The following is a 267,072-nucleotide window of genomic DNA, read 5'->3' on the forward strand; positions in this document are numbered from 1 at the left end:
GCTACTTTTCTCATTGGGCGGTATACTTTATTAATCAAGTCTGTACCGGCTCATTTTGAGCGACTGACAATTTGATCGATCTCAGTCTTGAAAACATCACATTTTTTAAACGTCTTCTTATTTTAAAATCTTTTTTGTTTCATAAGTTTCAAAGTTACCAGCACTGGCATATATTTCCTGTGTTTATTTATCTTAAATTTCACGTGCCTTGTTTGTTGACTCCAGTCATTGACCCAGTACATTGATCGTGAATTAAGGTGCTGGTACCCTCTACCAGGGCCACGCATTGACTTTTCACAGGGTATTCACAGATATGTCTTGAGATAAATAGACGGTCATTTTACTACGTCTGGCTTTTTCTATTTCCCTATAATATCTGCCACTCTGGTAGAGGGTATAGGGTGCTGGTAGGCCTATATGTGTAACACATGGGGTGCATTCACAGCCAAAGTTGATCCTCGGACTAACAGATCTACGAATCAAATATGGCCGCCACTTGAAAGCTTATCGGGTTATCGTCGCAGGGAATCTATTCAGTGTCTATCAGTGGATTGTGAAACAAGCTTTCAAGTGGGTCGGCCATATTTGATCCGCGGATCTGTTAGTCCCCAGATCAATTTGTTCGGAATGCTCCCTTAGCCTCCTATCCTAGAGCCTCAACTTGTTTAAAAGAATGCTTTAAATTTTCCACTAAACAGGCAGGTGTACCTACATCGTGTCGGAAACATCCAATTTTAATATGAATAACCCTCCAACTGACAGCTTCAGAGTGTTGGTCTCCAACAGTCTGTTGCCAAACCATGACGATTTGACCTTCAGCACGGCGGTGTGGGTAATAGTGCATGGACACACTGTCCGCCTGGACATGGAAAGGGATGTCATTTTGGTAGGTGCAAAAGCAAATATATTTTACAGAAATTGATAGAATTATATTCAAGGATTCAGCGAGGATTGATGACATCGAGAGACGTTGTGGTCATATTTATACTTTTGTAACAGACCGATAGCTCGGGTAGATGTTTCTTTATTGTTGTTGTACAAATATCTACAAATATCTCCAAATATCTCCAAATATCTGCAAATATCTGCAAGAGCAATATAAACAAATTAATTTTAAACAATTACATATACAAAATTTACACTGACGAAAGACAAAGACAGAACAAAGAAATAAAAATATAGCAATGCCAAAAACACCATAAAAAATAAATAGGCCTATATCAATTTAGAAATGTATGAATTTAAACTATGGATTGGTCCTTTATTAAATATAGTTGAACTTACCTGCAAGCTCACTGGAATACCTATTTCAGTTATTCAACCTGCATCTCCGTCCGACTCTCAGGTGGAAATCAAATTTTATGGGGCGCGATCTTTCAACCCTTGACCTCCACGTACACATACGAACATACACGATACACACTGAACACAATCATAGCTAACACAACAAACACAGCAAACCTTACATTCTCCCCTCCCCCCGAAATGGGTTCCACACCATTTAAAACAACAACAACAACATCAATCTTTGATTTATATTTATTATGCCATATATTTTTATTTACAATATCCAATCTTTGTTAGTCGTCCATTTCGGCCTGTTCCTACTTCTTGTGGGTCGTACTTCTGAAAGTTCTTCATTCTGTTTTTCTTCATATTCCTGTTTCATTTCATAGATGGGAAGTAACATGTTTCGATGTAGTGTCTTTGATTTTCCTGCACCATCTTCTCTTTTCACTACATACACTGGGATACCATCATTCGGCTGATCTACTACCACAAACACTTCACTCTGCCATCTATCAGCAATCTTGTGTTTACCATCGAATGCGACATTCCGAACCAAACCAAGGTGATATAAAACATCAGACGCAGGACCTTTGAGTGACCTTCTGATCGCATGTAATAAAACGGCATCGGAATAAATACCGTCACGTCGAAGACCTTTGACTTCAAACAACCACTGCTTAAATGGAATAACAGATAGAATTTAAAAAAGTCTTTCAATTCAGAGTCTGTAATTTGTTCAGGCAGTCCAGTAATGACAATGTTTCTTGACCTTAATAAAGACGATGGGTAGGCCATTCTCAAAAACGTTTATGCCAGATGCTAGCTAATATATATACATCACATTCATTCATGAATAATAACAACACAATAGTAAAAAAATGTTTATTTATTCATTGTCAAGTACATATCAATAGCATCAATGCACAGTCATGATTTTACACCATCATATCAATATCATCACAACATATTCATAATCAGTTGAAGACACATTCAAAACTCACACATCGGGAGAAATGTAGGCCCCCTTTCCCCCAGGCAAGAAAAAAATCCCTAAATAAATATCACTTACCTGAGAGAATCTGCTGGATATATAGGACCATAAGACTCCGTGTCTTTATATAGTCCTAGTTCACTAATTAGAACCAATCCAATAGTCTGAGATATCGCCAACTATGATCTAAAATTGGTGTTTTTAGAACTGTCTGAAAAAAAAAAAGAAAATTAGTCGAACTACTGTAAAGAATCAAATTGATAAGAAAAAATAAATAAATTATTTGGTATTCATTACTTTAAAGAACTCCTACTAAGCCTGGTAATCAACAAACCAACGTGTTAGATGAAAATAAAAATTCTACCAACGTTCTGTTTGTATTATACCTAGCCTCAAATATACAAATTACTGATGAAAAAAATATGTACAGGTATTAAATTAGTTAATCAAAAGTCTTTATATGAACAAATCCAATAGTCAATGTGAATAGTAGTCCAATTTTATGCAACAGTGCAATCAGAAAAGTTCAATATCAATGTCTGAATATCGGCAAAAAAAATATTAAAGTCCACAGTCAAATGAAATATATACAGCCTAGGCAAAATATGTACACTGCAGTCAATGTAAAGTTCGACAATTACGCCAAACCAAGCAACCAAATCCTCGACTGTCAACTCGTAGCTGTCCACGTAGACCTATGCGAATCGGGCACAGTCACAAACGCACAGCATTAGATCGACGACAACTCGTCCATGGCCATCACCACATCATCTGAATATACTGATCGGTGTTTTACCGGACAGCAAGAAAAACAATCCCTCTTCACTGGACCGTGTTCTACGGGGCAGCGGGGATCCTTGGCGGAGAGAAAGAAAGTATCCCTCTTCTCTGGACCGTGTTCTACGGGGCAGCGGGAATCCTTAGCGGAGAGAAAGAAAGTATCCCTCTTCTCTGGACCGTATTATACAGGGCAGTGGGGACCCTTGGAGGACGGACGAAAATATCTCTCTTAACAGGCCGTGACTCTTGCAGATATCGATTTGTAGTCAAGTCCCTGCTCGGGCGCCAAATGTAACAGACCGATAGCTCGGGTTGATGTTTCTTTATTGTTATTGTACAAATATCTGCAAATATCTCCAAATATCTGCAAGATCACTGGAATACCTATTTCAGTTATTCAACCTGCATCTCCTTCCGACTCTCAGGTGGAAATCAAATTTTATGGGGCGCGATCTTTCAACCCTTGATCTCCACGTACACATACGAACATACACGATACACACTGAACACAATCATAGCTAATACAACAAACACAGCAAACCTTACACTTTTAAAATAGACAAATAGTAAAGCAATGATATAGGTTGCTTTGAGCCATTGTAGATATCCATACATTTATATTGTACATTTTATCGTTTGGTAAGCGCAGTTTAGCTTTGTATATATAAAAAAACGAATATAATATAATCATCATTGGTTGTTGATATTTTTCAATGGACAGCCCTTCAAGGGTAGCCTAAGTATAAAATCATTTTACTTTATTCAGCTCGACGACGAAATCGCAAACATCCCCCATACAGAGAGCAACTTCAATGTGACCCATCATCACCCAGGCTATGTGCGATTGCTGACAAGTTTTGGGCTGGAGGTCGAACTTCAGAAATTGACCAACGCCAACAGGAAACACAAGGTAAATTGGCTTTTGCTTATAGATGCAGAGTCGGCCCAAGTTTATTTTTAAAGTATTAATTCATAAATTCTCATAACGTACGCTCTTTTCTTTTTTATCATTGGTTTGAATGTGTTTTGAATCTGGTTGAAATAACTGCCTGTTCTTGAAACTCTGCAGGTACAATCAACGAAAATGAGAATACAGCGTGTGGCTTTATGTATTAAGTGAAATATTTCTGTAAAATTCGAAGTGATACACAAGCCGTCACAGTTGACAGCAAGGCTGAATAAGGGTTCGTCGGTCCATGGGCGAAGTCTGAGACTCTTAAATTTTAGTTTTTAAGCAAAGTTGTTTCTTAAATCGCAATTACCTCAACCATTCTTTCAATCTAGGTACAAAGTGCATCAAAGATTCATGCTTCCTCTGGCACATGTCACGAGCAAGTATTTTATTGATAAGATATTCGTTGGTTCCCTTTTTTTTCAACAGACTAAGGTCAGTGGTCGTAACATCAGAGGTTTGTAACTAACATCTTGCAACCAATGCACCAACTTACGTGACTAATCAGACTTGCGTGAAAAGTTTAAAAAATGCGAGTTAAAAACCATTGATCCAATGTGGCTTCAGCACAATACATGGTCATCAAGAACTGTTTGCTGTTTACTGTTTACTGTTTGCTTTCTTTATATCAATCTGGGCCCGTATCTCGAAAGCATCGCGCATTGCGACCTAGCGCAAGCGTCTCGATTCCATAACTCGCCCATACTCGCCCCATATAATACATTGTAGCCTCTGTGTGATATCTCTATTCGCAATACGCGATGCTTTCGAGTAACGGGGCCCTGTTCTGCGTCTCTTCCAGGTGTGGGTGCGAGTACCCGCTTCATACAATGGCCAACTCCGCGGCATATGCGGGAATATGGACGGAAATGACGACGACGACGATTTCTTAACACCGGAAGGCACCGTGGAAAACGATGTCACCGTTTTCGGAAACAGTTGGAAACAGAGCTTGGGGCTCGTCGAACCCATTGAGTGAGTTAATTTAATCCTTAATGAAATCCTTGGTGAACGAAAAAAAAAATTGTACCGCGCACTGTGGATTGAACGTCAAGCTCTTTCACAGTCATGGCCGTGTGAAAGAAATGGCAGTCCTAGTATAGGAATGGAAGTCCGGGGTACCACATATGATCAAGACATGTAAGGGTCGTTGGGGTTAGTACATGGGATGAATTTCACCTTTACAAAGTAATGGGGAACGGACTACGGTTCCTAGCTGACTACCATTCCTGTCACACCGGGTTTGATGTGGAGGGAGGGAGTTGTTTACAATTTTTGGATTACAAAGGCAGCCTAATGTTTTCTTAAAGTGAACGAAACATGTACGAGACTATTTTAAGGGGAAAGGAGGGGTTGACTAATTAAATAAACAGTCGGGAAAGGGTTAGGATTTTGCATTCATTAGGTCTATGATCGATATATGGCTCTAACTGATTTTAGCAAACAACACACTTTTTTCAGGTGCAGATAAATTTAAAACGCGTCACTTTCGAAATGAGAGGCGGTTGTGCTGAAAAAATAAATAGAGCCTTGCTTCAAGATCTTCTCCAATCCGTATATCCTTGGATCTAATCCGTCACGAAATACACGGACCCTTTGCAGCACGGACATGCAAGGAACCACTCATACCAGGCATACACGGACCTACAGTGATCCTTATAACATTGAGCTAGCCTAATTGTCTTTTGGGGAGATTTTTTTTGCATAATAAAAAGTGTTGTGGATACATGTATTTTTTTAAAAATGACTTTTCAAAACCAAAAGCTTCATATTATTTTTCTGTATTTACTTGGCAGATTTAAGTGATATTTATTAAATCATCAGCATTAACCGCCAGTATTTCGATATTGGCTGTGGATTGGGGAAAAAATCACTTTACTCTTATAACATTACGCAGCTGATGAAATTCTTGTCTAAGTTATTTGTTGGATATTGTTACGTGTACATGGACATGTACTTGTGCATCGCCTAGAGTTCGTATTCTACCTTAATTTTGGATGGACTAATGTTGTTGTAGAGAAAATGACACTTTTTAAATACAGTTTCTTCGTGAAACACTTTCTTGTTTTCATTGCTGAGAATTCTCTTATTCTTGTTTTCATTACTGAGAATTCTCTTATTCTGCGTACCAATAAAATCTTTGATGCAAGCTCTCATCTGATTTAAGCGTCACTTTTATGTTTTGAGGCGCTCTCGATCGATCGTTACTTGTATATTCGTACAGGCAAACCGATTAATAAAGAATTTATTGGAATTAGAGGGTACATTGTCTGCAATATTGTACAACTACGATTAAGAGACAGGTTATCTAATAAACAGGGCACCGCTGTGAGGTCGCGTGGTGGGGAGGGTGACTGAAATAGACCCTATAGACCGTCGTGTTACCATCTGGCTGCCAGAGAGCTCGAGATATCTGAACGGAGGTTCTCCTGTAGACCAGAGGCATAAAATTGGGAAGGCAGAGACAGAAAATTGAGAATAAGTAAACCCCTACGTGTCCATAAATTCTGACAACGCTTAACCTGCTTTAATCTGAGGCCGGTATAAATGCCGAGTGATTGGTTGATGCCCATGCCAGAGTTCCGGTATAACATCTGACTCGACGTGTGAAAATCTGCCAGATTATATAACTCTTTGTGCTTCAACCAGAATATATAACGGCGATTGTCAAAAAATCTTCCGACGGTAAACTCGGAAACATAGTTTGCCCTGTTCTTGCTAAATGTTGCAGTCAAATTCCTAATTGCCGTGAAACTTTTTCTACGAGTTTGATATCCATCGATACATACCTTACCTATGTTTTTAATTAGTGTTAACTGCCTCAAACTTCTGGTGAGCCAACACCTATAAAAACGGCAAACAACATAGACAACGCATTCACAGACAACAAACAACGTAAACAACAACAATAACAACAATCTAGGGGAGGCAGGGGCTAGTTGGACCCCGGAGTAAGTTGGCCCCCCGTCAATTTATAAAAAAGTAACTACGAGGTAAAACTAGAAAAGCACCCCGAGAGCGCAGACCTCCGCCAATGCAGCAAAGTCTTCATCCAATGCCGTTTCACCCCTAAATTTTCGATATTTTTGATTATTGATTATTGATTGATAATTGATCCGGATCACCACCAAAAACTAATCAACTGTTCCTTGGACCACTTCTTAGAGTTCCTGGAAATTTCATCAAAATCGGTCCATAATTTTTTGTGTTATGTTGATGACAGACGGACAAACAGACAAACAAACAGGGGTGAAAACATAACCTCCTTGGCGGAGGCAATTACCAGTTTAAAACTGAATTTGTTAGTTTCTTTTAAAACGAAAATTTATTATTCGTTTTCATTCATTAAAAACCTGCTTTATACCATTATAAATTTATTCTTATTTAAAACAAAACAAATTTTATTGGTAGATATTTTGGTTTTTGCAAAACATACAACGTGACGTACGGAAGCCTCAATAAATCTGCCTCATTTGAACTATTTATTCATCAAAGACTCTCAAAAATCAATTTAATAAATTAAAAATGTATAAAAATGTATTTCAGGGCGTTTACATGGGATACTTACTTCATTTTCGTATAGGTACGAAACTGAAACTTGCCCCGACCCTGGGGCCAACTTGCCCCGTGGCGGGGCACATTGCCCCTCCTCCCCCCCCCCTCTCCCCCCCGACGTCAACTGCGTTGTGAGCCATCTGGAATTATGTTTGAAAAATAATGACGTTGCATACGTAGCTTAGTTCATGGGGCTTACTTTGAAACCGGTTTTGTTACTCTAACTCATTCCTAGTTGGCTCTACAAGGCCAAAAGTGTCTAACTGGGCCAACTAGCCCCGGTCTCCCCTACACGCAATATGGTAACGTATGTATCGGTAACGTAGGCGGATTTTGATGAAACTTTCGAAAACTACTTGGAGGCAACCAAGTAAAAAATGAACAGATTGCGTGGTGATCTATAAATTCATATATTACCGCCGCGAAAATTTGTCTCATTTAACGTTCACTTACGGTTCTCAATCTATTCTAGAACATTTGTATTTTTCTTTTTAATTTTTAATTTTTTTTTTTTTGTTCTAATGTTGTTCTGTAATGAATGTAACAGTTAGAGAACTGTTTTTGGAAAGTCCTTTAGAATGTCCTAGAACAGATTAAGAACATTTTTCATTAAAAGAGAAAAACATTACGTTCTAGGACAGACTGAGAACCATAGGCCTAAGTGAGCGTTAAATGAGACAAATTTTCGGAGGGGTAGTTCACGAATGACTTAAGTCTCCTCCTTTGTTACCAACATTATGAATTTAAAAAGTGGGGGGATTTTGATAAAATTTTCAGGATAGGTCAAAATGGGCTAGATTTTGGTTGTGATTAATTAAACAATTAATTTTAATTAGAATTAAGTCAATTAATCGGTTAATAAAAATGATAAAAATTGATCGAGCTGCCTAGGAGGAGCGGGAGAAGGGCAGCGCTCTTTTCTATTATTTGGAATAAAATTTGTTTTAGATACTAAACCGATTTTGTATCATTTTATGTTATGGTGGACTAGTGTTGTATGGATAGATCTACATGTAGACCTTCCGGCCTTCCTTGTTTAGTAAGTTTGAAGCAAGAAGATCTGCATATAAAAGAAATAGGAGTTTATTTTTCAATTTTGGATCATTTGAAAATTTTAAAATAAAATTTAGAAATAAATTTGTTCATTTACCTTTAATTTGATGTGTTATTTTTCATATCAGGGTGAAATTTTACTGCCTGGGGCCAATTTTACATGCCCTCCCCCCTGCTGCATTTTAGTGCTTATTTTGGACGACTGGCGGCAGCACCTTACGGGTCATGTCATGTCACTGGAAGGCTATGCCATTAATGTACCCTGATTTTTTTTATATTGTTTAGGCTTTGAGTAGAAGTATTTAAATCTGAAGTGTTGTGTTTGTTGAAGCATGGAAAGTATTTTTAAGAGAATTAAACGTTATAATGGAAGTGAATGGGATTTGTATTAATAGCATTGCTAAATGGGAAACTGTGTTTGGACAGTTAATGGACATCGTAACCAACAATATACGAGTTGCAATGGATGTTTAAATAAATAATTATCTGAAGTAAATAGTAGCCACAATAATCTTTGCTGAAAAGTAGGATGGAAATTCCATCGATCAATTAATGCGAAACTTTATATACAATACCATATACAGCTCTGTATTCGTGGTCACTTCCGGTGGCCACATGCTTTCGGGGTTGAGCTTTGTAAATAATAATTGAAAGTCGCGCTTGTTTATGTTAGGTTATGAGTTATGGGAAAGTCTAAGAACAAGAAAGGGAAGGGGACTAGGAACAACCCCACAGGTCTTCCAAGCGTCAAAGATTTTAATTTAGAACAAGATGAGTTTGGAGATGGTGACACATACAACAACTCCGTGGCCAATATTGTTGAAAAGGTACCCGTACAAGAATAAGAGTTCCGACTTAGATTAGTTAACTTGTTGCTAATGTTTTTCGCTAATCTTATGTTTTATGCTTGTCTGAATGTGCAAGTTGTTTCTACGTGTCTGTCTGACACTGACAGACAAATGCACGTGTTTGCATCTGGTAGAACTAGAAAATTGGGTAGAAATAGGGACTGCTTGGTTTCAGACTTACTCTACAATTAATGTAAGAAAGACGGAATCTGGGGACAGATTTTGTGACAGCTTACAGATATTTTAGGTCTCTGTTCCATTATTTAAAAAGGATTTTGATTTCAATGACCCCTTCCTACAACATCCACATCCAATCCACCTACAGTGTATTACTGGAGGACTTGCCCCTATAAATGAATGTGACTGTTTAATCATGAATACAACTATCTGGCATTCTAATTTTTTGTGCATTTATCATGGCATTTGCTTTTTATCAGTCTGCTTTTATTCCTAAGTAGCAATCATCTTTTTCAGTATCAGTTCAGCCAATAAAAGGAAGTGCAAAATGTACACTACCAATGTACTGTAGAAATAACCATAAATGTCCACTCTGTTTTCTTTTCTTAACTTCATGTCACACACTGAAAAGTCAAGGATTTTTCTTCCATTCGAGACTCTGGTTTACAAAAGTTCTTTTTGCCTCAGCCAAATTATTTTATTTATTTATTTATTTTTTGTTGACTGTTTAGCATTGTTCATTGTTTCTCATACTTCTTTGGTTATTTAACATGAACTGCAATTTTTTAATATTATGGAATAATTTTTTTTCAGCACCAAGGCACATATCAAGAAAAGATTATATGTGATTGCATCCCTATTTTTACAGTTCTTTAAAGGTGGTTTGTTGTCTCGTCATTTCTTAAATTTATACTAACATTGAATACTTTCTCTTAGCTCCAGAGCCTAAATGTAGAAGAGAAGATATGTGCTTGCAGCACTATTTCTACCCTGGTCCGACAACCGAAGGCCATAAGGATGCTACTTCAGAATAATGTTGTTAAAGTGATGGGGCCACTCATAGTGGACAGTAGTCAACAAGTCAGGAAGACAGCACTAGGTGCACTCAGGTACAGTAACTGTAATCATTAGTGATGTCAAGGATCACTGTGACAGTGTCACTGGGTTATGTTTGCATTAATACTAGGTTTTGTATCAGCAGTAAGTTTATGTACAATATCTGATTACAATATCGCTCTGTGTACCACCATGGGGTTTCTATCAACAGATTTCTGTCAAAAAGTAAGTCTTGAGTTCTGTACGGATACATGTAGATCTTATAAAAGTTTGTGGGGAAAGTTGGGTAATTTTTTTTTTTTTTATGAACCACTTTTTGTTTGGTTTTGAAAATCTGCAGTCACATTTCAATATTAGGTTTAAAGGGCCTAATTTGTAAAGGCAGAATTGAACATTTTGGAATGCAGTCTTTTATTTTGGTGAAGAAAATGAAAAATAGGTCTTGTGGATAGCAAATTTGTCATGATTAAATTTTGATTGGCTGAAGTATCTATTGATTTAAGGACATTTTTCTTAGAATAACTAACTACACGAAGTACATTGCTGTGTATGTAATTTCTTTCTATGAGGGACTTAAATTTTTCCTTGTTTATTTTATGATTATCTATTTAAAAAATAAAATATTGTTTATTTGATGTTAAGAATTATTATATACCTATTGGGATAAATTTTCAAAAATTCACCTGCTTAATTTTCAGGAACATGACTGTAGATGGCAGCTTTGATGTTTGTGACAAAATGATAGAAGCAGATGTGTTGACTCCACTGTTTTCTCTCCTCGCCGAGGTAATTGCATGCCCATATGATACATATTTGTACCTTTGTTTGATTTCCATTTAACCTAAAGATTTGGAAAGTATCTATAGATTTCTACCCTCTACCAGGGCAGCAGATATTATAGCCACTTAGAAGATTGACCATATTAAGCCAGAGACATTATCTGTGAATATCTAGTGAAAAATCAATCAGCAGTCTAGGTAGAGGTGATAGATTTTCATGTCTGAAAAACTTGTAGATCCAGAATTTTACCTTGTGCTCAGAAGAAGTGGGGTGCAGTGAAGTTAACTTTTATGTTACAATGTAGTTTGTTCAATGACATTTGTTGGCACTTTACCACAATGTATCTGTTGCAGTATGGAGAGGAGTGGAGTCCCAGTGACAAGGACGAGAGACTAGATATTATTGTTCAAGCCACTCATTTACTGTGGAACTTATGGTAAGTCTTTTGTGGTAAAGAAAATAGCTTAAGTGTGATTATGGACATTTTCTTTCATTTTTTATTGGAGCTATCTTTTATATAAAAAGTAACTTTTTTACATATGGTATCATAGTAATTTATTTTAATGATTTCCTCTTTAGAAAAAAAATAGTAGTTACTGAATTTAGGATTTTTAAAGAATATATTTTATAAGTTTTGATCATTCACAATAATCACAAGAAATTGGTATTTGTAATAATTTCAGTGAGAGCAATGAAATAACCGTGAAGAGATTTAACCAGGAAAATGTTTTGCCAATATTACTACAGTGTATGCAGCCTCAGGTGCATGGCTATAATCTGGCACTGGTTGTAGGTAAGACAACAGATAGAAACAGACTGTTCATTGTTGAAAATATAGATCAGGGGCGGATTCAGAGTTTTTTCCTGACAGTCTTCCAAATTATCTTTGTTGATCCGTTCTTCATTTTTGACCGTCTTCCGACAGAAAAAATTAGATACCCACCAATGTAAACTTGAAAATCTGACCGTCTTCCGGAAGACCCAGTAGACAGAAGCATGCCCAGGCATTTTCAGTGTTTTTTAATTTGGTTTATATCACCAAGAGCCCCTTTTATATATTTTGTTTTCCCAATTCAGCACAGTGTCTACAAACAGTCAGCGAGGACAATCCAGAGATCATGTCAGCACTCAGCAAGGAGGCCACCATGACCTTACTGATGGATCTTATACAGAGGAAGCATGCGGATATGCAACAGATGCTGCTCAGAGTGGTAGCGGCGGGTAGGTGGAGTTAGAGAGAGATGGGGGAACTGTAATGAGAGCTTGAGGGGGGGGGGGGGAGGGGATGGAATATGTTGTGAAAGTGAAAGTGGAATGGACGTCCGTTAGAAACCCTAGTCTGCTCCCAATTACTTTGTACAGGTGACAGGAGTCCCATATACGTACTAACCCCAATACTCCCACTTACCTGTACGAGTCACATGGTACCCCCGACTTTCATTCCTAGGACTTCTATTCCTGTCACAAAATGAGAGAGAGCTGTGAAAGTGTATAAGTCTTAGACTAGCTAAATAGATATATGAGTAAGGTTATTATAAAAAAGTTTATTAGATGCAGAGGTATGTTTTTTTATTAATTTGCCCATTCTCAGTCTATGGCTTATTTTCTTATAATGTGACAACTTTCAAGTTTCTGTGGAATTATTTAGGGTGTCTGGAAAAAAATAACAGACACGATGTCACTAAAGCGTGATTAATTTTTTCATCTAAGTGAGATAGCGAAAATTTTCAGAATTTTATTCATATGCAGATATGTGTCTTTATATTTAATTTCAAAATTAATTAGAAAAAAATCATGTGCTCATTATTTCCAGGCATCCTGTATAATGCAAGTGGTGGTCAGTTAAACAGAGTGTCCGGCTCCTTGGTCACTGCAGTGGTTGGGACACTGGCGGAGGCTCTGGAAGTGGACGCATACAGACACATTGAGGAGATGGCATTTCGACTCAAACAGAATGATGCTGTAAGTACGGTAATGATTTTTTCAATGGGGAAAGGTTATCAGTTTTTTAGATACATAATTTTAGAATCAGTAATAATATATTTCTTCAGAGCATTTGTGGTGCTTTTTCTATACAGAATAGAACTATAAAGTATCCTGCTTTTCAATTAAGTTGCTACCATTCAAGAGGAATGTTCTTATTTTAAGAGTTAATGACTAAAAATAGAGTATCTGTGAAATGCACAATTTTCCCTATTGAAAAGATCGATTGAAATGATTACTGTAATGCCGGCAGTTTTCCAGAATTTGAAATCACGGGTCTTGAAATTTCAGGTTTGCATCATCTAGACTAGATGTAGTCTGAGTGATAACGATTGGCAACAAATTTTAAGAAGCTGTCATTATTTATTGAGCAAAATCGGTAGATATCAAACAAATATTGGAAGAAAGCCTTGTAATGAGATGCTGGTAGCTGACAAAGGTTTTGTTAAGACAGGGACCTACATGTGTTCAGTATGATTAGGTTGTTATTCAACTCTATATTGCAGAGATGTATTGCAGAGATGTATTGGGTTTCTTTTTTATTTGAATAGGTAATCTTTACCACTAACTGTTTGCATTTCTGCGAGGAGGATATGTTTTTTTCTGTTGAAATTATCTTTGCTTCCACTTCCATTGTATTTTGTATTGTATTGTATAATATCTTTGTAAAAGATGATACTTAAGGTTATATGTGTGCTATTTTTCAAGTCTATGAATGGCACAGCAGAAGGTGGGGCCATGGAAAATGGAGCAGGGGATGGAGGAAAAGATGAAAAGAAGCACACAAAGGTATTCCTTAACTGATGATTTTATTGCAAACATTTTTACTGCACTGAAATGGGTATTTTATCACCCAACATGTGTTGAAGTATCTTTACCAGTTAGTATTAAACTTTTTCACTGAAAAGCAGTTTTTGAAGTCGTAATTATCTGTGCACTGGAGGGGGTGCATACGACAACATAACATGTATTGAAATACCTTAAAATAATTAAAAGAAATCATTTTAAAGCATACAATGATGAATGTAAATTGTCTCCGTGTTAACATTTTTCAGAATGGATTGGAGAAAGAATTAAATGAATTAGAATGCCTTTTGACTGCCCAGAGGACAGCTTTGGAGATTATCACTAATCTCTGTTGTACAGATGGTGAGTAACTCTGTCTTCTGTGTAACCAGACTGTCTTGAGCTGTGTGGTTTTTTAATATTTTGGATTTTATGCATATCCTGGGCTTAATTTGGATTATCAAAAGTTATCTTCTTGTCCTATAAATCATAAGCATTTCCATAAAGGTCAGATGAGATCACTGAGACTTCTGGGTTTTCAACTCCTGACCAGACATAGTCTTTTTGAGGAACTTTTAGATATAAATATCTTTGCCTCTCAATGCTTTAAGATTGTGCAATTGTCGTTAATCCTGCCAATGCATTTATTTGGGATTGGTCTACCAAAACTTCTATGTAGTATTTTTTTTTCATGAATTTCTATGAAATTTCTGTATGTGCACACAGTTTGTCTTGTGATGTCACAAATTTTTCATTTTTTTCTTCTGAAACACATTAAAACTGGTTAAATTTTTTGATCTGACCACATTAAATTGTTGCTTCCTCACAATATCCTTGTACAGATAAGGTCCACAATAATGTTGTGATGATTTTAGCAATGATCGAGGCAGGAGGAGGCATGAGAGAGAACAACACAACTGTGTGTGCCTAGCTTCAACAGTCACAGTTGAACAAATCTTTATGTCACTCGACATACATTGTATTTCTACGCATTTAGTTGTCCATTATAGCAATACTATAGTTCCTCTCATGGACCAGCAACTAAATGTATAGGAAGGCTATAAATTTTATGAATTCCTTATAGCTGAATCTTTCAATTTCGTTTTAGATTGGGTGTGGGAAGGTGAAGGTTGTTTTATGAGGGGTCTGGCATAAGTTTTCACTATTACCATTGTTTTCCACATTTTTTCAGATGAGGAAGAAGTGTGGGAGGACCTGGACAGCAGTGATGCCAGCTCTGATGAAATGTTAACAGCAGATGTTGATATGGAGGGATCTGATGAAACAGTATTAGTAAGTGCACACTTTTCTAACAGTTTTAACAAGCAGTGATTTTTCATCAAGCTAATTGTACACATTTACCAGCACAAATTGTCTAGCTGGTCATCTAGCTAATGTTAGGTGAATAGCCTCTGTCTAGGGGGTGTGCTCACCTCCCCCCCCCCTCCACCACACACACACACGTGTGCACGCACCTAATGCCTTAGAAAAGTCAGGTACAAATCAGGGAGGGTTGTCCCATCTATTTAGGCTGCTTCATTCTTAGTACATAACACATCTGATAAAAATTGCTTGCTGACAGTTTTTTATTTTATGACATAAGCAGGTGATACTTTTCTAAACAAATTTTGAAGAGATTTAGATACCAATATATGAAACACAAAATATGCTAGTCTCAGATTATTTTTATTTTTAATCAAATTTTTAAAAAATTGTATTGATGTTAACAACATTCCTGGTTGTTAAAATAACTTTTAATTGAAAACATCTGAAAAGTTTAAGTGTAGACAGTAGAGATGTTTATTTGGTAGTGATAAGTATAATGAAATTTGGCAAAATGTTTAGAACTAAAATTCAATTTGACATTGAAATAGCACTATTCAAATTTTGGATATTTATTTATATTTATCATGTTCCTTTTTAAAAGTGTATTTGTTACTTGACAACTTCTGTAAATTCCAGAGTCATCTCTGTGTCCAGTCTGAAGTTCACGGTGCTTTTGTTACTAATAATCTTGTTCCTAGAGTAAGTGTGAAAATCTTGATTATTTTATGTAATGTGGGATGCCTTTTTTGCTCCAAAAGGGGTCATACTACCATTTTATTTACTAATGATAGAGCATAGAAACGTTAATAATTTTAAATTTTAGAATATTGTTAAACTTAGTTCCTTGACAAGGAATATAATTATAGTGTCTCTGGATTTGCTTCAATACATACATATTTCAGGATATCAAATTCATAGGAGGTAGAAGTTGTTGATTTTAAGTATGTTTTTTTAGGTGATGTGCAAAACTAATTTCCCCAGTGCTGAGGTTCACACAATATTAAGCGGATATGGGAGGGGAAAGAAATTGTTGAAAAGGTTAGAAGTTCTGTATATCAAGTTGTACAAATTCAAAGGATGGATTGGGCTTTATTCTTGAGGAATATTAGAAAACATACAAGTAAAAATTGGAAAAATAAAGATTTGAAGTACTGATTTACATGTATGTTGTACTTTTTTTTTTTTCTAACAAAATCACAGATTTGGCTCTATAGATGGGAAAGGAAAACAAAATACAAAAAAAATTGATTTTATACTTAAACCAAAAACAGTAATTTGAAATTCCTGGTTTTTACTTGAAAACTATGAATATAAATATATAAAAAGAATTGTTTTGATTCATTACAGAATTTTATGTAGTAACTGGAGTTATTAAATTGTGAAAAGTGAGTTATAAAAAAAGATATATTTGAGATTTTAAAAATAATAATCTGATTCATTGTTTCTTCCAGTATTGAAGTCCTGCAGTCCCGCTCCCTGTTGTGTGTCAGTAACATGGTCAGTGGTATGGACATTGAGGCACTTGGAGGGATGGACAAGCTGCACTTAATTTGGGAGAACCTTTCCCAACTTGCTCTTAATAAACAAGGTGATTGTGACAGTACATATCAACAGTGTTTGTGTCCTTTACGGATCAGATAGATGGACGTTATGAGAATTAGATTTAGGTATTGGTCAGAATTTACTTTTTTACCGTATGAAGTCTTTCTATTATAAACATAATTGTTTAATTCTTAAATATACATAGTCTGCTTAAGGTTTGTATTTGTTAAGAAACATGGATGAAACAGATTTAGGTGTTATGAAGAGTTAACTACTTATTTGCAGTTTCATATATAAACATATTGCTTATTAATGACATGAATATTGGACAGAGATGTTGTGAAGGTGACAACTTTTAATTAAAAAAAGAGAGAGACAAAAAGATTTAGGGGCATGAAATCTCAGTATGTTATATCAGTGGCAATTTTAAAGACCAGCAACCAATTAGACAGTTTAGATCCATATAATATATTCAGTTATGTATTCCCAGCTGTAGAGAGTGCAGATCTGTTGGAAGCTGTCACCAGTGCCATGAGAGCAACTATACAGAAACTGGCTGAACACAAGTCTCCTAAGGTATAGCATAATTTATTGATGTTTAATGATCTTTCAAGGTCATGAAAGGTATTTTAGTTACATAGAATTCACCATTAAGCATGTTGTGCACCAGTTTGTGTCATGTAACCACTTCATTCTCTACTTTCCTCACAGTTTCTATTTCTTAAATGGTTTACGGTTCCTAAAATATCACCATTACCAACAGTTCTCCAGTCCTACCCCTTGTAATTCAGTTTGTATTTAAGATATCACAGAACAAATTTGTCTTGACTACCTTACACATTTTCATTGTGTCACAATCCTGAAATATTCTTTCAGTTCTCCAGTGTTGTCCCCAGTGACCTCCAGTTTGTGTTTGAGCTGGGACAGCAGAGCAGTCATCCCCCAGTCAAAGCCAATGCTGTGAGGATATTGTCCACTATTGGTTGTCTGCTTGCCAAACAGATGGAGCCACATAGCCTGCTTAAGGTTTGTCCTTGTTTAAATTTTATTAGATGAAAGCTTTAGTGTCCTCTTATAGAATAGCTGCTTATAAACCAATGGAGATGTGTGAGATTTGTTTGAATGCTTTTCGTAAGATCTTATTATCAGAGTCACTGCACTGTGGTCAACCTGGTCTGACTTTAGACTTTTTTTAGTTGCCAATACCAATATAATTTGGTCAAGCCAATAAGTATATTCATTTGATGTGGATGTGTCTTGGAATAGTTAGTCAAAAAAGATGACTTGTATGCTAACTTACGATACTCATTTAGAGATGGCATTGTGTTGAAGTCTGTCAGGTTCAATCGATGTCTGTTGACAGTCATATTCAGTGTTTCACACCAAAACCTCAGTGAGCCATTCAAAACATTGTGGCATATGCCTAGTTACTTTAGTATAACTCTGTTTTGAGTCATTCTTTTATTCATTTGCTATTGCAAGAGGTTCCACCAAATCATTTAAATTAAGGCTAAAGTTTATTTTATTTCATATATACTAATTATTCATTAAAAGGCAGTTAGCATTTTTATTGATTTTCACTTCAGAATATTGGCACATTTCTCGTGGAAATAGTGAGCAAGGACCAGGAGTTGTGGGTGGTTGCCGAGGCGCTGGACGCCATCTTCGATGTGTTTGCGGAGGATCATCTGGACCCAGTTGTCAGGGAGATAGGGTTAACAGACAAACTCAAGGCTGTGGCACCACAGCTGAAGGCTAAGGTAAGACTGCTCCCTATGTTTTGGAAAATTTTACGTATTCATTTATTATAACACCTCCCCCCCCTACCCTACATATTCCGAAAAAAAAAAAGCCCCCTTTTTTTCTACAGCCCTGTGCATATTTTGCACAATAAAATTATTCTTCAGGTTTGTATTTAATATCCTTGTAAGTTTCAATGGTTTGTTTCTTTTAACATGTATATAGATCAGTTAAAGAGGTGGATACCCTCTGGAGGTATATTTTGATATCTTTTCTCCAGATTCATCAACAGAAGAGAAGCCTAGGAGACCATCTTCCTATCATCATGACAGCAAGGACAAATCTGATGCGGTTCATCAAGTACAAATCTTGACCAGGAGATTGACTTAAAGATGTTTTTTTTCCTTCTAATAGTGACTTAAAACTCAGCAGTCATTTGGATCAGAGAAATAATTGAAGTATTGTACTTCAAGTTCCATTATTTTCTGTAACATGCAATTTTTTCATTCTTTTTATATAGTCCCAGTGGATGATTTATGTGTTGTCAGAAAAGACTGGCGTTGAATGTGTGGGTATTATTAGCATTTTGCAGAGATCTCAATGGATGATTACTGTATGCAAAATCAGTATTGATAAGAAGTGTTGCCTCAACTTTTGTCTTCATCTTTTCCTACGTTTCTCTTGATTTCAAGAGCAAGATATTATTTTCGTTATGAGATCTGAAAAGCTTATGGTTTCATTTCATCCAATATTTTACAAGCAATTCATGTATTTATTGTCTTTTTTCTTTTGTTTTGGTGAAACATGAATTTGGCTCAAATTTGTGATAAATATAATCCTAGTTTTGTTGTTTAGGATCCATGTGGATATAACACGTGCGAAATGTGTGAGGATCCATACTGATAATAACTGGATTTGCACACAATGATTATTTTACAGAATTGTTTTTAAATGATAAGCCATGCAACTTGATGTGTTAATGTTAAGGTCATTTTATTGTTAACTTATTGTTATTATATCCATCAAGCAATTGAACCTTTTGATTGGCTGTTACCCTTTCCAGTATATGTGAACAGGTAAATAATGAATAATGTAATAAAGTAATGGTAAATGCTTAAGAAGAAAAGGCATGGACTTTGTTACAGGTGAAAATCGCATACATTGAGAGAGTTTAATAGTTGTCAGAAGTAAATGTTGGTGATTGTATGGACTGATGTTAATGTTGCGTTGGGATGGGGTAGGGTGTGTGTGGGGGGGGAGGGGATTCCTGCCTGTGCATTTTTTTCACAATTTTCTAGTACTAACTTACCATAACATTTTTGAGGTTCATTTCAGTGTAAAATGTTTTGTTGGGTAAACGCACGTAGACATCCACACAGCTGTTATCTTGTCATGTTTTATTCTGCTGGCTAGGCTGACCAGAGAGGGATGAGTCAACTCGTCATTTTTCAGCCACTTGTTACTGAGTTGTGATGTTAACTGTGGAACTTAATTCTTCCGAGTTCATTTTTGTCTACATCTCAACTGGTTATTACAGCTCTTAATTTTTTTTTTTTCGAAAACAAATCCAAAAGGATTGCACAAGATTTGTTACGTATCCAATGATGATAACTATTCCCATGATTCAAGTAAACTGTATTGCTTGTTTAAAGATTGATCCGCTCACTGAGTCAACCACTTAATAAGAATAATGGTACAATGTGCTCACGAGCAAGATTGAGTTTTTATTAGTGAGAACAACGAAATTGAGTCATTGCTATTTTATTGGTTGGAATTTACTAATGAACGAAACAAGTTTGTTCCAAAATTCCGTAGTGCCCATTGAAATAAAACATTTGCCATTCTAAATCAACTTTTTCACATCAGCATTGCATACAAATACCCATCATAGTTTTCTCATGTTTCATATAATGTGTATACAAATAGGTGTGGCGCAATCACCACATCTGGATGCTCTGCACAATCGCACCTAACACATTTGATTCGTTGTCTGGATTAATTACAGCGCACTTTATCACAACACTGGCCTGGGATCTTCTCCACGTGACAGTCCGGGGGCACGGGCCACGGTGGACATCTGGTGAAAAGAAAAGCATAGTGATTAGAGTAAAAAATAGTGTCATGTTTTTATATATGGTACACGGTCACACTGGACTTGCTACGACTTGCTGCACACCATTCTGACCATTGTCCACTTTCTGGGCATTTGGGGTTTTGTAGACATTATAGGCCTAGTTCCTAATATACAAAGACTCTTCATGCACCAAAACAGAACGGTTGATAACGTTAATTTTAGTTTATTTTCATATTCTGTTTTATAAGGAAGTTGACCCGCCTCAAGGGTAAACGAAATAATGAATATAAAGTAACTGATTGAAAACAGACGAAACAAATTAACGTGAACAGAGTTCAATGGACCAATCCTTGCAAGATAACTACTATGAATACATGCAGAGAAACTTGATACTGGTAAATACACGAAAGCCTCTTTTAAACCGCTTGTTTTCTGTTGTGGTTGCATAACTAACTTGTCAAGAAATCTTAATCTATGTGCAGACCACGTAATACGGCAAAAGATCAATATCTTATCTTAACTCATCTACCCTTTTGCGAAAAAGGGTATTCGTTATAGATTTACTGTCATATGGGGCAACAGAGGCATTTTAAAACGTTTAATATATGAACCCACCCAAGTTATGTATCTGGACGAAATCGAACTGTGCCGTAAAACATTTTCAACACTACAACATTTGAAGAATCTAAGCATGTTACGTAGACGTGATGTTTTTGCACTTTTGTTTTAAGCGTTTTATTTTCGATCTATCTAGATGAGGGTTGTTGAAAGATGAAAATAAAAAAAAATGTTTAATTAGTAAATTTTAAATGATAAAAAACATAGTTAATGTTAAGGGTCGGTGTGGGATATATTGCAAATATTCATTTTACGTTTGTTTGAGATAGATTTTGTAAAAATATAAGTACGTTATAAACCTACGAATCAGCTGTACACAATTTTACATGTAGTCCTGAAGGTAAGGGCTTCCATTAAGGAAAGATAATATCGTTAATAAATAAACAATTTTTCACACAAAAAATGTGTTGGATAAAAAGCGCCAGTCTTTCTGTCCAATTCTTTACAATGGTTGTACAAGATATGATGAACGAACAGTCTACGTACCCTTCTCGGCACACGAAGATGTCATCCTCGAGGCATTTGCAGTTCAGTTCGCATTCTACGTCCCAAGTCTCCCCAACCCTGTACTCCGTGCCCTTGTACGTACAAACGCCTGGAGAGAAAATACACTTTGTATTAGAGCGCATTCAAGTATGCACATTGTTACTTCCTACACCATCATAGTTAGGAAATTGATAGTACTACTAGTCTACTACTTCTAGTTCCACAAGCAAATTTTTTCCCATGTTGTTGCTCAGCCAAATCTAAATTTATATCTCCTTTAATCAGCGACAAATGGAAAGACATTCATCCGAATTCCCTTCTATACACCCTGCGTTTCGATGGATAATTGTCCACCCCATTTTCGCGTACCTAGTCGAGGCAACCCCGTCCCCATTTCAATTCTACCTCTATGGTGCACCACACCATTTCAGTGACATAGAAAAAATCCTGGTTGCAAATTTTCATGATTTTCTTTATTTGCCAAATGGATTGCAGTTGCAAAATGTGTTCGGTTTCAAAATGCAGCTCTACTAGTCTATTCATTTACTCGGCTTTGAGTAGCGGGGAAAAAGTACTAACCTTCGCCAAGGAGATATGTTTTTGGATCCGTAAATCTGTTTGCAACATTATGGAAAAAGTCTTTTTTTTTATGAAATGAAATCAGAAACTGTAAGGAGTGGACCAAGAAATAATATAAACGATTAGAATACTGTGGTGATTCATCAATTCATTAATATTTGAATATTAGTTAATTATTTCTGTCTGTTCGTTAGCAACATTATGCAAATATTTGCAGACAAACTTTGATGAATTTCTTTGGAAACTGACCGTAAGGGATGAAGTAACAAACAATTAGATTTGGGAAATGATCCGTTAATTGATAATTACCTTAATTAATAAAGTCTGTTTTTCTGTTATGGAGGGATTTGGATGAAATTTAAAGGATAGGTCAAAAATGGTATAGATTTGGGTGATGATCAATTAATTAATTATCATTGGTAATGGGAAGCTTATTAACTTACTGGTCAGCTAATAAATGATAAATAATAATTATAATTGAGTTAATAAGAGATCGATTTATAAACTAACTAATAAAAAAATGATAATTATGATAATTGAGCGGCGGAGGTCTGCTGTATTTGGCCTTTTTTTTCTCATTTCACTAAATATATACATACTTATTAAGAAATATATAGAGACTGCAACCCTGAAGATCAACAAAGTTTTAATTTCTTTGCGTTTAGGGCGAATCAGGTCTTCTGAACATTTCTTTTTATTCAATTTAACAAGCAAATTTAACATCTTTCGTTTACTATAGCTATACAAACAGTCAAATATTCATGCACGTGTAAATAATAAATATCGTATGAGTATATGAATATATAGATAGAATTATACTGAAAATTATGATGGAAAATGTATCACCTGAAACCTTGTTTTTCTTGATACTTGCGCCTGCAATGAGAACGCTCAGTCCAGCTAAAGTCACAAGTAACAACCGCATCATCGTCGCGTGAGACATCCTGGAAAATGAAAACAGCTAATGTCCTTTATGTAAAACCTTTAACAGCAGTATAATTGTGATCTTTACCGTGACCCCTACCGTGAAGTTTTGTTAAGTGAGACGTTTTTAATAACATGTTCGTATTAATCGGTGAACAAATCTTGGTTGAGTTTAAGACGCCCTTCAACGAACGTCAGCCACTAAAATTTCATTGTCATGTAAAGACCGTGCCTAGGGCTATCACCAGAAAATGGCAACTTTTCATGTGGACTTTTGAACTATCTTAAAGGTATCTTTAAAGGTATTAAATTACCGCTGTTGGAGAGGGTTAAGTAGAACTTGTGATCGATTGGCCCTGAAAGGCAATTTTAAAAAGACACTGTGTAAACCGAACCTTTTGCAAGGCGGTCGTTCAATCCCCCTTAAAGACACGCGTGTAAGAGGAACCTGTTACTCTGACTCTAATAATAAACCAAGTACCTGTCTAAGCGAAAGAGAAACGACGAAAGCGTGCGCGGAGATTTAAACTGAGCAATAACAAGAAGATTACAGATGGGCAGAGCCACACGCACCTTACCTCCTACCACTCCATACTGGTATGTATGACAGTGAATATCTTTTAAACCATCTACAAGCGGAAAGTCTTTTTCACAGACGGAGAGGAGTTTCCCCCTTGGCAGTAGCCACTTAAATATTTGTTGTCAACAGACATTGTTATGAAAATGACAGGAAATCGTGAGGCTCCCGCGACATTTTAAGAGTGCATTTGGATGTACGCTAATACCATCACTTCTCGCCACGATAAAACCTGGTTCTCAATTTCATGTCTTTCGATTTTCTTTAAAACTACCATACCAGTGAATAAAAAAAACGGCCCGTTTCAAGTAAATAAGGTTGAAAAGAACTAATTAAAAACAAGCCTCTGAAATGACCCACAATCTTTCCCCCTGTGTCAAAGGTGAAAATAATGATTTTACTAAAAATGTCAGTACCGTCTGCAGAGGCACAGTAGGCCTATTTAAATTAGGCCTATGAACCTACATGTATACCCAAATATGATTTTCCCTACATTTAGGTTTTGTTTCTAATTCTACGAGATACACTGAGGAATTAAGACCTGTAATCAGCAAGTGTTGCGTCACTGGCCACGTCAAAGGACAAATCTCTGTCAAGCCGCTTAGCCCTAAAATAAATCTCAAGGAGTTGGTTGATCTGCATGTTTTTTTTTTCTTTTTAATCTGAATTCGCTATCAAAATCGCCTCTTTTTGCGACATTAACTATGTTTAAATCGTTTCCTATGACTTCAAACCCGACAGTCAACGTCAACATTCTAAGAGCGACGATCTGTAATTAAATATTTGATGACCAAGGGCTTATTTTCAATGAAACTATCGGTCTACGTAGATCGATCCGACTCCGCGGGATTCTCACTGAATGCAATCAGATAAACAGACTAACGTACACGCCCTCGCTTGTTTGCAACGTACTCGTATAATTGCCAGCTTTTCTGTATTATACGCAACGCCTTTTGAACGCATGCATTGTTATTGTACGGCGGCGAACGAGATAATTCATCTGTCACCTTACAGCAAAAAATATCTCCACGTGATACGTTTATCCGGATGTAGTTTTGTGCTTTCAACAATTTTCTCGTTTACGCAACATAAACGTTAACATTAAGAATAAATTATTCCTCTTTAAAATTAGCAAAGAGTTGTCACAATAATCACAATGATATAAACCTGGATAATCCTACCTTTTTAATCCGTTAATACGTACCTATCTCGTATCGATACACGATGTTGTCTCTCAATACCGAATATTCGTCACCCCCTCCTAAGATGAATGAATTAGTGATTACTTCGTATATTTTGGTCTTTATGAGGGGCTGGAACTTGGGGACAATGCAGTCTGCACATCTGACGTCAACGCTGACCATGCGGCTTCCGACCGGCTTGGAGATATCGTACACAACTCTTAGACCTAGATGTGAACACGAATTATGTGGATTTTCAATGTATTGTCAAAATATCTTTTGTGAAGAGTAAAGGTTTTGATTTATAATCTCTTGCTCTTTCAAAGAAACAAAACAAAATTGTTCTTACGGCAAATGCCAGATTAACGCTAAGTTTCGGGAAAATTTATGGTTTTGGTGACAAGGAGAGATTCTACAATTACTTGATATATTTCCAATTGTCACGCACCTGCATGTGTGTCCTCGAGGTATTCTGTTAAAACTATCACAAACTAAAATACAATATCAAAACTAAGGTCTCGGTCTGCTTTACCTGAGACTTGTAAGAAGCGGCCGACCTTTTCCTCGTATTTAGACACTGAATGCTCCAAGACTGCCCAGTGTGCTACCAGATATCTGGGCAAAATCAGCTCCATTTGAATTCCAAATGGAACAGCACCTCGGACGTCCGACACAAGTATTTCACCCGGAGTTAAAAACAATTAGAATTAGTATTTAACCTCTTTTATTTTTGTGGAAATCAAGATTATATATAAAATGAAGAAGAAATGTTTCCAATTCTGCAATGCACTCGGCGAAATAACAACGTTTACGAACTCTTTGGACGAGTGTAGAAATAAAATTGTGTAAATTGTGCATTGCGGGTTACAGCTAACACAATCCATCATCTCTGCAGCGAGTTTTTAAAATAATCATTCACGTGTATTATTTATGATTTTTAAAGTGAAATTATGGACTTATGTTTCTTTGCTCAATACATCTATATGAATTTTTCTCGGCAATATCATGTTACTTTTAAATTATGCGTGTTCTCCCTTAAGGAAGCGGGATTTAATTCCTGACGAATACTTTTCCATTGAATAATTGTTTTCTGCATCTTTCTCTCGGTTTCCTAAGTGAACTATCCATTTCCGATTCATTTTTAATGTGGTTTTAAATGCTTTGGTTGGGTTGATTTTTAAATCACATTCTGTCCCTTGGGATTTTATTGCCAGTTCTTCCCTCTGGAATGACCATTTTATATATAAAAAGATATACTTATAAATGCATATCTTTATAATGAACCACAATGAAACAATTTAAAGTAAAATACATCTTATAAATTAATTTTTTTATCCAAAAAGATTAAGACCCCATTCCCACAGATTTTAGATAGATCTATCCCTGTGGGAAGTCTCACTACATTACTGTCAGCTTAGCCAGCTTAAATATGTCCCGCCTACTAAAAGCTGTAAGGGGGTAATTAACTACCGTGCACGATCGGCTGACAGCAATTTACTGTGAACCCCTAGAGAGTTAGGTCAATCTAGATGGATCAACCTAAATCTATGGGAATGCAGTCTAAATAATGTGTACTAGTAGTTTGTGTGGAATGGCTTCCAAGCCAAATTTCTGTACAAATGTACTCCAATTTGCCTTGTAACAATAGTGGAGATAGGTGTCCTCATCCTTCATTTTTAATACAACCCCCTCCCCCTCCCAGAAAACTTTGGAAATAGGGGGTTACATCTTAATAGGCCTTAGCCAACATTAATAATAATTGTAAAATTGTAACAAATGGTTTATTTATTATGTTTTATGTATCTAATATCTCAAAATAAAATCTGTCTCACTTACTTTCCCTTTCTTTTCAAAACCTTCAGGTACTAAAAAGAATTTCTTTTGTCTCTGCATGGGCAAACTTTGCTGAATCATTGCTAATGTTTTTTTTCTTTTAGCTCTTTATATTATTTAAGTAAGACAGAGTTTGCATTTCACAATTAATACCTACATCTTCCGTAAAACAATTTTTAAACAAATTTCAATTTGAAGTCCATGTTTCATTTGAAACCAATTTCTTTTCTTAACAAGTCCAAACAGAGAAATTATACATAGACAAAACATTCAGGAAATTGTTCTGAAAAGAATTTTCATCATGTGTTCATCAGCTTTCTTTTGTCGGGTCAAAAAATAAGACTGTCCTTTAACAAGCACAGTTAGAGACGTAAATGTTTCCTTGGCAATGAAATCTTCAGGTTTGCAAATTATTTTACGAGTTTGCTTCATTGTAGCTCCCTTTGGTACAATCAGAATAAATATCTGAGCCTTTTTATCATAATAAATCCTCATGACATTTTTAGTATATCTAGGATATATGAAAATAAGTGCAACAGCAAAGAATACACATGCCCAAAAAGAGAAAGTGTTTTTCTCCTTGAATCTGTCTTCCAGTTCTTCCATTGAATTAATCCCATGGACAAATTCCCTTATGCCCATCACACATAACAAACTCATAAAGAAAATGAGGTAAAATGAGTTGTGAGTGACTTTGGATTGATACATCAGATAATGGTGTACAAAATCCATGCCATCTCGCTGAATGATACTCAAATCGTCTTTATGATTGTTCAGAGACCTGTGATCCAAACTGTTGAACATATTAATAGTTTGTATCCACACTCTCCTTGGTTTCATGGACTTTTTAAATATCTGCGGAGAGCTGAAGTCGGCGTGATAGGATGACGGCGTTGCAGCAACTCTTAAAAACCCTCTAAATGGGACATGGTGGCGTTCCAAGTGTGCCGTCCAGAGTCCTTTAGAACTTTTGGTAATGGTCACGATGGAGCGACCAGTTGCTACACCTCCACAACCTCCATATAGTAAATATGACCTCAACAATATATTCATCCTGAAATATAAACAAGGCAGCAAAGCTGTCAAATGTACAGACAAAAAAAAAACAGAAAATAAAGATGCAAATAAGTGAAAAATTACATTTTCACAAAAAACTGTTAAATTGCCAGAAAAATTTACCAAACAGACTGCGTTGCCTATTGAAGCTGTATGTTAGACCTATGTTTCTTTCTTGTAAGTTTGAGAACAGTAAGTGACATGATTTCCCTTAAATGGTCATCATAGGAGCAGTGCACAAAATAGGGGTTTCTTCAAATTTTGATGCAACATTACATAATGTTTAACAGCATAATGACAATCAAATGTTATTAATAAAATATTAGTAACATGGACATTCAGAAAATATGACAAGCAAAAGTCTTCAGGATCATGGAACTTTAAAGTCACACCTTGAAAATGCCAATATGTGAAAAATTAAATTTTCACAAAAAACTGTTTAACTGCCAAAAAATAAATAAATAAATAAATAAAAATACCAAACAGACTGCATTGCCTACTGAAGCTGTATTTTAGTCCCATGTTTCTCTCCTGTAAGTTTGAGAACAGTAAGTGACTTGATTTTCCTTAAATGGTCATCATGGAAGCAGTGTCCAAAATAGGGGTTTCTTCAAATTTTGATGCAATATTACATAATGTTTAACAGCTTAATGACCATCAATTTGTAATTATAAAATATTTGTTTCACAGATATTCAGAAAATGCGATGAGCAAAGGTCTTCAGGCCCATGGAACTTCAAAGTCACACCTTGAAAATGCCAAAATGTAAACAAGACAGCACTGTTCTGAAATGGGTTTATTTCCATTTTTAACACTTTTTTAACATAAAACAAAATAAACATTTTACTGCCATTTTTATATGACCAACTAAGAAAATTGATGAGATGGGAAAAGTATCAATAGAACAGTGTTAAATGTCCAATTTCCTCCATTCTGAGATTCTGAACATAGTGGATGATTGAATCTGACAAACTGCAATGATATGAGTTTATTTCCATTTTTGACACTTTATTACACAATACATGATAACAAGTTTACCATGTTTTTTACATAATCAACTAACAATGCTGTAAAGATGCAGGAAATATCAAACAAACACTTTTAGGCATCTTATTAGTTAAATAATGAGACTGTTAACATGCCTAATAATTGAATCTGAGGAAATGTGAAAAAAACAGTATAACTTCTAAAATAATGGCCCGATTATGCTGATTTTCGAACTCTACCTGCGTTTTAGTAAGATTGACCACTCCTGTGAGTATAATTACAATTGGCCAATCCGTTTTTCTTATATTGTGTTATCAGTGTTGCATTTATATTGAAAATAGTGAAAAAACAGCATAAATTCCCTAAAAATGGCCCAATCATGCTGATTTTCGAACTTGACCTGCGTATTATGAATATTCATCAGTTCTGTAAGTTTCAAGTCAAAAGGTAAAATGGTTTTCCACTTATAGTATTATCGGTGCTGCATATATGCTGAAAAAAGTGAAAAAACAGCATAAATTCCCTAAAAGTGACCCGATCATGCTGATTTTCGAACTTGACCTGCGTATTATGAATATTCATCAGTTCTGCAAGTTTCAAGTCAAAAGGTAAAATGGTTTTCCACTTATCGTGTTATCAGTAAAAGTGCACGGCGACGACGGCGACGACAGACGCAGATGATGGCTATATGTACAGACACATCTGTGTCTGTACATAAAAATATCCAATTATGAGCAAATAAAACACAAAGTTTCTGTGTGCATTTTGCAACTTTTTTTTTACGTGCTGCTCGAGAGCTGTTCAGTTTCTGCCAAATTCTGTTTCACAGTATTGTCAAAGTTTGAAGTTATAATGGCTACTTTACGTACAAGCAGAATCATAGTAAGCCAAACCCATGGTCACTTACATCTAACCTGCTATTATGATCCCTAGACTAATGTTTCGGTTAACATAAATGTGCGTCTTCAGGTACCGAGTTGGTCACAAAATTTTCGGTCCTTTTCTTCATGAAGAGCTCATCTGAGAGGAAGCGAGAGAAAGTCTGAGGTTATTTGACAAGACAATATGATATATATCATTTTAAGCATACCACAGAGGTATAAGCCAGTGCTAAAAAACATAAAATTGTTCAATTAGTGCTTCACATATTTATTTTCAATTATCTGAGACTTAACTGGGCCTTTAGACCGGGCGATATTGAGAGGTTGTACGTCACAGTTCTTCATGTGTTTAGCGTTACATGTGAACATGAACGGTGCATCGATCACAAGGGAGACCAACACGTAGCACAAAAATTTATCATCGTAGCTAATATCCCTTTTTGCCAAAAAGCAGTACATATGCATGAATTTCATTGCTTTCTATCACACACGTCCTTTTAATGGCAGTAGATCTATCCCCCCCCCCCCCAAAGAAAAAATCAATAAAAAAATAAAACGAAATAAATAAATAAATAAAAAAATAAGAATAAATAAATAAAAGAACACTGGGGGGGGGGGGGGCAGGTGCGAAAATTATCCTTATGTTGTGGTGATGCAGCATAAAGTTTAAATACAGGAAGGGAATGCTGCTACATAGTTGGTTCAATCCAAATCTGTTGCTAGCTATATATGCTAGCTGGTAGACATGAAACTGCAGAAATGCATGTATTGTACTTCAGTCTGACCAGCTCATAGATGTGTTTGGCATGATACAACCTGACAGAAGCCAAATATTTTTAGACATATGCTAAGTAATGTATGTAGAGTATAATTAACTTTTTAGTTTGAGGTTAGGTTGGATGTGTTTATATTTTATATATGTTCTATGTAGACTGTTTGATATCGGGATATGTACTGAGTAGCCCATATGTAGCCCATGGTGTATTTAGGGCAGTCATTTCCCCCACTCCACACATGCATGCACAGGTACACACACCCTGATTTCCTCCCTAAAATAGGAGATAACTGCATTTGATGTGTGTACCAGTACATTTACTTATACATGGTATCACATTGATATAAAATTGGAGAAAAAAGCTGCATTATTATCCATCATTATATCTTTCAGCACAACCCAAGAAGGATGTAAAATGGCTATGAGAACAAGATATGGGAACATGATGATGTACTGGTATTTACTAGTATATATGGTGTTATGCCAATACATTTTGCCAGCATCCAGCAAAATCAAAATCATTTGGATTGTTATGATATCCATCACAAGGGCCCTAGCATGAAGGCTGGGCCCAGGAAATGGACATATACATACTGGATATTCAAAAACAATGGGTAAGAGGCATTACTTTTTTCATTTTTGTTTGTGATAGATTTTTACTGGTAGGTTTCAGATTGTCCAAACTGCCTGTGTATAACAATAAATGAGTAGACAGATCTCTATAGATACGTATATATAATTATAATGATGATAGTGATAAAGACTGACAGGTGAAGTAAAATGTAAACCTTTTATTTATTTTTACATTTTTTTAAACTGAAAAAGTTATTTTCTTTAAAAATTGATTATTTAAAGAAGGCAATACAGGTGCTCTGTGCTATGCACATGCTTTGTGTATGAATAAATAGATGGCAGTAACCTTTAGACAAACACTTGTTTTTAACCTGTTTTTATAACTCCTCTGTAATGAGAAAGAAAAAAAATCAAAATGTTAAAATTTTTTTAATTAAATTATTTGCAAATTAATCTCATTTAGCCTCTCAAGTCAATGATAAGCAAAACTTAATTACAACAACCGTCTGTGTCATTATAGCCACTGGTCTTACGTCCTGGGCCAGTAAAATTTTGTTTGAACCAGTAGATTTTCCAGAATGTGTGAATTAGCTGTGTCACCAACATCCACCAGTGTCACCAGTCAGTCATTACATAACCTCAAGGATGCATGCTGGAGGGCATTATGCATGAAACAAAGCTTCCTTGTTTAATAATATGACTCAGTTCACAACTTCTAGTATGTACGTATCATGTGCAGTTTTAGACTATGGAATACTTACCATGGCTGTGTTCTCATCAGACATTTTTGTTCAGTTTTGAGCCAGTTGACAACTGTTTCAGTTTGTTCCCATTTGCTGAATGAATTAAATTAGCATTCCAAGCAGGCTGGGACAGTGTGCTTAATTCTAAGTGAATCAGATTAAAATGGAATATTTGATCCAGGTTTTCTGCATACTTTACTCAAGACGTTTCACAGGGGCATTGACCTTTTTCCAATTTGTCAATTCACAGCAAAGGATGAGTGCGAATAAGGGGGTAAAAGTGCCCACTTTTGTACATGAAAAATAAATTGTGAATGAATGGAAAAAAAATGATGCCAAATTAAAGTTGGGGTCTTACACTTTTATGATCCACTTTAAAAAAAATTTTTATTGAATTTGAAATATAAAAAATTAATGTCAAAATGACCTTGTCAAATATTCATGAAAATGTGTGTTTTAGGGGGGGTCTGAATTGCAATGCTACATATCTTTAGTTAAAGTAAGGTGACAACTGTGAGATTTTGTAATTGGGTACAGAAGGTGCCCATGTAAAAAAGTAAGGCAATATGTGGCCAATCATTGTTTGTGATCAATATTTTGATTACTTTATTTGTACATGTAGTGCTGATTGAAAGAAGAATCTTACAGTGACTTGAGGGTAAAAGATGTTCATTTTTTATATGAGCCCCTGCCTCAGACAAGCTAATTATTCACGGTTGAAAAGACATGAATATAAGGTGAGATATATGTGAAAATCAGCTTGTCTGAGGGTTGGGCTCGATATGTACTCAAACTAAATAGGGACATTTTCAGTCCATATGCTAGCAGGCGGCCATGTTTATTCCTGCCATGAGGTAGCTGCTACATGCTTACATAGGAAGGGTAGGCAGATACAGTGAAACTTTTGTACAAAAAGAACAATCCAAAATAAAATGTAGGTCTTTGAAAGGAAAATAGGGATTAGAGTCGGTAAAATATTTTCATTTACAATAAAAAAAAGTCATTTTCATGTAATGCATGCTATCAAAAAAAAAAAAAGGGGGTGGGGGAATATGGATAGGAAATAAAGAGTCCAAATACAGTAAGTATATCTTACTTTCATTCTTATTTCTTAGGATTAAGAAAGATTTAATGTAAAATGTGCTTCAGATATTCAAAGTTATATTAATTATCATAATAGCAGATGTACATTGTGGTGGCTCCTACTTTATATAGAGATCCATGCTGAAATAGACCTCTACACATAAGGCTGGCTTGACCCAACCCCCTCTAATGGGCATGGAAGTACATTTTGTACAACCAAAATTGTTGTGTAAATGTCCCCTTTTATGTCTATTTTGCATAAAAAGTAAAATAAAAGGCCCCATCACACACCCTAGTTTTGTTACTTATGACCTAATCTTTCACACCAGCACTATTCATAGTAGCTTTGCAGAGTTTTTTTTTCTTCTTTTTTTTCACCAAAATGCTATGAATGACTTTATTTGTCAAGGAAATCAGTGAAAACCTATTGACTTGGTAAATAGTCCATACAAGAGACCACCAGCCTATAACAAATACCAGAAGTTTACCAGATAAAGCAAGCTAGCCAATATAGTGATGAGCATCTGCTACCTGTAGATGGCCAGTTTGAAATCAGTGTATGCAAGGATGCACCCGGTTTAATCAGAGCCAAAATAGTTAATTAAGACACACATCTAGCCACCAGTACACATTATGGATTCAGACCTCCCATAGCAAAAGTAAACCCATCAGTAGCTGGTACTGACAGTGTAAAGCTGGTTCCAAGACAGTTGGAAGTTGTGCACATATCACTTCAGTCCTGTGGTATATGGGGTTTGCCATGAGGCAGGGATACAATTGAAAATAATGTTGTGGAGAAGGCTGTTTGGATGCCTCACATTTACCAACATCAAGTGGTGACAGTATTAGCGAGACAAAAAGTGTTTCGAACAGCACATCTGATGGATTATTTATTGTTTCATTATACATTTTTTATACTCATATTTGTATATTTTATATAAAATAACTCTTGCATTGCATTCTATACAAGCTCTCTATCACATACATAATCATATATGAAGTACTTTTTAGGTGATTTAATTTCATTGTCATACAGATTATTGGCCATAACTGTTATTATGTGTACTATATTTTCATTTAGTTTTTAGTTATACCTTACATTATTTTGGTACAGTTTTGGTCTGTGAGAAAAAATATATAAAATTAATAAATACGCTGAAACAAGTTTTTTTAGTAACAAGTCTTTTATACAGCTAGGTGAAATAAGAGATGGCTTCTGTGAGAAAATACCGTAATATACCACCCCTCCCTCTCTTCTCTAGGATAAAAAAAAACAATAATTACTTTCCCATTTACTTGTGCCACACCACAATTATTTAACATATAACTCTTTTTCACATCACAAGGCAAGTTTCATTAGAAAAAATCGTTTATGTAATATAATTGCTGAAACAAGTTGCTCTGATTCATTAGATTGCATACAACAGGTAAATCCGGCTCCCCCCCCCCCCCCCCCCCCACATATAATTCATTAAAAATACTAAGTTATAATGCCTCAAACCAAATAATATTTTTCCATGCAACAAATATATGCCTAAACTTTATAATAGCAAATTATTAAAAAAATTTGAGGATGGGCACTTTGCCAATGGTTATTCGCACTCATCCTTTCCAATTTTAACATGCAAAATTCCCTTCCAATTCTGCTAAAAATAAACACAGACATTGTCTAAATCTGAGTCAGTCATAATAGTGCATTATGTTATATGAACAAACTGAACAGGTACTTGTGTATTACATGTAAATCAACAACTGGTATATGAACAGAACCTTAAACAATCTGTCCTGTTCCGGTTGTATCATAATTCTATGTCATTTCAGGATGTGTGTACATTATGTCATCAGCCACAGAAGAGCTGAGGACTGTTGTATTATCAGTCCAGCCTGTCACACCATGCCAGCAGTTTGAATTTAAAACAAGTGGACTGGTCTCAGGAGCTGTTTGTGAGCACTGCGTCACTGGAACATGGATATCTCCACAGGTGTCGGCACAAGAAAACTTGTGAACTCACTGGATGTAAGATTCTGGTAAGAGATTTGTCATGAACCACAGTTACATGTTCACTCACTGAAGCTGTGTAATTATGAAAATTTAGGAAAAGTTACCAACTATTAAAAATTGAAATTAAAGGATGAGACAAGTCTGAAATATTTTCAAATATCTTAGCATGGGCGTAACTAGGCATACGCATGGATGCATTGTGCGTACAATTTTTTGGCCAACCATGGTATTATTTCATATAAATTTAGTGTATTTTTCACGGAATATAAAGAAATCCTCTGCTTATTAAAGTCACCTGTAAAAACAAATCCTCTGTATCAATTGTATAGGCACAATTGTTCTGACCCCTCCTCCCCCCGTCTTGCAAACTGAGGTAAACAATGCCTGTAACCTTAACAAGTCCTATCTTAAACGTACATCTAACTAAAACTTCCTTTACCTCTTAATTGGAGGGTTCAGTGGCCCTCAACTCTTCTGTACCTTCTTTCTTGAGAATATCTGGCGATATTTATCTCAGGTAAAAATCTGCCTGAGTGTTATTTTCAAAGAGCAGCTCCCGCACTAGATAAAATCTGGACACCAGGTTTAAGAAGGAGCTAGAGAAACAAAGGAAGAATTTTTCCTGCAAAGCTTCAAAGAATTTTGACACGGACTTGACCCAGCTTACCCCTCCAAACTAACAGGGTGACAGGGGCAATTTTTACAAACAAATAATTAAACTTAGATATATCAAAGCTCTGTCGTGTCGTAAAATTGGTTGTTTTTGGGAACCATGCATCCACATGTAAGGTGAATGAAACCGTATGTTAGTTCAACTCAGAGGATCCAGGATTATTCAAAGGGAGTTCCACATATGCGAAGCTAGCCTCCTTTTAAATAAATATACCGTTCTGGGTAATAAGAATATTGAAACTTTTTTAATTTAAATATTTCTGACTAAATGATCATTTTATTATTAATGAAAATTAAGCTGCGATGTGTGGTACATATGCTGTAATTACGCTGTCCTTCATCTCTTGCGTTAGTCTACATTTTGCTGGGAATTTTAAAAATCTGTGCGTACAATTTTTAAAGGTCTGGTTACGCCCCTGCTTAGTAAATGTTTTATTTTATCATAACACTTTTAATTAACATAATATAATTCTCATTTGTAGTGAATTTAGCAATCTTTATTATTGTACAATCCAACTATTTCAGTTTCAAATAAACATTATTATTATTATTGTTAATCTGTATGACATACACTATATGCTATAGCTAAAGAGATGCTGAAGAGGGGGGGGTGGAATGGGGAAGGGGGTTGCTAGTTATGATTTATTGCCATATCAGATGTCACTTAGGAGCTATGAATTGTCCCTTTTTAAAGAAAAAAATGATCTGTTTTGATTTATAGACTTGTATTTTTCAGAATTGTGGTGTTTAAAATCAAAACATATGGCAGTGTGTTAATGTTTAAAAAAATTATTAGTACTGGCATTTTATTTGCCTATTAAACTTTATTAAAAAGTGCTAAGAAAACCTTGTCTGTTAATATCACAAGCTGTTAATTAGCTGACTGATATACCAGTACTAGTATCCTTATTATGCTGACGATTTTGCATGACCTGGTGCAATGGTATTACACCCCATTTCCATAGATTTTTAGATCGATCTATCCCTGTAGGGAGTCTCACTAGATTATTGTCAGCTTGGCCGGCTTAAGCGTCTGTCCCGCCTACTAAAAGCTGTAAGGGGGTAATTAACTATGGTGCCCGCTCGGCTGACTGCAATTTAGCGTGAACCGCCAGGGAGTTAGGTCGATCTAAAACTTAATCTTTAGATCGATCTAAATCTCTGGGAAAGCACCCTTAGCCTTGAGATACATCCATGTACCTGAGATGTGTTGTGAGATGGTCAGAATTATAATGACCTCTTTGTTTAAGTTTCATAAATGCATTATAAGTTAAACTTTGTCATAACATACCTTAAATGTCGCTCTGTGTGATTACATATTGCTAACGCGTGTTTCCAGTTTAGATGTGGTGATCAATGTTGTGATGACCCATATCATAAGGATATCATTTTATTACAATCAGCAGTTAAGCCATACAGAGCCATTCTACCATCACCCTTGGTTTTACATGCACTTCAATTACAAATAAAGCAACAGGTAGATTTGATTATATCGACCTGATGGCTTATACTGAGACAATTCCCTGCAGATCTCACCAAGATGGGCCAGTCCCTTTTGCCTGGAAATGCAGCATAAATGAGCAGTATACTGAGTTTGGTTGTGTTTAATCAAGTCAAGATCATGACCTCTGCTCTAAGAGCACAGAAGATGAAAGTTTGTCACAACAGTGTACTTTCGCAAGTACAAATATGTAGTAACCCTAATCCCATTTACATATTGTTTTGTAGGCTATTGCAGTGTATCTGTACACATTGGTGACATTTTGAACTTGCACAGTCAATGAAAACAGCCAATGTATATTTGGTATTGGGCTCATAGTCAGGTAAGTAATTATGCTGCACCTTTTTGCGTGATGTTCATGCACTCCTGCATACATGTACATATTCATAGAGTACATTTTTATCAGTTTCGTGATGACAAAAGTTAACTGTCTCCTTGGTTTAGGCAACTGTTATTATTGTGCTCTCACTGGACTTGTTTTTAAGTATTGTTTTCATTGTATCTTGTGAAAAGGCGATTTAATGTAGATTGTTTTTTAAGAGACTGAAAGTGTTTTTACATGTAACAGTGCCTGTGAGGAGATACATGTAGTTACAACCTTGATGAATGAGGACTGAAGATGTTTATACATTGACATGCAAACCTTCTTTAATATTATAGGTTCAGCTTTAATTCCTTGCAGGTTGGGTTGCTGCACATGAAGCACTGGTGAAGTGACAGTCTAATTCAACAAAATTTATTTTGATTGCAACACATTTGGGACTACAGTCTAATAGTGACAGGGGAAAAAAAGAAAAAAGGCAAGTCTGAATCTCTCTCTCTCTATTCCTTTGATTGTTCATTTTTTGACAGTATTTTTGTTAATACATTTGTTAAAAATTGTTTATTTGGCTCACACAACATAAAAAATAATTAAAGGCTGACTGTTACCTTGGGTTGGATATTTGTATGTTGATGATGGTTATGTTTACTACATGCACCACTACCAACTGTGATTTTGTACAACTTTAAAAATTGGAATCCTGCTGAAAAGCTAGTGAATTTTGACCAAGTGCATCATACTCTCAGTCTGGAATTGTCAAGAGATTTAAAGAACCTCTGAAACTTGGGCTTCGTTCACATGCAATGTCTATTTTCTAATTTCTATTTTCTATTTGCGCTATCTTATGATCACGGTCTGTGCCCTGAATATCCCGCCGCGTAATTACTGGCAGCGTGAGCCAGTTACTTATAGTAACTTAAAGTAACTGGCTCGCGCTGCCAGTAATTACGCCGCGGGATATTCAGGCCACAGACCGTGATCATAAGACATACCGCAAATAGAAAATAGAATTTAGAAAATAGACATTGCATGTGAACGAAGCCTTGGTAACCTATATGCAGTGTGAACTTCAGTGTTTGTTCCTTTATCATCAGTATCAGTACATAGAAGGTGTATTCATAAAACATTCTGTATAAAGAAACCATGCATGTTTATACCTGTAATATATGTGACAACAGACCTGTAGCCAGCATTGTCAAAGGTACACTGCCATGAGGTTCTGATGAAGCTTACGGGCCATTCAGAATAGAAGATCAGAGTATCAACTGGTCCAAGGATCAAATATGGCGGACCCTACATGAAAGGAAGACCGCTTAATCCAGTAATGGTCTCTCCACCTCTCACACGGCTCCCCATGCATCATCCCTGCAGGGGCACAGTAATTAAATCTCGGCTCCATTGGACCGGATGCGTTGAGAGTCGTGTGAGAGGCAGAGTGACCATTACGGGAAGCAGTCTTCCTTTCATGTAGGGTGTGCCATATTTGATCTTTGGACCAGTTGATACTTGGATCTTCTATTCTGAATGGCCCCTTAGTGTGTTCATAGATCAAATGTTGATTCAGACTGGACCTTTTACAGCCAAAGTGGCAGTTCCTTAGAAACTGCTGAACTCCCCTGACTACAGATCTTAAAAATAACACTTTAAAGATTAAAAGTGATTATTAAAGCCTGAAATTTGATGTCTTGGTTTGTGATAAAACCATCTTGTGTCTCCTGAGAGCATTTTGCCAGGATGGCCTGAGAAAAAAATCATATAAATTATATAAATTGTATAATTTACATGCATAACGCTACAGGCTAATAACTTAAATCAGCTGAATGCCTATCAGACAAAATTTGTAGTGGTCACATGTTTATTGCGGCAGGTTTTTCTCATTACTACCTCCTGATATGTGTAGTCCCATATCATTGAGGAAAATATATACTTTATAACTCTTAGCTAATGGTGTAATTTATTGCTTTTATCACCCAATAAATTTGATAATTTTGAGGAAAATATTTGCATGTATATATATATACTTTTTAAATCGTATCAAATGTTCTAATTTATTGCTATTATCACCTGATAAATTAGATAATTTTGAGGAAAATAGTTTTTAATAAATTATTACCTGAAGCAAATGTTCAAATTTATTGTTTTTATCACCCAATAAATTAGATATTTTTTTAATGTCTGCAAAAAAAAAAAAAAATTGGTCTTATTTTCATGCTTATTTACCCTCAAGCCCAGGAAGGAGAGGTATTTGTCGCATACAAATACATCCATGAATACATGCACGGTGTGTGAACACTTTAGTTCCTGTTGGGAAGCTACAATGTGCAGGTACACAAAGAATGAATTGAGTTTATCTAGGTTGAAATTTTAAAAAAATCTGGTTCATAGTGTATTGACATGTGAACCTTCATGCATGCATGTGTGTACATTAACATATCAAAGTACTGTACTGGCAAACTTGTTACAGCCTATATTGTATAAGATAAGATTGAAGGCCTTTTTTTGGTCATATATGAAGCTTATGCTCTTAGTCATGTAGTCAGTAACTGGAGAATATACTTTATATGGAATGGAATTGTGCAGGATGGCAGTATCAGCCTGAGACCTTTCACTAGGTAATTATGACGTAGATGGACAAATTTACTTACAAGTTTGTAACATGGTAATTAAATGCCATTAATGATACAATAATGTAATATAGACTCCTGTATTTTAGCCTCATCCAAACTTGTACTTTTAAGTAAAAGTTTTCAGTACAATATATAATGCAGAGCTTGTAAAATAAATGAAATACAAACAATAGAGTAAAGCATAATTGCAATCAACACAGAGTTTTATGCCATTAGTCATTGTCACATGTATTTAATCATACTTATTTTGCTGAGCTGTATTTTTAAAACTGCAAGTGGCAGTAAAACTGCTCAAAGAGAATTAAGACGTACCTAGCTCTTTCACAAATTAGCATAAATATGTTGACATTTATTGTGGGTCATGATATCTTTACTATAAAAACCTAAGGATTTAGTGTTTATGAATAATTTTCCTGTTGTAAAAATATTTTATCTAGGTAAAGCTGTTACCTATTTATTTCTGACATTTTCAAGTGGCATTGACCTTGATTAAACTTCAAGATAAAAAACTTTGTTGGCAAATGGTTTCCACTTCTATAGCCATATATCACCCTAACCTCCAAGTTCTAAACTGTCCTCGTATGAATTTTTTAAAGATCACAGTTTTGCTGTAGCGTGTACTCACAATGAATCTTTATTGTACTAGCTACTGCACACTAACTCCACATAGGCTCTTGCTGAATTCAATCAGATTAACATGCCTTCTCCTGGCAATCAGTAAAATACAGAAAAGCTATTATGCAAGTATGTTGTTAAAAAAGAGGAGGCGTTTAATCTTATTGCATTCAGCGAGAGTCCCTGTGGAATTAGTGTGCAGAAGACAGTGTGAAAGACTGCTGAAATTGTGGGATTGACCTGTTTCCATAACCTGGATGTTTGCAAACATTTTTTCACTATCAGTTCAAGACAAGCAAAAAATGGAAACAGGATAACCTATCTTTCCATGCCCTTAAATAAATTGGTTTAGCTAAGATTTATCATGTTAATCACACAGCTCCAGTAGATAACAGATAATACCATAATACCTGTTTATATGTCTTTTTGTTGATTTAACCTAAATTAATTTTGAGACATTTACCCGGGCAACTTCTTGCTACCTGTCCTTATGAGGTGATTTACAAAGTGTGTGTGTGAGGGAGCATTCAGATAGACACATGGTACTAGTTGGGCTGGCCCAACTCTCTGGGGGTTCTCACTAAGTGCCATGTACTTAACTGAATGACACAGTTCCTCAAACAGCTAGGGGGTAATTACTTATCGTGTGGTGTTTAAGCTGATTCTACTGATTGCACTTTAGTGAGAATCCTCCGCAGAGTTGAATGTGCATCTAAATGCGCCCTAAGGTCTCATTCCTCTTGCACGCCCCCTCCCAATGACAAATACTGCACCTCCTTTTTATTGTCTATCACTTAAGATTTGTAAATAAATTGATCAACAATTTAAGAGAACAAATCTTACATTATCTTGTAGAGTATTTTTGCTTAGTGGTACCTTTGGAATGTACCATGCTCACCCTGCCCTCCAAAATAAACCATACAATGTCCACACTGCAGGTATGTAAACAGCCATGAAAGGGCGTGAAACAGATGCCATAAAAGCTCAGTATACAATTTGATAAAAGGTAATAAAGAAATAAAGATGTAGGTCTAGGTCACAACTGATAACATGTATACTCCTCGTATCACGTACATTAAGGTTTATCAGAAAATAATTGATTCATTTTGGTGGGCAACATATCCAGTAAGAACAGGTAGGTGTGGTTATTGCATTGGACTAATATAAAACTTGTTTTTTTACAAAGAAAAAAAACTTTGCTGTTGCCTCATTGTATTTCAGTGAAAAAGTTAGTTGTCTACAGGTACCAGTATATGTTACTAGTACAGTTTCACAGCGACAGGTAAAACTGCTAACCTGATGATTAATTGGATGAAAGTTTTTAGGATTATGCCTGATTTCAGGATTTTCAATCTTCCTTTTGATTATTTTTTCTCATATGGTCTAAAAGTGATGAGAAATTGCTAGTTACTTTTTCAAGATTTTCAGTTTTTACAACTTCCACCTAGGTGATAGTTTTTTTATTTTGTCTGTGGATAACTTGATTATAAATTTCGTTCATGTGGTCTTTTCCAGCCAAAACTTTAAATCTTCATCAAACCTATGACTAATTGGCTAAAACAGTGAAACATATTTATTTTCAAATAATTTTTCTTTAAGCTAATTTGAATCACCCATTTAAGGCATTTCCAAAGATATTTATTGTATTCTATCTTTAGCCTGGTTTCAAGCTAACTACTGTAGCTTGGTATCTGGTGTACATAACCCTGTTAAGGTCAAGTCAACATCCTTTTGTAGAAGATGATATCCTTGGATGTGATGAAGTCATGTACCTAGCTTTTAGTGCCTGATCTTACCTGTTGTTAACTTAAACCGAATACTATACAGAGTTTATTTGATATCATGTGGCGAAAAAGTTCTCATGCAGATTCCCATACACAGGCCTTCTGGGAATGGCTATCAATTAAAAAAAAATAATGGTTTTATTCATCTTGTTACTTTTCATTTATTTTCAGTTTTACTCTAATTATATTTTGAATTATTATAATAATAATTTCTTTTTGCTACAGCTTTTTAGTTCATTTGCTTGTGTCTGTCAGAATTTGTAACTACTGAATCTTTCTAACCATTTTATGCCTAGTCAGGATCTTGAATTTTCATATCTTTTAGAACTGGTGAAGTTTTAAAACATTTGAAAAGGTCATGAACATGGCATATTTCACTACATGTAATTGTCACATTTGCTTTGTTTTGTTAAAAAAAAACCCATCTAAATGCCTATTTAAGTCATGAGCATATATGAGTTTGTTACTTGGTAGTATACTTCTTGTTTAAGTTAAACCCATTCTGCAGTAACCTCATACTAGCAATTTCCCCGGTCATGTAGTTTTTGTGTTGATTAGACACAAAAAGTGAGTTCTCTTATTTTATGTTTATAATTTTAGTACTAACTATTATAGTTATGCATATCATTATTCTCAAAGTTACTAGAATGGTATGTTTCTTTTTATTTTCCAGGTTTGAGTCGCATGTAACTAATCAAAATGTCTGAAGAACACAAGGGACCTGCCTTAACGTCCGACTCCAAACAGGACCTGGGCATTTCTGAATCCAAAGGGAAAGCATACGCTCACACCTTCTCCAAGAAACGCATCATCAAGAACCTGATCATTGTCAGCTTTGCCTTCATGTTCTTGTTCACAGCTTTCCAGGCCTTGGGTGCCCTCCAGAGCAGCTTGAATAAGGAGGAGGGCCTTGGGGTGTATGGGCTGGCCATCATTTATGGTGCCCTGATAGTCTCTTGTTTGTTCTTACCCACTCCCCTCATTGCACTACTGGGCTGCAAGTGGACTATCGTTGTATCTATGTGCTGCTATGTCTTATACATTGTTGCCAACTTCTATGCTATCTGGGGAACCATTGCACCTTCCTCAGTGATTTTGGGATTTGGGGCGGCACCTTTGTGGTCAGCAAAGTGTACCTACCTCACCGAGACAGCCATTCATTATGGAAAGCTAACAGGAGAATCAAAAGATGCTGCTGTGAATAAGTTTTTTGGCATATTCTTTGCATTTTTTCAAACCAGTGAGCACCATTTCATTAGTTTTGTTGCATAACAAATTGAAGTATGTCTCTAGCAATGGAAATATCTGAGCCACAGGCTATAAGAAAAACATTAATGTCATGAAATAAACCAACAAGTTTAGCTGCATAAGCATTATGAAAAAAAATATCAAGCAAAACATCATTAAAAGTTCACACCTATTTTATGTAAAGCCTTTGATAGAAATTTAATCAATATGAGTTAATTGCATAATACATTAGTATATACTTGTACAATTGTCAGATTTTTTAAAAACCGTAGTACATATTTTTTCAGGTTCAGTGTGGGGCAATCTGATATCATCTTTGGTCTTTAGCCAAAAGCGTGACAATGAAACTGAAATCCCTGAGGAGCTTCTTGCTAAATGTGGTGCTGCATATTGCACAGGGGATGAAACAATTGGCAACGTGACCAACGTAGGACTGGAGAAACCACCATATGAAAGAGTGAGGCAGCTTTATCATTAAATACTAAAATTATAAATGATAAGTTATAATAATTCATACTGAATAAAATAATTGTTTTTATTTGGAGTAAAATTTTCATTGAGTGATATTAGATCCATAGAGGACCTTTGGTTGATGTTACCCTGCCGAGTGGATAATATCTACTCTACTCAACACCAGGAGGAGGCGGATTAATCTCTTAGGGACCATTCCCACAAATATTTGGGTCGATCTATCTCCCTGGGGGAGTCTCACTACATTGCCATCAACTTTACCGGCTTAAATGTCTGACATGCCTAGTAAAGCTGTTAGGGGGGTAATTATCTTTATACCCCTAGCTGATTTGGTAGGTGTGACAGACATTTAAGCCAGTTAGTTGATAGCAATTTGGTGAGACTCCCCAGGGAGTTAGACCAATCCAGATGGATCAATCTAGTCATGGGAACCCAGTCTTAATCTGACTGCATTCAGCAAGGGTCCCTGCGGGGTTGGATCGATCTACACAGAACAATTGTTTCATTAGGAATGTGCCCTGACACTTGGGTGGAAATGATTGGAATGCAACTGAGAGTACTTGTTGGTGCCTGTTGTTTAGCCCAGTTATAATTGATCGTTTTATGCAGATCTGCAAACAGCCATCAAGGTTTTATATGGATGTACTTGACTAATATAAGTATACAAAATTAATCTTTCTTATGATATTACTTAATATAAGATACAATGATACTTGTAATTTTGTCTTTATATGTTTTTAACATACATGTTAGTTAGCACTTTTGGCTGCTCTTCATATCTGTTTGTGTTTTAATTTTCAAACATTTTCAATTTTCCAAAAATTCCATTGCATGACTACAGAATTTCATCATAAGTGTTTTTATTTTCAGATTTTGATGCTGGTTGGAATCTATGCCGCTTGTGGTGTTATTGCCATTGCTATTGTCATCTTTTTACTGGATAAACTTGCGCTGGAGTCCAAAACTTCTGAGGGATCCAGGAAGTTTTCTTTTGACCTTTTCATCGCCACCTTTAAACACATGAGAAGGCCAGAGCAGATTTTGCTTATTCCTCTTACCATGTACAGTGGCTTTGAACAAGGCTTTCTAAGTGGGGATTTTACAAAGGTAAAAAAAATCATTACTTAATTTTCTAGAATAAATATTGTTATCCTCAGTTTGAAGTATAATTATGGAACCATGATTGGATACAAACCAAATATTTGAAAATGTCATTTTGAAGAGATTCACAAATCATAATGTTGATCTCAAACAAGCTATAGATTTTAAAAATGTTGAGAGATGATCTGGATAGACATGCTATTGGGCTTGACCCCAAGTGATAAATTACAATCTAAGAAATTTAAATTGGAGTGAATTGGCCATTATCTGTTACATGATAAATATTGTGTCATTTGTTTCAACTTAAGGGAAATTCACATCAGTTTTTAATGAGGTCTCTATTCATTTTACACTCTTATATTTCTATTCCAAGTAGCATTCATACCAGTTTTAAAGGAGGTGTTTTCTCTTTCTTTGGCCACATTCAGAACAGTGGACTAGCTAGTCCGAGGGTCAAATATGGCCAACCCAATTGAATACTTCCCCACGAAATGTCTATTAGCGGATTAGACAGCAAGCTTTGTAGTGAGTGGCCATATTTGACCCTCGGACTAGTTAGTCCCATATTCTGAATGGGGCCTTTCACTCTCAGATTTTTATTCCATGTAGCATTCACACCAGTTTTAAATGAGGTACATGTTTGCTGTTTCTTTCAGTCCTATGTCAGCTGCACTGTGGGTATCTGGAATGTGGGCTATGTTATGATTTGTTATGGAGTGGTGGATGCTATCTGTTCTTTTACCTTTGGACGACTGGTCAAATACTTGGGCAGAATACCCTTCTTTGTCTTTGGTAAGAGGGTTCAAATATTTTAATTTACGAGTTCTTTTGGGGAGGTGTAATTGGAAAGGTGTCTTCAATAGTTGAAAGGCATTTTGTAGAAGAAAAGTCAAATATTATGCATATTGTATCTTTATTGACAAATATCTTGATTTTCTATTTCCAATACCTAAGCGGTGTTTTGCAATCAAGCCATGGTTCTACAAAGATTGATCGAATGCAATCAGTTTAACAGATTAATACACCTTTTTGTTTCCAATGTACAGCTTTTCTGTATTCCACTCAATGCAAGGAAAAGTTAGCACTAGATTTTCTGCAAAGCTACTGCCTTCCAAATTGCAATGAGGGTATGAGAAACTTGAAGCACTTCATGGCGAATGAATTGATAAAAAAACAAAAAAATATAATTTACTTATTGTTCTACTGATAATAAATCACTTACCTTGGAACAAAAATTGAAGTAAAACAGCTACGTTTCTTTTTTTTCTCAAGAGCATCATTGGGCTGAATACCCACAGGTCATTGGGTGTTACTGGTATAATAGTAATTGGGGTAATAATTGGCAGAATGCCTATAACATATGAAATATTATGAAATGAGACCTTAAATCAACAATCATCCAATTTTCTTCCAGGTGCCCTATTACACTTTGGCTTACAACTGACCTTCTTGCTGTGGAAGCCCACTCCAGACCATTTTGTGGTGTACTTTGTGCTGGCAGGCTTGTGGGGGATGGGGGACGCCATATGGCAGACACAGATCAATGGTAAATATATCCACACAGGTCTAGTACAAATATGTAAATCATGCAATTTTGTGTCCTTGTACAAATGATTCAAGTTAAAATTTGGAAAGACAAAATTCCATTGAAACTTTCACTGAAACAACTGTGAAGAGAAATAAAGAACATCAAGGGCATGTAAAATGTTCTTGCCATTCTGCCTTCTTGTTTGGCTCCTCACATACAGTACATGTACATATGGAGTACGTAGGTCACTTTCAACATTGTGATACACTACATGTAGCTATGTATATTCGAAAAGAGAGAGAAAAAGAGATACTGTGACATGTATGAAATACAATGCGGAGCCTACTTGGTATGCACATATCAAAGCACTGGTATAATGAGGATGTTCTGTTATTTTCCAGCTTTATATGGTGTGGTGTTCCAAGACAACACTGAGCCAGCATTTTCCAACTACCGTCTCTGGGAATCCTTAGCATTTGTCTTGGCTTATGTCTTCAGCTTCCAGCTCTGCGTCAACATCAAGATTTACATCCTGATTGGTGTGCTGGGGCTAGGCATGATGGGATACTTGGCAGTGGAAATAATACAGCGAAGACAGGGGCATAATTCAGGAACAATTACCAAAGACTGATGAAGCAGTTATGTCTTATATGTAATATATATAGAGAGAGACATTTTAAAAAAAGATGAAATATTGGGGTATCAAATGTAAATTACGTTTTTTTTTTATGAAGTTTGTCAGTAATCACAGATAATTTTTGTAACCAGAGAAAATTTTATTTCATACATCTATAAAGCTTTCTGACATCATTGTTTTAGGATTTAATTTCTTTCATACAGATCCAGCATTATTTTTGAGTCATTTAAAGAATCTACAGTTGGAAAGTTAGCCTATATACTTGTAGCAAGTTATATGTTTATATTTATATAATATACTTTTCTGCATAAGGTAATCATAATATGGTTATTACTCACATAATTCAAAGAAATTTAATTAAATATACATACCAAAATTGTTTGGAAATTTCTTCACTTGGGGTCATGTCAGTACATGTATATTTTGCAGAAGTAAAGAAAGATTAATTGTGGTATATGCACTAGTATAAGCCGAATGTCAGCATATAGTTACCATATACTGCATCTTCCCACAAATAATAATTTGTTCAGTACATGTAGGTCTTGTACACTTCATAAAATAAGATTTGGATGCAAGCTTTTTTATATACCATTAGCAATAAAATTTTTACTGAAAAATATTTTTTTTTGCATTTGTTTCATTTGAATAATGGGACTTGAACCTGTGGTTCCCTACATACATAGTCTAAAGTATTTTATTGCCTGCCAACACTGAAATTTAATACGAGTTTGGTTCAAAATTAGCCATATTATAATGAAATGGCAATGGCAGATCACTGGCCCTGATATCCCCAAAATAGAACAAGTTTTTTATTTCCATTTTGGACACTTTATTACACATGTAATACACAATAACAGATTAGCCATTAACGGTATGATCAGGCTGATTTTCAAATTTTACCTGTATTTTTCTGTTCTTTAAGTTTGAAGACAAAAGGTAAAATGGTTGTCATTTTATTTGTTTAAAGATGGATAGAATATGCTGAAAAAAGTGAAAAAAATTTCATAAAATGCATCATATGAATGCAGTCTTTTATTCTTTGCGTTTTGTGAAACAGAGTTTCGATAGTCGGAAGGTTCATTGGTCCAAAAAACGGTAACATTTTTGTCATCAGTTTTTACCTCCGCCAAGGAGGTACCGATTTTGATGAAATTTTCTGGAACTGTCAGAAGTGGGCCAAGGAACAGATGATTAGTTTTTGTTGGTGATCCGGATCATTAATCAATCAATATATCAATTATCAAAAAATCAAAAAACTAAATCATTTTAGAATGAAAATTTAGGGGTGAAACGGTGGAGACTTTGCTGCCTTGGCGGAGGGCTGCGCTCTCGGAGTGCTTTTCTAGTTTAATCAAGGGTTGATTGGTCTATTGCTACGCCCCCCCCCCCCCCCACCTCCACCCCCCTAGAGCTCCAACTGAGACCCTCTTTATATCTAGAATGAATGATTAATTCTTCGTTCTAAATAACGCACTACCAGTACTAGCACTGCGGTACCTCGGGTACAAATCAGTGACAAATATTTAAATATAATAGCAACCTTGCTTCAGATCGGCAAAACTAACAAGTGGGTCTGGCCAGCATCACTCAACTTGTTGGGTTACATCAATCGGCAATCCTCGGCTCATTCCGCAAGCTCCATACTAATTATTGTCGAGTGCGGAGACATCCGAGTAGTTCCGAGTGGGGTTACATATGTTGCTATCCCACAATGCATTTTATTTCAATATGGCTGCCTCCAGATGCACTCGAATATTTTCCGATCATAAACATTTATATGGACAAATTCTGGCACAGGTTAGTTGATAGTGATGGAATGGAAGCATAAATAGGATATGAAACTGATATTTTTATTTTCTACATATTGACGTCAAGATTTTTTTGTGTTTAAGAAGGATCATAATAATTTTGACGAAGCCTGCTCTTGTAGCTATTCACATAGGCAGCCATATATGTGCATCTGTAAGATTAAAACTGAAAGGAGAATCAGAATCCATATCAGGTGAAACGTTTACAAGCTTTTGATGATTTGACGAGTCTCTTGCGCCTGACATCCGGACCGTATACTTTCCCCCTTTATTTTTATAAGGTTTTGTTGTTTTACTACTATGGTTTACACGCTTTTCTAATAGTTATAAATGGGACTTGAAATTAGGTACACAGATAACCAAATAACTGGGTATGAATAAATCGTTTGAAATTTAAAGGGAAAGTCCTTGGATTACTTAAATTACATAATAGAAATGCTAATGCACAAATATTCATGCTACAATTGAAGTTAGGTATAGTCTTGATCTCACAGTACTATCCGTCATATTTTCATGATACCAGAGGCCTGCAGCTGCATGTAGAAGACAGCTCCACACACTGAACAGAATGTTGTGTATGAGTAAGAGCACAGGGTGCTTCGGAAAGATGTGCATATCTCACATTACACGTAGCCCCAGACAGTTGCCCCAGTCTTATGCCATTGGCTGCAGTGTCATGCCAACAAGATTTAACAGTACAGGGCAAGCTGTGGTAAGATATGAGCAAAATAATATATTTGAAAGAAGGTATTTACATTGTAGTTGTCTAAAATTCATAAAAAGAAAGATAAGAAAATTGGTCAACATATAATTATACAATATATATATATATATATATATATATATATATATATATATATATATATATATATATATATATATATAACTTATAATTTTATACTTCCAGTCTGAAGCTGCAGCCAAAGGAGCAGAAGCAGGGGGGCAGTACATCCCACCTCCCCCTGATGTTGTTCCACCAGATGTCTACGACTCCATGTTCCTGAACAAGCTCGGGGAGCCCACACTGCAAAGTTTGGGCCTAGGAAACTGGTACCCTTCTGGGAGGCTACAGACCTTACTGGAGTTCTTTCATGTCCACCTGGACTTACCATGGTGGGGATCAATTGTGTTGAGTAAGTTTGTGATGGGTCCATTGCTTTCCTCTCTTTTGTTTTTAATTTAAAAGTAAAGTTTTAGTACTAGCTTTAGGGAGATGTTTGATTGCAAAACCCCAACCAACACACATACATATGCCCATGTACTATAACTTCCTCCTAGTATTTGAGTTAAGCAGGCAGCACAGTAATTAATAGGATGGATCACTGAGATAATATGAGAAGACAAACCTCTGCTATGTGTATTTAGGATTTTTTAAAGCAAGTAAATTCCTGTGCTGTTTGTTGTACACCCTGAGTTACAAAGCAGCCAGCCGAGCAGTGAGTGTGACTTTCGTTTATCTATCCATAACTGGTGGAGAATGAGGTGCTGGTTTAGAGGGAATGACTTTACACAGTAAACTGTAATACTTAGGGTGAGGAGACTGCTCATTATTCAATATGAAAGCCCACATTCAATTTGTTGGAAAGAATGACAATTCACAAGCCCACCATCTTTATTCTGAAAGTGACACCCACACTTTCATTTCTCTACTCTCTCCCCCCCCCCCCTTCCACCATCTTCACAGGGGCAGGGGCAATGTAGAGCAATGTCAGTTTTGTCTGTGCATTGCTACAAAATGTGTCATTAGTGCATTTTAATATTTTTTTCTTACTGTTTTTCAGTGACAACTATTGTCAGGCTTTTTATGTTCCCCTTAATGATAATATCCCAGAATAACATGGTAGAAGTTACAAAGCTGGCCCCAGAAACTATGAAACTGCAACAGCAAGCCAGCAGGGCTAAGTTACAAGGAGATATCATTACAAGTGAGTCTGACTTGGACATGAATGTCCTGATGACAAGTATTAAGATGATTTTCAAGTAGTGTTTAAGCAAGCATACAAGTCAGCTAAATGTGTTTATAAAAAATAAAACATATGTTCAAATATGTGAGTAGTTATGTGTCTAGAATCCATGCTGGTGGTGGCCTGGCAGAGAGATTCATTCTTTTCTCGATTTTACAGCCAATTACATTGCTGGACATGAATAATGGGAAAAGTGAATGTTCTTGGTGTCCATGCCCTGTCTAGTGTCTTTGACAACATTCCTCATCTTCATTTGGAAGTTGAATATGTTATTGATATTGATAAATATGAAGTTGATGGGGTTCACTGAATTGTTAATCACATTTATATGGTGAAATAAATAAATAAATATCTATAATTGTTTTCCTCTCTTCTCTCATTTGCTTTACTAGGGATGGAGATTGAGCGCAAGCAACAAGAATTAAACAGAAATAGTAAAGCCAATCCAAGTAAAGTTATGCTCATCCCAATTTTTCAGGTAAAAAATTGTTTGTATGAAGTGAAATATGTAGAAAAATATATTTAAGTTTCCTTTTTTTTACAGCCATCACAAGCATCTGTTGACGCTGTTGCCATGCACTTTTGGAGATAATACAAATTTATGCTTTTTCTTCTCATTCTGGCATTTTCATTGACTTTTGTGACTTCAAACTCTCTTGGGCCTGAATTCGAAGCCTTCTGCTAGTTATGTATTCTTAAAGGGATAACAGCCGTTCGTAAGATATCCATATTTCACAATAAATACATTGTAAATAACTCAAAGAAATATAATTAATTCTATCTTACCACCAAAACGGCGGTAAACACAATTATTCTGAAATTTGTGCTTGCCATCACACCACATGACCTCCATAGATGTCTAAACTCTGAAATAATCTCAGAAGGAATATTACAAAAAACAAAACTTTTTAGAAAAAAAACAGGAACTAACTTTGAAAATGGGAATAGATTCATTTACCATTGGTAAGTATGGGAAAATGTCCTTTACCCCAGGAAAATCCAATTTTTTTCCCGTAATGAACAGTTGTTATTCCTTTGATATCCATGTTGTCTTTTGTGCATGTAATTTAAAATTTGATGTTGATTTTGCCGTTAAACAGTATATCAGAATTGACAAAATAACCAGTTTTGTGCATCATGTCTTGCTTTTATGCCTGTACATTTCACAGCTTTGCTGCCTTGTTTGTTATTTATTTATATTTATTTATTGCAAGTGAACGCGTGATGGCCTCTGTAATTTATAATAGCACATGTATTTAAAAATATCATTCAGTGCATTTAAGATAATACTTGTCATAATGTTGATTTCATTCATGTGTAATGGTATAATGACATTCATGTTCTGTATGATTGTTTTATGTACTGAAATGTTTCAGTTAGTTTTTTTTTAATCCAATATATCTATAATTTTTTACTACTTCAGATGAAAATTTAAAAAAATGTGTAAGGCATTCTTTTCATATATTAGAAAAATGTTTGCACACAACTTTTTCAATTACTTAAAAAGTTTTTGAGTGTATCTCTATTTTTACTGTATGCATGTTTTCATCAGCACATACTGATGCCAAAGTTACAAGATGAATTATGTACTAATTAGGTCCCATTCCCAAAGACACTCTTGGTTTTCAATCCAACTCAGTGGGGACTCTTGCTGAATGTGATCAATTTAACAAATTAACACTTCTCCTCCCGGCTTTAAGTAGAATACATAAAAGCTGCTGATTTTATGAGTATGTTGGAAACAAGAGAAAGCTTGTCATTCAGTTCAGCTGATTGCACTCAGTGAGAGTCCCCACAGAGTTGGATCGATTTAAGTAGAACAGTGGTGCCTATGGGAATGGACTGTTAAGTTTTATGGAACTTTAGTGAGAATAACTGTCTATTTCCCTGTTAGGGAGTTGTGTTTGTCTCATGGTTCAAAGGCATGAGGGAAATGACCAGTCTCCCCGTGGAGAGTATGAAGGAGGGGGGTTTATGGTGGTTCACAGACCTCACAATGCTGGACCCATACTATGCCCTGCCTGCCATGACAGCTTTGACACTGCTTCTCATTTTAGAGGTATGTATAAATTTGAACTCATATTATATATCTTACATTATATTTGGACTTATATTGTACATCTTGTAAGGCTAAAGTTCATTTGTTAATTTGATTAAGGTTACAGTACCTGAATTTTGGATTATAATTCCTGATAATACAAATGGTGGTAGGACTTTCTTATTTTTATGCAATCATACTTAAGACTAAATTAGTGATATATTTTTTTGTTAAAATTGCAATCCTAGTTACCTAGTACAGCATCTATCAGATAATTTGACATTATCCTCTGTGTCAGAAAAATTATGCATGATTGCCTAATGACTACAGAATTGATTGACATTGTAGCACACTGAATATTTTGGTATTTTTACAAACTAATAATATCTGTTGAAGTCTACCGGGACACCTAAAGTAAGTAACTCTAACACAAGTGAACAATAACTAACCACTGCACTACCTGTGCAGCTCTTTATTATAGTACCAGTTATGCAAATGACCCAATGCTACAAGTCCAATAAATATGATTGGCTAGTTTACCACTGCATAACCACTGCAATGCAACACTTTACCATAATTGTTTGAGATGTTATCACATAGCCATTATGTAAGTTCTACATAATACCTTCTGTTTTATTCTTATTACTTTTTTATTCTAACTCATTTCATTTTAGCTCATTGTCATTTTAATAACATAATTTATTCATCTGTTATTCATTACACAATATTTCATTTTAACCCCCTAGAGGGCCATGTGTAAGATAAGTGTTGCACTTTACATGTTTTACACTCTTTAAATAAAGTTAATTATTATTATGATTATTTAATTTCTGATTCGAATAAGAAATTCCATTATTTTTTGGCAGTTTTTCAAGTAATTTCCTCCTACTGTTTTCTCACAGCCCAAAAACATGTCTGTGAAAAGATGATGAGACTGTTCAACATGAATTGAAAGATTTTGTTTTAGTTTGAAGCTTGTAGATTTAGACTGCATTCAGAACAGTGGACTAACTAGGCCGCAGGTCAAATATGGGACCCACTAAAAAGCTTGCCATCTGATCCCCTTATAGACACTGAATATATTCCCTGTGGGGAATATTAGCAGCTTCAGTTCACCATTCCTATTTAATTAAGCAATAATCCCCTTGGAGATGGGTCGACCCTGCTAGATCGAACTAGTTATGAGAATGGGGTCTTAAATCAGTTTGTTATTTCTTCCTAGGTTAATATATTGAGTGCCACAAGTGCGATGCCAAGAGCTGCTGCCATGAAAATAGGAATGCGTTGTTTCCCTGTGCTGGTCTTCTTATTCACCATGAATTTCCCAGCAGTATGTTTATACGGGTCCACTTGCCTCACATTTATTTGTTTATTAATTACAATGACTCGATCAGTCACTGTTTCCTTAATAATGTCTATTTCATATTTGCCTGTTTGCATCTTTATACATTTGCTCAAGTAGTGAAAATTTTTAATTTGTCAATGATAAATGTTACATAATTGATATTAAATGAATTTAGCAAGACAAAAGTGGAGGAGATATATCATAGTGGCCTGCCACAAATTCAAGTTAAATGCCTTTCAGTGATTTTCTTAAAACCTTGGAGTGTTGGCATTTTTTAAATTTCAAACTGCTAAAAAAATGCTTTTTTTTATTTGAGTGAATGAGCATGTGCAATATATTTTCAGGCATTGTCAGTGTACTGGATGACACAGAACATCATCTCATTTGGGCAAACTTTGCTATTAAAAAATGTTAAAGTTAAAAAGATGTTAGGAATGTCCATTCCCCCAGATCCACAGGAAGTGTTTAAAGGAGATATGCCACCTGAAGAAAATAAAGGGATTTTAAAGTCTCTCAAAGAATGTGAGTCTTTTCACATGGAGCGGGAAAGGAGATTTCTCCCCCCCCCCCCCCCCCTCCCCCTTCTTCTTTCTCCTGCTTTTCTCTGGAATGTCAATAAATAGACCAAGAAGAGCTTATTCAGAATCCTTCATTTACGACAACATAATACATTTTTAATGTTATCATAAATAAAATGAATGCAGATGTTTTGGGGTGAGCATAAAGATGTTTTTAAAGGGGGACTAGATGCTTGTTAGGTCAGGGATTTAGCCATTTCTGGACTTGGACTGATCACAGTCAGTAATGCTCAAATGACTGGACTCAAATGACATATGTATACTATGACAAGGGTATTCATGGGGAAATTTGAGACCTTCCCAGCCTCATGACTAGTACAGGGTCCTGGAGCAAGGTGGTGGTGCCCATTTTGGATTTAGCTGCATGAAGACGGTTACGTATAAGAGAGAAAGAGAGATATTTACTTCCATAACTTTTGTATTATTTATTGTAAAAATAGTGTCAGGCTAATATAAACCTTTTCATTATTGTAATCTTTTAGCGTTTTTCCAATCCATTCTCCATTTTACTTTTCCAGCATGGGAACAACAGAAGATGGCAAGGGAAGTATACAAGTCAAGAAACATAGACTCAATAACATATGAAGAAGCAAAATTAGGACCCCTAAAAAGGACATTTTCTTACGATCCTACAAAGCCAGGTGCCAAGGAAGCTGCAGAAGAGAGGGAAAGAAAGTCGCGTCTTCAGAAACGTAGACAATAATTGTTAGAGAGACGGTGAAAGATTTTTTTTTTTTTTTTTTTTTATTAAAAGATTACTGCATGTTTATTGAAGGACTCCTAAACATCATGTACAGGAAACACAATTTTTAATTGACCTGCAAACTTTGCATGTATTTGAGCAGTCATGTTTTGGAAGACTGTTATACTCTGATCATGAAGCTGGTTACTGTAAACATTGAAAAGTTTGAAAATATTTTAATTGGTTAACACTGAAATGTGCCCACTTGTAAACCCAACTGCCCAACTGGCAAGTAGTCCAAGAATTTGGTGCAGAAAAAAGGGTGAATTGTGCATTTTTTACCAACAAGCATGAAATTTGGCACAGTTGTAGATAATGGAAGAGTATTCTGGAAGACAGCTTGCATTAGGATGAGCAACTTATTGTTATGTTCCGTATCTTTATACAAACATATAAACAAAGGAATAACGTGCTTTGGAAGTGCTGCTTAGCTTTATTTAGATTCAATATGGCTGACCGACTCAGCTGCGTTCACACAAAGTGATGACGTCATATCAAAACACACAACAAACAGCACATACAGCTGAGTTTAGGTGAGAGGTGGCTGAAACTGTTCACCGTGACAATATTACATGGAAGATAAGACCGAGGTCCACTTGCTGTTGAAATAAACTACTTTATTCCATGAAAGTTACACATGCCTCTTGCACTATGCTTTTTATGTACAGACACAGATGTGTCTGTACATATAGCCATCATCTGCGTCTGTCGTCGCCGTCGTCGCTGTCGTGCACTTTTACCGATAACACGATAAGTGGAACACCGTTTTTGCTTTTGGCTTGAAACTTACAGAACTGGTGAATATTCCTAATACGCAGGTCAAGTTCGAAAATCAGCATGATCGGACCATTTTTAGGGAAGTTATGCAGTTTTTTCACTTTTTTCAGCATATATGCAGCACCGATAACACGATAAGTGGAAAACCATTTTACTTTTTGGCTTGAAACTTACAAAACTGATGAATATTCATAATCCGCAGGTCAAGTTCGAAAATCAGCATGATGGGGTCATTTTTAGGGCAGTTACGCTGTTTTTTCACTTTTCTCAGCATATATGCAACACCGATAACACGATAAGTGAAATAACATTTTACCTTTTGGCTTGAAAGTAACAGAACTGTTGGATATTCATAATACGCAGGTCAAGTTTGAAAATCAGCATGATCGGGCCTTTATTTTAGAAGTTATGCTGTTTTTTCACATTTCCTCAGATTCAATTATTAGGCATGTTAACAGTCTCATTATTTAACTAATAAGATACGTAAAAGTGTTTGTTTGATATTTCCTGCATCTTTACAACATTGTTAATTGATTGTGTAAAAATGATGGTAAACTTGTTATCGTGTATTGTGTAATAAACTGTCAAAAATGGTAATAAACTCATCATTGCAGTTTGTCAGATTCAATCATCCACTATGTTCAGAATCTCAGAATGGAGGAAATTGGACATTAAACACTGTTCTTTTGATATTTTTCCCATCTCATCAATTTTCTTAGTTGGTCATATAAAAATGGCAACAAACTGTTTATTTTGTTTTATGTTTAAAAAATGTTAAAAATGGAAATAAACCCATTTCAGAACAGTGCTGTCTTGTTTACATTTTGGCATTTTTAAGATGTGACTTTGAAATTTGCTAATCACATTTTCTGAATATTCATGATACTAATATTTTATGATTAAAAATTGATGGTCATTATGCTGTTAAACATTATGTAATATTGCATCAAAACTTAAAGAAACCCCTATTTTGGGCACTGCTCCCATGATGACCATTTAAGAAAAACCATGTCACTTACTGTTTTCAAACTTACAAGGAAAGAAACATAGGGCTAAAATACAGCTTCAGTAGGCAATGCAGTCTGTTTGGTAATTTTTTTCTGGCAGTTAAACAGTTTTTTGTGAAAATTTAATTTTTCACATATTGGCATTTTCAAGGTGTGACTTTGAAGTTCCATGAGCCTGCAGACCTTTGCTAGTCACGTTTTCTGAATGTTCATGTTACTAATATTCTATTATTAAAAATTGATGGTCATTATGCTGTTAAACATTATGTAATACTGCATCAAAATTTGAAGAAACCCCTATTTTGGGCACTGCTCGCATGATGACCATTTAAGAAAAACCATGTCACTTACTGTTTTCAAACTTATAGGAAAGAAACATGGGGCTAAAATACAGCTTCAGTAGGCAATGCAGTCTGTTTTCTTAATTTTTTCTGGCAGTTAAACAGTTTTTTGTGAAAATTTAATTTTTCACTTATTGGCATTTTCAAGGTGTGACTTTGAAGTTCCATGATCCTGAAGACCTTTGCTTGTCACGTTTTCTGAATGTCCATGTTACTAATATTCTATTATTAAAAATTGATGGTCATTATGCTATTAAGCATTATGTAATATTGCATCAAAATAGAAGAAAACACAATTTTTGGTGCTGCTGCTATGATGAGCATTATGGGAAAACCGTGTTATGACTGTCAAACCTTTAAAAAAGAAACACAGGACTAAAATGCAGAATGAGTTGGAAAAGCAGTCTAATTGGCTTCTTTTTCTGGAAGTTATACATTTGAGTGAAATATTCATTATCTTTTTGGCATATTCATTGTGGGACTCGGAGCTCCCATGGACATGAAGCCGAATGGTAATCAAATTTTCTACATGTCCATGCTATTTATTGTCAATAATCAAAGATTGGTGATAATTATTCTATAATTTATTATGTAATGTTACATCAAAATTGACAACTATTTTTGCATTGCTACTGCAAACATTATGAAAAGAAAACTGTGTTACTTATTATTATTATTTTTAACTTACAAGTATGATTTTTAGGATTGGCATGCAGTTCAAATTAGAAAGCCAGGTCAATTGGGTTATCATTTATTATTGAATTTATGCAATTTTGTGTGAAATTTTCATTTTTCTCATTCTGGCACTTTCTAAGTATAAACTTGAACTCTGATGGGCCTGAAGCCTTATGCTTTTACTTTCGTCGTTGTGCATAATTAAAATTTGATGTTGACTGTGCAGTAAAACATAATGTATTATTGCATCAGAATTGGTAGTCTCCTATTTTGTGCATTATTGTTTTGTGCTTTTCTTAAGATGTGACTTATGGGCCTGAAAGACCTTTGAGAGGGTCAGTCTGTTAATATCCCTTGGGTATCACTTAGCTAATTTCTGAGTTATAAAGTCATTCGCCTAATTGATAGGCCATTAAAGGAGATTACATAAAGCACACTTGTTGATATTTCCTTGTAAACTCCCAAAAGTTAAGCTCTCTGCTAGATTAATAATAAGGAAGCAGTGATAATTATGCAGGTTATTATATATATATATATATATATATATATATATATATATATATATATATATATATATAATCAAAGATTAAAAGTTTGAATGACAGCTTCATTGAAATTATATTTACCTCAGGCTCTGCCTAGGAGGTTATATTTTCACCCCTGTTTGTCTGTCATCAACATAACTCAAAAAGTTATGGACTGATTTTGCTGAAATTTTCAGGAACTGTCAGAATTGGGCCAAAGAGGACAATGATTAGTTTTTAGTGGTGGTCTGGCTCAATAATCAACAATAATCAACAATTGCTGCCTTGGCAGAGGTCTGCACTCTCGGTGGTTTTCTAGTTTTGTTAGGTTTTCCTTTACAATTTTTTCTCAAACACTTGCATTTGTGACTTTTAACTCTCATCCGCTCGAGGCTCTGCACATTTTCTGTATTTCCACTTAAGCAATTGTATTTTTTTTTATGTCTTTAAACATTATATAAAATTATTTTATGCACTGTCATCATTTTTCAAATATTGAGACTTTTATCATGTGACTATAGTCTCTCATGGTCCTGAAACTGTAATCTTATTGAAGGGGTGGATTGAGACCATCTTCTGGGTCTTCTTGAAGACAGGTTATTAAGTTTATATTGACTGGTATCTATTTTTTTCTGTTGGAAGACCATCAAAATGGAGGATGGATCAACATAGATACTTTGGAATACTGTCAGAAAATATCTCAGGGTCCGCTCCTGTTATTGACCATGTTACCTGTTGTGCATGATTAAAATTCAGTGTTGACTGACAGTGCTATTATAAGCATTATTTATTATTGCATCAAAATTGACAAAATGACCTTTTTTTGCATCTTTATTTTCTGTTTTTTTGTCTGTACATTTGACAGCTTTGCTGCCTTGTTTACCCTACAATCCTTATGTCAGTAGAAAGTTTTTTTTTAAATAGTTACCAACATATCTGGTGCTGCACCAATGAAAGGCAAATGCAGTTTACTATATAATAAAAAGACAACCTGAACACATTTAAAAATGGAATAAAAGTTTATTTGTACAGAATGTACATTTTTATTTACACACCAGTGGAGATAGTTGGGGGGAAAAACTACTGGCGATCCTTCTCTGGACTTGATTAGCTCACCAATAAGACTATCTAATCTCCCAAATCATATCCCCAATTGTAGACATTGGGACAAATGAGACAGTAGAATTACACGGACCAGTTGGTGTGTGTTCAATGTGTCTGATTACAGACTGAGACCATCTAGGTAACCAATGACACTTGTTGATGCCCAAAGCTGAAGGTGAGCGTTCTTCAAAACCGAACTCCCATTAGATTTGAACTTTGCACTCAGACTCTAGGAAATGTGGAGAGTGGAGGGAGGCATTTCTAAGTCACTGTGATTTCTAAGTCACTTGATGGTCTAGTTTTACATACAAACACAGAAGTGCTTCTACCAAATTGGTACATGTAATAAAATGCCATGAAAAATGCCCCAGAAGACTGCTTCTGTCCACCCTGTTCTCCCTCCGTCAGCATTTGCAAACTCCAGTGCTGCTTCTGTTAACAACTATTGAACTGTGTTGTGTCACTCTCTTTAAGTATTAAAACACTTCCACACAGAACTGAAACCACTCTATTCTAAATTTTCTACCATGAATGTAACCCAGCTTGCTGCATCTTGAGATTGTATTTTTCTCTGCAATTCTCCCTCTCTCCTCTCCATTTCTATATTAAACAGATGAGATAGTACAGTCTGTTGTGGGGTCATTCACTCTTAGCACTGACACCCAGAACTGAAGGGGCTTGTTTGTCCAGGCCAAGTTTCCTTCCATTGACCACCAAAACTACTGGGCTGTCTACACGTATACTGAGATAGTGGAATGTCTGAAGTCCAAATGTAAAGTAATATACTACATATATCTTCAATTAATCTCTCACAAATGAATGTTTTCTATTTCAAATCTTGCGATTTTCATTTACTTTCTAAAGCCTACTTTTTCACATGAACTCCTCCGGCTTTACATTATTTTCTTCACATACAGTTACGTATATTTTTCTGCACTGTACACATGGAAGTCATACACTCACCGTTTCTTTGCACTATTCCTCATCTAAAGACTACACTTATTAAACATATCTGTACTGTACATTTGGAGGCTGTACACTTACCATATCTCCATACTGCACATCTAAAGGCTGCACATAGGGCTCAGGTATAGAGACTGAGTCTCCTATTTTCACTCCGTAACCAGGCGCTACATTGTACAGAGTCACGGCACAGCAGGTGTCTGCAGAATCAACCATGCAGAATGTGCTGCAAAGAAACAAGTTGACTGTGAAAATCATAATTTTCTCTTTCTATCCTTGACCTCTTCTCTCTCTCTCTCTCTCTCTCTCTCTCTCTCTCTCTCTCTCTCTCTTGATATAACAAGTAGAAGAGTCCAGATGAAGATTAATGTAAGCCTTCAGTAAACAATGTAACCTCTCATTAAGGTCACCATCTATTTCAATTTTTTTTTAATTAAAATTGATTCACAGTCTTAACAGTAGCTTAATACGAACAAGACTTGTATGTTGTCTGCCAACAAACAGTAACTCTTATAGTTGTTACTTAGTCTGGGGAGTGTAAAGAATAAAATGCTTATCCAATCCTTTTTATCAGTATGTGTCCATGTAAAATATCATTTTAAACCATTTGGCATTACAACATATGAATACAATTTACAAAGCCAAATTAAATATCTACTCTCAAAACTTTACTCTCTACTACACTCATTAACAAACAAAAATAGGCATCTGTATAAATCTATATAACAATGCACTCACAATGGCACCGGTTCCTCAGTGGTGACTGTGCACACCACTTTGCCCAGCACCACTTTCCCAGGGTTGATCTCTTGACTGAGGTCCTGCAGCATCACATACGCCAGATCTATTGTCTTTCCAGATTGACTTGTGTATGAGCCACCCTTGTATACACCCAAGTGATTTTCTGAGATTTCGGAGATCATTGTTTGGAGCTTCTTCCCCTTGGTTTTACCCTGGAAACAGCATGGAGTGAGCTCGACACATAACAGTGACTGCAAAAGCATTTCACACGCACGCTTAAACACACTCCCTAATATACCCTCATACATGCAATTACACACACACACACACAATCCGTCATACAAACACACACAAAATCCCTCATGCACACAAGCACACACTCATACCTTGGTGTCCACCATATCCTGGACCTTGGTCAGATAGCTGACCAGTTGCTGTTCCTTTTCCTGTGGGTCAGGCCACAGAGGATCCAGAGCAGCAGCCCTGGCAAACCCAACCAATGCCAGCTGGTACTCCTCTTGATACTTGTATGCCTGGAAATAAGACACCCACACTAAGACCCCATTCAGATAGACACATGGTACTAGTTGGGTAGGTCTAACTTTATGGAAGATTCTTGCTTAGTTCAATCAGTGGAATTGGCTTAATTGACACAGCTCCTTTGGCAGTCAGGGGGTAATTAAGCCAAGCACACATGAAAGTTAATTACCCCCTAGCTGCTCAAGGAGGTGTTTCGTTCAGTTAAACTGACTGCACTTAGTACGAGCCTCCAAAGAGTTGGACTGACCTTACTAGTACCATGCTTCTATCTGAATGCTCCCTAAAACACAGGAAGGATGATCATTTTGGTAAAAAAAGAAATTAAAAGAGACTAAAAATGACTCAGGCCCATGTAATCAAGACTCCACCAAACGCCACTGTCTGCCAGTTTGTTAGATAATAGAGACTCCATAACTTACTTATACTATAATAACAATAAAAAAACGACTAAAAATTATTCGAAATGTGCACAAACCCTTTACCAGTACTTACTATTGCTCTGTTATAGTGGAGATCTGAATTACAATTGGCAACACTGTCTTTCTCCTACATGAAAGAGAAGGTAATGGATACAATGGGGTCAATGTTAAAATGCAGTGAAATATACTGTACTTAGTCTAGTACATTGATATGAAACATTAAAACCATCACTTCCCATACTTATGTCTCTTTTTACCTTCAAGATGACAAGTTGGTCATACAGTTCATGAATGGTATATTAAATCAGTTTAACAGAAAACATAAAATGCTCCAAAACCTATTTAATTTTTGAGAGAAGAGTTTCACTAGCTCTGTTTGTATCAATTTAAATTATTGACTGACAGTCACAGAAATATTGGAGGTAAAACCTACATATTTTATAAGCTCTTGATAAAAAGAAAAACAATAATTTAAACTATTTAATTTTTACTTTGCACATGTATATATCTTGTGCAGTACTGATCTCTAAATTTGACTTAAAAGCTAAAGTATAACAAAGAAATGACTTTAAGTTTATGCTTTACTGGTATATTTACATGTGCACACTGGCACACACAAGTCACTACATCTTTCTCAAAAATATGTTTACAATTAAAACTGACTTTTGGAACAGTTTCTGTTATTTTTTGTCTGCCTGACTATACTCATTATATGAGAAAAAAACTTTCACTGGACACTTACAGCCTGGGCATAGGCACTCATGCACTGTTTGAGCACTTTTGGATTTTGGTTTTCAGCAAAGAACATGGAGAGGTAGGCATTGCCAAGTATAACTGAAAATATAGAGGAAAAAACTCAGGTGAAACCAATAAAAATGACAAATATATGAAACAAATGTATTATTATTTCAGCAACTTAGTCAAATTATAAACTGATGAACCAACACAAATTTTTTTTTCTTTTTTAATTATATTGTGTGGTGATATGAAAAACTTGGGAATTCTACTAATAATCTTTTCTACTCTGTCCTAAAAAGGTTTCATTTGTTTGTGCAATCCCATATAAACACAAGTAACTAGATATCAGAGAAATGAGCAAGAACAAAGCACTTCACGATAACAAGAAATTTTTAAAATTCCCAAATGAAGCTTTAATTTGGAAAAGTTATATAACAGCTTGGTTTTACTTATGCCAGAACCTTTAATCAAATTTCCTCATTTTGTCACCGACTTGGAAAAGAAAAATATACCTGGATAAATAAAAATGTGCTGAAGTGTACACTCACACACACACACACACACACACACACATGCTTACACCATGACGTTCCATCTTTGATGTCTAACTGGACAGCTTCCTTGGCCTTCTCTACACTTTCTTCTACAAGTTTTATTCTTTCTGCAGGATCCTTTCCTAACTGCCGAAGTACCATGGACAAATTACGCAAGGAAACTTTGTTCTTGGACTGAAGCCAACCAGAAAATATTGCCCTGAGTGAATGACTAAATATTTTCATTAAACAGAATGAGATTACTTTGAAATTGTACAAAAATTCTCAATAATTTTTAGAACGCACAAAAACACCATTTTGACTCAGCAAAAGCTGTTATTGCATTTACATGATTTAGTGCTCCTAAAAAACAGTTCTTTGCTGCCTCCACGTCCTTATTTTTCCAGTATTCCTCCCCTAGATGGTTCCAAGCCTCTACCAACTTGGGATCCAGCTTGACTGCTTTGGACAGAGCATCCAGGGAGGCTTGGTCAAACTGAGGCATCACATTCAAGGCCTTGCCACGCAGCATAAGGTAGACCGATTTGTTGTCTACTTGATCTGAGGATAAATATATATATACAAATATAAGTTCATTATTGTACATTCAAGTTTCAGTCTATAATCTATCTATTGTTGTTGCTTCCATACAGGGGGGTTATTATAACAGCAGTTTTTTTTTCATGCTTCACTCCCTCTATCTCACTCATGTTTTCAACCTCCATATGCTAGGTTCTATACGTGAGCAGACAATTCTATAATCATTATGGTCTTTAGCTTGGCCAGAAAACCCTCAACTCCCAGTATTTGAGTAAAGCAATTTGCCACATAAATTCAACAAAAATCATGTCATATTCATCACACTTTAAATGTGTATGCCAACTGAATAAACACACTCACACACACACACACACACACACATGCACACACACACACACACACACACACACACATGCACACACACACACACAGACATCACATGTATATGTTTCCATTTTAAAATACAAATTACGTTACCAGCAATCATCTTCATATTGAGGTATATGTAGTAGTACATTGAAGTTTGCATATAAAAATACTGGTGATACTTTAACTGTACTTATAATTATACAGTTGAGACAGAATAATTATAATTGCACCATTTATTGAATCCAGAAGCTGCATGACATTATCAAGTTGTTTCTTTAGCTCTTCAACTTTCAGTGCTGCTTCTTCTAAACTATGTCTCTCAAAGTAGTGGTCTCGAAAATCATACAGGGCAGCAACAGCCTCCTGAAGAAGAAACAAAGTTTCATATGTGACAATGGCAGACATTCAATACACCCTTGTTATTGTTACAATAATGTGCTGAATGATAAGTGGGACTTGGCAACTGTTTTGTTTTGCCATCTGACTTATTTTGTAAAATAAAAAAAAAAAAAAAGCCAATTTTACAGTATTCCCAGCCCCTACTGTAAAATTAAGTCTTGAATCTTCTGTCTTTTTTTATTTTATTTATTTTTTTTTTTTTTTTAACTTCGAGCTTTTCCAAAACCCACTGGGAAAACAATGAAAATTTTAGTGTGCAGAGAGAGTATCTGGGCAGCACCTGCATATGATTCCACATTATGGGATTTTAATTTTTAAAAGAGACCGAAGAACTTTGAACATAGGAATGAAGGTATTATACTGATATCATCGAGTATGCATAGTAGTCAGTACTAGTTTACAAGATATCAAAAAAGGCAAAAGTGAGTTGTTAACTTATGATTTTGCTGTGCTTTAATTAGCGGAGACATTGCTCGAACTCACTATACAAATTAATTTAGAAAATTTAATATTTGGAATGAAAGAGTTATATGGTGTCTTACACTGTGCTACAAGCACTTAGCAGGAGAAGGCATATGATATGCCATGATATGGCCAAGAGGGAAGGCGGCCCTTGTAAGTTGACAGATCAATTGAAATATTCCTACTGGAAAGTGCGTTTCATATCAGCAAGAAATATAGATGTCACGTATAACTGATTTTCACATCCACCGCATATCTAATGATTACCTCAGCCTGTTGGAGCGGCGACATATCTCCCGCAGGCGTCAAGTTCTCGCCAGCAGCCGCCATACTGTTTGTTTATATCAGAGCCAAGTGAAACTGTATATTTAGTTTACTTGCAGCTATGGAACATATGGGGGATATATTCAAACATTATAGGAATGAAAATTAATAAAATTATTGTTTACAACAGAAAAATCAACATTTGAATACAAATTATTGCCACATTTTCCATCAATTGCCTTTCATAATTATTTAAAGCTAAATTCGAAATAAGTTCATAACTCCTCTCGTATTATTCGAACATATGCGGAAAGGTGCTGCAGCTGTTCCGAAAGCACAATAGACAGTGTGATACAATCATACAACAGTTGACCGTAGTAAAACTCCAGTCTGCCAGAATAGAACTGAACTATCACATGAATTGGTGACCAAAAAAGAATATGAGGATGATGATTCTGCAAAAGAGCGACCATATTCTGTTGCCTTGTTTAAAAATGAAATTGCCTAGAGGGAGTGTAGACTATGACCCCATTCCCAGAGATTAGATCGATCTACATTAGATCGACCTAACTCCCTTGGGGTTCACGCTAAATAGCTGTCAGCCGGGCGGACACGAAAGTTAATTACCCCCTTACAGCATGTAGTAGGCGGGACGGACATTTAAGCCGGATTATCTGACAGTAATCTAGTGAGACTCCCTGCGGGGATAGATCGATCTAAAAGCTCTGGGAATACGCCCTAAGATGCAACAGGGGCATTCAGTGGTATTTGGACATATGTCACATACATTTTTCAAATTTATAAAAATCAACCAAAAGTCAAATTTTTTTAATAAAAAAGATTTAAGGGGTAAGAAATTTATAAAAGATTTTGCTGTAATTTGCGATTTAATGATTTTATAGAGCATTAAAAATAAAAAAGTGAAAATTTTCATTACGGACATATTTTTTATATAAGCCAGTGGCGGATTTGGGGGGGGGGGGGGGTGTTAGTCGTCATCCATGCTGTTACGAGCAGAAACCGAGGGGGGGGGGAGGGTAGCACTAATTCTCCCCTCGATTTCTGAAAAAAATCACACTGAAATAGAATTTCGACTAGATGAATGACAGTTCTAAACCGTACCAAATGGCACGTACGTCGAACCTCTAAAATAGGCTACCAAACTTTTTCGGGGGCCCTTCAAATAATTCTGGATCCGCCCCTGTAAGACTAACACTCAAACTGAATTTTATTAGCAGTTTTCAATTGAGCCATAAAGTATTACTAGTTAGTACATGTCCTTAAGGTAAACACATAGGCCTATAAGTTTAAGTGAACTCTCAAAAATTTTAATTCTAAATCAAAACTCATATTTTCTATCCTTTAGGATTTGGTGCCTACATTTTTATTTCCAGTTTTTACGCTTTACTTTTATTTTGTGATACTTATTTTATTTTTCCTTTTAGTCTTTATTTTTGATTTCGAGTTATGAAGGCAGAAGTCAACTATAGGCGTGTATGGGGATTAGCGCAGCAAAGATTTTTACTCCGACCAGCAAAGACCTTTTAGGCCTACTTCATTTTATCATGAAAATGTACTTTTTATCTTGTAAGGATAAACAGTTGTATTGGAATTTTATCCCAAAGATGGCGATTTTGCCGGACGGTGAAACTTTCCTCTCAGTAATGCATCCACAAATGAAACCCGGATAAGTGGTGTACGGCATTGCCTTTTAGTGTAGGGACATGTGGGCTACACCTCACATATCATTTGCACATAGCAATGTCTTATAAAGGAATACAAGAAATTTCAGTCCTATAGGCAAAGTTAGTTATTTTCCAATTGCAGTCTCAAAAAATTCATTTGTTTCAATATTTGAATTCCACGTTTCTTATCTAGTCGGCATATAGTCGTCATTCATGCTGTTACAGCTGTACGAGCCGATTTCGGCCGTCAAAGACTTTTCGGAAGATGTATAATTCAGTTGTATGATTGGCCGAGGTGACTTGTATTGCGAAGCCGAGCGAAATCGGTCGTCTTTATCTTCGTGATTCGATTGTGGGATAAATCAATCACCGTGACATTAGCCGGGACGTGCGTACAGCCTCTAAGCTGTGCAGTTGAAAATGACGTCACTTCTCACTTAGAGCAAGCGAGGTTTCTTTTATGAATTGATGTTTGCCTTAAGTTGATGGGAAGTGGTTTAAAATTTATCAGTTAAAACACTGGTAACGAGCTCCATAAACTCAAATGACGCTTGCTAATAGCTCCACTAATCGCCGATACCGTTACCTCCTTGTTTATATCTTCCTGGTAAAATGGGTAATTATCTAAAGTTAAGTCATGCTTTTCTTAAAATTAAATCACACAGTACCAAAATCAAGACTCGACTCCCACAGTCAACAATTGAAAAAGTTTGCAAATAGCGTTCGATTGCAAAATGCGGTGGTACTACATGCAGTAGAGCCGCATTTTGCAACTAAACGCATTATGCATGCAACTAAAAATCGTGAAAACGCATTTTGCATCCCGTACGCATTTTGCAGCAAGAATTTTTTTCCAAGTCACTGAAATTGTTTGAACTACTATAGAGTTAGCACACTGATGATAGAGGCGGGGTTCCATGACATCCGGAATCTAGGGTACCTTCTGTACTCTGGTAAGACGGGTGGATAGTGGTTATTGTGAGATCTTAAGTGCAATGCAGCCACAGTCTTCTCTTGCCTATTTGCTGGCGCTGTTTTTTATTTTTCATTTTTTTTTTATTATTATTTTCGTCAGTGCTTCACAATAGTTTTCAAGTCGGGTATTTGGCTCTTCAAATCAACTAACGAGATGTAACCTTCAGGTTTCTGATTCTCAGGGTAGCTACATTGTTAAGTCATAGGCGGAAAAGGGGGGGGGGGGGTAGTGCATCAACTCCAACTCACAGTATTTAAGATGCACAGCACGATATACGTATAGCCAAAGACTTGTAGAGATGGGTAAGTTAAAAGACAACTCCAACTCCCAGTATTTGAGATGCACAGCACGATGTACGTATAGCCAAAGACTTGTAGAGATGGGTAAGTTAAAAGACAACTCCAACTCCCAGTATTTGAGATGCACAGCACGATGTACGTATAGCCAAAGACTTGTAGAGATGGGTAAGTTAAAAGACAACTCCAACTCCCAGTATTTGAGATGCACAGCACGATGTACGTATAGCCAAAGACTTGTAGAGATGGGTAAGTTAAAAGACACTATTTTATGAGGTAATTATTTTAATAGTTAAGGACGAATATTTGTACGGGTTCTGTAATCTTGGCGCTAAGATGTAATATGCAGTGTACATAGTGCTAACCCGGTGGCTGATATTGGTAAACCAGTGTGGAGTTTTCCATGAGGTTTTAGTTCTCAAGGCAAATGCTCGAGTTAGAAACGGAGACTGGTCGTTACTTTTCTAATTGCTTCAGAAAAATGTGCTCGAAAAAAATTATAGATCTTTTTTTTTTTTTTTTTCGTTTATTTGCGGTCACAGACAAATCTTTTTTTTCAGCATTTTTATTCATAGAGATATAACAAATAATCTTACTGTGCAATGTGGTTGTAAAATGATGTGCCCCGCATGGCATGAAGCGGGACCGGTTATATTCTATAAAATCTGACAAAGAACAAAGCTGAAGAACAACTGCATAATAGAAAACCTCGGAAAAACTTTTTTCCTCGCAGTTTCAATACTGTCTTTGATATCGCTTCGTGCAGTTTTGAAGATATATTTGGTACAATTAGACTAATTTCATTCACAATTTCATTAATTTGACTTTCATTTTTATCATTCTATCATCGTTTCAAAAATTGTCAAATTGTGCTCAGTAATGACAATGTAACAAGGTGAAAATATTGTGATCAAATGTGATACAAGACAATACAGAAGTAAACAAAAGTGAAATACAATAAATTTTAGAGCAAGAGTTAAACAATACTCTCATCCACTATATTATTTACACCCAAACGTAACTAACAAATAACATGGAGAAAGTAAACGCATAGGTCCGTATGTTTAGAGCAAGAGTTAAACAATACTGTAGGTAGAACCTACATGTAGAATTGTTGCTTCACGACGCCTTTTTATATCGTAAGTGCAAGTACTAACTAAGAAGTGCGAAATATTGATGCGAAATATGAGATATTTACAGCGAGACATGAGTTACTACATTGGACAATAAACACTATCATTGTCTACTTTTTTTAAACTTCTAATTCTTATAAATATTAACACAAGCACCTTCGATTTTGGAAGTGAGATCTTTCAGCCAAAATACTGATTTTATGTGGTTAAAGGGGGTGAGGTTATCAACATATCCCTTTGATTCCCGGCAGGAAACGTTTGTACTGAATCGAAGAAATAAAAGATATTCAGACAGTTTTAATGTTTTCGCGAAACAGTTACGTCACCATGACGTCAACATTTTACCAAATGCACGTAGTTTAATTCACAAGCGGTCCATATAGCACGTGGTTATACCTGTTACTCTCATCGTTCGTTGTATAATACTGTTTCGCAGCTTCAATGAATTCTGCCTCTTGGATGACGCCATCTGCGTCTGTGTCCAACGTATCGAAATTGGCTTGGATGAACGCGTCAGGAACGCCACTGCAGCGAGGCATGTCCGCGTACTCGGTGAACGTAAGCATGCCGTCTTGGTCGTGATCCATGTACCCGAAGACAAAATGGTACATATTACGTAAGTTCTTTGAAGTTTCCGGGCTCTGCATCTCCCGCCTCATTGCGTCAACAAACTGACGCTCGCTAATACCTCTCTCCTGAACACTACGGGGTGTGCCTGGTCCTGAAAGAAAACGCAAAAATTATCATTATGAAGGAAATACTTTGCACACTACTCCATCATGTCTCAGAAAGAAATCATTGTTGGCAGAGGATGCAGTTGTCGCATGGTGATTATTCACATTTATTCTTGATTAGTGTTATGCGATTGTGTTAATCCATTATTCCTGATAATGAGGATGCCAATCAACGAAATTGGCTAATACGCAAAAGATGTGATAAGACGTGTGCAAAGGGAGAAAACCACGTTTTTTGAGTACAGTGGTACTGCGACGCACAGAGGGAAACAGGGAGGCAGTTGCACAGGCATACAGACAGACAAACATACAGAGAGACAGAGGTAGACAGGCAGGCAGGCAGGCAGACATGCAAACAGACAGACAGACAGACTGACAGGTAGACAAGGTAGACAGGCAGGCAGGCAGACATGCAAACAGACAGTCAGATAGACAGAAAGAGGTAGACAAGGTAGACAGGCAGGCAGGCAGACATGCAAACAGACAGTCAGATAGACAGACAGAGGTAGACAAGCAGGCAGATATGCAAACAGACAGTCAGATAGACAGACAGAGGTAGACAGGCAGGCAGGCAAGCAGACAGACAGACAGACAGAAGGCAAACAAACAAACAGACAGACAAGTTGTAGCTAACTGACTACTTGCCTTTACTGATGAACAGATGGCTGTGTGGCATCTCGTTAACAATATTTACCGAACAACTGAGCATAATCATGAGTAGGCCTAAGTGATTTACAGTAACTGGGACACACACACACACACACACAGAGAGAGAGAGAGAGAGAGAGAGAGAGAGAGAGAGAGAGAGAGAGAGAGAATGAGTCACCTGCGAAAAACTTATCCCACGCATCTGATTCCATCATCATAATTTGGTTCATTCTCTGCATGCTGTCCAGTTTACAACATCTTATGATGTGGACGCCGAGGGCCAAGAAATCCTTTCTGGTCAGACGGTTGTCGTGATTACTGTCTAGCCGGGCAAAAACTGTGCGCATCTTCCGCACCCACAACGCACCCTGAAATTACAGGCCGGGGAATAGAAGATGCGGGTAAGTTCCAAGTTCCAAAAAGAAAATGATTCAAATAAGCACGCTGAAATGATATTCAATTACTGGGATGTAGCTGAATAGATTTTTACTGAAATAGAGCACATAGAATTGTTCAGGTGTTTTTTTTTTAATGTAGTCTTTTGTGTTTCTATGTTAATTAGTGATTCTAAGGGACGATATAGTAGTATATTTTCTTATCATTAGGTGACAAAATTTCAATTTCAACATTTCATTTATTTTCTAAATGTATAAGCGGTATTTTATGCTGCCTTCACAGTGGAAAAAGGGGGAAAGGGGCATAAATATATTTTAAATCAACAATAATGATGACAATAACAATAATTATTATCTACTAATAATGATAATAACAAAAGTTTTATACAATGATAATTTCACTTGTACATGTACCTTCATCCTCCTGTTGCTTTGCATTCACTCGGGTTTTGCTTTAAATTTTTCAACTTTTCAGAATAATTTAAGCCCTGACGAAAATGCGATCTTGACAAGATGAATGAATTTTTTATTAAACAAGAACCACGTTTTCGAAATTTTCATTATCTTGGAATTTTTTTAAAACTATTTAAGATGAAAGGATTTCAATGTATTTAGTTGTGAAAATATGAGCAACAGGAGAATAACGTAAAATAATTAAGGAAGTACTTTATTCTAAAGCACAGTTCTATAATCAAATACCCTTAATTCCTAGGAAGAAAAAAATGCTATCAAAATAATATTTTTGGTAGATCATGTAATAAATGTGCATGGCTGTGCTTGTTACTGAATTATATCTGGAATATTTTGTAAAGATTCTTACCTGCCCATTAGCTGTACATAACTCTAAGAGTAACAGAAATGCTAAACCAAGAAATGTGGATAAAGCTCTCATTCTTCCGGGTTACAATATCCTTAATCTTGGTAACGACACACGCTTTCTGGCAGTCGGGCTTGAAACTCTTTGGCAGTCAATGCACGTACTGAACAGCTCCAGAATTAAGAAGACACTGTAAAACACCGGTATTTATAGTCTCAGTCCTTTACACCGAATTCAAATACCAATCACGTGATTGTTTAACTAGAAACTAGGACAGTTCACGAGGAGGTGAAACTTAAAGTAGACACACATTGGTTAACTGTAGGCGTGTCTTTAAGGTGGCTTAAAATATCACGATATCGAGTGCTACTTGGTAATGGGGGCGCACGCACGCAGACCACAGAAAACCTGCGTCCCGCTGTGAGTGACGGAACAGGTTGTTTTGAGAACTGGAGAACACGTGTTATTTACAGAGACATTGCACAAGAAAACAATTGAGATTTATTGCGACACAATGGCCGTTTGGTTCTCAGAACCGCAACATAAGGAAGATGCAATGTGCAAAGAAAATGGAGCAATTTTAGGACTGTTGTTTACACTAGTGGGCGTATAACTAGGTTGTCAAGTAAATTCACTTTTGATCGGTTAAAAACTGGTTTCAGTCCACGGGATTTGATGGATGACCAACTACTTGGGGTTTCAGATTTTGATCAAAATATCCTGACCATATTTTCCTGAAAATCTGATTTCGCAAGAATAAACCAACAGCATGAAAATCTGACTTCCTGGATTTCTGCACGTAATTTGCAGTTCCTTTCACACTTGAAAAAATTAAAAATCGACCATGAGGCAAGTTTACACATAAAAATTCATTAAGATTATGATAACACCGGGAGATTAGGGGGAGCAACATTATAGATATCAAAGTAAACATGAATAATTTGCCGTGTTGGCTAATTTTTATATTTGAAAATAAATTTAATGAATAAATTAAAAACACAAATGCAAATGAAGAAATGAGAAATACGTTGCGCTCTTCAGAGCATAAGAAATATAGGATAGTCCCTGACATGTTTTCAGAGGTTAAGTTTTAAGCCGCGTCTACTGTTTATTGTCTCTGCATCAAAATTTCAAGCGTTTCGTTAATTCCACTGGCCTAGTTTCCTTGCTTTTCTCCTTCTCCTTCTCATTTTTTTAGTAACTTAACAAATGGAAACGTCAAGTGAAAGCTGGCCAAGATGAGATAAAGAAATTAATGAATAAAGAAAAATAGAAAGAAAAGAAAAAGGGAAATAAAAGGCTATGAGAACAGCGTGTGATGACGTAGTGAAAAAAGGCAGACGAAAGTTGTTACCAAAAATAGAGACAGAAAATGTGAGTCCAAGTAATTTGTAAATAGCGATGATAGACCGAAGTGACTTATTCCCAATGAAATTATCGTTCTACGTAGATCGATCCAACTCCGAGGTGACTGTCGCTAAATGCAATCAGATTAACACGCCTCCTCTTGTTTCCAACGTACTTGTATAACCACCACCTATTCTTATCTGTATTCTACTCAACACCTAAAGGAGACGTGCTAATCTCTTAATGTGATTGCATTTCGCAAGACTCCCCGCTGAGCTGGAGTTATCTACATGTACGTAGAACGGTAGCTGCATTAGGAATGAACCCAAAGAAAGGCCGCACGTACAAAATACGAACAATAAATACAGTCCTGTGGAACCTGTAAAAAATTAAAATATGAGAAATCTCTTGAAGTTATGAGAAACATGTCAGGCAAGGACAAGACTAGACATAACAGTTGAAAAAGACCAAAACATAAGGTGAGATCTTAAACAGAGCGAGGCTCACAAAAACACACGATACAGATCCAGTCTGGAAAGATAATGAAAGTCATCAAAAAATCTGAGATTGCAAAAAGTGCCCAGGTTCAGAGAGAACAAAACAATCCCCATCAAGGAAAAGAAACTGAAAAGGACAGGAGGGGTGGGGTAGGACCAGGCACACTCTAAGGAAGCTACATACTAAAACAATGGGCATGCAGTCACTTGACTCGAGTGTATGTGACAATAATAGATCAACGGAATGAATATATTAAATGAAATAAAGGTCTGGTCCTCCAAAAAAGTCTGTAGGAAAACTTGGAAAAAGGAAAGGAATGACTAGATCTACCCGACACAACTCATGGTTTGTCTGTGAAAGCAGTCCTAGACAAAATCGTGTTTCGCTGCCTCAAGTTTTTCCTCGTGCTCTCCCTCTCACTTTTATCTGAGTTCGGGGACCATGATTTGTATTTTGATAAACCTTTTTCAGAGACATCATCATTCAAACACAGACTTTTTTACGTGCTAATGAAAAGATAAGACAACCCCTTAACCACCCCTTTCCCATTTTCTAGATGTCTGCAGTTGCATGACATTTCTCCTCGCTCAAGGGCATGCGTACATATTCACCCAAACGGTTCAAAAGTCTGCAGAAAGAAAAATGAAGAGAAACTGGGTAGAACGAAAACAATTGAATTTAATTAAAAAAAGATTATCATGATGTATGAACAATGCTTTATTTGATAGCCTGGTCCAGAAATCCTTTGATCCGCCCCTATCTGGGGGCTGTTTCACTAGGTTTTATTACAAGCAAGGCTGCATAAAGAAGGCGTGTTTCTTTACAGTTGGCTATAACTTGGCAATGACATGTTTTGTCCTTTCTAAAATATTTTGTGTTAGTTTGTGTCTATGTTGACATAAATTCTGAATATTTTGATAAATGTTTCATGTAAACGCAGACGCTAGCAATAGTTCAAATATTATAGATCCGCCTTTATCTTATTGTCATTTCTTTATGCAGGGTTAATTATTTGTTTTAATTAAGAGTATTATATTAATTTGTCCGTACATGTACTTTCACCTACCACAACACTGCTAGCTGTATGCTAGGTGTACTACTTTTTAGTCGGTTCATAACAAGTTGCATTCATGTCAAGCTTATATTAAGATGATGTTACAACAATTTTGATTTCCCCAAATGTTGAGATGATTGATAAAAAAATCCGACAGATTCGTCAAATGCAACACAATGTATTTGCCCTACTTTGTATATCGATTAGCCCAACGGCACTTGCTGCGGTGTAACTCTTTCACTGATCCGCTATTAAATTTGATTATGACCGACATAATGGAAGGCAAAGGGAGTAAAATAATTTCTAAGCCTACCTGGTAAAGCCTACTTTATCTTCACTAAATAATGATTCCAAGAAATGCCGTGTTAGAAAAGCTTAAATAATAAATAGATGTAGATTATTAAACCAATGAATAAAACATTGTAAACGTTTCCAATACCAAGTTAATCCAATAAGCTGCTGAAACATGATGGTAACTATATGTTAGTTAATTGACAAAGGTCAGATAAGTATGCAGGTTTAAATCAGGTGACAGATAAGTCAACAAATACATTCCCCTTTTGGCTCGTGCTCGCTGACGTCGTGAAACAGATCCCAGGAAGATCAACAGCAGAGAAAGGTCGTGCCAATAACAGCTCAAGAATTTTTGGAATTCTCAGCCCAGCTTGCACAATGCTCGTTTTAGCTCCGTGTAATAAATCATACCGCGGATTTTAATCGGGAGAAAGTTGGTTGGCCATCAACGTCACATATTTTTAATACGAGAGTGCTTGCGCACTTAAGTGATTGGAATGTTCTTGAGATTAAGGTAGAGCCGAGCGTGCTGTGCCAAGCGACCATATACGTAAATAAAATCAATAAATCAATAAAATGCGATCGACTATTCGATTAAAGTGTATGAAGGGAAAAATTCTCAAATGATGTAAGCTATACTGAGAAATGTCTGAAATAATGACAATTCTTTACCCATGGTTACGAAACAATCCTTGTTAATATGGTCACTTCACCAAATCACAACTATTTTTCTAAATATATTTCTTTAATGAATCGTCTGTCCTCCCAACCAATGTACTTTTTATTTTATTACTTTATTTTTCATTCTTTCTGTCCCCCTATTTATTTATTTATTTATTTATTTATTTATTTATTTATTTATTTATTTGTCCAATAATGTTTTCTTCACCAATTTGTTCCTGTAAGTGACACCCTTCAATGTCAAGATTCATCTTTTCAGTTCAAATAAATTTTCTTGTTAATACCAATTTCTTCATCATTTACCGAAATACAGGGAACTGCACGCGAAAACATAAATTTTTTAGTGCATTTTCATAACTTATGTGAATGAGGGCATTTTGTGCGTTTTCTATTTGATTTCAAGGTTAGTTTAACGGGCATTATTGTGACGTGAAGTACTCGTAACTGGTTACTCATAAAAACTCACTCGAACGTATGGTAAGCAAACATTGAAAGAAAACAATCCCAATTTGTTAATTAAGTGTTACGGTCCCGAGAAATTGATTGCTGAAGACTTTGGGGTTTTGCCAAAAACAAAGGGCTTTGCTTCGAGAAAACGAAAATAAGGCCGTGTGCCTGCGTTCGTTTTGTTTCTCGTTTTACCTGGTAAGTCAAGCCAACCACTGATTTTATGCCATTGAATGACATTGACACGTTCTTTTTGTCAATACACACTTATCACCCTGATTATCAGATGATTCACTCTGACTTGTTTTTTTTAAATATATATAGCAACGCACGCTAACGCCCTGCTAGTCCATCGCAAGCATGTTTGACTGTCACCTTCATCGGTAGATCAATCTGAAAACTATGTGTACTATATTGGAGCGATTGGAGCCCTACGTACATAGGGCGATTTTATCAAGTTTGTTGAAATAGAAAACTGATTTTGATTATTTTACATCATGGTAGACTAGTGTGATATTAATTAAGTGGTTTCGCAGTGGCGGATTTAGAGGGGGGTCAGGGGGGTCCTGACCCCCTCCCCCTCTGATATCTGGTCCCCTCTTGAAAGTAATTTTGACTAGCTGAATCATAGTTCTAAACCGTACCAAATGGCACCGTTCGCCCTCTAAAATAATAAAATTTATCGGGGCCCGCTGAAGGGCCCCAAACCCCACACCAAGTGGGGGGGGGGGGGGGGGGGGGGGGGGCGGCTTCACATCCGCAGACCCCCCCTTCAAATAATCCTGGATCCGCCCCTGGGTTTCGTATAGCTTTAAGATTCATCAATCGGTCAAGGTATAGCCCTTATAGCCGAATGTGATCCCAAGCAACTCCCAATACCCAAGAAGAAGAACACGACGGGAATTTTGACCGCCGAACCATTCGAATCCCGTACCAGTACGTTAAACAAACTTGGTGTACATTTCGTTTAAAGATTCTATTTCAACTTTCAATGCTACCAGGTAACAAACGGATTTTAAAATAGTGAATAAATCAAGGAAGAAGGAATCTGAATATCGGTTGTGTTAGGTGTGCCAATAAGCTATATACACATATATAAGGCTCATTGGGTGTGCTTAGTGGATGCGAATGCGCCCAGTTGATTGTGCTCTCTCTCTCTCTCTCTGTGTGTGTGTGTGTGTGTGTGTGTGTGTGTGTGTGTTGGCGTAATGATACGTGATATGGTGTGAAAATTCTCAGATTATGATGGAAGCCACGAAATATTTTGGTGATTTGGAATTTTGGCGGAGAGAGAGAGAGAGACGCATGCAACCGCGTGTGAATGTATGTACAGAACGAAAGACTCCTTGTGTCTGTTAGCATTGAGTCTGTACCATTTTCAAGTGTAGGGTAGCACATCCAACATAAGCATCCAAGCAGTTTTTCGAGCACTGGTTATTTAAAGAGCGACTATATGTCATGTTTGTCGTTTATTTGAAATAATAAAAACGTCCAATAAAAAGAAAAATCTTCAGTCTTTTTCACTTCGGTTTTTGATTAAAAAGAAAATCCATCGGCTGTTCAACGAGATCCATTCTGTTCTGTACGCCGCCATAAGTCCACCACGGTCAATGTCTTCTTAACATCTTTAAAAATGCAGGATTGTCCTCGGTCAGTGTGGCTACTAATGTTCTTTGATGATGCAGATAAGTTCTCTGGCGTCCCTTACGACTTTGTCAAAAACCTCATGAATACTTCCTTGGTGAGACAAAGCAGCCGGACAGCCATGTAGCCTCGGCGTCTCCGTTTTTTGCAACGTAGTAATACACAGTGGGACGCAGGAAACCGTGATTTCTTTAAAAGCGAAAGTTGGTGTTTTCAGGATCACCTTCAGAAAATACGCAATGCGTACTCTGTTTAGACACTTCTCCTGGTGGTGTAGACTGCTTGCTTCCAATGGTATGGGCACTGGCATTAAGATATTGTCAAAGGTGTTCTCCTCTCCGTTTTCGATAAGAACGGGCAATAATAATCGCGAAATTGGTGTTTGGAAGCGGTAGTGTTTTGTAAGCGTGCATTTGACTCGCACTGTTTGATATAAAATACACTGAATTTCGGTTATATTTAGACCGGTATTATTTTCAACGTGAATGTCAATTGGTACAGTCTCCCCTTCCGTGAAAATTCTTTTGGGCATGTGTAGATTGCATTTTAAGGACCATACCCCACAGAAATAAATTTGTCGTCTAAGTTCTTGAACAGGATTCTGAAATTCTTCAGGCACCAAGTCGTTAGGAAGAACGCGGGAGACGAAGGCTTCAGCAATAGTGGAGTGAACCTTTGCGCCACCTTTCGTATAAAAAGTTGCCTTGACTTCGTATTTGATTCGTGCACCTTTTATGTTGTTCCCAACCTTCAAAGTGCTTGGAATGGCAACAGGCAAGAAGAATTCAAAGGGATAAATGTTTCTGCCTTTATTAAGTTTCTTGCCAGTGGTGTTATCTTCCGTCCAGAGGAGATCGTGTATTGTTAAGAATATCTTAGATTTTGTGTGCAGAGCACGTCCCATGTCGTCTTTTGACATGTACCAAAATATATGGCGGCCTGTGGAAAAAAAAACAAGAGAAATTAAATAGGATTCTAATGTGACTATCATTCACATACCATTTCTAACAAGAAAAACAGAGGAAAAATTATGAGCATGTCTCCACCCTATTACATCCCAGCACCACCTTCATGCTAGACATTGCAATATAGGCAGTACAGATTACTGTCATTTTTATGAATAAGAAAGATAATCAAGTGAGATGTTCAACCATCTTTCTTTCTGCCAAACCTCTAAATGTTTCTTAACTCAAATTCGTCTATTTCGCTTGATACGTGTACAGATTGTCGAACCATCTTATTGTGCTGAAAACTGAGGCAGTACTTTCACGTCTTTTAATTCGGAGAAAAAATTATAAGTAATTGCACGTATTTTTTTATGTTTTTTTTTCTTTTGTTAATTGATTAATTCTTTTGTGTTTTCTCTTTTTTACAAAATGAATTTATTCTTAGGCCAACCTTTAAGCGTGACTTCGAGAGCTGTAATTTCTATGGCCCCACCCAGTTCTAACAGGACCTGTCCCTCCAGTCTCTCCCCCGGGACATAGATGTACTGCTGAAGGCTGGCCGGGGTCCTCTCCCCCTTACGGACGCGTATCTTCAGGTAAGGGTCTTTGTTGACGGACGTGGTGAAGGAGTTGATCTTCTGAGCAGCTTCTTCTTTCTCGCGTCGGCGTCTTAGGCAGTTCATGGTGTAGTATTACTGATAATATATATAAAAATATGTAAAAATTCAAATGGGATAATATGTAGATATTGCTGAATTGCTTTCTGTTGACTGTAAAACAATACAGCAAGTTTTTAAGTATCAAGATTTGTACAATAAACAAATGCAAGTGTACATAAAAGGCCTATCCCCTTTTCCAAGTCTTGGCCTTGACATGTACTATGTGCGATACTGGAATAAATCATGAATATATGTATTTAGGCACACATTAACTCAGACAACTGAGATATAGCCTTGCCTTGCCAACATTAGCCTAGATATCATTGCCTACGCGGTGACCACAGAAAGATATTTTGTCGTGTACAAGTATATGCAGAACTAATACGAAATGGCCTTCCCACGCTCAGCTGTCACCTTGATTGGTTAATGAATCCAAAAAATGTTTAACCTGACTTACATCTAAGGATATATGCATCACGTTAGTCTACCATAATGGAAAACAAGAACCGAATAGGTGCATTACTTTTATAGAATCGCCTAGTATTCGGCCCTCTGTACAATATATGAACTAATAGGAGACTGTGCAATAAAGAGATTCAGTACAAACGTAAAACATTCAAATCACCCCCAGAAAAAGTACATCTAAAAAAAAAAAAAGAAAAGAAGTAAATAAAAAACACTGCATCTTGCCGTTCTTCTTTTATTAAGCCAGAGTTCATCTCATAGACTAGTGTGGTATTCTTGGGCAATTTCATGTTTTTTTTTAATTCATTAAATTCAAGGTCATAGTCGAGCATGAAATTTACTATTTATTTTTATTTTTCTGTGAACGCCCTTTCTGTTTTTGAACTTCACCATGTGAGACTGACAGTACGATTTAAAATTTTTATACAAATATGATTTCGTCCATTTTTTGAAAACATTTTAATATCCCAACGGACCTCTCTTCTAAAGGTAGGAAACAGTATACTTGGTTCCAAGGACAAAGTGACAATTTTAATCATTTGACCAAAGGAACCAACACATACGTAGAATCGTGAAACCAATTTTGTTGCTTAATATCCGCACGTTATTCGTAGGGTTTTGTCTTTGGCTCGTATGCCACAACTCAGCATGAAGGTACACATTAATAAAAGACCATAGACAATACTGCCTTACCTGAAATGATGATTTATTCACCGAGCAATTGACTTAAAAGGCAACTAGAATAGACCACTCTACTAACCCCTACAGATAAGGGGTTCATCTGGGTTCACCTTTAAACGAGGTGTCAAATATTCAGCAATAAGCTACACCAAGCAGTGGCCTGTTTGCCTATGCAGGGTATTTTCGCAATTAAGGGACGATTGAGATATAGATATATTACAAAAGTGATAATATAATGCTGTGTGTGTGTGTGTGTGTGTGTGTGTGTGTGTGTGTGTTATTTTACTAATTACAGTTTGCGGCAGTGAGTGAATAAATGAGGACGTATGCCATCGCGTGTGGACGAGTGTTTATTTGTGTATGTGCGCGTTCGTTTCTGACCTCGCTTAAATTAATATTTCATACGTCGATAAGAAAGTTGATTGGCAGACACACGCTAATAAACAGGGTGACCCATGGTTACGTGCAAGTAACGTCAAACATTACAGATCATAATATTCGTGTTATTAATAGGCAACAGTATGTCAGAGAAGAATTTCATCAGCTGTGTTAAGTTATAAGAATGATTTGAATTTTTCTTCAGTCAACAGCTAATATTGAGATAGGTTTTACCTCAGGCCACTTGGTGTAGCTTATTGAAATATTGGAGGTAAAACCTATCTCAATATTAGCTGTTGACTGAAGAAAAATTCACATCATTCCAACAGTATGTTATTATAGGTTCTAATTTCCCCATACGGAATACAGTGCTGTACATGAAATAAGATTTGTAAAATCAACAAATTTTATAATAAAGATAGCGCCCGAACTCGAGTGTTACCACCTCGCGCGCCAATTTCCACTTAAAGCACAGCCGTTCGACTTCCACAAGACACTACTGTTTGTGTCTTATAAGGTTCTTGCCTTAGGACCTACCAGCGCACTCATAAAATAAAATATAGGTGACTACACGCTATCATACACACACAAAAGACAGATGCACAGAGGACATCTAGACACGCTGGCACGAACATACACGCACGCGCGCACACACACACACCCTTCGGTCTGGTGCTCACTACTCACCGTCTCTGGTTTCAATAACAGCATAAGTGCGCTTGATAACTTCTTTTAAAGGTAGTACTTACTGTGGGTTGAATGCCTATTCGACGTACATGTAGTTGTACATGCACGCCATGCTGTTTATCGCGATAAATAACAATTAGCAACTTAATTTGAAATTAAGCGGCACAATTCCCTCACAGTAGTAACATGTGGATGATAGAGAAGAGCATTAGGATGCTATTCATATTCAACAACGAACATAACAAGCCTTACCTGTAACCCGGCGTAAAGTATGCTACATCTCGCAGTAATAAATTATACAGTCAATGAAGATTTAGCTTGTAAAAACACAGAAACAAAGGCACTGTACAGGAATGGCTGTCGGAGTATTCAATTTTTTATGTATTTAGTACAAAAAAGAAAACTAAGAAAACGCAACACAGACCAAGTTATGTGTTTGCGTGAGAGAGAGAAAGAGAGAGATAGCTTTAACATGTGTTAGACAGATTAAACCGCTGCACCGAGTCGTTAAGGCTAAGGTCACGCAACACGTTATCCAGGGCAAGGGCCTCAATGATGGCCATTAATATTGTATATGATGTGCTGCTGAGGTAAATATGGTATACACAGGCGAGCGACTGGGGTCATCACATTGGATATATCCGGAAAATGACAAATACAAAATGAAATCAAAGTTTTTGTAATTCATCTGTTGTACACTTTACTATTTCAATACTTTAATTTCAAGATCATACAGCGTCTTTCGCAACAATCTTTATCAAATAAAATTAATAATGCTGTGTACTTGGATAGGCCCCAAATTGTTAAAGCGCGTATGTATGCTATGTCAGACATTACAAACAATGGTGAACCAGAACGAAAATTGTGATTTTTCTGTATTCTGCTGCCATTAAAAGCGCCAGTGGCACATCTTCTACAGTATATTTCGCTCATTTTCCTGCACAGTTCCAATCTAAATGTTTTGATGCGATATATTTTGACCACGCACTGCCAAACATATTAAAAACTTGCTGCATCTGGGTTATTTTAAATTTTCAGCTAGGTCCTGTACACTAAGAAAAAGGTTGGTTCGCTCGTGTCTTAACTGAGTAAAGATAATAATAGCAAACATAGACGTTTCAGCCTGTCTCAAAATTTTACCTGTCCGCTTTCCTGTTAGTTCTCTGTACAACAGTTGGATACAAATAAGCGCTTGTATTTCCCGACTTCAACTCGGTCTCCTTCCTGAGGCTAGGAAAATACATAACTGCCCTCGTTCTTAACTCTCCTGGTGTGAATTTACATGGAGTTATATGCCCTTACTTCCCTCTACCGGGGTCGCAGATCAATTATGTGCACTTTTCTCCAACTAGGCAAAATGAGCCATGAATTAACCAGAGTCAAATATTTAATGGAGAATCAATCTGTGTCCCTAGTAGAGGGTAAATCGCTACTACATACTCGGTCAACAGTGTCCTAGGAGTCAGAAAGCAGAATATTTGAACACAATGCTTAATAACATACAGCGCCGTATTATACACATGTAAACGAATAATAAACAAAAATTCGGAAAAAAGACTAAGATATATCGTGCAGTTAAATTTGTTTTACGATATTGCATACGTATTACACTGTATGTTACATACATGGCGACGATTGAAACAGTCATGATAACACTACCGTTTTTCTTTGTTATTTGGATAGCTCACAAAGAAAAATAATTGAGATGTTGTTATAGCAACCTGTCCATCGCCCAACAGAATATCGACGTACATAAACACAGAGGTAATATGTTTCAGTTAAAGAACTAGGTGTTCCAAAATTTCTTGTCGATGATAATGCTGTTGCGCCACTCTCCCTCTTGCTGTGAGTCGCTTCCGCCAATCCAGCCCAATGAACTTTTTAGCGTACCTGAAATTGTTACATGTTTATTATATTTCAAATCCACACAGGCAATGTATTATTTATCGAAAGATTGTTTGAACAAATATATTCCCAAAAACTGAAGATCATATGTTTTCATAAAGGTTGCGAAGAAGGCAGGTTAACTCGTATGTAAAAAGGTGTACAACGCATCTTCCATATTTTTCGTCAACAATTGTAATGTTACACTTTGAACTCATTTTATGCGTCGAAAAACATGTACTCGCTACTTCTCTTCAAAATGTCAGCCGTGATGCTCTGTTCACTCCTCGAGGTGATTTCTGACAAGCAGCCGCCTCTCCGTTCGCAAAACATGCGGTCAGGACTTCAAAGTGTTTCTTAACAGATAGTCACCGAGACTCTCAAATTGTGGAGGATGTTTTGGTCCTATATTATACAAACGTCAAGGTTAGAGTATAAACATTATTTTACTAATTATAGGTAAACCGAGAGAACACGCGTCCCAACCCCGTTTCTGGGAACGTCACTGCATATGGCACAGTTAATGAAATATAGATGATGAAATAGATTTAAATTTCTTTTTAATTATTTTTTTCACCATTCTATGGCATTCTGAATCCAGATATGTTGCATGTATACGACACTATTGCTGTATACAAAGATTAATTAATGACAAGACTCTAATCAGCGGAATAAGGTGCACTTATGAAATCTGGTTGTGGTCGGAGGAAGCTGGCTGACTTGTAGTCTAGCAGGAGTTGTGGTTGTGGGTACACGGGTTGCATTCGTAGCAGTTGTTTTGGCTGTGGTTGCGGGTAGGCCTACGTTTACGCAGCTGCTGAGGTTTACACTCCAAGTACATGTTCTTTATTGAATAATACAGAAAAGAAGTTTACTTAAAGATAAATGTATCTTCATTACGAGAGTGAAGCAAAATCTAGAAAAAGATCACTCAAAAAAGGAATTTGGTTCGTAATCCTGCGAAGGTTGTTTGGCTATGATATACCTTGGGGGAAAGGTGGAATTTGAAGGAAAATTACATTTTAATACAATATGGAAGAGTATAACGTTCGTTTTGTGGACTCTTTACTTGAAAAGATTATCGCTTGCGCCTGGGTACTTATAGACATGTATAGCTCAGGTCACGTTATCTTTGTACGTTATCTTTGTTCGTTATCGTCTGTCCTAAACACAAGACCCTCACAGGGCCCCTTATGGAGTTTTCCAAATTCCAGTGATACAATATAACATGTATTATTTGTGTCTAAATGGTCGTATTAAAAAAACTTGTAAAGTAAGAAATCAAGACACGGTTCAGTCAGAAAATCCATATAATATTTTTATAGCCATACATCAAAATAAGCCTAACATAGGCTATTTTTCGTATACTTCAAGTGTTACTAAAGAAAAGCAATCCGATCACACTTTTTCATTTCTCTAAAAACGGACAGGGCTAATCCACCACATTAAGTGATATTTCTGGTTTCTTCGTTTTTTGCACCAAAATATACGCAGGCTCTGTCTGAACCTGCAAGCTTTTAACTTAACATTATTGTCATTACTTTACTTATATCATTTTCATATTTTTTTAGTTTTTACTTCTTCCTTTATCTTATTATTATTATTATTCATTTTATTTATTTATCTATTTTTGGTGGGGGCGACCAATTTCTTTAAATACAATTTGAGTCAAAACTTACGGAAACTAGTACTTCATGTAGCCGAACATTGGAAAACGAATGCAAATCTAAAGTAACAATGTAAATCTTGTACGATTCGTTGTGGAGAAACTGAACAATGGGTGAATATGAAAATCAGAGAAACGCTGATATAATGTCATGCATTTCTAGTTTATTGCGTTCGTCTAATGTTACACAAATCGTGGGACTTAATTTCAATTTCGCCTTATAATGTAACATGCACAGTATCAACGATCTTAAAAGAATGATACAGTAACCATACCAATATTTCAATTATTGGGAGTAAACTCACAAATAAAAGGAAGGTTGGCGGAGTTTATACAATCATTCAATCGCCCGATAAAATTTCCGTATGTCTTCACACACAAATAATTTTGTTCGGTCGAACCATTAGGCTCTCCCGGTTCCCAAAACGCCTTGTCTATAATGGTGTTGCTGCTCACCCAGCGCCATCTTCCCTCTTGTTGTGCATCGTTTCCACCAATCCAGGCATGATCTCTCACAGTAGCTGAAACAGATGTCAGTTATTTATTTATTTATTTATTTATTATTATTATATTTTTTATATTATTTATTATTATTATTGTATTTTTATATTATTTATCATGTTATTATTTTTGAAATATACCCATGTTATAAGAAAATGTAGTCCATAATTATTTATTGAAGATTTATCGAACAAACTTATTTCTAAAACCTCAAGTTTATGTGTTTTACGATAAAGATGGGGGGGGGGGTAAACTATATTCAAATCGGAGATATGTGACATATCTTTCAATTTTTTCAGCAACGTGAGTATTAAAGGGGGGTCCTGTACTTATCTCACACGTTTAAAAAACATTTACTCACTATTTCTCTTCATAATGTCTGCCATGATGCTCTGTTCACTGGCGGAAGTGATTTCTGCCAAGTAGCCACCTCTCTGTTCACAATACCCTTTAGCACCCTGCCAGGACGTCTTGAAGTTCATAAATATATAGCAACTACCACCGAGGCTCTCGGATTTTGGAGGACATTTTGGACCTTTGTTATATAATATAATATAATATAATATAATATAATATAATATAATATAATATAATATAATATAATATAAAAACGCCATCTACAAAATATTGCATTTCTCTTAGTTACATGTGGATCAAGATAACACTTGAATCTCGTATAGGTTTTCTTATGGTCCTAAACAGATGATGAAATAAATGTTTTTCTTTTCCAATTAAATCTCTGTAATAGTTGGTATTCAAAATTCGAAATATGCTACATGTATGAAACACACTGTGGCATTAACTTGAATTCACAACAGGTTATTATCAATGAAAGCAAGTGCACTTATGAAATAAAGCCCCGTGCGTACTTTTGGTTGTGGTCGGAGGAAGCTGGGTTGTAGTAGGAGTTGTGGTTGTGGTTGTGGTTGTGGTCGTAGGAAGCTGGGTTGAAGTCGGAGTTGTGGTTGTGGTTGTGGGTACACGGGGTGCATTCGTAGCGGTTGTTTTAGCTGTGGTTGCGGGCACTGTGCGCTGCTGCTGAGCCTTACACTCCAAGTACATGTTCTTTAAATATTACAGAGGTAAATTTTACGAATATGAATTGATAAAGTTAAATGACAATTATAATCTTTGATTTTTCCGAGGAAAAATGCATTTGTTAAAAATAGTAGGCCTACGCTTAAAAAATCGTATGTCGCTAAAGAGGGATGCTCTTTCGAGTTAAATGAAGGGCTAGTTACCATATTTAAAGGTGAAGTATGTTATAAGGAAAAGTGCATTTGTTTAAAATAGTACATATAAAAGCTCGAATTACGCTAAAGACGGGATGCACTTTCGAGTAAAATGAAGGGCTAGTTACCAAATTCAAAAAGGTGCCAAAATATGTAATTATTGACTGTGCTTAGAATTGACGGGGGATGCAAATCTACAATTGGACCTGAAAGAACAATGAAACCTCGAACAAAGAACATGTTAAACTTAACTAAACTGCAAACTTCCAACCTTTAAGTGGTCCAAATTAGCGCGTGCCAAAGCGAGTTCTAGATCAATGTCGTAGGTAGCCGACTGTTCAGACTGTCGTCTGCCAATAAGCGAATGTGTTCCCAGGACGTCAACCACGTTGCGGCATTCCTTGAATAATATGTCATTCATGGATTTGATCCGAAACGTCAAATTGTACAACTGCATCTTTTTCAAGAAATCATTTTGAGAATCTGAAAAAGTTCCGGAGACGAATATAACAAGAGGGACGAACACAGAGATGCGCGCCATCATTAATAAGGACAAATTGCCAAACAGGAGAGGCTGTGTTGCTTTTCATTGATATGGGACCCATAACTAGGTTAGGCAGAATGACGTATTTCATTGCAGTGGTCTTCGAAATTTCTTTGTCACACCATATTCCATATGGCTCAATGCTAGTCCATTAATAAAATTCCCTTGACTTATCGTCAATCCAAAATATAATAAATAATACTTACCTCTACTTCAACAAAATATCTGACACCAAGCAGTGGGTAGGGATTTTTACTTATCTATTTTATTTTTGGGGAATAAAAATAAAACTGTAGCTTAACAGAAGGTTAGATTATTCTAAGTTGTTCAGAACTTTTAGTCGTGGGATGATGAACATGATTTTCGGTTACATAGGGCAGGTTTGGGTTGTTTTACCATTTTTTGTTTTGCATTTTTTTTTTGTAATGCATCGCAGCAAACCAGTAATCATACTGCAGTTAAATACTTTTGGTAACTGAATTTACCTACGCCAGCTGCGTTTGTGAAATCAGTATATGATATTCCAGCTAGTCGAGCTGATAAAAACTTATCCCGTAATAGGAACGCAATGGGAGCACTCACACCTGTTTCGTTTAGTATACATTTTGTCACCCTGATATTCAGAGGTCATTGAAAATTCACCTAATGCCTGTGCCGTATCTGTATGTGGTGTATTTTGTAAGGTTTGCTCAGAACACCAACATTCCAACAAATGTCCAACATTCACGCTTCTTCACAAAAATATGCAACTAAGGATCACAGAACCATGCACGCTCCTCTTATAAAGGTTCTGTCACACCTAGCATGTAGCAGTAACGGACGAGAATAATTTGTCAATAGGTAGAAGAACGGAAGGAGTTTGTTCGTCATACACGTCTCGAGTACACAGGCAAACACTTGTGTAAGTTCGCATATCCGGAGAGGGACGAGGAGTATGCAAAAATCTCTCCCTGCATAAGCAATTAAAAAAACTACTTGTAATGTCGACTGAAACTCGGGGTAACAGCATATTTTGCTAGCATCAGTTTACTGGTGCAGCTTTCACCAGTGTCTATCTTCCTTACAAATGTGACGCAAAAGCCACGAACTTAATTGTTGCTTAAAAACGGCTCAAGAACGCAATTTTGTGAACCGTTTTAGATATGGAATACTGCAAATTGGTGGTGAAGGGAAAATGTTGAAGTTTTTAGGAAAATTAGTTTTTTGTTACATAGGTCTAACATTCTTTTATTAGTCTCCTGTAAAACATGAGAAGATTACCGTTTGATTGTAGCTTACCTCACCTAAACTGTGTTAACGGTCATCGATTCCAAATAAGACACTCTCGCAGGGCTCTTGGATGACTTTTCGAATAAAACAATATGCCCGATATTTAAACTTTACAGAAGTTATTGAGAAAAGCTCAAATAATTTATGAAAACACATGGTTCAACCAGAAAATCCATATATTATATTTTATTTTATAGCCATATATTAAAATAAGCCTGTCATATTTTTGTATATACGCGCTCGTCAAGGTGTAACAGAAGAAAATCAATCTGATCCCATTTTTTTTCATTTCTCTTCGACAAAAACGCTAAGAGGGCTAATCCAATTCATGCAGTGACATTTGTAAACATAATGCAAAGTAACAATGTAAAGCTTGTTCTGGTGAAACTGAGGAATGGGTGATCAAAAAAAATCAGAAAACGCTGAGATATGTCATGCATTTTGAGTTTATTGCGTTCGTCTAATGCTACACATATCGCGGGACTTAATTACAATTTTGCCGTAAAATGTAACATGCGCAGCGTCAACGATCTTAGATGAATGATAGTAACCATGCCAATATTTTAATTATTGGGAGTAAACTCACAAACAAAAGTGGATTTGGAGTCGTCTGAACTATCATGCCATCGCCCGATAGCATCCCCATATGTCCTCGCACACAGATAATCCGTTCCAGGATCATAATGAGACTCATATGACCAAAACGGCAAGTCGATGATGGTGCTGCTGTTCACCCAGCGCCAAACTCCTTCTTGCTGTGCGTCACTTCCACCAAGAAAGGCGTAATACCCCACAGTAGCTGAAATAAATGTACTTTTTTTTAACACCTATGTTACAAAATAAATTTTAGTTCTTATTTATTTGTGGAAGATTTATTGTACATCCTTATCCTAAAACCTCAAGATTGTGTATTTTACGTTAAAGATGTTTGGGTGGCGGAGTAAAACTAAATTCAAATCGGAGATATGCGACATATCTTTCAGTTTTTTTTCAGCAGCGTGAGTATTAAAGCGCCCTGTACTTATGTTATGTTTTAAAACATGTACTCACTATTTCTCTTCAAAATGTCAACCATGATGCTCTGTTCACTTGCCGAATTGATTTCTGCCAAGTAGCCTCCTCTCTGTTCACAGTACGCTTTAGCACCATGCCAGGACTTTTTTACATTCATATACAGATAGCAACTACCACCGAGACTCTCGAATTGTGAAGGACATTTTGGCCCTATAATATAATATAATATAATATAATATAATATAATATAATATAAAAACGCGATCGTTTAAGTATTGCATTTTGATTAATTACATGTGGGCCAAGATAACACTTGACCCACTCCCTACCCATGATACCCAGCTGTTAATTGGAATAATGAATCTCGTATAGTTGTCTTATGGCCCTAAACAGATGATGAAATAAATATTTTTCTTTTCCATTTGAATTTCCTTTGGCATTCAGAATTCGAATATTGTGGTATCAAGATGGATTTTTAACGGGTTATTATTATTATCAATGAAAGAAAGTGCACTTATGAAATAAAGCCCCGTGCGTACTTCTGGTTGTAGTCGGAGTTGTGGTTGCGGGTACTGTGCGCAGCTGCTGAGCCTTACACTCCAGGTACATGTTCTTTAAATATTACAAAGAAAAAAGTACGCTGAAAAAATCGAATGCCGCTAAAAAAGGATGCTCTTTCGAGTAAAATGTAAGGCTTATTACCGAATTCAAAGAAGGTGAAATATGTTATAAGGAAAAGTGCATTTGTTCAAAAAAGTTCATTTAAAAAATAGAGTTACGCTAAAGAATGGATGGTCTTTCGAGTAAAATGAAGCACTAGTTACCAAATGCAAAGAAGGTACTGAAATATGTTATTATTGACTGTGCTTAGAATTGATGGGGGAGGGGCGGTGCAAATCTACAATTGGACCTGAAAGAACTATAAACCTCAAACAATGTCCATGTTTAACCTAACCAAATTGATTCCAACCTTTAAGTTGTCCAAATTAGCGCGTGCCAGAGCGAGTTCTAGATCAATGTCGTAGGTAGCCGACTGTTCAGACTGTCGTCTGCCAATAAGCGAATGTGTTCCCAGGACGTCAACCACGTTGCGGCATTCCTTGAATAACATATCATTCACGGATTTGATCCGAGACATCAAGTTGTACAGCTGCATCTTTTTCAAAAAATCATTTTTAGGATCTGAAAAAGTTCCGGAGACGAACATAACAAGAGCGACTAACACTGAGATACGAGCCATCATGAAAGGACAAATGGCTATAGGAGAGGCTGTGTTGGTTGTGATTGATATAGGACCCATAACTAGGATGGGAAGAATGACATGTTTCATTACAGTGGTCTTCGAAATATCACTGTCACATTACAATTAGCTTAATATCTTACATATGACTCAGTGCCAGACCAGTTTCGTTGAATAATCGTCAATCAGAATAAAAACCAATGATATCCTTACCCCCACTTCAACAAAATATCCGACATGTCGTCTGAAGTGGTTCAAACTCCTATCTGTAGGCCTAGAAACATGCATATGAATTTCGGTTGCACAAGGCGAGTATACAGAATATTTTCCATCTTTGTGGCGAATTTTTAAAACATACATGTAGGCCTATTTATCAGCATATGAAAATTATATAATAGTATACATGTATAGGGTATAAAAATGGCAAATCGCTTTAAGTATTATATGCTCATCTTAAAGAACCTAAAAATATAACCAATTAACTAATATATATATATATATATATATATATATATATATATATATATATATATATATATATATATATATATATATATATTGATGACGGAGAAAAACGTTTTATAATGATAAATACTGGAACAGTAAGATAAGAATTAGTACATTGCAGGGGAGGGGATCTTGCACATTGAATCACAATACGGCAGCAGCGATACTGTGGTAAAATACTTTTGGTAACTTAAAAAACCTACGCCATCTGTGTCTGTGAAATACATATAATCTCTTAGCTAGTCGAGGTGATAAAAATCTTATACTGTAAAAAGAACTCAATGAGAACGCGCGCCTGTCCGTTTTATCTCAGTTTTGGGACACCTGTCTAGACCTGTCTAGACCTGTCAGGCCTACATGTAGTTGTTTGTCAGTGTTCCTAATATTTAAAAGAACGACAACTGATCGTATGAGATTCATACTTCACAATAAAGATATTGTAAAACAACTCATAGAAAGATAATAAATTCCATTTAACCATGCCACCAAAACAGCTGTCATCACAATTATTCTGGAATATGTGCTTGCCATCAGGCTGCGTGGACCTTCATAGATGGCAATACCGCCGTAATAATCTCTTACAGGATTATTACAAAATATATATAGGCCTACTTTTAGGAGAAAAAAAAGACAGAGACTAGCTTTAAATGTCGGAATGGATTCATTCACCATCGGTAGGTATGGGAAAATCGTCGTTTACCCAGTGAGCGTGTGCGTGTGTGCTTGGAGTCTAAAGGGGATTAAAAGCGACAGTTAGGGATTCCATACCGCCGTTTCTCCTCTACTCCTACCCATTACCTAGCATCCCTGAACACGGAGGGTAAAAAACTACGCACCTACAGCACCTTCAAAAAAGATTTTAAAAGAGAAATATACATACAGTTAATCCACAAATCCAAAGCTACTACATTCCTTTGCAAATTCAGAATATAAGTGCACACAATTTGGAAATAGAAAAGAGGAGACACAAGAACCCTAAAATACCGATAGAGAAAAGGCTGTGCACGGTGTGCAACATGTGGTCAGTTGAAGATGAGTTCCATTTCATGATGATATGCTCCACTGATAGCCATATTTTTTAACCAGGTTAAAGATATAGGCCTATTGGACAGTGAGTCCATCAGTGAACTTTTTATTACCGTACTGCAATGTAATGATTTTGATATCGCAAAATGCACAACTGATTTTCTTTATGATTGTTTTAAAGCTAGGGATATGAAAATTGCATCCATGCTGAATAAAACCTAGATAATTTGATGATGCAGTTTTCATATCCCCCTATATAATAGTTAGTTTAATATAGGCCTAAGGTTTAGTGCAGCCTATTCTAGTTGGATCAGTTTTTTTTTTTTTATCCCTATATTAATCTAAATTGTGTAGTACTTGTACTTTCCCTGCATTAGTCTAGACATTATATAATGTAGGTATCAAACTGTTTATGGTAATCACTCTGCGTATTACTTCTTGTATTTGTATTTGATCATGACCGGATGTAGGGCGAGCCGCGATTGTCAATAAACTTCTGAATCTGAACCCATTTGGTTCATGTGGTTTCCAAAAGTTTCCTAGGCGAGAATAGACTGTTAACTGGGGATGGGGGGGGGGGGGGGGGGGCATCTCGATAGTCCGAAGGTTCATTGGTCCGAAAAATGGTGACAATAAACCTTCGGACTTTTCTTTAAAAAAATAAATGAAAAAAAAAAACATAAGGATAACAAGCTAGGTCTCCCACGAAATCGTAAATTGTTATCATATAGGGCCTGGTTCTGGGTTTAGAAAACGTAACCTTATAAAAATGATATTCTTCACCTAACAGGCGCAGTGACAACTATCCATTCACACGATCCAAACATTATATCACTGAAAATTGTGTTAGTTGAGCACGCACCCATTGTGCAACAGCATTTCGTGATTTTTGGGTCAAGGTCACCTTGTAGAACTTCAGCATGGCTCTTCAAAGTTATTGCAAAGCTGCCGTTTTATACAAATATTTCGGCCATGGAGCAAAACTTGTCGCTGCGTCGGGACAGACAAGATCAGCGTAAGTATTCCTGTAGAAGATTCACGGCTGAATGTGCTGTCATACCGCCTGTATTGAACTAGAATAGCGGGTTGTCTGCTAAAGTTGATCACGGTTTGATCACATGTTAAAGTAGATTACTTTGTTTAAAGTGTGTACAGTATTTTAAACGATACGGGCTACAGCAACATGTACTGTGGTGTTTGTGGTTGCTGTTCGTCGCCATCTAATAAGACCTGCAGCACATCTGCCCCCTTTTTTATTCAAAGATGATGGCTTTTATATACATGTACTGTTATAGTACTTGTCTTGTGTAATTTCATGCACTACAGAACTGCAGTGCATATATTACATTCATGTCTTTTCCATGCCCCAGCTGGCCAAGTTACTCAATGCATATAAAAATTATAATATGTTGCATTGAAATTGCATTTATTCTAGAATGGTCTATAGCAGTGGTTCATGACACAATATTATGACCTATAGTACGCTATGCATATTGCATGTGGCTGTACTAGCCAGTAATACAGTTATGTAATACTAAAAGCTCACATCACCTTTGTTAAAGCCAAAATTGACAGTAACTTTGTCCGGATATGATGTCTTCCTTTAAATATAAATTGGGCACTGTTACTTAGAAATTCCACAATTGTGTATGGAACCATTTAACTACCACTTCTTGATAACAAATAAATTTAACCTTTTAAACTCTTACATAACCAGTACTGTGGAAGGGAGTCAATTCTCATGATTATCCCATCATGTCATTCATGAATAATGAATAATTCTTTCATAGCAATGGCAGGTACATCTTCTAGTAACTCTTGTGCATGAACCTGCAAAGTTCAGTTAGTGTGAAGTTGGTAATGATTTTTTCCTGTGCTCCGGTTATGTAGAAATGTCTATTTATTGTTCGAAATAGCTTGGTTATGCCAGGATCAGTTTATGTTAACTGTTACTGAATTGGAAGATAGAAGTCGTGAGCTGAACGTGCCTGAGCGTTTGTTTTTTGGTTTTAACATATACATCTAAAGTAACTGAATAAACTGATAAGGTGGGTTCTGCAAAAATCGCTGGAGGAGTTGGGGTTGGATGGAAGGGTAGATTTGTTAATTGTACTTACCAGTTCTGTTTGCACGTAATATAGCTACAGTTGTTCTTTGGTTGACGCTGCTCGTGTGCTGCTGCAGAAAATGGCGGAGGCTTCTTTCTGTCTGTTCTGTTTACCAGATGGCCTTTTTGGTGGCCAGTGGTAAGTCACGTGACTATTCCCACGGGATAAGAGGGCCTGGTTGATAAGCCCTTTATGACAATTATGTGGCCAGCTCAAGATTCCTATTCCTCCCAATAAATTTATTATACAAGCATAATAATATTTAAAATTTGACAAATAAATCCATTATTGTTTTTCTTCTAGTACATGGTGGACAAATGTGGAAATGGGTCCTCCAGACGCCATATTGGGGGTAACTGAAGCCTTTAAGCGTGACACCAGTCCCAAGAAGATGAATCTTGGCGTTGGGGCATACAGAGGTGATGATGGAAAACCATTCGTCTTGCCCTCTGTTAAAAAGGTAATACAGATTATGCACCGCTGTTAGTTCAGCCCTGTCAAATGCCATAAATGATTTTCATCTTTGTTTGAAATCTCTTTCAGCTGTTGTGAACATTGCTATCAAATAAATTTTAATAGATATGTTATATGAAAAGTTGTAGCTGCATAATGCTTGCATATTCAGGATACTAGTACATGATTTACCAAATGTACAAGATATTATGGCTGAAAAAGAGACTTCTCATTAATAAGATGGTTGTGTTTTATTATAGAGCACATAAATATTCATTGTTTTTAATTTCATGTCTAATGTCATTTTTCAGTCCATCTCACTTGCTAGTCTTAACCCACTCTTCCAAATTAGATCTGGAAAGAATCTCACTTAATTTTATGATAAGTTGTATTTTACTTTACTTTAATTTCAAGGAAGTGGGGTCTGTTTTTGTTGTTTTTGTTCTTCTTCTATGTTCTTCTCAACATCATCATCATAATCATTATTATTATTATTATTATTATTATTATTATTATTATTATTATTATTTCAGGCAGAAAAAATGATAGTGGAGGCTAACATGGACAAAGAGTATGCTGGAATTATAGGGATCCCAGAGTTTGGTAAAGCTGCCATAGCTCTTGCACTGGGAGAAAACAATCCAGTGTTAGCTGATGGAAGGGTAATTATTGATTATGATACTTCATAACAGCTCTAGTGCATGTGGCAGGTACTTTGGCCATACATTTTTGTATGAATAACTGGATAGACCAGATTACCACAGGTGTACTTGGTTTATATTTTCAGTTTCTATTTTACAGAGCTTACACAAAATGTTAAGTGATGTATTCCAGTTTTGCACTTTTTACAGAAATACAAGAGTTTATAAATAAGTCAACTTGTTATGAAAAAAAATCAGCACATTTTTTTAAAACTTGGAATGAAGAAGCAACTAAACAAAACTAATTGTTATTGGATGGGATTCTGCAATATTGTGTCATCTCCAAACAAAAACAAAACTCTTCTTGGCAGATGTGAGTAGGGTTAATTTTGAAGGGTGGGGGAAGACAATATAGGATTCAAATGCTTTTTAAACCTTAAAGCAAAATAATTTGATTTTTCATTATCAGAAATTATAAATTTACTCCCTGCTTACTAAATGAAAATATTTATGGAAGTAAAACAGTTATAGTTATGAAGTTCTGATCATGGAGATTTAATAGTAAAGTAGACCCTTGGCACCAGTAGTTGTGTTAGGTGTGAGAAGGTGCAGCATTGATATACACAAGGGGAGAGAAAAATGGAGAATAGCAATAAAAAAGAAAAATGGGAAATCCAGTAATCTTGTGTTGAATTTGAACTTCAGTGTAAATCTAAGGTCATGCCTTTTGTATTCCCCCTTCTTCTTCTTCTTCCTCCTCCTCCTCTTCCTCTTCTTCAAAAAAAATCTTTATCTATTTTATTTTTTAGTAACTGCAAAGATATAATCCATAGATCCTAAGACCTGAAAGTGTAGATATTTTCTAGCATCATGAAACCACAGGAAGCATGTAAAAATATCCTGGGCTCGTCCGGGATTTGAACCCGGGACCTCTCGCACCCAAAGCGAGAATCATACCCCTAGACCAACGAGCCAGTTGTTTTCTGTGGGGCTTTAGATAGAGCCATGTTATTCACTGTGTGTAGCAAAGCAATTGAATTTCGCATGAGACCAAGGTGTTTATATAATGTCATATCAAACAGGAGCTCAATTGTTGATACAACATTCCAGCTGTGGCAAGAACACAGTCTTTTAAATGAACCAAATTTTTAGGGGAGCTGAGGAGTTAGACTTCTAAAAATAATTTATGTTATTTCAGAATAAGATGCTCTTTTGGGGAGTTAAAAAGAAATAATATCACTAAAACTATGTAAATATGTCATGTTTAATAAAAATTTAAAAATGTTTTTCTATTATAATTTTTAGTTTCATGCTTAAAATTTTTTCTGAAAAATTTGTCTTCTCCTCTCCCTGAATGTGGTCTCAGTCTGTTTTTAATCTGCACTCCTTTTTTGCCACGTGTTGAGTTTAATCCAATGTTAACCTGAACTTAAGGTTAAGATTGTTTTTTTTTTTTACCCGTGTTACTCGGGTAAGGGTGTTTTTTGTTTGCTTCATGGTTTTCAGCAAAAACTTAATATGTCTTTTTGACTTGTGTTTAAGGTTGAAGGATAACAGAGGACTGAGTTGTTGGTATGATTTTATCATTAAATGATTATGACAGCTTTTTGACTGTAATAATATTTTTGAAAGGTAAATAATTGTACCACCAGCGTTAGCGCTGGCGGTACACATGGTTTCGGTCCCGTCCGGATCGTTCCGCCGGCTCCGCCGGACGGCTACCGTTACCACTTCTCCTCCTAGACGGTAAGGGCCCCCGTACCCATCTCATGGATTTAGGTCACCTATAATCTCAACTCGTTCCACGTAAAATTTGGGCTTTGTCGGTATTGGGGTCTGGGTGTGGCACTCATTGCAATGCACCCTTGTCTAAAAATGGCAAAATTAAATGCTAATTATCTACCCTACGGAAGGAGTTATGGGAAAAATTTCTATAGACGGCTTTCCAAAAGTCATATGTGTAGATTTCAAATATACCCTTGGATTTGACCTTTGACCTCTACTTCAAGGTCAAATGGGCCAAAATTTTCAAAAAAATGAAATTTTTTACGAAAAAAAATTTTTTTGCCCTGTTATTCAGACACCACACAGACTTAACCAATAATATTATTGGAAAGTGTTACCCTTCAGGTCATCTTTCATCTCCATGAATTTGGGGTCAATCGGTGCATTTTCACGGGAGTAGTGGCCATAAGATACCGAAACTGAAAACTGTCTCTAATTCGGGAACCGTTAATGCTAGAGACCCATTCTTTTTTGCATTTTGTAGAGCATGTAAAGCCCAACACTGGAGGTGGTCTCGGTATTTTTGTATTCCATACGGTTTTCGAGTTACGCTGTATCAAAAAGTACATATTGGTGGTAAAAGCAAAATGTGCAGTACGGTAATGGATAATAAATTTTGAACTCTGGAAAAATAAAACATAAGGCTTGGCAAAGCAGACAACTTGTGTTCAAAAATGACATTATTTCATCAAATTTGAACTTCTGAAACTTCAGAGCACCTCCTATTTCAAGAATTTTGACCAAAATGACATTTTCTTTATTTTAATTAATTTTTTCTGTACGAAATTTAAGGCACATTATGGTAACTCCAAAATTATAACATCTAGTCCCTTATATCTCCAAAACTGGCAGAGATATGTCCATAGTTACTATTGAAGTTGAATAGGAAGTCATATACTGGCAATCTTACTATGACCTTGAAATTGACCTTTGACCTACTTTTCACCATGAACTGAACTTTGCAAATTTTTCTTCCCTTTTATCTCCAAAACTGGCAGAGATAGGTCCATAGTTACTATTGAACTTGAGTAGGAAGTCATATACTGGCAATCTAAATGTGACCTTTAAATTGACCTTTGACCTACTTTACACCATGAACTGAATTTTGCAAATTTTGCTTTCCTTTTATCTCCAAAACTGGCAGAGATATGTCCGTAGTTACTATTGAACTTGAATAGGAAGTCATATACTGGCAATCTATATGTGACATTAAAATTGACCTTTGACCTACTTTTCACCATGAACTGAATTTTGCAAATTTTGCTTTCCTTTTATCTCCAAAACTGGCTGAGATAGGTCCGTAGTTACTATTGAACTTGAATAGGAAGTCATATACTGGCAATCTAAATGTGACCTTAAAATTGACCTTTGACCTACTTTTCACCATAAACTGAACTTTGCAAATTTTTCTTCCCTTTTATCTCCAAAACTGGCAGAGATAGGTCCTTAGTTACTATTGAAGTTGAATAGGAAGTCATATACTGGCAATCTAAATGTGACCTTAAAATTGACCTTTGACCTACTTTACACCATGAACTGAATTTTGCAAATTTTGCTTTCCTTTTATCTCCAAAACTGGCAGAGATAGGTCCGTAGTTACTATTGAACTTGAATAGGAAGTCATATACTGGCAATCTAAATGTGACCTTAAAATTGACCTTTGACCTACTTTTCACCATAAACTGAACTTTGCAAATTTTGCTTCCCTTTTATCTCCAAAACTGGCAGAGATAGGTCCATAGTTACTATTGAACTTGAATAGGAAGTCATATTCTGGCAATCTAAATGTGACATTGAAATTGACCTTTGACCTACTTTTCACCATGAACTGAACTTTGCAAACTTTTCTTCCCTTTTATCTCCAAAACTGGCTGAGATAGGTCCATAGTTACTATTGAACTTGAAAAGGAAGTCATATACTGGCAATCTAAATGTGACGTTGAAATTGACCTTTGACCTACTTTACACCATGAACTGAATTTTGCAAATTTTGCTTTCCTTTTATCTCCAAAACTGGCTGAGATAGGTCCATAGTTACTATTGAACTTGAATAGGAAGTCATATACTGGCATTATAAATGTGACATTAAAATTGATCTTTGACCTACTTTTCACCATAAACTGAACTTTGCAAATTTTGCTTCCCTTTTATCTCCAAACCTGGCAGAGATAGGTCCATAGTTACTATTGAACTTGAATAGAAAGTCATATACTGGCAATCTAAATGTGACTTTGAAATTGACCTTTGACCTACTTTTCACCATGAACTGAATTTTGCAAATTTTGCTTCCCTTTTATCTCCAAAACTGGCTGAGATAGGTCCATAGTTACTATTGAAGTTGAATAGAAAGTCCTATACTGGCAATCTAAGTGTGACCTTGAAATTGACCTTTGACCTACTTTTTATCATGAACTGAACTCTGCTAATTTCTTTCTCTTTTAACTTCAAACTTGACAGAGATAGGTCCATAGTTACTCTTGAACTTGAATAGGAAGTCATATACTGGCAATTTACTGTGACCTTGAAATTGACCCTTGACCTACCTTACGAAGAACTTAAATTTGATTGTACCATATATATTTTTTGCAATAGTTTAAAAATTCTTGTTGATTGCATTTTTACAGCTTGTCAAGCACAAAACTGTCGGCTGTGTCCCTTATTTTGTGTATGTGGGGGTCTATACGAATGCGTTTGCTCCAGCTGGTGGTACAATATTTGGAGGCGGTATCGCCTCTCTGATCCTCTAGTTTCATAATCCTTAATATTTAATGAAAAAGAGTTCAATCTAAGTCAATTTATAATTTTTTTTTCAGAATGTCACCACACAAGCCATTTCTGGTACAGGAGCCCTCAGAGTGGGGGCAGCTTTCTTTGTAAGTTAAAAAAAATTCTAAAAGTTGGTTAATTGTTGAAATTTTTTATTATATAAATCTGTTTATTAAACTTAATAAATTACCAACATAATTGTGTATAAAGAACAGAAGAGTGATGGATTAAAGTGAATTTATAGTAAGTAAGGGTTTCTTTCTGTAATTGTTGTCTTGTACACATGCGTGCACGAACATATGCATGCACGCACGCACTCACACACAAAATTGCAAGTAACTAAAGAAACAACATGGACAAAATTAACCTGTACAACAAGTTTTATTAGTGGGAGTATTTTTTTTTCCTTTGTAATGAATTAAAGCATTTTATTTCTAAAAAGGATGTTGATACTTCTAATAGAAAATGCTTTACAATATATTTCCAGTCTAAGTGGTATAACCCCAGCAAGGTGTTTTATATCCCCTCACCATCTTGGGGCAACCATACACCTATCTTTAAGTAAGTACCTGTCTTTAAGTAAGATTAAAGATTAATTAGCTTGATACATATTTGAAAAAAAAATTCATGAAAAACGGGTGGATTTAGATACCCATAGTTTGTTACTTGTATTTTTAATGCATGATTTTTCCTTACTTACATTTTCATACATTACTTTATTTCCAGATAATTTTCATATGTATGTACATGCACTAGTAATATTTAAATATTATTCATAAACTTGTACATATGACAAAAGCTGTTATACAATGATAAATTTAAAAAAAAAGATGAAAATCAGAAGATATACAATATTGTTTTCATTGTACACATGACATAATTTGATGATATGGTATAGACCCTGTACACATGTTGTGTTCCTATTTCCAGGCACTCTGGCCTTGACGTGAAGTCCTACCGTTACTATGATGCTGCCACCTGTGGTTTTGATGCAGCTGGCGCACTCGAAGATATTAGTGTATGTTATTGCATTTTAAAACTAAATATGTGTCTTTTTTTCGCAATTAAAAAGTCTACTTGATGTACAACTTTCCTGCAGTTAACTATCTCACTTACATGTAGGTTTGTGTTCTACAGTATCTGTGGATTGTTTTACACTTTATTTGACTCAAGTTTTTGTTGATCTATCCTACACTAAATATGCAATGTGTATAGACCTAATATTTTGTTTTTTGGATCAGAACACCTCAGATTTAACAGGTTAGGGATCAACAGGCCAGTGGTGACTTTGATCACTTCTGTTGAAATGTGTCCCTTGACCACTCACAGAAACTATGACAGCTTTTATCCAGCTTAATGTTTGTCTAAATTAGCTGAGAAAAAGAACAGGGTCATATTAAAGAAGCATGATCAGAAACAATTCAGAGGAATAAGTAATAAATAATTCTTTATTTATAGAATCTTCCAGAGGGATCTGTTGTTGTTCTCCATGCCTGTGCTCATAATCCTACTGGTGTGGACCCCAAGGTAAGGAGTTGGAGAGTTTTGAGACTCTGTGTATGTGATTGGTCCATGGTACTGTAATTCTCTGATTTTAGAGTAATTTTGTGGGTCAATCAAATCCCTTATTAGAAATTTCGCTGATTGTGGAATGAGGCAGGTTTTTTGAACAATATGATTAATCATATTTCATTTTTTGATTTTATTTTTGAATTCTTATGTCTCAGAGACATGGTTAAAAAAATTTAAGTACGAAATATTATCTCCCCTTAAAATATATTGCATTACTAAGGAAGTGACATAATTCATGTAATACGTGTAGCTGCTCAGGTGGACTTGAAAAATACATGCATCATAGTTATTTCTGAATGAAGAACTGCACAAATAAAAAGTTGTACCTCTAGTATAAAATGACACCATATATATATTTTTTTGCTTCAAATTTCAAAGAATGGGCCTTCCATATTAACCCCTGTCTTCCATTTCAGCAAGAGCAATGGAAAGAGATCTGTGAGGTAATGAAGAAGAAAAAGCTCTTCCCATTCTTTGACATGGCGTACCAGGGATTTGCTAGTGGCGATTGTGACAGGGACGCGTGGGCCGTCAGGTACTTCCTGGAGCAAGGGCACAACATCGCCCTCTGTCAGTCATTTGCCAAGAACATGGGACTTTATGGTGAGGCACTGTTTGTTTATTTGTTGCATTTTATGATTTTAACCCTTTGTTCTCAGTATTTATATTTAAGATAAAAGGACTATTTCATATACATGTACCTTGGTGATTAAGAGAAATGTGTTAAAATTTCCAGGTAAATTTTGCTAAGTGAAAGTCTAATCTCATTGTGTGCTTTTAAAAGAGATTCCACTTACCGTATTATAATGATCACCAAAAAAATCTCTTCATTGCATTAGGTGAGAGAGCTGGTGCATTCACAGTGATCTGCGACAACAAAGAGGAAGCAGACCGTGTGATGTCACAAGTGAAAATTCTCATTCGTCCCATGTACTCCAACCCACCTATCCACGGCGCCCGCATTGTCAGTAAGATCCTCCACACACCAGAACTGAGACAGGAGTGGTAAGCTTTTTTTTTTTTTTTACATTTTTACAGTTCAAAACATCTGAGCATGGCCAATATTGTACAGTTGTAACACATAAAATATATTCATATAGAGCTATTGTTTAAAGTATTGTATATAGTATCAAATTGAATGATACACTTTATATCATGCCACAAGTCAAAATGAATAGTCAGCTAAATGGGAGTAGAAAATAAAGTTGATGCGAGAGGTAATACCAGACGATTTGTGGCTTTTTGTATACAAGAATAGTGTGTTATTGTTTATATGCCACATTTGTGCTCATGATGTATATGTATCTAATCTCATTTTGAGGCTAAAAGAAGTGATATTAACTCATATAACCCTTAATTGGAATTGTTCACGTAGTTTGTGTGCTTGATTGGAAGTGTGTGTTTCTCTCCTGAGTTGGAATTGTGTGTAATTGTAGGCTTGGAGATGTGAAAGGCATGGCAGACCGTATCATCACCATGAGGAAGCGACTGCGAGATGGACTGGCCAAGGAAGGCTCCTCACACAACTGGCAGCACATCACAGATCAGATTGGCATGTTCTGCTTCACTGGCCTCAAGCCAGACCAGGTAAAGCAGGCGGGCCTTGAGCCAGCAGTATCAAGGGTTGGGAGGGGTAGGGGGTTCATTTTATGAAAACTTAAACCTTTTTACATGTACCCCCTTTGTTGGCTCAGCTTTGGAAATAGCATACAACTTATATTTCCATTTAATACATCTTTCCACTCAAAATGGCATTTCTTTTACCCCCCCCCCCCTTCCCTGCCCATGGGCTTGTAAAACAGAAGTTTGTCAAGAAGACTGTGACAGTTATTATCATGTGTAATAAGTTACAACATGGTGTATCTTAAACTAAAAAAAATAGGTTACAGTGGTTTTCAGCCAGCATAGTGGATCAATAGCATTATGTATAAAAGCTTTCAGATAAAGGGGAAAATTGGTTGTAAAAACAGGTCGATGTCTGGCATCCATCTGTTTAAGGGTCTGTATAGCGAAATGGATGAGGGTTTGAGGCAATGTTTTGAATTTAAGTATTTGGTGTTTCATACAATTCCTCTCCCCCCACCCCACCTTTCCAAAAATGTTTAATTGGCAATGTTTTTTTTTCTAGGTTGAAAGATTGACAAAGGAATTTTCTGTCTACCTGACCAAAGATGGCCGAATCTCGGTTGCAGGTGTCGCATCTGGAAATGTGGACTACCTTGCTCATGCCATGCATGAGGTGACCAAATAGAGCGCGACAACATGTGGGGGTGTGTCAAGTTAGGACATGCCAATGATTTTCTGACATGCATTTGAGACAGCAGAAAGATAAATAAAAGGGGTTGTGTTGTTTTTATGGTACTGAAGTAGAGGTCATTTTTTTTTTAAACACAGTTTAAAGATGGAGATTTCAGGGATTCAGAGCGGAACACAATTTAAGTAGTTTCATATCTGCAAAAGTCAATTGTCTCATTCTTTTTATTATTATTATTTTTTTTTTTATTTTAATTTTTGCAGTGGCAAACTTTTATGCTTCATGAACTGCTTCAATTGTCATTTCACTTTGGAAGGATTTTGGGTAAAAAAGTCCGTGCTGCCAAAACATGGACATGAAACATGAAATACTGTAAATATTGTCGCGGATACATGGACTTGTTGTCAGCTGACTGTATACCCCCTTGTAGCTGAATTCATCTATAGTCTTATATCATTGCAATACATCTCTAATATGATGTAAAAGTCAGCTAACTGTAATTATTACATGTATAGGAAAATATATTTAATGTAAGATGAGAAACCATATGATAAACAGTTTTTGTGCCATAATGTTTTTGTTTTGTTTGGTGTTTTTTGTTTGGAATGTCAAATTATGATGGATTGTTGATGTGAAAAACTTATTTGGAATTTACAGATTTTAGATAGCAAAGATATCACTTTAGATCATGATAGAAATCTTGTCTTTCAGTTCTTAAAACTGTTTGTATTTGCCCCTCAGTCGAACATATTTATGATACTTTTGACAATTTATTTGGAAATTTTTTCAGAGCATGTTTGAACCTTGTGTTTTGGAAGTCAATATTTGTAAAAATTGTGTATTAAATTTAATAACTTGTTAATTTTATGGTTCAAAGTAATAAATTATATATGTTTATGTGTAACATTCTGGCATTCTTGAAAGGTCAGTTATATTGATGGTTTGGTGTGCAAACAGTGTTCATTAGGTGAAGCACATGGAAAGTTGTAAATATAGATCCAGGATTAAAGGATCTGGATGTGTATGACTTGTGCAGGGATGAGATTTTTCCAACTTTCGAGGGGATTTCCAACTTTTTGGGTGCTGTTGATGCTTACAACAGTTTGAGATTTTTCTGTTTATCAGCAGAATTCTGACTTTTTGGGAGCCAAAGGGTCTTGTCCCTGCTTATGGGACTTACGTGACAAAAGTCACTTTTTAGTTAGGTGAAGAACTGAAAACTGCAGTGCTGTGAAAAGAAGGCATTTTCAATTAATAACTTGCACAGAGTTTATTTTTGCAGAAGTTGATATTTGGCATTTTTTTAAACTGCAAATACTCAGGCTATGCTTGCCTCCTATTTTTTTTCTAAAGCCAAGTTAACAGCCTTTTTCCCTAATTTCCAGTATGTCATTTTCGATCTCGACAATGATACACGTATTAGTTACAATAGCCTTTTACATATTATGCTTGAATAGATTAAAACTTGCACATAAAAATTGAAGTTCTTTATATTATTTTGTATAACTGAAGGCTTTTGGTGTATGTAGGGGGTGTGGTGCACATTTTGTCATATGTTATTTTGCAAGAATACAGTGAAAAGTACAGCGTGGCATGAAATTACTAGAGAAGTGAAGTTTGCATTAGAAAGCTTATAATAATTTAATACTTTTTGGCAAAGGTTAAGATAAATAAATCTTGTTACAGCTACAAATGTTATTTGGTTGCTTTGAAAAATGTGTTTGTCGATTTTGTGCAACAACAAGCACTACCACTAGCCATATTACACGTCTGTATGCTTGAGTCGTCACAACTAAACTGATGAACTCCACAGCTTAGAGATACTACTGAGCATGCGTCAAGGTGTCAGAATGTCTCCGAGCGCAGCCGAGAATTAATTACAGCTTTGGAAGTAACTGGCTCGCGCTGCCAGTTATTACGCCGTGGGGTATTCGGGGCACAGACCGTGTTCACAAGATACTGCCAATAGATTTTTAGATTTTTAGAAAATACATTTTTTATGTGAACGAACCCTTAATGCATTGCCTAATATTGTATTGCAGAATGGCTGCAGGTTCAAAATCCTTAGGAACCATTTTCCATGCTGGCTGTAATATTTGTCCGTAACCCAAGTGTAAATCAACAAAATCTGATATTAACTTGCTGATATGTCCCCAAGAAAGATTAAATCATTCAGAAAAGGCAGACCTGTGTCTACACAGTTTATAATATTAAGAATCATGTGGCTTTTAACTGCTATATATGTGCCAACTTTTTAAGAAAAGAGTCCTTGTTTTCTGACTGCATTATGTTCAGGGTAAGCAATTTTGGGATGTTAAAAAAGTAACTGTTATCAAATATTGTGGATAGGGAACCATTAGGTGTTATTTATAGCTGCAGCACCTCTGGAATAAGTCTTTGTCAGTTCTGTGGGGAATTATGGTGACAATACTGGCACCACTCAAACATGTACATTTGTGTAACACCCTTTTCAGTAATGGCAGTGTTTGGTAAGTATCATTTTACATTTTTGACTTATTTAAATTATATAGTTCAGAAAAATATGTTCTTTTCTATTGTTTGGGAATACATACCTGAAGTCTGTTTTCCTAATTAAAAAAAAGTCAGTTTTTCAAAAAGAAGATATGGTGGTTTTGATAATTTAGTTCAGTAGTTCCCAAAATTGTTCAAATTAAATTAAAAAAAAAAAAAAAAGATTTTCAACATAATCCTTTGAGTCACAGTCATTATCAATTGATATTTAAAACAAGACCCTTTAGCAACAACCAGTTTATTTGCTGACTAGGTCATTTGATCATTGATAGGAAGTTGACTTTCCCATTAGTTGTTCTGTGTGATGGAAATATCCATAGACTACTAGCATTTGTATTTTCCTTTATTCCATAAAGAAACATTGTGCCACTGAGTGTTATCGGTTTGCTAAGTTTTACAGAACTGTTTGGGCTTCGCATAAATTGTTTGCAGTGCTTTTTAATTTTTCAGGCTGTACAGTAGCAACTTTGGTAATTATAAGACTGCAGTCAGTAAGACATGACCAGACATCTAAGAAAAGGACTATAAGTACCTGTATGTCTGTATGATACTATCAGACATACTAGGCATCATATAACTTTAACGTGAGAAGGTTCATTAATCAAATGACAAAGCCTGGATAACAGAATTCCAAGTCTGCTGAAAATAGCCTGAATAATGGAACGAGATGTAAGCAATTCTTTTTTGTCTTATGACATTTTTAATTGAATTAAAATATTTCTTAAGATCATGGTTTGGATCACACAAATCTTTCTTTTTTCTGAGAGATTGAAGAAATATGGAATAAGAAAATATTTTATAAAAGGCTGTGTACTTGCATTGGTGAAAAATGAAGTGAAATTTGGTGTATAAAGTGCCTTGAATTTTTTTTTTTATAGTTGTCAATATTAAAAATTGTAATGCATTGAGGAATGGAAAGAAAAAACAATATAAGTCCCTTTTCTACACGGTTCTGGATTCCTTAGAAATGTTTTGTCAAGTGCCTCCTCGTCGATAGCATTATTAAACATTTCAAGCACTTAAAGAAGGCAGAGTTGAACAATGAATACAAATCAGCATCTTCGGCACTACCAGTATTTTGTCAAGTGCATTGAATAAAAACAAATATAAGTATTTACAAAAAGACCCTGTGTATACCCACAAACTTTCTCAAGTGCACTTTTCTTCCATCTCGTGGAGCCACATTGAGTGCATGACTGAAAATCACTTTGGAATATTAATATTTAGTCTAAGATTTAAATAGATTGTGTGAAAGTGTATGAAGCATTTTCAGCATTGTCCGTGGCATTATCTCTATTTACTTATGTTCTCAGCTGTTAGTATGCGGCTGATTTAAACCTTAACAACTGCGACGGAAGGGTTTTGTTATGGAAGACATGCTGGAAAGTTTACTGCCATAAAAGTGAGAACAGGATTGGGTGGAAGTGATACTGCGGGATAAGGAAAGGTAAGGTGTAGCACGGAGGATGTTTTATCTGGATTAGTGTGTGGATTTTTTATTTTTGTGTGTGTCTGTGTTTGTGTCACTGTGCATGTTTGACAGTGAATTCTTAAAGTGAAATTGATTGAAATATGAATAATATTTAAATCATTTATACAGTTAACCTTATCTATATAACATAATATTGAAAACATTTTAAATTATTTGCAATTAAAATCATTTAGGCTCTTTTTAGTATTCACAATTTTTCTGAATAGTAATGAATTTAATGAGTGGTTGATCTGCAGTGCAATTGCATCTGATCAATTTTCACACCAGCTCTGTTATTTTAATTAACTGCGAAGAATAGGAAATTGAAACGATCTTCGTATAGACACAAATTTTCAAAATCTGTTTCTGAATGAAGTATTTGTCAATAGATGTGTATAAAGACTGATAGCATTATTCATCAACATCAACCATTACAGCAATCTGAGACCCAGTTTATCTCAAACTGTAATTGTAATTAGAGAATTCACACAAAGCCTGCACTCCATGGCCAGGACATTGTTTGTATGAAAAATTGATTTATCTCAGATATCTCAGTTTCCTATCACCCATTAAGATCAGAGGCAATATCCAGTGTCATAAATTACAAAGCCCTCTTTATAACGGTAGCTACATCAGCCGTAATCTCCCTATTCTAATATTGAGAAAAAAAAGAATGCTTTAATTGTCAAGATTTACCAGTGTTCATGAATATTTTATTTTAGAATTATAGAAAAGCTAAGCTGGTGTGAACCACTGATCTAAAACAGTTGTTGAATTCAGCAACAATATTTACTCGTATGAACAATATATCATCTAGGCAGTAATAAGGAAGTCCCTGTGATGGAGTAGCTGTCGTGTGCAGCAATACTGATTTAGCAGTTGTGAAAATGAAATAAATTATGGAAGAGTTTGTGGTTGCTGGGCACTTTTTATTGTGGAAAAAAAAAATACTTTTTATTAACCTGGATATAAGCTGCATCTCACTGAAGCCATAAAACTGTTTGCATTTGGGTAATCAAGTTGTTTGAATCTGAAAATCTGTGTTTATGGTTTTTTAGATTAGCGAAAATATAATTCTTTTTTTTTTTATTTTCAGACAGTTTTAAAGTGACCAGCGTGTAATAATCATGGAGGTGATTTACAGTGCAAGTAGTTGGATCTACATCTAGCTGAAGCCTTTCTACTGGTCTTTTTAAAAACGGGTTTATCAAATATGGAAGAAGAAGAAGAATATAACAATCAGCCGGAAAAAGAAATATCAGTTACCTGCTCGACACCACCTTTTGACACAAAGTATAACCATCGAGTTCCTGAGGGTGGACACCTTGAAGAGAGTTTAGTAAATGAAAGGACAGAAAAAAGAGACCCAGAGGAAGGGGATGATGACAGTTCATTTTCATTTGAGGACAAAGTGAATACTCGGTCTGTGCATGACAACCAAAATGACAGTGAAAAGATAAAAGATGTTAGGAACAGAATGGGAAATGAGTGTAGGGATAGCATGGATGGTGATTATACTGCTGATGAAGATGAGGATTGGGAAGGTGATGAAGATGTTCATAAACAGAATGATAAAGATGACAATGAATTAAGTCAAACAGCCATAAGTAATGAACAAATTTCTGCCCAGGATCCAGTTACACAAGTGCAGGAGGAGGGATGTGCAGCAAATATTCCTAGCAACGGTAGCCTTTATCTCAATGACAGTACTGATGGTGCTTGCCTTAGTAACCATGACATGTTGCCTAGCAATGGTGACAATGAAGAATTTTACATGGAAAGTGAAAGTGAACATATAATTCCTCACCAACAAACTGAACAGTTCATTTCTCAGGATAGAAATGAAATTATTTCAGAATCATCAGTGGAAAACAAAGAGGAAAAATATGAAACAGAGCTCTCTAGTTGCCATGACAACCAAAAGAAAATTTCCACCATGCAACAAAATACTGAAATTTCAACCTCAGGCAATTTTCACAGCATCCACGAAAATCACCATGACAATCAAAGCCAGGTTAGCCATGAAAATTACCATGACAACCAAAGTAAGCCATGTCCAGATGAAAGGGATGATGCATGGATCTCAGGATCTGAACCTGCAAAATCATTTGACTGTTCTGAAACTTTGCATGAAGAATATTTTGAACTACCTGATAAGAGTAGAGGCACTAAAATGACCCGAATTGACCAACTGGCATCACCAGAAAGGACCGGCTGTTCACATGATCACCACGGCAGTAAACTGCCCAACATGGAGTTGCTAAAAGAGAAGAGAAAAAAGAGAAAGGCAAGAAAGCAACTTCTTAAGCAGACTGAAGAATGCCCAGAAATTTGCCAACAAGTGGATGATGTATCTGAAATCAGAAAAAATGAGGACAATTTGAAATTACCAGCTGGAGGAAATGAAATAGAAAATAGTAAGATACCTGATGCAAATTTTGAGTGTGTAACCCTTCCAGAAAATGATGTCAATCAATCTGTGACAGTGATTACAACAACAGAATCAACAGTTGCAATTCCACCAATTGCAGTAACAACATCAACAGCAACAGCAATAACTACAACACTTAATAGTGCTCAACCTGCTGCTGTAATCAAGGAAAAAATTGACGTGTTTGCTTATCTCCCCAGTTTACGAGTGCGTAAACCCGTGGATCTACCTCCGGAGGTCCTGGAGGATCCCCTGAAGGATATCTTGCTCACAATATTTGACAAGGCCGATTTGAATAGTAATGGGAGCTTGAATGCTGCCGAATTAGAGGAGGTAAGTATACAATTACCATAATTTCAATTCAAACACCTATTATTTTGATAATTAATTTTATGATGAATTTCATATTTCAAACATTGATTCAGTATTTTGAGATATATTTTTTATCCCTTTTCAACATTTTTTAACTTCTTACCTGAAAGAAATTAATATCTGAATTTAAACCAACCTCTGTTAGTACATTATAAATTTTCAAATTCAATAATTTGGGACTTACAAACAAAATATTGTTAGGGATATACAATTTGCTTTATAGGACAAAAAATTACTGCTTTCAATAATTTTACATATAATCTGTTGTTCAAACTAAACACTTTTTGCATGTTAAGTTGATTGTGATAATCTTACGATGAAGATAAAATTTGTTTGCAGTGACTGGAATGCTGATGTATTAATTCGACAGAAATATTAAAAGAATACTTTTATTTATTCAATTTGAGCTTTCCATTATTGATTTAAGTAAAGTTCAATTCAATTTTTATTTCCAAGTATTTTCAGCTGAAAGTCCCTGACTTATTTGTTTTGAGACTAAATGCTATGAAAGGCATCAAAAGAGATGGTGAATGAAAAAATTATTTAATGCCTATATGTTTTTTTTTGTGCTGTTAGCTGTTGAAATCTCCTACCTTAGACATAGATATAAAGTGGGATGATGTAAAGAAGATGACAAGATCACTGGACAGTAAAAAGGTTATGTAATAAAATATGCAATAAAATGATTGCTGCTGTTGTTGTATACATATTTATTATTAACTTTCCCATATTTGATATATATATATAAGATAAAATGTGGATGTAAGAAGATGCAATATATATATATATAATAATTTATGTAGGCAGTCAGTTTGATTATTCAATGCCTAAACTGAAAAATTGTTGAATGGATTAAGTAACTCCTGCAACTTGTCTTTAATAATGCAGAATTTTTCTCCTTTTTTTTTAGAAGTTCGTATAATTTTAAAGTTCATATCAATTTGTGGCTATTTCAGGAAGGAAACGTCACATTTGAAGATTTCAGACCACTGGCAGTGGAAGCTATGAAAGTGATCTATGGACGGGACCAGCAAGTGAAGGTGAGAGGTGAACATTGTGATAGGTGTGACGTGGTTGAACACTGCTATTATGGTTTCAATTGTGTTGGATAATGAAGTGAAGTATTGGAATTTAAAGTGAAGTGTTGTTTAGAGTACAAATTTATTCAAGGAATGAAGGAAAGGTTGCATGAAAACATGTCATGCTATAAAAATATTTTATGTGCTTAGCTTTTGAAAATGAAATTTAAGATCAAGCACAGAGTTACATAATGTACCAGTATACTGTTGGGGAGGATTATTGTTTCTAATATAATAAGAAAGTTACATGTACTAGTACTTTGAACACAAATGTTTTTATTAGTTTAATCAGTTTAACAATTTAAGATATTGAAAAAAAAAAGGAAAATATTTTAGAAAAATATTCAGAATTTAATTATATTATTAGATACCAGAAGATGTAAATATGATCAAAATATTTATTTATTTTATTCTGCAATCTTTATTTACCTCCAGAGCCATTGGGTTGAGCTGGACCTGGGAGAACACACCCTGTATTTCAACAGAGTTACAGGAGAAGCCAGGTAATACATGTACCACCCAGATTTCACACCATTTATGAACTTTTAATTAATAAGCAGGCCTCTATGCTTATTGTATTTTCATTAGACTTTCATATTTCAAAATAAGTCTACAGGGATTTATTTTTAAAAATAAAAGTTTTGTAAAATTTTGATTTGATTTGATTTGAAACATCCTAACTGATAATAGATATTAGTTTCCCTTAAACTCAATCACTCTGGATAAAACATCTGTGTGTGCGTGTGTGTGTGTGTGTGTGTGTGTGTGTGTGTGTGTGTGTGTGTGTTTGTTTGTGTGTGTGTGTTAACCTAATAGACTTTATTACATCACACATAACAATAACCATTCTGCATTCTTCGCTACAGCTATATTATCCCTGAGGACTATGTACTGGACCTGCACTTTGCAGATGACCTGTTTGCTGATGCTGTACGTGCTGCCCTGGCCAGAGTGGACAGAAGACATACTGGTCAAGTTGGAGCGAAGGATTTCTTCACTGTAAGTATTACAGTCTACTGTGCTGTATTGTGGATTAAAAGTGTGTTAGGTAAAATTTGACATAAATTAATTGTGTTAACAATTTTCTGCATTTTAATCAGTGGGTATTTTTTAAAGCATTTTTCTTTTCAAAATGGTTTAATGTCATTAAAAATAAGCAAACTTTTTATCTTTGATTTTTTTCCATTTTTTACTCACAGGTGCTACGCTCCATTGCATTCAGTCTCAGACTTACTGATGAAGATCTCAAGGAAATTACAAAGATTTTTGGGTGAGTTTATAATACTTTGTTTTTAAATTACACAATGCCACACACAATATGATGTTATTTAACACAGTGATCTGAACATAAATTAAAAATTAAAATTATATACTGATATTTAGACTAGATTCAATATTTTTATTCAACCCGCCCTTATAAAAATTCCCTGTATGAATTAGCAAAGGATTTCCTATAGGTTCCTATAGAAATTCCTATAAGATTTCCTATAGGACCCTATAGGAATTTTTGTAATGGTCTGAACATAAATTAAAAATCAAAATCATATACTGATATTTAAACCAGATTCATTATTTTTCATTCAACCCGGCCTTATAAAAATTCCCTATATGAATTAGCATAGGATTTCCTATAGGTTCCTATAGAAATTCCTATAAGATTTCCTATAGGATCCTATAGGAAATTTTCGTAAGGGGATACACCTAACACATCACACCAGCACACTGTCTCACCTAACACAATGTCACACCAAGCTCAATACCACATCTAACAAACTGTAATTATATAACAATGCAATTACCAGCACACTGTCACACCAAATACAATGTCATACCAACCATATGATTTCAATTTTTTGTAAAACCTAATATCTTTGAATGACCTTTTTTTATCTCTTAATTATATCACAGTGACAATAATTTATATCAACAGTTGACACTTTTGATACCTACTCTACATGCAAAATAATTTTTGTTTCAGGTTTTCACCAAATCATTCTTAACTGATTATCTTAAATTTTGTTTATTAATTTTTTCTAGCTCAAAGCGAGTCAGAGTCAGTCATGAAGAGTTTATTCCTGTTGCTAAACAACTGATCTGTATGATCTATCGAGCCCGTGAAGAAGGAGCGGTGAGTTCTTTGGTGTTCTTCTTCAGTCATAACCTTCAACATTAATTGAGCTTGACATATTCAACAGACTACTGATTTTTATTTGTTTTTCACAGTTTTTCTTTCATTAATAGTATGATTTACAATAACCAATTTTTAAAAGAAATAATTGTAGGTAGCCCTGCAGTTATCATGTAAGCTAGATTACATCAGTTGTTCTGCATTGAGAAGAATACCTAAGTTGCCTTACCATACAGTTTTGTTTTAGTAGAGTGACTCTTACTATTATGGTACGTTGTACATTATTTAGTAGGAGACTATGCAAAGGCACTTGAGTTACTCTATTAGATTAATTAGTAGGTGGCACAACAGAGGGATTAGGTTTTTTTGTCTAAGGTGAGCTATTCATAATCAGATGAGCTGCTTAGATGAATCCTACTGAGATAGGTCAAACCTCAATGGAAACCCAACTTTGGTCTGTTTGAGGACTATTTGGGTGTGTGCTGTGTTATTTATTAGTCAACGTTATGAAGGTAGATATGTATACACTGTTTAAAGTGCACTAGATGACATGGATGATTTATAGAAGGGTAAAATCAGCACAGGAAGTGTTTTTATAGGGTTTTCTTATTCTTGGCTTATGTTATTATGAATATCCAAGTGTTCCTTTTATCCATTTTAATGCCAGATATTGAACTGCGCACTGTCAGTATATTGTCTTGATGAAATGATATAAACTGGAAGACACTCATAAAAATATAAAAATGATTTTATCATAATTTATGTTGTGCATTTTTGCACTTAAATCTGCCTATGTTTTTATATGTTCATTTCATATTATTTTACAGCTGTGATGCAATAAAATTTACACTATAATTTGCAGTAAACACTTCTGACACCCATTCATTTGCTTTTTAACACAGATAAAAAGCTTTGATGCATGTATAACACAGTAACTAAACATTTGGACAATGGGGTATAAAAAGAGATAATTCTAAACTGAATTTTTTTTCCAAAAAAAAAAAAAAAAAAGTTGAGATCAATTAAAAAAGTTAGTTGCAAGTCTGGCAATTGTAGTATTTTATAGAGACTGCATGTAGCATGAGGATGTTGGATGATCAGCTCTTGACTAATGGACTTCAAACAACTGCTTCAGAATTACTTTTATCATATTTACTTCGGTTTGAATCTGTTACCAGACAGACAAACCCCGGGTATTTCACTGATAGAAATGCTCATATTTACTTCAAATGAAACGAACTGAGACCATTTTTGCAGCCAGTTTGTCAAAAATATTGTTGAGCCATTGATTTTTCATGTCTGTTGGATAATTCTCTCCCTGGAGAGTTACACAAATGTGTTTGATAATGCAGGGGCTTTGTCGTATTGCAATCGAATACAAACTTGGCATTTTTGGCTGATATTGTAAGCAGTGACATCTTAAAGGACTGTTTCATCTACTAAATCATGGTGGTTAAGTGAGGCTTCCTTCAATCCAAAACTCTAGATTTACACATTTTGACATTCATAACACTTTTGATTACGGTTAACAAATAAAGCTACTGAAAAGAAAAATTACTTCAAGATTAAAATACCATCTAAACACATTTTAAAGGTCTCAGTCTTCAAGCTGCCCTCCCCCTCTGTGATACCAATTGGTTGACTTTTTATCCTTGAAAAAACTAAACTGACAATAAGTTTTAGACCAGAAAAGAGCAGATGCATTTGAATGTATTTACTCACAAAAGTATCAGTGCCCTCCAAAAAGCTCCAAAAAGAACATCATTCTCTCAAGATTGGCTGGCAGTGAACAGTGAGAGAAATGTGGAGACATTCAGTAGGATAGCAGACAGTCAAGTTCTAAAAGAAGAATAGCACCTAAACAGTAAGTGGAAGTGACTAAGAAACAAAATTGGGAAGCTGCCACTTTGAAGTGTGGTGTATAATTAATAGGTGATCTACATAAAGATGATCTTATTGCCTTTTAGAAAAATAACTACTGGCTAAGCATTTTTTTCTAGAAATAATGCTGACAATATAATTTTGATTTGATACATTAGTTTATTTCTTTAAGAAGAAATGAAGGGATGTATGAGTTTGTTTAACTTTGACGTGCATTAATAGTCATAAATCCAAAGTATATTTAACTGTTCTTGCATGAATGTTGTTCAGAATAATGTACCTGGACCTAGGCTACTTGAACTTTACTAATTTGTTTATTTATTTATTTATTATTTGCAAACTTCAAGTACAATTAGTTTCATGAAAAAAAAAGTGAACAATGCTTGCTACCTTAAAAAATTCTCTAATCTTCAAGACCAGTCCCCTAGGAGAAACAATCTAACAGAGTACATATGTTTATCCCCTCAGGGACAACATGCTGCCCAAACAATTAAATACATCATTTTCCAGTTGACTGGGCTATGCATCAGAACTCATGCAGTTAAAAGTTCATTCTTAACTAAGATCTAATATACGTTTATTAGATCTTAGTTCTTATCAAGTTGTACATATAAGTTTCTGAGATTTAGAAGACAAAATACATGTGACAATTATGTTATTTCAAAATATTTTTTGGCTTAGTCAATACTTCTATCAAGTAGAATGTTTGTGGAAAGTTACTGTGTCACCTTGAATCAGTAAAAAAGATAATAATATATTAAGCCTACTACCTGATCATAAGTTAAGTTAGAGGATAAGTAACAAAAAGGAAAATATGAAGAAAAACCATATACCTATAAGGGATATTTTTCTGCTTTTTTCCATGTGATACAACCATTGAAAATTAAAAGATAAAGCATGTGGGAAGCAGATGTACTTTAATTCCATATTGACATGTCTGGTGATTTCTTTAAGGTTTCGACTGATCTACATTGTATAACTAATCATATCTGAATTGCACACTGGATGATTACTAACCAGAAAAAAGACCATTAACCTCTTAAGTGAAGCAAAGGAAGACAAAAATATGACAGCTATTTCTTTTTCTGCTGTCAAACAAGAAAGAGAGGACAACTAGATGCTGGTACAATCAACTTGATATTAACCCATTTGTGTAAACACAGATTCACTTCAATAGGATAAACTTGGCTCTGTCAACAAAACCAGATAATATATTTTCGTATCAGTTTTCTCTTGATTGCAAGTCAATTAGTGGATTGGCATTTACTTAACTGAGTGCAGCTTGCTGTTTTGGTTTTGGACAATAAGTTTGTCACAATGATGAACTGTTGGAGACGTCAGAGATGTCAGTGACATGTGGGAGATGGGTCATTGCGCCAAGCATTTTAACTTATAACCATGAGAAGGACATCTGGAAGGAAAAACTTCATATTAATTTTCTGAAACAGATATTTTTACAGATTTTTTAAAAACCAGCATTATATGTTGATGTACTAGTATTGTACATGTAAGTTGATTGATTATGAATGATGAACACAAATTGTTTTTTAAGACTGGCACCGAAAAACATTGAAGGTATTGAATTGTTTTTAAGTGCAAAAATAAGAAAATTTAAGAGCAGGAACTTAGAGAAACTTATGAATTGCAGTTAATGTGAAGACAATAATAGCTGTTGGAGAAATGTTTTTTCTCTCTTCTAGAATGACTGGTGCATGATGTCCAGCCCGAGAGCAGGAAGTTTTTGGTTCAACAAGAAAACTGGACAGGCCAAGAAAACACCCCCTGCCCATGTTATACGTGCTCAACAACAACAGCTTGAAGAGAGGTAAGAGAGTGTGTGTGTGTGTGTGTGAGTGTGTGTGTGCATGCATGTGTTGGTGTACTTGTGTGTGACATTATACATGCTCAACCACAGCAGCTAGAAGAAACTCTAGCAAGAGAGAGAGAGTGTGTGTGTGTGTGTGTGTGTGTGCACGCGCGCGCATGTGTTTGTGTGTGTGTTTCTTTGTAAGCAGTAATTACCAAATGTAAGTAATTTTAAATAGTTGAAGGTTACCAATGAAAACATTCAGAAGCCAGGGAAACTGTGTACACAGATAAGAGATTCATCATCTAAAAATATGTAGGAATGGTGAAAAAGTTGACATCTCAATGACATCAGCAAACAGGGCTGTCAAAAAGTGCTTGTCCCTTGAGCAGCGAGAGTGGACAGTTTATTGATCTTTGCCTTTTAGGTGCGCCTTCAACACTACAGAATTTTAGCTAAGTAAACAACCTAGAATTATTTAAAACTCAGTTTTACAGCAATGAGGTATTATATTATTATCAGAATATATTTAAAGAAGCATAATTTACTGCATTTAGTTTTATATTAAACTTGGGAGGAAAAGATACTTCAATTTGGGATTAGTTCAAGATTTATGGACAACAGTGCAGGTACATGGTCACACATTTTCAAACTTTGTTGAGGATATCTTGAGGACCTTATAGTCAATTGCGTCAACAGGGCATAAAGTGACAGTAAATGGCCAACTCTTTGTACAGCTTCACGGGATTATACTGAGTATTTACGGGGATCAAAGAGAGATCAAGTGGCATTGCATGGCCCTGTCAACAGAGCACTTCACCCAGTATAGGACGCTGACTTTTCCTGGGTAACCTGACACAGTGGAGAGATATGTTTACCAGAGAGGCTGAACCCTGGGGTGGGGAGGGAGGGGTGGGTGTGGTTTACCAGAGAGGCTGAACCCTGGGGTGGGGAGGGAGGGGTGGGTGTGGTTTACCAGAGAGGCTGAACCCTGGGGTGGGGGGGGAGGGGTGGGTGTGGTTTACCAGAGAGGCTGAACCCTGGGGTGGGGAGGGAGGGGTGGGTGTGGTTTACCAGAGAGGCTGAACCCTGGGGTGGGGAAGGAGGGGTGGTTGTGGTTTACCAGAGAGGCTGAACCCAAGAATAATAATTAAGGGAGGAAGGGAGGGGTCATGGTTGGATCCAGAGCTATTTTTTGACAGTCTTCCAAATGATCTTTGTTGATCCATCCTCCATTTTTGACCGTCTTCCAACAGAAAAAATTAGATAATCGTAAACTTGAAAATCTGACCATCTTCTGGAAGACCCAGAAGACTGCCTCAATCGGCCAGTAGGGGTGGAACTTGTAATCATAGGTCAGAGTGGGGCTCAGTACAAAAAAATTTAGAAGATCTCAACATGTTTAATTTCAATACTGTATTTTGTAATGAAAAAATAAAATATATATAAATATTGTTTACAAACTCACTTTAATATAGTTTGCTTTTATTAGACCAAAAAAGTCTGAAAATGATAAAAATGTCTAAAAGGTCAACCTAGATCTATATCAATTCTACATTATTTACAAAGGGGCAATGCAGAGGACCTAGCTCAAAGTGGTGTGTCCCCCCTGGCATGAAAGTGTTCATTGGCCGATTAAAAAGCTTAGTTGCTCGGTATTACGAGGTCACATTCAACAGGGAAAGTCAAACATACACATTTGTTACTGAGGGTGCTAAGATGAATAGCGTTTAGGACATTTAATATTGAAACGATATTTTTATTGACCTAAAACTTAAGGATCAAGACTTGTGACCAGGGAATTTAGAAGAATGGACATGGCTGTTTGAAAAAAAAATTAGTAGAAAGGGATTTTTTATAACACTTCATCTTCAAGCAATGGTGAACTTCTGGTGGAATTTGTATTTTGCTGAACAAGTCATCAGGCACACTGGATTGAAATTATGAAGATGCAAGATTATTTTACTACAAATTGAAAATATTAATTGAATGATGACAGTGAAATTGTTGAGGAAGAGGGAATGTATCTGAACCTTGATGACTCTCACTAATAAGGACACACACAATAGGGCCTGCACGAGTACATGCAAAGGCAGATAAATGCAGTTTTATTGAATAAATGGTAATATGTCTCAACATAGAACTAGTCTACGTGACATTGTACGACTGTCCCCAAGAGGTGGTGGGTCAGTCCACACTGGGGTCAGTGGAACAGTCAGTAAATGGAATATTAATGGCAGAAGGACAACATCTTTGACCAATACTGTCCAGAAGATTATAAACAAAAAGAGGGAGGAAGAAAGGTGATATTTTATCAATTATTGTAAAATTTCAGCAGCTCTGTTTCAAATTATTTGCTATAAAAACTTAACTTTTTTTTTATAATTTCCATCAGCAGATGGTAAGGACCAAATGTTTGATGGAGGACTATTACACATTGCATTCTGAAACCTTTATGGAAAATTTTTGCTTCACAAGTGCAAATGTCCCTATTTTCAGTTATTGAATGATCCGAAAAAAAAAAAAAAAAAAAAAGGCATGTTACATTTGTGTTAATAAAATTTGGGTGTTTTGACTGACTGTTTTAATTGAACTTAACAGTATGTGAAATTTGATTTAATTTAGAAAAATCATAATCATTGATTGTGATTTTGTTTTCATCTAGCCCTGTCTTAAGGAGGAAAACTATTTGAAAATGTGAAGCTGGCAGTGAAAAATAATTATTTTCCAAAATTGCCTCTGCTGTTAACATCTCTCTTTTTGTTTGTTACATGTAAACCAGTGGTATGGAAAGATGAAGACAAAATTTTGTGGGTTTCAAACAGTTTTAGGATAAAAAAATATGACGAAATTAAAAGAGTAGAATAATGCCAGTAATTAGCATGAAATTTTAAATAGCATGTGGTTTGTTTTCTTTTGTCACTATCACTGTCACTATCATCATTCTCTACCTGTACAGCATACATTTTCATTTCAGCTTCATATAAAAATCTAGTGTTCGTTTTATATGCTGTTGCACTGTCAGAAATGTTCATAGCATTTCTGTACACATGGATACATTTTTTATTTATAAATATTTTCGATAACGTGTGTGTGTGTACTCAATTGAAATGCCACAATAATGATTCAAAATAGTTATTATATTTTAATAATTCTAAATATGTTCATTAGCTACAGATGCATGCCTTTATTAAAATGAGAGAGCACATATAAAGTACAAAATTAAGTATTTGTTTAATTTCAGGGAGTTGAATACTTGCAGTGTCAATATACATCAGAACCGCTGTTTAATCAGATAATTACTAATTGATTAATTTATGTTTTACAGAGAAAAAGAGAGACAGTTTCTTGCTGCCAAACTAGAGGAACTAAAAGAATTTACAGAAAAATATGAAAAGGAGAAGAAGGACAGAGAGGTAAGGGTTTCAATTTCATATTAAATTTTTTCATATTGGGTGGATATAAAAATATGTCACATTTTTATTTTATTTTATTTTCTCTAACTTTATCCTCTACAATTTAATTTTACCAGATATTAATACGCCTTGAAGTTTTTTATGACACAAAAATTCAGACTCAGTTGCTTAATATATAAAATCTATGAAGCAGTCGATACAAGAATGACAGTAAAAAAGTGTCAAAAAATGCACAATGAAAATCAATCCTTCAGTAGACCTTTTATAGGTAAAAACACAGGGTTGTGATACCAAGTCTAAGTTGAGAATACTACAGTATACTATAGTTAGCAACACTGCACAGTGCAGTGTGCTAGTTGTGACGAGCACAATCTCAACTCACAACAATGTCAACTACACCATCGCTGTTAAAATAATAAACACCAAAAGAAAACAAAGAAATTCACCTGCAACATTTATTTGTAGCATTTTGCACACTTGAATAAGTTTTGACAAACAAACATGGGTCATGTTTTCCTTTTGGTTCAGATAAACCAAAAATAACAAACTAGGTTTATTCACAAAGTGAGCATAATTGTTCTCTATTCAAAGGTAAAGTTTTCTATGCATATTATGCCATTTCCATCCAAACTGAACAGAATGTGAACTGAAAAAAAAAAATATCGTAAAGTCTTCTACAATTTTTAGGACAACAACAATTGTTTGCTATTGTGCCACATCATAAATATTTACAAACTACGGACGTGTAGTAAAAGACTACTTTTCTCCTGCAACAACAAATGCTCATTTTTTCTCTGTGGCCTGAGAGCAACATTTTCGAAGACTGTAAACCAACCACCTGTTTGACAAAAGATAACATCTGCTCCACTATGTGTATGAGGTGTCAGACCTGACGTAGGTGAGTTAGGCACAATAGTTGTATTAAATTTTGATTTGCTGGTTTCAAGTAGTATGAGTATATATGGAAACCCAAGTAGGTTAAAAGATTTACAGAGATGAGAAAAGGGTTTAGACGAATTCTTTAATGAAAAATAATCATTTTGAATTAGATAAATTAAACATCCCAGACATTTACTAAAGTGTGCTCTGAAATTCAAAAAGGATTTAATGAGTTTAAAATTTATAAAGAAAGGAAAAATCATTACTAAGTGAAAAGTCTTACCTGTACATAATCCTACAGTAAAAATAATTCTTACTTAAATAATATGATTAGCTTTGCATGAAAACAAATTATGCTTACTGTGCTTTAGTGTTATGGTGACGCTAATTGCTCCACATTTATATGCAGGTGACTCCATCATTATGGGTGAATCAATGGATTTAGTTCAAGTCAGATTTTTATGAATGTATACAAAGCTGGTCATTATGTAAAATAAGATTGAACTGGATTAGTACTGTGTTGTTAAGTTACAGGGAGGTGTGTAGCAAGGAAGTGTGTTGTAAATAATGCTGAAAAGGTTACTGTATGCCCTTTGAGGAGATTGTTATTGAGAGTTGATTTTGAATTTAATAAGAAAACTGGTTAAGGTTTCAAGAGAAGTGATTATTGAGAGTTGATTCTGAAGTTGATGTGAAAACGGTGGAAAAGTTTTGTGACACAGAGATGCATGTTTCAAGTTGGCAAAAATGGAACTGAAAAGCCATACAATGGATATTTTAGCTGATTTGTGCTGATTTGGTTTGTTTTATTTGAACTAATTGAAATGGATAGTGGTGAATTTTATATTCAGGTGAGTGTTTTTTTTTTAAATTGCGATTGACTCCCCATTTTCTCTCTCTCTCTGAACACGCTCTTCGCCATACAGTATATTGCCCTAAAATACTTAAAGTCAAAGGCTTAATGATCCACTATTTCATCCCAGCAGTTGCTACAGTTATACATAAGGTACTGTATATTAAATGCTTGGAGTATTAATATATAACCTAAGACTTAATGGGATTTCAAGAGCTTGATGAGTGTAGCTGATTGAAATTGAATTTTTGCTGAAATTTTCACTGGAGAACCAATTGTTGAAAGAAAGCTGTGACAGTCAAATAGGGGGTATGCCACCAAACTTATATTCTTTACAAACCAATATTTACTCAGACAATATATACTTCTGAGCCCAAAGATCTCCATCTTGATATATCAGTCTGTGCCTTCCGCCTGTTGTGTGCACTCCCGGTTTCCAAAGATCATGTTTCCATCAACGCAAATATTATAGATTGTCTAGAATTAGCACATTTTACCAGCAATACACCTTGTGTAAATTTACCCAACTTTTAGCTAGTTCTCCATTAGAAATTCAGCCAACTGAGTGCCATATACAAGTGGAGACAAAAACACTGATTGCTCTTCAAACAAAAAGGATATTTGCGGATTTTGTGAATGTAGTGTAAATTGTAAGGACATGGGGAGAACTATGTGACTGTAGTCTAGATGCAGTATTTAAATTTTACTAATAGCTAGGAAAAGATTTACTTTTGAATCTGTAATCAAACAAAGAGTACCTGTGCACTTTTACCTTGGAGTCCTGTTTGTTTTGTCCAGAAAGGGGACTGTGACATTTGCTGAAAGGAACTACATCAGTTCTATAAACACTTAGAAACAGGTGGATTTCTTGAAGTAAAGCAGCATCTCTGGACTCCGCCTTTGTTCTTTTATTTGTTCCTCAAGCAAGAGTAAATGCACCAAGAACTACAGAAAAGTTTTATTAAAAAAAATCTGCAAGTGGTTCCCTATCAAGATACTTGCACTGCAGTAAGGGTTGAACCACATAACATATACAAAATATTTGATGATAAAGGAAAATCAGTGGCAGGGCTAAACACTGGAGAGTTTAGTTTATGGTGAGTGCTTGATTTAATTTTAGCTTTTCATTTAACAAAATGTAATCAACTAAAATGGAATTTATTTATTAAAAAAAGTGATTTACAAAGTTAAAAAAAAAAAGACATTTAAATATGTTTTTTAGCCAAATAAAATAATTTTCAACATTTAAAGAAATTAGTGTACTTAGTTACTTTGAAACTTCTTACCCATGAGAGCTCCAGTGTATACAGTATAACAGTACTGTAGAAGCGCATGGAGAACATATTGTAAACAAAAGTCAGAAAAATCAAAATATTGAACATGAACGCTTTTGTGATCTTGATAAGGCACATTAGATACACATTATGGTGTCAATAGAGCACATTTATCAAGGGAATTAAATTTTCTGTTTGTAATCCTTCTTTAACCTGGATTGGCTAGCATCATAACTTGTGTATTAGTGGGTGGCACTTTACAGATGAATTGACAAATGATTGCATTGTTTGAAATACTTGAAGAAAAAAAGGTAGATTGTTTAAATTGCCCATGTATAGGACTTCAGTCTTATCACATGATCTGACATTTGATGGAACTGAAAAATTTTGATTTAAATTTAGATTTATTGTAAGAATAACCTGGAATCATTAACACATCTGTTGTAATATCCAGTAACAGCCTTTTTATGTACAGACACAGATGTGTCTGTACATATTGCCATCACCTGCGTCTGTCGTCGCCGATGCCGATGCCGATGCCGATGGCAATGCCGTCGCCGTGCACTTTCACTGTAAACACGATAAGTGGAACACAGTTTTATTTTTTGGTTTTATATTTACAGAGCTGATGAATATTCATAAAACGCAGGTCAAGTTCGAAAATCAGCATGATCGGGCCATTATTGTAGAAGTTATGCTGTTTTATCACTTTTCAGCATATATGCAACCCTGTAAACACATTTTAAGGAAAACCGTTAGGCCTGTTGTCATGAAACTCACAAGAGTAATCAATCTTACTAAAACGCAGATCAAGTTCGAAAATTGGCATGATCGGGCCACTATTTTACTAGTTATGCTGTTTTTTCCTTTTTTTCAGCATATGTGCAACACTGTAAACACAATATAAGAAAAACCGATAGGCCAATTGCCATTAAACTCACAGGAGTGGTCAATCTTACTAAAATGCAGGTCGAGTTCGAAAATCAGCATAATCGGGCCATTATTTTAGAAGTTATGATGTTTTTTCACATTTCCTCAGATTCAATTCTTAGGCATGTTAACAGTCTTATTATTTTACTAATAAGATACATAAAAGTGTTTGTTTGACATTTCCTGCATCTTTACAACATTGTTAGTTGATTATGTAAAAATGATGGTAAACTTAATATCGTGTATTGTGTAATAAAGTGTCAAAAATGGAAATAAACTCATATCATTGCAGTTTGTCAGATTCAATCATTCACTATGTTCAGAATCTCAGAATGGAGGAAATTGGACATTTAACACTATTCTATTGATATTTTTCCCATCTCATCAATTATCTTAGTTGATCATATAAAAATTGCAGTAAACTGTTCATTTTGTTTTATGTTAAAAAAGTGTTAAAAATGGAAATAAACCCATGTCAGATCAGTGCTGTCTTGTTTCACATTTCCTCAGATTCAATTCTTAGGCATGTTAACAGTCTCATTGTTTAACTAATAAGACATGTAAAAGTGTTTGGTTGACATTTTCTGCATCTTTACAACATTATTAGTTGATTATGTAAAACTGATGGTAAACTTGTTATCGTGTATTGTGTAATAAAGTTTCAAAAATGGAAACAAACTCATATCATTGCTGTTTGTCAGATTCAATCATTCACTATGTTCAGAATCTCAGAATGGAGGAAATTGGACATTTAACACTGTTGTATTGATATTTTTCCCATCTCATCAATTTTCTTAGTTGATCGTATAAAAATGGCAGTATCCTGTTAATTTTGTTTTATGTTTAAAAAATTGTTAAAAATGAAAAAAAAAAAACATTTCAGAACAGTGCTGTCTTGTTTACATTTTGGCATTTTCAAGTTGTGACTTTGAAGTTCCATGGGCCTGAAGACCTTTGCTAGTCACATTTTCTGAATATCCATGATGCTAATATTTTATTATTAAAAATTGATGGTCATTATGCTGTTAAACATTATGTAATATTGCATCAAAATTTGAAAAAAATCTATTTTGGACACTGCTCCCATGATGAGCATTTAAGAAAAACCATGTCACTTACTGTTCTCAAACAGTACAGTAAATATGTACAGATGTGTCTGTACATATTGCCATCACCTGCATCTATCGTCGCCGTCACTGTCACTGGTGCCGTGCACTTTCATTGTAAACACGATAAGTGGAAGTCAATTTTACTTTTTGGCTGTATATTTACAGAGCTGATGAATATTCATAAAATGCAGGTCAAATTCGAAAATCAGCATGATCGAGCCATTATTGTAGAAGTTATGCTGTTTTTTCACTTTTCAGCATATATGCAACACTGTAAACACATTTCAAGGAAAACCGATAGGCCTGTTGTCATGAAACTCACAGGAGTAATCGATCTTACTAAAACGCAGATCAAGTTTGAAAATCGGCATGATCGGGCCACTATTTTAGTAGTTATGCTGTTTTTTCATTTTTCAGCATATATGCAACACTGTAAACACAATATAAGAAAAACAGATGGGCCAATTGTCATGAAAGTCACAGGAGGGGTCAATTTTACTAAAATGCAGGTTAAGTTCGTAAATCAGCATAATCGTGCCATTATTTTAGAAGGTGTGCTGTTTTTTCACATTTCCTCAGATTCAGTTCTTAGGCATGTTAACAGTCTCATTATTAAACTAATAAGATACGTAAAAGTGTTTGTTTGACATTTCCTGCATCTTTACAACATTGTTAGTTGATCATGTAAAAATGATGGTAAACTTTTTATCGTGTATTGTGTAATAAAGTGTCAAAAATGGAAATAAACTCATATCATTGCAGTTTGTCAGATTCAATCCACTATGTTCAGAATCTCAGAATGGAGGAAATTGGACATTTAACACTGTTCTATTGATATTTTTCCAATATCATTAATTTTCTTAGTTGATCATATAAAAATGGCAGTAAACTGTTCATTTTGTTTTATGTTAAAAAAGTGTTAAAAATGGAAATAAACCCATTTCAGAACAGTGCTGTCTTGTTAAAATTTGATGTTGAATTTGCAGTTTAACATTATGTACTTTTGCATCAGAATTGGCAGTAGCCTATTTTGTGCATAGTTATTTCCTGCTTTTTGTCTGTACATTTGACAGCTTTGCTGCCTTGTTAAAAATTAATTTCATCACTGTATCAGTGAATGACAATGGTTTATAATGTCATTGTAGTTCAGCGAAAGAGACGAGGACAGTGAATGAAAATATTTTTTTCATTTTTGTCAATGTAAGTGACTATCATTTATCGTATAGTGTGCTTTTGTAATTAAAAAAGATCAGATTCTGTAATGTATTTTGTAAAAAGAAATAATTACGTAGCCTAATGGATTGGTACACACAGTTTTAAAAGTTAGCAAACATCAGCTCTGAAAACCAGCTTTTTATATCATACACCTTGCATTAAAAATCAAAACATGCAGTCTCCTAAATTCTTTAAGAAAATTGCTCAATGGCACAATCCCACACACAAGTGTCTGCGTCATTAATATAGTCTGTGGTGGATGGACTAACAGTAATCTTATTGACAAAGTCATGGCATTCCTTCAGGGTTTGCTGGGTTCTTATTGTACTCACAAACACTACCAGAAAGAGTGGCCAGAAATTTGATGAGTTACATTTGTAAATGGATCAAACCCCGAGCCATGCAGTTGTTAGGCTCTGTCCTATTAACTTGATTTTTTTTAAACTTGGCTATGATTATATTTGTGTCTAAAGAAAACCATTGCTTGATTAATTTCATCTATCTAACTCATCACTTACTTTGAGGAATATATTTTTCAATTTTTTTTAAACTATTGTTAGATTGAATAATTTTTGAAAATGATAAAAAGTATGTAAGTTTATAAAGTAACATTTACCTATTATTGGCTATGCTACAGAAATTATTGGAATGTCAAATAATTGAATAAAATAAATAAAAGAAAAATCTTTTAACTTTCCCTTAATTGCCAGACTATAAGCTACAGTAACCAAAAGAAAAAAAAAACTTAAGAATGGCCCCCAAAGTTCTGCAGCATGCCACTTGCCGGACATCTGAGTTTGTGACACAGATTACCACCATGGTGATAATGTTGGTTTATCTCCTGGCCAGCCAACAGACTGGTGATATCATTGCAAGCTCTGTGTATATTAAATTCAGATTGACATTATCTTGTCATTCTGTGGGACTTCTTGTCATTCCATGTCAAAGACTTGTCCATTATGTAACGGTTCATGTTTTGACCCATGTGTGTCTATGATAATCAATGACAGATCAAGAGATGGGCGCAGTGACTCACTGCCCCCCCCCCTCCCCAACTTTGGAAGCACCCCCTTCTTACTTGGAAGAAATAAGTATTCAGACAACAGTTAGCAATAGTGTATGGTATTTTTTTCTGTGGTGCATACTCAAAATAATAAGTGAAGGAGAGAAAGACATAAGTAATTGTCTTTGTACCCCATAAGCTAAAAATGATAAAAATCAAGAAATAGAAAATTTTATAAGATATGGTGGGGAAGTTATCAAGAGGATGTATGAGGTTTATCTTGTAATAGACAGTGAAGAGTAATGAACAGCAGCAAACTTATGTGAATATCTGACCTACAATTTTTTTATATTGATGTTGCTATCTTTTGGCATATATATTTTTTTCCTGCCCTGTACTCTCGTTCTTTTATATGCCATTATTATTTACCTATTATTTTTTCCTTATATCTCATTTATTTCTTCATGTTGTCTCTTTTTTATTTTTGGATAACTTCTTTTCTCTCTGTATTTTCCCCACCATAGGAAGAAATAGATATTTAGATTAAAGAGAGGACAAAACAAAACTGAATTAGCAGTTGTCCTTTTGTTTGAATTAAAACCAGTAAGATAGTCATGGTGAAAAAATCAAGTTAAATGCATGTAAGCGTAAAACAAACAAACAAAGAAACAAACAAAAAATCAAGACATAACAAGTCTTTTAAAATGATGGAGAGAAAAAAGGATGAAAATTCGACACATCACACCAGTACCTGTTCCAAATCCTAACCTTTAGGCCACTCCACTGGATAACCAACACTTCTCTTTGCTCTTTGAGTCAGTGAGCTACTGCGTTGATTTAATCAATACAGATAACATGCAGCAACACTCCAGATTATGCTGCAGTAATAACAAGATTACTGGAATGACTTGACGAGCAAACTTGCAGGCAAACTTATAACTTAGCATCACTTAGTGCTTACTTTAAATGTCTAACCAACAGAAGCACAGGGCTGTTGATGGATTTTTTATGTGGTTTATTTTACTCCTGGATTGTGTTCTGGTGAAGTTACATTGAACAACATTTGGTAACAATGGCACAAGCTGAATATTTAAACTATAAAAAGGTATGTTTAAGAGAGAGAGAGAGAGAGAGAAAGAGAGATAATGCATGAGATGTTACGGAAAAAAATTACACCTGATACATGAATATGTGATTTAAATGTGTGTATGTGGGTTTCTGCATGTACATTTATGTAATACATGTATAATCAAATTACTTATGAAGCCACTTTTTATATGCAAGCACTGCCAGATAATTCTCATGAATTAAAAAAAAGCAGGTTCAGTAAAAATTCTTCTAGCAATAATATTTTACTTAAAAGGTTTAGGTTCATGGTTACCTTTATATGTTACCTCCTAGGTTTTTATGATCATTTTTCTTTTACAGTAATTGGTTGCAGACATGCCATGAAATATTTTTTTTAAATCTCTTACCATAAAATCAGTGTAACAAAGTAAACATGAGACTGAATATATATTGGATCTTATTGTGACTTGGGTGGTATCCATCTTATACATGAAGGTACTGTCGACTGCATTTTGTATTAAAAAAAAAAAAAAGCCCTACTTTTCCTTGTGGGAAAGGTGATTTTCTAATGTAACGGAATGTGATATCTGATGGAATCACATGTACTACTGTGTGTTTAATGAAAACTCACTTCAATGGCTTTGAAGGAGCAAAAGTGCCTTCTGCATTGTATCTGAATTAAAATTAGGTAACTTCAAACACCAGAAATCCTGTGGTATTCTTTGAATGGTTTAATATTATTCTTGTTTAACAGTGAGCTTATCTTATGCAAAACTGTTCAAAATTAATATTAATGTAAAGGAAGGATATTTCTAGGGCCAGTGCTTGCTTTTTGTTTTTAATTTAATTCTATTTAATATTGTCACATTTTTAGAAATAATAAAAAAAATAAATCCTTATAAGTTTAGAATGCTGTATTAACACTCCCAAAATCAGTGCATAACTGTAACATCTTATTATATTGTGTAAAAGATTAGCCTATATTTCAACATTTTGTATATTGTCATATTGCATATTTCATAATTATTATATTTTTGTGTCATATGCACCTCCTATAACATACATATTATCATATCATATCACATGCATGTATTAACATTAATACGGAAGAATAGATTTCGTATCCAATAAGATTATTTTGTTTCTACAAAATGTACAGTATAATAGCATTATTCAATATGATAACTTTATATAATGCAATAACATTTATCAAATAGTAGAACATCTCACAGTATTTATTGTAATTGTTCCATTCTTTCCAGGCCTTGGAAACTCGACACAGTAACCTGCAAGTGAAATACGAGGCTGCATGTCTGGAGCTGCAGAAGACACAAGGACTATTGGAGAAATTACGAACAGAAAACAAGAAGAAAGCAGAACACATTGAGGGTTTACAGAAAGAAGTCACTTTTATGGCTGATAGGGTTAAGGTTCTGGACCAAAAAGGTGTGAGCAAAGAATGAAAATATTTTTTCACTGGGTAAAGAACTGTCATGTTACTCTGGGTACTGAAGATGTGTTGTATTTCTTGTTGTTTAAATTAAGAAAAGAAAATAAAGATTCAAATGATTTAAACTAAATGGTATTATATAATATTTTTAATGATGGTGAGATGCTTCAGATACATAATCATTAAATGAGTTGAATTCAAAGAGAAACAATTCTTTTAATGATCTTTCAACACGTTAATGTCTCTAACACTACAATATCTTTGTTTTGTCTGTTGTTTTCAAACAAAAAACTTCATGTATGCCACTTAATCATAACCCATTTTTATTTACAGCTTTGGATTTGGAAAGAGCTGAAATCACAGTAGAACAATTGAAAAGAACACTGGAATCCTACCAGTAAGAATTTTTTATATTAAATTTTGATATCACATCTTTGTGAACTAAAGTTCCTCAAGCTAAAGGTCTTCATAATAAATAATTATAGTGTCGAGGGTGAACATTATATTCATTGTTTTTATTCTGAAAATCTGTCAGTAAAGTTTGTATTCAACAAATCTTAATGGAAATTTCACCTGATTCAAGAAATCAATACTTCCAGAAAATATAGGATCTGGAGGAAATATTGATTGCATTACAGCACACAGCTTGAACCTGCTGAGCTGCTTAATCTCATGAGATTTCATGTACTCAAAATCTTGTTTTATTTGCATTGTTTTCATTACTCCCTTATAATGCATTTGATAATGGCTTATTCTCTTAAATCTGAGAATAAAACCACTCTGCTGTATGAAGTATGTGGAGGATTTTTACTCTACAAGGTGTTATTCTTTGCAAAATATTGCAATAATACTATGCAGTGCTTTTTCCGTCAATGCCCTTCTCCACACTGAAGATCAACTTATAAAAAATACCACTACTGATGCATGTTTCTCAGAATCTTGATTGAATTCATTCAATGGGCTAAGCACACTGAAACTGAATAGAAGTAGGAACGGTTGGTTTTTCTAGTAGAAGGTCTTTTATCAAACTCATATAGGAAAAAGAACTAAAGAAACTCTGTAGGGAGTACGATGATGTTGAATATTCCTCATTGATTAGATCTAGTGACAAGACCAAAAATCACTCCAGTCTGAGAGTACAAAGGAATTCAAACATGTTCCTTTTATTTCCTGCACCTTAATTGGTTCTAAAAATAATATTTTCATTTCTGTGATTAACAAAAGTTATTGGCTTTCTGCAAAGAATGAAGGCATCAAGTGCAGCTTAGATTTACTTTTAGATTTTCAAATTTTAATCAATACTTTTTAGAATTTAATACAGTTAATGTTACAAAAAGGAGTAACAATAAAATATTATAGATCTAAGGTTATTTTGAAATACAAAAATAGTCTCCAAGTCTTATAAATTAAATAATATTTTATTATTTCAGTAACTACAAAAAATGTGTTGTATTTATTCCCACTGAGCCATGGCAGAATTGAACATTTATAAATTTTTAATCCTATTAGAAGGAGTTAAAATATTACTTGATTTTTTTTCTTGCAGAAAGCAAAACCGAGACAAAGAGTCAGAGCTAAAGGAAACCCGCCAGTGTCTGGAAGATACAGGGAAAAAACTGTCCGTAAGTTATTCATCTAATAACAAAAAACATTTAATATATGAAGAATTTCTGTACAAGCCAGAACAAGGCAAGACAAAATTTTAATGGTTATGCAACCGTTTGTCAACTTTTAGGCTCTCTTATTTATTTAATAATTTGAATGATTTTTTTAATAATTATATTTAACTTCATGCAGTCACTTCTAACACAATGTCCTCATACAAAATATTTTCCCAAAATTGTAAGATTTCACAGGAAACTGAAAATTATTCCTGGCCATAAAAAGCTACAAGGCAGAATATGAATATCAGCCTTCTGCTATGAGAAAAAAAAAATGTTGTACTCGTACAAGGGATTGGGATAAAGAAAAAAAGAGTGGGCATAAGACAGTATTAAAAAAATGATATCTATTGAACAGGTTGCACATACTCAGATAGAAGATTTGGAAGAGAAGGCATCAGACCTGAAACAACAGGTGAGGGAGGAACTGAGGAGAAATGAAAAACTGGAGCAGGTGAGTAACTGCATGTTTAACTTAAGGCATCATATGCTTAGAGTTGTCAGATGCCACAGACTTTTTAAAATTGCATTGGTTGTGTACAATATGTCATGCTTTTTAACAAAAGATTAAAACAATACATGAAAATACATGAACATAATGAGTTTAACTGTATCTAACACTTTAATGGTATAATCAATCTCACATAGGATGGCAGTGTGTTTACTGTCTACATTTTTGTTTGTATGCTAGCAGTTGATAAATATTTAAAATGCCCTTTAGGATGTTTCATTCATATTAGCTTCCTCATGACTGTCTTTTATCTTAATGGTTCATTATAAGCCTAACTGAATGTAATATTATTACTTTTACAAATACTGTACAGCAATTCCCAAGATTACCTTAAAGTTTACGTCTGTTCAGAATGCACATAATCTTATATTTATTTTTATCAAGCAAATTTTGTACAATTACACTAAGCCCAATTTCAATTAATATGCACCTAATGTTCAACGAATGATGACTAAAAATACAAATTTGAATTGAACATGTTTTTATTTCTAAAAAACTTATCTGTATATTTCAGGATATAGAGGGCATTCCTCACTTAAAAGAGAAAATAGAAGAGGCTGAAGCAGCAGCTGTGAATTTTCAGAAAGAACTGAGAGAAAAAGAATTTCTTCTGCAGCAGGCCAGGAAGAGCAGTCGGGAGTATGGTGAAAAGGCTAAGGTGGGGCTCAGGATTTCTAGACTAATGCAGGGTGCAAATAACTTAATACCGTCTTCAGCCCCCTACAGCAAGAATTATTATTTCCTGGAAGTTTCAAATAAACAACTTTTAATTGATAAAAATTAGAAATTAATATCTTGAAATTTTAATTTTCTGAATAATAAAGAAAAAATTTCCAGGAAAATTGTATAAAATATTTGAAGCTTGAAAAATCAAAGCACACAATAGAGACACACTGTGGTAAAATGGAGTTTACTTGAAAATGGCTGGCTGAGTCAATTAAGCCCTTGTTCTTAATTTTAAAAGTACTAATGTGAAATTTGAGAATTCATATATTATGAATTTTAAAAAGCTACAAATTTTAATTCACTTTTACAATGCATTGCATGTATTGTTACATTATTATTCCAATTTTGCCAATACAAATGATAATAAAGCTTAATTGGGATTAGTATGGAACATTATGATGTTTTAAAGCATATATTTGAAGCTGACTGGGTGTTGTTTTAATATTATTCAGGCTTTAGAAAAAGAAGTTTCAGAGATGAACAAAATCCAGGAAGAGCTTCATGTGGCCAGGTGCGAGACCCTCTCCTTGAAACAACTGATTGTAGGGAAAGACTCCCTGGTGATACAGTTGACCCAGGCACTGGAGTTTGCTAAGGTGGGAATATCGAAGAACCATAGGTTCTAATAAGTTACTTGGCCACAGAAGTTTTTACTCCCTTTCACTAGTTCTTCACAAGTTTTCTTTCTACTGTTCAATTAAGTTTGAACTAATTAATAACTTATTTTAATTTTTAAAAAATTGGCCATGCCAAATGCATACAGGTTTCCTTTTAAATTACTAACTTACAAAATAACCTAAGTTCATCAATCTTTTATTTCTGTCTCAAAAATGGCTGACGTTTCTATTTCCATTTCGTAGAACATGCTTCAGGAACTGCATGGCACAGGTTGTCAGATTTCTCCTAAAATCCAAGAATTGCTTGACAAGGCAAGTCTGCTCCAGCTGGCAACTTATCCCCAGGGGACGCCTGTGCTCAAGACCCTCCAAGATGCCTCAGAGAGTATACGGTATGCTATTTTCTCCATATATTTTTTACTGGCCAATATTCAGTCCCACCGGCAAATCTTTTTTGAATAATGTATAGTTTTCTTTGTTTTTTTCAAACTGTATTTAAGCCCCCCCCCAAAAAAAAAGGGAAAAAAATTAATATATACAGTTTCAATTCTTTAATCGAAAATTTTTAAAAATCAGACATCAAAAGTACCACCAATTTGTGCAGATGGATGCTCTCTGAAAGATTTTCTCCTGAATGTTTCATATGTCTCATTCTAATCCAACACAAAAATCCTAATGTTTAAAAATTGCAAGGATTTGCAGTGTAGATTTGTTTATAATCTATGACAGTGGTTTTCACCCCCAGATCTCCAAGCCCCAGTGTAGAGCCCTGGGCACAGACAGTACAATGGGACGGCACGCTGTCTGCTAACAGAAGAACCAACTCGGCTCCCTCTAGTGGGAAACAGGCAAGTGTCAGCACAAACTGTTATGAAAATATTCCATTGGCCAAATTTTACCTCAGCTCTTCTGACTCTGTCTGATTCACTTGGCAGATGATGCAAACTTAGAAACAGATCCTGAGATTGCATTTGCTTGTTTTCCCTGGCTGTGATATATAGTGTTTCTGCTTTTCAAGCTTTATGTTGTGGTGAAACTAGGATGTCATAATTTTTTTTTTAATCATAAAATCTTGCATTATATCAATTGACTGTGCAAAATTAATAGCTGCCATGCACGAAATATAAGTGATGGCTTCAAATTCTGATAGAATTTCTCATTCCATTACTATTTTTAATGTATTTTTCAGAATTCAAGAGTACAATTAGATGTCAGAAGACCTCCCTTCTCAGCAAGCTCAAGTGATACCACGACAAGACAAGCCAGTGCAAAACTCAATCAAAAACAGAATGGCCTATTTTTGAAGCGTTTATTGGTTGATACAGAATCAACTGATGGTAAAATGAGTAATACATTGCCAGCACATCCAGTCAGGCCTAAAACTGCTGTAGTAAAACCAACAATCCATTCAAACTTTCATTCTAATAATTCGACATTATTCACAAATAATGGCAGAAAAGGATCAGTGGATTTTGCTGATAATTGGACTAGCAGTAGTAACAGTACTAGTACAGCTTCGTCTTCAGAGGGATATAATCCCCGAAAACCATCACTCTCTCCTTCACACTGCAAGTCCAAGGCAGTACCCCCTACAAAGCAGGAACTTAAGATGGAGAGAGAGGCAATAAAGGCAGCATTTGCCAGGATGTCCGTGTATGAGAAAGACAGTTTGGTGTCAAAATTTGTGAACACTGGTGACAGGGTTCTAGTCAGGCTTGGAGCAGCTAAGAAGTTAAAATCCAAAGGTAACAAGAAATTTTTAGTTTTTCACAATATTTTAGTTCCTCTCTCATAGTACTATACTTATTTATAAAATAAGCTTATTCGAGGAATTATTTATAATGTTTTAGTTTTGTGATCTCTGTCATGACATATACTTAATCATAGAAATTTTGTGTCTTCAACACTGTTGTCTTTTAAAGTGTGCTACTACCTTTAATAAAGTGTAATTTGAGCAAACAGATTTTGATAAGATTTTTTTTTCAACAGGAACTGCACCAAAAGAAATTCTTCACAGTGGTATAGTGAAGTTCATTGGCCATGTTGACCGCGAGTATGCAGATCAGAAATTGTATGCTGGTATACGATTGGATGAAGCAGGTAATGGATTACGCACCAATCAAACTAGATTGGAGATGAAAGTTCACACACATATCTTCATGGCCGTTCTATATTATGGTTACGACTTCATTATCATTTATTATTAATTATTCTTTAAAAATTGAAGTTTTTTTCCTTATTTTACTTTTACTGTCATTATAAAATGAAAATGTCACCTTAAATTTAGGACAAAAAAAGTCTCTGTTCATACAATGGTAAATTTCATTTTTCAAACACTTTTCAGTGGGAGACACAGATGGTTTGTTCAAAGGGAAAAGATACTTCTATGTCCCTGCCAACCATGGCAAGCTGGTACGACTACTCAATGTGGTCTCTGTGCTGAATACCAAGGTGGGTTTCTATCTTTTTCACCAGTCCATCTTTTTTTCTTTTTTCTAAACCCAAGTTTAATACTTTGCTTTAGCATTTCTACACATTCATCAAATCAATTTCTGTCAATTTTAAACCAACTTGAAGGTAATATCTATGTAAAAATGAATATTAACTTAAAACAAATCTACAGGGAAAAAATCACCAAAATAAAGAGTTCAAACAGCCCGAAATTTTGTAGTCTATTTTAATTTCTGCTGGTAGTAGTCCTAAAACTGTGACAGATAAAATAGTTTAAGATAATGTAAAAAGGTTCAACTTCAGTTCTCTGAATTTCAGAGTAGTGCAATTAGGTTCCCTCAGAATATAAATCATGTGTTCATCTTGTTTCAGATGTCCAGTTACAAGAAGGTAGAGGACAGCGTGTATGAATATATGGAACAGAACAAGGGATCACTCCATTTAGACTTGTACCACTACCCCTCAGTTCCAGTCAGACCCCCCTCTCCCCACACCTCCTCCAATGACAGTGCTAACCAAGGAACATGAATTAACAAATGACGTACAATAGACATCACATCAACTGAGTACTTGCCTATAACTTTAGTTAATTACCTCCTATCAACCCCAGTGCTAACCAAGGAACATGAATTAACAAATGACGTACAGTAGACATCACATCAACTGAGTACTCGCCAATAACTTAAGTTAATAACCCCCTATCAACCCCAGTGCTAACCAAGGAACATGAATTAACAAATGATGTACAGTAGACATCACATCAACTGAGTACTCACCTTTTAATTAAAATTACCCCCTTGCAACCCATCAGGGGCGGATTTAGGGCGTCTTCTGGGTCTTCCGGAAGACGGTCAGATTTTCAAGTTTACATTGACGGGTATTTCGGAAGACGGTCAAAAATGGAGGACGGATCAACATAGATAAATTGGAAGACTGTCAAAAAATTACTCTGGATTAGCCCCTGCCCATGGTGGTGTATCAGACATTTTAGCAGATTACAATGATTGCAGTATGGCGGAATCTCCCATTTATTCAGCTAGCATGATGGGTTTATCTGAACACTCCCTTAAACCCCATTTACACGGACGCCGTCCTTACTGCATCCTTTGTGCGACCATGAAACTGGCATCACTGTGGTCTTAGAAAGAAGGCACAAGCATCGCTTTGGTTTCAGAATGAATGCTCAGTGATCTGCCAGTTGTTGGGACATAAAGTATTTTTGTACCCTCAAATACTATGGGATGCACAAAGGACGCCATCCAGTGTAAAGGGGGCTTAAGACCATGACGTTTGGGTCATTCCACAAAAAAGTGTACTAGAAGGTGCACCAATATCTGAATGAATGAAGGAAAAGGGTGCAGTTCAAGTTGGACAATATTAAAAAAGAAATATGTGTGCAAAATGGGAGCATTTCATGTCATAAATCAAAATCACCTTTTACCATTATATTTTATACCTCATTTCTGCATGATTTTAAAGTCTTGATTATTTCATATGTGGCTTTATTATCCAACTGTGCCATATTCTGTGGTTATTTTAAGATCTGCAAGCAATTTTATCATTACTTCAGTGTCGAGGATTTTCTAAAAACTTGAAAGTTAATATTATCTAGTCAGGGAACACAAAAAAGATCACGAAATAAAATAATTGTAAAAAATTGCAGTATTCTTCTCCTTTGCATGAAAATGACAAAATTTTGTCGAAGGAAATAAAAATGAATGAATTAATTGCATATCAGTCTGCTGGATACAGTTACCTTTCAATTGAAATGTGCAAGATACACTGGTAGATTTTTCTGTGCTTTGCTTCCACTGGTTAAAATCACTCATTTGACTTTCCCTCGCCTCCATGTTCTTTTTTGTAACAGTTTTTGATCCATTCAATCCACATGCCGTTGTTTTTTGCTGAGGTAACTTGTCCGCTTTCTAACTAGATTGATTCAGACATTATAAGGGTAAAAGTACTCTAATTGCATTTCTACCCCATAGTAATCCGTTTGTTCCGAACACTTTTAACGTTACAGCACATATCTCTTTCCTCGACAGGCAATCCTGGCACAGGTCCTAAGCGTTCCTTTCAACAGGGTTTACACTCCAGTGCCGTCAATCCTAATTCTTATATCACCTTCTCTCTCACTTCTGTGTCAATCCCTCTAACTACCTCAGCAGTTGCTATTCTATTGGGTGTCAGTAACTCTGACCATTTCCACACTTAAAAAAATTGGAAAATTTATCATTCTCATTTCTTCTGGGCTGTCTTGGATTTCTTCTTCTTCTCCAAGGCAGGGTCATCTGGTGGAAACAATATAGATTCCATGTCAAATCTGAACAAGTCTGGATGATATATCTCCTCCGGTATAGGCTCAGGAGAGTCCTGTGGATAAAATGTTGGTATTGGTGGCGGGTCCAACTCCCTTTCTCTGACACGATTAGGCAACATGCTGTCCATAATACGAACATAGGCGTGTAGAGGCCCAGGAATTGTGGAAGCTTTGACATATATGACGTTATACTTTGTATCAATTTTGTAAATCTGAAAGACAATGAATAAGGCAAATGAATAAAAAGTGTTTTAATAATCGGATTGTTTATCAACAGACTCAAATAAAATCATTTACCCACACTTTTGTTAAAGTATATGCAAACGTTAAGGTAACATTTGACTCTGTGTGTCTTTACATTGCAATAATATTTTTAAATAATTTTCAATGACAGGATTTATTAACTTCACCCTCAGTTATCAGCAGGTATAAATGGAATTAAATAAATGCTTTTGTAAAAGTCAAATTTGACAATTCATCTTGAAGAGTAAATAATTAAAAAATAAATATACAAAATAAAACAAAAATCTAAAATTATGAGAATATGTTTGGTTTACCCTTGTTCCTTTTAGTGTTCTCCATTTATTGCCCATGTATCCAGGCATCTTTTGCCCTTTTGGGATTACGTCTCTTCTCTGAAAGGAAACTTAAAAACTTAAAACAGAAATTTAAAACTATAGATAATAAAACTGAAAGGCAAACTTGTTCATTGGTTGTTATCATGATAGCTTTGCAAGAAATTGCTACATTTACTCACAAATAGTTTTGTTTTCTCTTTGTTTACAATTATGAGTAAATTAATCAATTAAAGCAGCACAAAAGAATTCTGTCTACCTGTACCTCAATTAATAAATGCATATCTCCTCCTAAATTTAGTAAATCACTATCACCAAATGTTATTTTGAAAATGAAAAAAAAAAAAAAAAAAAAAGTGTGTGTGTAGTGAGTCCCCATTATTTTATAGGGCTTACCCCAGGAGCTATAGAGCCCACTCTTCTGAACCAGCGAGTTGTGCCGTGGCCTCTTCCTCCCTTGAAACCGTGTTTTTTTATTACGCCCTGAAACCCATAGTCTATTCTGAAATAGAAATTACTAGGCTTAAACGATAACCTAACAAACCTGAATGTGTCATAACTTTTTAAAATTGACTCATGATAACAGTATGTAGATTTTTTTGGTACTTTCTAAATCATTTCAAAATCCATCTGCATCAACAGGGATAAAAGTTAGCATAACAATTAATAAATCAGAAGTCCAAATCAAACAATTTAAACTCAATTTGTGGGAAAAAAAAGACTCTCAATTACTGCATATCAGAAGAGTTTCATAACTGTCAGAGCAACAATTGTTAGTTCTTCATAAAAAACTGCAGTTTAGAGAATTTATTACACACAGGAATGAGGCAGACTTTGAAAAATGCAATACCGTCACCAAAAACTCACGTCTTAGCCTGGAGGTCTACATAATCTCCAACACGGAAATGTGACGCAAATAGTGGAGTACCTTGAAGACAAATTAAGGATAAAACATATGCTGAAAATATTTGCTTCTGAAAACCATTGTTTTTTTTTTTTTTTTTCGTTTGTTTCCTTTTCGGCTAGGGATGGGGGAGGCACAAACACATTTTAACGCCTATTACTTTGCTGTCACTGAATTCCTAACACTTTCTTAATGCTATCTTTAACCATCTATTTTCTGATTATTCAAAGGAATCCATAGGTTCAATTTTCTTTTTCTACAAGAGAATACCTTTAAGTTATTATTTTTACTGAAATAAAGCAAAACCATTTAAGTGAAGACTGAAATAGGTGCAGAACACCATTTAGCTATTATCATTTATGTAGAATTTATGATAAAAAATGTAGGTAAAATGTACCAATATATATATATATATATATATAATGTAAATATCAGTAGGTCACGTGGCTATACAAATTATGAAACAAATAGGGCTAAGTGTATCTTTATCTTAATCTTTAAAAAACATTTAAGCAATATCTCAGCCAAATCCTGTTTCCCACATGTTGTTTACTTGTAAACTGCAACCACAAACCTACCTGGCCGAATTGCAGCATTGGGAGTCACTACAAATTTAAATACCTTCCTTTTTGGGGGAACCCCATGTTTCTCAAAAAGAGAGAGTTCAAGAGGACTTAACTGAAACAAGACATGATCAAAATACTGTAAGAACAGCCAATCTATCAGTAAAATAATTAGGAAAATTAAATCTATAGGTTCCATTTTCTTTTTCCACAAGAGAATACTTATTTTTTTATATTGAAATAAAGCACACCCATGTAAGTGAAGGTTGAAATAGGTGCAGAACACTATTTACCTAATATCATTTATGTAGAACTTATGATAAAAAATGTAGGTAAAATATATCAATTTTTATATATAATGTATATTGTCAGTAGCTCAAGTAGCTTTACAAATTATAAAATAATAAAACTATAAAATCCAAATTTTTATAAAAAAATGTTTTTACTGTAACAGTTGTTGTAAATGAGATCACTGGCCAACAAAACTGAATTTTGAGACAAAACTGTTGCTTACCAATACAATTCTACCAAAAAAAAGTGAAGTGTCTCATGCTTACCCGTCTTGGATCTATGCCCATACTTCCTACAAAGACAGCCCCAAGCTTTCCCTTCATTTTAGGATGAAATTCTTGGACAAATCGCGTCTGAGCAAATTCGTCTGGAGTTAAGTATTCCACTACATGATTATCCAACACCTAAATGCCATAAGGAAATAGTACATAGATTCAGTTGCAAGTCCTCAACTTTATCTAGCCAATTACAGATTATAATTTTTCATTTTTGGCAAATCAGACCACTGGCATACAGGTGTAAATAAACTTTCAAAAAAAGTCAATATATCAATCTCATTCAATAGCTAAAATCAAACACAACAAGCATCTGACTGAGAAATATGATGCAATATAGCCTTAAAGGACAAAAAAATACAACTATTATTATAAATTATAAAACAAACACACTTACAATTTGTTAATTATAAAACACTGATATTTAGTTTCAATCTGATACCTGTAGCATGGTCAGATACATTTTCTTTCCTTTAGTAGTCCAGTGAGGAACACAGCCTATCTTCACACCTACAACTCCAGTACGTTTTGTACTGAAGTTAATAACAATAATCATAATGATGATGATGATGATCTATACTAGTTCTTCCACAGTTTCCAAAGGCTGTGACTTAGCAATTTATATCAAAATACAATGATGACATATGCTTATCTTTCATAAGGATGCATTTACATTACAATATACATTTCAACTGGTATACCTCGATTCAAGAGTGAAAACAACAAAACATTTATTATTAATAATGGAGTAAATACAGCCATTTGACATCAACATAAATAAGTGCTCTCACAATACCTGAAAATGTCCTACTTCTCTTCATGTGGTCATCATTAGTCTAAACTAATAATGATCAAGACAAAATCTTTCACAAATAAACATAATTTTCATTTTACAATTACCCCTTCCTCCATTCCCCCCTTGCCCATGGACCATCTTTAAGAGGACAATTCATTTTGGCCAACTCTTCCACCTTGCTCCTCGCCTCATTTGCTATGACCTCCTGGAGGAAGCTCTCATTGGCTGGGGTCAGTCCACTGTCCTGTATCCTGGCCCTGCGCTTCCTGGCAAAAGGTTCTGGTGGACGCTTTCTGACACCACGCTGCTGTTGGTAATGTGTTGGAACTAGGACCCTGTATCAAACATTGAGCAATGATAATTAATTTCAATGAAACATGGTTGTTAACCAGACTTTCCCTGGGAAGCAGTCCAGCCATCATTTGGACGACCATTATTAGCCTTAAAAGATGGCATATATTTATATTTATATTTATATTTATAAAGACAGCTGGACGGCTTACAAAATCTTTGGGTTGGTTGGTTGGCTTTACTTGGGTTGGACTCTGTAAATCAATGACCAAATTGCCGATTCATATTTTGGACTTCCTGTACCCCAAATCCTGTGGAAACCCCCTGGTTATTACTCAATAGATTTGATTAAATCAGGGGCATAACCGGACCTTTAAAAATTGTACGCACAGATTTTGAAAATTCCCAGGTACGATTATATTCCTTGAAAAATACACTGAATTAATGGAGAATAATATCATGGTTGGCTCAAAAAATTGTACCCACAGTGCATCCGTGTGTATGCCTGGTTACGCCCCTGTAAATTTAATTTTTATTACTAAGTTTCCATGTGACAATGTTCTGATACTAATATATCAAATGTTGATTCAACAGTTTTGAAATTTTAGCTTGTGACTAGGCCTGTCAGTTGTCAAAATTGTCCTCGTGGTGGAGAGCTAGTGCATCAAAAGATTATACCAATGGGGTAAGGGCTGGGAAAATTGAGATATTTTTCCATGCAGAGTATTCAAAAACAGAGGCTTTTTGTCAATGTTATTTCTGGCTCCCAAAAAGTGGGACATCCGCCGAAAATCGGACAAATATCATCTCTGATTACAGTATATGATTTGGAATTGAAATTGAAGCCTGAAGGAGGCAATATATGAATGTTATATCACTTTGAATTAAATTTTAAAAAAATGTATAATACGATAATGCGTTACATGCAATATCATGGTTTAAAAAGCTTACCTGACAAAGGGTTTTGTGTCTAGAATACATCTGGTTTGAGAAATACTGAAGCATTTTGCAAGCACACCGGCTGAGCACAGCGACCTGCTCGCCATGCTTGTCGACTAGTCGCTTACATCATTAAAAAATCAATTTATGTCTAAAATATATCAGTCTTCAAAGTGTATGCAACACAAAAAAAAACAAAAGAATTCATCTAAAATGTATCTTTGTACAGAAAAAATTCACGCAGTTGTATGTATAAAAAATATCTCAATCATTTTACATGATGTAAGCGTTGGCATGGTCGCACATTGCAGCTGCACATTGCACGAGAGTGTTGTCGGCTGCTGCTGTGCCATTTCTTTCTTTTTGACTGGTAAATATTGTTTGTACAAAGATGATTCAGCGAAGTTTGAAACATTAATTTTGCATAGAATTTTTTAATAGTGGAGTGGAATTTTTCCAAACAGCAATTGCTGACCGGCTCCAAAACTTGAAAATTTATCTGCGTAGACTTAGCTAGTAGACTAGCATTCCTGGCGATTTGAAAAACATAAATCTGCTTTATACTTTTATCTTAGGTATTTGAATCGTAGTTGCAGTTCCTAGACATGTGAGGGTAAGGACATTTGGATTATTTCATATTTTATAAAATTAAAAAGATACCGTACAAAATTTTCAATGACCACCTAACGTGTAATAATTTCCCCAACTAAGAATTGAAGCTACAATTTTAATACAAGTTTCTCTTTCACTGTGTAGATATGGAGCCAGCCCATGTTGCTAGACTTGAGGCAGAGCTTGAGAAAGCTGTGCAGAAAATACAGGAAAAGGTTAAACAGTGGTGAGGGTTTGTTATTGTAATTTTTACAGCGTGTCCCAAAAACTTTTAAAACACTTCATACGCAACTCAAAGTTCAACGTGGTAGCACTCATAGACCCCATTCCCATAGATTTTAGATCGATCTATCCCTGTGGGGAGTCTCACTAGATCACTGTCAGCTTAGATGGCTTAAGCGTCTGTCCCGCCTACTGAAAGCTGTAAGGGGATAATTAACTATGGTGCGGACTTGGCTGACTGCAATTTAGCGTGAACCCCCAGGGAGTTAGGTCGATCCGGATGGATCGATCTAAATCTCTGGGAATGCACCCTTGGACCCCATTCCCACAGATTTTAGATCTATCTATCCCTGTGGGGAGTCTCACTAGTTTACTGTCAGCTTAGCCAGCTTAAGCGACTTTCCTGCCTACTGAAAGCTGTAAGGGGTAATTAACTGTCGTGCGTTTTAGCGTGATCCCCCAGGGAGTTAGGTCGATCCGGATGGATCGATCTTAATCTCTGGGAATGCACTCTTATTAATGCATTCTGTTATGTGGAAACACTTATATAAAGATATAAATGCACATAATTGCAACATGATGATTGGCTAGTGTATCCACTGGGATGTGGGGGCCCTTAAATTTTTATGAAACTTTCCTTTCCTCAAGTTCCACACTGCTCACAGTTGAAAATGTACACTTCAATCTTTCATGCGTTAACATATACAGTATGTTTTAGCAAATGTAAGTAGGAATGCTAATACATAAATTTTTGCACTAATCACAAACAAGTTAGCATGCATATTTATACGCAGAGAATACTTGTAGCCGAATATTAAAATTTACTTGGTTTCTTTCCAGGAACAAGTATAGAGATGACTATGTTGCTTTAAAGGAGCGTTTGACAACATTACCTGATAAAGTTACACATGATATAATGGTAATAAGGGATATTTAGAATAGCACACAGACTTATTTATTTATTTATTTATTTATTTTTAAATCATACAATTTATTTGTTTATCAGTAAGTAATACATTTTTGGGGGATGGGGGAAGAAGGTCTATAAAGTTGCCACCACTGGTACATCTTGCAAGCAATGTCTTAAGAAATGTATTTATTAGTCAGAAGCTGAAGTTGGGTTACTTTGACTTATGAAAATGATACTTTTATTAAATTTCATTTGGTGAATAATAGAATGACTAAATAAAAATATATATACAGAAAAGTTTGAGGTACTCAATTTCAAGTATGTGGCAGTTAATTAAAATATAACTTGATGACGTAGTTTAATGAACAAGTTTTAATTTGTGCTTCATCAGAAGATGGCTGATTGAAGTGTTTGGGCTATCTCATTCCATTATGTTAAGATAAATATTTTTGTGTGCAGGTTCCCTTCACATCTGTAGCCTTCATGCCAGGCCAGCTTGTCCACACTAATGAGATACTAGTGCTGCTGGGAGATAACTGGTTTGCAGAGCGATCAGCCAAGGAGGCTTCAGAAATAGTGGACAGGAGAATTGCAGGTAATAACATGAGGTAATTGGAATGAAGAAGTAACTGTACATAAGACTTGGGATTCGTAATTTTTATTCTCTACTTAGTTCCAATATTTACGTACCTTTAAAACATTGTTTGGTAAGTGAAGGCAAACTTTGACACATTTTTAAAGTAATTTATTTGAAAAAGGAAGAAAATTATACTATTTATTGTTGAAATGATTATATTTCTGAGGTTCCATATTTACAAATACGTTAAATACCCTGCAATAAATATTAAAATTATTAATATTAACTATCAGCTGTTGCAGGCATTGAAACTATGTCAATTACGGACACTTACAATAATTACGCCAATTTTGATGTATGACACAAAAGCCTTTGTGATCAGCAATAAAGACATGAGTTTTGGTGAGGTATCCTTTGCAAAATACATGTCAAGTCTAATTGTATTTTTCAGCTGTAGACAAAAGTCTGGGGGACTTTTCTGAAGAATTAAAACTTTTGGAATCGAGGAGACATTTTACTCGAGATGTAGCACAGGTATAGATGAAGAAATTAATTTGTAATCATTATTCTTTCTGCCTGATGTTACTAATCTCTGTTGCACAAAATATATCTCAATATATCTTTTGGAAATTGATAATTGGTTTTAAAATATACCGTCCTGAACATGTTCTTGACATCGTTAAAAACATTCTTGATTGAACCATAAAATGGTGTTATGTAGAACAGTTGCATCACCATGAATGTGTACTGTCAACACCTGGTCACTTGCGATATTTAGTCAAAGTCTCCTCCATCAGGTTAATCACCCCTCTCTGTGGCCGCTCACAGATGAAACTGTTCAGGTTGATAAAGCAAGGCAGATCGTTCCACTTGAAATCATATGAGCCTACCATGTGCATACACCCTTCTGGTAAGCGACAGTAGTTATTATCTGGCTGATTGCCGCCCCATGCTGAGAATGTGACAGGTCTCTTTGTGCCATGCCATATCCACACCCCCTCTTTGTCCAGGTCGGTACCACTGGTCCAAAATCCCCAGTGTTTGTATGGGATTTCTAAAACATGGAATGAATATAAATTGAGCATTTGACCATTATGTTTAATGTTTAAAACACTCTGGTTTAAGAGACTATTTGGTATTTGAAACTAGATACCGTAACAGTGACTAGTATATTATAGAATAAAGATTCAATATTGAAGTGTGCTTTATTTGCATAAAGATATTAATTTATGATAGCAAGACTAAACAAATATAAGTCAACTTCAAGTTTCCAGAAGTTCATATAGAACTGATGACATTTACATTGAGTAGGGGAGGTACATATTACTAAGCTCGCCTTTTGGCACAAAACTCAAGTATTCAGAAATTGGATTTTCCCTCAAGATGGTTTCATCATTTTAATATAGAGAAGAATTTCAATATATAGAAGTTTTTTTGTGATGCAAAAAAAAAAAACAAACAAACAAACAAAAAAAACAAACAAACATGATTTAATTTATTTATAGAAATCATAGGAAAAGATTAAAAAAGTAAACCCTGAGATGTTGGGGAAAGGATAAAATTGATTTACATTGGTTTCAGTTGGAAAAATTAACTATGAATGCACCAGTTTACAAATATGGTCATAGAACTAAATGGGTTTGGCAGTTATAAACTTGCATCAGTTTGTATATTGCACCAATTTTGCTGTGAACAAATTCCTTTGAAATGCCTAAAGACACTCTTGCACATACACAGATATCAAACAGAGCCTGAGTGGTAGCTAACAGAGAATTCTGTACCTGGTTTCAATTTATTCCGCTTGATGTGATTCTTGAGAAAATTCTGCTCTGCCTGGGACTCAATACTGACGAGGTTCGCAGCATGAAGGTCTCTGCACATCTTATTAGCTGACACCCAGTCTGTCTGATGCAACTCGAACACGTAACAAGAAGTCTGGAATGGCGTGAACCCTGGGGGGCAGGGCGAAAACACCACCTGTGGTTGACTGCCACTCTGGGCTGCTGTGTTCAGATCTGGAAAATGTTTTATAAATCATATAGAAGTTAAAAATACAAATTTTATGTTATTAGTAGATATGTTTCCATACAGTTTTATAAGTGTGACACATTGGTGAACACAAATACATGTTTAAAATACTTTATTTTCATTAGCTGATATAAGTGTAGGGATACAGCCTACATGTAGTGAATTGGTCTCAAGGTCCAGAGACTTAGTCCTGGTGACTGTCATGTATACTATGGTTTATCTAAGATACAGATAAGCCTTATAACTTGAATTATAGTTGATCTCAACAAATCTCATGGTATGTAGTCTGGAATGGTATTTTTTCTCTTTGATATTACCTAGCTTGAAACTTTGCAAAATTTGAACAGATGTTTTGGTCCAAAGTGTCAGAGTTATGAGGAGTCTACTGTATTTCATTATTTTCTCATTTCTGTTACACCAATCTCTTGCTTTAGTATATAAGCAGTTTTAAATTTACGAAGTAAGGATTGGTACAAATGGCGAGAAAAAAAGTAAATCTTGGAAGTAAATCAAAGTAGGATTTGGGCAGGATACATAATTTTATTAACAACAACTGGAGTGTAGTTACTAGTAGGTGTGTTCCAGATTCATTTTTTCCATTGACCTTCAAGTTGAACGCTGGTAATTTGTTCCTGCTGGGTCTGTTGCAATTTTCTTCTCCTTATATGTTTACATTTTACTTCTTCTATTTTCTCATAGATTTCTTGTAGTCAGATTGCCAAGCACTCATTAACTTAAATATAAATCAAGAAAAAATTGCTTAAAGTAGGGTTTCTGTCTAAGAAGTGTTGACGCACTTTCATGAAAAATAACCCTTAATTTCTGGGACAACTCCACATTTAATATTTAAATTTATGTTTTGTTATGTTGTCTTTAAAGAAAATAACCCAGTAAGAGGGAAACATTTCATCTGGTTGAACTGATTTAAGACGTAAAGTGTAGGTTATTGACTAAGAAAAAAATGAGAATACCATATGATTGGACAGATGTTTTGAGTTAGTGGGGACCCAAGTTTCATTTAATTTTGATCTGGATAAAATTTTAAAACATTTTAATCTTAATTTTAAGAAGCAGAATCTTACAAATCCCAGTAAACATGTATACTACTGTATACAAATATACTGGGATTTGTAAGATTTTGCTTCTCAGGGGGTGGGGGTGGGGGTGGGGGGGGGGGGATAAAATGTGTTTGCTTTCCAAAGATTAATCTTGGATGTGATTTAGTAAAACTATTCTTATTGGTGTTTTGTGCAGATGCTCACCTCGGCATTAATTGACATGATTCCGTACATGGATATTAGTTCATATTTGTATGCACAACATGATTTATGCCTTTGTGATACCATTTTGGGTTAAAACCTGTATGTTGGTGAGAGATCTTGATGTGGTATAGAATTTGGATAGATGATCTGGCAGCACACTCAAATCACAGTTTCACTCACAAATGATTTGCCATTTGTATGAATCAGTGAACATAAGCTAATGTTCTGGCAAGATCTTTGTCAAGTCGAGGTAGATATGTGGTTTTGTTGGTTTAACCTTTCAGAAACTGTTGTTTGATCTCCACCATAAGTGCCCTGCTGGCTTGAGATGCATTTGACAAGTAAATTTGTGTGGTAGAATAAACCTAGATGTTTGTGTCCATGAGCATGTATGTAAGTTTGTGAATTGGCAAGAGAAGTTACATATGAAAGATGTGCATTCTTTCTTTAAGTTAACCTCCCAGCTGTTAAGTTCACCCCAGTGAGGTTAATGCTGGAAGATGTCCCATTGCCAGGGTCAAGCGAGGCAAGAAAAGTTTAAGATTTTCCCAGCTGTTGAAGTTCTGTGTTACAAGTCTTTTCTCTCTCTTTCACGTATTTAATGGTTAATAGTTGTTAACTACTTGTGGCAGAAAGGTATAAACACTTTTTTAAATCGAATATAGCCAGGAGTTATTCTAAATTGAAATCCTGTTCTGCAAATTACTTGCCCCAAAATGCATTCTATCTCCCCCCCCCCCCCCCCCCCCAATGATGCAGGAGAAAATGGTATCCAACTGTGTCACAACTGTGGGAATGTGGCAAGTTAAGAAGAGGACAGGGAGGACCAAATGTTTCAGACTTTCATTTGGCATCTTGAAAGAAGAAAAATTTCAGCCATTACCACCCATACACTTGATCACCAAGAAAGGGAAATATACCCGACTTATTATTATTATTATTATTATTATTGTGTGTGTGTGTGTGCGTGCGTATATGTGTGTGTATACCCATATGCCTTTCCATGGGGCTCTTAGATAAAGATATAAAGAGAACAGCATTTTATGCCCAGGGAATGGCAATAAGGGTCAGTCCATTGCATTTGCTGCCAATGAGGAGTTGATATGAATCCAATGGCCCACAAAGCTGGGTCTTATAATGAGAGGTTGAACCAGCATTACTGAGAACAGTTTTGTTGTCACCTGAGGAGAACTTGGTTTTTGCAGCCATCTTGTTTCTGATCAACCAGAGCTTAATTATGACCAGTTGTTTGTACGGATAAGTTATATGTATTACAATGGGTAAAAAGTTGCTTTTGTTCTAATATATTCATTTGTCTTACCTGGCCTGTAGTTATTATGAGCTATTCCTGCCAGCAATTGCTTCTGCATCTGCCCTAGTTGTTTCCTCAGGTCCATGGACAGAGAGTTCACAGAAAACTGAACATCGCTGCGCAGCTGGCGTAACTGGTCAGAGATGGCCTGAGAAGAGCTGAAATATATTTTTTCAAAATTAAGTCGTAATTATGAGTGAGTGTGTGTATAAGAGAATAATTTGCTTTCATATCAAGAAGAGGTTTGAAACATAAAGACCAACTTAAACTTTAAAACAGTTATGTCTACATCAATAAAGCTGGAGGGAAAAAAGGGTAACTTAATAAAAATGTGCAGTGAGAAAATGAATTGGAAGTAATTCAGTTTACAAAAGCCAACTTGGATTCAACAAGGTTTATTTGATCCATCAGTACATGGTACTGTAAAACTAGGGCTGCAGAGTTGGGGGGTCCCCTTCTGCTGGGAAATCTTTCCAAAACATGCAATTTGGGTAATTTTAAAGTTAAAAGATATGGTTCTGCTGGGCCAAGGTGGGTCTTTTCTAGAATTTTTAAAGGCTTCAATGTTTGAGTGCTAATCTTTTCTTTAAGAAAAAGAGGTGGGTGTCATGTTATCAAGTTGTTTTATCAGTGATTTAGACATCTAACTGATAGTAACTGCATGTTTGTCACAACTACTGAGCTGTGTAAGATGATGAATATTACATATTTTATGTGTACTGAGACATTTAGAAGGTCGGGCACTTTTCTTTGAAGGCAAAGCACTTTCCATCGGGTGAGTGCATTTTGAAAACATTTTACCACCCTTAGCAAGTGGTAAAATCATATAAATGTTTTACCACTAAATTCCAGTAAATTACTAGTATGCTAATTTCTGGTTTTTAGTTTCTGCAAGAGAAAAAATCTGACAAACAGGTTGCCATGTAAGGTTTTCATATCTCATTAGATAATCTGTACAAAAATCCATTTGAAGAAATCAATAGATATTATTTTTAAATATTTTTCATCCAGTATGCCTTTAATGTATGAAAGAATACTGTTTGCTTAATTCTTTATGATTTTAACTTAAATTTTGTAAATGCTCTCCAGGTGTATTTTTTTTTCATTTACTGAAAAAGTAGGATTTGACAATTTATTTACAAAACCAAACAAATTAAAGTTGGAACGATCTATGTTGAATGACGCTTTCATTGGGAATGGGACACTAGATAATTAGGGGACAGTGATATTGCATTCTTACCTGGTAGTTGAACAAGTGCTCTGACAACTTTGAGTTGGACAACATGCTGCTCCCCGCATATCAACAGTAACATAGTGGCGTAGATTGTTTTTGTCAGTGACACCATCATTCTGGATGGCCTTCTTGGCCTTGTCTTTTGACTGTTTTTCATTGTCCTTCTTTTTACCCTTCTTGCTGTCATGCTGTTGTGTTCTGTCTGTTAAGTGGAAAGGATCCTCAGCAACTCCTTGTCCAAGCCAGTCTTTACCGAGATTGTCTGAAGAAATTTCACCAGAGTTTTTAAAACTTTCGCTGCCTGTATTGTCTTTTCTTCGGGGACCATTCTTAGCCTTGTTTTTTGCCTCTTCCACTTTGGCCTTAGGCAAACTTTTTAAATTTTGAATCACTGGATAACTTTTGCTGGGATCCAAGTTCAATCCATCTTCATTTCCATATAAAAAGTTGTTGTTAAGGTCATCATAATCTGATTCATCATACCCTGATCCAATCAACTCAATGTCCACCTCCTCAAAAGTTGCTGGATGAAGGCATATCAGAAAGAGAGCTAAAAAGAGACCAGTTTCTCTTTGGCAGCCACAAGTTAGCCAAAAAAACTGCATTTTGTAATAAATTTGAAGTTCCCAGTGCCAGTGATGTAACTTGTGGTAAGGAATCTGTTAAATGTGAAGATTTTGTACCATGTTTTAACAGGTATTTCATCATAATGACTAATGAAATGGGGTTTGCCATGGTAATATCCATTTTGCAAATTTTACATTTATATTTACAGCTAAGGAGGGATAACCGATCTTCTTAGTTTCAGTAAAAATTTTTAGTTTGAAAAATGAAATTTAGGCATTTGTTACTTTAAGATTTTTGGAAATAGCATGAAATAAAAATTTTTGGTAAGCAACAAGTTACTGTATTTGTGAATTGAAGAAAACCATCTGAATTTTCCCCTTTACAACCCTTTTCTGCCTCTTTGCCTCGTCAAGTGCCTGTAGTTTCAGATTTTTACATCAAAATATTTGAAATATTTTTGGAACATGACTTTTCACTTGATTTGCCAGGGCTTAAGAGTGATATCTGATTGCAGATTTTAATCTTAGATTCTTCGTAACTGATGTTCAAAGTTACCAAAAAAGCATAGTCAATTGTTTTCTGGTATTTAAAAGAAACAGCAATTAAAAAATAATAACTACAGATTAATTAGAGGTATAAATATTTCATTTAGAGAAGTATGAAATGTTTAAAACACTGTTACGGGGGATGCCATATGTAGGCTTTGTGAGCTTATTATCATTCTGCCCCCTTATTTGTTATTCTGGCAATAAGGAAATAAGTTGTCTGCATTACCTCAACACGGTTCAGAAAAAATCAACAAATAACACTGTTAAATTTTGTACTAATTTATTTAAGTGGTCAGTTTAGGCTGATTATTCAAGCTTCTTATAGAGATTTATACAGAAACCTTTTGGTTAAAATTTTAGTTTAAAAAAAAGCAGCGTGTGCAAGACATCACTTCCTTGAAACTATAAAAATATTGACCTTATGAAAATGACAAAATGGTTTCTGGAAATCATTCACTTGATTTAAGCACCTGTTTTTCACCTAAAAGTACGTAAATTACAGCTTGTTGAACTTTTTGATTGTGTTTGAACAAATACATGCGATGAATTATGTAACCAAAAATAATCCAAGTTTTGACCCCCTTATAAACATACCTGGCCACTTGTCAAATGTTTTCACACAGTTCTGAATTGTGTGCAACCCAGGAGTGGTTTACCCCAGAAAAAAGTTGTATTTTTTTGTGGGGCAAATCTTTAATGTAAGGCCAACCTAATGATTAGATCACTCTGCTTACTTATGTGAAGTACTGAAACACTGCTTGTTTAGAGTTTTTTGTGAAGCTGTTGCCAAGCTAGTCTGTGCAAAAATTAGTTCTATGCCTGTTTTTCGTCTATGTTTTCAAGAATAAAAAATTTTTGTTAAGTTATCTGATGTAGACTTCCACTTCAACATTTTTTTCAGTTTATACAAGTTTTGCTATACTTTTGAATTGAAATTTTGATTTTTCAAGGTTTTTTCTTTTTTCCAATTTTCTGAAAGTTTTTTTTTATCCAATAATGAATATGGACTTGTATTATAGCACCCTGTTGTTATTGAAAGTAACTGATTGCTGCCTTTTTTTCATCTTAGGAAAGTCTTGATCATAGAGAAATCAGGGAGGTGTATGATGAAGAAGAGGAAAAGAAATGGAAAGGTATAATTGCTTTCAATTAAGCCATTGCTAATCTTTAAGCTAATTTGCCATTTGAAAATGAAGGTATATATAAATATATATATTGTATACATTGTATTTGATTATTGAAAAGAATTGAAACTAAATCAAAATCTCATCAGTTGAGCTCAGACTGATACCATGCCCTCTATGCCATTAAGTGGTGGAATGATATGTATGATAAACAAATTTCTTAATTTGCTTCAAATTTTTCTTCATACTGGTCTGGTGAATATATCTTAAATAATTATGAAAAATGTTATTCTCAGAGGAACACAGAAAGAATGTACGGAGGTATCACCAGCAGAAACGCGAAGCAGCAGCCAAGCAGGAAGACCAGGTTAATGAAGACCTGTGGAGGCACCTTGATGAGCTGGAGATGCAAGAGGCCAGGAATAATGAGATGAATAGGTATGTGTAGGGAATTGCTGAGATACTCTTATGGCAGGGGAATCTTATCTCATCAGTTTGAAGTAATATTTAAAAAATGGAAACTTTGGTGTGCTTATAAAGGAAATTGGCTGAATGCCCTTTTTTAGTCATTCTAAAATAAAAAATGGGCATTTGGAATCTGTGGGAAATAGAGATGATGGAACATTTTCACAAAATTGTAAATATATCTGATTACTGATTCAAATTTCAGTTCTGTTGTCATCCTGTCTTTGTAGCTTTTTTTTAACATACCTTTAGTGTGAATAAGCTTGTAATCCAATGGGGATAGTACATAAGTGTTGACTAAGTACAGAAATGGCTCCATCTGCTCAATGGGCAAATATGATCAGTCTTTCATAAAACATAATTTTGAAGTAGTAAAAAATCTTCTTTTTTTTTTTGTAGAATTTGTGGTAGTTTCACTGTATAAAATAGAACTTTTAGAGTAGCTGCTTTTCCATTTTGTTGCTACCACTCAGTAAATGTTCTTATTAAAAAAATTATGTCTGAAATCATGTAAAATTCACAATTTTTCTCCTTTGAAATGATTGAGTCATTACCGTATATTGGTGAGGTTGAAGTGCTGGAGTGTGTAGAGTTACAAGGAAGGAGGGTAAGGGGGAAATGCATGCCACCCAGACATCCCATGTGACATTCATGTATGTAGTGATGGAAATACACACCCATGTGAAGATGTTTGAGGCATGACCAGACTACCATGGGGGAAATGATCGCTTAAGAATTTTTTAAATGCCAAAGTTAGTTGTCATTGACATTCCCATAAGAAAAAAATTCTATAGAAAAATTAAATGTCTTGCCATTTATTGTAGTTATAGTTTTATGGAATATGCAAGGTTTACTCAAAGTTTACTATGTAGTATATCTTGGGATTATCTTATATGTGTGTGTGTGTGTGTGTGTGTGGTATCATGTGAAAACACCACTGAGGTGAAATCTAAGCAGTGTGACATCTGAGACCAGGAGCTGCATGAGGTGGGCATTCATGTCAGCCGGCCTCCATTTACCATGCAGATGTTCAAATTTGAGCGTTGTTTTAATAACGTGCAATTTTAAATTGTTTGATTTTCTTCATGTACTGAACAGTTTAAGGGACAAGCCTTTTGTGTCCATTCAGAGCTTAAGCAATTGATACCTTGATACAGTGGATATTTTGTAGGGATTTTGGACTTAGCTTGTTCTCTGTCTGAATTCAGATGGCAGACTTGACTAAGTTGACTTGGCAATATTAGTTGCCATGAGCTGCAATGTTTTATAAATACTACAAGACTGCTCAATGTTAGTTGTTCACTGAAATAAAGCCACATTACAATGGTGTGCAAAATCTGTTGACAACTGAAGCATAAAAGGAGCGAAGTAACTAGTTTAGCTCCATATTTCATTCAGTGACAGGAAAAGACACTTTTCCTGTAAACCACAAGCTGTGCCATGAGAAATACAAGGTTCATATTAGCATTTAACCTTTACTGGAATCATTTGTAGTAATCTTAATTAAGTTAAAGTAATTTTCCATATCTTGTTTTGTGACAGGAAGTTCATATGTGCATGTAAATTGAGTAACACCCACGTGCGGTTTTGGGAAATGGGTACTCCGTGATGGTAAAGTGTTATGAGACTTTGGCTAGACAGTGTGTACAATCTGCACATTTTCCGTATCCTGTGAAGGAGGAAGCAGTAATTTTACAGAATAGATTGTAAAAAATTTGGTGGCTGCAATGGTAAAATGAATAAGTTCAGCATTTCCCAAGGAAAATAAAATTTCGCAATAAAGCACTTACAGCTGAGCACCATGAATGGTACTCACCTGATTCAAGTAGTCTTTCCTTCCTTCATTGTGCTGGTTGGTCTATATATCTACAAAAATAAATAAGGAAATAAAATGAACAAAAATTAGCAAAAGAAAATATTCATTGAATAAATAAAAAATGAGTAATAAGTGAATTAAAATATGATAATAAGCAGAGAAGTCATGCCAAATATACTAGTTACATGCAGCCAACCCTACACACCTAACGTGTTTTATCTCCCAGATTCTTTTAAATTTGTTGGAATATATTGATTAAACTTGCAAACCATATGAAATTATGTCATTAAATCTGCAAAATCAATGCTAATGCCAAATAGTGAGTAAAATCCAGCCTTGTGTATTTTGATATTGTTAAAACAAGAAACTATATCTAAAGTTAGATTTGTAGATTTATCTAAAACTGATTTGTAGTTAAAGGATTCAGGTCTGCTAGTAGTATTCCATTTTGTGTTTGCATTTTCCAGATACAGATGTTTTTGTGATTATTAAATATTTTTTCTAGACTGTCAGATGATGAGGATGGTGATGGGAAACCTCCAGAAAGCAGAGCAAAGAGCAGACTCATAAAATGGGAAGATGAAGAGAAACTACAATTAGCTGGGAGCACCAGTGAAGGTAGGAAAGTGCTTGGTTGCTACACACATTACTTTTGTATAACTATGCAGACACTACTGTCTTTAGATGAATGGATGGATGGATGGATAGATATGTGTACAGTGTCAGTTCATATTGTAACATGAGTAGTCGTCCATCTGGGCTGTGACACCAAAGCCTGACATTGGAAATAAGTTTCAGTTACATGGGGAAAGTATATCCTCTTCTTTCAGAAATAAAAGCAATACAATTGACATGTCAAAGAAGCATTTCACGTGAATTAATGCCATAAAAATTCACAGAATTGAAGTGAGAGCTACAGCATTGTGTGAAATGATATTGTGGCATGTCGCATGCATTGTAGTGTTGGGCATAACAACATGGGTACAGACTATATAGCATAGCTCATAAGTGGAAAAGTTGCACATGCATCATCAATGGTTCACCGAGTCTTTGCATAAGCAAGCTTAGCAACTGTGCTATATTTTATGTGCACATTTGGGACGAGGAAAGTCAAGATATGTAGGTGATCCGTGAAAATATTAATTAAGAATGTGTACTGTCTGTAAAAGAGACTAAATGACTCAAAAGACTCAATGAACTTCCGTGTAGGGAGTACAACCCTCTTGCTGTGGAATTAGAAACAGTGGACTTCTGGTATTTTATAGTGGTCAGTGTACTTACTGTGTTTTCTCGTGGTCTGTGGATTTCTGGTGTTTTATCATGGCTAGTGGATTTCTGGTGTTTTATCATGGTCAGTGGATTTCTGGGTTTTTTATCATGGTCAGTGGATTTCTGGTGTTTTATCATGGCCAGTGGATTTCTAGTTTTTTATCATGGCTAGTGGATTTCTGGTTTTTTATCATGGTTAGTTGATTTCTGGTGTTTTATCATGGCCAGTGGATTTCTGGTTTTTTATCATGGTCAGTGGATTTCTGGTTTTTTATCATGGCCAGTGGATTTCTGGTTTTTTATCATGGTTAGTTGATTTCTGGTGTTTTATCATGGTCAGTGGATTTCTGGTTTTTTATCATGGTCAGTACATTATCATTGTACTTTTATTTCTGATGCACCACCAGATGCCTTTTGTCATTACAAACTAGTTACAGACTCATCATCATCATCATTCCTCTTCGTCCCATGTGTACTTAGGATGGACGAGAACTGAGTACCAAAGGTAGCTCTGAGATGGACACCACCTGGCAAAAGAAAGAGAGGAAGGCCCAAGACTACCTGGCGCCGAACAGTTACAGACTGGGCATGCTGTTACGCCTTCGTGGCCGAGTGCCTTATGAAGGTACAGAGAACAATGTACTTACTGGTGTCTCAGAGTCAAAAAACCAAGAAAAAGCCAAGAGCTGGTTCTAAAGGCCAAAAGAGATCCCAAAGAGCAGACCAAAGAGGCCAATTTATTTCAAGTTACACCTTATATACATGATCAGATAGTACACGTTTACCAATCGGAACCAATAACACAATGAACAGTTTTACCTTTAAGTTACCAATCACAGGAGAGATTCAAACTTACACACCGGACTATACTTTACTTATGGAGACATCTACCGGTAGCAGTATAAAACAATCTCAACTAACACACTACATCGTTACAATGCCTCATGCTAGTCATTTTATGCTATCATCTGTAGGGGCAATTTTAAAATACCCATCACAAGACTTGCATTCAGCACTTGCTTTAAAAATAAAAAAAACTGCTTGTAGATTTAAATGCTAAAACATTGCATGGAGGCTAAAAATGCATGTTCAGGGCAAGACTTACTTGTATCAATGTGTGACCTACTTTCTTGAGGAAAAGTTCAGTAAAGGGCAAAGCACTGAGTATACAAGTAGTCATGGACTTGGCACCCCGGTATTTTCAATGCACTAGCGTCAGACTAGACTAAGTCTTTCAGCTTGTCAAAAATTCCAGGGGATAAGTTAGATGCCAAATAATTGTTCCGTGTGGGAGTTATTGGAAAAATTAATAATTATACTAGCAGAAAAGGTGTACCATTGGGAAAACCGTGTGGAAAAAAAGGTGTACTGTCTGGAGAAAAAATCTTGAAAAAAGTAATTGTACCGGTACGAATTTTTGGAACTTAAGAGTACTTTCACTTTTGTTTCTGGCAGGAAGTAGCAGTACCGCAGACATAAATGAAGAAACAGAATCAGATGATGAGGCATCGGAGGCACAATCTAACAGTCCTAGGAAAACTATTTTCTTCAAACATACTGCAAAAGAGGTAAGTGGTTTTATGTTTGATTTATATTGGCAGTACTGGGAACATGGTGGGTATTAACATTTTTAACAATTAGATCCCATTCCCACAGATTTTAGATCGATCTATCCCAGTGGGGAGTCTCACTAGATTACTGTCAGCTTAGCCGGCTTAAGCGTCTGTCCTGCCTACATAAAGCTGTAAGGGGGTAATAAACTGTCGTGCGCGCTAGGCTGACTGCTATTTAGCGTGAACCCCCATGGAGTTAGGTCGATCCGGATGGATCGATCTAAATCTCTGGGAATGCACTCTTAGTCATAACTCCACAATACCCAAGCATTTATACTTTTAAGTCTACACATTAATGTCTGACTAGTCCTAAAAACAATATACTATTCATTGGTATCGTTTAGGAAGTCTGTCACTATGTAAACATTGCAAAACTGGAGAAATTTTTTTAGGTTTTTATTGGATTTTACCTGCTTGTGTAATTTGCCACTTTTTTCTTTCTAGTTTCACTCTTATTTATATATATATATATATATATATATATATATATATATATATATATATATATATATATATATATTTTTTTTTTTTTTTTTTTTTTCTATACAAAAGGATACAGTCCACTCCACCACATCAAACTCCAGTCAAGAAGAAAATGACGATGCCCAAAAGCCAAAGAGCAAAATCAACAGCCCAAGAGATATCTACCTGCAGTTTGCTGCCTCGTCTTCTCCATTAGACCAACCCAAGTCTATCCTTAAAGCTAGTAACCCTGGTCACCCCACAGACTACACTAGTCAGGGAAGATCTCAGACTATATGTAGTCCTGGTCCTGTGTCAGATGTCACATGTCAAGATGTCGAGACACAGAACCCTGCATTGAAACCAGCAAACACACCTCAAGTAAGTTCCAAAGCCGTAAGTTGGGTGCTTGAGTTTTCGCACTTGCATGAGGGTGAAGATTTTAAGGAAACATTTAACAAATGTGAACATGCTTTAGTTCGAATTGGTTGTTTAAGTGGATTTTAAAGCAAGAAGGGCTCTTCTGATGTTTGATAAACTGTAAAAAAAACTTGAATACTTTAATAAAAATAAGTTTTTGAATGAAGCTGTTTGAAAAATGACTTCCACTGTGTTAAGACCCACAGTCTAGCACATTCAGGTTATCTTGCTCAGACAACAAGAATTTGACAGGGCTATTTTTAACAACTTTAAAGTTTTGCTAAATAATAATATTTCCTTAATGCAAAAACAATATCAATTGATTTTTGATTTGTCAAACATGGACAACCAAAACCATTGTGTTTGTTAGTTTTATGAGTTTGAAGTTTTTAACCCTTTTGTGATCCAGGCATTCACAGGGTCTGTGATAGAAAGGTCAAGTTTATCCACGTCCAATACCACAGAGGTTCAAGACCCCACTCCCTTACAGCCACAGAAGAGAGTCTCCAAGTTTAAAGCTCAAAGACTTCAACAAGAGAAGAGGTAGCAGTGGCTCCACTCTCGTTAGTCAGAGATGTACTAGTACTTCATGGTGCTATAGGTAAAAAGAGACTCTTAAGCTAGACGAGAACAAATGTTAAAAATACACTCTATGAATGAAGATATTTTTATATTTGCCAGTAATTCTGTGGAGATATTTGTGGCTAGTGATCATGTAGTGGAAAGGCACTGTGTGTATGTGAAGTACTCACATTGATATTGAAATTATACTAGAAATATGATGTGAGTAGGTAACGTACAATCAAGATATAACAGAATGAAAGGATAGGTCATCAACTATGGCATCGCTGATTTAATATCAAGCTTTATTTAAAAAATATGAGGTGAATTCATTTATAGCACCATAGTCGAGTCCCATGAATCTTCAGACTGTTAAGCCTTATATATCAGGTAGCATAGAGGATGTTGTTCTTACTTAAAAACTAGACCAATGTAGGATGTGAGGTATACTATGCAAGTCCGGATTATTTCAATGAGTGATTGATAACCCAGTACAAATACACACTTACCGAGCAAATGTTTGTATTATATACCGTGATTATTGTTATTATTTGTAAGTCATTGTATTATATGGAATGAAACGGAATAATACAGTTACCTAGTACAGTCTTTTTTGCGCCAATGGCATAATTTGCTGATTATGATCTGTTTTTCTACCATCTATTTGTAGAAAAAAGAAGAAAAAAAAAGCTTAGGCAGCCTTGCTTTGCTTCAGCTACTATGTAACTGTATTATGTCAAAAATGGATACCCTTATTCCATAGGGTGCAACATTCCTATTTGCAAATAGGAGTACAGTTTAAAATTTGATATCTTGAATTCAAAATTTAAGCTTACTTTTGGAGTGACAAAATGGAAAATAATCTGACAATTCATCACATTGTACATTGTTTTGCATAAACAGTTCACAGGCAGACCCACAACCCCAGTTTTCCTAATATATTGATGTGCTATTTGTTGCTTTCCCAAGGATACATTACCATATCATAAAAGGAAAAAAAACTGTAATGACCGTCTTAAAGTCTGTCTTTGTCATCAGTAGTTTGATAACTGCTTGTGTTACTCTCTGTATAGTATTCCCCATCTTTCATGGCCGTACTATGTGATTTCTGATTGGAGACAACTTTTCAAAAAACAACACACAAGTGTCAATTCCTTTTCTGCAGCGTAAATTTTAGTGACTGACTTTTGACATGCATGTCTCTGTTCAATGTACATTACATCTTTCTAACTGCTATGTTCTGTGCTTACAAGGACGCCCAAAGTTAATACTCAGTACAGACTTGCTCTCGAACCTCCAATCCATCTTTAAGAATTGTCTGAACTAATACTGTCCTAGCTAGTACTCTCTGAGCTAGAATTAATGTAGTATGTATTGTCTTGTCCAACTAGCATTGTAGTGCATTCGGAAGTTTTGGCGTAGCAGTGGCAAGGGTAAATAACCCAGCGCCATAAACTTCCGAACACACTGACTCAGTCTTCGGTGTCATCTGCACAGAGGTGCTAATCCCAATTCTTGCATACGCCACCAAAGCGACTGGCAAATATGAAAAAAGCACTCCCTCACTGTTGTTTGGAACCCTGTACTGTTTTCAAAGGTTATGTTTTAAAATTGTTTATTAATAATATAATCATGTGAGCTTTAGATAATGACTGCCCTTTGAAAAGGATATCACCTTTGATCATGTGTAATGAGTCTTTTTTGACTCAATCAAGTTTTCACTAATGGGGTATTAACTTGCTTTGGTTTGGCCTTCATACTGGGTCTGTATAAACTATCTTTGGATCTGGTTCTTTCTTTGGAGTTTCTTGGGTAGCTAGTTCTTTGGTGTTTTTTTGGTAGCTGGTATGGGAATATCCAATATCTTGGGCTTTGGGTTTCTTTCATTTGCTCTGTAGTTTGATAAGCGCAGGTACCTTCCGTAGTTTCATCCCTTGTATTCTACTATATAATAGGATCTTGGAGAGTGATGATGATCATTGCTTGGCTCCAGGAAAGGGTGCCATGTACACTGGGTCTCCTTTCACTAAGACTGGCATGTCTCTACTCGCTTTCCTGTCATAATTGGGGAATTACCGATGGCATGGTAATTACGGGTGAAGACCGAACTGAACTGGTCGACTAGAATGTCAGCTTTCGATTTTTTTTGTAAACCTACGTCATCAGGAACATTACTTGGTCAGAATAATAATATGCCTTTATTGTCTAAGTAATAGTTGGTAACACTTCCCACCATATTCAACATAATTGACCTATATTATATAGAAGTAACTTACAATTACTTAAAACACCAACAAACAAAGACCACGATAGAGGTCGCTGCGCGACCAAGATAAGACCAAGTGTAGTTCCCAGACTCCAGTTTTTGTAAACCTACGTCATCAGGAACAACACTTGGTCAGAATAATAATATGCCTAAATAGGGAGAGAAAAAATATGAAAAAGAAACTTAACCCCATAGGATCCAGTTAATGCTGACCCATAAAGCTCTGCTGTGCCCAATTAATTCTGTGAGCTAGCCTTGAAAAGCCGGGTCACCTCAGTAAATTGGTCATAATTTGTTTGTTTGCCTTTATTACCCATACAAAGTATACATTTTTAAAAAGCCAATATTTCAGGCTAAATGAAAATAGAATTACATTTAAATTTAACATGCAGTATCAAAAGTTATAGCCGGTTAAAAACTACATTTTCATTTGGTAATGGGTAAAATAAAACAAAGTTGATTTATCTTATGCACATCAATTTTTTATTTTTTATACATTTGCCTGAAAATTCACAGGGATGATGTCAATTATAGTAACTTTCAATTCAGGAAATTTCAGCAATTTATCTCTATCAATTTTCAAGTTATGATCGTTTTGCTATCAGGTATACCAGCTTTTCAGCTCACCTGAACATCGTGGCCAGAGCTGAATAGAAGTCAAATTTTTACACCATCTATGACAAAAACATCTTTAAAACTTATATCATGAATAAAGGAATATCATCCCCACTGTCTATATCACTGTCACTCGAAAACACCTTATCAGTGTCGTAGTTTTCAATCATTTCAATAACAGTATTCATTCGCAGGCCTCTTCAGTAGTGAGAAGTCGCCATTTTGATTTTACTTTCACCAGCTAGGTCTAGAAAATCGCTGATTTCTCGCTCATATATATTTCTATCATCCTTTATATCATAAATAAATGAATATCAACGTTACTGTCACATGAAAACTTCTCTTCAAAGTCCTGATTTTCAATCATTTCAATAACAGTATCCCTTCGCAGGTCCCTACCGTAGCGAGGAGCCGCCATCTTGATTTTACTTTCTCCAACTAAGTCTTGAAAATCGCCGTTTTCTCGCTCATATATATTTCTATCGCCTTTAAAAATGGTGGCAATGAGAGACAAGAAACATACCCGGATGTTAAACTATATATCATTTCATGACTCACGATACAAAAGAGTACAGAAGACGATCTTTCCAAGATACGCACATATGCGGTTCTGGGCGTTTGGGGTAAGCGATAATTGAACCGCACATGCGGTGACGGGCTCTATGGGGTTAAAATAAGTTGAACACTCATAGTCAAAGGGTAACAACAAGAACATTTAACGTCTTAAGTAAAAAAGACGAAACTGCTAAGAGTACAAAACATGGAAAATTGCTAAAATGTGCAAGAAATACACAATAAATGGAACAAGCACTATATGGGAAGCGAACTGCTACCCTAAATAGTGAAAACAAGGAAATGTCAGCGCAGGAATAGAGACAACCTGCCTACTCCCTAAATGTGAAGTTAAGTTCTCACTTTTAAGAAAATATGAACTACACAAGTCATTCTCCTTTTAGCAAGTCTGTGGTAAATGAATTTGGGGGTTTACTATGTACATAGTGTTAAAAAAACACTGATGGTGTTTTCCATCGGCCCAGTTTCATGACAATCTCCGGCTGCACATTGTTTGCAATAGCATAAGTTGCTCCAGTAGGACGGAATGATTTAGCAGAATATACGTCCGTTGAAAGTCCAGCAGCCTTGATACTGTCATTAAGAATGCATGCTATAGATGATGCATCCTAGGGATTAAAAGGCTTCCGAAGGGACAAAAAAAAAAAACAGGACCGTCCGGAGTTTGATGCTGGTTCATTCTAAGAATGTAGTCTCTGAGAGCAATAACTGGATCAAGTTTACTATTAGAACAAGGCGGAATATGCACCTCAAATCCAGTTCTCTGAATATCATTCTTAATACCAAGGAAAATGATTTTCAAAGAGCCATTCTCTTCTAACAACAACTGATCAGTAGTAAATCATACTTATACTAAGAGTGCTTGGATTAAAAACTACTGATTTTGGAGCAATATCGGAAGGCCTTAACATGACTACAAGTGACAATAAAGTAACTTTGTTAAGTCTAAGCTCCTTAACAGACAAGCTGTCATTATCAGGCCACATTGTAAACAAACTATGAAAAGCATTAACTGGTAAAACTGCTGAATGTTGCATTGGACTTACTGTCGAGGACTTGACAAGTGCCACATAGAGCCTTTGAATGTCATTGTCACTAACAAGATTAGGTAAACCAGAACTTTCATAATAACAAGACAGTGCTGCTAAGGCAGTCTTTAATTGAGATCTCGGTTTATCCGAGGAGTTTGCAATATGACATAAGAATGATGCAATAACTGAAGTATGCACTGGTGGAAATACTGCAGACATCCCAACACAAAATTTATATAGTTTCTCAATAGAACCATTGTAAAGGCGTAATGTAGATGGAGCTAAACATTGTGGAAACTGCATTGCAGCTCTATTGGACCAACCACTGCTTATTAACCTGGTGTTCCAGATACTCGCCATGCGTAAATTTTCCACTTTCGGTTCCTTAAAGGTTCTGGAGAAGTCATCCTCGACAGCACCGAATAGCGGTTTATCTTTAACTTCAGTGGAGGAGCCACTGTCATTTTCCGCAGTTTTTGGAACCATACCTGCCCTGGCCAATACGGGGCAATTACCGTGGCCACAGCCTGCTGTTGTATTATCATATCTAATACCTCTGGAAGCAGGCGAAATGGTGGATTCACAAAGTTGTTGTGTGAAAACCAATCTCTCTGAGCTAGAGCGTCCATTCCTGAAGTTAGTGGATCCCAATACTGACTGTTGTAATAAGGCAGATGTGTTGTTTGCACTGATGCGAAGCAAGTATGAGGACCCCATAGCTGATCTATGTAACCAAAGAGGCGAGGATGTAACTTCCATTCGAATTTGCTTGTCAACCGAGATAAATAATCTGCTGTTACATTGCTTTTGCCTGGCAAGTGACGTGCTAGCAATGTTATATTGTTTTCCAGGCATTCTGCCCAAATTGCTTTCGCCACATTTCGGTCACATTGTCTTACAAGAACTGAATCACTTTTCCTTTGAGATGATCCCTAAATGACACAACAGCCAACAGAACTGTTATAAGTTCTTGGTAACTGGAAGACTAGAATGACACCCTTGCATTCCAAAGTCCTTGTGCTTGTTTGCCCTGATACACAGCGCCCCAACCAATGTGGCTGGCATCCGTCTCCAGTTGCCCATCTATCTGGGCTCTGTAACTCGAAAGGTTCGCTATGTTGCGCACGTGAGCAAGTGTCTCGATTCCATGGCCCCGTATCTCGAAACGGGCTTTGATGTTTGGACTGCCAAGCAAACGATAAATGTCTTTACGCAAGTTGCATATTCTCTGCTTTGGTACTTTTAATTCTGGTACCCCACTGTCACCACAAGAGTCGATAACATAACCTATGTACTGAATTTTCGATGTAACAGTTGGAATCAACAATGACTTCTCATAGTTAATATTCCAACCAGTTGATTCCAATATATTGTAACGCGACGCGGCCGTCCGCCTCGAGTCGGCGACGACACCCCGACGTGGTGTGGGATTGATGTTACCTGTACCTTGGGGGAAAGTCTATCCCCAACCTTCGGAAATAAAAAGACATGTATTACATTTCCAATATGATTATTAAATCTTCAAACATTGAATACAAAAATTCATGCAATATAAACGTGACTTATGGCCATGTAACTCGACTCCCTTCACACGGGAGGAACACTCTTGGGCTGGAACTCAGCATCAGACCCAAGTGGACATCCGCTCTGCTATGGCGCCCCAGACCCAGGCCGGCTTTTCACCAGGGGTCGTCATCCACAATAACTGCAACCTACGCTTAGCCTTAACTACACACTGCTGTCAAGGGATTGACGGCTGTGAAAATAACGAACTTAAGTACTTACTGCTGTCAATAAAACGACTGCAGTAACAATAACAAACTTAACTGATCTGTGTCCATAATCAGACTCAGTATAAACTGTTACAGTTAGTAATGAAAACTGGGGCTACGTCGGAATAAAATTTCAGTAAAGCTTCTGCGTTAATCTAGCAATGGAATAAATGCAGTTATAAACTACCGTTAAATCTACTGAACATTTAAATTCTCTATCGGGTTTCCCCCCTAAAAAAAAAAATAATAAAATGAAGCGGGCTAGCCCCTAAGGGCTGCCCTAACACTCACTGATGATTCTTCTTTTCTCTCCTCTATACCGGCACCTTCGAATAGACAGCCAGACCGGACGCTTCCATCAGCGCACTTCTCTATTTATACTCTGACGCGGCGACGTCATCAGCCGCGCAAAGCACGAGCTTCGCGTACGGCGTAGGTCAGCATGAAGTGGCATATATGGCGGCTTCCATGCATCAATGCACTGTATCGGTAGTTTTGTCTTCTTTAGATTAAAGTTTCCTACAATCGACAGAAACAATTGTAGTAGGGGGAATCAAATAAAGGTGGAGGGCAGGTACGTAAGCGCTAACCCTTCCATAGTGAATTTCTGAAGAGATAAGGTGGAAATGTTGTATTGGAATGCAAAACGGAGGGGGGGGGAACATTACAATATGTAGGGTAGACCGGGGCTAAACGCCCCCCTTAAGAAATGTCACAGTTTTCCCTGCTGAAGGTATAGACCGTTCAAAGTGGGTGTTAACTATGAAGGGCTGCCTAGACTACAAACTGATACAATCACTTTTGGAAACAAACAAAAGAAAAACCTTATAGGTGAAAAATAAGTGAATTATAAAATCGGCCTTTTTGCCCCATTGCTGGGTCAATACGCCTCGCGCCATGGGGCTAAACGCCCACCGTGGGCGTCTTGCCCCAAACTATAGGCGTTATGCCCCGCCTTCGAACAAAGCAAAATTAAATCGAATTATATTTCTACGGTGGACTAAATAAGCCTTTAAAAACAACAGATAATATTTGTCGGGGTATTGTTATAAATTGAGAAAAAAATCAAACGTATTCAAAATAATACAAAGTTTTATTTACTATGAAACAGTATAACTCTCAAAACTAACAGTCCATTGTCTTTATAACGTTGAAGTACTCTTTCTATCCTTTAATCATTATTCCATTCGCTAATATGAGATAGAAAAAAGTAAAAAATTGGTTATAATTAACAGTTATTTTATCTTTAAACAGTATTACTCTCAAAACTTAAATAACTTTTGTACCTTTAACTAGTTTCACTCCGTTTTACTCTGTAAAAACCAGAAAATGTCACACGTTGGCAGAACAAACTGCTAAGTTTATTATAAAACAATAAAACTATTGTCTATAACTTTTAACCGGTCTTACTCCGTTTTTTTCACAATTCTGATTCCTGCTTCTTTACTCCAAAAAGACTGGAAAACGCTGGTAGAACAAACAGCAAAGTTTATCATCAAACAGTAATCTCTCTCTCAAAACTAACTTCTAACAATACTAACTTCTAACTATTCTCTGTAATACTATTATCTTAATAAAAAATATCAATATTAATCAGAGTCATCTGATTCACAGTTTGGACAGATAAATGTAGGGAGTCCTTCAGTGCATTCCTCATGAGCCCAAAGAAGACAGGACTGACACTGAACCCAAACATCCGCGGTCTTGTGCGACTATAAGATTCGCAGCAGATGAGACACGGCCATTCCTCATCGTCGCTCGTTTCATCATCAGCTTTTTGCTTTCCTCTCCTTTTGATCTTTCCGCTTTCCTTTCTTTTCTGCTGTTTTGTTTGCTTTTTAGAGGCGTTGTTCTTGGTTTTTTTCATTGCGAGAGCAGCCTTATACGGCGACGAGGTTAGCACTGCCGCAGTTTCTGTTTTTCGCGTTCTTGTCCGCTTTGTTTGCAGCTTTGGAAGAGGGGAAAGGTCGTTAATAATGTCTCTGATTCCTTGGTTGTTTTGTAGTGGAGGAACGGTAGGTGTATCTGATATGGGAATATCGCCTCCATCTGACTGCATGGGTTGCAGCTGACTGTTCTGAAGTACGCAGTCCTAGTGGCCAACTTCCTGGCCGCACCTCGTGAAGCGGACGATCAGCTCAGCGTTTCTTTGTCTGTCGCCTTCTCCGTCACCATATCGCTGCACCATCTGACACTGATTGTCTACTACAACAATTGGCCGGTTGAGAACTTTGCTTGCTGCGATAATCTCGAACTCCCCCGGCAAGGACGTTGGCACTGCCATGGCCGCGATTCTGTCTTCCATGGAGGAATACCGTAACCAGGCTGGAAGGTCAGCATTGATTGTTTCAATATCAAGGTTGTTATACCTGCTGTAATATTTACACATGTGGTTGATCACGTTGGCCCTTAAACCATCTGCAGCGCTCTTTTCCTGCATCTCTAACACTGTACTCTTCAAAATTCCATAAGTATTCCTCTCAGCTAATTGTAACTGTGGATTCATGCCAATTACTAGACTTCGAAATATACAACGCCCGTCACTACTTGCCTGGACGATACAAGTGCTGGACAAGGCCTCCGGTCGCCTGGTGTTGGTCGATGAGCAAAATGGCAATTCATTAACAGGTGTGGGGCTTTCATCAGCTGGTAGGTTGCAAGAGGCAGCTGTGCTTTCTGCTGGGAGTTGTTCTGTGTGTTCTGTGTCCGGCTCGTCTGTCACCAGCGCCCCCAAAAATGCATCATCTGCAAAAACATTGAGGTCATAGGGCCAAAGACCACATACTTTAAAACCGTGTACAGCTTTTTCCGGCAAAGCAGTCCTCAAAAAGGCCTTCCCAGATGGACCAGCCATGTCGTAGACTGTGATCCAACACCCAGGGTTAGAGACCATCCAACTGTCGGCTTCAGCATTAAATGCACTTTTCAAGGATTTGAAATAGGCTCTGTCCAGCAGTTGCAGCTTATGAGTGCTATGTGGGGGCAATGTGAGAAGCTCAATTCCATTCTCCCGACAAAAATCTATGGCCTCCAGAGTCTTGTGACTGTGATGCCCATCCAGCAATATGATATGGGTGTCTTGGCGAGAGCAGGCTGTAAAACTGACTAAGTGCCTCAACCACGTGAGAAATAGCTCCGAGTCTGTCCATCCACTTTGACTTGCATATCCTACAGCATCTGGTGGCGCGTCTTTCATGAGCGTTTCGACCATTCTTTTTCTTGGAAAGATATACATGGGTGGCACAAAGTTTCCTGTTGCGCTGAAGGCACAGATCAGGGTCACCAAATCTCCCCACTCAGCACTTGTGATTTTACTGACTTGTGGCATTCCCTTTGCCACCATAATCTTACCAGGCTTTTGGACAGTGGTAAGTCCGGTCTCGTCCATATTCCAAATTCGGGACAGCGCGTAGTGATGGGCGTCTAGACATGCTTTCTACATGCCAAAGAAATTGGTCACTTGCGGCTTATTAAAGCCTACAGCACGCGCGATGCTGGTTGACTGAGGCTGACGAATGCTTAGGCCGTGTCGCGAGAGAAAACCTTGCACCCAGTCCTGCCCTGCCATCCATAGCTTCCTATTAAACGGATGGACGACCTGTGCTTTTTCCGCCACATCATATGCAAGTCGCTGCATATCTCGGACTTTTAACCCGTAGAGTCGTCTCTCCATTTCAATGACATGGGATTTCAATTGTAACTCTACAGTTTGCGGCAGGGCTGGTTGGGCTAGGCTTACTATATCTGAATCCTCCAGGACTTCCTGAAGTTCTCTGAGCTTTTCATATCTCACTGATGAAGCATTAAAATATAGAAAAATGGAATTCAATGTGTCCTTGTAATCCTGTAAATAGTTCACTGCAGAATACGCTTGTGCACTTGCAAGGGCAAGTCTATGTGCACAGCAGTGAATGTTAACAATTGAAGGTATTATTCTTTGGAACCTAACAACCACCCCATTCAAACGTCCAAACATAACACTTGCTCCATCACTACCAAGTGCAATAACTTTACGTAAATCAAAACCCTTATCTCTTAAATGAAGTAAAATGGCATTAAATACAGTTTCTGCCTTGCCATCTTTTACAGTTATGTTAGCCTCAAACTTAGTCCACGGATGCCCAGCTTTAACAGCTCTGATATAAAATATTAAATTTTTGTGAACTGTTACATTTTGTGTCTCATCAATGATTATACTGAAAAAGCTGCTTTGATCTTATGACCCTTATTTCCCATAATCTAGAACACTATAAAGAGAGCAGACAAACTTAATAGTAATTAATTGGACCATAAATAAATTCCGGCCCATAGATGGATCTGTTTTACTTTGCCTTTGTTGTCTTTGGGGGCAAGTTGGTTGGTCGGCTTTTACTGATGTCAACAGCAACTGCATGAGGAAAACACTGTCAGTGCCCTACTGAAACCCTTGTGTAGCGTGGGCTTTCCTATATTCCCCATCATAGTGTAACACTGATTGCCATTTGAAGGCCTATGCCATGCAAGTAATCTTTGTGATATAGCTAACATAATTCACAACAGTTGTCAAGTCTATGCCCTCTTTTACTATCATTTCTGTGAGAATCTTCATGCTGGCCTCAGTGTACTGCATGGGTATCATGCTCTCTGGGGGGGGGGCGTCTGTTGTTGAGGGACACATTGAAATCACGATCCTAACGGTTGCACTGTCAGCTTTGCTGGTGTTGTATTGCTGTTTAAACATAACAAAGTCCCGGACGTCATAGTGGCGTTTTGCGGGGTTAGCAGCACCCAGGGAATCGAACAGGTCAAAGGTGCTCTTACCTTTAGGAGGCGTTGTTTCCTTAGGAACTCCCTCTCCTGTTTTGGTCCCCAAAAGCTGACACAATTTCATGTAGTCCAACTCCCCCTCGATTGCTGTGGGTGCTGCCATGTTAGTGACGTCAAATCCTGTCTTTGAGGAGGATGGCGGCTTTGCTTCCGGTCCTCTGCTGCTGCCTACCCGTCTCTCAGGGAGCATCCCTGCAGCATCAGCGATTTGCTCTGTCCCGGTTGGTTTCTTACGTATTCAGGGAGGTAACTGCTTCCTGCAATAGCAGCTGCCCAAGTAGTAGCGTCTTGCCAAATGTTTTTTGAATTAGCGTGTCAGTCAGCATCTTGCAGGATCCCCATGAGATGAGTTGAACTCCACTTCACTCAAAATCGTCATTGTCTGATTGCTGAGTTCATACTCGTTCCTCTAAGTCTAGAACTGTTCACCCATGGTGACGCTGTAGTAAAGGTAGTAGAGACAAGTATATAATAGAGAGCAAAGCGGAATTGGCTTTAAACTAGCAAAGTCGGTTTACTAACGCAAAATATTACGCATGTTACAGCTGGCGGCGTTAAACAAAGACTGTCCCAGGAGTGAAAATTTAATAGGCATATGAAATAAAGCTGAGTGACCATTGGCCTCGTTACTGGATGTTTTTCACGTGGCCTAGTTACTTAGAGATGATAGGATAAAAATTGTTTTCCACATGACTAGTAACTACCCAGCTTGCAGGTCATACTTTTTCATCCACAGCTCGTCTGCCCTAGTCAGAGAGGCCATACAAATTTCAGTTGGTTCTACACCTATGTTGAGCGTGGCTTGAGCAAGATGCAAAGTACCTCTATTATATCTCAAAATAACTCTATTGGACAACAGCCAGGGCAACTTCAGATTCTACTCTGTTCTTCCTAACAAACACTTTTTTGAGGCAATGAACCCAGATCAGATTAATTAGTGATTCATTGGCATTGGTTGTTTTTCCATGGGTCATTTTTTAAAGCAACTTTTCATCTGTCATTCTTTTATAAATGGGTACAAGGGCTTGTGCTGATTTAAAGGACAGGTAAGTAGAATTTATTTCCTTCATTTTGTGGGGGTTCATCCCCTTTAGCTATAGCTCTGTTATAGAAACACCACAAGTTCTCACCCATGGGCCACCTGCTGTGATGTGGGCCATCATCAGTGGACATGTAGTGAAACAAAGTGGCCATATGGCATCTTTCATGACATTGAGATCATGCAGATTATTCAAAATAGCTCCCCTGTAATAATTTTGCAGCATTTGCAGTGATTGGGAAGGCTCAAAGCACCTATGGGACATGGGCCCCTCCTGGGCCACCCTTTATGGGCCATTTTACACATCAATGGGCCATTGCTTGAAATTAATGGGCCATCTTCAAACTCTACAAATACACCAAACGTGTATCAATATTTTGGGGAATTATTAATAATGACAGGTTTTGCAGTTTTAACTTAAAAGTTTAATGTTAATATAGCTATTTGGTCAAGAATTTTACGTGTCCTTTTCAATAAAATTAATAGGATGCCTTACTTTTTGTATAAATTAGAAGAATAAATGAGAAAACAAAATGACAAGGAAACCTGTACATGCTCATCAGTAATTAGTCTTTATTTGATGAAACCAGTTTAACAATCTAACATGTAAATCTCTAACAAGCCTACTTAAAGTCTAAAAGGTCCACTTTCATACCTGATAAAAAAATCTATCAAATATCAAACTTCCCTCGTCTATCCAGGGAGATATAGCAGAAAATATATTATATTATCATAATTTCTCTTCAGTAGGTAAAGAACATTACTTTAGGAAACGTGCGTTTTAATAATGTTGATCAGTTCTGTGCATAAAAAATGAGACCAATCAATTACTGTCTACCTGTTACAAAGAGTTAGTGAAGTTATCTTTTTTTACTGCACCACAGATTCAGTGCATCTTCATAACTAATCATACTACCGAGAATCTTAACTCTCAGCAGATGATCACCGGTTCTGGACTGAGCCTACACCTTTGTTTAGTGACAATTAAGTTTTGCTGGGAGAACACCCTCTCACACCCAGAAGTGTGTAATGGAAGAATTAGAGCAATCTGGGCCAGTTTTAACAAATCTGGAATTTCATCCCTGTAGTGGATGGATAGTAAATTCCAAAGCCCAGCCATGCTGTCCACAGGGTATCTGCACTGTTTGACTATGGTTTTTGCTATCAGCCACTGGCCTTTCACACTCTGGCTATCCAGCACTGCTTTTGATGGTTGATGGTTGAAGACCCGCAGAAAAAAAATCAAACCACAGTTACCGAAAGTACTTACCCTAACAGAAAAAAAAAATCTGATTTCTGATGACATTTCTTTTTTTTTTTTAAGTTTTAGGCCAAATTGTATTTTACTGCATGATCTTAAAATAATTTATTTTTCATTCCTGTAATTTATTATCAAACCAAAGAGTGAAGTAAACAGCATTGTCATTTATGAACTTTAGCCTATTTCTTTTTGCCTTAATATGTTCATATAACTAGCAGATTCTGTCATATATAAATTGAATTCAAAGGAGTTTTAACTTACAATGTCTTCTCCATAAAAAGCCAACAGGTTTTCTATCTCTGTATTTCCATATGCTATGTGGTGTGGCTCATGATTTATGGTCCTCATAGCCATAATGTAGAAAGAGTCCAAAAGAGACTTCTGAGGGAATCTGGAAAATGAAAAAGAAATGCAAATACAAAAATGCAAAATAATAAGAAGCATAATTTTGCTTTTTGAAAACATGGGGTACTTGGAGAATCCCTTACCTGTGGCTGATGTTTTGAATTAGTTGGTTGATGAACTTGGACTTAATGGCACTGAGGTTGGCATTCCTACTCTTTATCCTGTGACCCATGAATTCCAGGTGGTCATCAACCTCTTTTATGCCTTCTTCAAATTTCTGGATATAAGTTGAATGGGGGGTGTCACCAGCTTTATAGCAATCCAAATCCTGGTACCCTAGGTTCTAGATTCCGGTATTGCCAGCTCGATCTTGATTTCATATATAACCCATATTGCAATACCAGGCTCTAGTGCACAGCGGCCATGTGAGGCTTCCGTCAATCAAATAGAACTGCTCCGCAGTGAATCTGCAGTTGAATGTCATCAGAACAAAATGAAATGTAAAATAAATTTAATTCTGCTTTATTTAATTTTATTTGCTGTATTTAAGATATCTAAAGTGAGAAATAAATAATATGTTTCTAAAAGAAAAAGGTATATCCAATGTTTTTGTATTTTTGCTTATAAAAGAATATTTAGTCCTGAGATAGAAGACACAATACAAGTGCTTGCCGTGTTGTGCCAAGTTTGACAGCTACACTGGATGCCCGATACCATTATAAGGGCTGCGCAACGGCTACACCAAAATCAATTTTTAAAACAGAATGTTGCTTATATTGTGGCACTGACCTTCGACTGCAAGATATTTTCAATTCAAACTTCTAAATCCGCGTCAGACACTTTGATTCTTGTCTCGTCTGCACGAGATTATGTCAGCGCAAGGCGGGAAAGGCAGCTTCAGGCGGCCAAACCTGTGACGTACGAGACTTATGACTTCCAAATATGGATCCAGGCAAACACAGCTGTGACGTTTGACTTCCAAATATGGAAGCGCCCCAGGCAAAATTTTGAAGAAGAACGCCCTCAGATTGTCGCTGTTCGTCAGAGCTAGTGAAAGTGACTCCAAGGTATATTAAATATTAAACAAACTAACTTTCACGTTGCTCTGACACTCAGGGTAAATCCTGGAGGCACAAGTCCAGACATACCTAAACGATGATTTCATAAAGAATTTTTTTTAAATATGAAAAATAAAAAAATTATTAAAATAAAGCAAAAATAAAAATGATAATCAACCACCTCACTGGAAGAAATAAATGGTTTATTTCTTAACATATAATCACCTATTTATCAACAAAATACACATACCTTTCATATAATGATCAAAATAAAAAGCTCAATCACCATTTCTTTAAAGTGAATATACTTATGTATTCTAACAGAAAATGGCAGGACATTTCATATAAAAAGACAGTACCTTGGCTATGGCAACATCCAAGTGTTCCTTTTGGAAAACTAAACACAACTTGGTCACAATAGGCATGACGTCCATCATAAGGTAGATGACATATAAAGTTTCTTTCTGTGCAAGCTGTTTGAGTAACCCTTTTGCTTTTGGATCCTTAAGACCTCTGGAGTTCAGGTAGGTAATCAAAGCATCAAGAGTGCGGTAAATGGCATCTAGGGCCTCATAGAAAGACATCCATCGAACAGCGTGAATCTCCTTGTACTTTAGAACTGGATGTAGCCACTTGCAATACTCACACACAACAACAACAGCTTTGCGTCGTTTTTACTGATTTATTAAACCGTCAACTAAAAAAATAATTGAAATGAAATAAGAAAATCATCTCATATTCTTGCCCTAGTTCTTTTATATAATGCTATTAAGTCGCTTAAATAACATCTTTACTTAACAGTTGCATGTTATCCTATCTTTATCTCCAAAATATAAGTAACTCTTACCGACTTTGGGCTATTCTAGTGTAATGCAAGCGACTGGGTTCTAAATGATTGTGTAGTAAATCTCATCTGGCGCACTTTATGGGCCAGATTCCTGTTACAAGAACACTTGTAATTACGGCTGTCTCAGCATCTAATATCAGCCGATCTCATTCCACGTGGAATCACATTCTATCCCATCATTATCATAAGCGCGCTAAAACAATTGTTACTCAACACCGATGCGACAAGAATTCTGGGCCTTTAAACCAATTTGATGCCATCAGTTCCTCTGGATACAGCCCTCTAGAAGCATGGTCGGCCGGGTTATCATTGGTTGGCACGTAGTGCCACTGACTAGGGTCAGAAGCGTTTTGAATCGTCTGAATCCTGTTGGCTACGAAGACATGAAATCTTCTTACATTGTTCTTCAAATATCCTAGCACTATCTTGGAGTCTGTCCAGAAATACTCCTTGAGGTTTTCATAGGTAATTTCAGACTTCAGCAGAGTACTCATCTTGATCGACATTGTGGCTGCTGTAAGCTCTAATCTCGGAATTGTAGTAATCTTGAGTGGCGCGACTCGAGATTTGCCCAACACGATACAGCAGTGGCACTCGTTTTTGTTATTCACTACTCGAAGGTAGGAGCATTGGCCATATCCTCTAGTACTTGCGTCCGAAAAGTGGTGTATCTCTGCTGTGACAATTTTTCCAAAGTCTTGGGGAATATAGCATCTTGGTAAATGAATTTCCGCTAGCTTTGGCAATTCACGCAGCCATTTCTCCCATCTTGGTCTGAGCTCTTCTGATATTGGATCATCCTTGCTGGCTTTGGACGCACACATCTCCTGCAGTATCTGTTTGCCTAATAGGATAAATGGTACTATACAACCCAAGGGATCGTAGACAGAGGCAACAGTCGAAAGAAATCCTCTTCTAGTCATCGGTCTTTCATTCAGTGTTAACTGAAAGCTGAGCTGGTCGCTATGGGTATCCCACTGAATTCCCAATACTCTCTCTGTGGCAGGTAAAGGCAAATCAACAGTGGTGCTCTGTGCCCCTCTTTCTGATACGGGAATACTCTCCAAAACTTCTTGGTTGTTGCTAATAAACTTGTGAAGTCTTATATTTGCTTTCTGAAATAGCTGACGTACGCCTTCAATAAGCTGCTTTGCCTCCTCAGCAGAATCAATGCTTAATAACAAGTCATCTACGTAAAGGCAATTACCAGCTACCCAGCAAACCTTCTCATCAAATTCTTCTCCATGGTCTTCAACCAGTTGTTTCAAAGCAAAGTTAGCACACGCAGGGGAACAGGCAGCTCCAAACAGGTGAACTGTCATCCTAAATAGCTTAGGTGTGCCTTCTAGGTCTCCATCCCACCACAGGAACTGGAAGTAGTTACGATCTCGTGGGTCTACCTTGAACCGATAAAACATTCGTTCTATGTCTCCTACAACGGCTACTGATCCCTCTCTGAATCTCAGGAGACATCCTATCAGACTGTTGGTGAGGTCTGGACCTGAGATGAGGTTCTCATTCAGGTTAATGTTCTTATATCTCGCTGCGCAGTCAAATACTACCCTGAGCTTTCCTTTACGTTTATGGTAAACTCCATGGTGCGGCACGACCCATCTGTGTCCTCCAGCTACATCTTTGTCTGGAACAGGTTCAGCTTCTCTGCTTTCTATCATCGCGTCCATGAACTTCTTATATTCGGCGGCAAATTCTTTGTCTGCAAATTTCTTTCTCAGATGCTCAAGTCTTCTCATGGCCATGGGCATGTTGTCAGGCAACTGTGGGGCATCAGTTCTAAATGGTAGAGGCATGGTATAGAAATTGTCTTGGTCTTGATAGATTGTGTCTTTCATCTTCCTTAAGAACTTCAAGTCATCCTGGGACAAGGAATCTTCTGACTTGTGCTCATCCCTGAAGTCCGCTTCCAGTAACTGAATTATCTCTGGCTCAGTTACTGTCTCTTTAACCTTTGTTCTGTGGACAAAAGTCACTTCTCCTCTATCATCGACTCTCAAATCCTTTTGTATTTCTTTCCTCATCACTCTGTGACTGAGGTGATATTCATCTGTGTCTTCTCGTCCGGTCCTTCCCACGACGCTCCATCCCAGGGGTGTCTGTATTCCATAGGGTTCCTCGTTTGCTCCTACTCTGACACTAAGGGGTACCAATGCACGAGAGCAGTTGTAACCTATAAGTAAACCTGCGTCGCAATTCTGGAGCGGTGCAATTTGGCTCTGTATACTTTGCAGGTGATTCCATCTTCTTGCATCCGATGGTCTAGGTACATGTTTCTTGTTGAATGGTATGTTTTCTCTTGTATAACAGGTTGGTAGTGCTATAGTTTCTGTTAAGTTAAAACCTCTTACAGTCAATCCTGGAACCTTTGAAGTTTTGACTACATAGCTGGAGTTGACTGTTGAAATCCTGATACTTGTAGGTACGCTTTCTGCATTCAGCTTGGCTGCTAACTCGTCGCTAATGAACGTAACATCACTTTGACTATCTAGAAGAGCATATGTCAGGATTTCATTCCCGGAATTTCCTACAGATACATAGACTGGAATTGTCATTGAACTGATAGCTCCCTCTTGGCAAGTACTTGACAATGTTCTTACATGTTGATCTTCTGGGTGTAGGACTTCGTAGTCCCCATGTAGTATGGCAGGGTGTTTACGACCACATCTACTGCATTGTTCCTTCCTTTTACACTCCTTGGCTAAGTGACCATTTCTAAGGCAGCTTAGGCAAAGACCTCTTTTCTTTATAAACTCCATTCTTTCTTGTGGCGTTTTTCTTTCGAAGTTTCGGCATTCTCTGATGTCGTGTCCTATTTTCTCACAGAATGTACAGGCATTTTTCGTGACAGGAGGCATTGGTATAGCTTGATCGCTCGTCTTCGTCATAAGGCTGGTGGAAGTGGGGGTTTTCTTGCTAAATGCAGTTTCAGCTGGTCTCATAACAGGGTTATTTACAATGTCGGATTCCTTTTTTACAAACTCTACAAACCTCTTGAAGCCTGGGAAACCTTATGATTCTTCGACAATTCGGGCCCATCTTCGTATGATCCATTCAGGTAGTTTCTGAAGTAACTTCCTATTTTCCCGACAGTCCTCCAGGATCTTCAACTCTCCTACATGATCTGTTGCTGCTAAACACTGCCTGAGAAAATCTGATAGTTTTCTAAGTCCCTTACTGTCTCTACTGTTAATCTTGGGCCACTTTTCTAATTTGTCTCTGAAAGCCTCTGCTATCAAAAATTTATCACCATATCTATCTTCAAGTATCTCAAGGGCTTCAATGTAAGCCTCTTCTGAATCTAAGTAAAACAAATGATCCACTGTCTCTTTAGCTTCTCCTCTGAGGTACCTCTTTAGGTAGTACAGCCTCTCACTGGGTGGGATATTTCTGCTTTCTATTAGAGTCTTGAATGCTAGTCGCCATGTTACATATGTTAGATAATTTCCCTCAAATACAGGTGGCTCTGGAATCGGTAATCTACTCAGGCTAAACTTCTAAGGCCCTCACAACATCATGGCTATAGCTGCTGTCTGACTCCTTCTTAGTAGTATCTTCACCTCCCAATGCTTTCCTAAAGATTTCTTCCCTTTTCTTGCTTTCATTCAGTTCTGATTCTAACAAGAGCCGCTTTCTTCTCTGCTCTAAACGTTTCTGTTGCTCTTCTATTTCTTGCTGTGCTGTAAGGTACTTCAGCCTTTCCTTCAAAGCAACCTGTGTAGCTTCTTCTTCTAACTGTCGCTCCTTAAAAGATACGTTTGAGCCGGCTTGACTGACGGAGTCATCTGGATCTAATTCCTCAATTAGTCTTCTTCTCAAATCATCTTTAGGCGATATGTTTCTGAATGTTACTTCTTGGTCAGTTGGTGTCTGAGAAGGAACTGTCCTAGTGCTGGGAGTCTTGGTAATGGTAGCTGCATCAATTTTTAATGTCAAGCAGTGAGCAGGTATTCTTAGAAAGTAGGGAGGGGGCAGGTGGTATGGGCAGCGTAACTTATTTGAATTCAAATAAACTTATCTACACTACACAAGACAAGTAAATTTCAAAATGTAGACAGTTTCTCTTTAAGTAATAAGCTAGCTAAAACATTTGAACATCAACAGCAAACATGTCAAATTGCCGAGTATCTTAATCTTAACAAACAAATAAATTGATAATCATATGTACACTATAGCTAATAAGTCCCCGGTCACTTTAATAGCACACGCTGTCTACATCAGACGCGCTAATGCGCACGTCCCCGACAGTGTTAATGATAGGGGGATTACGATGGACAGCGCATGTTGCTCACAGCAGTAGGCACTGCCGCCGAAGTTAAACCGGTAATTAAGTCTTTAACTTGACTAAACATGTTTTGCTTTGTAACTTGCGTCCTTCAGTCTTGCTGTTGCGGAAGCGCCGGCGGGACATATCTCCACCTTGCCGATATTTATCCCGACTCTCGACTTTAAAAGTATTATTGGTTTTGATTTTATCAAAGTCTTATTATATCAGAAAACCTGCATATTTTCATACGTTAAGAGAATTAAAGAAACTGTAGAAAAAGCTACTCGTACATCAGGGATAAAAAACAACACCTTGCAGCACTATTACCTATTATTCATCACCAGAAGTTACTGTTTCACTTTTTTCTCCCAAATTACAAAGTCTGATGACAACTGAAAGCCTTTAGCTATACCTCAGGGCAGTGGGAGATAGTCTGGATTTGATTAAATGTAATAAAAGTATATTTTGAAGAATTTTCCCAGCCTTCGGCAATTTCCGCAAAGCTTCGGCATACGCGGCAATACAGAGCTGTCGATATCCGCATGCGTGAACAATAGAATTGGTGGAACAACGGTTAACGTCGTTGAGTCGTCTGCAACCTACCCGACGGGAGTTCGTGTCCCTGTCGGTACTTTTGAAGATTTTGAAATTGTCATTATTATAAATATCTATTAATATATAAAACAGTCGTGGCTAATTGTTTTTGCAACGGAAAGCACAGTAGGAAGGTTTATTGTTATTGTTAAAGTCATTATTACTGGGGACATAAATTAGTATGCTAATCTCTTATCACGGTATAATGATTGATACGATGGGTATCAAATAGTTTTCCTTTGATATAAACAACAAAAGAGCGGCCTTCCAAATATCTTTGCTGAATGTTTATAACGTAGGTACTATTATGCGCAAAAATATTGATACATGACACAAACGACATTTACTAATTTTGGTAATATCAATTTTAATTAAAATTAAATTTAATTGAAATTAAAATTAAAATTTGTCTAAACGTGCATATTACCATTCACCTTGTTTAAAGGGTTCGCAACACTTTACATTCTAATACATTTTGCCAATTTTCATGTTTGCTAGTTTATTTTGATTTGAGAGAAAGCGAGAGAAGACCCTCTACTAGGGCCGCAAATTAATTATGAGTATTTTTCTTCAGTGCAAGAGACTGTAATGAAAAATCATTCTGTAACTCTGGTATAGGGTGGCCTTGTGTGTGCAATAAAATACAAGTAGGGGCAGGGGTACAGTTTTATAGTACAAATAGTCATTTTATACATCTTATTGATCTCATCGTCGGGTCATTGTTTACAATTGCGCTTTGTCGCTGTGCGTACCTTTTTGCATTTGAGTTAGACTCAGTCAGTAACAGCTGGTGATTTTGTCTTTTTTGCGTTTCATTGACAATATTTTGGCCACCTAAGTAGGGAAATGTGGCTCTTTGTTTTGAAATGACATTTCCATTGTTCCTTTGAACATGCAAAAGTCAACACACTTACGTCAACATACTTACTTTGTAATACCAACCCAGGGGAAGAAACAAAAGCCTCATAAGGTGTCGTCATTCACACTGTAAAAGGTGTTAATTTCATGCTTCTATTGTTTGCCCATGAATCATTATGACAAATTTGTAGGGTTGCCAGATCACTGGCACTTCATTCAATTCTCTATATCTGCCCTGCAGCCTGGGATGAGTGATACTTGACTGACCTTTGTTTACATCTGGAGATTTTCTTTATAATTCGATCAGTGTGCATAAATTATGATATTTTCCATCAGGAAAAGTATGTGATAATGTTACGATTCTTATTTTACGGATACATAATTACAAAAATTAATTCCTGATTTAATACCCCCTATTTCAGCGCCTATTCCTGGCTGCGTTAATTATGGGGGGTTGGTAAGCAATCCGTTAGAACGCAGGAGTGATGATTGCTACTCTTACCAACGGTGCATCACCGATCAACTAATCTCAGCCACCTGAAGCAGATCAAGAATCACCAACAAAAGACAAATTGGACTACATCTGCCTTCTTGTTGAGACATCTTATGTAAAAAAGGCGATAACGGTCAAAACATACGTGCTTCGTGGTTTATTTAATGTTCATCGTATTTTTTCGTTCGTTATTCTTATGAGTTAAGCAGCTTCACCTCCGTGACACCCTTTTTATTTATTTAAACCATTGTTAGATAAACCATGGGTTTCACTCCAGATTTCACGATCGAGCAGCTGATCATGAGGAGAGTGTAGCATGCTATAGTAAACTACCCCAAATATATATACAACACCTCCAGGGTTTCACGATCGAGCAAGTGATCATGAGGAGAGAGTGTAGCAGAGAACTTCATTAATGGTCGTCATAATTGGTGGTTGCCTTGGGAAAATGAGTTACATGATTACATAATACAGATACATAATAGCATAAGATTAATACTAAAATTTTCCCTGATACAAAAACCCCTATTTGAGCGCTTATTCCTGACTGCGTTAATTACGGGTGATTAGAAAGTAATCTATGAGGACGCAGGAGCGATGATCGCTACTCTTACCAACGGTAAATCACCGATTTACTTGACTCCGCTACTTCGAGCAAAATCACACACCACCAAAAGACAAATTAGACCACGTTCGTCCTCTTATTAAAACAAAGAATGTAAAAATGTGATGTCGGTCAAAGAAGAGGCCTAGACTACGTGCTTCATGGTTTATTAGATAGGCCTATTCATTTTTTTTATTTCATTATTATAGCTTCACCTCGCGAGACCCTTTTTTATATATTTAAAACACAGCACCCCACTGGTTTTGCGATCATGAAGAAAGGGAGTGTAGCAAAGAACCTCATTAATGGTCGTAATAATAGGTGGTTGCATTGTAGGCCTAACCTTGTTCATTTTAGTCGACAGACTAAGCTAGAAGAAAGAAAAGATCATTATCGCCTCTCTTTACTTAGGAACAATAAGGATGGCTAGTGGCAGCATTTATAAGTTCTTTTATTTAGAAACTTTCCGATCCTTTGTCTGGGACTGCGTCCGAGAAACGGCGATAACGACAGAGACGTCCTCGAACATTTTGGACTCAGTGCAAATAAAAAAAATCCGTTAAGAAGTAGCCTTTAAATGTCCTGGCAAATAATATTGCGATGGCTCAGAGAGTTCTAGAATGAATGACAAGCAACGACATTAGGGTTAATAATAGACTAAAAACTATCAGAGTGTAGGCCTGTCTTACTTCATTTCTAAGGCCATCTTGTGATACGAGTCATGCTACACTACAAAAGAGGGGGTAGCAGTGGATGATTTAATACAGGGATACCATCGATAGTATATCAATAGAAAATCGCAATCCTCAAATGTTTTTTAATTCATTAAATATAAACGGTCTTTTCTCGTACAATGGGTCTGGTATAGTTGTATTGGCCTATCAGTTGGAAACACGTGGTTCGTCTACAATTGCAAATGGCGGAGGTGCCGTGGTAGTTATTGTCGTAAAATTAGCTGGATACGGTGCACGTGAGAAAATTATTCATTAAATTTAGTTTTCGAGCGTCAGCTAAATCTGGTAAAATGCGAGACGAAAAAAATGATAGATAGAGCCTTATGACCCACTGTAGAATGATGCCGAATAATACATCAACGACGTAGTTTATCGGCAGATAAACGTGTTTCCATTCTCGGCTGACTGAGGAAAGGTTTGAGAGAGCATTTAAAGAAGAGGCGGTCGAACCAATAGTGAGTAGGAAGTGTGCTGCAATCAAGATGAACAATACCGATCATAAGTGGACAGCTAATAACCCCTAATTAACCCCGGGTTACGCGCTGCTGTGTTGACTCCTTGCTGGGAAGGGGTAGCGGCCTCCTACTGCTGTGCGTAATCAAACATTGTCTTCTAACATGCGGCTACACGACGGTTGCATTGTATTAATAAAGTAATACCTATTCATAAGGAAGGGGGCGGATGGTAATCTTACGAGAATTAAATCAGTTATCGATCATACGCGTACCAATAGTCGTGTTTTTTTTTAGCTATACGGTATATTTAGATAGCCAATAATATTGTAACGCGCGAGGTCGCCGCGGCGGCGCACGACCCCGGACGCGACGTGGGAATATGATGTTGAAACAGGGAAAGTATATCCCGGTCCTTCGAAATTAACAACAAAGGCATATGGTTACAGTTCAAATATTATTATTATACACCAATTTGCTTTCAATAAAAGAGATATTTCAAGAGATATATACAAGGCCTAAAGCCATAGAGTTTGTAATAAAATCGAGCAACGTTTTTCATGGTATGGTAGCGTAGCGCAAATCAGCATCTTTCTTCATGGTAGCGTAGCGCAAATCAGCTTCTATCTTCATGGTAGCGTAGCGCAAATCAGCTTCTATTTTCATGGTAGAAACGATGACCGTTGAACGCGGCAGCGTCATCTAGGGGATGGCGACGATATCTTACGCCTGGGGACGGCATAACGACGACCGTTGAACGCGGCGGCGTCATCTAGGGGATGGCGACGATATCGTACGCCTGGGGACGGCATAACGACGACCGTTGAACGCGGCGGCGTCATCTAGGGGATGGTGACGACATCTTCATGGTGGGCGTCTGTTCAGTTTCTCAGCATTCCGGCTGTTATTCGCAATGGCAGAGGAGCTCGGTACGCATCACACGGCCGCAGCTGCGGGAACGGAACCTGAATGGGATTCACAGACTGTACCCTCGGTCTGTGAACCTGGTTCGACGACTCGACTCTGAAGTGGACACGGCGACACTCTCCACCAGCAAAATCTCACGGGTACGGTTCATGCACACAACAACTCAGTCCTGGCACTTTTTCCACCCACGAGCGGCGAGATCGTAGGGGAACGCTGAGGCCTTCAGTTCAATCAGTGAACATCTTGGCGGCAGTAAACCCCGCGGACCCGGAACCTGTGACTGTTAGCTCTGAAAGAGCAAGGTTAATCTTCCGTGGCGCATTTCCTGCATTATCTACGCCCTGGACCCGTCTGTCCCATGGGAAGTTCCCAGTCTCGCCTCGGCGGGAGCGGAGGTTTCCTAGGGGAGCACCGTGATCGAGGGTTAGGACGTCCTTCACCATTACTGTCTCTTTTCGCTTTCCGGTAGCTGCATGCAAAGGGACACGTCCGGCGGACCGAACTAAAACAAAATAAGAACATAACACTGCCCCGATCATACACGGGGGAACACTGCGCACTCGGGCTGGCATTTTCCCTTCAGCTCCGAGCTGTCGACGGCGCCTCCTACATGACGTCTTGGACCCGATCAGCCTTTCACCCAAAATCGTCCATGCTGCAGCGGTTTCCTTGGCCAGGATCCTAAACATCTGCAACCAAGGGATCCCATGATCTGACAGCCACCACTTGTCCTCCGGAGCGCGTCACGGTGAATGCAGTTACAGGATTGCGTTAAGAAACTCGCTAAAAACTAACGGTACATGTAGCTGACATAACTGTCAGCCAAAATACTACAAAAAAAAAAAATAGACTAATCTTCGAAAACAAAATTCTTCACAATTTTTCCCGACTACGTCATACACGGGGGAACACTGCGCACTCGGGCTGGCATTTTCCCTTCAGCTCCGAGCTGTCGACGGCGCCTCCTACATGACGTCTTGGACCCGATCAGCCTTTCACCCAAAATCGTCCATGCTGCAGCGGTTTCCTTGGCCAGGATCCTAAACATCTGCAACCAAGGGATCCCATGATCTGACAGCCACCACTTGTCCTCCGGAGCGCGTCACGGTGAATGCAGTTACAGGATTGCGTTAAGAAACTCGCTAAAAACTAACGGTACATGTAGCTGACATAACTGTCAGCCAAAATACTACAAAAAAAAAAAATAGACTAATCTTCGAAAACAAAATTCTTCACAATTTTTCCCGACTACGTCGGGTAGCCCTCGGGCTACCCGCAGCCCGTTTCACTCACTTTTTGTCTCTCTCTTGTGCTTTATGACTGTCACTCTAAGATACTTTCTTTCTTCCCCGCTTCAACTTGAAGAACTTGAAAGACGCTGCTAACGATCAGCTGAGCGGTTATTTATAGCGACCGTGACGTCATGACCGCAGGTCGCGCTTTCACACTTTCTGACGGCACGTCGACACGGTTGGAACGTCATTGTTGATTCTTTCCCGTACAGCGGTACAAATCTAACGTTTCTTTCTTTGTTTAAAATCATGGGGTATTTGGCATCTTTTCGTCTTTAAACGGCTCTAGAACGGCAACTAAAGTTGGACTGGTAAATTTTTGTGGGCATCGGTGTAGAGCTATTGGAGCCCCGTTCGTTACAATATATTCAGCTACACTGAGGTCTACTAGTATTTATAGTTAGGCAGTTTTTTTTTAATTACCTGTTTCTCGAACGATTTTTATTTTTGTCAGAGGTCGGAGGGGGGAAAAAAATAAAAAAAATTTTTCAAAATAATGACTTTTTGGTCACTAATTTTCAAAACTACATTAGACAATGGTAAATACTGGTTTTAACACAGTATAGCAATTTTTGGATAAAAACAGCAATTCCTTTTCAATGTTTTATTTGTCTAAATGAATGTCAATTCAACGAATCATTCTTGTAAATTATACAACAAAAAACACAGTTTGCCTTTCTATGCATTCACGATGGCAGTGCACAAAACAGTTTTTTGTCAATCTTGATGCAATATTATGTATGATTTAATGATTAAGTGGAAAATCATCAAATTTAAATTATCTACTTCATGTAACATGGTCATCCAGAAACAATATGGCTTCATGCCCACGTGAGTTCCAAGTCCCACACTGAAAATACCAATACATGTATATGAAAAATGACCATTTCATAAAAACAGCATAACTTCCATAAAAAGAATCCAATCAGGCTATATTTCAGATCTTTGAATCTTTCAATAAATTTGAGAATCATCTTATTAAATGGCCTTCCTTAAATGGTCACTATGGCAGCTGCACTAAACTAGCCAGTCTCACTCTGCATATGGGCTTCTATACCATAGCTCCTCTGTCAGTGTCTCTGCTATGCTTTTTCCAAGATTAGTGGCCTGTCCAGCCCGAAGACAAAGTCTTCCACTACTTGCGAGGTGGAATTATACATTGCCTGCCTTGCATTACTTGGGGATTCACTAAAAAAAAATATTTCAGATAAGTTAACTGAGTTGGATGTGTGCCTTCTCTTAGCTGCATAGGAATTGTGTAATTCAAAAGACAGCAAACAATTGCTTAGCCAGATTGCTGAAAATACAAAAACCAGCAAGGGTAATATGGCCTGTTATGGAACTGTGGTCTTAATTTTTATTAAATCTAAATGGCAGCAACAACTTAACTTATTCAATATTATTGAATGATCCACCCTTTTTATCAGGAAAAGGTCTGCTCTGGATCAAAATTGATCTAGGTGCATGAAGGTTTTATGGTAAATGATTCACTTTTTCAGAAAAAGAACCCTCTTTTGAAATTGCTGGATACAGGCATGGTTAAACTTAATATCTATATATGCCTGAAAAACTTGGTGGAAAACTTAATTGAACTATGAATTCATGTTGACAGGCTCATTATCCAAAGCACATGATAGTTTACAGCTATTACCTGCCTTAATTTAATAAAAAAATAAAGGTCAAAGACACGTTGCTTCAGTATAGAAACATCTGCTGTTGTGAGCGAGCAATTAGCATTTAACATATGTTTTTGTGAAAGTGCAAAAAAGGACATTTATTTACCAACATATCAATGCCTAAAATACATTCACCTTAAAAAACTATGACACTCTAGACTGATAAAACGGAAAAAAAAATACTCACATCATTTCTGGAGACTTTCAGAAGTAGGCCTACGCGAGTGCTGCATTAAAAATCCAATTCACTCTGTATTTGGATGTTCTCGGAGAGTTTAGTTGAGCCTGCATCTTTTGATGTTCACTGCCAACTGTTGTCTGAATGCACTTAATGTCAATATCTACCACCGTAGTGACCGGCATTCTTACATTCAGTTCAGAACCTATTTTTGCTCCCTGTTGAAACCTTCCACACGTGACAAGTGTTGCAGTTGATATTTTCATTTCTGACAGAAAGCAGTCAAAAAAAAGGCCTAAAACGTCTGTAACACTGGCCGGGCAGACCTTTTTGCATAATATCTTTGGTCCTTCCTTCACTATAACACTGAGCCACACAACAGTGGTCAATTTCCTGCTTAAGTAGAGAAAGCTACTCCAGTATGCGTCTCCCGCCATGTTGCATTAATTTGACAAATGCAGTGTAAAATATCAGCGAAGCATTGATTGGCTTAAAAACCGGAAGCTGGGGGAAATGAACTAATCGTTTACTTTGGCTTAAATACCCTTCGTTTTGAACTTGTAGGCAGTCATGTGATGCGGGAGTCCAGTGAAACTTGTTAAGTTTCGTGTTTACGATCGAACAGTACGATCAGTCGGAAGTCGGGGGGGGAAAAAATAAAAATATTTTTGATTTCAATTTTATTTTTTTTCTATTTTGGCCATTTTGATGTCGGCGGAGCTTGAGAAACAGGTTATTAAAAAAAAACTGCCTTATCTGTGGATATGAAATCAAGTGTCAACATATACTCGAGAAAGTCTCAATTTCAGCTTTATTGCAAGCTGCGGATTGGATCTTAGCTTAATTTCCTTAATTACAGTCCGACCAGTAACTGCGAGTACTTGACTGGGCCAGGTCAATTAAATAATGGCTGTTGACTGGCTCCAGGCATCTCAGATATCTAGAGTTACCACAGGTTGTAAGTAGGTCATAAATTCTGTCTTCTTGGTTCGGTTGTTCGGTACGGGCCGTCTCAGGGCTTTAGTTGTGGACTATTGGTATGGGCCATCTCAAATCCTAGTCGTTGACTGTAGCCACTTGCAATACTCACACACAACAACAACAGCTTTGCGTCGTTTTTACTGATTTATTAAACCGTCAACTGAAAAAATAATTGAAAAAAAATAAGAAAATCATCTCATATTCTTGCCCTAGTATTTTTATATAATGCTATTAAGTCGCTTAAATAACATCTTTACTTAACAGTTGCATGTTATCCTATCTTTATCTCCAAAATATAAGTAACTCTTACCGACTTTGGGCTATTCTAGTGTTATGCAAGCGACTGGGTTCTAAATGATTGTGTAGTAAATCTCATCTGGCGCAACTTATGGGCCAGATTCCTGTTACAAGAACACTTGTAATTACGGCTGTCTCAGCATCTAATATCAGCCGATCTCATTCCACGTGGAATCACATTCTATCCCATCATTATCATAAGCGCGCTAAAAACAATTGTTACTCAACACCGATGCGACAAACAAGTGAGTAGCGCGTCCAAAGTAAAGAAATAAGATTTATCTATAAATCACTGCTCTGGCAGTAACACTGGACTCTCAAGAATAGACTGTATTTTGTGTAGTTCAGCTTCTCTTGATGCAGAAACTTTGAAATAATAAAAAAGATTTGTCATGAAGTCTTGAACTTTTTTAATACTGGTAATACCCTCTGCTGCCTGTGATGTGCACAAGGCGAGGCGATGGGCCATACAATGGATGTTCATCATATGGGGGTTCAGCGTCTTCAATCTTCCTGCCACTCCCTTTCTCATTCCAGTCATAACAGAGGCCCCATCAGAGCCAAACCCAATGATCTTCCTCATAGGAATGCCTGGGAATTGAATGTTAAAAATCACTCACTGTAGCACTTTTAGTATATATAGGTAATATAAATTAAAACAAGATATCATGTGATAAATATGACATAGTGATTTTACCATAACTTAAGTCTTTTTAGACGCTGGCAAAAATAGAGCAGGCTAAAGATAGTTTATACATAAAAAAATACCATGCACTTACCTCTTTCACTCATCTCAGAAACGATCTTTTGAGCAAGCCCTTCTCCTGTTCCGTCTTCATACTCCAGATCACTCAGGTATATGTGCACTGGCACACTCGTGTCTGGATCTATAGCCCTTGCTGTGATTGTCATTCTCTTCCTATTGCTTATTGTCATTCTCTTCCTATTGCTAATGTCGGTAGACTCATCAGCAAATACAGTAATAAACTATGAATTACTCAAGATCTTGTTCACAGCGCCGTCGATCTGGGAACTCATAGACTGCAAAAGTTCGTTTGCACTATAGTAGCTCTGATAATTTACGCGCTCCGAAACTTTAAGCGCTGACAGATTAACACCAAGTTCACATAGCAATTTCATATGGCTTGGGAATTTACTAAGAGCAACGTTCTCTTCCGCCATCCAACGGACAACTTTAAAAGCTTTCAAAACTGCCTGGTCCTCCTCACTGTACGCTTTTTTTATCGACGAAGCCATGTCGGCATTGAGGGCCAGCCGCCAACTTGCTCCCCGGTGATCGGACGACAGCTTGTGCCTTTTCATACTAAAGGTTTTGAACGTGGTGCATCCCTCGGTGAACGTGTTTCTGAGTCCAGCCTTTTTACATTTTTGGCAATACATTTTTCTTTGAATACTGTCGTAATTCAGCCACGATCATAGATGAAGCCATCGGGGCTGAAAACCGCGTGACTGAGAGGTGCTACATGTAGTTCCACTTCCAGGTATAACGAGGTATAACAATATCACGCGCCCTTATGGCGCACACACAGGTCTTTTTATGCGCTCAGTTACGATTCTATGCGCGTATGGCGCAATGGCGCGTTCCTTCCCAATCACTGGGACACGTAGAAAATTTGATTACCATTCGGCTTCATGCCCCTGAGAGTTCTGAGTCCCACATTGAATTTGCCAAAATGCTGAAAAAACTGTTGAAAAATCAACTTTTTTTCTGAGTCCATGTCCTACCTCTCTTTCACCTACAAAATTACCAATCACCCTCTCGTATTACACCACTACGCGTCATATGATGTCACACTTTTGACACAGTCTCCTCCTGTAACCTTTATTCGTTAACTAAAACTAACCTATGCCTAGTCCATGTCTTCATATGAAAAATATATCAACTATTTCTACATAAATGAAAACTCAACTACAAAATTGCTTGAAATTTTGACAAAGCATTGACTCAGAGTCTGAAATTATAATATATTCTGCTGCCACGTGCTTCCATAGTGGGGGCATCCAAAGTTGATATGATGTCCTCTGGCAGCACCTCATACTCAAACTCCTGAGCAGCATATGATCTAGTACTATCTTTGTCAAAACATCTGACAGCCAATCCAGAACCTCCTCTAACAACCACAGCTGATATTGATACTGCACCGTATCTCATCAAAACATAGTCATTCACGTCAAAGGAGGCAGAATGGGAACCTGAAAATAGGCAAATAATCTAAAAGGAACATTTTACTTGAAAATACTGGTTTGGAGATGTTATTCAAAGTAAATTTTTTAATTTTGCATACCTGTAAACTCCTAAGGGTTTATCTTACACAGAAGTGTGATTTAACATGGTTTAAATCATAATTGACGTTTGAAAACAGACACAACTTCTTTGCTGCACTTGAAATGACCTCGTTAGCTATAAATATGATCCTATCACCTTGCAACATGACATCATTTGATTGATATACATGAGTAGTTGTCACTGTTGAAGGGAAAGCATGTCTATTTATAGGAACTGAAATCGGAGGATGCATGTACCGTTTTGTTCAGAGAGTGACTTTCGCTTGACCTACTATCCAGTGCTGTGTGTTGAACAGTAGCTATGTGTTGAGATCTCGATAGGTGCACCAGTATTTCTTCTCATTATACTTCAATTTAAGAAAATAAAAAATTTGACTTGTTTAATTCCCCACCAGTATGATAGGTATTTAATAAACATACCGGGTGGAAGATTTTTGAAAAATTAATAAGCATACTGGGTGGAAATGGAGCATACCGGCAGGAAGAAATTGGAAAAATTAATTAACGTACTGGTACGTTTATTTGCTACTTCAGAGTAAGGATCACACAATCGATGGGGGCTTCTTTCCACCCTTGTATGTCATGAAGCAGCCAGTTAAACCCTTCTGACTGATTGGTTGTTATTCCTTGATCTGTGATATATGCCCCAAACTTGCCAGTAATTGTCCAGATTCCAAAATGTTCCCTTTTGGTGTGGATATTATCGACAAAATATTTCATAATTCTGGGGGGCCATTCTTGTTTGCAACTCTGTAGAATCAAGGAATAGTTGTTCTTCAGTCTGGGAGCATAACAGAGCATATAGGTTGTTGATGAATATGTTCCGGGTATATACTGGAACCCCGTCAGCGATCATTTTGCGTTGGAACTCTTCCCGTAAATGTCTCCAGCATCCGGCGATGGCTACAGCTGTTTTTGACTTGAGAGCACCCACGATTCCTTGTTCCATATCCACAACTATTGGAAGTCCAGCTGTTTTTTTTCACAAGATTCTTGAAGATGGTAAAAAATAGCTCATGCACTGTCTGAAATTTTTGTTCATGAAAAAGGAACAGCGCTGGAATCTTGGGGTTATCTTTGAACAAAGAACACCGGAACAACAAAGGAATAACATTAAATTCTCCTAAACAGAATGGCATATCATAGGAAAGGAGAATTCCATCTCTGTTCCATGCCATTGTCTCCACCATAGGGTCAAGAATTCCGCGCATCCCACAAACAACCACTAAATCCGGATAAGTCGTTATATGCCAAATAAATCCTTTTTCTTCAAAGGCCATTTCGTGTAAGTTCACGATGGCATCCCTGGAAATTCTTTGTTCTGCTGCTTTTGTTGCTTTAATGTTTGATATTTGTTTCACATTTCTTGGCCTGTCTGTGGCTTCATCATGTAGAGGGTTCTTTGGCTGCTCTGTTATTAATTCTTTATAAATTTTATGAGGAACTTGATCCATTGATATCGGTGGCAATCCTTTTCATCACTGAGGGTTTTGTGTGGAAGAAGAGCCTAGTCTGTTTTAAGCTGTTACCGTGTTTACCAGGTGCAGACAGTTTGTCATCCCGATGTAATGGATGACGGCAATATTTTCATTGTTTATTGGAATGTATACATCCTTCCTGAAATCTGTGATGGCTTTTCCATCTGCACCCTTTGCATGCAAGTATGATTTTTTGTATAAGGGTTGTTTCCTGGGTAATTTTTTAGAAATGCTGTTTGTCCACCTATGGCCATCCACCCTCCAGTCATCTTTTTCTACATCCGAATTCCCTTTAAAAATAAATATCTGCCCTCCTTCTGGGCGAAAAGGAAGGACATCCATTTTCTCTGAGTTATTAAATAGTCAATGATCACACTGCCCTGTTCATCAGGCCCATTATCTAAGGTCTCAGCCAACTGCAGGCTCGGGGAGTGACCTCCTACTTTCCCAACCTGCCCTTGTTTAAAGCCTTCTTTGGGCAGTTGTTCCTGAAATGCCCCACCTCACCGCAGTTATAACGGGCCATTGACCTGTTTCTAGCCTGATACTGACAGCTGCTGCTTGCCCGGAGACACTTAGTTAGTCACTCTTCCAACTCTCTAAGGGCTTTGGTAAAATCCAGCGAGGCTGGGACACAAGCGTTTTTTATCCTTCTTTTTACCAAAGGCTGCGTGCACTTGTTGGTATTTGTGCACCATCCATATGACGTCTTGAATCAACACTGGCTCGCCGAGGCATACCTCCTGGCCTGCTTTCCTATCCGAGAGGTCCTAGCAAAATTTATACATGTTTTGCAGGGAGACGAACTCCTCCGGCAGTCGAGTGAACACCTTGCAGCCCAGGGTCATGACCCTGTCCGCCCACTCTTCCAGGGACTCCCCGGCTAACTGTGATGTGTGATGGAATCGTGTCTGCATGTGCCGACACCTGTGTTTTTACATCCCGAACCACTCTTTCATCCTCTGCAGCAGGGCCAGATGTGACACCACATCCTGAGTGTGTATCAATCAGAAAAAGTCAAGGGCTTTGCCACTGTTACGGGTCAGAGTACCCAATGCCAGCAAAAATCAATTACAAAAGATTTAAAGAAGTTTTAATATTTTATTAAAACTAAATAAACTTATGACAATAACAATAAGCTATTCTTAATACACAAATAAACCTATCTGAAAGCATGAAGTGTCCTGTGTGAAAGTCCGATGTGAATCTGTCGACTGGAGAGTGAATGGAGATAAATCGGCTCAAAGTTCAGTGAAAGTGTCCGATGAAATCCCACAGTAATTACGATGCAAGTTCCAGTAGAAAATATGAGTGTCGGTTCAGTGGTAGATAGGTTCCATAAAAAAAATATTCCCCTTCAAAAGTCCCAAAACAAAACTCAGTCACTATCCGTTCATACTCCCAGCGTCTGTCTCCACTAACGCTCTCGAGATACTCATGCTCTCGTGATATGGTGACGTCATAAGCTGACCTACTTATACACAACAGCCACTGAGGCACCATATCAGCCCATTCAGATGCTCCTCTTTGGTCCATTCATGAGACTGGACGAAGCGTGTAAACTTGAGTTCAAACAATTCCCAGTTCGAACTCCCGTCGTAACAGAGCAACTTAAGCAGTGACCGTAGGGGTCATGTGCCCTACCTGTCCTGGGTGTTACCACAGGACTGACTGGCCGGCTGACTGTTACCAGACTGACTGGGCCCCTGGGGCCTTTACGAGCTACCTATCCCCAACGAAGTACTTGATAGCACGCTATTGGGCAGGGTTAAGTTTGTCTCAGACATGTTCCACCCTTATCTGGTCATCCCACAGGAAATGCCGCGGGGGTCAGCAATAACGGCTTTGGGGCCGGTGCTCCCCCGGCAAGCACCACTGGGGGCGCCAACGATGGAGCCACTATGGGTTTAGCTACTTCCACATCTGGTTTCAACAAGGACACCCAGTCGCCACTGCTCCCCGGTAGAGAGACCTCTGTTTTTACGACAGGTGCGTGGCCTGCATCATCGCCCTCACGGTCCTGAAATCTGGAGTTAAGGGCAAAATCAATCCCCTCCAGTTCGACCGCCATGAAACTTCGAGAGAGTGATTATCCATGTGTATTCTCTCACTGAGACCAGGGGCCTTGCCAGCCTCACCCGACTCCGGGAATCGCCACGAGTTCCTCCTTGCTGGCAAAATTAACCTGCACTGCCAACACGGTTTGCAGAGAGAACATGGGGCAAATCCCACACAGATAAAAAATTTTATAAAAACGATATACTTTTTAAACACTTTATTGTGAATAAATAATGAAAAACACCAACACAGATAAAAATATTGTATTTTATTAAAATGAGCAAAAATATAACCAGCTGGAAAAGAAAATAAACAATGTAGACGTAAACACTACCAAAATAATATACAAAAAGGCAGAAAGAAATTTAATTTATTAATATTGAGAGAAAGATAAAAATCGGGATCAGTAAGTGCGTTAGCGTGGACTATAGCAGACAAATTTCGAGCTCCGCTAAAAACACTGTTATAATGGCAATAACCGCGTGCGAGCTCAAGAAAGTTACACAAAAAGTTGCTTTGGGTTGTTATCAGCACCACTGCCACCAATAATGTGCCGATGTGCAACTTTAACGCACGATCTGGTGAGGAGGGGCTGGGCAAGCCGGCCCTACTTCCTGTTCCGGGAGCAGCGCCACTACACTCTAAAAAGCTTCTGTTCTTCTGTCCACTAACAGAATTCAGCCAGGGTTGTGCTAGGAAGGGCTTGATAAAACTTTCCCAGGTTGTTCTACTGCCATATGTCATTTGATGCGGTAACAGAATGCTGTGTGTTTACTGCCATGTGCTGGCCATTTCCCATAACTGACAGTGGTTTTTCTGTCCTCCACATTGTTGGTTTTCTGTTCAGTTCTATTACTGAGGATTCCATCTTGTAGCTAGAATAAATAAATATAAGAAATACATTCTGCATACCTTATGGATTACACACTGTAAAGCTAATACGAAATGAACAAAATAGGCTTATTGTCATGCACTCATTGTTTTAAGATACCGAGTACAGGTGCACAATGCACCTTGCCTAAAATCTATAACAACATGCAAAAAGGGCAGGCTGAAACAATGTAAAATGAGATTTTTTTGCAGTGTCTTCTTTTGCAGTGCATTGCAAACATCGCTTGGTGCTGAATGCCCTCTGCAGAAATTCTTTAGCTATTAGGCCTATATATGCCTACTTATAGCCTTAATTATATAGGCCTAATAATATAATAATTAATTAATCTAATTATTAGGGTCGATGATAATAAAAACAGAAGGCCAAGCCCAGGCCTAGTAGGCTACTTACCATAGCAGTAGTTGTGGGAGTAGGCCTGTCATCAGACACTACAGCAGTAGAGGTAGGGGGTCGCCGTTGTAGGCCAGCTGGCAGTGGCAGATCTGCTAATGAGCAAGGTCGGGGAGTGGGTGGTTCTGACTGTGTCCTCCGAGTCTGGCTCTGAAAAATCTGCCTGCGCTCTGCTAGAATCAACGGTGAGAAGTCTACTGCATCACTAGGGCTAGGCCTGCTTGATCTAGTGCTGCTTGTCATGCTTGTTGTTGACCGGCATGTTGACACTGCTGGCGTGATTGTTGTTGAGTGCCGTTGGCCGTCATCCTAACAAACACTCCCAACAAGTCTGTCGTCTCTGCAAAAGGTTGATTATTCGTCTAGAGATATCTGCTCTTGATCGAGGTCTCTGACTTTGTTAGCCATTATTGTAATTCTCTATACTAGCCTACTATAGTACAACACCTGTCAACTCTCCTCAATCTGTCAATTGCAAGCACTTGTCAGTGTCAGAATTTCACGGTATTGACTGTGACGTCGGCGCAAGGGTAGCCAAGACAAGCTTGGATAGCATGACATCACTATCTTTATCTGATTGAGAAAATCTGACAGCTTCAAAAGTCCTATACCATCTGACCCTGCTAGTTTTGACCATTGATTGAGTTTGTCTCGGAAAGCTGACAGAGGCTATGACAAAAGGACTACCAAACCGTTCTTCCAAAATGGACATAGCCTCATCATAAGTCAGACCTTTCGGTGCTAATGAGAAAACATCCTTCTATACAATCCCTAGCTGAACTTCTAGCACCTTTTTTTTTTTTGGCTGTATAACCACATTGGGTATTTTATGATGGGAAATAAGAGAGATGAATGATGCTTTCCATCCCGGATATTGCAAAGGGTTACCATCAAATACAGCAGGTTTAGGGACTGGAAGCCTACTTATAAGCAAACCTTGAACAAGAGATACATAACTATCAATTTCTTTTTCTTCTAAAACAGACGTGGCCCTAGGCTGAATTTCACTAACTGCTTCAGACTTAACAGAAGACCTGCTAGAGGTGTGTGATTTTTGGTCATCTAAATCCAATGATCTTATATAACCACCTGTTCTTTTAAGTAGACACAAATGTTCTTCTTTTATAGTTTCTACTTTAATCCTAATATCCTCATCCAAGTCACTGTGTAATCCAGCACTGTGAACAAAATTTTGTACACAATCTAATGCTGTACTAAGATCTCGAGACGTCTTTAAAAGACCTACATCTCGACAATCATCGACAATAGTTTCTAGTTTAATTGCCTGTTTACGCCAACTAGATATGGCAATGGCAGTGCCTCGTATGTAACACCTAATTCTGCTTTTAGTTTCTTCTACCTCCCCACCTCCCTCTCAACACACAGTTTGAGAGCTTCTGTGTCTGTTTCTTATTTGTTTTCGTATTTTGCGAACCGGAGTGACTACTGTTTTTTTCTTCCTCTTTTTCGTGCTCTTTGGAATTTTCGCGCATCTCCATGTTTGCTATCTTGGCGCCAAATAATAACATCCGGGTCTCAGCTGTAGTATTTCATTCATAGTAAACCGTGAGACTTAGAGAGAAATTGTGCATTCTGAAGCCGTACTGTGAGATACCGGTTTTAAGTAGCTTCATTTTTCTGCACAGTTTTGGATAGGATATACCTTGGCCATTATGGGAAAACTGTTAAGGTTTCCAGGAAAAATCATTTTCTTGCTATATTAAGGGTTTAACCCACTTAGACAGCCTTTCACTACCTGCTGCTACCACAAGCCTGAATGTGCATAACTTGGAATTCTGTAATACACAAATATATACAAAATTATTACTTAAATACACTATGCAGTATGGCCAATGTAACTGTGAACAAATGTGTTCTCAGATTATCCCCTGCCTGACTAAAACTTCACTTCAGGCAAAGAACATTCTACTGACACTGCACTGGTATATAAAGTCTTTAATAATGCAAAAGTTCGCGTATAATTGAAAGTCAAAATTGATCACTGTGTGATTGAAATGCCAAAGTTTTATTTTCTAATAGCACAAAAATTCAAAATGATACTATGGTTATATGTCCATATGAAAACTGTTCCTGGTCATGATGACAGCGTGACCTATGAATTAAGACCTGCCCTTTACTATAGTACAAGTTGTATACCACGGAAATCACCACAGAGACAAGAGTCCGAATTGCTGTAGAACCCTCTTTAGTACATGTTCCTGCACACCTTCTGACTAGACTGACCCTGGACATCGGTATGGTTGAAGAAGTTTTTTCAGTTAATAACTTATGAATATCTCTCACTAATCTGAGTCTTGCACCCCATTTCCATAGATTAGATCGACCTACTTTAGATCGACCTAACTCCCTGGGGGTTCACGCTAAATAGCTGTCAGCCAGGCGGACACGAAAGTTAATTACCCCCTTACAGCTTGTAGTAGGCGGGATGGACATTTAAGTCGGATTATCTGAAAGTAATCTAGTGAGACTCCCCGCGGGGATAGATCGATCTAAAATCTATGGGAATAGTGCCTAGGTTAAATTTGTGTACACATGGTTTCCAATGGTGAAATGAATTCCTCCTCTGCGAATTGTGAATATTGTTTGAAATTGTATTTGATTACTTTCCTCAGAGTCAGGCTTCGTACAATAAAGTTCCTGTTTACTTAGAAGTACAGAGCATTTTCACGAGAGCGCTATCGCGTGTTCTTGACGTCCTTGGACCACATTTCCATATTGACATCATAAATGGGTACGATGTCGTCTGCTTGTACAATTGAGTTTCACTTTATCAGCACACAGCATTCATTAGGCAAACAAGTCCATTTACTGTTAGGCTGAGTTCAACCGGAAATATTTCTGAGTTCTTATATTTTCCAGTTCCATATTTTCTGTTTTATTGTTCATAGTATTTTCTTAGTTTCATAGTTCTAGCATATTTCCATAAAATACATTTCCGTACATTTCCTAAATTTCCCTGAAACTGTAAATAAAAAATAAATAAAGATAAATAGACACTATATTAAACAATGCACTATTAACCTGCTATTATACCCATATTATTAAGATATTTCTTTCATAAAAAAATAATGAAAACAATTTACCTCTTTGAGGCCTAAACACTTCTTGGTTGTGTGACACTAGCTAAATTTCTACTGAGACATATTAAACGCTTTGACGTAATACACTTGGTTGCAGCACGTGCAAACCGAGACAAGAGCAACTACAGTTACACTTCCATTTCTTCAGCTGAAGTCTTTAGGTTAATCTTTCTTCGGACCCAACATGAACTCTGTTAGGGCAAGTTTAAATTAAGTCAGCTGCCAATCAAATGCCCAGTGTTTTCTGCAAATCTCTGCTTTTGGGGCGAATACTGAAAACTTCTTGATGTAATACTGGTAGGAATTCCCATGATTTAAATACCTTTGCCTCAGTTAAATTTCCTGCTGCTGAACCCCCTCCCCCCCCTCCCAAACAAACACACACACACACACACACACACACACAGCTTCCCAAGCATTTCATTTTCCTGGGAGTGAAAAGCATTTTTGGTCAAAATGAGGATAGAGTATATATAATTATGTAAAACTCGTTATTTGTTTAAACTGTATCAATTTTTTAAATGTTAGCTAAAATTTGACAGCTGTTAATTAAAAATGAGAAAGACTTTTTTGTTAAGTGTCTGTACTGTGCAAGCTTCAGCGTATATTGTCTATTATGAGTAGGTTTGTGTGAATGCATATTATATAATGCAATATATTATTATATTGCATATTTTCAAAAGACGAATAAACTACAGATCTTGTATGTTGGCTATTGCTGGCTCATGTGAAAATAACTGTATTGGTTGGTTAATTCATACAAATTAAGAGTGAAATGTATACAAATAATTTGTTTGTTTGAATGGATAAATTTAGAACATAATCATTGCAGAATTTTACAATATGAATTGTCCTTGATTTTATTTTTCCCAGATATTGATGATAAATACCAAGAAATGTGCAAGATGGTGCTATAAATGTTAACATCATGCCTTTATGATACAGCAGAGAAAATAAAGATATTTTTACATCAGTGAAATTTTGTCAAATTCATTATGTTGCACCATTGCCTCCTGTTATGGTAGTGAAATTTCAATTTATGGTCAATATATATGTTGCATAAGATTAAATTTTATTTAAAAAACTTTAAACTTGAAAATCTTTATCGTGTAAATAAAATATTTTTTGGCGGAAGAACAGGGAATTTAACATAGTGTCCAGCATTGGACATGGAGAATACCCAGGACAGGGGCAGCAATAGATCTTTACAAGTAGGAACCCAGTGCAACAGAGGTCGAGTATATTGTATTAGTTGTTCTTGGTGGAAGTAAAACAACCAGCTCCACCAAGTCATGACTACTGCACTGCGATTGGTAGATCAACTCCTTTTCAACCAAATTCTAGTTTTCTTGCATGTACTTTAACAGACAACAAAAATTTAATTCCATGAACCCATGCTTGTCTTTTAACAGACAGTGTTATGATTTCAAACTGGATAAGACAAGAATAATACTTCAGTTTTCACTTTATTCAATACAAGTTTGCTTGGTATAACTTACCAAGTGTTCCACACGTTTCTAATTCGTAACATTCCTTAAATCATTTCTCTAACAATAAATACATTCTGTACCACAATATTTTGGTCTTTGACGCTTAAATTTACAGACACTCCACACATTCTTTACATAATACAATTGCAATGAGCTAGATTTGATAAATAAAATAGATAAATATTCCCAGTTTATAATGCCATTGCCTTCTATATATAAGATTATAGCTGGTCTATGTAAAACTTGTTATATATCATAACATCACTTAACATATACCATGTTTGCATTTAATGTTATAATCTCCAACTTTCCTTAGCAGCACACAAATCACATTTGATATAATTTAAAATTACTGAACATTCAAATCAAACTCAACAAAGAATGATCTGCAGTCCTTACTGAATTCATAATATATTAAAATCAATGAGGTACACTTATTTTTTTCATATTCTTTTAACTAAAGCCAAATGTCACTCATTCTAATTGTAATACTAGTACTACGTATACTAAAATGATTATTAAGTCTAAAACAATTATTGTCAAGTGGGGAAATATTTCATCTTGGGAAGACTAGTAATTTTACTGAAGAGTGGTGTATATTCAGTGTTGGTGGTTTGGATAGAACATGTCAAGCATTTTGACTTCAATTTTCAACTTTATATAGCTTTAAATTGTTTAAGGTTCAACAGCAAAAAGCTTTTAATTGCTTTCAACAGATTTGATTTTAATGACTCCAGTCAACCTTCACTGCAGCAGACTTTATATATATGGACTGCCTAGTCATATGACAAGATAATTGCTATATTCTAAAAAAAAAATAAAGATGAAAAAAGATAATAATAAAGGTCAAGCTGTAGCTACAGAACCTGACTGAGATTAAAAGTGACATATTGATTATGATTGTACATGACTACACAAAAGCACCCTGCTTTTTCATTGAATCATATTTAAATGGGAAGATTAGCAGTCAGCTGAAAGCCTCACCTCCAGCTGGCAAACACTGCCCATTTTTAAAACTACCCATTTTAAAACAGAAGCTGGCTCTTATTTACGGGTAATTACAAGTACATGTATTTAGATTGCAAAATTCTCATAATTACATTGAAACAGTGCATTTCTCAAATGACTCTTTATCTGCACCTGAACACTTGACTGGTGGTATTTATGCACAGGGCATGGCGCATGAAACTTAAACAGGTCTGTAAATAAGGGGGGAAAAAGTGCTTCATGACACCATGCAGCTTTATCACTAAAATCAACCACAGCTTAAAAAGATGCCCAAGATTGAAGACACGGGCCACTTAGTGTCCTCTCCAACCTCAGTCAAACCTTGAAACTTGTGCTACTTGTTTAAACTATATAAAAATTTCCAAAAACATACTTTTGAAGCATATCACAAATTCAAAGTTCTACCTGTCAAACCAAGTCCAATAGTGCATTGCTGAAAAGGAACTAATTCAACTAATTCAAAATCACATGCACTTTCTCACAGCTTGATACTCCCATGCAATCTTCCCTAGTCTGAATAACCCATTTCAATCTACAAGCTTTGTTAAATCTTCGATGAATCATCAAGTATTTCAAACTTACACCACACTTCTTTGCAATATCTATCACAGTCAAATGCTCGACCAACCCATGTGCAACATAAATGCAAAACAAACCAATGTTATTAAAAAATTTGAAAGTTTTTAAAAACGTTTTATACTGAAATTTGCTGTGACTTAAGAACTAAATTCAGTAAATATTTAAAAGATGAAATCAATAGTGCCAATAACATGGAATAAATCCAAAATAAATAATATGAAATTAACACATATTTGAGCTCTACTCTGCTGCTGAGACTTCAAATAAGGAGTCTAACACAATGCAAAAATGCAAAATGTAAAATGTTCAGTGTATGTTTGTGATAATAAAAAAACCAAAGCTTCCAATTATTTAACAACTTAGCAACTGAATAAATTAATGCACAGCATTAGTAAAATATCAAGGAACAATATAAAATGCAGAAAAGATGTTCACTTTATGATCAACTAATGATTGTGCAATTTTAATATCTTAATCAAATCATTATAAGACATGGGTGCTAAGTTTCATTGTATGGCCCTTTAAATCTTGGCTGAATCTTGGTCAACTACTGAATCTTCATTTTGGCTAAAATTGTCTATAAAAGAAACCTTACATAAAAGAAGACTTCTTGTAAGAAGACTATTCTTCACATCCAAAGAAAAACCTCTCCATCTTTGCTCTTTTCACCGAAACAAGCTTTGCTGTTGATCCAACCGTAGTTGTCTGTAACACGGTGACAGAAATCCTACTCCTCTTCTTGGCCTTTTTGCACCTTGTCAATTGTAGTCTTACTTTCTTTTCTTCTCTCCAAGTGTTGCTGTAAAATGGCTAGATGAATATGACAAGTTGATCCTATGATTGCAGATCTTGGTGGCTCTTTCGACTGCTAGAGGGAGGCGTTAACATGGTGATCTCGTGACTCTGTCGATGCAAATCAGGACTGGCTCGTGAGGAAAGCTCTATCTCTAGCTGAAGCTCTTGTGCTCTTTCCTGGAAGTGAAAAGAAAAATCCTTAACTACCCACTAGACACTTAATTCACACATGCACAGGCTCTAACCCCTTCATCATTGTAAAAGATACAGAGAGGTCTTCAATAAATACTCAAAATTGCATAATGTTTCCCAACTCTCCCCCCCCCTCCCCCCAAAAAAAGCACAGACCACGTACATAGAACAATTAAAATTGATTAATTTTACATGTAAAAGATGACATACTGAGAGAGAGAGAGAGAGAGAGAGAGAGAGAGGGGGGGAGGGGGGGATGAGCAAGAGAGAGAGGAATTTTACATACCAGCATCTTGAGGTCAACAGAATGTGTCTGTACATTGTGAGCTTCCTCGTGTAAAACATTTGGAAAGAACTTTTGTTCCACTAGCCCCTCTTCACGCACAGTACGCGCAAACGCTGCCATCCACTGTGAGCATGCACCAATATCCAGCCACTTGAATGCTGTGAGATATAAATTATAAATAAATAAATGACATGAATATTTGTTATTTACAGTGAAATATTATAGAAATTTGTCTTCAGTCACCTATGATCAGAGATAATTAATCCTTTAACTAGAGGATCAGAGAGGCGATACCGCCTCCAAATATTGTACCACCAGCTGGAGCAAACGCATTCGTATAGACCCCCACATACACAAAATAAGGGACACAGCCACCAGTTTTGTGCTTGACAAGCTGTAAAAATGCAATCAACAAGAATTTTTTAACTATTGCAAAAAATATATATGGTACAATCAAATTTAAGTTCTTCGTAAGGTAGGTCAAGGGTCAATTTCAAGGTCACAGTAAATTGCCAGTATATGACTTCCTATTCAAGTTCAAGAGTAACTATGGACCTATCTCTGTCAAGTTTGAAGTTAAAAGAGAAAGAAATTAGCAGAGTTCAGTTCATGATAAAAAATCGGTCAAAGGTCAATTTCAAGGTCACACTTAGATTGCCAGTATAGGACTTCCTATTCAACTTCAATAGTAACTATGGACCTATCTCAGCCAGTTTTGGAGATAAAAGGGAAGCAAAATTTGCAAAATTCAGTTCATGGTGAAAAGTAGGTCAAAGGTCAATTTCAAGGTCACATTTAGATTGCCAGTATATGACTTTCTATTCAAGTTCAATAGTAACTATGGACCTATCTCTGCCAGTTTTGGAGATAAAAGGGAAGCAAAATTTGCAAACTTCAGTTTATGGTGAAAAGTAGGACAAAGGTCAATTTTAATGTCACATTTATAATGCCAGTATATGACTTCCTATTCAAGTTCAATAGTAACTACGGACCTATCTCAGCCAGTTTTGGAGATAAAAGGAAAGCAAAATTTGCAAAATTCAGTTCATGGTGTAAAGTAGGTCAAAGGTCAATTTTAAGGTCACATTTAGATTGCCAGTATATGACTTCCTTTTCAAGTTCAATAGTAACTATGGACCTATCTCAGCCAGTTTTGGAGATAAAAGGGAAGCAAAATTTGCAAAATTCAGTTCATGGTGTAAAGCAGGTCAAAGGTCAATTTTAAGGTCACATTTAGATTGCCAGTATATGACTTCCTTTTCAAGTTCAATAGTAACTATGGACCTATCTCTGCCAGTTTTGGAGATAAAAGGGCAGAAAAGTTTGCAAAGTTCAGTTCATGGTGAAAAGTAGGTCAAAGGTCAATTTCAAGGTCACATTTAGATTGCCAGTATATGACTTCCTATTCAAGTTCAATAGTAACTATGGACCTATCTCTGCCAGTTTTGGAGATAAAAGGGAAGCAAAATTTGCAAAGTTCAGTTTATGGTGAAAAGTAGGTCAAAGGTCAATTTTAAGGTCACATTTAGATTGCCAGTATATGACTTCCTATTCAAGTTCAATAGTAACTACGGACCTATCTCAGCCAGTTTTGGAGATAAAAGGAAAGCAAAATTTCCAAAATTTAGTTCATGGTGTAAAGTAGGTCAAAGGTCAATTTTAAGGTCACATTTAGATTGCCAGTATATGACTTCCTATTCAACTTCAATAGTAACTATGGACCTATCTCTGCCAGTTTTGGAATATAAATGAGAAGAAAAATTTGCAAAGTTCAGTTCATGGTGAAAAGTAGGTCAAAGGTCAATTTTAAGGTCACATTTAGATTGCCAGTATATGACTTCCTATTCAAGTTCAATAGTAACTATGGACCTATCTCTGCCAGTTTTGGAGATAAAAGGGAAGCAAATTTTGCAAAGTTCAGTTTATGGCGAAAAGTAGGTCAAAGGTCAGTTTTAAGGTCACATTTAGATTGCCAGTATATGACTTCCTATTCAAGTTCAATAGTAACTACGGACCTATCTCAGCCAGTTTTGGAGATAAAAGGAAAGCAAAATTTGCAAAATTCAGTTCATGGTGAAAAGTAGGTCAAAGGTCAATTTTAATGTCACATACAGATTGCCAGTATATGACTTCCTATTCAAGTTCAATAGTAACTACGGACCTATCTTTGCCAGATTTGGAGATAAAAGGAAAGCAAAATTTGCAAAATTCAGTTCATGGTGTAAAGTAGGTCAAAGGTCAATTTTAAGGTCACATTTAGATTGCCAGTATATGACTTCCTATTCAAGTTCAATAGTAACTATGGACCTATCTCTGCCAGTTTTGGAGATAAAAGGGAAGAAAAATTTGCAAAGTTCAGTTCATGGTGAAAAGTAGGTCAAAGGTCAATTTCAAGGTCATAGTAAGATTGCCAGTATATGACTTCCTATTCAACTTCAATAGTAACTATGGACCTATCTCTGCCAGTTTTGGAGATATAAGGGACTAGATGTTATAATTTTGGAGTTACCATAATGTGCCTTAAATTTCGTACAGAAAAAATTAATTAAAATAAAGAAAATGTCATTTTGGTCAAAATTCTTGAAATAGGAGGTGCTCTGAAGTTTCAGAAGTTCAAATTTGATGAAATAATGTCATTTTTGAACACAAGTTGTCTGCTTTGCCAAGCCTTATATTTTATTTTTCCAGAGTTCAAAATTTATTATCCATTACCGTACTGCACATTTTGCTTTTACCACCAATATGTACTTTTTGATACAGCGTAACTCGAAAACCGTATGGAATACAAAAAAACCGAGACCACCCTCAGTGTTGGGCTTTACATGCTCTACAAAATGCAAAAAAGAATGGGTCTCTAGCATTAACGGTTCCCGAATTAGAGACAGTTTTCAGTTTCGGTATCTTATGGCCGCTACTCCCGTGAAAATGCACCGATTGACCCCAAATTGATGGAGATGAAAGATGACCTGAAGGGTAACACTTCCCAATAATATTATTGGTTAAGTCTGTGTGGTGTCTGAATAACAGGGCAAAAAAAATTTTTTTCGTAAAAAATTTCATTTTTTTGAAAATTTTGGCCCATTTGACCTTGAAGTAGAGGTCAAAGGTCAAATCCAAGGGTATATTTGAAATCTACACATATGACTTTTGGAAAGCCGTCTATAGAAATTTTTCCCATAACTCCTTCCGTAGGGTAGATAATTAGCATTTAATTTTGCCATTTTTAGACAAGGGTGCATTGCAATGAGTGCCACACCCAGACCCCAATACCGACAAAGCCCAAATTTTACGTGGAACGAGTTGAGATTATAGGTGACCTAAATCCATGAGATGGGTACGGGGGCCCTTACCGTCTAGGAGGAGAAGCGGTAACGGTAGCCGTCCGGCGGAGCCGGCGGAGCCGGCGGAGCCAACGGAGCCGGCGGAGCCGGCGGAACGATCCGGACGGGACCGAAACCATGTGTACCGCCAGCGCTAACGCTGGTGGTACAATAATTGGAGCAAGTGTTGGTTTCACTTTTGAAACTTTTCTCCAGAGAACAAAAAGCCAACTTATCACATCCAAAGACAGTCTCTTGGCATTTCAATTCTGCGTGTCCTAAGTTTAGATGTTTATTTAAACAAGATAGGTCTTTTTGAAGTCACATAACAGTTCAACAGCTATCAACATTAAAAACTATATTTTGATTTAAAATTTTGATACCATGCTTTCAGACAATCACATTAAAATGTCAGGAAGGATTCAGTAACAAACTTACATGATACTCTAAATGCGATGGCATCTGATGACATGTGGTACAGAGCGGAGGCTGCTATGACACTGTATGAGAATTGAAGACACCCTGTATCCAACATACACAGATCTAACAACTGAAATGTAAAAATGAATATTCTATACACCCAACATACACAAAACTGGCAACTAAAATGTAGAAATGAATATTCTATACAACTTGTATCCAGCATTTACAGGTCTACCAAATGAAACGTAGAAATGAATATTGTAGACACCCTGAATCCAGCATAAACAAATCTTGCTACTGAAATACAGAAATGAATATTGTAGAAAGTTATCAAAATGTGTAAACTGATGTGAAAGAAGATACTGCACTGTTTACACAATACATCATGGATAAATATTCTTATGAAATAAATAAATGTGATCTGGTAAGTCTTACCCTGGCTATCTGCACAAAGTAGTGTGCTGAGTATTGTGGCAGGATGAAGTCTTTCTTGCTGTTTGTGATGTCAATGAGCTGCATGTACACATTGAGCCAAGAGATGACTGTCATGGGGGCAAGATCCCAGTTCAGGGCCTGAAATGTGGATAATCAAATGTCTAGAATGTACAAAAGTCACATTTATGCCTAGGGTCAAATTATTTTTTCCAAACTTATAACTGTTATTGTTACTGTTACTTTGCACTAGTTTTTCAAAAACAGCCTATAATTATTTATCTGGTAATAATTAACTCAACTTAAACACAATATCAGTAATTAATAATGTAAAAATGAGCTTTTACATTCATAATTATTTAAACTAAATAGGTCTGAAGATAGAAAAATATTCTAGTGCATTTAAATACTTTCTGAGTGGGCCACAAAAATGATTACCTTGAGAACCACTAATTCCATACATAAAATTTGATTTTCTGTACAAGCACCATCAGTAACATAGGCAAACTCTGACAATTTTGGTGGGTAGATTTCCTGGAATAGTACACAGTATTACTATAATGCCCATATCTATACAGCGAAAACAACATAAATGAGAAATGTTTTAATTTTGAAAAATATTCACTTATTATTGATATATAATTAAATCTTGGGACAGCATCAAATTGCATTACTCTTTTTCTTACACCATGTTTATCATCTTGTTTCAGTTAACATATACTTGACTAAAATTCTAATGGAAAAACAAACAATAATAATAATAACAATAATCTACCTCTAGTTTTGCTGCTATGAACAAACAAGTTATTCCTAGTAGCTGTAGCTGGTGTTTCTGAACATTTGTTTGCAATGTGAGATATCTGTCCAAGAAGTCGAGAGACAGGTAGAAGGTTTCTCTGTGTAGCCGATATACTTCACAAACCTGAAGAAAATAGTTTTTGAAATATTAAACAATTAACTGAAAATAAACAATTCATTAACAATTAAAAATAATTGAATAATCTAGATCATATCATTTGGTCTTTTCAACAACAATACTATGTGAAAGTTTCCCTTGAGCAATATTTTTTTAATCATTTAAGAATAAGTTGGCAGAAATGATCACAATATTTTCTACTTCTTTGGCTTAAATTAATTGCTCACAGCTTTTCCTTGTCATAAACCTTAAACTTCACAGACCTGAAAATTTTGACAGGTACAGAAAAAATAGTGTTCATGGTCAAAATCCTGCTAATTGAATCCATTTTAATGTTAAAACATGTCTGCGCATTAAAATAATTTTCACCTTAGAGCTCTCCACTGAAAACACAGCTCAAACTCACCTCTATTAACCAATCTAGTAAAATGGCCCTCATTTTGGACTGTAGAGTTGGGTGCCTATTCAAGGCATCATGCTTTCTAGAATTTGCATAAATCAAGTCTTTCTTAAGCATAATTGTCCAAACATCCTCGTGATCTGCCCAGTTTATTTTAGGTAAAGGAGATGGCCTTAGTGACATTGGTGTTGTGAAAAGATTCTGAAACCTCCATCTTGTGCCCCCCGTCATCTGGTCTGGTGGGGTTAATCTTTCGTGTCCTTCCCCTTCTTGTAGGGGGTGTCCTGAGGGCCGTGTGGGGACTAGGGTGCTTGTGATCACTTTTGTATCCTGTGAGATGGGGACCCATTGGTTCTGAAAGGATGAAGGTTATATTTAGAACTTCTTTCAAAGTATAAAAAATTTTTAAAAAAAGTAATTATTTGAAGAAAAACAGCAAATAATAAAATAAAGTATGATGTAAGATTCTTCATCATGAAAGCTGATTGTCTATAAATTCACTATAACTTTTATCAAAACCAAAATTAACAATGTAAATCATATTGGAAACTAGATGGGTGAATAAGTAACAAAATGACAAATGTGATTCTTAGCTATAGTATTATTTTTTATTTAAAAATTTCATCAAGTGAATCATACAACATAATTAGAATCTTAATCACAGGAAATGGTACAATTCCATTTTTTTTTCATACACAATTATTTAGTTCATCTTCAAAGACCCTGAATAAGCAGGAAGGAAATGCTTGTTGTTCCCTTGACAAATCCTGGTAATTATGTGACTGTACAAACGTGAAGAACAAAATTAGTTTTATCACTATAACTGCTGTGCAATCAAGAACTATTCATCGCTGCTACAAGATGCTAAATTCTCTAGAGCTTGAACATAAAATCAACCAAGGCAGTGCACATTCTATCTATAAATTTGCTCCCTCCACACACACCCACAAAGTTGGGGGGGGGGGTATTAATTTGGGGGATATCAATGACATTCATTAAGAGACTATTAAAGGATTAAGCGGTCTTCCTTTCATGTAGGTCTGCCATATTCAGGTCTCGGCCTTGCTAAAAATCGGCTCTTCTTGATGTATATGCTCTCTTACACAAAACTATGCATTATGGTCGGTAATTAAACCCAATGCCTTTACTCCTAGACCCCTTTTTTCCCATGCCCTATGTTTTATAACATATCCTGTGGGAAAATGACACCAAAGTTACTGAACCTCTTCCCCTAAGTTGTTTTGTATCCAAAACCCAAAATCCTCAAGTTTTGTTCTCCATCAAAACACTGCCTTTCATTCTCCCCAATGACCCATTCACTGGCTTTGTATCCAACTTTGTTATGTATGCCACGCCTCACTGCAGCAGAAGTTCAAATAGAATTGAAAATTTGATAGTCTACAGGCTATCAAATCTGTTTATTGATAGGCATGCCATTTACACTCAAATAGTCTGACTGCTCTCTAGGCATGGTTTAAAAGCTAAGAAGTTTGAATATAATTTGCACCTCTTGATGCCAATTACTTTGTTCACAATGTTGGGTGACGGGTGGGGGAAGAGCAGGGGGTGGGGGCAGGGAGACTGTTCTCAGACACATTCCAACACCATATCAAAGATTAAGAACACTATCACATGACCAGTCTAGCCCAGTCCAGTCACCCTGTTACAATTCTCTAACATTATATGACAGCAGATAGCACAATCTTTTAAGATATCTCACTGTTAAAAGAAATTTACCTAGTGTCACAAAAGCCCAGTAACAAAAGAGAGGTGGCTTCCTGAGGTAAGAAACCACAACTTCAGTGGAAACACAGCCTAGGAAACATTACATAACCAAAAGAAGACAATACTTTTACTTTAAAGATCTGTCAATGATAGAGACAACTGCTGAGCTCGTCTAGGAAAACAACTCTGATAATGACGCTGTTTGTTTCAAAGAACCAAGATACGGACATGGACGATATATGAACATCAAAGACAAGGGTTATCAGCAATCTCACCGACAATAGCAAATTACTCCTATGATTACCTTTTCAACACCTTCCTATCTATACCATCAGAAGTCCACCTCTCTATTGTACACAGAATTACATCACATAAGACACCTGTAATTAGGCAAGGCTCAACTTCTAACCCATGAAAAAGACTATTGCCCCTAGGTCTTAGGGGGTTATCTGACCCATGTCTCATGACATGGCTTTTAAGAACTAATCTTAAAGATTGGTATTATCAAATAAACGTAAGTTGTTAATTAAAATTGTTTTCACCTAAATGATGGTTATCATTCACGAGTTTACTCATGGAGAAAGTTTTTTTTAATATATATACAAATTGCTTTGTTAAGAAATGATTTTAAAATACAATTCAGTAACTTACAGAGAAAGACAACTCCATTCTGTCGTGTCCTTGGTTGCTCATTTCCTTCATTTTTGATTAGCCAGGTACAAATTCAAAATACAAAGAATGTCATGAACTATCCATAAAACCTAAACATAACATGGATCTGAAGTGATCCTTGATCCAAATAGACACTGCAAAATTCCTGTTATGGTGACCTCTCTGCCCAGCAAAGTACTAGTTATATCTAACCAAGTCCTGAACTAAACTGAACAGGAAGACTGACCACAGCCTCAACACAGAGGTGACCACTGTCCACATGAGTGACCCCAGCTGCCTGTCCACTGTTCTTGTCATTAACAGATTGACCACAGCTACAAAGCATTTCCTTCTCCACAGAATGACCCCAACTGACCACTTATGTATGCTCTGTTTACACAGAATAATCTGGGCTAACTGGATTCCTACAGCTTGGAGTCATTTAATATGGAAGGGGGATTCAAAATAACCTTACTTGGACCAGAAATAGTACAGATTAATTCACCAGGGTCTCAGGTTATCAATTTTAAATAAGCATTATTATTTGTTTGTAAAAATAATTGCACCAGTCCCTACTGCTTTTGTAGACATTTGAAATTAATTTCTAGTAGGAGAGGAAGGCATCAATGTGTGACTTGTTCATTGTTATGTAAGCAGTGTTGACATTATATTGTAGAACAACATCATGTTCAATTGGGAGAACATGTTCCATCTTTTCTCAGAATTTCTTTTGATATTTTGTGGAAATTTTGTATTACTGGAAACCTGCTGTCTCAAATACAAGACATGTCAGAAAATGATCTTGCTTTTAGTGTTATTAGGCCAACTGGCATCTGCAGCTTTGGGGATTTCAAATAATTTGGAGTGAAGGGGGGGGGGGCTTGTAAACAGACAGCTAAATTTTGCCTTAACATACCTGAAGTTTGAATTTTTTATCTAATTTTCAAGATTAAAAAAAAAAAAAAAAAAAAAACTCAGATACACTTCTGGTATTGAGACTTCCATTCTTTGCATTCAGTGAAAAACTGATCTTAAATGGCAACTTACTCTTACTCATTATCATAAGCAAAGTATACCAAAATTCAAACATTTCAATAAAAACCTATAGTTTTGCCCAAATGAAAGAATAACATCAATCCATTACTGTACCCAGTTGCTAAATTTACCTTTTGGGGGTTTCCCGCCATAGACCAACTCAAAATAGTATGAAAGCAAACAGCTAAATGGCAAAGAAAAGTATCATCTTGGCTATAATTTCATAACCCTTGGGGAGTTTCCCCGTGTGCCAGGAATCAAAGGGGCTTTCAAAGCAAACAGTTCACCCTGAAAACAAGGGGGTGTTTGTACTGTCAATACCCTTATTATTCACACCTGTGTATTAATACTTCAGCAAACTAAGCCATAGGGCCAAATTCTCTACAAGTTGCCGAGGAATACCTCGGAGGCTTTCCCCCATTGTGTTTGTTTACTAATGCAGGGGAGTACAGACCATGGCCATCATTGTTATAATTTCCACTTCATCTTGACACACTTTTGAGTGTAATCAACCCCTCCCTCTCCACCCTAACCCCCATTTTAAACCCTACAGCTGATTTACCCCAGGAGTAGGAGGAGGAGGGGTCAGAACTATTAATAATTTTGATTATTAATGCTATGATTAATTTTTTACCTGCTATAATTTATCTACAACATTAGAAAAGGTCCATATTTGAGATTGGATGGTGTCCCAGTGGACACACATGGTTGTAAGCATTGCTTCCAGATTACATCAGAAAAGTAACACACCACTGATATTGCACTTTTCAAATTGTACAACTAAGTCAAATAACTTGCTTCTACAGTTAAGTGCAATTTATAAAAAACAGCTTATATTTTGCTAATTGAACTTGTCACGGAGGCTTGATATCGCTTATATCTTTTAAGTACTTAATTGCTATAATGGTCAGACAATGCAGGTAAACTCTGTGATCATGAGAAGAAAAATACCCAAGCATAATACTGTAGTGACTCAGATCATTAGAAAAAGAAGGGGGGGGGGGACCTTCATTTGCATATTAGGTTGAGAATTTATTAAATGAATTGTATGATGATGATCAGAAAAAAATAAAATTCGACTCAAATACCTCAGATTCTTAACTGGCAAAGAAAATGCAAAAACTGTTCTAATTTTTTCTCCGATTTTGACTTGATTTGGTTCAAAGTTTCAATTTGATTAAAAGTATTCAGATATTTGAATAAAAACATTTTGGGCTAAATAAAGTAAATACAAATGTGCTTGCACAAAATATATGTGTATCTTGGAAGCATTTTCCAGAAAAATTTCCAATAAAAAAGAAAAATAACCCTTCTGAAGTAGAAATGCAAATTGATATTTCAATTAATTTTTTGTCCACAAGCAATATAATTATGGTTCACATGTATGTACTTAACATTCTTTGATAGGAAAAGCCCAAGAAGTTTGGAGCAGTTTTCTTTTACCTGTATCTGAAACTGCTGCCTTCTTTTGTTCACCTGCATTTCTCTGTCAGAGTCCTGGAAAACCATCATTTCATACATAAATAATAATAATGTTTACTAAAATCAAAGCAACTAAGAGGTTGCAGTTATACAAAGGAATTAGTTATCATATAAATAGGTTAAATTCCATTTATTTCAAATTGTTTAACTTCAAGACATAACTAACTATGTAAATAACCATTTAATAAAAAAAAAGGAAAAAAAGGCGTAGCTGACTGGTGATAACAAAAATATTTTAGAAATTTTTTCAAATACTTTTATAATCTAAGGTATGACTCTTATTTCAACCCAACTGCATTTACCTCATCCACCTCTTCCACTTTCCTCTTCTGTCCGAAGATTTCCTTTTCTTCGGGGACTTCTTTCGTTTTTCTATTCCTCAGTAAGCGAATACTGCAACCAGTAGTAAATAACATTTAAATAGAAGCCATTTTAATAGAGAAGATATATAATCTCCAAAATATTTTTGAATATTTTTTATCATTTGAATAGTCAAATATTTGATGTGGCATTTTTATATAAAACTGAACTGATATGTTTTTTTTTTTCTCCAATGAGATTAGACATAAATTTTCCATTGCTTCCATCACTGAAAATATTGCAAATAAAGCTTCAAAACAGTCACATTCAATAACAAACAGGGCATCTTATCTGGCATAGTGCCTTCAGGATTGAATACGACCAACTCGGACATTATCACCATTTTTTACTTATAATAACGAAATTCTCATTCATCATTTTTTTCCAGATTAATCAACTCCCATTAGAATCTCATCACCTGTTTGTCAGATGTACTTGTAATTTTTTCCCCTTTTACTAGTAAATGCCTGTTTTACTGACAGGCCTGGCTAATGCAAGATGAATGAAAATAAAAGAAGTATGTTTTTTTCTTATTTTTCCTTGAATGAAACAACATGACCTTATAATTAACTCATGATCATGTCAGCAGTTATCTGCACCAGTAAATGCCGTAATTGGTATCAACAACCTAGTAGATACCACACAGATTAATTATTTGTTTTTTTTTTCTTATGCATACAATCATTTACTCCCACACCCAAAATAACAAACAAAATATCAAAGAATGTTCATATTAACAACTGAACATTGAAACATCTATAAGAAACACATGCAGATCAATTTTGATCTCATTTTCACAAGTTTGTGTGCACAGAATGCTGCCCAGCATAATCCTCAATCTATAAGCCAGTTTATATCTATAATAATACACAGAACTATGATGCCAAACTTCATTTACACATACCATATGCTGACTGAGAAGGCTAGGGGTTGATACCACACACCGTAAAAAGGCATTGATCTTTTTTACATGACATCACTTTCCCGTCCCCCATAATTTAGCCCTGCTACACTTACTTAGATGACTCAAAATATCAGCTGTTTTTTTTTTTGGTTTTTTTTAATCAGCATGTACTGTAAATGACTCCTCAAATGTGGCAGAAATTGCAGTTATATTTTTTTAATTACTTGAAAACATTTCAATGTTTGCTTCCACTAATTGTCAAAGGATTTTGAAAGGAGAGAAAGTGAAACCTTAAAAAACTTGGCTTCAACTATAAACTATTGTTATGACATCCTGATGAAGCCTTTACAGTACATGGTCTGTTGCATTTTAAATTAAAAGTAAAACCAAATCAAATGACACAGTATGAGCTACTGCAAACATTACATTGTAGAAAACGAACAAGTGCAATAAAAACGGACTAAATTCAGTTTCTGAGACACAACAAACTAGCTTGTTGCTGTATAGACTTTCAAAACTTTCATGATTGAACCATACTCCACACTCAACAGCTAATTAAACTAATTAATAAATAAACACTTCATTAACATTTTCCTTAATATGCTCCCTACCCATAAGAGTTCATCTTTTTACTGCTATATCTACATGATCTAAATTTTTACACAATTTTCACTGACTAAATACATGGTACTAATTTAGTCCAAGTTCATTAACAGATCCGATGGCGGGGAAAAACATGAAGTTACTTAGTTGCAAAACTCACCTCCTTCTAGACATGATCTTCCAAACTTCAAGAGGTATCTGAAAATAGAATGCGTATTTGATGCAAATAACCCCAAAATATTACATTACGCGCTGGATAAAACTCTGCAATCACTTAACAAAGATGAAATATTTTCCGCCATCCACCCACTAGAGGCAACAATGGAGTCCGAAGTAGGTCAAACAATATTTGGCCACTTTTAAAGTTCTGTAAAACTGCGATCGTCACTAGCAACTTTGGATTTTTGGGCATAATTACACAATATGGACATTAGTCTTTCATTTCTGCGTGAATTAGCCAAAAGTTAAAGTAAGATTTAACAAATTGCGCAAAAAAAATTTAGGAGCTACTCCCGTACCTGGGCCTGCCTGCCAAGTCTCGGTCCCGCCAAGTGGACGTACGCAGCTGTTCTTGCGCATGCACGATTATGGCGGGAGAAGATCGGTAAATAATCAAAATAAATTCACGGAAATTATTTTTCCAGTGACTTAGATATTCAATAAACGTGTTTGGAACATTTCCTCAGCATTTGTTAGTGTTAAAAAAACTTTTGGGTCACTTTCCTCGATGTAAACAAAGCGATGTCTTGGTCATGAATGGGATGAGCAGACGGACAATGAAATCGCTTTAATTTACAATAAAATATTTTGTTGGATTGACATCATGAAATATTTGTGCTTTTTAAACTTAGCTCACCATCATATGAGACTCTTTACAATGAAAATACAATTTATTCATATTCTAAAGTGAGAAACACTGGAGGCCTATCCTAGAAATGTAGTCTGCGAGTTGGCAAGTTTCGGTTTGGGTCGTTTGCAACTTTAAAAGAAGTATTTCGTAAACAAAAAACGATGAGCCTGAAAAGTAACAAAAAGTTCTGCAACTTAGATGAGTATGTATATTAAGCGGTATAAATATTATCTTATTTTAAGCCAAAAACCGCGAAAGTTTGAGGAAAAAGCCCCGCGAAAGAATCCATGGTGTGCAATGCATCCTGGGAAGTGAAAAGCTCAAAACGCACCCTGATTGGATGAAAAGTCATGCTCGCGGGGGAGGGGTAAAGGTCATATGAAATCAACATTCACACATGTTGCCATGATGTGAGTTGACGTGTTTTACACAGAAATATGTAATCTGTTTGTTTCCTTGCCAATAATTTTGATGACAACATGAATGCATTTAGCAGTACATTCGGGCGGCTCAGAGGCGTTGTCATAGGGATGGTGCATTTACGTGCTTTGCCAGGTATGCCATATTATTTAGCGGTGGTATGCATTTGATTAAAAATAAACGATACTAGTATGTGCCGGCAAATGGATGGTGCTATTTCTGATATTATCCATTGTCATCATAAGCAATTCTGTTGCATCCTCACCACTAATGTTCCATCGCTGCCTCCTCTAATGTGCCATTTTTAATATTACCAGAAAAATATTATTTAAATATTTTATAATTTACAGAAGTACCGGGTACATGTATTTATAACAATATTATTAACTATAATAATGTACATTCATGATTGGTGGACATGTTTTATCATCATCATAATGTAGGAACTCCGGCAGGCACTCTTTCTATGCAGGAAATCATTGAAGTTGCATGTAAAGAAGCCAAAATTTACAAAGATGCAGGTGTGGTAAGTATTTTTTATTGGATTGATTGATTGATTGACTGACTGACTGACTGATTGATTGATTGATTGATTGATTGATTGATTGATTGATTGATTATTATTATTATTATTATTATTATTATTATTATTATTATTAATGGTTTGAGTTTTTTTAACAAGGAAAAATTTAACGTTTGCACTGGAAAGAATGTAGTTTTTACATTTGTTTATTTTAAGACTATTTTGTAAATTTACTATATACTGAAAAGAAGATATTTTTAAAGAAATTTTCTGTTGCTGAACAGTCATAGTCAATATCCAGATAATGATTATGACCTGAAACTCCAAATGTCCTGTGAAATAATTTATAAATACATTTTGAAACCATTTTTTTCTTCACTTGGCTCAAGCCAAATATATTTTTATTTGCATAAGCCATATATTGAGTTTTTGTAAAAATGAGGTGGTAATAATATAATTAATTCAGAAGAGTGCAACATGCTTTTAACAGTAAAAGGGGACATTTCACCTCTGAAAATCCTGTATACTTTCTTTTTGATATGCAGTTTGATTTCTGGTTTGTTTTAGGATGCTGTGATGGTAGAAAACATGCATGATGTGCCATATGTTCACTCAACAGGGGTCGGTCATGAGATAACAGCAAGCATGTCCGTTGTGTGTTCACATGTTAAGGAAGTGTGTGGGAGCATGCCAGTAGGAGTACAGGTGCTCGCAGGAGCAAATAAGCAGGCAATTGCAGTGGCGCTCTCTAGTGGTGGGCTGTCATCTAATTCAGTTTTTTTTTTCTTTTAAAGTATTATTCTAAATATCATAACTTATTCCTTGATAAGTTAATTGACTCTTTTTTTTAAGGTGTTGCAAGAATTTTGACAATAATTTTGGAACCTTTCTGTATTTGTCATTCTAGATATGATATGAGAATTGTAATAATAACAGCTTTGGAAAAATTAGTTTGGATTTTAAAAGCTTAACATAAATTAATAACTCATTCTTATATAGACAAATGTACCAGTATGGATCCCTCAACTGAATCATTACACAATCATAATGATCAGTACATTGTTTTGTATGTTCAAGGTTTTGATAACTGTCTTTTATGTATTTTGCTTTCATCTAGGCCTGCAATTCATTCGTGCTGAAGGATTTGTGTTTTCTCATGTTGCTGATGAAGGGCTTATGAATGCATGTGCAGCAGAGCTGTTACGATATCGTAAGCAAATTGGTGCCAGCCACATTCAGGTGTTCACTGACATCAAGAAGAAACACAGGTAAGGTTAAAATCATCTACAAAAATAATTGACATTTTGGATATTGTTCAGTTTTTATAGAGGAGCTTGAGCAGTATGTGTGTGTGTGTTGGGGGGGGGGGGATTTTTTTGCTCTGTTGGGCATGTCTGCATGTAGAATAATCAATTGAAGCACAGAACAGATCTGTTCTACTGTCTTTTCTATTTCCCTCTTTTGTAAAGGTTGTCGGTTTAAGAAATAAATTTTATGCTACAGTGTCTCTCTCTTTAATCTATATACATGTATAAATGACCACAATTTCCTAAATTAAACATCTCAAAAGATTGACCACAGAAGTTCATGAACAGTCCATAAAAAACTTTGCAAAATTGCAAAAATGAATTTGTTCTGTTAAAAGATTATCATTTATTGTTTGCTTATTTTTATTCGCTTTTATCAGTTAATTATGGAATACACAATTTTGACTTGAAAAAAAAAGACTATTTTTTCACTCTTTTTAGTTCTCACTCTATCACCAGTGACATCAGTATAGCAGAGACAGCCAAGGCGGCAGAATTCTTCCTCAGTGATGGCGTGATAGTGACTGGCGCAGTGACCGGTGCCTCGGCTGACCTACAGGAGTTCAAAGGTGACCATGAAACTAAGAGGGCATTCCCAGAGATTTAGATCGATCTTACTAGATCGACCTAACTTCCTAGGGGTTCACGCTAAATTGCAGTCATCCACCGCACGGAAATTAATTACCCCCTTACAGCCTGTAGTAGGCGAGACAGACATTTAAGCCGGATTATCTGACAGTAATCTAGTGAGACTCCCCACAGGGATAGATCGATCAACTTGTGTTGTTATGTTCCACATAAAAAGTCTAGCTGAGTTTCACCGGCCCCTCCAGCACTTGGTAAAGATTACTTGGACACATCATACATGTTTTTATAACTAGGTAAATTATGTGATAAGATAGTTATATATAAATATTTAAATGATGGTTACAAGGGTTACAGTTATATCTAAATACATACACTTGCATGTGTTGAATAATTATCGAAGGTGTAGAAGAAAATTTCAAACTCAGTATCAGGCCTACCCAACTACCGGACACAACAGCGAACGATCCAGAATTCACCATAGATCAGGTCGCGCCACCAGTTTTCAGGGTGTGTATCAGTATGCGTTTCAAAGTATCAGACCCAGCACTCTCTTGCCTGGTACCCAATGTGATAGTGACGATTCTGCGCAGGGTTGGAAAGTAGTGCATCTCATCAAAATTCATGCACCAGTGCTATTTACCCTGTTTTATCGAACAATACTGTGATTTTTAAACATAAAGTTCAGGTTTGAACAAAGCCAACAATGTTATCTAAATAACTAGGTGCAGTCTTTTAATATTAATTTAGTAATGTAGATCTAATTCTGTCAGCAGAAGCATATCCTGTAAAGGGGTGAATAAAGTTGTTGTACAAAATTTGCCCCGGTATAATACTGTGAAATGTGCTCTGATACACACCTTGAAAACTGGCAGCGTGATCTAATCTACTAGTTAATTCTGGATCCTTCGGTGCCATGCCTGGTGCTGGGGGTAGTTGGGTAGGCCTGACCATGAAGTTGAAAGTGCCCTGCAGTTATTTTCTAGTTATAGTCTGTATTAGCTACATAATGATTGAAAGCTTAATTAACTCCTCACCCTCTTTGCCACCTTCTATTTTCTCTGAGTTAAGTACACTACTAGTACACTCCCTTAGTAAGTCAGAGGTCAGCATATGACAGAGAGGAAAACTTGATTGCCCCCCCCCCCCCCCCCCATTATCCTATCTATTATCCCATATTTAAGTGGTCAGCCCAGTCAATGCTGATCTGGATTAAAGAGGAATTATGTAGTGGAGAGAACATTCAATAATCTGCAAAACTAAGTCAAGTGTAAAACCTTTTTTTATTTTAATATCATATTCGTAGCTCAAGCTTTGTGAGGGAAATGAGATTTACATTTTAAAGTTGGAGCACTTACTCAAATATTTTGCATTCCTACTGTATATGGAAGTGAGTAAAGAAAATATTTTTATCCTTTTAAAAATGTGATCTTGCCATTACAGCTTACTAGTTATCAATGTGCAAAGAGCTAAGCTTACTTGATCATTAATTTTGATTGTATAGAGCCCAGATGCATTTAAAAACTCATAATGCATTATGCACATATTTATATGTATGTGGATTTGTTTGTTTTTCAGATGTGCAAAAAGCAGTAAAAATCCCAGTTTTGATCGGCTCAGGGGTTACAGTGGATAATGTGGAACAGTATGCCAGTGCCAATGCATTCATCATAGGATCGTACTTCAAATATGGTGGACACTGGAGTAATGAGATCGACCCAACAAGAGTGGCAAAATTTATGGAGAAGGTTAAGCTTAAAATACAGACACCATAGACATAATTCTTGTGAGTTGACAATTTGAAAAGTTTTAAAGCTGTTGAAATTATATACATCTAGATGTAAATAAAGCAGGCAACATTCAGAAGAAATATATATATTCACATGTGTGTATAAGATCATGCATCACCACTATTTCAGAGGCAAGTAATGAAGATCTTTAGTTCTACTGTATAGCTTGAAATATGTGGCTGGACAGATTGTAATTGTTCCAGTGGGGGCACAGCATGTTGGTTTGCATGTTTGTGCATTTTAAGGTATTGTCTAGTCATGCTTGCATGTATCAACACATCATAAAGCTAAGATAGTTTCAGTTTACTGTATAAAGGCAGAGCTTACTTTTTACATCGCATTTATTTGAATATGTCCAGATGTGATAGTGCCAAGTGGAAAAATTATTTTGTCCTAATTAGCAAAATCTAGATAAATATTTAAAAGAAGATTGATTTGCATTTTTAAGCGGCCATTACCAGACCTCGATCTATCTCCGAGGGGATTCTGGCTAAATTGCAATCAACTTAAGTGACTTAGATGTCTGTCACACCTACTGAAGCTGCTAGGGGGTAATTCATTATCGTCTAGCTGACTCGGTAGGGGTGCCAGACATCTAAGTCACTTAAACTGAAAGCAATTTAGTGAGAAACCCCTTGGAGATGGATAGATCCTGTCAGATCAATCTAGGTATGGGGACCTAGTCTAATTCTTCGTCATAGAAAAAGGCAGGTTGGCGACAACTAGCCAATGTCAACTTTATAAATGGTACCAAAGACTGAAAGTTATGAACTGGGTTGAATTTTCAGAAACTTATGGTAACATGCTGGTTAAAAGCACTTTTGAAAAGGTGGAATTTTAATTTCCCTGCTGTTGTACATTCATAAGATTATATGAGAACATATGTTATGTACTAGACTTTTTTATTAATTGAAATATTTATAGCAGAGTTTTATTATAATATGATTTATATATTACCTTGAATTTTCTAAATGGGATTTTCCATATATTTCATAAACCAGGTTATGTATTTGAAATCATGTTATAGTTAATATTTTTTATTTAGACAAAAAATATTCTTCGTTTTTTGTTTTTTTTTCACAAGATCTACAGAGCCTGTGTGTGTTATCTGATATAACTCTACCATTCCATTATGGACTTATCATGGTAGAATATGGTCACAGAGGCTGCAAATAAATAAGTTGAATTCGTGACAACTGAAAATTAGGAGCAGACCTCAACGCTCTTTGAGCATCCTACAGAAATCCCACTGCTGTCATTTTTTAGTCTTCAGGAAAACGGTAGGCAAATGTCAGAAAACCTTTGTTGTCAGCCTTAATGGAAAAAGATCAGTTTCAATTTGCTTTTTCTAAAACGTTTCTGGGTCTTCCCATCAATTCTGTAACATCAGTGAGCATGGACATAAAATTCAAGTTTGATCCAAGTTTTTTATATTTGGACTTTTTCAGCTGTAAAAGCAATTTGCTTAATAATAGCAATGTTTAACTTTGGACATATACATGATATTAGTTATTGGAAATAAACTTCCGTCTGAGCCACTTGAAGTGGATCATCAGGTCTCTGCCAGGAATCATTTTAATGCACAGATCAAGGTAATGGATGACAAACACAGATAAAATTGATTTCAAACTCACAACAGTTTATTGAGTACTCTCTCTGCCTAGGAACACAATGCAAATTTCAATAAAACATACCCGCAGCATTCATACAGCATAATGTGGATGAATCAGACATATACGTGATGGCAGTCTTAAAAGGATACATGTATCTTGCCTTTGAATGATATAGTTATGACGATATAATATAGTAATGGCAGAGGTGGGTTTTCTTCACACTGTAGCATTCTCACACAGAAAAATTGAAAGTCCAGTCGTTCACATGCTACTGTTCCTGTCACTGCTGCAAGTTGACAGTTGCTACTGCTGCCATGTTGGTACTGGTACAATGTATGGTGATACAAACACACCAGTTGTCTATAATGGATCAAGACGATTAAATATGGAACTCACAAACCAGTCAGAGAAATTGAAAATTCTACTGTTCTTAAATGTTCTATAAAATTCTTCAATGCCTTAGAGCTTGGTTATCATTTGCATAGTAAGACCATCTACATGTACTAGAATCCATGTGTAATATGTTGTTTTGCACGAATTATTGTAATTGTTGCATTCTTGTCTTCAACCAATATGCATTTGTGCTCTGAGTATAATAGTTTGTTGTTTTGTTTGTTTTGTGTTTATATTTAATTGAACCAAGTGTAAGCTACATGTACCAAATACACTATACTTAAATATGTAATACATATTAATGTTATTTTTTGTGTTGTTTATTAATTTATGGCCCTTTTAAAAATACTGACATGTGCAAGAATTCAATCACCAACATGTATGTTTTAAGCTTTTTTTTTTTTGTTCATCAATGAATGTAACTTTTCATCTAATCTCTATCACATACTAGCATGCATTACCCTCAGTATAAGACTAAGGCATGTGGTAAATTCATTAGGATATTGCCAAATGTGCACCTTCAAACTGGATTTTCCACCAGTAAATTTAAATATAGCAACCTTTAAAACCTTAAACAGGTGGTAATTAAATATACCCTAGACTAACCACCTCCAACACGTAAACCACAAGTATATAAAAGCACAGTAAATACGTGTATAATATTACACTCAAATTGGAACTAACTGTCAACATTCAGCATTTAAAAACAATTCCAAAAGACACATTTGAATAAATGAAAAATAAAAACACCCAGCCCATTCCAGCAGTTAAACAGTTCAAGTTTTCATCTTGAAATGGCATGCAGACTAAATGCTTAAAATAAAATGTAAAAATTCAGATGGTGAACTTTTTATATATATATATATGGGCATGCTGCTGTTATAACTGACTCATTGCAATTAAAATTTTGATTCAAAACTGTTTCTTGCAAAATATCACATAACTTGTCACATATTCCCATAAAGTGTCTTAAGGGCTTTACACCTCTTGATATGTAAACTATATGGCAGCCTATCTTTGAACTTGGATCTATGTCAAGCTGTCCCTGACTAAAATCCAAGGCCAAGAATAAATCATGTACATAATAGTGCATTGTATGGAATAAGCCGGTAAACATCATAAACGGGTAAACTGAGATTCATGTTAATGTCTCATATTAGTGAAAATGATGTCTCGAGTTGTGCAGAGAATATTCAGGACGTGTATAACAGACAATTGAGCCCACAACATAATTTTGTACAAGGGGAGTAAATAGAGACAACTAGAGAAAGGGAACCAGTATGACATAAATAGCAGTGATGGTAACATCATGAAGCAAGAACCAGTCTTGCCACATGTTGTCATGTTCATGTTATCTGTCTTATTACAAGGCCTTGTATTGAAAATATGGCTTCATCTCGTGTGTAACAGCATAACAACTGTGACTGATTGTGATGGATGGATTAAGACGTTATTGCGGCAGACATTTGTTTTCCAACTTCCACCTGCTTTCTTTTCCCTGAGCTGTGACTTCATATGCTTAGTTACTATAGATAACAATCCTGAATGTAAATTTGTATACATGCATCCAGCTTTGACATATTAGTTGTGGACAGAGTTGTCTGAGGTGTAAATACCCTGTCACTGTCAGTGTGACATGATGTGTCCGTGTGTCCTCTCTCTGTGACGAGACCTTGCATGACTCGTCATTTATGTAGCAAAATGTTTGCTGCAGAACAAGTGGCATTGTAACATACTTGTGTGATGTTAGACATTAGTGTGACATTTGACATTTATGTGACATTTCACATTGACCTGGTCTGATAGGCTGTTAGAAGAAATTGTATCTTTTCACGAAGTAATCAAATTGTTTTTGTCAGCAGCAGCCTGTGTAATTGTGACAAGTACGTAGACATTTCACTTGTCACACCAGTTGTGACATCATGTCTTGAACACCGTGACATCATGAACATTGATACTAACACCACTGTGACATCACTCAGATTGTGACATCACAGGTATTTTAAAATTTGCAGCATACACAGTATAACAGCACTGACAGTATGCTAATTGGACATGTTCCTATCATTTAATACATCTACATATACGACATTACTGCAACTGTGACTTCAACATGACATCTTCTAAATCCAATACCTATATATACTCTTATGTATAAGATAAACAATAAATAACAAAGTTCTTGGCAATGGTCAGGTCCAGTAATCTGTGAACTCGTCCAGGGTCGGTCAAGGTCCAAATGAATGTACAATTCATAACTGCTGGACATGTACTCTAACAGGCATGTCAAAAATGAGTTTTTAAATCCAAGTTCAATTTCTTTTCCCTTCAAATGAATGATGCAGGTATCCAGAGATCAATTATGTGCACAATAGTACAATCATTGATCTACAGAAGTGGTGACATGTTGTGTTCTTTTCCCCTGTGAGTATGTGACAATTGATGCTAGGTATAAATAGCCTTCTGATGACAGGATGGATTGAACAGAATACATGGTTTCAGGGAGAATTTCCTTTTCATAATCAATTGCACATACTGGGCAGGTTCTTGACGATAAAATAATGACACAAACTGCTTTCTCTATTTTTCCTGCTATTTTTCTGTCCAGCTATTATGATTGAATGTATCAGTCCTTCTGTAGTTCACGTTAAGTGATATTCAAGTTAAAATCTTTTAGTGCTGTTGTTTCCTGGTGCCAGGCTGTTTGATTTTCCTCTGGTGCAGTGCTTTAGCGTTGGAGAAACGTTCGTGCACCTGGTTAGCACGTGTGAGCTGTTTCTTCCTCAAATTGCGAGTAGTGACCTGATGGTGGCTCCTTTGCATAGATTTCACAGACTGCGCCTGCGCTGCAACAAGGCCTGCTCGTGCAGCCACAGCACGTGGCCTGTGCGGAGGTCTGTGGATGACTGGTCTATTTTGCTCATTTTCAGTGGAAGACTCAGAATCCAGAGAATCGTCAGCACCTGTGCTCGACCCTCGTGGCCGCGGCCCATACACAGACATACTGGGGTGTTCTATGAGTAGATTCTCCATGGGCCCCGTCTCCAGCCTGCCGCTCCCTGCAGTGAAACAAGGGGGTGGAGTCACTAGCCAGCTATCCCAAGGGGACTGATGATCTGGTTGGGCATGGCCAGAAGACCCCCGGGACCCCTGGGAGTCCCTAGAGCTATTGGAATGGTCGCGTTGTTTTATTATATGTGGGACATTGTCAGTTTGTGATGGTAATGGCACTTGAGATGGAGAGAATGGAGGAGGGGTTTGAGATTCGACACGTGCCGTACAAGTTAGCGTGCTTGATGAAGAAGTAGTAGTAGTAGTGGTGGAACTAGTATCTGAAATAGAATATTATAAATTATGATAAGATACCTTCCTAGCTCACCATCCTCTACACAGATAGACCAACACCAAGGAAAGCACAGAGGATAGCTAGAGGGAAATAAAAAAGATGGGCACCCCAGATTAAATATTTAGAAGATATAATTTACAGTTGTGACATATCTTTTTGTTTGCCTTGTAAATCATTTTTCTTTACATTTTTCATTGATTATATTCAAAGGCTTTTAAAATAATTATTCAAGACTAATAATTTTTCCTTGTTTGACTTTTGTCATTTTTTTAAATATTGCTAAATCTCAAATCAACTGCATGAGACTAAGGCATTAATTAATACATGTGTAAAGTAGATAATGCTTTTGGCAAAAGATATATATTCAGACTTAAGAATATGAGAGATGACCACATACAATGTAGTTTTATCCCTCATTGTGCTATGAGATCCAGTTAATATGTAGTTATTATTCACCTAGAATGGTGAAAAAATGTCCTGTTGAGAGGCTATTAGTAGATGTCTGTCTTAACGTGCTATAAATTATTGTAAAAGTGACACTTTAACCTATTTAATGACAATTGGCAGCTGATCCTTGAGCTAGAGCCATACCTGATCATACCTGACATAGGCTGTGGCAGCTGTTGTGTGCCTTGTGTAATGTCACAGGTATAAGAGGGTTATTTTATAAGACAGTAGATTATAACGTCTGGCAGTCTCAGGGACTTAATTATGTAGTTATATATATACAAGTTCAAGATCCTATTCTACTATGGCAGACCACACCCGTGGGACAGAGAAGGGGGGGGGGTTGTGAGATAAAAAAAGAACTGCCCTTCTGGCTGGAAAAGGTCAATTTGAAAACGGGTGACACTGGACATTAAAGAAAAATTGCTAGACAAAAGACCAACATTGTGTTTTGTCAGAGTAGTGTGTGCCAATAACGTGTATCTTAATCATTCTAAGCTGACTCCAAAGTCAACTGACAAGATGCCAGACAGCTGCTGTATGTCTACAGAGCTGGGACTGGTTACAAAAAACAACTAAAGACCGAAAAAATTGGTCTAAATTTTTAGATCATAACATGTTTTTTTTTCAGTCCAAACTAAATCCTCAGTAGTCAATATGAATAAAGTATTGATCTCAAGCATCAGCAGTGTCTTTCTTTGAGACACTTTATATTTCATTTTATAGGACAGCGTACTAGTATGTACTACATGCTGGTTTATCTTCACTTAAGACCAACTTTCAGTCTCAAGTCATCTAGTGAAACAGGTCCCTGGAGCCAGGTGTGCGAGGGCAGCTATCACACCTGTACATAAAACATTCACCTGTATACACTGTAGAGTGGTTTATCAATACGGTGTTAACATATATGTAGCATATGGAGATTTGATTGCATTACTTCACACAGAAAACTTTTAGCCCCCCAAAAAATTTAACCCGAAAGAAACACACTGTGGCAGAAATGTAACTTCTATCTCATTTTCATCGTAGCCAGAGCAAAATTTTGTTGCATGTTTGTGAAAATGAACATGCTACCAGCATGACATTAGCAAAAAGTTTTCCTAATGACATATATATATATATATATATATATATATATATATATATATATATATATATATATATATATATATATATATATATGAAGGTGTCTTATCATAATATATATATGAATGAGAAGCTATATTGACTCAATCTACAGAAGGGGTCAGCGTTAGCATCTGTTGCTTAAATTGCCTCATGTGTGGAGATTAAGTGACCCACCTGTCTCACCTGTGTATACAGGTGTTATGAGCTGCAGATGAAACAATACTATGTTCACCAAGTGACAGGGGTCAAAATGTCTGCAGAAATCCTCAGTGTTTGATTAGCTATGGTGTATATGGGACTAGGGATTTTTATAATATCCTTCATTTGGTTTTAATCCATACTAGTACTCCTATGTAGATTTATTACCAGGCAAAGGAGGGTTTTAATAAGCTACACTTCATACATATATTGATAACCCCACAGGAAATTACACATTCCTTGTATCTATCCATGGTTGCTGACTTTAAACCCCGCTTTTATAGTGCCATTATTATAATATCAAGCTTCATGCCTTATATTATCATATATGTTATAATTGGTATATAGCTGCCAACTTGTGCAGTAGTGTCATCCTCTCTTCCTCCTGTGCATGGATTATGTGTGATCATATTAATGCTTTCTGACAATGTATATGTTGAACAGTTTGTAACAGTGGTCTGTAATGTTTAAGTATTTTGTGTGTGTTTGGGGGGGGGGGGGGGGGGGAGAGAGATTTAAAGAAATTTACAATAAACAAGCTCTCATATAATCTGTATAGAAACCAAATCATCTAGCCCCTTGGGAAAGCAGCAGCAAGAGGAAATGAAAGGATAGAAAGCAGAAGCATTTACTAAATTAGTGATTCAAAAGCATGTGGCAAAAAACATAATGACATGTTTAATATACTATTAGGAAAATAACTGAATATGTTGTAACATATTTAATTGAATCATATTACTTTAACTTCTCAAGTTAAACAGAAATTATTTTTATGCTATTAGTGCTTACTGTTTTATACAAATTACTCAAGAGACTATTTTAATTAAAATTTATCAATTTCCCAAAAATCAAAATTAAGCAATCAAGAAAAGCTTTGACAAATTAAATATGACATTTGAAGAGATAGAATCAAGTCATACTTGTCCTGTCCACTAGCACCCATTCATTTTCTGCGAGGGTTGTCTTGAGATCAACTGCCTCGTGTGGCGCCTCCTCTGGGCCAGCACCAAAGATAAGGTTGGACAAACCACTCAGCATTTTCTACGCTAACTTCACACAAACAACACTTGAGATCTGAAATATAAATATAAAAAGAACACAGGTACTTGAATATTATGGGAAGAGATAATGGATGCAAGTAATGTAATCATGTACACTTTTTGTTGATTGTTTGCCTACCTTTAGCAGACCCAGCATGATGTAATGCAGTCAATGCCCCTGGTGCATTTCTATGTTCTCGACAGACACTTCTAATAAACAGTTAATTGACAAACATGAAAAGTTTTAATTTTAAGAAGGATCATGATCAAAGGTGTCGCTTCTTGAGAACAATAACTTTTATAGCTGTATTGTTTAAATTGGAAAAGAGACATAACCTATTGATAAAGTCACTACACATGAAAGGCACAAAGTAGCTTTACCTGGTGGATACTTCATCAACTAATGAATATATTGGGAATCTAGACTGTTTATGTACATTTAAGTGGGGATCCAGCCATATCTAACAACAGCGTCAATTGTTGGTTTTATGCAATAGTTGAGGTAATAACAGATTACTCCTTACTCCTATAAAAACTTTGGGGGTTAATTAGGGTGGCCAACAATAGGTGTGGAACAAGCTGGATCAGTCTCACTGCAAGTGGAGTCGGCCTTCTGGCCTAATATCTCTGTCTCTGTTCTGTGCTAAATTTAATAATTAAAAATAATGAAGTGTTTGTTCCCCCTGAAGATTTGCCTTTCAAAGTTCTGAAACTAATGCTACTTGTGAGTCGGACTATTCCAGGACACTTTCCATGGGTACATGCAACTGAGAGACACTTGATCACTTTTCTATTATTTAAAACCCTGTTACAATTGCCTGGTAGTTTACACACATTTAATACCAGATAATCTCACACCCAATAGTAAATCCCCTGCTTATCCCTAGCAAAGGTGCAAAAGTGGAGAAAAAAGGTATTTAACTGTTCTATTTCTCTATGGCAGAAGTTAATTGTTGTATTTAGCAGGAAAAGTTGACAGCCAAGGGCTGGTCTCATAAAAAACCTTGGGCCCAACAATAGGTCTAAATTTTAGATCAAAATTTTGGAACTATTCTGTTCAGGGTAAATCCCTAGTAGTCTCCTGAAATTAACGAAAATTTATTTTACCTTGGAATCACAGTAGACTTACGTTTTGGTCTAAAGGTTAAGACCAATTTTGAGCCAAAGTTCTTTACATGAAGCACTGGCCTCAGGGATAATGAGCCCTTGCCAAGAAGAGTCAAAGGTGTAAAGAGGCAGGCAGCACACTGTCTGAATACACCTATATAATGACATACCTGGGTGAAGCAAGAAGGGAATTAGATGTACAAATAACAGGCACCAGGATTAGATTGAGGAGCTGCTATGCTCAGGCCTACAGTACTCCATCCTGCTGAACCTGGCCTGTATTTACTTTGATCATTACCTGCTGCTATGCGCTTCAGTATAGAAACTGATCATTTGCTAACTAAATTATACCTCCTATACCTGTATGGGTGAGTATAAAGTGATAAAGGGCAAAAATTTACAAAACTGCATTTTTTTCTGTGCAAAAATACATCCAGGCATATTTGTGGTCTAGTCCAGACAAACTGTTTCAAGGGGTTCGGATCTGTCTAAGATGTTTAACTTTTATCTCATTCAAGTGCCCTATGTCTTTATGTTTTTGAAAGTAAACCTGATAAACTCAACTATGTCCAGGTTTCTGAATGGCCTAACATATGAGACTTTCTGAAAGAAATGACTAATTCCTACAAATTTTATGTTGGTATGAAAAATTCACAATAGGTATATATTCAGTCAAAAAATGTTTATGGAAAAGAGAAGATGTTTAAATTGTGCATTATGCAGGTACTATATAATAATGCCAAAACCCATATGTTATTATAATACACCATGAACATGACCCTGTATTTAGGTCACTGATCTGTTATAAAGCCCCTACATTTCACAGATTGCATCACATCTCTGGGTGAATACTGCTGTGAAGGTTCACATATTTCATTTGTCATACCTGGTATTTGTCATTCAAGTTGTAATTTGAGGAGTGCAAAGGTCAAACGGGGGAAGATGTACTCTCTGACCACAGGGTGTGCTAGTATATAGTCTGTTACAAAAAATGCTGAAAGCCTATAGTGTGATTTTGTATAGTATTTTAGTGGTCCCCTGATTTCAGAGGGTAGGGAAGATGGGGGAGGGGTAGATAGGGGACATAAACTGTATGTCTCTTTTCTTTGACTCAGTGAAGCCTGTTCTGAAGTTCAAATTTATCTTTTCAGGGATTAAAATCTAAACGACTGCAATCTTGTATTGGATGGAAACAATCCCAAGAAGCCCTTGTTTTGAAATAGAGAGAGAAGATCAAAAAGATTATGAAAGGGATCTGTCAATGACAAAACTCAGGTCTGCCTTCCTCTCTTGTTCATTTATGATATTTGACTCAAGGAATATTGTACTAGCTATAGTAGATACAAGATGAATTTATCTGGGGAAATGTGTTATTGATTTGTGCAGAAAATATTGTGGCTTTATATACATATTGATGAGCTTTGCATCCACCCAGCTAGAATGGGAGCCCCCGCTGCCCACAGGAGCCCAGGCTGCCAGAGAGACTGCCAGGGAGACTGTCCTTTTGCAGTCTGGGGCTCCAGTGTGCAGTCTCCTTGAGCAGGCAGACTGCAAAGGGGGCTGCAATAACTTAAATATTTTTGCAGGGGACTGCAAAGGAGGCTGCAATAACTTAAACATTTTGCAGGGACTGCATAGGAGGCTGCAATAACTTAGGCATTTTTGCAGGAGACTGCAAAGGGGGCTGCAATAACTTAAATATTTTGCACGGGACTGCAAAGGAGGCTGCAATAACTGACATTTTTAACGTTGCCCAACGTATGCAATAAAAAACCCAATAGTTACTTAAAAAGTGTTTCTATTCGCAACTGAGAAGCATGTATGCTAATCTTTTGATCAGTTATCAGGCTTAAAAGAAAACATTTTCTTTTTATTAAGAGCTTGTCAAATGACTTTAAAATTGTTTGGGTTAAAAGCAGTTTTTGGCTTTAATCCTCCAAGCTATATATACACTCATATATAGTACATTTACTTCACCTATAAAAAATAACTGAGTGAACAGATTTATATTTTTTAAATAATGCTGTGAAAATATTATATGCTTAATCATTGCTATTATTATCATTGAAATTAGACAAATGATTGAAGTCTTATTTAATATACAATTGCACAATGTATAAATTTTAAACCTCACAGTTAGCATCAATTTAAGTTGGACTTAAAATCAACTGGTAACTTTCAATAGACCAAATTCATTTCAAGTTAGGGGCATGTTTATCTTAACTGTCAGTTTGATATAAACAGTCCGCCTACAGCTTGCTCAATGAGATCAAATTACTATACTGGACAGTACATAGCACAGTTTAAACAGGCAGTAGTCCGTTGGGCTGATTCAAATATCTAAGCCAGAAGCTATAGGTCAGGAATGTTCTAAGGAAGAGGCAAGAAATCTGAAAACATTGATTTCTGGATTGAAAAAGAAGACATTTTTAGGAAATATAGAAAGAAAAATGAAGAGATAAAGAGACAGGATAAGAAGTGAGCATGCAAGCCTTTTTGGTTTTGTATTTTCCTACATGTATAGTTTACTGATGCACCAGGATCCATAGAGCCTTGGAAAGTGTTCAATTTTAACCCAGCACTTTGAATTCTGTTTGTGGTTTTGAAAAGTACTTGGAATTGCTATTAGGCTAGAAAAAGGTTTGCATTTAACCATTTTGGTCCTTGTAAAAATCTTATTTTAAATTCTTTAGTTTTTGGCATGAATATCAACAATAATTCACAGATGAGGATAATTACCTTTTAAAACATCTCTGTACATTTCATCATCATGCAGTGTGTTAAAAATACCAAGTTTAAATGAAATGAGCCTTTTTTCCTTTGGTATGTACACTTTAAAATTGTATTAGTGTATAACTTGCCCTCATTAGTTGAAAAAACCTTAAAAATTACTTGAAATATTGCTGTTATGTGTCTGTATATATGAATCCTGGTCAGTGAATTCTGTGATAGAGTTTTTGGAATGATTAAATAACATACAGTAGAATTCCCAGCCCTCTGCTAATATGGGCTTTGTAGAAAAATATATATATATATGTAAAGCAGTAAACTGAAGTAAATTGTATGGAGAGAAATAAACCAATATGTTAGATATAAATGGATCAGATAACAAACATTTTATGATCAAGGGGAAATTTTGTATTTAGATTTGAACTTAAACACATACTTTGGAGAAAGATTATTTCTAAATTCCTTTTGATAAATGTAATTATTGTTTGAATATACAAAAAATAAATAAATAAATAAAATATATAAATAAAAAGATTTTACCAAATTTTATTTTGCCAGTTGCCTAGGGTGACTGCAGAGTAGACTGCTAGAGGGGCTGCCAAGCAGACTGCTAGGGGGGCTGCCAAAGCAGACTGCTAGGGGGACTGCCCAGGCAGTCCCTCTGGCAGCGCGTTCCAAAAATGCAAATTAAGACTGCCAGAGGGACTGCCAAGCAGACTGCCAAGGGGGCTGCCAAGCAGACTGCTAGGGAGACTGCCAAGCAGACTGCTAGGGGGGCTGCCAAGCAGACTGCTAGGGGGGCTGCCAAAGCAGACTGCTAGGGGGACTGCCCAGGCAGTCCCTCTGGCAGCGCGTTCCAAAAATGCAAATTAAGACTGCCAGGGAGACTGCCAAGCAGACTGCTAGGGGGGCTGCCAAAGCAGACTGCTAGGGGGACTGCCCAGGCAGTCCCCCTGGCAGCGCGTTCCAAAAATGCAAATTAAGACTGCCAAGGGGACTCCCTCCATACTTAAGGATACCTGCAAAGGAGGCTGCTATGGGAGCGGGGACTGCTAGGGAGACTGCAAAGCAGACTCCATGGGGGGACTGTAAAGGAGACTGCAAGCAGACTGCAAAGGGGACTACTTTTCTAGCTGGGCAATTAACAGGCTGTATTCAACTTGATCATCTTTGTCAATACCACTTACCAAGTAATATTGTTTCTCTTCTAACTTTCAATCTGGCATCTAAATCATGAATATAGTACACATAATACTCTTCCACTGCTTGGCATACTAGTATGACAAAGTGACTTTCAAATAGGGGTGATATTTTGCAGCACAATTAATACTTTGGGCATGGAAAACCCCAGCAAGATAATCTTTTGTTTGTAAACACATATTCTTGCATATCCTGCTCAACCAAGGATTAATATATGCAAATCTGGTACTGATATTCTTATCTAACTGATCTGAGGTCCTTATCTAAGAATCTTATTACCACAAATCTACTTTCAAGTCCTGTAATTAAGAGCAGGCGTGCAGCAGTCAAATTTGATGTTATCAATATCTCCCCTCAAAACTGACAGAAAATGTAAGCTCTTGACAGAAAATTAATGCTAACCTCAATGGCTTGATTTAGCCTTTGGGTCTTAACACCACCATGAATGCCTTTCAAAGAAAGAAACCAACCATCAAGTATAATATATGACATGCTTCAGTATTTCACTGGAACAATAGATGGATGCACTGAAGCCCCATTAAAAATACCCCCTCCCCCACCCTTTAATTAAAACCTGATTCATTTAAACTTCCACTGGTTTCTCTTCAAATAGCTGTTAGGTAAATAAGTAAACACTCTACATTCTCACCAGAGAACTCAAGTGACATCAATTTATCACCTTAAGGACTATCTGCATCTTTTTTAATTTCTTAGGATTTAGCTGTCAAAAGGATTCAATATTGTTGGCTTAGGCGAAGCTTTAGTTTCTTACTAGATAAACATGGCTTTAGAGTGCCAGAGCCCTGGTGACCACACCTGGGAGTCAGCCAGTATGTTTAACACTATATACTGACTTCTACATTCTGTAAATGTAATATAAACTAAATGGAATTTTTTTGAAATTTTGAAAATTGACATTTCTGATTCAGTGAAATTGGTCATAAGTTTGAAAACAAGTGGCTTTTTGGTGTTTAAAAAGAAACTTTGTTCAATCCAATACTTATCTTTACTTATCTGTCACCTATCCATCACCTATCTGTCACCTGCATGCTTTAAACATGTTCCTCCTGTTATCCAACCAAGGTGTAGCTCAGACAGTGTACAATAATAAGAATATGTTGTTGTCTTAAGTACAGAATGAGCAGAAATTTCACCATCATTTGTAACAGACACAGTCCTTGGTATCTTCATATTGTTTAGTTTTGTTGATAGCAACCATGTTTCACCACCAAGTACAATTCACTGTGTGTATCAGTTTTTTTCTAATAACTTTGATCACACTGGAATTTCCTTGAAATCTCACTTCACATCTGGTTCTTTCTCTGACATTGGGGGAGGGGGTGGGGGTGGAGGGGTGCTTGATGTCTGGACTCTCCGCATAGAATGTATGATTATGACTGATTTTTGACCATAGGAGTCCCTGAGTCCTAAGATGTTCTGGCTACTGCTAGACTATATACTGTTTGTCTCCGACTCAGCAGGCTACTGTCTAATATTAAGCTACAGAATCTTTTTATTTAAGCCATTTGTACCTGTACCATTCATTATTAACAAAAGGTGGAACATCAAAATCACTGGAATCCATGAAGGAGTACTGCAGCAACAAAATGACTTGATCAGCATACTAGTATAGCATTAGTTTTTGTTAGTGTATGATAATACACACATTTCAGCACACTACGGCCATCAGTCAAGTCACTTGATATTATTTTCATCATTCAGTAGAGGAGAACCGGTGTCATTCACAGCTCACTGACTTCCTACATTCATTGCCAATGATGGTGCAATAATCATAACTTCATCTACTGCCACGTTGTACAGTACATGTACATGTATATTAAAAATGCAAGGTTATTTTTGTATAACCCTGTGAGAGTATCATGTTATTTATTTAATTGTTAGATTATTCAAACTGTAAATAGTTGACCTATCATTCTTTAAACCTTATAATAGTATAAAGCTTCACGCTGTATAGTACAAGAAATATTCTCTATCGTTACAAATTGTCCCTAAAGTGAAATTGCTAATCAGTATATAATATGACACAATCCACCTTTGTCTGCTTCACCTCTTCAATAACCCAATGCCTGTTATTGTTGCTTGGTAATAGTTCATTCATTTGTGCTTGGACAAAAAAAATACCCACATATTGTATGTGCCACACCCTAAAACACAGGTTTCTTGATTGTAATTTATGCAGTTAATACAACAGAGAATGGTAAATATGGACAAAGAAGGACAATTTTAATTTGAATAAATCTTACAATAACATAGAAGAAGCTGTTTAGAAAGCATTTCATTCACCAAACAATACATAACACAGTAACTAACAAGTGTCTGTTGTTTATTGATACACATATTTAGTTAGTAGATGGCCTTCCAAACCACAAACGAGCTTTTATCACCACGAATTGCCAGGACATGAAACACATAATATATAAATGTTGCAGAAATTGGGATTATTTGCTGTGGGTAACCGAGGCAACATTTATAGTGACGGTTACTATTCACCAGAAGAGTTTAGTAGGTCAATGTCGTATTAGTTTCGTGGGCCTACCTGCCCAAACGGATCCAATTCCCCGCCCAAACCTTCAAATGAAATAATGTTATGAATAAAAGGTGCCATCTTACCTAATTGAAAAGTATAAGATCCGACAAATTCATACACTAACTTGGCTCTCCCAAATGATCCAGCGTTTTGTCGACGCAATAAATCGAATTTCTTGTGCAACTGCTATCCGTCGATCAGCTGAGCTACAGCTGTCAAAATTTGACCCCTAGAAAAATTTCCAGATCTACCGTTATTTGGGATCATATTCGAGTATTTCTTACCTTTCCTGGTTCCTTGGATACTTTTCTACGCGTCTGGCTAAGTTTTGTTACGATACTTGTGTTGTAATCTTTGAAATTCACTATCAATTTTTTCACTTCTTCGATACGAGTTGTTGACGTTTCTCAAACCTTTGTTTACGTTTACATCTGCCACGTTTTCATTGGCTGATATCAAAAGACTTACTCCAAATAAGGTAAAACCTTATGAATATTCATGACGGAATTGTTCCTCCATGGCGTGCCTCAGGAGTGCTACATGTTTACATCACATGACAAGCTGAACTTTGACCCAGGGCGGCCGTAAACATATCCCGGAATGCCGTCTGATTTTCCGAATAAAAGCCTCGATTTCGGTATTGTATATTTGTAGCTTGTAATATCAAAAACGAGGCCAATCGTGTATATCTGTCAAAACGAAACTGTAAAAAACCCCAGTGGATTAAAATACGATGTCCATCGATTCTTTGATATAATGTAAGTTGTTTTTACAACAGAAAACATTGCAGTCGGGATTACCGATCATTGAGAAAGGTATTTAGATTTTGCCATCAAACCTTTTTACGTATAATGATACTGAAATTGATGATATTTTAACATAGTACAGTACATCACGTTATAGTATTATACGTGAGTCAAATGATCAAAAAATAAGTTATGCAATTACTGATATATTAATGTTGTTACACAATGTATTGTAGACCTTTGAGGAGGCTAGCAATCAACTTAAGTTATCAGTTGTCAGCTGAGCTTGTAATAAATGCTATTCTCTTTGCAGAGATTATTGTATGGTCTAAATTCTTATTTTTTTAATTTGTTTATTTGTTAAAAACCTTTGCTTCCGGGTTGTATGTTGTTAATGTTTGTTATTGTGGTTTTAAGTAGTACTCTGTTAAAATACAACAGTTGCTGAAAAGATTTATGTTTTCATTTGTGTATTACAGGACCATATATATACTGGTACATGTACATTTGACATTTGATGTAATCTGATAAACTGCAAAGTCAATCCTAGAACTGAATTGGAAGTACCAGGACATTAATTAAACCACATACTTAGGATGCCTGTGGATGTCAATGAAGTTGTGGCAGTGTGTGCTGACTTGGCAGATGAAAAAAATCTCCGTGTGACAGTGCAAGAAGCACTGAGAGGTGGTCTGATTGCTGGTGCTACTACAGTAGCAGGGGGGTTGTTGTTAGGACCAGTTGGGTTAGCTGTAGGTAAGTAATAAATACAAGGCTGCATTCACAACCAAAGTTGATCTGCAGACAAACAGATCCCTGGCTCACAAATAGGGCCAATTAACCCACTTGAAAGCTTACCGTATAATCCTGCAGGGAATCTATTCAGGGTCAATGGGGACATTCAAAATAGATGATCCGAGTACTAACTGATTCACTGACTAAATATGGCCAACCATACTTCAAAAGCAATGCTGCTGATTTGCGATGGTCTCCCCTCCTCCTCACACTCCATAAAATGGATTAGATCTCAGCTCTGAGGTTTAATTGTTAGGCCCCTGCAGTGACGGCGCGTGTGGAGGTGGGGAGACCATCGGGAATCAGCAGCATCACTTTTGAAGTGTGGTAGGCCATACTTATAGTCGGCAGATCAGTTAGTACTCGGATCGTCTATTCTGAATGGCCCCTATGGGATTATGGAGCAAGCTTACAATTGGGTTGGCTATATATTTGATCCAGTGATCTGTTTATCTCCAGATCAACTTGTTCAGAATCCCCCCCCACCCCTCCCAGAGAGTCAACGAAATGCATGTGATGTTAATGAGTGTGAAGCATATGAATAGATATGTCACATACACATTGGTGACAAGTGGTGTGTCTGCCTTCTACCATTTATACTGTTGTAATATGTGCCTTGATGTGGTGCGTCTTGATCACGTGAGCTGGTAGAGCAGGAATAGTAGTCTAGAATGCGCCATGTTAGGTGACACGATGCAATGTTACTTCCATAATAATTCCATATGTATCTGTTGATTTTATTTGTGGTTTATGAGACACAATCACAACAATACCACATCAGATTCCAAGAACAAATCTTCCAAATTTGGTGTTACTTGCATTCATGTGTGATTTTACTGGGGCGGATCCAGAGCTATTTTCTGACAGTCTTCCAAATTATTTTGGTTGATCCATCCTCCATTTTTGACCATCTTCCAACAAAAAATATAGATACCTGTCAATGTCTGAATATCTGACCGTCTTCCTGAAGACCCAGAAGACAGCCTCAATCTGCCCCTGTTTTATAGTAAGCATAAAGCACTGTCTGTATCACTTATTCTTATTCTTGACATTCACTGTGTTATGAATTGATATACACTTTTTTAATTTGATTAGAGTGGTTTGTGCTCTCTCTCACTCTCTCTCTCTCTCTCTCTTTTCACACACAGCTTTTTTTTTGGGGGGGGGGAGGGGATGTAAATTAGTATATTGTTGTCACTCTGTGGGTAGTTTGTTTTTATTCATCCTTTCACTTTGCAGGAGGAGCTATAGGTGGAGCTGCAGCCTATGCAAATGCACAGGGCAAATTCAAACCTGTTTCCACTGTCCTAAGAGAAATGGAGCCTGAGAAAAAGAAAATTTTGTACGATCGTGTGCAGCGCATCATAAGTGGCATTACCATTGAAGATGGCATTGCCTTGCTGGCTCTCATCCATTCAAGTGATCCAATGCAAGCAGAGTTCATGTGTGCAATCAAGTCTCTTGTCCAAGATCAGTTGAAGATGGAGCTAATAGATGGCCTTTAAAAACATTTAGCAATGTTTTGTGGTCTATGGTATCTGATAAATGTCTTCCTTTGAGTTTGATATTCTGTATAACAGTATTTATCATAGTTACCTGTATATGTACCAAGTGTCCTGAATTTCCTTTGACTTTTTCTTTATTTCCAGATTCTTAGGCTCTGTTCCTACCAAGTTGTTCTGCCTACTAACTGATCGGTGAATCAAATATGATTGACCCACTTCATAACTTTCCACGTAATCCCCTAATGGCTTCCCCATGGGGAATTCCCAGCAAGTTTTCTAGAAGGTTGGCCATATATGATCAGTGGATCAGTTAGTTGGCAGATTGACTTGGTCATGAACAGAGCCTAATGTATTCCAGTATACATGTATATGTTTTTGAACAATGTATTTCTTAATAAGGTTACATGCATTCCTTGCATTTTCACTTTGCATGAATTTGCAACTTTTGAGGAGTAGGTATTAATTTTATTTCTTTTGTAAGAATGCAACATGAATTTGAATACAGGTTTTTACAAAGGAAATTGTGAAATGAAAGGCAAGAGGTCCCTAGTAGAGTCCCTTTGACTTTATTTTTTACAGAACATTGTAGTGTGGCTAGAGCAGCTTCTTTTTGAATGGTGTACTGTATATGTCAATTCATTCTTTGGCATTCAAAACTGTTTGAGGAAAAAATTAATGGATGAGGTATTGAAATTCTATGGAAGGAAGTTGGTGCAATATATCTTCTTCATTATTTTCTTTTAAGATATAGGGCTGTTGGTATTATTTCATTACTTTGGCTAACTACGTAAATTGGTTATATTTTCATCAGCATTGGTTTGCCTATGTGTTTATTAGTTTATTTGTCTATAAGCCTCTATGTTAGTGGAAAAGATATTTTGAAAAAAATTTACAACTTTTAATAAAAATTTCTGGACTCAAGAATTGATTGCAACTTCAAATGAATCTGGGTCTCCTTATGTTCAAGTCATGTGACCAATGGTCATTTTTTCATAGGTGGATGTTTGCACTCTTGGAGTGCCCTCCAGTTTATAAGTTTTTATCACTGATAAGACAAAATAAGTTTGAACTAATTTGATTACAGTGAGACATTTAAAATGTGTAACTTTGTCTGATATCAGCTTATACTCAATCAAAAAATGCAAAATATTCTCTGGGATGTAAATTACTGGTGATATTAACAATGGTTGTGTATGGGTGAGTGATCCGGGGGAGGGGGGGCTTTTTTGCTCCTTAATTTTTTCTTGTTCAACTACTGATATTTTAGCATATCTCAAATATATGAACATACTAAAAGTGGCTGTGTCTAATGTCTTGTAATGAGGGTTTAATATTTGTTAGAAAAATATTTTGTACTTGTTATTGGTTTTTTCTAAATACGTTTGATGATTTGTTCTTTTACAGGGGGCTGTAGCAATAGTCCGAAGGTTCAATAGTCTGAATGTTCACTATAAAACCTTGGGACCAATGAAACCTTGATAAAAAAACTGAAGAAAATGTTACCATTTTGGTTACATCCCTATACATCCCCGCACCAATACTCCCCCGCACCGATACTCTCCCGCAGTATCGATGTGGGGGAGTATCGGTGTGGGGGATTAACGGTGCGCCTACATCGGCAATTTTACTGGGGATGTATCGATGCGGGGATCTATCGGTGTGGGGTCATATCGATGCGCATAATACACATAAAATTACAAAGGGAGATTGTTGGTGCAGGGGAGTAATGGTGCAGGGGGAGCATCGGTGCGGGGGAGTAACAGTGCGGGGGAGTATTGACATGACCCCACCATTTTTCAGACCAATGAACTTTCTGAATATCGAGACGCCCCCCCTTTTTGAAGTGTATGCAATGCAAGAGTCTGTCAATGTTGTAACTTGCATATTACAGCAATAACACTAAAGCAGGACATTATATGGATGAAACTTACCCATATCTTCTATATCACTAAGATATAGACAAAATATAAAATAACTTAATTTTTACAGATTATTCTTCCTAAGTTATGTTGTTTGTTTGTATAGTATGTTGACAGACATTTCAGTATTACCAAGATGTATACAGTGCAAGAGAAGGATGACCAATTCACAAAACAGGCTAAAGATATTTATTGCAATGTTTACATTTTTTTCCTCGGGCAGATATTGTGGTAACTCTATATCACACCAGTTGGTGATCAAAAATTGATGCAGTCATTATGATAAAGATGTGTGCAGAAATATTTAAGCCAGACACATGAGATTGTTGACTATGCTTTAGCATATCTAGAATCAAATTTGATACATGTTTTACTACATTTGTACATGCACATGACTGTGTAATTGTTATATGTGTGCATGTATCACAATGAGGTATTTTTATTACTCAGAAGTAGATTTGATGAATTGATTTTTTTTTTGTTTAAATAATAGGAAATCTTTTTGTCAGGCAAATTTTGCTTTGTAATCTGTCAGACTTTGCACCTAAATAAATTAATTGCTTTGAATTTATGTATATTAAATTCCCTTTTGATACATGGCCATCTCTCTTAATTATCCCCATCTACAAATGAATTTATATAGTCTAAAACCATTGGTGTGTAATTTGAAACAATTTTTTAATTACTCCACAAATATTGTGATGTTTAATTTTGCAATGGCATATACATGACTTTTTCCAACGAATATCCTTGGATCTACAATGTATACTAAAAATGTATAATATTCCATTTAACATTATATGAAAATGCTCGTGCTTGGATATAAAATGTAGGACAGTAATAAATGCTATGATATAAATAATGTAACATTTTTTGTCTTATTTCTTTTTTCATAACATCCAGTAGAGTTTTTATCCTGGTTGGAATAAAGACTCAATTTAGATAGATGCAGTTGAGTTAATTGAGAATTCCATATATATAGCAAATGCATTCTCAACTACCGCAGTGTTGTATCTCTGCTGTTCGTTTCCCATTTTGAACAGGTAGCAACTGAGCAATATGGCGAGATGACAGGTAAACAACTCCTCTCTATATTAACTGGTGTGTTTTGTAGAGTTTTTCTGGACTTAAATACAAGATGGTGTATTATATTAATTAAGCTTTGTTAAGGGATTAAATGTCTGTTTTGTGGTATGTAGGTGTCATTGACTAACTATACTAATTCGGTTAAAATAATGCGACTCGTGGTCGTGAGAAAGTCGAAGAAGACAGAACTCAATGGACCCAAGCCCACGCCGCAAGTAAGATGCTCGTCAAGAATAATTATTAAGTAGATACTTCCACCACTTTTTCATATTTCACGCTGTCAGAAGAATTTCAACTTAAAAGAGGAAACTAATATGATATAAAAATATTTATTTTTAATTTCTTGTGACTGACTGACCAACTACTGTACTACTACCAACTAAAACGTATGGTACCTATACCTAAAACTTGTATGCTGGTACTGACATACATAACAAATGACTGGTGGAACATACATGAAAGCATGCGTGAACCGTGATGCTGAGAGCCACAGATGGTGTCATGACTCAAAAGTCTGGTAAATTATTTCCTTCAATCCCTCGCTGACAGTTCGTGGAAAATAAGTAAGGTTGTTTTTGTAGTAGGGCATTGCAAGCGATTTTATGATTTTGTATACATTTGGCTATTTGCATTACTAGTGACCCACTAGTGTACTTAAGTAGTAGCATGCTGTCACTTTCCATATACTGAGTATTAACCCATTGTAGCCCTCGTCATCAAAACAAACGGCAGCCATACTGGAGGGAGACCGGAATCGTCTGCTGCGCATGATCATGTCTACATGTACAATTTAGCATTTAATTTCTGTGTTTTCTTTGATGTTAAACCGAGTAAAATGATGAATTACTGCAGGGTATATGATAGAGAGAAGATAAATAACTTAACAAGCGTTCACAGACTGCCTGCAGTGGTAACAATCCAAGGTGTAGGGACGAAAACTGTAAACAGAGGAGAGACTGAGGAGTGGCTTTGAATCAAGACTCATCGGACAAGTAAAGGATAAAACTAATTTATTTTACAGCAAAGAATGAAGACCCAGCTGTGCAGCCTTTACCATAAAAGAAAAAAGTAGAAAACCAATGACCGAGGTGTATAAGATATGAGTGCACGTACACTGCATATTAGTAGTGCCCAAAAAGTCTTGGTGGAGAGTGTGTTGTAAAAACGTGTGGAAATACCCAGGCAGGGTTTCGACTTTCATTATGAAGACTCACTTATTACCTTGGGTGTAATTTGTTATCAGTTATGGTGCTCTTTGGATTTTATCTGCTGTCATCTACCTCTTTAATACCTGGTTAGCATTATTGTCAATTAGTGTCAAGGCTACAGTACAATGTACACAGCTCAGCTGGGCCAATTAAATCAATTACCTGTGTCATGTGTATTTGGAAGTTAGTAGCTTGATTTTAGATTTAGTGTAGTGTTAAGAGTAAATCTGTTTTGTAAGTATATATTCTAGCTCAGGTACCATTTAATTGAATGAATTTATGAAATGAATTTGAAAAATGTTGAATTCTGTGTTTTCCTACTGTATTGTGATGCAAGTTACAATATGAATAAAAATAACTATTGTAACCTTTTTTTGTTAATTTACATTTAGGAAATTAAGTTAATTAAGTTAATTTACATTTTCCCACCAAGCCACACTGAATGATTGGGTGCACATAAATCTTGGTTATCAAAAAAAAAAAAAAAAAAAAAAAAGGTGACAGGTACAAAAGGCAGCTAGATGGCACACAAGGTAGAAGCAGCGAAAAAATATTCTTATATCTTTGTGACCAGCTGAGGAGACAGGATCTGAACATAAGGAGAGTGAAATTCAGTACATGACAGGAGTTATTTAATTGGATTTGTTTATTTATTTAATTGTTCATTTGTTGTTTTAAAGTTGTTATCCTGATAGCTTGCATACAACAAGGACAGGTTTTCTATTTATTTAGAATTGTGAGCAGAAGCACAAGAAGAAATGAAAACACTTTTTTCTTTCTCATATTTTTAAAGGCTAAATGGAATTAAAAGTTTGCAAGAAATATAAAATTTTGTATGGTGCACCTCCCACAGATGGTCTGATATGCAGAAACAGATGGCTGTTGTACATGTACCTGTAGGTTGTGCATTTTTAAATTGTGACCACCAGTTGTGGAATTCTCCTAAATAAAATTACAAACTGCTTAGTAACACCATCTAAGGCCTTATATGTACATACCCACACAGCACATATCAATTGTGAGTCTTCAATCAAGCATTTCTCGAGACATAGATTAAAAATATACTAAACAGGTTTCTCAAATTATGGTGGCTTGATTCGACTTAATATGCTCATGTACATGTTGCATTGCATCATTAAAAGTATGGAAATATTTTTCATGTCAGTGTTATCAACCAAAAGGAAAGGGACCCTGATAATCTGTCATTGAATTGTGCAACAATGTTTTGCATTTCATGTTTACTTTTATCCATACAAATTGTGCATTTTCCTATATTTTCAATCAAATAAAGATCAATTCATGAACTGACTTGTTGTTATGTTACATTGAATGTCATAAGTTTGAAAAATACATTGCTTCTGTGAAGGTCTGGACTAATAATAAAATGTTAACAATGTTGCTACTGTGAATGGTTGAATTCATGGTAAAATGTTGAACTCTCAAACAACAGTCATGTTACAAATACTTCCTAATGAACCAAGATGAAGCACAAGAATGCTGAAATAATTTCTGACAGCTTCATGATGTACAGTTAAATCATAGCTGACAGCAATATTTCTTGTCACAACCCTGCATACTCTCTTCTTTGAGTCCGTAAGGGTTGATCCCGATAGTCAGCTCAAATTTCTCCTTATATCTATCCTTTATGTACAAAGTTGCTTCTATGAAAGGTTGAACTTATGATTACACAGTAAACTCTCTAAAACTATAACTTTTATTACCCAATGAACAAGAAAAATGAAGTACAAGATAACTGAACTAGCTTCTGACAACATTCCACGATGTTGGGATACAGGGGTAGGTCAGGATTTCACGTCTTTGGACTGTCTTGAGTTTATATGGGTCGATCACGCTGATCAGCTGAAGTTTTCACATGTATATACTATTTTCCTTTTGGTGTACTTGATCACGATATGTAGATTGATTCATTTTATTTGGTTCACCTATATTTACGCTACTATTCCCCGTCGTTCTTTCCCTCCAGAATGGCCGCTGGACGAGTGTTACGGAGCAAATATGACGTCACTGTAATGGGTTAATAGGATTTGTTAATTGTAGCCAGAAAGGGGGTTATCTTCTTCAGGTGATAAGGTTGGTGAGTAATTGAGACACCCATACAGCAAGGATTGATTTGTCTTATCATTTTCCTATCACCATATTTTGCTGTGGGCCTTAAGGGATATTTAATAGTTAGATAAATGTCTGCGTGATGAGCAGCCTTGCAGTCAGTCCTACCTGTAGCATCAGACTGATGGAATCTGATGATTCCTAGTCTGCAAATTATGTCAGCCTCTGGTGTTACCTAACCAAAGGTACTAACTTGAGTTATTGATAGTTTTTAGCATATAAAAAGTCATATTGATGGCTTATGTAAAAGTAGTTTTACTTAGATATATCAATACGACTTTTTTTGCTGTTCTTATAAAATTGATTCACCAGTAAACTGTAACTGTTAATCAAGCTGCATTTCCTAAAAAGGTCTATCAGATTAAGGCTTCGTTCACATGCAATGTCTATTTTCTAAATTCTATTTTCTATTCGCGCTATCTTATGATCACGGTCTGTGCACTGAATATCCCGCCGCGTAATTACTGGCAGCGCGAGCCAGTTACTTATAGTAACTTATAGTAACTGGCTCGCACTGCCAGTAATTACGCCGCGGGATATTCAGTGCACGGACCGTGATCATAAGACATACCGAAAATAGAAAATAGAATTTAGAAAATAGACATTGCATGTGAACGAAGCCTAAGTGCTCAATTTAAATGGATGCATGGTTATTGGCTGTTTCACAATCAGGGGTACAAAATAGGGGTCACATTGAGAGAAAAATGAACTCTGATGCATTTGTTTAATTTTATAACAGATAAAAAGAATAACATCTTAACTATGATATCCACAATTTTTAGAGCACAATATTAATTACTTTTTGTGATACGCTCAAATTAACAGAACGCCCCTTAGACTATGATCTGGGGGTACAGACACTACACATTCAAGTAACTGATGCTTTTGTAACTGAAATGTCATATTGTTTACCAGTTATTTTTGCCAAAATTCTAAAAAATATCAAACTAAAGATATAACAGCAGTACTTTAACCACAAGGATACAAGTACATGTATTAATCAAAGAGTTTTTTAGAGAAACACCACAGCACGTTTTTCAGCGGATGCTGGAGCTTGGTTGTGTGTCATTCAGTGTGACTTTCATTCACCAGACTTTAATTTTAACTTTTCTTTCTGTTGCTTGACCTTTTTTATTTATTCATTTTTTTTTTTTTTTTTGTTTCAGTCTTGATTCCTGTTTTTGGAGTCTTTTCTTCTTTTTCATCTCTCGTTAATTTGCACCTCTTGTTCTACTGTTTTCAGGATTGTTGGGTTTCTGCTTCTCCTTAACTCTCTGTCAGTATGCCCTAATTTCTTCTCTTTACTTCAGTCTTTCTTGCTGGGCCAGCCTAGGATGATTCTTCATTTTTTTGCTTCTCTTCTATGTTACGTGCATTCAACGTATAATGTCTTCCTTACGTGCTTCAGCAAGATGATCTTTACGGATATTAGCTCTTTGACGTCTTTTTTTTTTTTCAAATTATTTTTTGCTGAAAGTAAAATTTTCAGTATCCCTTTTTCTTTTCCTATTTGGCTTTTTGTTTATTGTCATCCATATTTGATACTTCATTCAATTTCATTGAGAGTATAATAAATGTACTGTTAATTATGCATGTATTGAAGTGTTCGTACCGCCTCAAAATATATCATATACATTAATCCATAGAATATTAATCCATATACAGTTTATTATTTTGCAATTAGCTATATTTGGCAATATATTCAAACCAATAAATTATATTGTTCATTTTGAATGCATAGAGTAGCATCTTTACTGATATTATTTCTTTGCAAAATCTCTTGCCTGACTCTAATTAATCAGTATCCCTTTATCGAATATATATTTATATACAATGTTTTTTCTAAACATCACAAGACATGAATGCATTTTATATAGTCTAAAACAATATTTTTTACCATATTTTGATGTTTTATCATCATTGATAAGTAACCAGTTATCCAATGGTTAATGTATAACTTGGGGGTACGGACACTACAGTGGGGGTACAGACACTACATTTGGCACCAAATTCTTGCATATCTTTTCATAATAAGGGGTTATGTGCTATTTTCTTCCTGCAAAATAAATGTCAGTGTAGACATTATAGAATAATAAAATCAGATAGAATATGCTATGATTCCTAAATAAAACGGATAGTGGGGTACGGACACTACAAAAAGTAGGAGACACCAAGGGGCTCATAATTATAAATACCATAGCATTAATAATAATGGTTACATATGCACAACTCCTTTATTATGTTTAAGTCATAACATGGTAAATTCATCTTATTATCACGTAGGTGATTTCAAAGTAATATTTGGCCTTGTCAAATATGTTTTTCATTGCATTAACAAAAATAAGTGAAATGTGTACCAAAGCCCGTTTCTGCAAAATGGTTAAAATATTTCTTTTTCTCATAACATATCTTTGGATGAACCTGCTAGAAGAGAAGACAGATGTTGTGGGAATTATATACCAATATCATATTCACCATAAATCACTGACATAAAGAGCTAGTGCATCATCTTTATGACCTTAATTGCAAATGACCCACCGTAACAGCTAAAAATGGGTCCTTTTTGAACACATAATTGGCTATATTTTTGTAAATTGTAATCTGATTATTATAATTCTTTTTATGTACAGACACAGATGTGTCTGTACATATAGCCATCATCTGCGTCTGTCGTTGCCGTCGTCGCCGTCGTGCACTTTTACCGATAACACGATAAGTGGAAAACCATTTTACCTTTTGACTTGAAACTTGCAGAACTGATGAATATTCATAATACGCAGGTCAAGTTCGAAAATCAGCATGATCGGGTCACTATTAGGGAATTTATGCTGTTTTTTCACTTTTTTCAGCATATATGCAGCACCGATAACACGATAAGTGGAAAACCATTTTACCTTTTGACTTGAAACTTACAGAACTGATGAATATTCATAATACGCAGGTCAAGTTCGAAAATCAGCATGATCGGGTCACTTTTAGGGAATTTATGCTGTTTTTTCACTTTTTTCAGCATATATGCAGCACCGATAACACAATAAGTGGAAAACCATTTTACCTTTTGACTTGAAACTTACAGAACTGATGAATATTCATAATACGCAGGTCAAGTTCGAAAATCAGCATGATTGGGCCATTTTTAGGGAATTTATGCTGTTTTTTCACTATTTTCAATATAAATGCAACACTGATAACACAATATAAGAAAAACGGATTGGCCAATTGTAATTATACTCACAGGAGTGGTCAATCTTATTAAAACGCAGGTAGAGTTTGAAAATCAGCATAATCGGGCCATTATTTTAGAAGTTATACTGTTTTTTCACATTTCCTCAGATTCAATTATTAGGCATGTTAACAGTCTCATTATTTAACTAATAAGATGTCTAAAAGTGTTTGTTTGATATTTCCTGCATCTTTACAACATTGTTAGTTGATTATGTAAAAAACATGGTAAACTTGTTATCATGTATTGTGTAATAAAGTGTCAAAAATGGAAATAAACTCATATCATTGCAGTTTGTCAGATTCAATCATCCACTATGTTCAGAATCTCAGAATGGAGGAAATTGGACATTTAACACTGTTCTATTGATACTTTTCCCATCTCATCAATTTTCTTAGTTGGTCATATAAAAATGGCAGTAAAATGTTTATTTTGTTTTATGTTAAAAAAGTGTTAAAAATGGAAATAAACCCATTTCAGAACAGTGCTGTCTTGTTTACATTTTGGCATTTTCAAGGTGTGACTTTGAAGTTCCATGGGCCTGAAGACCTTTGCTCGTCGCATTTTCTGAATATCTGTGAAACAAATATTTTATAATTAAAAATTGATGGTCATTAAGCTGTTAAACATTATGTAATATTGCATCAAAATTTGAAGAAACCCCTTTTTTGGACACTGCTTCCATGATGACCATTTAAGGAAAATCAAGTCACTTACTGTTCTCAAACTTACAGGAAAGAAACATGGGACTAAAATACAGCTTCAGTAGGCAATGCAGTCTGTTTGGTATTTTTATTTATTTATTATTTTTTTTTTTGGCAGTTAAACAGTTTTTTGTGAAAATTTAATTTTTCACATATTGGCATTTTCAAGGTGTGACTTTAAAGTTCCATGATCCTGAAGACTTTTGCTTGTCATATTTTCTGAATGTCCATGTTACTAATATTTTATTAATAACATTTGATTGTCATTATGCTGTTAAACATTATGTAATGTTGCATCAAAATTTGAAGAAACCCCTATTTTGTGCACTGCTCCTATGATGACCATTTAAGGGAAATCATGTCACTTACTGTTCTCAAACTTACAGGAAAGAAACATAGGTCTAACATACAGCTTCAATAGGCAACGCAGTCTGTTTGGTAAATTTTTCTGGCAATTTAACAGTTTTTTGTGAAAATTTAATTTTTCACTTATTTGCATCTTTATTTTCTGTTTTTTTTTTGTCTGTACATTTGACAGCTTTGCTGCCTTGTTTTATTTTGCTCCTATGAACAGTGTCTTTGATATTAGTCTATCAGCAATCTCCAATCATAAATTGTTAATTTATCAGACGCTTGTAACATTAACCACATTTAATTGTTCACCCTGATTGTGAAACAGCCGTTATATACTTGAATTTTGTAAGGTGTAGTTTTTTTTTCAAAGGTTGGTGTAAAAATGTTTTGACAAATTAGGCTTATGTTTTTCTGAATATATGTCCTGTTGCAAATGACAGTTTGGCATATATCAATATGTCCAAGCTGCCATATTAATAGCAAATGTTTAGTTAATAGGCAAACCTCATTCTCAGCCAAATTAGTCAAAGAAAATGAATTGCACATTTCTTGCCTGATCAATACCTGCATTCAGGTAGATTTCTAAAGAGTTTCAACACAGCCATAAAATGTAACAATCAGCGTGACATAAGCTTCTAGAAACCATAGCTTGCAAAAACAAATTGGCTTCGCAGATTGCGCATAATTTCCCGTCAATAATTAATATCATTGGGCGAATACCTGTGTGATTGGGCTCTTATACGAAGTTGCCAGATACAGACCCCATTGGACGTCTTGACGTGTATTGGGTTTGAACCGAGTTGTTGCTATTTAAAGAAAGAGATATTATGGAAGGTGTAGTTTAGCTAGAGAAAAGGTTAATGAAGCATTGAGGGATTATTTTGAGATCACACCTGGAAGACGATTCACTGAGATGAAGCTTACAGAAGATATTTTCCAATCGAAAACTTTGGCACAATAGATCTTGATTATCCATTTGCTTAGGAATTTGATAAATTTAGGAACAACTTCATTGAACTTTGACGTAAAGGATATATACAGGCATGGTACAATTTTCTACTGCATGCATCTGTGAGAAATGAACCACATAAATGAGGAGTCGAGGGCATTTATTCAAAAATGTGTTGAAATCAGCAGAAGCAAATGCCATGTTCTGTAAAACTCACTAGAGCCACTGGCAAAAGATTTCTGGATTAATTTAGCACTGAAAAATTGTGGATTTGTAATTAAAATGTTACTAGGAATGCGTTAACTTTGGAAACTTTATTAAGAAAATTGGCATTCGTCTTATATATTCTACAGCCAGAAGGAATTGACATGTACCCAGATGTAAAAAATATAAATTAATAAATTATGCAAAAAGTTCTAAGGAATCTTTTTGACAGACAAGGATAATTACTTATTAAAAAGGTGAGTCTTAAAAACATTCTGAACTTTTAAAGGTAAAATACTTGGTCGTGGTTATTTATTTTTAAATTGCTAAGTTATATTTAGGATGATAAAATGTAGTGCATTAATATCAGGAGATGGAGGGAGGTTAATGAAAGCAAAGCTCTGTAAACTTAAATACAGACATTTCTTTATATGTAAAGGATTATTTTTCAGATAAACAAACACCCCTTAAATCTATAAAGAATAGTGCTTGTTTAATTTTTTTAACAATGCAGAAAAAATGATAATAAATTTCACAATAACAAGACATGATCCAGACTGTATTTTTCCATGTATGTAGAAATGAACTTTTGCAAGGTTATATAGACATTCTTTGTTGGCATTTTATACCTTGTATCACCTGTTTGTCAAATATTTTCACCTGGGGCAAGGACCCCATGTTCCAGGGTGCCACCCTGGGGGTCAGGTAATGTGTTTATGAACTGCACCCTGAGTTGCAAGGTTAAAAAAGATTTGCAGTTTTAATTAGTACTAGTCACAAAGTAGAAAAAAGGGGAAAAAAGTTCACTGTGATCAAAAAGTGAAGATCTTGTAGGAAAACCCAAAATAAAAGAAATTTTAAAGTTCTGTGAGTTGCCATGAGAACAGTGATTTTATGAATATTCTATTTGGCTGGGAAGTGAATTAACAGTGACAGTATGACTCACCCATCCCACATTTTGCCTTTCGAAAATTATCAGTTTTTTTTTTTTTTCTGTCGTGAGTGTGTAAAATATTTTTATCATATCAGTTACGTGAACAGTCAAAAGAAATTAAATATACCTGCATCAGATAGACAGGAAAAATAGCCACCTGGGAAAACTTGTAGAGGTAGAGTAAGTCGAGGCTTTACTTCAAACCCAGGGTGGTGGAATAGGACAAAAGCTGTAATTTTCATGCCTCATTTGTTTTTATTTGCTCACCATTCAAATCCATTTCCTCCAAAAAATAACAATCTTGTTTTCCCTTTTCAAAGCCTGCAATTCAGTGTCCTTTTTGAAACGAATAACCATTGTTTCTTTATATTTTCATGAACCATTTGCAGTTGCTTATTTTATTGTACTAGTAAAATTGTTTTGCACTGAAAGTCCACCAAGACAGGTTCTCTCAATGTTAAAGCAACTTAACTTTTATTACTATATAAGCATTAAATAATGTATTGCTGATAAGTGAGTTGGAAGGTTATATGAGATATGCAACCTTGGCAGCCTAGAGAGCTTTACCCGTGCTAAGAAAACTAAAATGTGATCTCTGAAATGAAGGGATTAACTGAAATATTTCACTCACAAATACTCAATTTTCTCTCCATGGCTGAGAGTTCATGGCTTAAATAAATCTCAAGTCTCACGTTCTACCATTTAAATGGCCAAATATTTACTATAAAAACATTCTCTCAGATGTTCTTAAGAATGTTCTCTTCGTCCATTAAATATTTATAATAGTTCAGAAAAGGTCGAAACTGGCCACTAATATTAATGCTATGGACTGTGAAGCATTTGCGACTGACCAAACAGACGGAGGAAGGATTTAGCACATAATACACCTTAATTGATGATATATCAGGTACCAAAAATAGAAGATCACTTGTGATATTTCATTACCGTAGAGATTTACTCGGGTTGGCTAAGGTATATAATGTTACTTTTAAGTAGACACAAATACTGTTGTATTTCATTTGGAGTTTTAAGTGTTTTTTATGTTTAACTGTGTTTGTGACTGAGACATTTATTTAAGTTCTTACTTTTTTTAGGAATGTGTTTTAATTTTTATTAGCAAGTATTTGAATAGAAAATTTAGTTTTTATGTGTGTAAATTTTGATTTAAGATACATTTGTATTAGACAGAAGGTACAGTACTCTGTTGTAATTGCCACAGACAATAGCGTGTTGTTTACCTTGGTAACAGGACAAATGACCTATTAATATAGATTTGAAAATTGACGACCGCCAAGTCTACTTCTAAAAACCTTCACTGTTTTATCTTGGAGAAGTTGATAAATTAACAGACTTCCAAATGTTTATATGTATCTAGGTCAACCAGAGAATGTAAATGTAAAATTTTCATTAAATGCTGATGACATTTTTTGTTGATGTTATTAAAAAAAAAAGAAAGAGAAAATTAATCAGCTATTTTTTTAGTCAGTTTGATGCAGATGTTGTGAAAATTAGGAATTGGACATTTGACTGACTCCATTCAGTAGTTGAATCACCTTTAATTACGTTCCATACCTGTTGTAGCCAACCAGGCAGTATATATACACAGTACAGCTCTACTTCTGTTAGGATAACGAAAGCATTAAAATGGCTGACAGGGGTATTAAGCTCCATAGAAAAAAGAAATATTGATCAGCATTTAATTTGCTTTCGGTAAATATAATAAAATCTGTAGAATTTTGAGAGTGTTAATGAAAAGAGTGGTGAAGAAGGGATTAAGAGATGAGGTTGAGAGGACTTAAAAGGGGGTATTGTTTACTTGAAAATTTTGTTTAAAAAATTATTTGATTGCAATTTTAAGTATGTCTAGGTTATTAATGACTTAAAATAGCATCAAATGGAATGACCAAGAGCAATTATCTAAATGAAATATTAGTATTGACCATTATTTCATTTGCTAAATTGAGTCCTTTTAGCACTGTTGTTTCTTTAAGGTTCTTCCATTTAAATAGTTCAAATACTCACTGGCTGTAAAAGTTGTGAAACAGTTTCAATGTGTTTTGAAAAATAATGCACAGCAGACATACATCATCCTGACGTGAAACATGTGTATTCTGCTTTCATATATCTAATCCAAACTTAATTGCTCAGTCTTCTTCAAATTTGATCAAGACTATCAATATTTACTTAGTTCCCCTTCACTCTTTCAGGGAGGTAAAATAACTGTTCACATAGCCACAAGTCAGTAGTCAGCAGACCAAGAATAGCAGGCAGTGGAGTCGGAGTTCATGAGATGGCCGTCAACACTTGACGAGGATTTTGTAGAGAGGTTTTTGCACAAAAGGAGCAAAAATGAGTAAGTGGTATTATTCTCACTTGGCAACCATTTGCTTTTTGTTTGTGTACATGTACTTTTCAGTTCCTATTTTTAAATTGAGGAATTTTGTTTTCTTGTAGCATCAAGATTAACTCAAACATCAGGGAATGCAATTAAAAAAAAATTACAAGTCCTGCTTAGAATATTAAATCAAATCCATATTTCTTGTACATGAACTTATTGAAAGTTTTTCAAAACTAGACCGTACGAAAAAAATGACAAAATGAACCAGAAAACCATTAGATGAAGTAGGATATTGATATTTTCTGTATTTTTCACCTTATCTGCTGCAGTTATCGGTTGTTTTTCAAGACAATAGATAACATGAAAATATAGGGATTAATAGCTTGTAAATCAACTCCAACATGAATTACTTCTTTTTCCTCATAGCCTCGTACCCAGGGGAACTAGGGGTGATGTACCAAAAATTTGTCACCCCTGGGCCGGACAACTTCCACCACATTCGTAAACTGGACATCCGGCTGCGGTCAAACATTCCAGCCAGCCCAGCTTACAGCTACACCAGTCGGAGCATAACAGATCCACAGCCCTCAAAATCGCACCGCAGGCGGAGCAAGACAGCCCCACACAAATTGTCAGCAACTACCAGGAACAGCGAGACAGAATATATTCAAGATATTGTTGTCCCGGTAGGGTTTTCATTCTTGTGATTTTGATTTTTAACTAATGTGGAATTAATCAGGCCTTTTATTTGAAATTAGTAGAACTTCTTGAGAAATACACTGTGAGATATATTTGTTCATATTTTTATGTTTCAAAGTACGAAAAAAAATATTTCATAATTTTTTACATTTGTAGTTCTCGTAGATATTATTTATTTATTTATTCATTTATTTTTATTCATTCATTCATTATTTATTTATTTATTTATTTATTTATTTATTTATTTATTTATTGTAGTTGAACATTGATCATCATGAAGCAAAGAACCTAGAGAGATCAGTGTCTTCTAACTCCTTCGGGTAAGTTGTGAAGTTTGCACATCAAAACCTACGAAGCCTAACTTGAAATTATTAACAATTTTGAATGCAACATTAGATATTAGCTTATTGCTCTAATATACTAGTATATATTTTACCTTCAAGAACTTGCTACTTTAAAAAGGCGTGCTTGGCGTTTTGAGAAATGAAGGCTTGTGTTTAAAACCACATAAAACCAGTGACTTTGTAGAATTTGATAAACCATGAAAGTGGTAAGTACAGAGAATTTATTATTTAATATAGATATTTAAAGCAATGTTTAATTTCAGTTCCCTAGCTACTATAAGCTGAGTCTTCTTAATAGCAGGCAAGAACATTGGCAAATGCAAGCATGTTATTTGGCTTTCTTTACTGCATGGCATAAAAGAATAGTTAATGGCACATAAATATCCATTACTTGAAAAAAATTCACTCTGATTTTTATATAATGATATTGCTATTTGATTGAGATATGGAATGGTGTGAAGAATTAGTACAAAACCTTCTGTAACAGCTTGTTGATTATTTTGATAATGAAAAGCATGATAGCTTTGCCCTGTCATTACGTGCATATTTAAGGCCTTGATTGAATTTTTCTCTGCATGAAGTAATGCAGTCAGCTTCTCTTGCTATCTGAGCACAGACTGGTTTATGTTGGCATCTGGCATTGGGTTTGACATACTTCTTTTAGTTAATGCACATTTTAGCATGTACAAAGACATTGTATTTCACCTTTTTTTACCCAGCATGTGGTAAATTTGATTAGCTTCACTCTTCAAATAATCTAGGAAGTTATTTAACTGAAAGATTGATTGACATTGAAATTACTTTTTTGTCTGAAATCTAAATTCACTCAGTGTTTACACTAGCGTTTTATTATATGATGCCAAATCCCTGTTAAGTGTTATATCGATTGCATAATCAGCCCTGTAATTTGTCATTGACTCTGTTCAATCTTTTTATAAAATTCAGGCAGCAGCCTTTAGAAAAGTGAAATGTGTGAAGTTTTATTGCATTGAACTAAGACACGTTGTTTGTACATCGTGTTCGAATTTGCATCTATAGGCAAGAATTGGCCCATTTATTATATTATTAATCTTTTGAGTGATATATTTTCTTCCTATGTGTGTTTTTCCCACTGTAAATGAAATAATTTTATTTTTTGATTATGAACAAAAATTTGTAGTGTAGATTGATGATGAAACTATATATGGCCCACATCCAAAATCATGTATTATACAGTCTATTAATGCTATGTCCAGCAGGTCATTTTAGTCTGGTCTTTCTTATAAATCATGCTGTGGCATGTAGAGCAGTCTAGGTGGACTTCAATACAGTATACCAAATTAGAAGTGGACAATCAATTAAATTCCTTCAATTTCTTCACAACATGTTTGTAACATTAAAAGGAGCATTTTTCTCCCATTTACAATGAAACAAAAAGTCAGACAGTTTGAAGTGCAATTAAGTTTATTACTTCTGGGGAATTTCTAAGCAGCATTGTTACAGCGTTCAATGCAACATTGTTCCTTGGTTACAATAGAAATAAAAAGTCAACCAGTTTGAACTACAATGTTTCCAAACACAACACAATACCGCATTGTTGTGTGCTGCAATAAATTGGCTCAGGTTGGCGTCATACTTCATTGAGGTGTGTAACCCTTACTTGACCTTGACCCTTGACCTCATGACCTTGACCCCCATGTCTGTTAGATTCAGCTCAGTGGGGGAGGCAATCCATCACAAGCTGATGTCGGGATGTCATTTGGCCCATTGTGCTTGTGATGTGGAGTGTCAAATTGATTGCCTGTGAAGTTGCAACTGGGGCCAAATTCAATACAAATTTTAGTGCCGTTTTTGGACTCACAGGTGCTATGCGTAACTGTGACACTACTTATTTATGACTTATGTGTGTTCACATGGTTTAGAGGTTGTTTCTTTTTATTGGCTGCATCTGGGGCAGCTGTTGCCTTGGTTTTTTGTAAAATGATGTTCAAGTGCCAACTTAATATGGCATTAATTAGATTAAGTATGTGGCAACAGAGTACAAAGATTGCTCCAGTCTTAACTTCTGAAGTTATTTAGAGTTAAATGTAATTGTTTTGAGATATGTGTGACATAGTAACGGAAGTGTTAACTGTAAACTGATATACTTTGTACCATTATAAAAGCCTACATTTTGTCATTTGGTTGATTTCAGTTCTAGAAGTCAAGTGAAAAGGGTGCCTCTGCATCACACATCTCAAGAAACGCTCCAGAACGGCCAGACAAGACTTCACTCCCCAAGAGAGACAAAATCTCTCCCCATTTTTGGTGAGAGGTATATGGTAAGAAAATTAAATTCATCTGCAGATTTATATCTTGAACTCTAACGAAATTCTAGCTAAAGAATTCCTTTTTACAGTGTGAAGTGCTCTTTGGAAAGAGTTTTAATTATGCTTTTGAGCGGTTTTATTCACAAATGATCATATAATATGTTTAAGAAGTGAAAATGCATTGAAAATTGTATGTTAATTGTCATGCAGGATAATACACTACATTTTGATGGGTCATGAAGTTAGCCTTGGTTATTAATGTCTTCCTGTGAGCCCCTTTTATTGCATTGTTTTGTTAAAAAGGTCAAAATCTTTTCATTACATTTCTGTCCCACTTTTTTAGCGTCCTGGTCCAGGATCGACTACTTCAGAGGACTCCCTGACACTTTATGGGGCATCCCCACATCAAAGAAAAAGTTGGAATTCTAGTCCACAGGCCAAACGTTTAGAGGCAGAACAAAGATTTGTAGCAAAGTCCAGAATGCTGAAGAGAACTTCTGAAGTAGGTTTAGTTTTTTCATTTTTAAAAAAGACTTTCTTTTTTTTTTTTTTTGGCTTTTTATGAATCCTTTTGCACTGAATTAGCATACAAAATCAAGATTTACATGTAAACTGTATGTCTGTCTTTTGTATCTTTTTTTTTTTTGCCAAACATGATATTTTTCAATCAAAGGGAGCATTAAGAGAATTTCACTTTTTTTTTTTTAATGTTTTTTGCCCATCTTAGTCCACTTTTTTTTCTTCAAATACCTGTGTAGAGTGAAGCTTCTTCAAATTAAGTTTCATCTGCTTATATAATAAACAGACTTCAATTTTTACCTAGTAAAAACATGAATATATTTGTATCAAATATTTCAGGCCCAGGTTCACTCCCATCGTGTGGACCGCATGTATTACATGCAGGGACGTGCTTTGCACACTAAACACAAGTACGATGTAGATGAGGCAGAGCTACAACGATTGCGCGAGCTGGCACGCGTACGATCAATGCATTATAATAGAGCTCTGAGGTAAGGTTATGACACTTGTGTGCGATATTGGATTTTGTATATTATTAATTTAAGGCTTCATTTAGGCCTGTTGACTTGTATTCAGTACAGGGCTCTGTAAACAGAAGAAAAAAATATTTACTAATCTCTTTGTTATTCTTGGCTCTTTATCAAAAAAAAATGATCAATTGAATAAATAAAATGTTTATCACATTCAGTGCTTGATGCGTGATGCGAGATCATGGTTTATTAAGTCCTGATAATGACAAATAACATCAATGTCTTCTCATCAGAAAAAGCTAGCAACATTGACTTTTTCTTGTTCCTTCTCTAAAAATACTTGTGACATTTAGTCAGTGGTGACCTATTCAGTGTTATTTTAATTGGAAGTAGTGTTAAGTTATGCATGAGTGGTTAACTGGTATGACCTAGGAATATTGATAAAGTAGGAGACTTTATATGTATGGAGGTGTTCGGAAAGTGTGTCATGGCAGTAGTGATATACTAAATCTCGTGTGAGTGTGTGTGCGTGTGTGCATGCACATGTATGTGTTAAATTATGCATGAGTGGCTACTGATGTGGCCTAAAAATATAGATGAAGTAGGAGACTTATGAAGGTGTTGGGAAAGTGTATATAGTAAGTCCACATGCATGCGTGTGTGTATGCTCATGCATGTACATACAGGTATGCACATATTTGCATGCATGTCGCACTTGTGTTGTGAGTGTGTTTGTGTTGTGTGTTGGAAGGTTCTTTTAGTATGTGTGTATGTGTGTTTGTATGTGTACAAAATTTGTGTTTTCACCCATTCATTCATTCTTTATTCTGCTATAAACACAAAAGATGAAAACAAATTTTCTGATTTCCAGAGGCGACCACTACACACCTCACACAGGGGAGCAGACTACAGAGGTAAGTAATTAGCCTCCTGGCAGGTGCTGACATCTATAGTTGGCTCACAACACAGTAATATGTCATTCATAGATAGGCAATCAGTTATAACCATTTGCAAATCAAAGACAAAGATAAGGCAGATTTTATATGCTTGCATGAGAAATGTTAGAAACAAACAAAGATGGGTATTATTTCTAAATTATTTTGATAAGAAACTTATAACTTTAAGTTAATAATTGTCTTTAATTAAGCAATTAGAAATTACTTGTGGCTCTGTACTGTAGGCTAACATTGTAATGAAATCTTAGTAATCTGTAATATAGCAGGCAAAAATGTTATGTGTACTAATCTTTTTACTAACTGTAATTTTTGTTGTTTACTGTACAATGTTGACAAATAACAATGTAGTTATTTATATTTATTTTTAAACTTGGAACCTACAGGTTTATGGGTAAGAGCCCCCTTAGACCTATACTGTATTTTGCATGGGACCTGGTATAAGGCAGCATTCAAAATCAGGCCCTGTAGTCAGCAATTTCAAAAGGGGGGTTCTTTTTCTGAAAAAGTGGACCTTTTACTACAAAAACTTCATGTACCTAGATCAAATTTTACCCAGAGTGGACCTTTTCCCAGCAAAAAGGGTGGTTCTTTCGAACCCCCCGAACCCCCCTGGCTACGGGCCTGAAAATGGTTTTATTATTTAAGTTTTAGGACTAACTTGTATTACAAAAGAACTTAAGCTCAAAATTGGCCAGTTTTTATACCAAAATTTTGGTCTACTCTGTCAGAAATAAATCAGTATGAGCCCTGTGAAATAATATATAAAATAGATAACATGTGCTGATTTTATAATTTGGAAAAGCCATGGGTAAAATTTCAAACCAATACTTATTTAATTCATGTGTGCTACAATGGATTTATCAATCTTGGTCTAAAAATTTAGACAGCTTTTTTTTGTGACACTCACATCCTTAAATTTTTTGTCAGAACATTCTTGAATGCAGCCTTCATGTATATTAGTATTTCATTTCTTGAAAGCACTTTATTTTTGTCTAGTAATGTTTTACTGAAGCACATATGGGATATCGTTTGCTTTAAACCTTACAATGTAGTATTAGGGAAGTGATTTAGAAATGGAATTGGAAATGGAATTTAGAAATGGAACTCTGAATATTTTCCAAAGGAAGCACTGCATGAGGATAATTACACCCTTTGTTAGAATATTCAATCCACGAGCATGTTTGTGTAATGCAAAATTATAATTATCCACAAAATTATAATTAGACACTTCCAAATGTAAGTGACTTCAAATTGAGTGTAAGTTGTTTAAGTTAATGAGAATTCATTTGAAGTCAAAAATGCTTTCAAAGGTAGATGATTATTGACATTAATTTTAATAAGTAGGGATAGAAACCCCCACACATTAGTAAAGAAATGAAACATTTTTCAAATTTTAACATGTTTTTCTTATATTTTGTTTCAGGCGGTACAACAGTCCTCATCAGCTAGTGATTTACCGAAGATGACGGTGACAGGCAAACATATGGTAGCTGTCGACCAAACCTTTATAACACAGGACTCTGGTCAGTTAATAACAAAATTTTGTTCTGAGAATTTCTTTTCAGCTATTTTATACAAGACAAACTGCTATGCAGAGAGCATTTTTTTAAATCTGAAAATAGTTCTGATTTAATTTTAGTCAAAGATCAGGCAAAAGTTTGTTTTGAATTGTGAAAGATTTTGTCTTAGAGTTGCAGCCAGCACAAAGATAATTTCTGATCACACAGAACATGGAGGCAGACAGTCACTTTAATTTAGACTAAAAATGGTGCTTTGAAGTATGATAAATCAGTAAATAACCCGAAAAGATGCATAATATTTTTAAATGATCTTTATTTTTAAGTCTCCTTCTGAAATAGGATTGACTTACATATTATAGGTAATGAGAGCAATTAAAATATGGCCTAGCTATTAATCAGTTGGTGTTATTAGTTCATCAGGCCTGTACTTAATTTTTAACATTTAATTGGCAATATTCTATGTCCACAGGTCATGAGCTTCAAGATGGCAGCAGTCCGCCAAACAGACCAAATTCACCTTTAACTTCACGAAGTGGAGGCATGGAGGATGCAGCAGAAGAAGGGACGGTACACGAAAGTGGACAAGAGGGTTTGGGAGGGGAAAATGGTGACCAAGCTTTATGTAATGAACAAGGTGAAAAAAGTGACAAAAGCGAGTTTAATGAGACAACAAACGAAAGTGCTCATGACGTTGATCAGTCTGAAGTCACTCAAGAGGAAACATTAAAAATTGAAAATGATTTGACAGAAAAAGTTGATGTTGAAGGAGAGAATGCTGCAGTCAAGGAGGAAAACTTGCAGGATGTTGTTCAAGAAGTAGAGCAAAAGGAGGAGTCGCAAAATGCTGGAGAAAAAGAGAATGAGGAAGAACAGGATTCCTTGGGTTTAGAGAATGGAGAACTACAGCAAAATGAAACAGATAATTTGATATCTGAGGAACTAAGTGTTAAAAACACAGACAGTGAACCAGGGAATAAGAATTCTGGAGAAGTTGTTGAAGCAAATGAGCCACAAAGTGGAAAGTAAGTGAAAACATTCAATCAGCTGCATTTTTTTTTTTTTTTTTTTTTTTTTTTTTTTTTTTTTTTTGCATGAAAGGTCCATCACGATATGTTAAACCACATAAATGTATTGGGGAAGGGGGTTATAACAAAGTTTTTCTTATTAATTGAAGTTTTTTCTTTTCTTTTTTTCTTTTCTTTTCTTTTCTCTCTTTTTAACCTATAATTTGTTGTATAAATAACAAAATATAACAAAACTGTTAAAAAGAGAAAATTTTTATAATTTGTTTTTTAAACTAAAAACTTTTCAGTGAAGAAAGCCCCAATAGTGAGAAGAGTAACAAAGAAGAACCAGGAACAGAAAGTGAAGCCCGCTCCCAAGTTGAGGAACCCGAGGACGACAACTTGAATGCTCAGAGCCAGGAAACAGAACCCGATGTAGCTGTGTCGGAGTCAGTCAGAGAAAAAGAGGAACTGGTTTCATCTGCTGACTGAACTTAACAAAAAGAAATGTTATATCTAGTGAAAGGAAAGCAAATATTGTGATGGTATTGCAGGAGTACATACATTTAAACGGAGAGAGTAGGTGGTTTAGGTTCAATATTCAGTACATATAGTATAAGTTAAGGTGGTGACGAAGGTATGATTTTGGTTGTTGATATATTTGGCTTGTATATTTAAGATGAGTTTGTAATGTATGAAATATAATTAAATTGTAATTGTACATTGAAAAACATAAAGGGTTTCATACATTGATTCCATTAGCTGTGTGGTTCTGGTGGACGTAAATGATGCTCGTTTATCAAGTATGGAAAAAATACAAAATTATTGTTTAGCTTAATTGTTATATTTTAAATAATCATTGGATGCTTTGTACATTTTGGACACATGCTTTTTAGTTTTAAAACCTAGTAAGGAATGGTGAAATTTGTTTTGGGGGTATGCAACATTACAATGGGCTCAAATGAAACTTATGGTATACGTTAGGTCATGTGATGCACATGCAATTTTATCCCATTTAAGAATGCATTTTCTAGTCATAGTAAATATTTCATTTCATTTTTTATAACATCAACATTTTCAACACAAGATATGTTTTAGTCTGTGTCTGGAGCACAATCAAATGTCGTTTGGAAGTCACTCTTACACAGTCACCACAACTTTTTTTTTCTTTTCAATTTGCACTTCTAGTCTGTATTTGTACATAGTTCCCGCTCATTTTATGAAGGACATTTGCAACTTAACAGGCACAAATTCTCAAACCCTACACAACTGATAAAACAAAGCATTGTTTCTGTATTCTATTGTAGCAAATTGTTTCATCAAAGAATTTATTGATGCATGCATTTTCTGTGGATGTATAAAGATATTTTAGGGCAAGTTTTAAATAATATTATACATAATTTGTGCATTTTACAGAGTTATTAACAAGAGCTTTTTACTGCTTGTGGATAGTGGCCTCCTGGAGTATAGATGAGAAAAATGTGGCTTAGAATTTCGTCCTGTTGGATAGTGACACAAAGATTAATTATCGTTTCCATTGTTAAATATAGCTACAACTTCCAACTGCTTTCTAACTGTGATATACTACAACTGGATTAAAGATAATGTAATAACATATACAAAGTTTTAATAGTCGATTGTGATTTTCAGAGATGAGCTTTTTTCCGCAGGAACGCGAAATTTCGCGTTTTTTATTTCAATTCTGATGGTTCCTAAGATTCGTCAAGATCTGTAATAAAATCTTGGGTGGATAATTTTTTTTTTTTTTTTTTGAAAACTATTCTCATGTCTGGTTTTAACAATCTAAAAGTAGTGTTTTATTACCGTTTATAGCAAGTAAGGAGGATGAATATTTCCCTCTGATCCCTGCATGCTATTTCATAAATATTTCTCTGGATGAAAATTTTACAAAGTGGGGTCCATATTTTCATTTCATGTAAGGACTACAAGGTGTTGTGAGAAATGGTGACATTCAAAATTTAACATTCTTAAAACGAATCCAAATGGGTATTT

The 267,072-nt window shown here is 36.1% G+C and overlaps 23 protein-coding genes and 1 non-coding gene across 45 annotated transcripts in view; 10 read left to right on the forward strand and 14 right to left on the reverse strand.

Moving 5' to 3' along the window:
- The window catches only part of LOC106150863 (von Willebrand factor), a 7,861-nt gene extending 1,694 nt beyond the window's left edge, over positions 1–6,167 (forward strand). Inside the window, exons 4-7 of the mRNA XM_013523877.2 lie at positions 699–886; positions 3,828–3,971; positions 4,816–4,988; positions 5,475–6,167. Of these exons, the coding sequence (XP_013379331.1) occupies positions 699–886; positions 3,828–3,971; positions 4,816–4,988; positions 5,475–5,484 (515 nt within the window). The 3' untranslated portion in view covers positions 5,485–6,167. The remainder of the gene's footprint in view (positions 1–698; positions 887–3,827; positions 3,972–4,815; positions 4,989–5,474) is intronic.
- Positions 6,168–9,194: 3,027 nt separating this feature from the next.
- Positions 9,195–19,846, forward strand: LOC106150861 (HEAT repeat-containing protein 3). The gene is made up of 17 exons (XM_087011598.1): positions 9,195–9,448; positions 10,364–10,536; positions 11,182–11,269; positions 11,617–11,699; positions 11,947–12,056; positions 12,341–12,484; positions 13,077–13,225; positions 13,955–14,035; positions 14,302–14,395; positions 15,225–15,325; positions 15,995–16,057; positions 16,314–16,396; positions 16,810–16,946; positions 17,391–17,476; positions 17,777–17,926; positions 18,487–18,660; positions 18,921–19,846. Exons 1-17 carry the CDS (start codon positions 9,305–9,307, stop codon positions 19,011–19,013), a joined length of 1,953 nt encoding a protein of 650 aa, XP_086867724.1. The 5' UTR covers positions 9,195–9,304; the 3' UTR covers positions 19,014–19,846.
- Positions 19,847–20,385: 539 nt separating this feature from the next.
- On the reverse strand, positions 20,386–23,455 carry LOC106175721 (U-scoloptoxin(16)-Er12a-like). The gene is made up of 3 exons (XM_087011599.1): positions 23,244–23,455; positions 21,819–21,927; positions 20,386–20,717 (listed from the first exon to the last, which is right to left on the reverse strand). Exons 1-3 carry the CDS (start codon positions 23,338–23,340, stop codon positions 20,636–20,638), a joined length of 288 nt encoding a protein of 95 aa, XP_086867725.1. The 5' UTR covers positions 23,341–23,455; the 3' UTR covers positions 20,386–20,635.
- Positions 23,456–24,828: 1,373 nt separating this feature from the next.
- Positions 24,829–29,988, reverse strand: LOC106175706 (5'-nucleotidase). Its single transcript, XM_013557831.2, has 3 exons — positions 29,863–29,988; positions 25,612–27,966; positions 24,829–25,306 (listed from the first exon to the last, which is right to left on the reverse strand). The coding sequence occupies exons 2-3, from the start codon at positions 25,712–25,714 to the stop codon at positions 25,092–25,094; spliced, it is 318 nt and encodes a 105-aa protein (XP_013413285.2). The 5' UTR covers positions 25,715–27,966; positions 29,863–29,988; the 3' UTR covers positions 24,829–25,091.
- Positions 29,977–48,137, forward strand: LOC106175734 (N-acetylglucosamine transporter UNC93A). Of its 5 annotated transcripts, none has more exons than XM_087011601.1 (11): positions 29,977–30,052; positions 31,005–31,225; positions 34,832–35,038; positions 37,413–37,507; positions 37,846–37,985; positions 43,207–43,773; positions 44,069–44,238; positions 45,123–45,359; positions 46,010–46,145; positions 46,768–46,899; positions 47,283–48,137. In XM_087011601.1, exons 6-11 carry the CDS (start codon positions 43,233–43,235, stop codon positions 47,510–47,512), a joined length of 1,446 nt encoding a protein of 481 aa, XP_086867727.1. In that variant the 5' UTR covers positions 29,977–30,052; positions 31,005–31,225; positions 34,832–35,038; positions 37,413–37,507; positions 37,846–37,985; positions 43,207–43,232; the 3' UTR covers positions 47,513–48,137. The 5 variants fall into 5 exon arrangements, with proteins under 5 accessions (XP_086867727.1, XP_086867726.1, XP_013413315.2 ...); XM_087011600.1 differs by having other exon boundaries at positions 37,868–37,985; XM_013557861.3 differs by lacking the exons at positions 29,977–30,052; positions 31,005–31,225; positions 34,832–35,038; positions 37,413–37,507; positions 37,846–37,985 and adding an exon at positions 39,745–39,832.
- A 1,015-nt stretch (positions 48,138–49,152) lies between these two features.
- On the forward strand, positions 49,153–56,627 carry LOC106175730 (mitochondrial inner membrane protein OXA1L). 2 transcript variants are annotated; one of them, XM_087011603.1, is made up of 10 exons: positions 49,153–49,315; positions 49,850–50,038; positions 50,234–50,459; positions 51,108–51,251; positions 51,683–51,768; positions 53,185–53,349; positions 53,725–53,742; positions 54,551–54,658; positions 55,018–55,195; positions 55,770–56,627. In XM_087011603.1, exons 1-10 carry the CDS (start codon positions 49,214–49,216, stop codon positions 55,952–55,954), a joined length of 1,401 nt encoding a protein of 466 aa, XP_086867729.1. In that variant the 5' UTR covers positions 49,153–49,213; the 3' UTR covers positions 55,955–56,627. The 2 variants fall into 2 exon arrangements, with proteins under 2 accessions (XP_086867729.1, XP_013413310.2); XM_013557856.2 differs by lacking the exon at positions 53,725–53,742.
- A 3,690-nt stretch (positions 56,628–60,317) lies between these two features.
- Positions 60,318–66,571, reverse strand: LOC106175732 (tetratricopeptide repeat protein 5-like). Its single transcript, XM_013557858.2, has 10 exons — positions 66,393–66,571; positions 65,495–65,627; positions 64,705–64,916; positions 64,403–64,550; positions 63,827–63,918; positions 63,158–63,211; positions 62,512–62,658; positions 62,123–62,337; positions 61,466–61,610; positions 60,318–61,180 (listed from the first exon to the last, which is right to left on the reverse strand). Exons 1-10 carry the CDS (start codon positions 66,453–66,455, stop codon positions 61,061–61,063), a joined length of 1,329 nt encoding a protein of 442 aa, XP_013413312.2. The 5' UTR covers positions 66,456–66,571; the 3' UTR covers positions 60,318–61,060.
- A 3,728-nt stretch (positions 66,572–70,299) lies between these two features.
- Positions 70,300–73,326, reverse strand: LOC106175727 (sarcoplasmic calcium-binding protein). Its single transcript, XM_013557849.3, has 3 exons — positions 73,077–73,326; positions 72,040–72,229; positions 70,300–71,200 (listed from the first exon to the last, which is right to left on the reverse strand). The coding sequence occupies exons 1-3, from the start codon at positions 73,146–73,148 to the stop codon at positions 70,839–70,841; spliced, it is 624 nt and encodes a 207-aa protein (XP_013413303.1). The 5' UTR covers positions 73,149–73,326; the 3' UTR covers positions 70,300–70,838.
- Positions 73,327–78,848: 5,522 nt separating this feature from the next.
- LOC106175725 (arrestin domain-containing protein B) lies at positions 78,849–84,161 on the reverse strand. 4 transcript variants are annotated; one of them, XM_087011607.1, is made up of 3 exons: positions 83,996–84,161; positions 80,437–80,680; positions 78,849–79,977 (listed from the first exon to the last, which is right to left on the reverse strand). In XM_087011607.1, the coding sequence occupies exons 2-3, from the start codon at positions 80,666–80,668 to the stop codon at positions 79,058–79,060; spliced, it is 1,152 nt and encodes a 383-aa protein (XP_086867733.1). In that variant the 5' UTR covers positions 80,669–80,680; positions 83,996–84,161; the 3' UTR covers positions 78,849–79,057. The 4 variants fall into 4 exon arrangements, with proteins under 4 accessions (XP_086867733.1, XP_086867734.1, XP_013413301.2 ...); XM_087011608.1 differs by lacking the exon at positions 83,996–84,161 and adding an exon at positions 83,108–83,204; XM_013557847.2 differs by lacking the exon at positions 83,996–84,161 and adding an exon at positions 82,918–83,084.
- On the forward strand, positions 80,433–105,444 carry LOC106175723 (aspartate aminotransferase, mitochondrial). Of its 2 annotated transcripts, none has more exons than XM_013557846.2 (11): positions 80,433–80,581; positions 96,150–96,306; positions 96,833–96,961; positions 101,539–101,598; positions 101,979–102,052; positions 102,422–102,509; positions 102,950–103,018; positions 103,480–103,666; positions 103,903–104,068; positions 104,500–104,650; positions 105,192–105,444. In XM_013557846.2, exons 2-11 carry the CDS (start codon positions 96,172–96,174, stop codon positions 105,312–105,314), a joined length of 1,182 nt encoding a protein of 393 aa, XP_013413300.2. In that variant the 5' UTR covers positions 80,433–80,581; positions 96,150–96,171; the 3' UTR covers positions 105,315–105,444. The 2 variants fall into 2 exon arrangements, with proteins under 2 accessions (XP_013413300.2, XP_013413299.2); XM_013557845.2 differs by lacking the exon at positions 80,433–80,581 and adding an exon at positions 94,596–94,753.
- LOC106175726 (uncharacterized) lies at positions 86,550–88,701 on the reverse strand. Its single transcript, XM_013557848.2, has 4 exons — positions 88,410–88,701; positions 87,776–87,971; positions 87,268–87,441; positions 86,550–86,926 (listed from the first exon to the last, which is right to left on the reverse strand). Exons 1-4 carry the CDS (start codon positions 88,680–88,682, stop codon positions 86,688–86,690), a joined length of 882 nt encoding a protein of 293 aa, XP_013413302.2. The 5' UTR covers positions 88,683–88,701; the 3' UTR covers positions 86,550–86,687.
- Positions 90,515–91,574, reverse strand: LOC147762504 (perlucin-like protein). The gene is made up of 3 exons (XM_087010801.1): positions 91,505–91,574; positions 91,002–91,175; positions 90,515–90,750 (listed from the first exon to the last, which is right to left on the reverse strand). The coding sequence occupies exons 1-3, from the start codon at positions 91,572–91,574 to the stop codon at positions 90,515–90,517; spliced, it is 480 nt and encodes a 159-aa protein (XP_086866927.1).
- Positions 97,843–97,914, reverse strand: Trnap-ugg (transfer RNA proline (anticodon UGG)). The gene has a single exon. It is a non-coding gene; the product is annotated as a tRNA-Pro (tRNA).
- A 178-nt stretch (positions 105,445–105,622) lies between the features above and the next one.
- Positions 105,623–140,759, forward strand: LOC106177984 (uncharacterized). Its single transcript, XM_087011604.1, has 24 exons — positions 105,623–107,806; positions 108,300–108,518; positions 109,163–109,296; positions 110,417–112,084; positions 112,700–112,780; positions 113,080–113,163; positions 113,638–113,705; positions 114,069–114,201; positions 114,402–114,472; positions 115,240–115,330; positions 118,912–119,036; positions 122,347–122,434; positions 132,028–132,211; positions 132,549–132,612; positions 133,762–133,837; positions 134,235–134,330; positions 134,902–135,045; positions 135,566–135,709; positions 135,974–136,122; positions 136,476–136,578; positions 136,920–137,475; positions 137,720–137,830; positions 138,075–138,181; positions 138,554–140,759. The coding sequence occupies exons 4-24, from the start codon at positions 110,534–110,536 to the stop codon at positions 138,707–138,709; spliced, it is 4,182 nt and encodes a 1,393-aa protein (XP_086867730.1). The 5' UTR covers positions 105,623–107,806; positions 108,300–108,518; positions 109,163–109,296; positions 110,417–110,533; the 3' UTR covers positions 138,710–140,759.
- On the reverse strand, positions 139,667–145,283 carry LOC106175715 (large ribosomal subunit protein uL3m). Its single transcript, XM_013557838.2, has 9 exons — positions 145,148–145,283; positions 144,010–144,240; positions 143,552–143,642; positions 143,101–143,238; positions 142,559–142,658; positions 141,944–142,004; positions 141,473–141,578; positions 141,059–141,136; positions 139,667–140,713 (listed from the first exon to the last, which is right to left on the reverse strand). The coding sequence occupies exons 1-9, from the start codon at positions 145,240–145,242 to the stop codon at positions 140,420–140,422; spliced, it is 1,194 nt and encodes a 397-aa protein (XP_013413292.2). The 5' UTR covers positions 145,243–145,283; the 3' UTR covers positions 139,667–140,419.
- Positions 145,284–145,422: 139 nt separating this feature from the next.
- LOC106177983 (uncharacterized) lies at positions 145,423–165,130 on the forward strand. The gene is made up of 12 exons (XM_024077277.2): positions 145,423–145,505; positions 145,711–145,748; positions 145,892–145,973; positions 146,810–146,888; positions 147,339–147,474; positions 147,908–147,990; positions 155,477–155,540; positions 155,828–155,969; positions 158,318–158,430; positions 160,537–160,649; positions 161,247–161,537; positions 161,986–165,130. The coding sequence occupies exons 3-12, from the start codon at positions 145,894–145,896 to the stop codon at positions 162,121–162,123; spliced, it is 1,239 nt and encodes a 412-aa protein (XP_023933045.2). The 5' UTR covers positions 145,423–145,505; positions 145,711–145,748; positions 145,892–145,893; the 3' UTR covers positions 162,124–165,130.
- Positions 148,076–153,996, reverse strand: LOC112042508 (uncharacterized). Its single transcript, XM_024077137.2, has 4 exons — positions 153,299–153,996; positions 152,068–152,216; positions 149,238–149,471; positions 148,076–148,510 (listed from the first exon to the last, which is right to left on the reverse strand). The coding sequence occupies exons 1-4, from the start codon at positions 153,895–153,897 to the stop codon at positions 148,218–148,220; spliced, it is 1,275 nt and encodes a 424-aa protein (XP_023932905.2). The 5' UTR covers positions 153,898–153,996; the 3' UTR covers positions 148,076–148,217.
- A 4,777-nt stretch (positions 165,131–169,907) lies between the features above and the next one.
- On the reverse strand, positions 169,908–171,782 carry LOC147762505 (uncharacterized). The gene is made up of 2 exons (XM_087010802.1): positions 170,499–171,782; positions 169,908–170,254 (listed from the first exon to the last, which is right to left on the reverse strand). Exons 1-2 carry the CDS (start codon positions 171,780–171,782, stop codon positions 170,048–170,050), a joined length of 1,491 nt encoding a protein of 496 aa, XP_086866928.1. The 3' UTR covers positions 169,908–170,047.
- A 6,177-nt stretch (positions 171,783–177,959) lies between these two features.
- Positions 177,960–180,650, reverse strand: LOC147762506 (uncharacterized). The gene has a single exon (XM_087010803.1). The coding sequence runs from the start codon at positions 180,648–180,650 to the stop codon at positions 177,960–177,962; it is 2,691 nt and encodes an 896-aa protein (XP_086866929.1).
- Positions 180,651–202,788: 22,138 nt separating this feature from the next.
- On the reverse strand, positions 202,789–218,588 carry LOC106177995 (G1/S-specific cyclin-E-like). Of its 2 annotated transcripts, XM_013560972.2 has the most exons (11): positions 218,461–218,588; positions 218,103–218,140; positions 216,378–216,468; positions 216,037–216,090; positions 211,189–211,536; positions 210,642–210,788; positions 210,305–210,400; positions 209,870–210,007; positions 209,450–209,561; positions 205,692–205,849; positions 202,789–205,390 (listed from the first exon to the last, which is right to left on the reverse strand). In XM_013560972.2, the coding sequence occupies exons 2-11, from the start codon at positions 218,114–218,116 to the stop codon at positions 205,253–205,255; spliced, it is 1,296 nt and encodes a 431-aa protein (XP_013416426.2). In that variant the 5' UTR covers positions 218,117–218,140; positions 218,461–218,588; the 3' UTR covers positions 202,789–205,252. The 2 variants fall into 2 exon arrangements, with proteins under 2 accessions (XP_013416426.2, XP_023933046.2); XM_024077278.2 differs by lacking the exons at positions 216,037–216,090; positions 216,378–216,468; positions 218,103–218,140; positions 218,461–218,588 and adding an exon at positions 213,559–213,818.
- Positions 218,589–219,138: 550 nt separating this feature from the next.
- On the forward strand, positions 219,139–225,730 carry LOC106177987 (uncharacterized protein F13E9.13, mitochondrial-like). Its single transcript, XM_013560951.2, has 7 exons — positions 219,139–219,347; positions 219,656–219,738; positions 220,303–220,489; positions 220,853–221,003; positions 221,484–221,611; positions 223,206–223,413; positions 224,502–225,730. Exons 1-6 carry the CDS (start codon positions 219,272–219,274, stop codon positions 223,400–223,402), a joined length of 822 nt encoding a protein of 273 aa, XP_013416405.2. The 5' UTR covers positions 219,139–219,271; the 3' UTR covers positions 223,403–223,413; positions 224,502–225,730.
- LOC106175728 (uncharacterized) lies at positions 225,036–239,627 on the reverse strand. 8 transcript variants are annotated; one of them, XM_013557854.2, is made up of 3 exons: positions 239,452–239,627; positions 231,463–231,616; positions 225,036–228,482 (listed from the first exon to the last, which is right to left on the reverse strand). In XM_013557854.2, exons 2-3 carry the CDS (start codon positions 231,578–231,580, stop codon positions 228,097–228,099), a joined length of 504 nt encoding a protein of 167 aa, XP_013413308.1. In that variant the 5' UTR covers positions 231,581–231,616; positions 239,452–239,627; the 3' UTR covers positions 225,036–228,096. The 8 variants fall into 8 exon arrangements, with proteins under 8 accessions (XP_013413308.1, XP_013413305.1, XP_013413306.1 ...); XM_013557851.2 differs by having other exon boundaries at positions 225,036–228,755; XM_013557852.2 differs by lacking the exon at positions 239,452–239,627 and adding an exon at positions 239,251–239,423 and having other exon boundaries at positions 225,036–228,755.
- Positions 233,853–266,674, forward strand: LOC106177991 (uncharacterized). 5 transcript variants are annotated; one of them, XM_087011746.1, is made up of 11 exons: positions 233,853–233,964; positions 257,129–257,274; positions 257,686–257,945; positions 258,217–258,278; positions 260,476–260,602; positions 260,934–261,092; positions 261,449–261,600; positions 262,451–262,493; positions 263,959–264,058; positions 264,525–265,077; positions 265,368–266,674. In XM_087011746.1, exons 2-11 carry the CDS (start codon positions 257,271–257,273, stop codon positions 265,549–265,551), a joined length of 1,644 nt encoding a protein of 547 aa, XP_086867872.1. In that variant the 5' UTR covers positions 233,853–233,964; positions 257,129–257,270; the 3' UTR covers positions 265,552–266,674. The 5 variants fall into 5 exon arrangements, with proteins under 5 accessions (XP_086867872.1, XP_013416416.2, XP_086867873.1 ...); XM_013560962.3 differs by lacking the exon at positions 233,853–233,964 and adding an exon at positions 245,056–245,206; XM_087011747.1 differs by lacking the exon at positions 233,853–233,964 and adding an exon at positions 248,501–248,521.
- Positions 240,510–242,213, forward strand: LOC106177994 (protein C19orf12 homolog). Its single transcript, XM_013560971.2, has 2 exons — positions 240,510–240,669; positions 241,948–242,213. The coding sequence occupies exons 1-2, from the start codon at positions 240,510–240,512 to the stop codon at positions 242,211–242,213; spliced, it is 426 nt and encodes a 141-aa protein (XP_013416425.2).
- Positions 266,675–267,072: the final 398 nt, after the last annotated feature.

This window comes from Lingula anatina, chromosome 4 (assembly GCF_051362555.1).
Source record: "Lingula anatina isolate TDL-2025a chromosome 4, LinAna3.0, whole genome shotgun sequence".
In the NCBI taxonomy this organism is placed as follows: domain Eukaryota; kingdom Metazoa; phylum Brachiopoda; class Lingulata; order Lingulida; family Lingulidae; genus Lingula; species Lingula anatina.

What these genes read in the sequence shown, in the direction of transcription:
- LOC106150861 (XM_087011598.1), top strand. Translation starts at nt 9,305, where the DNA reads ATGGGAAAGTCTAAGAACAAGAAAGGGAAGGGGACTAGGAACAACCCC. An exon ending in GCTCAGAGTGGTAGCGGCGG is followed by an intron (nt 12,485 to 13,076) that starts GTAGGTGGAGTT and finishes CATTATTTCCAG; the next exon opens with GCATCCTGTATAATGCAAGT. An exon ending in ATGAAAAGAAGCACACAAAG is followed by an intron (nt 14,036 to 14,301) that starts GTATTCCTTAAC and finishes AACATTTTTCAG; the next exon opens with AATGGATTGGAGAAAGAATT.
- LOC106175721 (XM_087011599.1), bottom strand. Translation starts at nt 23,340, where the DNA reads ATGTCTCACGCGACGATGATGCGGTTGTTACTTGTGACTTTAGCTGGA. An exon ending in CAAGAAAAACAAGGTTTCAG is followed by an intron (nt 21,928 to 23,243) that starts GTGATACATTTT and finishes TTTTCTCTCCAG; the next exon opens with GCGTTTGTACGTACAAGGGC. An exon ending in ATCTTCGTGTGCCGAGAAGG is followed by an intron (nt 20,718 to 21,818) that starts GTACGTAGACTG and finishes TCTTTTCACCAG; the next exon opens with ATGTCCACCGTGGCCCGTGC.
- LOC106175706 (XM_013557831.2), bottom strand. Translation starts at nt 25,714, where the DNA reads ATGGAGCTGATTTTGCCCAGATATCTGGTAGCACACTGGGCAGTCTTG. An exon ending in CCGCTTCTTACAAGTCTCAG is followed by an intron (nt 25,307 to 25,611) that starts GTAAAGCAGACC and finishes GTTCACATCTAG; the next exon opens with GTCTAAGAGTTGTGTACGAT.
- LOC106175734 (XM_087011601.1), top strand. Translation starts at nt 43,233, where the DNA reads ATGTCTGAAGAACACAAGGGACCTGCCTTAACGTCCGACTCCAAACAG. An exon ending in AGAAACCACCATATGAAAGA is followed by an intron (nt 44,239 to 45,122) that starts GTGAGGCAGCTT and finishes TTTTATTTTCAG; the next exon opens with ATTTTGATGCTGGTTGGAAT. An exon ending in ATGGCAGACACAGATCAATG is followed by an intron (nt 46,900 to 47,282) that starts GTAAATATATCC and finishes GTTATTTTCCAG; the next exon opens with CTTTATATGGTGTGGTGTTC.
- LOC106175730 (XM_087011603.1), top strand. Translation starts at nt 49,214, where the DNA reads ATGTTGCTATCCCACAATGCATTTTATTTCAATATGGCTGCCTCCAGA. An exon ending in ATGGACAAATTCTGGCACAG is followed by an intron (nt 49,316 to 49,849) that starts GTTAGTTGATAG and finishes TCATGATACCAG; the next exon opens with AGGCCTGCAGCTGCATGTAG. An exon ending in ACAGTACAGGGCAAGCTGTG is followed by an intron (nt 50,039 to 50,233) that starts GTAAGATATGAG and finishes TTATACTTCCAG; the next exon opens with TCTGAAGCTGCAGCCAAAGG.
- LOC106175732 (XM_013557858.2), bottom strand. Translation starts at nt 66,455, where the DNA reads ATGGCGGCTGCTGGCGAGAACTTGACGCCTGCGGGAGATATGTCGCCG. An exon ending in TTTTAGGAGCACTAAATCAT is followed by an intron (nt 64,551 to 64,704) that starts GTAAATGCAATA and finishes GGTTGGCTTCAG; the next exon opens with TCCAAGAACAAAGTTTCCTT. An exon ending in TGAGTGCCTATGCCCAGGCT is followed by an intron (nt 63,212 to 63,826) that starts GTAAGTGTCCAG and finishes TCTTTCATGTAG; the next exon opens with GAGAAAGACAGTGTTGCCAA.
- LOC106175727 (XM_013557849.3), bottom strand. Translation starts at nt 73,148, where the DNA reads ATGAGAGCTTTATCCACATTTCTTGGTTTAGCATTTCTGTTACTCTTA. An exon ending in TATGTACAGCTAATGGGCAG is followed by an intron (nt 72,230 to 73,076) that starts GTAAGAATCTTT and finishes CTGTAATTTCAG; the next exon opens with GGTGCGTTGTGGGTGCGGAA. An exon ending in GTGGGATAAGTTTTTCGCAG is followed by an intron (nt 71,201 to 72,039) that starts GTGACTCATTCT and finishes GTTTTCTTTCAG; the next exon opens with GACCAGGCACACCCCGTAGT.
- LOC106175725 (XM_087011607.1), bottom strand. Translation starts at nt 80,668, where the DNA reads ATGAACTGCCTAAGACGCCGACGCGAGAAAGAAGAAGCTGCTCAGAAG. An exon ending in TCTCGAAGTCACGCTTAAAG is followed by an intron (nt 79,978 to 80,436) that starts GTTGGCCTAAGA and finishes TTTTTTCCACAG; the next exon opens with GCCGCCATATATTTTGGTAC.
- LOC106175726 (XM_013557848.2), bottom strand. Translation starts at nt 88,682, where the DNA reads ATGATGGCGCGCATCTCTGTGTTCGTCCCTCTTGTTATATTCGTCTCC. An exon ending in TCCTCCGACCACAACCAAAA is followed by an intron (nt 87,442 to 87,775) that starts GTACGCACGGGG and finishes TATATAACAAAG; the next exon opens with GTCCAAAATGTCCTCCAAAA. An exon ending in AGACATTATGAAGAGAAATA is followed by an intron (nt 86,927 to 87,267) that starts GTGAGTAAATGT and finishes CATCTGTTTCAG; the next exon opens with CTACTGTGAGAGATCATGCC.
- LOC147762504 (XM_087010801.1), bottom strand. Translation starts at nt 91,574, where the DNA reads ATGTACCTGGAGTGTAAGGCTCAGCAGCTGCGCACAGTACCCGCAACC. An exon ending in AACTCCGACTACAACCAGAA is followed by an intron (nt 91,176 to 91,504) that starts GTACGCACGGGG and finishes ATTATATTATAG; the next exon opens with GGCCAAAATGTCCTTCACAA. An exon ending in TGACATTTTGAAGAGAAATA is followed by an intron (nt 90,751 to 91,001) that starts GTGAGTACATGT and finishes CATTTATTTCAG; the next exon opens with CTACTGTGGGGTATTACGCC.
- LOC106175723 (XM_013557845.2), top strand. Translation starts at nt 94,659, where the DNA reads ATGGCTCTTCAAAGTTATTGCAAAGCTGCCGTTTTATACAAATATTTC. An exon ending in TCTTGCCCTCTGTTAAAAAG is followed by an intron (nt 96,307 to 96,832) that starts GTAATACAGATT and finishes TTATTATTTCAG; the next exon opens with GCAGAAAAAATGATAGTGGA. An exon ending in CAAGAACATGGGACTTTATG is followed by an intron (nt 103,667 to 103,902) that starts GTGAGGCACTGT and finishes TCATTGCATTAG; the next exon opens with GTGAGAGAGCTGGTGCATTC.
- LOC106177984 (XM_087011604.1), top strand. Translation starts at nt 110,534, where the DNA reads ATGGAAGAAGAAGAAGAATATAACAATCAGCCGGAAAAAGAAATATCA. An exon ending in AGAACACTGGAATCCTACCA is followed by an intron (nt 132,613 to 133,761) that starts GTAAGAATTTTT and finishes TTTTTCTTGCAG; the next exon opens with AAAGCAAAACCGAGACAAAG. An exon ending in TCTCTGTGCTGAATACCAAG is followed by an intron (nt 138,182 to 138,553) that starts GTGGGTTTCTAT and finishes ATCTTGTTTCAG; the next exon opens with ATGTCCAGTTACAAGAAGGT.
- LOC106175715 (XM_013557838.2), bottom strand. Translation starts at nt 145,242, where the DNA reads ATGGCGAGCAGGTCGCTGTGCTCAGCCGGTGTGCTTGCAAAATGCTTC. An exon ending in TGTATCTGACCATGCTACAG is followed by an intron (nt 143,239 to 143,551) that starts GTATCAGATTGA and finishes TATGGCATTTAG; the next exon opens with GTGTTGGATAATCATGTAGT. An exon ending in TGGGCTCTATAGCTCCTGGG is followed by an intron (nt 141,137 to 141,472) that starts GTAAGCCCTATA and finishes GTTTCCTTTCAG; the next exon opens with AGAAGAGACGTAATCCCAAA.
- LOC106177983 (XM_024077277.2), top strand. Translation starts at nt 145,894, where the DNA reads ATGGAGCCAGCCCATGTTGCTAGACTTGAGGCAGAGCTTGAGAAAGCT. An exon ending in AGTGGACAGGAGAATTGCAG is followed by an intron (nt 147,475 to 147,907) that starts GTAATAACATGA and finishes TGTATTTTTCAG; the next exon opens with CTGTAGACAAAAGTCTGGGG. An exon ending in AGAGGAAAAGAAATGGAAAG is followed by an intron (nt 155,541 to 155,827) that starts GTATAATTGCTT and finishes TGTTATTCTCAG; the next exon opens with AGGAACACAGAAAGAATGTA.
- LOC112042508 (XM_024077137.2), bottom strand. Translation starts at nt 153,897, where the DNA reads ATGCAGTTTTTTTGGCTAACTTGTGGCTGCCAAAGAGAAACTGGTCTC. An exon ending in AGCACTTGTTCAACTACCAG is followed by an intron (nt 152,217 to 153,298) that starts GTAAGAATGCAA and finishes AATATATTTCAG; the next exon opens with CTCTTCTCAGGCCATCTCTG. An exon ending in GCGGAATAAATTGAAACCAG is followed by an intron (nt 148,511 to 149,237) that starts GTACAGAATTCT and finishes TCCATGTTTTAG; the next exon opens with AAATCCCATACAAACACTGG.
- LOC147762505 (XM_087010802.1), bottom strand. Translation starts at nt 171,782, where the DNA reads ATGGACGAGACCGGACTTACCACTGTCCAAAAGCCTGGTAAGATTATG. An exon ending in TCACGAGGTGCGGCCAGGAA is followed by an intron (nt 170,255 to 170,498) that starts GTTGGCCACTAG and finishes TCGCAATGAAAA; the next exon opens with AAACCAAGAACAACGCCTCT.
- LOC147762506 (XM_087010803.1), bottom strand. Translation starts at nt 180,650, where the DNA reads ATGACGAAGACGAGCGATCAAGCTATACCAATGCCTCCTGTCACGAAA.
- LOC106177995 (XM_013560972.2), bottom strand. An exon ending in TGGAATTAGTGGTTCTCAAG is followed by an intron (nt 210,008 to 210,304) that starts GTAATCATTTTT and finishes TCCACATTTCAG; the next exon opens with GCCCTGAACTGGGATCTTGC. An exon ending in CATCGCATTTAGAGTATCAT is followed by an intron (nt 205,850 to 209,449) that starts GTAAGTTTGTTA and finishes TATATCTCACAG; the next exon opens with CATTCAAGTGGCTGGATATT.
- LOC106177987 (XM_013560951.2), top strand. Translation starts at nt 219,272, where the DNA reads ATGAATGCATTTAGCAGTACATTCGGGCGGCTCAGAGGCGTTGTCATA. An exon ending in GCATTTACGTGCTTTGCCAG is followed by an intron (nt 219,348 to 219,655) that starts GTATGCCATATT and finishes ATCATAATGTAG; the next exon opens with GAACTCCGGCAGGCACTCTT. An exon ending in TGACCTACAGGAGTTCAAAG is followed by an intron (nt 221,612 to 223,205) that starts GTGACCATGAAA and finishes TTTGTTTTTCAG; the next exon opens with ATGTGCAAAAAGCAGTAAAA.
- LOC106175728 (XM_013557851.2), bottom strand. Translation starts at nt 231,580, where the DNA reads ATGCTGAGTGGTTTGTCCAACCTTATCTTTGGTGCTGGCCCAGAGGAG. An exon ending in GGTGCTAGTGGACAGGACAA is followed by an intron (nt 228,756 to 231,462) that starts GTATGACTTGAT and finishes ATTCTATTTCAG; the next exon opens with ATACTAGTTCCACCACTACT.
- LOC106177994 (XM_013560971.2), top strand. Translation starts at nt 240,510, where the DNA reads ATGCCTGTGGATGTCAATGAAGTTGTGGCAGTGTGTGCTGACTTGGCA. An exon ending in ACCAGTTGGGTTAGCTGTAG is followed by an intron (nt 240,670 to 241,947) that starts GTAAGTAATAAA and finishes TTCACTTTGCAG; the next exon opens with GAGGAGCTATAGGTGGAGCT.
- LOC106177991 (XM_087011746.1), top strand. An exon ending in CATTATAATAGAGCTCTGAG is followed by an intron (nt 261,601 to 262,450) that starts GTAAGGTTATGA and finishes TCTGATTTCCAG; the next exon opens with AGGCGACCACTACACACCTC. An exon ending in AATGAGCCACAAAGTGGAAA is followed by an intron (nt 265,078 to 265,367) that starts GTAAGTGAAAAC and finishes AAAACTTTTCAG; the next exon opens with TGAAGAAAGCCCCAATAGTG.